The following is a 288,358-nucleotide window of genomic DNA, read 5'->3' on the forward strand; positions in this document are numbered from 1 at the left end:
CGGGTCTCGAAGTGGCTCAGCAGGCCCACGGGGGTGTGGAGGTACTCAGTGAACTTGGAGGAAAGTGATGCCTACCCGAGAGGCCTACAAGTCCTCAAAAGTGTACTTCCTTTCACATAAAGCATGTAAGCGACTAAGAACTGATGGAAACAGCTGCCTGCCTCCCTTTCTGCACGGCTACTAGTGACCTAACCTGGAGGCAAGTTTTCACGTTGAGATTCCCTTTAGCTCTAGAGCTTGTCAGGCAGACCACAACCGCGGCCACGGAAGCACCTGGTTCAGACAGAACAGACTCATACTTTTCCGCGAAGCATTCTTACAGGGTTGACAGGCCTGTCAAGAGCAGGGAATGTCAGGTAGCTTCAAGGCAGCATGAATGCAGCCTTCCAAATGGGAAAGCAAGGCTAGTTCCAGCAGGCCCCCGTTTCCATGGGCACATGCAGCAAACACCCCTGTGGTTTCTACCAAGTCTAAAGAGACACAGGTTACCCTGTGTTTCCTCCCCTGAATCAACTTCTCGAAGTAGGGTGTTCTGCATCAAGCGAACTGCCTCAACCAAGGAACGCCGCAGCTGCTCCTCTGGGCCTGTGGCTATCCAAAAGCCTGCAGTGTCACAGGAAGAGAAGGACTGTCGTAAATGGCAGTTAGAACGCACGCCCACTATCTCTGGGAGGCACGGTGACTTCAGGCAGGAGCTCCTAGATGGAATGCGAAGCCGAGGGTTACTCTGAGTTCAGGTCAGACTAGGGCAATGCGTCAGACTTCGACGCCATGAGGGACGTGCCACAACGGTGTTCGTGAACGTGTGCGAGTGCTGAAGAAATTAAGCTGCTCCCAAAGAGAGTGCAGTGCGTTTCCCTACGCTCGGCATACACAGAGGGGCTCTAAAGGGCTACGGGCCTGGATGTTGCTTAGCAGACCCAGGTGGGCCTGGGGGTACTCAGTGTTCCTGCCGGGAGCAGGGTGCCCACGCTAGCCTCCTAGGTGTCCAGAAAACTGTGCTGCCGTGGAAGTTACCCAGAGCAGAGGCCACCGCCTCATGGAAACTGCTGCACGCCTCCGCTTCTGCACGGCAAATCAGGGCCTTACTTCCAGGCATCTGTTCAGGCTGGGTGTGCCGTCAGCGACACCGCATGGTGAGATGCAGACTTTCTCCTCAGGCACAGTGACTTCGGGTACGAGGTCCTCGAAGTACTCAAAGCACACTGTTTTCTCACGGAAGCTCACACAAGGGCCATGACAAAGTCGGACTCGCCAGAAATGTTGTCCTGAGGCTGTTCGAAGACTGTGGAAATGTACCTCTCCTCAAGGAACGTACAGGGTGTTGCCCATCACTCGGCATGCACAGAGGGCCTCCGAGGGATCAAGCAACGGGTCTCGAAGTGGCTCAGCAGGCCCACGGGGGTGTGGAGGTACTCAGTGAACTTGGAGGAAAGTGATGCCTACCCGAGAGGCCTACAAGTCCTCAAAAGTGTACTTCCTTTCACATAAAGCATGTAAGCGACTAAGAACTGATGGAAACAGCTGCCTGCCTCCCTTTCTGCACGGCTACTAGTGACCTAACCTGGAGGCAAGTTTTCACGTTGAGATTCCCTTTAGCTCTAGAGCTTGTCAGGCAGACCACAACCGCGGCCACGGAAGCACCTGGTTCAGACAGAACAGACTCATACTTTTCCGCGAAGCATTCTTACAGGGTTGACAGGCCTGTCAAGAGCAGGGAATGTCAGGTAGCTTCAAGGCAGCATGAATGCAGCCTTCCAAATGGGACAGCAAGGCTAGTTCCAGCAGGAACCCGTTTCCATGGGCACACTCAGCATACACCCCTGTGGTTTCTACCAAGTCTAAAGAGACACAGGTTACCCTGTGTTTCCTCCCCTGAATCAACTTCTCGAAGTAGGGTGTTCTGCATCAAGCGAACTGCCTCAACCAAGGAACGCCGCAGCTGCTCCTCTGGGCCAGTGGCTATCCAAAAGCCTGCAGTGTCACAGGAAGAGCAGGACTGTCGTAAATGGCAGTTAGAACGCACGCCCACTATCTCTGGGAGGCACGGTGACTTCAGGCAGGAGCTTCAAGATGGAATGCGAAGCCGAGGGTTACTCTGAGTTCAGCTCAGTCAGACTCGGGCAATGCGTCAGACTTCGTCTCCATGAGGGACGTGCCACACTGGTGTTCGTGAACGTGTGCGAGTGCTGAGGAAATTAAGCTGCTCCCAAAGAGAGTGCAGTGCGTTTCCCTACGCTCGGCATACACAGAGGGGCTCTAAAGGGCTACGGGCCTGGATGTTGCTTAGCAGACCCAGGTGGGCCTGGGGGTACTCAGTGTTCCTGCCGGGAGCAGGGTGCCCACGCTAGCCTCCTAGGTGTCCAGAAAACTGTGCTGCCGTGGAAGTTACCCAGAGCAGAGGCCACCGCCTCATGGAAACTGCTGCACGCCTCCGCTTCTGCACGGCAGGTCAGGGCCTTACTTCCAGACATCTGTTCATGCTGGGTGTGCCGTCAGCGACACCGCATGGTGAGATGCTGACTTTCTCCTCAGGCACAGTGACTTCGGGTACGAGGTCCTCGAAGTACTCAAAGCACACTGTTTTCTCACGGAAGCTCACACAAGGGCCATGACAAAGTCGGACTCGCCAGAAATGTTGTCCTGAGGCTGTTCGAGGACTCTGGAAATGTAGCTCTCTTCAAGGAACGTACAGGGTGTTGCCCATCACTCGGCATGCACAGAGGGCCTCCGAGGGATCAAGCAACGGGTCTCGAAGTGGCTCAGCAGGACCACGGGGGTGTGGAGGTACTCAGTGAACTTGGAGCGAAAGTGATGCATACCGGAGAGGCCTAAGAGTCCTCAAAAGTGTACTTCCTTTCACATCAAGCATATAAGCGACTAAGAACTCATGGAAACAGCTGCCCGCTTCCCTTTCTGCACGGATACTAGGGGCCTAACCTGGAGGCAAGTTTTCACGTTGAGATTCCCTATAGCGCTAGAGCTTGTCAGGCGGACCACAACCGCGGTCACGGAAGCACCTGATTCAGACAGAACGGACGCATACTTTTCCGCAAAGCATTCTTACAGGGTTGACAGGCCTGTCAAGAGCAGGGAATGTCAGGTAGCTTCAAGGCAGCATGAATGCAGCCTTCCAAATGGGACAGCAAGGCTAGTTCCAGCAGGAACCCGTTTCCATGGGCACACTCAGCATACACCCCTGTGGTTTCTACCAAGTCTAAAGAGACACAGGTTACCCTGTGTTTCCTCCCCTGAATCAACTTCTCGAAGTAGGGTGTTCTGCATCAAGCGAACTGCCTCAACCAAGGAACGCCGCAGCTGCTCCTCTGGGCCTGTGGCTATCCAAAAGCCTGCAGTGTCACAGGAAGAGCAGGACTGTCTTAAATGGCAGTTAGAACGCACGCCCACTATCTCTGGGAGGCACGGTGACTTCAGGCAGGAGCTCCTAGATGGAATGCGAAGCCGAGGGTTACTCTGAGTTCAGGTCAGACTAGGGCAATGCGTCAGACTTCGACGCCATGAGGGACGTGCCACAACGGTGTTCGTGAACGTGTGCGAGTGCTGAGGAAATTAAGCTGCTCCCAAAGAGAGTGCAGTGCGTTTCCCTACGCTCGGCATACACAGAGGGGCTCTAAAGGGCTACGGGCCTGGATGTTGCTTAGCAGACCCAGGTGGGCCTGGGGGTACTCAGTGTTCCTGCCGGGAGCAGGGTGCCCACGCTAGCCTCCTAGGTGTCCAGAAAACTGTGCTGCCGTGGAAGTTACCCAGAGCAGAGGCCACCGCCTCATGGAAACTGCTGCACGCCTCCGCTTCTGCACGGCAAATCAGGGCCTTACTTCCAGGCATCTGTTCAGGCTGGGTGTGCCGTTAGCGACACCGCATGGTGAGATGCTGACTTTCTCCTCAGCCAGAGTGACTTCGGGTACGAGGTCCTCGAAGTACTCAAAGCACACTGTTTTCTCACGGAAGCTCACACAAGGGCCATGACAAAGTCGGACTCGCCAGAAATGTTGTCCTGAGGCTGTTCGAAGACTGTGGAAATGTACCTCTCCTCAAGGAACGTACAGGGTGTTGCCCATCACTCGGCATGCACAGAGGGCCTCCGAGGGATCAAGCAACGGGTCTCGAAGTGGCTCAGCAGGCCCACGGGGGTGTGGAGGTACTCAGTGAACTTGGAGGAAAGTGATGCCTACCCGAGAGGCCTACAAGTCCTCAAAAGTGTACTTCCTTTCACATAAAGCATGTAAGCGACTAAGAACTGATGGAAACAGCTGCCTGCCTCCCTTTCTGCACGGCTACTAGTGACCTAACCTGGAGGCAAGTTTTCACGTTGAGATTCCCTTTAGCTCTAGAGCTTGTCAGGCAGACCACAACCGCGGCCACGGAAGCACCTGGTTCAGACAGAACAGACTCATACTTTTCCGCGAAGCATTCTTACAGGGTTGACAGGCCTGTCAAGAGCAGGGAATGTCAGGTAGCTTCAAGGCAGCATGAATGCAGCCTTCCAAATGGGACAGCAAGGCTAGTTCCAGCAGGAACCCGTTTCCATGGGCACACTCAGCATACACCCCTGTGGTTTCTACCAAGTCTAAAGAGACACAGGTTACCCTGTGTTTCCTCCCCTGAATCAACTTCTCGAAGTAGGGTGTTCTGCATCAAGCGAACTGCCTCAACCAAGGAACGCCGCAGCTGCTCCTCTGGGCCAGTGGCTATCCAAAAGCCTGCAGTGTCACAGGAAGAGCAGGACTGTCGTAAATGGCAGTTAGAACGCACGCCCACTATCTCTGGGAGGCACGGTGACTTCAGGCAGGAGCTCCTAGATGGAATGCGAAGCCGAGGGTTACTCTGAGTTCAGGTCAGACTAGGGCAATGCGTCAGACTTCGACGCCATGAGGGACGTGCCACAACGGTGTTCGTGAACGTGTGCGAGTGCTGAGGAAATTAAGCTGCTCCCAAAGAGAGTGCAGTGCGTTTCCCTACGCTCGGCATACACAGAGGGGCTCTAAAGGGCTACGGGCCTGGATGTTGCTTAGCAGACCCAGGTGGGCCTGGGGGTACTCAGTGTTCCTGCCGGGAGCAGGGTGCCCACGCTAGCCTCCTAGGTGTCCAGAAAACTGTGCTGCCGTGGAAGTTACCCAGAGCAGAGGCCACCGCCTCATGGAAACTGCTGCACGCCTCCGCTTCTGCACGGCAAATCAGGGCCTTACTTCCAGGCATCTGTTCAGGCTGGGTGTGCCGTTAGCGACACCGCATGGTGAGATGCTGACTTTCTCCTCAGCCAGAGTGACTTCGGGTACGAGGTCCTCGAAGTACTCAAAGCACACTGTTTTCTCACGGAAGCTCACACAAGGGCCATGACAAAGTCGGACTCGCCAGAAATGTTGTCCTGAGGCTGTTCGAAGACTGTGGAAATGTACCTCTCCTCAAGGAACGTACAGGGTGTTGCCCATCACTCGGCATGCACAGAGGGCCTCCGAGGGATCAACCAACGGGTCTCGAAGTGGCTCAGCAGGCCCACGGGGGTGTGGAGGTACTCAGTGAACTTGGAGGAAAGTGATGCCTACCCGAGAGGCCTACAAGTCCTCAAAAGTGTACTTCCTTTCACATAAAGCATGTAAGCGACTAAGAACTGATGGAAACAGCTGCCTGCCTCCCTTTCTGCACGGCTACTAGTGACCTAACCTGGAGGCAAGTTTTCACGTTGAGATTCCCTTTAGCTCTAGAGCTTGTCAGGCAGACCACAACCGCGGCCACGGAAGCACCTGGTTCAGACAGAACAGACTCATACTTTTCCGCGAAGCATTCTTACAGGGTTGACAGGCCTGTCAAGAGCAGGGAATGTCAGGTAGCTTCAAGGCAGCATGAATGCAGCCTTCCAAATGGGACAGCAAGGCTAGTTCCAGCAGGAACCCGTTTCCATGGGCACACTCAGCATACACCCCTGTGGTTTCTACCAAGTCTAAAGAGACACAGGTTACCCTGTGTTTCCTCCCCTGAATCAACTTCTCGAAGTAGGGTGTTCTGCATCAAGCGAACTGCCTCAACCAAGGAACGCCGCAGCTGCTCCTCTGGGCCAGTGGCTATCCAAAAGCCTGCAGTGTCACAGGAAGAGCAGGACTGTCGTAAATGGCAGTTAGAACGCACGCCCACTATCTCTGGGAGGCACGGTGACTTCAGGCAGGAGCTCCTAGATGGAATGCGAAGCCGAGGGTTACTCTGAGTTCAGGTCAGACTAGGGCAATGCGTCAGACTTCGACGCCATGAGGGACGTGCCACAACGGTGTTCGTGAACGTGTGCGAGTGCTGAGGAAATTAAGCTGCTCCCAAAGAGAGTGCAGTGCGTTTCCCTACGCTCGGCATACACAGAGGGGCTCTAAAGGGCTACGGGCCTGGATGTTGCTTAGCAGACCCAGGTGGGCCTGGGGGTACTCAGTGTTCCTGCCGGGAGCAGGGTGCCCACGCTAGCCTCCTAGGTGTCCAGAAAACTGTGCTGCCGTGGAAGTTACCCAGAGCAGAGGCCACCGCCTCATGGAAACTGCTGCACGCCTCCGCTTCTGCACGGCAAATCAGGGCCTTACTTCCAGGCATCTGTTCAGGCTGGGTGTGCCGTTAGCGACACCGCATGGTGAGATGCTGACTTTCTCCTCAGCCAGAGTGACTTCGGGTACGAGGTCCTCGAAGTACTCAAAGCACACTGTTTTCTCACGGAAGCTCACACAAGGGCCATGACAAAGTCGGACTCGCCAGAAATGTTGTCCTGAGGCTGTTCGAAGACTGTGGAAATGTACCTCTCCTCAAGGAACGTACAGGGTGTTGCCCATCACTCGGCATGCACAGAGGGCCTCCGAGGGATCAAGCAACGGGTCTCGAAGTGGCTCAGCAGGCCCACGGGGGTGTGGAGGTACTCAGTGAACTTGGAGGAAAGTGATGCCTACCCGAGAGGCCTACAAGTCCTCAAAAGTGTACTTCCTTTCACATAAAGCATGTAAGCGACTAAGAACTGATGGAAACAGCTGCCTGCCTCCCTTTCTGCACGGCTACTAGTGACCTAACCTGGAGGCAAGTTTTCACGTTGAGATTCCCTTTAGCTCTAGAGCTTGTCAGGCAGACCACAACCGCGGCCACGGAAGCACCTGGTTCAGACAGAACAGACTCATACTTTTCCGCGAAGCATTCTTACAGGGTTGACAGGCCTGTCAAGAGCAGGGAATGTCAGGTAGCTTCAAGGCAGCATGAATGCAGCCTTCCAAATGGGACAGCAAGGCTAGTTCCAGCAGGAACCCGTTTCCATGGGCACACTCAGCATACACCCCTGTGGTTTCTACCAAGTCTAAAGAGACACAGGTTACCCTGTGTTTCCTCCCCTGAATCAACTTCTCGAAGTAGGGTGTTCTGCATCAAGCGAACTGCCTCAACCAAGGAACGCCGCAGCTGCTCCTCTGGGCCAGTGGCTATCCAAAAGCCTGCAGTGTCACAGGAAGAGCAGGACTGTCGTAAATGGCAGTTAGAACGCACGCCCACTATCTCTGGGAGGCACGGTGACTTCAGGCAGGAGCTCCTAGATGGAATGCGAAGCCGAGGGTTACTCTGAGTTCAGGTCAGACTAGGGCAATGCGTCAGACTTCGACGCCATGAGGGACGTGCCACAACGGTGTTCGTGAACGTGTGCGAGTGCTGAGGAAATTAAGCTGCTCCCAAAGAGAGTGCAGTGCGTTTCCCTACGCTCGGCATACACAGAGGGGCTCTAAAGGGCTACGGGCCTGGATGTTGCTTAGCAGACCCAGGTGGGCCTGGGGGTACTCAGTGTTCCTGCCGGGAGCAGGGTGCCCACGCTAGCCTCCTAGGTGTCCAGAAAACTGTGCTGCCGTGGAAGTTACCCAGAGCAGAGGCCACCGCCTCATGGAAACTGCTGCACGCCTCCGCTTCTGCACGGCAAATCAGGGCCTTACTTCCAGGCATCTGTTCAGGCTGGGTGTGCCGTTAGCGACACCGCATGGTGAGATGCTGACTTTCTCCTCAGCCAGAGTGACTTCGGGTACGAGGTCCTCGAAGTACTCAAAGCACACTGTTTTCTCACGGAAGCTCACACAAGGGCCATGACAAAGTCGGACTCGCCAGAAATGTTGTCCTGAGGCTGTTCGAAGACTGTGGAAATGTACCTCTCCTCAAGGAACGTACAGGGTGTTGCCCATCACTCGGCATGCACAGAGGGCCTCCGAGGGATCAAGCAACGGGTCTCGAAGTGGCTCAGCAGGCCCACGGGGGTGTGGAGGTACTCAGTGAACTTGGAGGAAAGTGATGCCTACCCGAGAGGCCTACAAGTCCTCAAAAGTGTACTTCCTTTCACATAAAGCATGTAAGCGACTAAGAACTGATGGAAACAGCTGCCTGCCTCCCTTTCTGCACGGCTACTAGTGACCTAACCTGGAGGCAAGTTTTCACGTTGAGATTCCCTTTAGCTCTAGAGCTTGTCAGGCAGACCACAACCGCGGCCACGGAAGCACCTGGTTCAGACAGAACAGACTCATACTTTTCCGCGAAGCATTCTTACAGGGTTGACAGGCCTGTCAAGAGCAGGGAATGTCAGGTAGCTTCAAGGCAGCATGAATGCAGCCTTCCAAATGGGACAGCAAGGCTAGTTCCAGCAGGAACCCGTTTCCATGGGCACACTCAGCATACACCCCTGTGGTTTCTACCAAGTCTAAAGAGACACAGGTTACCCTGTGTTTCCTCCCCTGAATCAACTTCTCGAAGTAGGGTGTTCTGCATCAAGCGAACTGCCTCAACCAAGGAACGCCGCAGCTGCTCCTCTGGGCCAGTGGCTATCCAAAAGCCTGCAGTGTCACAGGAAGAGCAGGACTGTCGTAAATGGCAGTTAGAACGCACGCCCACTATCTCTGGGAGGCACGGTGACTTCAGGCAGGAGCTCCTAGATCGAATGCGAAGCCGAGGGTTACTCTGAGTTCAGGTCAGACTAGGGCAATGCGTCAGACTTCGACGCCATGAGGGACGTGCCACACTGGTGTTCGTGAACGTGTGCGAGTGCTGAGGAAATTAAGCTGCTCCCAAAGAGAGTGCAGTGCGTTTCCCTACGCTCGGCATACACAGAGGGGCTCTAAAGGGCTACGGGCCTGGATGTTGCTTAGCAGACCCAGGTGGGCCTGGGGGTACTCAGTGTTCCTGCCGGGAGCAGGGTGCCCACGCTAGCCTCCTAGGTGTCCAGAAAACTGTGCTGCCGTGGAAGTTACCCAGAGCAGAGGCCACCGCCTCATGGAAACTGCTGCACGCCTCCGCTTCTGCACGGCAAATCAGGGCCTTACTTCCAGGCATCTGTTCAGGCTGGGTGTGCCGTTAGCGACACCGCATGGTGAGATGCTGACTTTCTCCTCAGGCACAGTGACTTCGGGTACGAGGTCCTCGAAGTACTCAAAGCACACTGTTTTCTCACGGAAGCTCACACAAGGGCCATGACAAAGTCGGACTCGCCAGAAATGTTGTCCTGAGGCTGTTCGAAGACTGTGGAAATGTACCTCTCCTCAAGGAACGTACAGGGTGTTGCCCATCACTCGGCATGCACAGAGGGCCTCCGAGGGATCAACCAACGGGTCTCGAAGTGGCTCAGCAGGCCCACGGGGGTGTGGAGGTACTCAGTGAACTTGGAGGAAAGTGATGCGTACCCGAGAGGCCTACAAGTCCTCAAAAGTGTACTTCCTTTCACATAAAGCATGTAAGCGACTAAGAACTGATGGAAACAGCTGCCTGCCTCCCTTTCTGCACGGCTACTAGTGACCTAACCTGGAGGCAAGTTTTCACGTTGAGATTCCCTTTAGCTCTAGAGCTTGTCAGGCAGACCACAACCGCGGCCACGGAAGCACCTGGTTCAGACAGAACAGACTCATACTTTTCCGCGAAGCATTCTTACAGGGTTGACAGGCCTGTCAAGAGCAGGGAATGTCAGGTAGCTTCAAGGCAGCATGAATGCAGCCTTCCAAATGGGACAGCAAGGCTAGTTCCAGCAGGAACCCGTTTCCATGGGCACACTCAGCATACACCCCTGTGGTTTCTACCAAGTCTAAAGAGACACAGGTTACCCTGTGTTTCCTCCCCTGAATCAACTTCTCGAAGTAGGGTGTTCTGCATCAAGCGAACTGCCTCAACCAAGGAACGCCGCAGCTGCTCCTCTGGGCCAGTGGCTATCCAAAAGCCTGCAGTGTCACAGGAAGAGCAGGACTGTCGTAAATGGCAGTTAGAACGCACGCCCACTATCTCTGGGAGGCACGGTGACTTCAGGCAGGAGCTTCAAGATGGAATGCGAAGCCGAGGGTTACTCTGAGTTCAGCTCAGTCAGACTCGGGCAATGCGTCAGACTTCGTCTCCATGAGGGACGTGCCACACTGGTGTTCGTGAACGTGTGCGAGTGCTGAGGAAATTAAGCTGCTCCCAAAGAGAGTGCAGTGCGTTTCCCTACGCTCGGCATACACAGAGGGGCTCTAAAGGGCTACGGGCCTGGATGTTGCTTAGCAGACCCAGGTGGGCCTGGGGGTACTCAGTGTTCCTGCCGGGAGCAGGGTGCCCACGCTAGCCTCCTAGGTGTCCAGAAAACTGTGCTGCCGTGGAAGTTACCCAGAGCAGAGGCCACCGCCTCATGGAAACTGCTGCACGCCTCCGCTTCTGCACGGCAGGTCAGGGCCTTACTTCCAGACATCTGTTCATGCTGGGTGTGCCGTCAGCGACACCGCATGGTGAGATGCTGACTTTCTCCTCAGGCACAGTGACTTCGGGTACGAGGTCCTCGAAGTACTCAAAGCACACTGTTTTCTCACGGAAGCTCACACAAGGGCCATGACAAAGTCGGACTCGCCAGAAATGTTGTCCTGAGGCTGTTCGAGGACTCTGGAAATGTAGCTCTCTTCAAGGAACGTACAGGGTGTTGCCCATCACTCGGCATGCACAGAGGGCCTCCGAGGGATCAAGCAACGGGTCTCGAAGTGGCTCAGCAGGCCCACGGGGGTGTGGAGGTACTCAGTGAACTTGGAGCGAAAGTGATGCATACCGGAGAGGCCTAAGAGTCCTCAAAAGTGTACTTCCTTTCACATCAAGCATATAAGCGACTAAGAACTCATGGAAACAGCTGCCCGCTTCCCTTTCTGCAAGGGTACTAGGGGCCTAACCTGGAGGCAAGTTTTCACGTTGAGATTCCCTATAGCGCTAGAGCTTGTCAGGCGGACCACAACCGCGGTCACGGAAGCACCTGATTCAGACAGAACGGACGCATACTTTTCCGCAAAGCATTCTTACAGGGTTGACAGGCCTGTCAAGAGCAGGGAATGTCAGGTAGCTTCAAGGCAGCATGAATGCAGCCTTCCAAATGGGACAGCAAGGCTAGTTCCAGCAGGAACCCGTTTCCATGGGCACACTCAGCATACACCCCTGTGGTTTCTACCAAGTCTAAAGAGACACAGGTTACCCTGTGTTTCCTCCCCTGAATCAACTTCTCGAAGTAGGGTGTTCTGCATCAAGCGAACTGCCTCAACCAAGGAACGCCGCAGCTGCTCCTCTGGGCCTGTGGCTATCCAAAAGCCTGCAGTGTCACAGGAAGAGCAGGACTGTCTTAAATGGCAGTTAGAACGCACGCCCACTATCTCTGGGAGGCACGGTGACTTCAGGCAGGAGCTCCTAGATGGAATGCGAAGCCGAGGGTTACTCTGAGTTCAGGTCAGACTAGGGCAATGCGTCAGACTTCGACGCCATGAGGGACGTGCCACAACGGTGTTCGTGAACGTGTGCGAGTGCTGAGGAAATTAAGCTGCTCCCAAAGAGAGTGCAGTGCGTTTCCCTACGCTCGGCATACACAGAGGGGCTCTAAAGGGCTACGGGCCTGGATGTTGCTTAGCAGACCCAGGTGGGCCTGGGGGTACTCAGTGTTCCTGCCGGGAGCAGGGTGCCCACGCTAGCCTCCTAGGTGTCCAGAAAACTGTGCTGCCGTGGAAGTTACCCAGAGCAGAGGCCACCGCCTCATGGAAACTGCTGCACGCCTCCGCTTCTGCACGGCAAATCAGGGCCTTACTTCCAGGCATCTGTTCAGGCTGGGTGTGCCGTTAGCGACACCGCATGGTGAGATGCTGACTTTCTCCTCAGCCAGAGTGACTTCGGGTACGAGGTCCTCGAAGTACTCAAAGCACACTGTTTTCTCACGGAAGCTCACACAAGGGCCATGACAAAGTCGGACTCGCCAGAAATGTTGTCCTGAGGCTGTTCGAAGACTGTGGAAATGTACCTCTCCTCAAGGAACGTACAGGGTGTTGCCCATCACTCGGCATGCACAGAGGGCCTCCGAGGGATCAAGCAACGGGTCTCGAAGTGGCTCAGCAGGCCCACGGGGGTGTGGAGGTACTCAGTGAACTTGGAGGAAAGTGATGCCTACCCGAGAGGCCTACAAGTCCTCAAAAGTGTACTTCCTTTCACATAAAGCATGTAAGCGACTAAGAACTGATGGAAACAGCTGCCTGCCTCCCTTTCTGCACGGCTACTAGTGACCTAACCTGGAGGCAAGTTTTCACGTTGAGATTCCCTATAGCGCTAGAGCTTGTCAGGCGGACCACAACCGCGGTCACGGAAGCACCTGATTCAGACAGAACGGACGCATACTTTTCCGCAAAGCATTCTTACAGGGTTGACAGGCCTGTCAAGAGCAGGGAATGTCAGGTAGCTTCAAGGCAGCATGAATGCAGCCTTCCAAATGGGACAGCAAGGCTAGTTCCAGCAGGAACCCGTTTCCATGGGCACACTCAGCATACACCCCTGTGGTTTCTACCAAGTCTAAAGAGACACAGGTTACCCTGTGTTTCCTCCCCTGAATCAACTTCTCGAAGTAGGGTGTTCTGCATCAAGCGAACTGCCTCAACCAAGGAACGCCGCAGCTGCTCCTCTGGGCCTGTGGCTATCCAAAAGCCTGCAGTGTCACAGGAAGAGCAGGACTGTCTTAAATGGCAGTTAGAACGCACGCCCACTATCTCTGGGAGGCACGGTGACTTCAGGCAGGAGCTCCTAGATGGAATGCGAAGCCGAGGGTTACTCTGAGTTCAGGTCAGACTAGGGCAATGCGTCAGACTTCGACGCCATGAGGGACGTGCCACAACGGTGTTCGTGAACGTGTGCGAGTGCTGAGGAAATTAAGCTGCTCCCAAAGAGAGTGCAGTGCGTTTCCCTACGCTCGGCATACACAGAGGGGCTCTAAAGGGCTACGGGCCTGGATGTTGCTTAGCAGACCCAGGTGGGCCTGGGGGTACTCAGTGTTCCTGCCGGGAGCAGGGTGCCCACGCTAGCCTCCTAGGTGTCCAGAAAACTGTGCTGCCGTGGAAGTTACCCAGAGCAGAGGCCACCGCCTCATGGAAACTGCTGCACGCCTCCGCTTCTGCACGGCAAATCAGGGCCTTACTTCCAGGCATCTGTTCAGGCTGGGTGTGCCGTTAGCGACACCGCATGGTGAGATGCTGACTTTCTCCTCAGCCAGAGTGACTTCGGGTACGAGGTCCTCGAAGTACTCAAAGCACACTGTTTTCTCACGGAAGCTCACACAAGGGCCATGACAAAGTCGGACTCGCCAGAAATGTTGTCCTGAGGCTGTTCGAAGACTGTGGAAATGTACCTCTCCTCAAGGAACGTACAGGGTGTTGCCCATCACTCGGCATGCACAGAGGGCCTCCGAGGGATCAACCAACGGGTCTCGAAGTGGCTCAGCAGGCCCACGGGGGTGTGGAGGTACTCAGTGAACTTGGAGGAAAGTGATGCGTACCCGAGAGGCCTACAAGTCCTCAAAAGTGTACTTCCTTTCACATAAAGCATGTAAGCGACTAAGAACTGATGGAAACAGCTGCCTGCCTCCCTTTCTGCACGGCTACTAGTGACCTAACCTGGAGGCAAGTTTTCACGTTGAGATTCCCTTTAGCTCTAGAGCTTGTCAGGCAGACCACAACCGCGGCCACGGAAGCACCTGGTTCAGACAGAACAGACTCATACTTTTCCGCGAAGCATTCTTACAGGGTTGACAGGCCTGTCAAGAGCAGGGAATGTCAGGTAGCTTCAAGGCAGCATGAATGCAGCCTTCCAAATGGGAAAGCAAGGCTAGTTCCTGCAGGCCCCCGTTTCCATGGGCACATGCAGCAAACCCCCCTGTGGTTTCTACCAAGTCTAAAGAGACACAGGTTACCCTGTGTTTCCTCCCCTGAATCAACTTCTCGAAGTAGGGTGTTCTGCATCAAGCGAACTGCCTCAACCAAGGAACGCCGCAGCTGCTCCTCTGGGCCAGTGGCTATCCAAAAGCCTGCAGTGTCACAGGAAGAGCAGGACTGTCGTAAATGGCAGTTAGAACGCACGCCCACTATCTCTGGGAGGCACGGTGACTTCAGGCAGGAGCTTCAAGATGGAATGCGAAGCCGAGGGTTACTCTGAGTTCAGCTCAGTCAGACTCGGGCAATGCGTCAGACTTCGTCTCCATGAGGGACGTGCCACACTGGTGTTCGTGAACGTGTGCGAGTGCTGAGGAAATTAAGCTGCTCCCAAAGAGAGTGCAGTGCGTTTCCCTACGCTCGGCATACACAGAGGGGCTCTAAAGGGCTACGGGCCTGGATGTTGCTTAGCAGACCCAGGTGGGCCTGGGGGTACTCAGTTTTCCTGCCGGGAGCAGGGTGCCCACGCTAGCCTCCTAGGTGTCCAGAAAACTGTGCTGCCGTGGAAGTTACCCAGAGCAGAGGCCACCGCCTCATGGAAACTGCTGCACGCCTCCGCTTCTGCACGGCAGGTCAGGGCCTTACTTCCAGACATCTGTTCATGCTGGGTGTGCCGTCAGCGACACCGCATGGTGAGATGCTGACTTTCTCCTCAGGCACAGTGACTTCGGGTACGAGGTCCTCGAAGTACTCAAAGCACACTGTTTTCTCACGGAAGCTCACACAAGGGCCATGACAAAGTCGGACTCGCCAGAAATGTTGTCCTGAGGCTGTTCGAGGACTCTGGAAATGTAGCTCTCTTCAAGGAACGTACAGGGTGTTGCCCATCACTCGGCATGCACAGAGGGCCTCCGAGGGATCAAGCAACGGGTCTCGAAGTGGCTCAGCAGGCCCACGGGGGTGTGGAGGTACTCAGTGAACTTGGAGCGAAAGTGATGCATACCGGAGAGACCTAAGAGTCCTCAAAAGTGTACTTCCTTTCACATCAAGCATATAAGCGACTAAGAACTCATGGAAACAGCTGCCCGCTTCCCTTTCTGCACGGCTACTAGGGGCCTAACCTGGAGGCAAGTTTTCACGTTGAGATTCCCTATAGCGCTAGAGCTTGTCAGGCGGACCACAACCGCGGTCACGGAAGCACCTGATTCAGACAGAACGGACGCATACTTTTCCGCAAAGCATTCTTACAGGGTTGACAGGCCTGTCAAGAGCAGGGAATGTCAGGTAGCTTCAAGGCAGCATGAATGCAGCCTTCCAAATGGGACAGCAAGGCTAGTTCCAGCAGGAACCCGTTTCCATGGGCACACTCAGCATACACCCCTGTGGTTTCTACCAAGTCTAAAGAGACACAGGTTACCCTGTGTTTCCTCCCCTGAATCAACTTCTCGAAGTAGGGTGTTCTGCATCAAGCGAACTGCCTCAACCAAGGAACGCCGCAGCTGCTCCTCTGGGCCTGTGGCTATCCAAAAGCCTGCAGTGTCACAGGAAGAGCAGGACTGTCTTAAATGGCAGTTAGAACGCACGCCCACTATCTCTGGGAGGCACGGTGACTTCAGGCAGGAGCTCCTAGATGGAATGCGAAGCCGAGGGTTACTCTGAGTTCAGGTCAGACTAGGGCAATGCGTCAGACTTCGACGCCATGAGGGACGTGCCACAACGGTGTTCGTGAACGTGTGCGAGTGCTGAGGAAATTAAGCTGCTCCCAAAGAGAGTGCAGTGCGTTTCCCTACGCTCGGCATACACAGAGGGGCTCTAAAGGGCTACGGGCCTGGATGTTGCTTAGCAGACCCAGGTGGGCCTGGGGGTACTCAGTGTTCCTGCCGGGAGCAGGGTGCCCACGCTAGCCTCCTAGGTGTCCAGAAAACTGTGCTGCCGTGGAAGTTACCCAGAGCAGAGGCCACCGCCTCATGGAAACTGCTGCACGCCTCCGCTTCTGCACGGCAAATCAGGGCCTTACTTCCAGGCATCTGTTCAGGCTGGGTGTGCCGTTAGCGACACCGCATGGTGAGATGCTGACTTTCTCCTCAGGCAGAGTGACTTCGGGTACGAGGTCCTCGAAGTACTCAAAGCACACTGTTTTCTCACGGAAGCTCACACAAGGGCCATGACAAAGTCGGACTCGCCAGAAATGTTGTCCTGAGGCTGTTCGAAGACTGTGGAAATGTACTTCTCCTCAAGGAACGTACAGGGTGTTGCCCATCACTCGGCATGCACAGAGGGCCTCCGAGGGATCAACCAACGGGTCTCGAAGTGGCTCAGCAGGCCCACGGGGGTGTGGAGGTACTCAGTGAACTTGGAGGAAAGTGATGCGTACCCGAGAGGCCTACAAGTCCTCAAAAGTGTACTTCCTTTCACATAAAGCATGTAAGCGACTAAGAACTGATGGAAACAGCTGCCTGCCTCCCTTTCTGCACGGCTACTAGTGACCTAACCTGGAGGCAAGTTTTCACGTTGAGATTCCCTTTAGCTCTAGAGCTTGTCAGGCAGACCACAACCGCGGCCACGGAAGCACCTGGTTCAGACAGAACAGACTCATACTTTTCCGCGAAGCATTCTTACAGGGTTGACAGGCCTGTCAAGAGCAGGGAATGTCAGGTAGCTTCAAGGCAGCATGAATGCAGCCTTCCAAATGGGAAAGGAAGGCTAGTTCCAGCAGGCCCCCGTTTCCATGGGCACATGCAGCAAACCCCCCTGTGGTTTCTACCAAGTCTAAAGAGACACAGGTTACCCTGTGTTTCCTCCCCTGAATCAACTTCTCGAAGTAGGGTGTTCTGCATCAAGCGAACTGCCTCAACCAAGGAACGCCGCAGCTGCTCCTCTGGGCCAGTGGCTATCCAAAAGCCTGCAGTGTCACAGGAAGAGCAGGACTGTCGTAAATGGCAGTTAGAACGCACGCCCACTATCTCTGGGAGGCACGGTGACTTCAGGCAGGAGCTTCTAGATGGAATGCGAAGCCGAGGGTTACTCTGAGTTCAGCTCAGTCAGACTCGGGCAATGCGTCAGACTTCGTCTCCATGAGGGACGTGCCACAATGGTGTTCGTGAACGTGTGTGAGTGCTGAGGAAATTAAGCTGCTCCCAAAGAGAGTGCAGTGCGTTTCCCTACTCTCGGCATACACAGAGGGGCTCTAAAGGGCTACGGGCCTGGATGTTGCTTAGCAGACCCAGGTGGGCCTGGGGGTACTCAGTGTTCCTGCCGGGAGCAGGGTGCCCACGCTAGCCTCCTAGGTGTCCAGAAAACTGTGCTGCCGTGGAAGTTACCCAGAGCAGAGGCCACCGCCTCATGGAAACTGCTGCACGCCTCCGCTTCTGCACGGCAGGTCAGGGCCTTACTTCCAGACATCTGTTCATGCTGGGTGTGCCGTCAGCGACACCGCATGGTGAGATGCTGACTTTCTCCTCAGGCACAGTGACTTCGGGTACGAGGTCCTCGAAGTACTCAAAGCACACTGTTTTCTCACGGAAGCTCACACAAGGGCCATGACAAAGTCGGACTCGCCAGAAATGTTGTCCTGAGGCTGTTCGAGGACTCTGGAAATGTACCTCTCCTCAAGGAACGTACAGGGTGTTGCCCATCACTCGGCATGCACAGAGGGCCTCCGAGGGATCAAGCAACGGGTCTCGAAGTGGCTCAGCAGGCCCACGGGGGTGTGGAGGTACTCAGTGAACTTGGAGCGAAAGTGATGCATACCGGAGAGGCCTAAGAGTCCTCAAAAGTGTACTTCCTTTCACATCAAGCATATAAGCGACTAAGAACTCATGGAAACAGCTGCCCGCTTCCCTTTCTGCACGGCTACTAGGGGCCTAACCTAGAGGCAAGTTTTCACGTTGAGATTCCCTATAGCGCTAGAGCTTGTCAGGCGAACCACAACCGCGGCCACGGAAGCACCTGGTTCAGACAGAACAGACTCATACTTTTCAGCGAAGCATTCTTACAGGGTTGACAGGCCTGTCAAGAGCAGGGAATGTCAGGTAGCTTCAAGGCAGCATGAATGCAGCCTTCCAAATGGGAAAGCAAGGCTAGTTCCAGCAGGCCCCCGTTTCCATGGGCACATGCAGCAAACACCCCTGTGGTTTCTACCAAGTCTAAAGAGACACAGGTTACCCTGTGTTTCCTCCCCTGAATCAACTTCTCGAAGTAGGGTGTTCTGCATCAAGCGAACTGCCTCAACCAAGGAACGCCGCAGCTGCTCCTCTGGGCCAGTGGCTATCCAAAAGCCTGCAGTGTCACAGGAAGAGCAGGACTGTCGTAAATGGCAGTTAGAACGCACGCCCACTATATCTGGGAGGCACGGTGACTTCAGGCAGGAGCTTCTAGATGGAATGCGAAGCCGAGGGTTACTCTGAGTTCAGCTCAGTCAGACTCGGGCAATGCGTCAGACTTCGTCTCCATGAGGGACGTGCCACAATGGTGTTCGTGAACGTGTGTGAGTGCTGAGGAAATTAAGCTGCTCCCAAAGAGAGTGCAGTGCGTTTCCCTACGCTCGGCATACACAGAGGGGCTCTAAAGGGCTACGGGCCTGGATGTTGCTTAGCAGACCCAGGTGGGCCTGGGGGTACTCAGTGTTCCTGCCGGGAGCAGGGTGCCCACGCTAGCCTCCTAGGTGTCCAGAAAACTGTGCTGCCGTGGAAGTTACCCAGAGCAGAGGCCACCGCCTCATGGAAACTGCTGCACGCCTCCGCTTCTGCACGGCAGGTCAGGGCCTTACTTCCAGACATCTGTTCATGCTGGGTGTGCCGTCAGCGACACCGCATGGTGAGATGCTGACTTTCTCCTCAGGCACAGTGACTTCGGGTAGGAGGTCCTCGAAGTACTCAAAGCACACTGTTTTCTCACGGAAGCTCACACAAGGGCCATGACAAAGTCGGACTCGCCAGAAATGTTGTCCTGAGGCTGTTCGAAGACTGTGGAAATGTACCTCTCCTCAAGGAACGTACAGGGTGTTGCCCATCACTCGGCATGCACAGAGGGCCTCTGAGGGATCAACCAACGGGTCTCGAAGTGGCTCAGCAGGCCCACGGGGGTGTGGAGGTACTCAGTGAACTTGGAGCGAAAGTGATGCATACCGGAGAGGCCTAAGAGTCCTCAAAAGTGTACTTCCTTTCACATCAAGCATATAAGCGACTAAGAACTCATGGAAACAGCTGCCCGCTTCCCTTTCTGCACGGCTACTAGGGGCCTAACCTGGAGGCAAGTTTTCACGTTGAGATTCCCTATAGCGCTAGAGCTTGTCAGGCGGACCACAACCGCGGTCACGGAAGCACCTGATTCAGACAGAACGGACGCATACTTTTCCGCAAAGCATTCTTACAGGGTTGACAGGCCTGTCAAGAGCAGGGAATGTCAGGTAGCTTCAAGGCAGCATGAATGCAGCCTTCCAAATGGGACAGCAAGGCTAGTTCCAGCAGGAACCCGTTTCCATGGGCACACTCAGCATACACCCCTGTGGTTTCTACCAAGTCTAAAGAGACACAGGTTACCCTGTGTTTCCTCCCCTGAATCAACTTCTCGAAGTAGGGTGTTCTGCATCAAGCGAACTGCCTAAACCAAGGAACGCCGCAGCTGCTCCTCTGGGCCTGTGGCTATCCAAAAGCCTGCAGTGTCACAGGAAGAGCAGGACTGTCTTAAATGGCAGTTAGAACGCACGCCCACTATCTCTGGGAGGCACGGTGACTTCAGGCAGGAGCTCCTAGATGGAATGCGAAGCCGAGGGTTACTCTGAGTTCAGGTCAGACTAGGGCAATGCGTCAGACTTCGACGCCATGAGGGACGTGCCACAACGGTGTTCGTGAACGTGTGCGAGTGCTGAGGAAATTAAGCTGCTCCCAAAGAGAGTGCAGTGCGTTTCCCTACGCTCGGCATACACAGAGGGGCTCTAAAGGGCTACGGGCCTGGATGTTGCTTAGCAGACCCAGGTGGGCCTGGGGGTACTCAGTGTTCCTGCCGGGAGCAGGGTGCCCACGCTAGCCTCCTAGGTGTCCAGAAAACTGTGCTGCCGTGGAAGTTACCCAGAGCAGAGGCCACCGCCTCATGGAAACTGCTGCACGCCTCCGCTTCTGCACGGCAAATCAGGGCCTTACTTCCAGGCATCTGTTCAGGCTGGGTGTGCCGTTAGCGACACCGCATGGTGAGATGCTGACTTTCTCCTCAGGCAGAGTGACTTCGGGTACGAGGTCCTCGAAGTACTCAAAGCACACTGTTTTCTCACGGAAGCTCACACAAGGGCCATGACAAAGTCGGACTCGCCAGAAATGTTGTCCTGAGGCTGTTCGAAGACTGTGGAAATGTACCTCTCCTCAAGGAACGTACAGGGTGTTGCCCATCACTCGGCATGCACAGAGGGCCTCCGAGGGATCAAGCAACGGGTCTCGAAGTGGCTCAGCAGGCCCACGGGGGTGTGGAGGTACTCAGTGAACTTGGAGGAAAGTGATGCGTACCCGAGAGGCCTACAAGTCCTCAAAAGTGTACTTCCTTTCACATAAAGCATGTAAGCGACTAAGAACTGATGGAAACAGCTGCCTGCCTCCCTTTCTGCACGGCTACTAGTGACCTAACCTGGAGGCAAGTTTTCACGTTGAGATTCCCTTTAGCTCTAGAGCTTGTCAGGCAGACCACAACCGCGGCCACGGAAGCACCTGGTTCATACAGAACAGACTCATACTTTTCCGCGAAGCATTCTTACAGGGTTGACAGGCCTGTCAAGAGCAGGGAATGTCAGGTAGCTTCAAGGCAGCATGAATGCAGCCTTCCAAATGGGAAAGCAAGGCTAGTTCCAGCAGGCCCCCGTTTCCATGGGCACATGCAGCAAACACCCCTGTGGTTTCTACCAAGTCTAAAGAGACACAGGTTACCCTGTGTTTCCTCCCCTGAATCAACTTCTCGAAGTAGGGTGTTCTGCATCAAGCGAACTGCCTCAACCAAGGAACGCCGCAGCTGCTCCTCTGGGCCAGTGGCTATCCAAAAGCCTGCAGTGTCACAGGAAGAGCAGGACTGTCGTAAATGGCAGTTAGAACGCACGCCCACTATCTCTGGGAGGCACGGTGACTTCAGGCAGGAGCTTCTAGATGGAATGCGAAGCCGAGGGTTACTCTGAGTTCAGCTCAGTCAGACTCGGGCAATGCGTCAGACTTCGTCTCCATGAGGGACGTGCCACAATGGTGTTCGTGAACGTGTGTGAGTGCTGAGGAAATTAAGCTGCTCCCAAAGAGAGTGCAGTGCGTTTCCCTACGCTCGGCATACACAGAGGGGCTCTAAAGGGCTACGGGCCTGGATGTTGCTTAGCAGACCCAGGTGGGCCTGGGGGTACTCAGTGTTCCTGCCGGGAGCAGGGTGCCCACGCTAGCCTCCTAGGTGTCCAGAAAACTGTGCTGCTGTGGAAGTTACCCAGAGCAGAGGCCACCGCCTCATGGAAACTGCTGCACGCCTCCGCTTCTGCACGGCAGGTCAGGGCCTTACTTCCAGACATCTGTTCATGCTGGGTGTGCCGTCAGCGACACCGCATGGTGAGATGCTGACTTTCTCCTCAGGCACAGTGACTTCGGGTAGGAGGTCCTCGAAGTACTCAAAGCACACTGTTTTCTCACGGAAGCTCACACAAGGGCCATGACAAAGTCGGACTCGCCAGAAATGTTGTCCTGAGGCTGTTCGAAGACTGTGGAAATGTACCTCTCCTCAAGGAACGTACAGGGTGTTGCCCATCACTCGGCATGCACAGAGGGCCTCTGAGGGATCAACCAACGGGTCTCGAAGTGGCTCAGCAGGCCCACGGGGGTGTGGAGGTACTCAGTGAACTTGGAGCGAAAGTGATGCATACCGGAGAGGCCTAAGAGTCCTCAAAAGTGTACTTCCTTTCACATCAAGCATATAAGCGACTAAGAACTCATGGAAACAGCTGCCCGCTTCCCTTTCTGCACGGCTACTAGGGGCCTAACGTGGAGGCAAGTTTTCACGTTGAGATTCCCTATAGCGCTAGAGCTTGTCAGGCGGACCACAACCGCGGCCACGGAAGCACCTGATTCAGACAGAACGGACGCATACTTTTCCGCAAAGCATTCTTATAGGGTTGACAGGCCTGTCAAGAGCAGGGAATGTCAGGTAGCTTCAAGGCAGCATGAATGCAGCCTTCCAAATGGGACAGCAAGGCTAGTTCCACCAGGCCCCCTTTTCCATGGGCACACTCAGCATACACCCCTGTGGTTTCTACCAAGTCTAAAGACACACAGGTTACCCTGTGTTTCCTCCCCCGAATCAACTTCTCGAAGTAGGGTGTTCTGCATCAAGCGAACTGCCTCAACCAAGGAACGCCGCAGCTGCTCCTCTGGGCCTGTGGCTATTCCAAAGCCTGCAGTGTCACAGGAAGAGCAGGACTGTCGTAAATGGCAGTAAGAACGCACGCCCACTATCTCTGGGAGGCACGGTGACTTCAGGCAGGAGCTCCTAGATGGAATGCGAAGCCGAGGGTTACTCTGAGTTCAGGTCAGACTAGGGCAATGCGTCAGACTTCGACGCCATGAGGGACGTGCCACAACGGTGTTCGTGAACGTGTGCGAGTGCTGAGGAAATTAAGCTGCTCCCAAAGAGAGTGCAGTGCGTTTCCCTACGCTCGGCATACACAGAGGGGCTCTAAAGGGCTACGGGCCTGGATGTTGCTTAGCAGACCCAGGTGGGCCTGGGGGTACTCAGTGTTCCTGCCGGGAGCAGGGTGCCCACGCTAGCCTCCTAGGTGTCCAGAAAACTGTGCTGCCGTGGAAGTTACCCAGAGCAGAGGCCACCGCCTCATGGAAACTGCTGCACGCCTCCGCTTCTGCACGGCAAATCAGGGCCTTACTTTCAGGCATCTGTTCAGGCTGGGTGTGCCGGTAGCGACACCGCATGGTGAGATGCTGACTTTCTCCTCAGGCACAGTGACTTCGGGTAGGAGGTCCTCGAAGTACTCAAAGCACACTGTTTTCTCACGGAAGCTCACACAAGGGCCATGACAAAGTCGGACTCGCCAGAAATGTTGTCCTGAGGCTGTTCGAAGACTGTGGAAATGTACCTCTCCTCAAGGAACGTACAGGGTGTTGCCCATCACTCGGCATGCACAGAGGGCCTCCGAGGGATCAACCAACGGGTCTCGAAGTGGCTCAGCAGGCCCACGGGGGTGTGGAGGTACTCAGTGAACTTGGAGGAAAGTGATGCGTACCCGAGAGGCCTACAAGTCCTCAAAAGTGTACTTCCTTTCACATAAAGCATGTAAGCGACTAAGAACTGATGGAAACAGCTGTCTGCCTCCCTTTCTGCACGGCTACTAGTGACCTAACCTGGAGGCAAGTTTTCACGTTGAGATTCCCTTTAGCTCTAGAGCTTGTCAGGCAGACCACAACCGCGGCCACGGAAGCACCTGGTTCAGACAGAACAGACTCATACTTTTCAGCGAAGCATTCTTACAGGGTTGACAGGCCTGTCAAGAGCAGGGAATGTCAGGTAGCTTCAAGGCAGCATGAATGCAGCCTTCCAAATGGGAAAGCAAGGCTAGTTCCAGCAGGCCCCCGTTTCCATGGGCACATGCAGCAAACACCCCTGTGGTTTCTACCAAGTCTAAAGAGACACAGGTTACCCTGTGTTTCCTCCCCTGAATCAACTTCTCGAAGTAGGGTGTTCTGCATCAAGCGAACTGCCTCAACCAAGGAACGCCGCAGCTGCTCCTCTGGGCCAGTGGCTATCCAAAAGCCTGCAGTGTCACAGGAAGAGCAGGACTGTCGTAAATGGCAGTTAGAACGCACGCCCACTATCTCTGGGAGGCACGGTGACTTCAGGCAGGAGCTCCTAGATGGAATGCGAAGCCGAGGGTTACTCTGAGTTCAGGTCAGACTAGGGCAATGCGTCAGACTTCGACGCCATGAGGGACGTGCCACAACGGTGTTCGTGAACGTGTGCGAGTGCTGAGGAAATTAAGCTGCTCCCAAAGAGAGTGCAGTGCGTTTCCCTACGCTCGGCATACACAGAGGGGCTCTAAAGGGCTACGGGCCTGGATGTTGCTTAGCAGACCCAGGTGGGCCTGGGGGTACTCAGTGTTCCTGCCGGGAGCAGGGTGCCCACGCTAGCCTCCTAGGTGTCCAGAAAACTGTGCTGCCGTGGAAGTTACCCAGAGCAGAGGCCACCGCCTCATGGAAACTGCTGCACGCCTCCGCTTCTGCACGGCAAATCAGGGCCTTACTTCCAGGCATCTGTTCAGGCTGGGTGTGCCGTTAGCGACACCGCATGGTGAGATGCTGACTTTCTCCTCAGGCACAGTGACTTCGGGTACGAGGTCCTCGAAGTACTCAAAGCACACTGTTTTCTCACGGAAGCTCACACAAGGGCCATGACAAAGTCGGACTCGCCAGAAATGTTGTCCTGAGGCTGTTCGAAGACTGTGGAAATGTACCTCTCCTCAAGGAACGTACAGGGTGTTGCCCATCACTCGGCATGCACAGAGGGCCTCCGAGGGATCAACCAACGGGTCTCGAAGTGGCTCAGCAGGCCCACGGGGGTGTGGAGGTACTCAGTGAACTTGGAGGAAAGTGATGCGTACCCGAGAGGCCTACAAGTCCTCAAAAGTGTACTTCTTTTCACATAAAGCATGTAAGCGACTAAGAACTGATGGAAACAGCTGCCTGCCTCCCTTTCTGCACGGCTACTAGTGACCTAACCTGGAGGCAAGTTTTCACGTTGAGATTCCCTTTAGCTCTAGAGCTTGTCAGGCAGACCACAACCGCGGCCACGGAAGCACCTGGTTCAGACAGAACAGACTCATACTTTTCAGCGAAGCATTCTTACAGGGTTGACAGGCCTGTCAAGAGCAGGGAATGTCAGGTAGCTTCAAGGCAGCATGAATGCAGCCTTCAAAATGAGACAGCAAGGCTAGTTCCAGCAGGAACCCGTTTCCATGGGCACATGCAGCAAACACCCCTGTGGTTTCTACCAAGTCTAAAGAGACACAGGTTACCCTGTGTTTCCTCCTCCGAATCAACTTCTCGAAGTAGGGTGTTCTGCATCAAGCGAACTGCCTCAACCAAGGAATGCCGCAGCTGCTCCTCTGGGCCAGTGGCTATTACAAAGCCTGCAGTGTCACAGGAAGAGCAGGACTGTCGTAAATGGCAGTAAGAACGCACGCCCACTATCTCTGGGAGGCACGGTGACTTCAGGCAGGAGCTCCTAGATGGAATGCGAAGCCGAGGGTTACTCTGAGTTCAGGTCAGACTAGGGCAATGCGTCAGACTTCGACGCCATGAGGGACGTTCCACAACGGTGTTCGTGAACGTGTGCGAGTGCTGAGGAAATTAAGCTGCTCCCAAAGAGAGTGCAGTGCGTTTCCCTACGCTCGGCATACACAGAGGGGCTCTAAAGGGCTACGGGCCTGGATGTTGCTTAGCAGACCCAGGTGGGCCTGGGGGTACTCAGTGTTCCTGCCGGGAGCAGGGTGCCCACGCTAGCCTCCTAGGTGTCCAGAAAACTGTGCTGCCGTGGAAGTTACCCAGAGCAGAGGCCACCGCCTCATGGAAACTGCTGCACGCCTCCGCTTCTGCACGGCAGGTCAGGGCCTTACTTCCAGGCATCTGTTCAGGCTGGGTGTGCCGTTAGCGACACCGCATGGTGAGATGCTGACTTTCTCCTCAGGCAGAGTGACTTCGGGTACGAGGTCCTCGAAGTACTCAAAGCACACTGTTTTCTCACGGAAGCTCACACAAGGGCCATGACAAAGTCGGACTCGCCAGAAATGTTGTCCTGAGGCTGTTCGAGGACTCTGGAAATGTAGCTCTCTTCAAGGAACGTACAGGGTGTTGCCCATCACTCGGCATGCACAGAGGGCCTCCGAGGAATCAACCAACGGGTCTCGAAGTGGCTCAGCAGGCCCACGGGTGTGTGGAGGTACTCAGTGAACTTGGAGCGAAAGTGATGCATACCGGAGAGGCCTAAGAGTCCTCAAAAGTGTACTTCCTTTCACATCAAGCATATAAGCGACTAAGAACTCATGGAAACAGCTGCCCGCTTCCCTTTCTGCACGGCTACTAGGGGCCTAACCTGGAGGCAAGTTTTCACGTTGAGATTCCCTATAGTGCTAGAGCTTGTCAGGCGGACCACAACCGCGGTCACGGAAGCACCTGGTTCAGACAGAACGGACGCATACTTTTCCGCAAAGCATTCTTACAGGGTTGACAGGCCTGTCAAGAGCAGGGAATGTCAGGTAGCTTCAAGGCAGCATGAATGCAGCCTTCCAAATGGGACAGCAAGGCTAGTTCCAGCAGGAACCCGTTTCCATGGGCACACTCAGCAAACACCCCTGTGGTTTCTACCAAGTCTAAAGAGACACAGGTTACCCTGTGTTTCCTCCCCTGAATCAACTTCTCGAAGTAGGGTGTGCTGCATCAAGCGAACTGCCTCAACCAAGGAACGCCGCAGCTGCTCCTCTGGGCCAGTGGCTATCCAAAAGCCTGCAGTGTCACAGGAAGAGCAGGAGTGTCTTAAATGGGAGTTAGAACGCACGCCCACTATCTCTGGGAGGCACGGTGACTTCAGGCAGGAGCTCCTAGATGGAATGCGAAGCCGAGGGTTACTCTGAGTTCAGGTCAGACTAGGGCAATGCGTCAGACTTCGACGACATGAGGGACGTGCCACAACGGTGTTCGTGAACGTGTGCGAGTGCTGAGGAAATTAAGCTGCTCCCAAAGAGAGTGCAGTGCGTTTCCCTACGCTCGGCATACACAGAGGGGCTCTAAAGGGCTACGGGCCTGGATGTTGCTTAGCAGACCCAGGTGGGCCTGGGGGTACTCAGTGTTCCTGCCGGGAGCAGGGTGCCCACGCTAGCCTCCTAGGTGTCCAGAAAACTGTGCTGCCGTGGAAGTTACCCAGAGCAGAGGCCACCGCCTCAAGGAAACTGCTGCACGCCTCCGCTTCTGCACAGCAAATCAGGGCTTTACTTTCAGGCATCTGTTCAGGCTGGGTGTGCCGGTAGCGACACCGCATGGTGAGATGCTGACTTTCTCCTCAGGCAGAGTGACTTCGGGTACGAGGTCCTCGAAGTACTCAAAGCACACTGTTTTCTCACGGAAGCTCACACAAGGGCCATGACAAAGTCGGACTCGCCAGAAATGTTGTCCTGAGGCTGTTCGAAGACTGTGGAAATGTACCTCTCCTCAAGGAACGTACAGGGTGTTGCCCATCACTCGGCATGCACAGAGGGCCTCTGAGGGATCAACCAACGGGTCTCGAAGTGGCTCAGCAGGCCCACGGGGGTGTGGAGGTACTCAGTGAACTTGGAGCGAAAGTGATGCATACCGGAGAGGCCTAAGGGTCCTCAAAAGTGTACTTCCTTTCACATCAAGCATATAAGCGACTAAGAACTCATGGAAACAGCTGCCCGCTTCCCTTTCTGCACGGCTACTAGGGGCCTAACCTGGAGGCAAGTTTTCATGTTGAGATTCCCTATAGCGCTAGAGCTTGTCAGGCAGACCAAAACCGCGGTCACGGAAGCACCTGATTCAGACAGAACGGACGCATACTTTTCCGCAAAGCATTCTTACAGGGTTGACAGGCCTGTCAAGAGCAGGGAATGTCAGGTAGCTTCAAGGCAGCATGAATGCAGCCTTCCAAATGGGACAGCAAGGCTAGATCCAGCAGGAACCCGTTTCCATGGGCACACTCAGCATACACCCCTGTGGTTTCTACCAAGTCTAAAGAGACACAGGTTACCCTGTGTTTCCTCCCCTGAATCAACTTCTCGAAGTAGGGTGTTCTGCATCAAGCGAACTGCCTCAACCAAGGAACGCCGCAGCTGCTCCTCTGGGCCAGTGGCTATCCAAAAGCCTGCAGTGTCACAGGAAGAGCAGGACTGTCGTAAATGGCAGTTAGAACGCACGCCCACTATCTCTGGGAGGCACGGTGACTTCAGGCAGGAGCTCCTAGATGGAATGCGAAGCCGAGGGTTACTCTGAGTTCAGGTCAGACTAGGACAATGCGTCAGACTTCGACGCCATGAGGGACGTGCCACAACGGTGTTCGTGAACGTGTGCGAGTGCTGAGGAAATTAAGCTGCTCCCAAAGAGAGTGCAGTGCGTTTCCCTACTCTCGGCATACACAGAGGGGCTCTAAAGGGCTACGGGCCTGGATGTTGCTTAGCAGACCCAGGTGGGCCTGGGGGTACTCAGTGTTCCTGCCGGGAGCAGGGTGCCCACGCTAGCCTCCTAGGTGTCCAGAAAACTGTGCTGCCGTGGAAGTTACCCAGAGCAGAGGCCACCGCCTCATGGAAACTGCTGCACGCCTCCGCTTCTGCACGGCAGGTCAGGGCCTTACTTCCAGACATCTGTTCATGCTGGGTGTGCCGTCAGCGACACCGCATGGTGAGATGCTGACTTTCTCCTCAGGCACAGTGACTTCGGGTACGAGGTCCTCGAAGTACTCAAAGCACACTGTTTTCTCACGGAAGCTCACACAAGGGCCATGACAAAGTCGGACTCGCCAGAAATGTTGTCCTGAGGCTGTTCAAGGACTCTGGAAATGTAGCTCTCTTCAAGGAACGTACAGGGTGTTGCCCATCACTCGGCATGCACAGAGGGCCTCCGAGGGATCAACCAACGGGTCTCGAAGTGGCTCAGCAGGCCCACGGGGGTGTGGAGGTACTCAGTGAACTTGGAGCGAAAGTGATGCATACCGGAGAGGCCTAAGAGTCCTCAAAAGTGTACTTCCTTTCACATCAAGCATATAAGCGACCAGGAACTCATGGAAACAGCTGCCCGCTTCCCTTTCTGCACGGCTACTAGGGGCCTAACCTGGAGGCAAGTTTTCACGTTGAGATTCCCTATAGCGCTAGAGCTTGTCAGGCGGACCACAACCGCGGTCACGGAAGCACCTGATTCAGACAGAACGGACGCATACTTTTCCGCAAAGCATTCTTACAGGGTTGACAGGCCTGTCAAGAGCAGGGAATGTCAGGTAGCTTCAAGGCAGCATGAATGCAGCCTTCAAAATGGGACAGCAAGGCTAGTTCCAGCAGGAACCCGTTTCCATGGGCACACTCAGCATACACCCCTGTGGTTTCTACCAAGTCTAAAGAGACACAGGTTACCCTGTGTTTCCTCCCCTGAATCAACTTCTCGAAGTAGGGTGTTCTGCATCAAGCGAACTGCCTCAACCAAGGAACGCCGCAGCTGCTCCTCTGGGCCAGTGGCTATCCAAAAGCCTGCAGTGTCACAGGAAGAGCAGGACTGTCGTAAATGGCAGTTAGAACGCACGCCCACTATCTCTGGGAGGCACGGTGACTTCAGGCAGGAGCTCCTAGATGGAATGCGAAGCCGAGGGTTACTCTGAGTTCAGGTCAGACTAGGGCAATGCGTCAGACTTCGACGCCATGAGGGACGTGCCACAACGGTGTTCGTGAACGTGTGCGAGTGCTGAGGAAATTAAGCTGCTCCCAAAGAGAGTGCAGTGCGTTTCCCTACGCTCGGCATACACAGAGGGGCTCTAAAGGGCTACGGGCCTGGATGTTGCTTAGCAGACCCAGGTGGGCCTGGGGGTACTCAGTGTTCCTGCCGGGAGCAGGGTGCCCACGCTAGCCTCCTAGGTGTCCAGAAAACTGTGCTGCCGTGGAAGTTACCCAGAGCAGAGGCCACCGCCTCATGGAAACTGCTGCACGCCTCCGCTTCTGCACGGCAGGTCAGGGCCTTACTTCCAGACATCTGTTCATGCTGGGTGTGCCGTCAGCGACACCGCATGGTGAGATGCTGACTTTCTCCTCAGGCACAGTGACTTCGGGTACGAGGTCCTCGAAGTACTCAAAGCACACTGTTTTCTCACGGAAGCTCACACAAGGGCCATGACAAAGTCGGACTCGCCAGAAATGTTGTCCTGAGGCTGTTCGAGGACTCTGGAAATGTAGCTCTCTTCAAGGAACGTACAGGGTGTTGCCCATCACTCGGCATGCACAGAGGGCCTCCGAGGGATCAACCAACGGGTCTCGAAGTGGCTCAGCAGGCCCACGGGGGTGTGGAGGTACTCAGTGAACTTGGAGCGAAAGTGATGCATACCGGAGAGGCCTAAGAGTCCTCAAAAGTGTACTTCCTTTCACATCAAGCATATAAGCGACTAAGAACTCATGGAAACAGCTGCCCGCTTCCCTTTCTGCACGGCTACTAGGGGCCTAACCTGGAGGCAAGTTTTCACGTTGAGATTCCCTATAGCGCTAGAGCTTGTCAGGCGGACCACAACCGCGGTCACGGAAGCACCTGATTCAGACAGAACGGACGCATACTTTTCCGCAAAGCATTCTTACAGGGTTGACAGGCCTGTCAAGAGCAGGGAATGTCAGGTAGCTTCAAGGCAGCATGAATGCAGCCTTCCAAATGGGACAGCAAGGCTAGATCCAGCAGGAACCCGTTTCCATGGGCACACTCAGCATACACCCCTGTGGTTTCTACCAAGTCTAAAGAGACACAGGTTACCCTGTGTTTCCTCCCCTGAATCAACTTCTCGAAGTAGGGTGTTCTGCATCAAGCGAACTGCCTCAACCAAGGAACGCCGCAGCTGCTCCTCTGGGCCAGTGGCTATCCAAAAGCCTGCAGTGTCACAGGAAGAGCAGGACTGTCGTAAATGGCAGTTAGAACGCACGCCCACTATCTCTGGGAGGCACGGTGACTTCAGGCAGGAGCTCCTAGATGGAATGCGAAGCCGAGGGTTACTCTGAGTTCAGGTCAGACTAGGACAATGCGTCAGACTTCGACGCCATGAGGGACGTGCCACAACGGTGTTCGTGAACGTGTGCGAGTGCTGAGGAAATTAAGCTGCTCCCAAAGAGAGTGCAGTGCGTTTCCCTACTCTCGGCATACACAGAGGGGCTCTAAAGGGCTACGGGCCTGGATGTTGCTTAGCAGACCCAGGTGGGCCTGGGGGTACTCAGTGTTCCTGCCGGGAGCAGGGTGCCCACGCTAGCCTCCTAGGTGTCCAGAAAACTGTGCTGCCGTGGAAGTTACCCAGAGCAGAGGCCACCGCCTCATGGAAACTGCTGCACGCCTCCGCTTCTGCACGGCAGGTCAGGGCCTTACTTCCAGACATCTGTTCATGCTGGGTGTGCCGTCAGCGACACCGCATGGTGAGATGCTGACTTTCTCCTCAGGCACAGTGACTTCGGGTACGAGGTCCTCGAAGTACTCAAAGCACACTGTTTTCTCACGGAAGCTCACACAAGGGCCATGACAAAGTCGGACTCGCCAGAAATGTTGTCCTGAGGCTGTTCGAGGACTCTGGAAATGTAGCTCTCTTCAAGGAACGTACAGGGTGTTGCCCATCACTCGGCATGCACAGAGGGCCTCCGAGGGATCAAGCAACTGGTCTCGAAGTGGCTCAGCAGGCCCACGGGGGTGTGGAGGTACTCAGTGAACTTGGAGCGAAAGTGATGCATACCGGAGAGGCCTAAGAGTCCTCAAAAGTGTACTTCCTTTCACATCAAGCATATAAGCGACTAAGAACTCATGGAAACAGCTGCCCGCTTCCCTTTCTGCACGGCTACTAGGGGCCTAACCTGGAGGCAAGTTTTCACGTTGAGATTCCCTATAGCGCTAGAGCTTGTCAGGCGGACCACAACCGCGGTCACGGAAGCACCTGATTCAGACAGAACGGACGCATACTTTTCCGCAAAGCATTCTTACAGGGTTGACAGGCCTGTCAAGAGCAGGGAATGTCAGGTAGCTTCAAGGCAGCATGAATGCAGCCTTCCAAATGGGACAGCAAGGCTAGACCCAGCAGGAACCCGTTTCCATGGGCACACTCAGCATACACCCCTGTGGTTTCTACCAAGTCTAAAGAGACACAGGTTACCCTGTGTTTCCTCCCCTGAATCAACTTCTCGAAGTAGGGTGTTCTGCATCAAGCGAACTGCCTCAACCAAGGAACGCCGCAGCTGCTCCTCTGGGCCAGTGGCTATCCAAAAGCCTGCAGTGTCACAGGAAGAGCAGGACTGTCGTAAATGGCAGTTAGAACGCACGCCCACTATCTCTGGGAGGCACGGTGACTTCAGGCAGGAGCTCCTAGATGGAATGCGAAGCCGAGGGTTACTCTGAGTTCAGGTCAGACTAGGACAATGCGTCAGACTTCGACGCCATGAGGGACGTGCCACAACGGTGTTCGTGAACGTGTGCGAGTGCTGAGGAAATTAAGCTGCTCCCAAAGAGAGTGCAGTGCGTTTCCCTACTCTCGGCATACACAGAGGGGCTCTAAAGGGCTACGGGCCTGGATGTTGCTTAGCAGACCCAGGTGGGCCTGGGGGTACTCAGTGTTCCTGCCGGGAGCAGGGTGCCCACGCTAGCCTCCTAGGTGTCCAGAAAACTGTGCTGCCGTGGAAGTTACCCAGAGCAGAGGCCACCGCCTCATGGAAACTGCTGCACGCCTCCGCTTCTGCACGGCAGGTCAGGGCCTTACTTCCAGACATCTGTTCATGCTGGGTGTGCCGTCAGCGACACCGCATGGTGAGATGCTGACTTTCTCCTCAGGCACAGTGACTTCGGGTACGAGGTCCTCGAAGTACTCAAAGCACACTGTTTTCTCACGGAAGCTCACACAAGGGCCATGACAAAGTCGGACTCGCCAGAAATGTTGTCCTGAGGCTGTTCAAGGACTCTGGAAATGTAGCTCTCTTCAAGGAACGTACAGGGTGTTGCCCATCACTCGGCATGCACAGAGGGCCTCCGAGGGATCAACCAACGGGTCTCGAAGTGGCTCAGCAGGCCCACGGGGGTGTGGAGGTACTCAGTGAACTTGGAGCGAAAGTGATGCATACCGGAGAGGCCTAAGAGTCCTCAAAAGTGTACTTCCTTTCACATCAAGCATATAAGCGACTAAGAACTCATGGAAACAGCTGCCCGCTTCCCTTTCTGCACGGCTACTAGGGGCCTAACCTGGAGGCAAGTTTTCACGTTGAGATTCCCTATAGCGCTAGAGCTTGTCAGGCGGACCACAACCGCGGTCACGGAAGCACCTGATTCAGACAGAACGGACGCATACTTTTCCGCAAAGCATTCTTACAGGGTTGACAGGCCTGTCAAGAGCAGGGAATGTCAGGTAGCTTCAAGGCAGCATGAATGCAGCCTTCAAAATGGGACAGCAAGGCTAGTTCCAGCAGGAACCCGTTTCCATGGGCACACTCAGCATACACCCCTGTGGTTTCTACCAAGTCTAAAGAGACACAGGTTACCCTGTGTTTCCTCCCCTGAATCAACTTCTCGAAGTAGGGTGTTCTGCATCAAGCGAACTGCCTCAACCAAGGAACGCCGCAGCTGCTCCTCTGGGCCAGTGGCTATCCAAAAGCCTGCAGTGTCACAGGAAGAGCAGGACTGTCGTAAATGGCAGTTAGAACGCACGCCCACTATCTCTGGGAGGCACGGTGACTTCAGGCAGGAGCTCCTAGATGGAATGCGAAGCCGAGGGTTACTCTGAGTTCAGGTCAGACTAGGGCAATGCGTCAGACTTCGACGCCATGAGGGACGTGCCACAACGGTGTTCGTGAACGTGTGCGAGTGCTGAGGAAATTAAGCTGCTCCCAAAGAGAGTGCAGTGCGTTTCCCTACGCTCGGCATACACAGAGGGGCTCTAAAGGGCTACGGGCCTGGATGTTGCTTAGCAGACCCAGGTGGGCCTGGGGGTACTCAGTGTTCCTGCCGGGAGCAGGGTGCCCACGCTAGCCTCCTAGGTGTCCAGAAAACTGTGCTGCCGTGGAAGTTACCCAGAGCAGAGGCCACCGCCTCATGGAAACTGCTGCACGCCTCCGCTTCTGCACGGCAGGTCAGGGCCTTACTTCCAGACATCTGTTCATGCTGGGTGTGCCGTCAGCGACACCGCATGGTGAGATGCTGACTTTCTCCTCAGGCACAGTGACTTCGGGTACGAGGTCCTCGAAGTACTCAAAGCACACTGTTTTCTCACGGAAGCTCACACAAGGGCCATGACAAAGTCGGACTCGCCAGAAATGTTGTCCTGAGGCTGTTCGAGGACTCTGGAAATGTAGCTCTCTTCAAGGAACGTACAGGGTGTTGCCCATCACTCGGCATGCACAGAGGGCCTCCGAGGGATCAACCAACGGGTCTCGAAGTGGCTCAGCAGGCCCACGGGGGTGTGGAGGTACTCAGTGAACTTGGAGCGAAAGTGATGCATACCGGAGAGGCCTAAGAGTCCTCAAAAGTGTACTTCCTTTCACATCAAGCATATAAGCGACTAAGAACTCATGGAAACAGCTGCCCGCTTCCCTTTCTGCACGGCTACTAGGGGCCTAACCTGGAGGCAAGTTTTCACGTTGAGATTCCCTATAGCGCTAGAGCTTGTCAGGCGGACCACAACCGCGGTCACGGAAGCACCTGATTCAGACAGAACGGACGCATACTTTTCCGCAAAGCATTCTTACAGGGTTGACAGGCCTGTCAAGAGCAGGGAATGTCAGGTAGCTTCAAGGCAGCATGAATGCAGCCTTCCAAATGGGACAGCAAGGCTAGTTCCAGCAGGAACCCGTTTCCATGGGCACACTCAGCATACACCCCTGTGGTTTCTACCAAGTCTAAAGAGACACAGGTTACCCTGTGTTTCCTCCCCTGAATCAACTTCTCGAAGTAGGGTGTTCTGCATCAAGCGAACTGCCTCAACCAAGGAACGCCGCAGCTGCTCCTCTGGGCCTGTGGCTATCCAAAAGCCTGCAGTGTCACAGGAAGAGCAGGACTGTCGTAAATGGCAGTTAGAACGCACGCCCACTATCTCTGGGAGGCACGGTGACTTCAGGCAGGAGCTCCTAGATGGAATGCGAAGCCGAGGGTTACTCTGAGTTCAGGTCAGACTAGGGCAATGCGTCAGACTTCGACGCCATGAGGGACGTGCCACAACGGTGTTCGTGAACGTGTGCGAGTGCTGAGGAAATTAAGCTGCTCCCAAAGAGAGTGCAGTGCGTTTCCCTACTCTCGGCATACACAGAGGGGCTCTAAAGGGCTACGGGCCTGGATGTTGCTTAGCAGACCCAGGTGGGCCTGGGGGTACTCAGTGTTCCTGCCGGGAGCAGGGTGCCCACGCTAGCCTCCTAGGTGTCCAGAAAACTGTGCTGCCGTGGAAGTTACCCAGAGCAGAGGCCACCGCCTCATGGAAACTGCTGCACGCCTCCGCTTCTGCACGGCAGGTCAGGGCCTTACTTCCAGACATCTGTTGATGCTGGGTGTGCCGTCAGCGACACCGCATGGTGAGATGCTGACTTTCTCCTCAGGCACAGTGACTTCGGGTACGAGGTCCTCGAAGTACTCAAAGCACACTGTTTTCTCACGGAAGCTCACACAAGGGCCATGACAAAGTCGGACTCGCCAGAAATGTTGTCCTGAGGCTGTTCGAGGACTCTGGAAATGTAGCTCTCTTCAAGGAACATACAGGGTGTTGCCCATCACTCGGCATGCACAGAGGGCCTCCGAGGGATCAACCAACGGGTCTCGAAGTGGCTCAGCAGGCCCACGGGGGTGTGGAGGTACTCAGTGAACTTGGAGCGAAAGTGATGCATACCGGAGAGGCCTAAGAGTCCTCAAAAGTGTACTTCCTTTCACATCAAGCATATAAGCGACTAAGAACTCATGGAAACAGCTGCCCGCTTCCCTTTCTGCACGGCTACTAGGGGCCTAACCTGGAGGCAAGTTTTCACGTTGAGATTCCCTATAGCGCTAGAGCTTGTCAGGCGGACCACAACCGCGGTCACGGAAGCACCTGATTCAGACAGAACGGACGCATACTTTTCCGCAAAGCATTCTTACAGGGTTGACAGGCCTGTCAAGAGCAGGGAATGTCAGGTAGCTTCAAGGCAGCATGAATGCAGCCTTCCAAATGGGACAGCAAGGCTAGTTCCAGCAGGAACCCGTTTCCATGGGCACACTCAGCATACACCCCTGTGGTTTCTACCAAGTCTAAAGAGACACAGGTTACCCTGTGTTTCCTCCCCTGAATCAACTTCTCGAAGTAGGGTGTTCTGCATCAAGCGAACTGCCTCAACCAAGGAACTCCGCAGCTGCTCCTCTGGGCCTGTGGCTATCCAAAAGCCTGCAGTGTCACAGGAAGAGCAGGACTGTCGTAAATGGCAGTTAGAACGCACGCCCATTATCTCTGGGAGGCACGGTGACTTCAGGCAGGAGCTCCTAGATGGAATGCGAAGCCGAGGGTTACTCTGAGTTCAGGTCAGACTAGGGCAATGCGTCAGACTTCGACACCATGAGGGACGTGCCACAACGGTGTTCGTGAACGTGTGCGAGTGCTGAGGAAATTAAGCTGCTCCCAAAGAGAGTGCAGTGCGTTTCCCTACTCTCGGCATACACAGAGGGGCTCTAAAGGGCTACGGGCCTGGATGTTGCTTAGCAGACCCAGGTGGGCCTGGGGGTACTCAGTGTTCCTGCCGGGAGCAGGGTGCCCACGCTAGCCTCCTAGGTGTCCAGAAAACTGTGCTGCCGTGGAAGTTACCCAGAGCAGAGGCCACCGCCTCATGGAAACTGCTGCACGCCTCCGCTTCTGCACGGCAGGTCAGGGCCTTACTTCCAGACATCTGTTGATGCTGGGTGTGCCGTCAGCGACACCGCATGGTGAGATGCTGACTTTCTCCTCAGGCACAGTGACTTCGGGTACGAGGTCCTCGAAGTACTCAAAGCACACTGTTTTCTCACGGAAGCTCACACAAGGGCCATGACAAAGTCGGACTCGCCAGAAATGTTGTCCTGAGGCTGTTCGAGGACTCTGGAAATGTAGCTCTCTTCAAGGAACGTACAGGGTGTTGCCCATCACTCGGCATGCACAGAGGGCCTCCGAGGGATCAACCAACGGGTCTCGAAGTGGCTCAGCAGGCCCACGGGGGTGTGGAGGTACTCAGTGAACTTGGAGCGAAAGTGATGCATACCGGAGAGGCCTAAGAGTCCTCAAAAGTGTACTTCCTTTCACATCAAGCATATAAGCGACTAAGAACTCATGGAAACAGCTGCCCGCTTCCCTTTCTGCACGGCTACTAGGGGCCTAACCTGGAGGCAAGTTTTCACGTTGAGATTCCCTATAGCGCTAGAGCTTGTCAGGCGGACCACAACCGCGGTCACGGAAGCACCTGATTCAGACAGAACGGACGCATACTTTTCCGCAAAGCATTCTTACAGGGTTGACAGGCCTGTCAAGAGCAGGGAATGTCAGGTAGCTTCAAGGCAGCATGAATGCAGCCTTCAAAATGGGACAGCAAGGCTAGTTCCAGCAGGAACCCGTTTCCATGGGCACACTCAGCATACACCCCTGTGGTTTCTACCAAGTCTAAAGAGACACAGGTTACCCTGTGTTTCCTCCCCTGAATCAACTTCTCGAAGTAGGGTGTTCTGCATCAAGCGAACTGCCTCAACCAAGGAACGCCGCAGCTGCTCCTCTGGGCCAGTGGCTATCCAAAAGCCTGCAGTGTCACAGGAAGAGCAGGACTGTCGTAAATGGCAGTTAGAACGCACGCCCACTATCTCTGGGAGGCACGGTGACTTCAGGCAGGAGCTCCTAGATGGAATGCGAAGCCGAGGGTTACTCTGAGTTCAGGTCAGACTAGGGCAATGCGTCAGACTTCGACGCCATGAGGGACGTGCCACAACGGTGTTCGTGAACGTGTGCGAGTGCTGAGGAAATTAAGCTGCTCCCAAAGAGAGTGCAGTGCGTTTCCCTACGCTCGGCATACACAGAGGGGCTCTAAAGGGCTACGGGCCTGGATGTTGCTTAGCAGACCCAGGTGGGCCTGGGGGTACTCAGTGTTCCTGCCGGGAGCAGGGTGCCCACGCTAGCCTCCTAGGTGTCCAGAAAACTGTGCTGCCGTGGAAGTTACCCAGAGCAGAGGCCACCGCCTCATGGAAACTGCTGCACGCCTCCGCTTCTGCACGGCAGGTCAGGGCCTTACTTCCAGACATCTGTTCATGCTGGGTGTGCCGTCAGCGACACCGCATGGTGAGATGCTGACTTTCTCCTCAGGCACAGTGACTTCGGGTACGAGGTCCTCGAAGTACTCAAAGCACACTGTTTTCTCACGGAAGCTCACACAAGGGCCATGACAAAGTCGGACTCGCCAGAAATGTTGTCCTGAGGCTGTTCGAGGACTCTGGAAATGTAGCTCTCTTCAAGGAACGTACAGGGTGTTGCCCATCACTCGGCATGCACAGAGGGCCTCCGAGGGATCAACCAACGGGTCTCGAAGTGGCTCAGCAGGCCCACGGGGGTGTGGAGGTACTCAGTGAACTTGGAGCGAAAGTGATGCATACCGGAGAGGCCTAAGAGTCCTCAAAAGTGTACTTCCTTTCACATCAAGCATATAAGCGACTAAGAACTCATGGAAACAGCTGCCCGCTTCCCTTTCTGCACGGCTACTAGGGGCCTAACCTGGAGGCAAGTTTTCACGTTGAGATTCCCTATAGCGCTAGAGCTTGTCAGGCGGACCACAACCGCGGTCACGGAAGCACCTGATTCAGACAGTTCGGACGCATACTTTTCCGCAAAGCATTCTTACAGGGTTGACAGGCCTGTCAAGAGCAGGGAATGTCAGGTAGCTTCAAGGCAGCATGAATGCAGCCTTCCAAATGGGACAGCAAGGCTAGTTCCAGCAGGAACCCGTTTCCATGGGCACACTCAGCATACACCCCTGTGGTTTCTACCAAGTCTAAAGAGACACAGGTTACCCTGTGTTTCCTCCCCTGAATCAACTTCTCGAAGTAGGGTGTTCTGCATCAAGCGAACTGCCTCAACCAAGGAACGCCGCAGCTGCTCCTCTGGGCCAGTGGCTATCCAAAAGCCTGCAGTGTCACAGGAAGAGCAGGACTGTCTTAAATGGCAGTTAGAACGCACGCCCACTATCTCTGGGAGCACGGTGACTTCAGGCAGGAGATCCTAGATGGAATGCGAAGCCGAGGGTTACTCTGAGTTCAGGTCAGACTAGGGCAATGCGTCAGACTTCGACGCCATGAGGGACGTGCCACAACGGTGTTCGTGAACGTGTGCGAGTGCTGAGGAAATTAAGCTGCTCCCAAAGAGAGTGCAGTGCGTTTCCCTACTCTCGGCATACACAGAGGGGCTCTAAAGGACTACGGGCCTGGATGTTGCTTAGCAGACCCAGGTGGGCCTGGGGGTACTCAGTGTTCCTGCCGGGAGCAGGGTGCCCACGCTAGCCTCCTAGGTGTCCAGAAAACTGTGCTGCCGTGGAAGTTACCCAGAGCAGAGGCCACCGCCTCATGGAAACTGCTGCACGCCTCCGCTTCTGCACGGCAGGTCAGTGCCTTACTTCCAGACATCTGTTCATGCTGGGTGTGCCGTCAGCGACACCGCATGGTGAGATGCTTTCTCCTCAGGCACAGTGACTTCGGGTACGAGGTCCTCGAAGTACTCAAAGCACACTGTTTTCTCACGGAAGCTCACACAAGGGCCATGACAAAGTCGGACTCGCCAGAAATGTTGTCCTGAGGCTGTTCGAAGACTGTGGAAATGTACCTCTCCTCAAGGAACGTACAGGGTGTTGCCCATCACTCGGCATGCACAGAGGGCCTCCGAGGGATCAACCAACGGGTCTCGAAGTGGCTCAGCAGGCCCACGGGGGTGTGGAGGTACTCAGTGAACTTGGAGGAAAGTGATGCGTACCCGAGAGGCCTACAAGTCCTCAAAAGTGTACTTCCTTTCACATAAAGCATGTAAGCGACTAAGAACTGATGGAAACAGCTGCCTGCCTCCCTTTCTGCACGGCTACTAGTGACCTAACCTGGAGGCAAGTTTTCACGTTGAGATTCCCTTTAGCTCTAGAGCTTGTCAGGCAGACCACAACCGCGGCCACGGAAGCACCTGGTTCAGACAGAACAGACTCATACTTTTCAGCGAAGCATTCTTACAGGGTTGACAGGCCTGTCAAGAGCAGGGAATGTCAGGTAGCTTCAAGGCAGCATGAATGCAGCCTTCCAAATGGGAAAGCAAGGCTAGTTCCAGCAGGCCCCCGTTTCCATGGGCACATGCAGCAAACACCCCTGTGGTTTCTACCAAGTCTAAAGAGACACAGGTTACCCTGTGTTTCCTCCCCTGAATCAACTTCTCGAAGTACGGTGTTCTGCATCAAGCGAACTGCCTCAACCAAGGAACGCCGCAGCTGCTCCTCTGGGCCAGTGGCTATCCAAAAGCCTGCAGTGTCACAGGAAGAGCAGGACTGTCTTAAATGGCAGTTAGAACGCACGCCCACTATCTCTGGGAGCACGGTGACTTCAGGCAGGAGATCCTAGATGGAATGCGAAGCCGAGGGTTACTCTGAGTTCAGGTCAGACTAGGGCAATGCGTCAGACTTCGACGCCATGAGGGACGTGCCACAACGGTGTTCGTGAACGTGTGCGAGTGCTGAGGAAATTAAGCTGCTCCCAAAGAGAGTGCAGTGCGTTTCCCTACTCTCGGCATACACAGAGGGGCTCTAAAGGGCTACGGGCCTGGATGTTGCTTAGCAGACCCAGGTGGGCCTGGGGGTACTCAGTGTTCCTGCCGGGAGCAGGGTGTCCACGCTAGCCTCCTAGGTGTCCAGAAAACTGTGCTGCCGTGGAAGTTACCCAGAGCAGAGGCCACCGCCTCATGGAAACTCCTGCACGCCTCCGCTTCTGCACGGCAGGTCAGGGCCTTACTTCCAGACATCTGTTGATGCTGGGTGTGCCGTCAGCGACACCGCATGGTGAGATGCTGACTTTCTCCTCAGGCACAGTGACTTCGGGTACGAGGTCCTCGAAGTACTCAAAGCACACTGTTTTCTCACGGAAGCTCACACAAGGGCCATGACAAAGTCGGACTCGCCAGAAATGTTGTCCTGAGGCTGTTCGAGGACTCTGGAAATGTAGCTCTCTTCAAGGAACGTACAGGGTGTTGCCCATCACTCGGCATGCACAGAGGGCCTCCGAGGGATCAACCAACGGGTCTCGAAGTGGCTCAGCAGGCCCACGGGGGTGTGGAGGTACTCAGTGAACTTGGAGGAAAGTGATGCCTACCCGAGAGGCCTAAGAGTCCTCAAAAGTGTACTTCCTTTCACATCAAGCATATAAGCGACTAAGAACTGATGGAAACAGCTGCCCGCTTCCCTTTCTGCACGGCTACTAGGGGCCTAACCTGGAGGCAAGTTTTCACGTTGAGATTCCCTATAGCGCTAGAGCTTGTCAGGCGGACCACAACCGCGGTCACGGAAGCATCTGATTCAGACAGAACGGACGCATACTTTTCCTCAAAGCATTCTTACAGGGTTGACAGGCCTGTCAAGAGCAGGGAATGTCAGGTAGCTTCAAGGCAGCATGAATGCAGCCTTCCAAATGGGACAGCAAGGCTAGTTCCAGCAGGAACCCGTTTCCATGGGCACACTCAGCATACACCCCTGTGGTTTCTACCAAGTCTAAAGAGACACAGGTTACCCTGTGTTTCCTCCCCTGAATCAACTTCTCGAAGTAGGGTGTTCTGCATCAAGCGAACTGCCTCAACCAAGGAACGCCGCAGCTGCTCCTCTGGGCCAGTGGCTATCCAAAAGCCTGCAGTGTCACAGGAAGAGCAGGACTGTCGTAAATGGCAGTTAGAACGCACGCCCACTATCTCTGGGAGGCACGGTGACTTCAGGCAGGAGCTCCTAGATGGAATGCGAAGCCGAGGGTTACTCTGAGTTCAGGTCAGACTAGGGCAATGCGTCAGACTTCGACGCCATGAGGGACGTGCCACAACGGTGTTCGTGAACGTGTGCGAGTGCTGAGGAAATTAAGCTGCTCCCAAAGAGAGTGCAGTGCGTTTCCCTACTCTCGGCATACACAGAGGGGCTCTAAAGGGCTACGGGTCTGGATGTTGCTTAGCAGACCCAGGTGGGCCTGGGGGTACTCAGTGTTCCTGCCGGGAGCAGGGTGCCCACGCTAGCCTCCTAGGTGTCCAGAAAACTGTGCTGCCGTGGAAGTTACCCAGAGCAGAGGCCACCGCCTCATGGAAACTGCTGCACGCCTCCGCTTCTGCACGGCAGGTCAGGGCCTTACTTCCAGACATCTGTTCATGCTGGGTGTGCCGTCAGCGACACCGCATGGTGAGATGCTTTCTCCTCAGGCACAGTGACTTCGGGTACGAGGTCCTCGAAGTACTCAAAGCACACTGTTTTCTCACGGAAGCTCACACAAGGGCCATGACAAAGTCGGACTCGCCAGAAATGTTGTCCTGAGGCTGTTCGAGGACTCTGGAAATGTAGCTCTCTTCAAGGAACGTACAGGGTGTTGCCCATCACTCGGCATGCACAGAGGGCCTCCGAGGGATCAACCAACGGGTCTCGAAGTGGCTCAGCAGGCCCACGGGGGTGTGGAGGTACTCAGTGAACTTGGAGCGAAAGTGATGCATACCGGAGAGGCCTAAGAGTCCTCAAAAGTGTACTTCCTTTCACATCAAGCATATAAGCGACTAAGAACTCATGGAAACAGCTGCCCGCTTCCCTTTCTGCACGGCTACTAGGGGCCTAACCTGGAGGCAAGTTTTCACGTTGAGATTCCCTATAGCGCTAGAGCTTGTCAGGCGGACCACAACCGCGGTCACGGAAGCACCTGATTCAGACAGAACGGACGCATACTTTTCCGCAAAGCATTCTTACAGGGTTGACAGGCCTGTCAAGAGCAGGGAATGTCAGGTAGCTTCAAGGCAGCATGAATGCAGCCTTCAAAATGGGACAGCAAGGCTAGTTCCAGCAGGAACCCGTTTCCATGGGCACACTCAGCATACACCCCTGTGGTTTCTACCAAGTCTAAAGAGACACAGGTTACCCTGTGTTTCCTCCCCTGAATCAACTTCTCGAAGTAGGGTGTTCTGCATCAAGCGAACTGCCTCAACCAAGGAACGCCGCAGCTGCTCCTCTGGGCCAGTGGCTATCCAAAAGCCTGCAGTGTCACAGGAAGAGCAGGACTGTCTTAAATGGCAGTTAGAACGCACGCCCACTATCTCTGGGAGCACGGTGACTTCAGGCAGGAGATCCTAGATGGAATGCGAAGCCGAGGGTTACTCTGAGTTCAGGTCAGACTAGGGCAATGCGTCAGACTTCGACGCCATGAGGGACGTGCCACAACGGTGTTCGTGAACGTGTGCGAGTGCTGAGGAAATTAAGCTGCTCCCAAAGAGAGTGCAGTGCGTTTCCCTACTCTCGGCATACACAGAGGGGCTCTAAAGGGCTACGGGCCTGGATGTTGCTTAGCAGACCCAGGTGGGCCTGGGGGTACTCAGTGTTCCTGCTGGGAGCAGGGTGCCCACGCTAGCCTCCTAGGTGTCCAGAAAACTGTGCTGCCGTGGAAGTTACCCAGAGCAGAGGCCACCGCCTCATGGAAACTGCTGCACGCCTCCGCTTCTGCACGGCAGGTCAGGGCCTTACTTCCAGACATCTGTTCATGCTGGGTGTGCCGTCAGCGACACCGCATGGTGAGATGCTGACTTTCTCCTCAGGCACAGTGACTTTGGATACGAGGTCCTCGAAGTACTCAAAGCACACTGTTTTCTCACGGAAGCTCACACAAGGGCCATGACAAAGTCGGACTCGCCAGAAATGTTGTCCTGAGGCTGTTCGAGGACTCTGGAAATGTAGCTCTCTTCAAGGAATGTACAGGGTGTTGCCCATCACTCGGCATGCACAGAGGGCCTCCGAGGGATCAAGCAACGGGTCTCGAAGTGGCTCAGCAGTCCCACGGGGGTGTGGAGGTACTCAGTGAACTTGGAGCGAAAGTGATGCATACCGGAGAGGCCTAAGAGTCCTCAAAAGTGTACTTCCTTTCACATCAAGCATATAAGCGACTAAGAACTCATGGAAACAGCTGCCCGCTTCCCTTTCTGCACGGCTACTAGGGGCCTAACCTGGAGGCAAGTTTTCACGTTGAGATTCCCTATAGCGCTAGAGCTTGTCAGGCGGACCACAACCGCGGTCACGGAAGCACCTGATTCAGACAGAACGGACGCATACTTTTCCGCAAAGCATTCTTACAGGGTTGACAGGCCTGTCAAGAGCAGGGAATGTCAGGTAGCTTCAAGGCAGCATGAATGCAGCCTTCAAAATGGGACAGCAAGGCTAGTTCCAGCAGGAACCCGTTTCCATGGGCACACTCAGCATACACCCCTGTGGTTTCTACCAAGTCTAAAGAGACACAGGTTACCCTGTGTTTCCTCCACTGAATCAACTTCTCGAAGTAGGGTGTTCTGCATCAAGCGAACTGCCTCAACCAAGGAACGCCGCAGCTGCTCCTCTGGGGCAGTGGCTATCCAAAAGCCTGCAGTGTCACAGGAAGAGCAGGACTGTCGTAAATGGCAGTTAGAACGCACGCCCACTATCTCTGGGAGGCACGGTGACTTCAGGCAGGAGCTCCTAGATGGAATGCGAAGCCGAGGGTTACTCTGAGTTCAGGTCAGACTAGGGCAATGCGTCAGACTTCGACGCCATGAGGGACGTGCCACAACGGTGTTCGTGAACGTGTGCGAGTGCTGAGGAAATTAAGCTGCTCCCAAAGAGAGTGCAGTGCGTTTCCCTACTCTCGGCATACACAGAGGGGCTCTAAAGGGCTACGGGCCTGGATGTTGCTTAGCAGACCCAGGTGGGCCTGGGGGTACTCAGTGTTCCTGCCGGGAGCCTGGTGCCCACGCTAGCCTCCTAGGTGTCCAGAAAACTGTGCTGCCGTGGAAGTTACCCAGAGCAGAGGCCACCGCCTCATGGAAACTGCTGCACGCCTCCGCTTCTGCACGGCAGGTCAGGGCCTTACTTCCAGGCATCTGTTCAGGCTGGGTGTGCCGTTAGCGACACCGCATGGTGAGATGCTGACTTTCTCCTCAGCCAGAGTGACTTCGGGTACGAGGTCCTCGAAGTACTCAAAGCACACTGTTTTCTCACGGAAGCTCACACAAGGGCCATGACAAAGTCGGACTCGCCAGAAATGTTGTCCTGAGGCTGTTCGAAGACTGTGGAAATGTACCTCTCCTCAAGGAACGTACAGGGTGTTGCCCATCACTCGGCATGCACAGAGGGCCTCCGAGGGATCAACCAACGGGTCTCGAAGTGGCTCAGCAGGCCCACGGGGGTGTGGAGGTACTCAGTGAACTTGGAGGAAAGTGATGCGTACCCGAGAGGTCTAAAAGTCCTCAAAAGTGTACTTCCTTTCACATAAAGCATGTAAGCGACTAAGAACTGATGGAAACAGCTGCCTGCCTCCCTTTCTGCACGGCTACTAGTGCCCTAACCTGGAGGCAAGTTTTCACGTTGAGATTCCCTTTAGCTCTAGAGCTTGTCAGGCAGACCACAACCGCGGCCACGGAAGCACCTGGTTCAGACAGAACAGACTCATACTTTTCAGCGAAGCATTCTTACAGGGTTGACAGGCCTGTCAAGAGCAGGGAATGTCAGATAGCTTCAAGGCAGCATGAATGCAGCCTTCGAAATGGGAAAGCAAGGCTAGTTCCAGCAGGCCCCCGTTTCCATGGGCACATGCAGCAAACACCCCTGTGGTTTCTACCAAGTCTAAAGAGACACAGGTTACCCTGTGTTTCCTCCCCTGAATCAACTTCTCGAAGTAGGGTGTTCTGCATCAAGCGAACTGCCTCAACCAAGGAACGCCGCAGCTGCTCCTCTGGGCCAGTGGCTATCCAAAAGCCTGCAGTGTCACAGGAAGAGCAGGACTGTCGTAAATGGCAGTTAGAACGCACGCCCACTATCTCTGGGAGGCACGGTGACTTCAGGCAGGAGCTTCTAGATGGAATGCGAAGCCGAGGGTTACTCTGAGTTCAGCTCAGTCAGACTCGGGCAATGCGTCAGACTTCGTCTCCATGAGGGACGTGCCACAATGGTGTTCGTGAACGTGTGCGAGTGCTGAGGAAATTAAGCTGTTCCCAAAGAGAGTGCAGTGCGTTTCCCTACGCTCGGCATACACAGAGGGGCTCTAAAGGGCTACGGGCCTGGATGTTGCTTAGCAGACCCAGGTGGGCCTGGGGGTACTCAGTGTTCCTGCCGGGAGCAGGGTGCCCACGCTAGCCTCCTAGGTGTCCAGAAAACTGTGCTGCCGTGGAAGTTACCCAGAGCAGAGGCCACCGCCTCATGGAAACTGCTGCACGCCTCCGCTTCTGCACGGCAGTTCAGGGCCTTACTTCGAGACATCTGTTCATGCTGGGTGTGCCGTCAGCGACACCGCATGGTGAGATGCTGACTTTCTCCTCAGGCACAGTGACTTCGGGTACGAGGTCCTCGAAGTACTCAAAGCACACTGTTTTCTCACGGAAGCTCACACAAGGGCCATGACAAAGTCGGACTCGCCAGAAATGTTGTCCTGAGGCTGTTCGAGGACTCTGGAAATGTAGCTCTCTTCAAGGAACGTACAGGGTGTTGCCCATCACTCGGCAGGCACAGAGGGCCTCCGACGGATCAAGCAACGGGTCTCGAAGTGGCTCAGCAGGCCCACGAGGGTCTGGAGGTACTCAGTGAACTTGGAGGAAAGTGATGCATACCCGAGAGGCCTACAAGTCCTCAAAAGTGTACTTCCTTTCACATCAAGCATATAAGCGACTAAGAACTCATGGAAACAGCTGCCCGCTTCCCTTTCTGCACGGCTTCTAGGGACCTAACCTGGAGGCAAGTTTTCACGTTGAGATTCCCTATAGAGCTAGAGCTTGTCAGGCGGACCACAACCGCGGTCACGGAAGCACCTGGTTCAGACAGAACAGACGCATACTTTTCCGCAAAGCATTCTTACAGGGTTGACAGGCCTGTCAAGAGCAGGGAATGTCAGGTAGCTTCAAGGCAGCATGAATGCAGCCTTCCAAATGGGAAAGCAAGGCTAGTTTCAGCAGGCCCCCGTTTCCATGGGCACACTCAGCATACACCCCTGTCGTTTCTAACAAGTCTAAAGACACACAGGTTACCCTGTGTTTCCTCCCCTGAATCAACTTCTCGAAGTAGGGTGTTCTGCATCAAGCGAACTGCCACAACCAAGGAACGCCGCAGCTGCTCCTCTGGGCCTGTGGCTATTCCAAATCCTGCAGTGTCACAGGAAGAGCAGGACTTACTTAAATGGCAGTAAGAACGCACGGCGACTATCTCTGGGAGGCACGGTGACTTCAGGCAGGAGCTCCTGGATGGAATGCGAAGCCGAGGGTTACTCTGAGTTCAGCTCAGACTCGGGCAATGCGTCAGACTTCGACGCCATGAGGGACGTGCCACAACGATGTTCGTGAACGTGTGCGAGTGCTGAAGAAATTAAGCTGCTCCCAAAGAGAGTGCAGTGCGTTTCCCTACTCTCGGCATACACAGAGGGGCTCTAAAGGGCTACGGGCCTGGATGTTGCTTAGCAGACCCAGGTGGGCCTGGGGATACTCAGTGTTCCTGCCGGGAGCAGGGTGCCCACGCTAGCCTCCTAGGTGTCCAGAAAACTGTGCTGCCGTGGAAGTTACCCAGAGCAGAGGCCACCGCCTCATGGAAACTGCTGCACGCCTCCGCTACTGCACGGCAAATCAGGGCCTTACTTCCAGGCATCTGTTCACGCTGGGTGTGCCGTTAGCGACACCGCATGGTGAGATGCTAACTTTCTCCTCAGGCAGAGTGACTTCGGGTACGAGGTCCTCGAAGTACTCAAAGTACACTGTTTTCTCACGGAAGCTCACACAAGGGCCATGACAAAGTCGGACTCGCCAGAAATGTTGTCCTGAGGCTGTTCGAGGACTCTGGAAATGTAGCTCTTCTCAAGGAACGTACAGGGTGTTGCCCATCACTCGGCATGCACAGAGGACCTCCGAGGAATCAAGCAACGGGTCTCGAAGTGGCTCAGCCGGCCCACGGGGGTGTGGAGGTACTCAGTGAACTTGGAGGAAAGTGATGCATACCCGAGAGGCCTACAAGTCCTCAAAAGTGTACTTCCTTTCACATCAAGTATATAAGCGACTAAGAACTGATGGAAACAGCTGCCTGCCTCCCTTTCTGCACGCCTACTAGTGACCTAACATGGAGGCAAGTTTTCACGTTGAGATTCCCTTTAGCTCTAGAGCTTGTCAGGCGGACCACAACCGCGGCCACGGAAGCACCTGGTTCAGACAGAACAGACTCATACTTTTCCGCAAAGCATTCTTACAGATTTGACAGGCCTGTCAAGAGCAGGGAATGTCAGGTAGCTTCAAGGCAGCATGAATGCAGCCTTCAAAATGGGAAAGCAAGGCTAGTTCAAGCAGGCCCCCGTTTCCATGGGCACATGCAGAAAACACCCCTGTGGTTTCTAACAAGTCTAAAGAGACACAGGTTACACTGTGTTTCCTCCCCTGAAACAATTTCTCGAAGTAGGGTGTTCTGCATCAAACGAACTGCCTCAACCAAGGAACGCCGCAGCTGCTCCTCTGGGCCTGTGGCTATCCAAAAGCCTGCAGTGTCACAAGAAGAGCAGGACTGTCTTAAATGGCAGTTAGAACGCACGCCCACTACCTCTGGGAGGCACGGTGACTTCAGGAAGGAGCTCCTAGATGGAATGCGAAGCCGAGGGTTACTCTGAATTCAGCTCGGACCAAGGCAATGCGTAAGACTTCGACACCATGAGGGAGGTGCCACAACGGTGTTCGTGAACGTGTGCGGGTGCTGAGGAAATTAAGCTGCTCCCAAAGGGAGTGCAGTGCGTTTCCCTACGCTTGGCATACACAGAGTGGCTCTAAAGGGCTACGGGCCCGGATGTTTCTTAGCAGACCCAGGTGGGCCTAGGGGTTCTCAGTGTTCTTGCCGGGAGCAGGGTGCCCAGGCTAGCCTCCTAGGTGTCCAGAAAACTGTGCTGCCGTGGAGTTACCCAGAGCAGAGGCCACCGCCTCATGGAAACTGCTGCACGCCTCTGCTTCTGCACGGCAGGTCAGGGCCTTAGTTCCAGGCATCTGTTCATGCTAGGTGTGCCGTTAGCGATACCGCACGGTAAGATGCTGACTTTCTCCTCGAGCAGAGGGACTTCGGGTACGAGGTCCTCGAAGTATTCAAAGCACACTGTTTTCTCATGGCAGCTCACACAAGGGCCATGACAAAGTCGGACTCACCGGAAATGTTGTCCTGAGGCTGTTCCAGGACTCTGGAAATGTAGCTCTCCTCAAGGAACGTACAGTGTGTTGCCCATCACTCGGCAGGCACAGAGGGCCTCCGAGGGATCAAGCAACGGGTCTCGAAGTGGCTCAGCCGGCCCACGAGGGTCTGGAGGTAGTCAGTGAACTTGGAGGAAAGTGATGCATACCGGAGAGGCCTAAGAGTCCTCAAAAGTGTACTTCCTTTCACATCAAGCATATAAGTGACTAAGAACTCATGGAAACAGCTGCCCTCTTCCCTTTCTGCACGGCTACTAGGGGCCTAACCTGGAGGCAAGTTTTCACGTTGAGATTCCCTATAGCGCTAGAGCTTGTCAGGCTGACCACAACCGCGGCCACGGAAGCACCTGGTTCAGACAGAACAGACGCATACTTTTCCGCGAAGCATTCTTACAGGGTTGACAGGCCTGTCAAAAGCAGGGAATGTCAGGTAGCTTCAAGGCAGCATGAATGCAGCCTTCCAAATGGGACAGCAAGGCTAGTTCCAACAGGACCCCGTTTCCATAGGCACACTCAGCATACACTCCTGTGGTTTCTAACAAGTCTAAAGAGACATAGGTTACCCTGTGTTTCCTCCCCTGAATCAACTTCTCGAAGTAGGGTGTTCTGCATCAAGTGAACTGTCTCAACCAAGGAACGCGGCCGCTCCTCCTCTGGGCCTGTGGCTATCGAAAAGCCTGCAGTGTCACAGGAAGAGCAGGACTGTCTTAAATGGCAGTTAGAACGCACGCCCCCTATCTCTGGGAGGCACGGTGACTTCAGGCAGGAGATCCTAGATGGAATGCGAAGCCGAGGGTTACTCTGAGTTCAGCTCAGACTCGGGCAATGCGTCAGACTTCGACGCCATGAGGGACGTGCCACAACGGTGTTCGTGAACGTGTGCGAGTGCTGAGGAAATTAAGCTGCTTCCAAAGAGAGTGCAGTGCGTTTCCCTATGCTCGGCATACACAGAGGGGCTCTAAAGGGCTACGGGCCCGGAGGTTGCTTAGTAGACCCAGGTGGGCCTGGGGGTTCTCAGTGTTCTTGCCGGGAGCAGGGTGCCCAGGCTAGCCTCCTAGGTGTCCAGAAAACTGTGCTGCCGTGGAAGTTACCCAGAGCAGAGGCCACCGCCTCATGGAAACTGCTGCACGCCTCCGCTTCTGCACGGCAAATCAGGGCCTTACTTCCAGGCATCAGTTCAGGCTGGGTGTGCCGTTAGCGACACCGCATGGTGAGATGCTGACTTTCTCCTCAGGCAGAGTGAGTTCAGGTTCGAGGTCCTTGAAGTATTCAAAGCACACTGTTTTCTCATGGCAGCTCACACAAGGGCCATGACAAAGTCAGACTCGCCAGAAATGTTGTCCTGAGGCAGTTCGAGGACTCTGGAAATGTAGATCTCCTCAAGGAACGTACAGGGTGTTGCCCATCACTCGGCATGCACAGAGGGCCTCCGAGGGATCAACCAACGGGTCTCGAAGTGGCTCAGCAGGCCCACGGGGGTGTGGAGGTACTCAGTGAACTTGGAGGAAAGTGATGCATACCCGAGAGGCCTACAAGTCCTCAAAAGTGTACTTGCTTTCACATCAAGCATATAAGCGACTAAGAACTCATGAAAACAGCTGCCCGCTTCCCTTTCTGGACGGCTACTAGCTGCCTAACCTGGAGGCAAGTTTTCACGTTGAGATTCCCTTTAGCTCTAGAGCTTGTCAGGCGGACCACAACCGCGGCCACGGAAGCACCTGGTTCAGACAGAACAGACGCATACTTTTCCGTGAAGCATTCTTACAGGGTTGACAGGCCTGTCAAGACCAGGGAATGTCAGGTAGCTTCAAGGCAGCATGAATGCAGCCTTCAAAATGGGAAAGCAAGGCTAGTTCCAGCAGGAACCCGTTTCCATGGGCACACTCAGCATACACTCCTGTGGTTTCTAACAAGTCTAAAGAGACACAGGTTACCCTGTGTTTCCTCCCCTGAATCAACTTCTCTAAGTAGGGTGTCCTGCATCAAGCGAACTGCCTCAACCAAGGAACGCCGCAGCTGCTCCTCTGGGCCTGTGGCTATTCCAAAGCCTGCAGTGTCACAGGAAGAGCAGGACTGTCTTAAATGGCAGTTAGATCGCACACCCACTATCTCTGGGAGGCACGGTGACTTCAGGCAGGAGCTCCTAGATGGAATGCGAAGCCGAGGGTTACTCTGAGTTCAGCTCAGACTAGGGCTATGCGTCAGACTTCGACGCCATGAGGGAGGTGCCACAACGGTGTTCGTGAACGTGTGCGAGTGCTGAGGAAATTAAGCTGCTCCCAAAGAGAGTGCAGTGCGTTTCCCTACTCTCGGCATACACAGAGGGGCTCTAAAGGGCTACGGGTCTGGATGTTGCTTAGCAGACCCAGGTGGGCCTGGGGGTACTCAGTGTTCCTGCCGGGAGCAGGGTGCCCACACTAGCCTCCTAGGTGTCCAGAAAACTGTGCTGCCGTGGAAGTTACCCAGAGCAGTGGCCACCGCCTCATGGAAACTGCTGCACGCCTCCGCTTCTGCACGGCAAATCAGGGCCTTACTTCCAGGCATCTGTTCAGGCTGGGTGTGCCGTTAGCGACACCGCATGGTGAGATGCTGACTTTCTCCTCAGGCAGAGTGACTTCGGGTACGAGGTCCTCGAAGTACTCAAAGCACACTGTTTTCTCACGGAAGCTCACACAAGGGCCATGAAAAAGTCGGACTCGCCAGAAATGTTGTCCTGAGGCTGTTCGAGGACTCTGGAAATGTAGCTCTCCTCAAGGAACGTACAGGGTGTTGCCCATCACTCGGCATGCACAGAGGGCCTTCCGAGGGATCAACCAACGGGTCTCGAAGTGGCTCAACAAGCCCACGGGTGTGTGGAGGTACTCAGTGAACTTGGAGGAAAGTGATGCATACTCGAGAGGCCTACAAGTCCTGAAAAGTGTACTTCCTTTCACATCAAGCATATAAGCGACTAAGAACTCATGGAAACAGCTGCCCGCTTCCCTTTCTGCACGGCTACTAGGGGCCTAACCTGGAGGCAAGTTTTCACGTTGAGATTCCCTATAGCGCTAGAGCTTGTCAGGCGGACCACAACCGCGGCCGCAGAAGCACCTGGTTTAGACAGAACACACTCCTAATTTTCCCCGAAGCATTCTTACAGGGTTGACAGGCCTGTCAAGAGCAGGGAATGTCAGGTAGCTTCAAGGCAGCATGAATGCAGCCTTCAAAATGGGAAAGCAAGGCTACTTCCAGCAGGCCCCCGTTTCCATGGGCACACACAGCAAACACCCCTGTGGTTTCTACCAAGTCTAAAGGGACACAGGTTACCCTGTGTTTCCTCACCTGAATCAACTTCTCGAAGTAGGGTGTCCTGCATCAAGCGAACTGCCTCAACCAAGGAACGCCGCAGCTGCTCCTCGGGGCCTGTGGCTATTCCAAAGCCTGCAGTGTCACAGGAAGAGCAGGACTTAGTTAAATGGCAGGAACAACGCACGCCGACTATCTCTGGGAGGCACGGTGAATTCAGGAAGGAGCTCCTAGATGGAATGCGAAGCCGAGGGTTACTCGGAGTTCAGCTCAGACCAAGGCAATGCGTAAGATTTCGACGCCATGAGGGAGGTGCCACAACGGTGTTCGTGAACGTGTGCGAGTGCTGAGGAAATTAAGCTTCTCCCAAATAGAGTGCAGTGCGTTTCCCTACGCTCGGCGTACACAGAGGGGCTCTAACTGGCTACGGGCCCGGATGTTGCTTAGCAGACCCAGGTGGGCCTGGGGGTTCTCAGTGTTCCTGCCGGGAGCAGGGTGCCCACGCTAGCCTCCTAGGTGTCCAGAAAACTGTGCTGCCGTGGAAATTACCCAGAGCAGAGACCACCGCCTCATAGAAACTGCTGCACGCCTCCGCTTCTGCACGGCAAATCAGGGCCTTACTTCCAGGCATCTGTTCATGTTGGGTGGGCCGTTAGCGTTACCGCACGGTAAGATGCTGACTTTCTCCTCGAGCAGAGGGACTTCGGGTACGAGGTCCTCGAAGTATTCAAAGCACACTGTTTTCTCATGGCAGCTCACACAAGGGCCATGACAAAGTCGGACTCACCGGAAATGTTGTCCTGAGGCTGTTCCAGGACTCTGGAAATGTAGCTCTCCTCAAGGAATGTACAGTGTGTTGCCCAACACTCGGCAGGCACAGAGGGCCTCCGAGGGATCAAGCAACGGGTCTCGAAGTGGCTCAGCAGGCCCACGGGGTCTGCAGGTACTCAGTGAAATTGGAGGAAAGTGATGCATACCCGAGAGGCCTACAAGTCCTCAAAAGTGTACTTCCTTTCACATCAAGCATATAAGCGACTAAGAACTCATGGAAACAGCTGCCAGCTTCCCTTTCTGCACGGCTACTAGGGACCTATCCTGGAGGCAAGTTTTCACGTTGAGATTCTCTATAGCTCTAGAGCTTGTCAGGCGGACCACAACCGCGGCCACGGAAGCACCTGGTTCACACAAAACAGACGCATACCTTTCCGCGAAGCATTCTTACAGGGTTGACAGGCCTGTCAAGAGCAGGGAATGTCAGGTAGCTTCAAGGCAGCATGAATGCAGCCTTCCAAATGGGACAGCAAGGCTAGTTCCAGCAGGAACCCGTTTCCATGGGCACACTCAGCATACACCCCTGTGGTTTCTACCAAGTCTAAAGAGACACAGGTTACCCTGTGTTTCCTCCCCTGAATCAACTTCTCGAAGTAGGGTGTTCTGCATCAAGCGAACTGCCTCAACCAAGGAATGCCGCAGCTGCTCCTCTGGGCCTGTGGCTACCCAAAAGCCTGCAGTGTCACAGGAAGAGCAGGGCTGTCTTAAATGGCAGTTAGAAGGCACGCCCACTATCTCTGGGAGGCACGGTGACTTCAGGCAGGAGCTCCTGGATGGAATGCGAAGCCGAGGGTTACTCTGAGTTCAGCTCAGACTAGGGCAATGCGTCAGACTTCGACGCCATGAGGGAGGTGCCACAACGCTGTTCGTGAACGTGTGCGAGTGCTGAGGAAATTAAGCTGTTCCCAAAGGGTGTGCAGTGCGTATCCCTACGCTCGGCATACACAGAGGGGCTCTAAAGGTCTACAGGCCTAGATGTTGCTTAGCAGACCCAGGTGGCCCTGGGGGTACTCAGTGTTCCTGCCGGGAGCAGGGTGCCCACGCTAGCCTCCTAGGTGTCCAGAAAACTGTGCTGCCGTGGAAGTTACCCAGAGCAGAGGCCACCGTCTCATTTAAACTGCTGCACGCCTCCGCTTGTGCACGGCAAATCAGGGCCTTACTTCCAGGCATCTGTTCATGCTGGGTGTGCCGTTAGCGACACCGCATGGTGAGATGCTGACTTTCTCCTCAGGCACAGTGACTTCGGGTACGAGGTCCTCGAAATACTCAAAGCACACTGTTTTCTCACGGAAGCTCACACAAGGGCCATGAAACAGTCGGACTCACCAGAAATGTTGTCCTGAGGCTGTTCGAGGACTCTGGAAATGTAGCTCTCCTCAAGGAACGTACAGAGTGTTTCCCATCACTCGTCAGGCACAGAGGGCCTCCGAGGGATCAACCAATGGGTCTCGAAGTGGCTCAGCCGGCCCACGGGGGTCTGCAGGTACTCACTGAACTTGGAGGGAAAGTGATGCATACCCGAGAGGCCTACGAGTCCTCAAAATTGTACTTCCTTTCAAATCAAGCATATAAGTGACTAAGAACTCATGGAAACAGCTGCCCGCTTCCCTTTCTGCACGGCTACTAGGCCCTAACCCGGAGGCAAGTTTTCACATTGAGATTCACTTTAGCTCTAGAGCTTGTCAGGCGGACCACAACCGCGGCCACGGAAGCACCTGGTTCAGACAGAACAGACGCATACTTTTCCGCGAAGCATTCTTATAGGGTTGACTGGCCTGTCAAGAGCAGGGAATGTCAGGTAGCTTCAAGGCAGCATGAATGCAGCCTTCAAAATGGGAAAGCAAGGTTAGTTCCACCAGGCCCCCGTTTCCATGGGCACACTCAGCATACACCCCTGTGGTTTCTACCAAGTCTAAAGACACACAGGTTACCCTGTGTTTCCTCCCCTGAATCAACTTCTCGAAGTAGGGTGTCCTGCATCAAGTGAACTGCCTCAACCAAGGAACGCCGCAGCTGCTCCTCTGGGCCTGTGGCTATCCAAAAGCCTGCAGTGTCACAGGAAGAGCAGGAATGTTTTAAATGGCAGTTAGAACGCACGCCCACTATCTCTGGGAGGCACGGTGACTACAGGCAGGAGCTCCTAGATGGAATGCGAAGCCGAGGGTTACTCTGAGTTCAGCTCAGACTCGGGCAATGCGACAGACTTCGACGTCATGAGGGAGGTGCCACAACGGTGTTCGTGAACGTGTGCGAGTGCTGAGGAAATTAAGCTGCCCCCAAAGAGAGTGCAGTGCGTTTCCCTACGCTCGGCATACACAGAGGGGCTCTAAAGGGCTACGGGCCTGGATGTTGCTTAGCAGACCCAGGTGGGACTGGGGGTACTTAGTGTTCCTGCCGGGAGCAGGGTGCCACCACTAGAATCCTCGGTGTCCAGAAAACTGTGCTGCCGTGGAAGTTACCCAGAGCAGAGGCCACCGCCTAATGGAAAATGCTGCACGCCTCCGCTTCTGCACGGCAAATCAGGGCCTTACTTCCAGGCATCTGTTCAGGCTGGGTGTGTCGTTAGCGACACCGCATCGTGCGATGCTGACTTTCTCCTCAGGCAGAGTGACTTCGGGTACGAGGTCCTCGAAGTACTCAAAGCACACTGTTTTCTCACGGAAACTCACACAACGGCCATGACAAAGTCGGACTCGCCAGATATGTTGTCCTGAGGCTGTTCGAGGACTCTGCAAATGTAGCTCTCCTCAAGGAATGTACAGGGTGTTGCCCATCACTCGGCATGCACAGAGGGCCTCCGAGGGATCAACCAACGGGTCTCGAAGTGGCTCAGCCGGCCCACGGGGGTGTGGAGGTACTCAGTGAACTTGGAGGAAAGTGATGCATATCCAGGAGGCCTACAAGTCCTCAAAATTGTACTTCCTTTCACATAAAGCATGTAAGCGACTAAGAACTGATGGAAACAGCTGCCTGCCTCCCTTTCTGCACGGCTACTAGTGACCTAACCTGGAGGCAAGTTTTCACGTTGAGATTCCCTTTAGCTCTAGAGCTTGTCAGGCGGACCACAACCGCGGCCACGGAAGCACCTGGTTCAGACAAAACAGACTCATACTTTTCAGCGAAGCATTCTTACAGGGTTGACAGGCCTGTCAAGAGCAGGGAATGTCAGGTAGCTTCAAGGCAGCATGAATGCAGCCTTCAAAATGGGAAAGCAAGGCTAGTTCCACCAGGCCCCCGTTTCCATGGACACATGCAACAAACACCCCTGTGGTTTCTACCAAGTCTAAAGAGACACAGGTTACCCTGTGTTTCCTCCCCTGAATCAACTTCTCTAAGTAGGGTGTCCTGCATCAAACGAACTGCCTCAACCAAGGAACGCCGCAGCTGCTCCTCTGGGCCTGTGGCTATCCAAAAGCCTGCAGTGTCACAGGAAGAGCAGGACTGTCGTAAATGGCAGTTAGAACGCACGCCCACTATCTCTGGGAGGCACGGTGACTTCAGGCAGGAGCTCCTGGATGGAATGCGAAGCCGAGGGTTACTCTGAGTTCAGCTCAGACTCGGGCAATGCGTCAGACTTCGACGCCATGAGGGACGTGCCACAAAGGTGTTCGTGAATGTGTGCGAGTGCTGAGGAAATTAAGCTGTTCCCAAAGAGAGTGCAGTGCGTTTCCCTACGCTCGGCATACACAGAGGGGCTCTAAAGGGCTACGGGCCTGGATGTTGCTTAGCAGACCCAGGTGGGCCTAGGGGTACTCAGCGTTCCTGCCGGGAGCAGGGTGCCCACGCTAGCCTCCTAGGTGTCCAGAAAACTGTGCTGCCGTGGAAGTTACCCAGAGCAGAGGCCACCGCCTCATGGAAACTGCTGCACGCCTCCGCTTCTGCACGGCAAATCAGGGCCTTACTTCCAGGCATCTGTTCATGCTGGGTGTGCCGTTAGCGACACCGCATGGTGAGATGCTGACTTTCTCCTCAGGCAGAGTGACTTCGGGTACGAGGTCCTCGAAGTACTCAAAGCACACTGTTTTCTCACGGAAGCTAACACAAGGGCCTTGACACAGTCGGACTCATCAGAAATGTTGTCCTGAGGCTGTTCGAGGACTCTGGAAATGTAGCTCTCTTCAAGGAACGTACAGTGTGTTGCCCATCAGTCGGCAGGCACAGAGGGCCTCCGAGGAATCAAGCAACGGGTCTCGAAGTGGCTCAGCCGGCCCACGGGGGTCTGGAGGTACTCAGTGAACTTGGAGCGAAAGTGATGCATACCGGAGAGGCCTAAGAGTCCTCAAAAGTGTACTTCCTTTCACATCAAGCATATAAGCGACTAAGAACTCATGGAAACAGCTGCCCGCTTCCCTTTCTGCACGGCTTCTAGGGACCTAACCTGGAGGCAAGTTTTCACGTTGAGATTCCCTATAGAGCTAGAGCTTGTCAGGCGGACCACAACCGCGGTCACGGAAGCACCTGGTTCAGACAGAACAGACGCATACTTTTCCGCAAAGCATTCTTACAGGGTTGACAGGCCTGTCAAGAGCAGGGAATGTCAGGTAGCTTCAAGGCAGCATGAATGCAGCCTTCAAAATGGGAAAGCAAGGCTAGTTACAGCAGGCCCCCGTTTCCATGGGCACACTCAGCATACACCCCTGTCGTTTCTAACAAGTCTAAAGACACACAGGTTACCCTGTGTTTCCTCCCCTGAATCAACTTCTCGAAGTAGGGTGTTCTGCATCAAGCGAACTGCCACAAGCAAGGAACGCCGCAGCTGCTCCTCTGGGCCTGTGGCTATTCCAAATCCTGCAGTGTCACAGGAAGAGCAGGACTTACTTAAATGGCAGTAAGAACGCACGGCGACTATCTCTGGGAGGCACGGTGACTTCAGGCAGGAGCTCCTGGATGGAATGCGAAGCCGAGGGTTACTCTGAGTTCAGCTCAGACTCGGGCAATGCGTCAGACTTCGACGCCATGAGGGACGTGCCACAACGATGTTCGTGAACGTGTGCGAGTGCTGAAGAAATTAAGCTGCTCCCAAAGAGAGTGCAGTGCGTTTCCCTACTCTCGGCATACACAGAGGAGCTCTAAAGGGCTACGGGCCTGGATGTTGCTTAGCAGACCCAGGTGGGCCTGGGGATACTCAGTGTTCCTGCCGGGAGCAGGGTGCCCACGCTAGCCTCCTAGGTGTCCAGAAAACTGTGCTGCCGTGGAAGTTACCCAGAGCAGAGGCCACCGCCTCATGGAAACTGCTGCACGCCTCCGCTACTGCACGGCAAATCAGGGCCTTACTTCCAGGCATCTGTTCACGCTGGGTGTGCCGTTAGCGACACCGCATGGTGAGATGCTAACTTTCTCCTCAGGCAGAGTGACTTCGGGTACGAGGTCCTCGAAGTACTCAAAGTACACTGTTTTCTCACGGAAGCTCACACAAGGGCCATGACAAAGTCGGACTCGCCAGAAATGTTGTCCTGAGGCTGTTCGAGGACTCTGGAAATGTAGCTCTTCTCAAGGAACGTACAGGGTGTTGCCCATCACTCGGCATGCACAGAGGACCTCCGAGGAATCAACCAACGGGTCTCGAAGTGGCTCAGCCGGCCCACGGGGGTGTGGAGGTACTCAGTGAACTTGGAGGAAAGTGATGCATACCCGAGAGGCCTACAAGTCCTCAAAAGTGTACTTCCTTTCACATCAAGCATATAAGCGACTAAGAACTGATGGAAACAGCTGCCTGCCTCCCTTTCTGCACGCCTACTAGTGACCTAACATGGAGGCAAGTTTTCACGTTGAGATTCCCTTTAGCTCTAGAGCTTGTCAGGCGGACCACAACCGCGGCCACGGAAGCACCTGGTTCAGACAGAACAGACTCATACTTTTCCGCAAAGCATTCTTACAGATTTGACAGGCCTGTCAAGAGCAGGGAATGTCAGGTAGCTTCAAGGCAGCATGAATGCAGCCTTCAAAATGGGAAAGCAAGGCTAGTTCAAGCAGGCCCCCGTTTCCATGGGCACATGCAGAAAACACCCCTGTGGTTTCTAACAAGTCTAAAGAGACACAGGTTACCCTGTGTTTCCTCCCCTGAATCAATTTCTCGAAGTAGGGTGTTCTGCATCAAACGAACTGCCTCAACCAAGGAACGCCGCAGCTGCTCCTCTGGGCCTGTGGCTATCCAAAAGCCTGCAGTGTCACAAGAAGAGCAGGACTGTCTTAAATGGCAGTTAGAACGCACGCCCACTACCTCTGGGAGGCACGGTGACTTCAGGAAGGAGCTCCTAGATGGAATGCGAAGCCGAGGGTTACTCTGAATTCAGCTCGGACCAAGGCAATGCGTAAGACTTCGACACCATGAGGGAGGTGCCACAACGGTGTTCGTGAACGTGTGCGGGTGCTGAGGAAATTAAGCTGCTCCCAAAGGGAGTGCAGTGCGTTTCCCTACGCTTGGCATACACAGAGTGGCTCTAAAGGGCTACGGGCCCGGATGTTTCTTAGCAGACACAGGTGGGCCTAGGGGTTCTCAGTGTTCTTGCCGGGAGCAGGGTGCCCAGGCTAGCCTCCTAGGTGTCCAGAAAACTGTGCTGCCGTGGAGTTACCCAGAGCAGAGGCCACCGCCTCATGGAAACTGCTGCACGCCTCCGCTTCTGCACGGCAGGTCAGGGCCTTAGTTCCAGGCATCTGTTCATGCTAGGTGTGCCGTTAGCGATACCGCACGGTAAGATGCTGACTTTCTCCTCGAGCAGAGGGACTTCGGGTACGAGGTCCTCGAAGTATTCAAAGCACACTGTTTTCTCATGGCAGCTCACACAAGGGCCATGACAAAGTCGGACTCACCGGAAATGTTGTCCTGAGGCTGTTCCAGGACTCTGGAAATGTAGCTCTCCTCAAGGAACGTACAGTGTGTTGCCCATCACTCGGCAGGCACAGAGGGCCTCCGAGGGATCAAGCAACGGGTCTCGAAGTGGCTCAGCCGGCCCACGAGGGTCTGGAGGTAGTCAGTGAACTTGGAGGAAAGTGATGCATACCGGAGAGGCCTAAGAGTCCTCAAAAGTGTACTTCCTTTCACATCAAGCATATAAGTGACTAAGAACTCATGGAAACAGCTGCCCTCTTCCCTTCCTGCACGGCTACTAGGGGCCTAACCTGGAGGCAAGTTTTCACGTTGAGATTCCCTATAGCGCTAGAGCTTGTCAGGCTGACCACAACCGCGGCCACGGAAGCACCTGGTTCAGACAGAACAGACGCATACTTTTCCGCGAAGCATTCTTACAGGGTTGACAGGCCTGTCAAAAGCAGGGAATGTCAGGTAGCTTCAAGGCAGCATGAATGCAGCCTTCAAAATGGGACAGCAAGGCTAGTTCCAACAGGACCCCGTTTCCATAGGCACACTCAGCATACACTCCTGTGGTTTCTAACAAGTCTAAAGAGACATAGGTTACCCTGTGCTTCCTCCCCTGAATCAACTTCTCGAAGTAGGGTGTTCTGCATCAAGTGAACTGTCTCAACCAAGGAACGCGGCCGCTCCTCCTCTGGGCCTGTGGCTATCGAAAAGCCTGCAGTGTCACAGGAAGAGCAGGACTGTCTTAAATGGCAGTTAGAACGCACGCCCCCTATCTCTGGGAGGCACGGTGACTTCAGGCAGGAGATCCTAGATGGAATGCGAAGCCGAGGGTTACTCTGAGTTCAGCTCAGACTCGGGCAATGCGTCAGACTTCGACGCCATGAGGGACGTGCCACAACGGTGTTCGTGAACGTGTGCGAGTGCTGAGCAAATTAAGCTGCTTCCAAAGAGAGTGCAGTGCGTTTCCCTATGCTCGGCATACACAGAGGGGCTCTAAAGGGCTACGGGCCCGGATGTTGCTTAGTAGACCCAGGTGGGCCTGGGGGTTCTCAGTGTTCTTGCCGGGAGCAGGGTGCCCAGGCTAGCCTCCTAGGTGTCCAGAAAACTGTGCTGCCGTGGAAGTTACCCAGAGCAGAGGCCACCGCCTCATGGAAACTGCTGCACGCCTCCGCTTCTGCACGGCAAATCAGGGCCTTACTTCCAGGCATCAGTTCAGGCTGGGTGTGCCGTTAGCGACACCGCATGGTGAGATGCTGACTTTCTCCTCAGGCAGAGTGAGTTCAGGTTCGAGGTCCTTGAAGTATTCAAAGCACACTGTTTTCTCATGGCAGCTCACACAAGGGCCATGACAAAGTCGGACTCGCCAGAAATGTTGTCCTGAGGCAGTTCGAGGACTCTGGAAATGTAGATCTCCTCAAGGAACGTACAGGGTGTTGCCCATCACTCGGCATGCACAGAGGGCCTCCGAGGGATCAACCAACGGGTCTCGAAGTGGCTCAGCAGGCCCACGGGGGTGTGGAGGTACTCAGTGAACTTGGAGGAAAGTGATGCATACCCGAGAGGCCTACAAGTCCTCAAAAGTGTACTTGCTTTTACATCAAGCATATAAGCGACTAAGAACTCATGAAAACAGCTGCCCGCTTCCCTTTCTGCACGGCTACTAGCTGCCTAACCTGGAGGCAAGTTTTCACGTTGAGATTCCCTTTAGCTCTAGAGCTTGTCAGGCGGACCACAACCGCGGCCACGGAAGCACCTGGTTCAGACAAAACAGACTCATACTTTTCAGCGAAGCATTCTTACAGGGTTGACAGGCCTGTCAAGAGCAGGGAATGTCAGGTAGCTTCAAGGCAGCATGAATGCAGCCTTCAAAATGGGAAAGCAAGGCTAGTTCCACCAGGCCCCCGTTTCCATGGACACATGCAACAAACACCCCTGTGGTTTCTACCAAGTCTAAAGAGACACAGGTTACCCTGTGTTTCCTCCCCTGAATCAACTTCTCTAAGTAGGGTGTCCTGCATCAAACGAACTGCCTCAACCAAGGAACGCCGCAGCTGCTCCTCTGGGCCTGTGGCTATCCAAAAGCCTGCAGTGTCACAGGAAGAGCAGGAATGTCTTAAATGGCAGTTAGAACGCACGCCCACTATCTCTGGGAGGCACGGTGACTTCAGGCAGGAGCTCCTGGATGGAATGCGAAGCCGAGGGTTACTCTGAGTTCAGCTCAGACTCGGGCAATGCGTCAGACTTCGACGCCATGAGGGACGTGCCACAAAGGTGTTCGTGAATGTGTGCGAGTGCTGAGGAAATTAAGCTGTTCCCAAAGAGAGTGCAGTGCGTTTCCCTACGCTCGGCATACACAGAGGGGCTCTAAAGGGCTACGGGCCTGGATGTTGCTTAGCAGACCCAGGTGGGCCTAGGGGTACTCAGCGTTCCTGCCGGGAGCAGGGTGCCCACGCTAGCCTCCTAGGTGTCCAGAAAACTGTGCTGCCGTGGAAGTTACCCAGAGCAGAGGCCACCGCCTCATGGAAACTGCTGCACGCCTCCGCTTCTGCACGGCAAATCAGGGCCTTACTTCCAGGCATCTGTTCATGCTGGGTGTGCCGTTAGCGACACCGCATGGTGAGATGCTGACTTTCTCCTCAGGCAGAGTGACTTCGGGTACGAGGTCCTCGAAGTACTCAAAGCACACTGTTTTCTCACGGAAGCTAACACAAGGGCCTTGACACAGTCGGACTCATCAGAAATGTTGTCCTGAGGCTGTTCCAGGACTCTGGAAATGTAGCTCTCTTCAAGGAACGTACAGTGTGTTGCCCATCACTCGGCAGGCACAGAGGGCCTCCGAGGAATCAAGCAACGGGTCTCGAAGTGGCTCAGCCGGCCCACGGGGGTCTGGAGGTACTCAGTGAACTTGGAGCGAAAGTGATGCATACCGGAGAGGCCTAAGAGTCCTCAAAAGTGTACTTCCTTTCACATCAAGCATATAAGCGACTAAGAACTCATGGAAACAGCTGCCCGCTTCCCTTTCTGCACGGCTACTAGAGGCCTAACCTGGAGGCAAGTTTTCACGTTGAGATTCCCTATAGAGTTAGAGCTTGTCAGGAGGACCACAACGGCGGCCACGGAAGCACCTGGTTCAGACAGAACAGACGCATACTTTTCCGCGAAGCATTCTTACAGGGTTGACAGGCCTGTCAAGAGCAGGGAATGTCAGGTAGCTTCAAGGCAGCATGAATGCAGCCTTCAAAATGGGAAAGCAAGGCTAGTTCCAGCAGGCCCCCGTTTCCATGGGCACACTCAGCATACACCCCTGTGGTTTCTACCAAGTCTAAAGACACACAGGTTACCCTGTGTTTCCTCCCCTGAATCAACTTCTCGAAGTAGGGTGTTCTGCATCAAGCGAACTGCCTCAACCAAGGAACGCCGCAGCTGCTCCTCTGGGCCTGTGGCTATTCCAAAGCCTGCAGTGTCACAGGAAGAGCAGGACTTGCTTAAATGGCAGTAAGAACGCACGCCGACTATCTCTGGGAGGAACGGTAACTTCAGGCAGGAATTCCTAGATGGAATGCGAAGCCGAGGGTTACTCTGAGTTCAGCTCAGACCAAGGCAATGCTTAAGACTTCGACGCCATGAGGAACGTGCCACAACGGTGTTCGTGAACGTGTGCGAGTGCTGAGGAAATTAAGTGGCTCCCAAAGAGAGTGCAGTGCGTTTCCCTCCGCTCGGCATACACAGAGGGGCTCTAAAGGGCTACGGGCCTGGATGTTGCTTAGCAGACCCAGGTGGGCCTGGGGGTACTCAGTGCTCCTGCCGGGAGCAGGGTGCCCACGCTAGCCTCCTAGGTGTCCAGAAAACTGTGCTGCCGTGGAAGTTACCCAGAGCAGAGGCCACCGCCTCATGGAAACTGCTGCACGCCTCCGCTTCTGCACGGCAGGTCAGGGCCTTACTTCCAGGCATCTGTTCATGCTGGGTGTGCCGTTAGCGATACCGCACGGTAAGATGCTGACTTTCTCCTCGAGCAGAGGGACTTCGGGTCCGAGGTCCTCGAAGTATTCAAAGCACACTGTTTTCTCATGGCAGCTCAACAAGGGCGATAACAAAGTCGGACTCACCAGAAATGTTGTCCTGAGGCTGTTCGAGGACTCTGGATATGTAGCTCCCTCAAAGAATGTAGAATGTGCTGCCCATCACTCGGCACGCACAGAGGGTCTCCGAGGGATCAAGCAACGGGTCTCGAAGTGGCTCAGCCGGCCCACGGGGTTCTGGAGGTACTCAGTGAACTTGGTGGGAAAGTGATGCATATCCGAGAGGCCTTGGAGTCCTCCAAAGTATAGTTGCATTCACATCAAACATATAAGCGACTAAGAACACATGGAAACAGCTGCCTGCCTCCCTTTCTGCACGGCTACTAGTGACCTAACCTGGAGGCAAGTTTTCACGTTGAGATTCCCTTTAGCTCTAGAGCTTGTCAGGCGGACCACAACCGCGGCCACGGAAGCACCTGATTCAGACAGAACAGACTCATACTTTTCAGCGAAGCATTCTTACAGGGTTGACAGGCCTGTCAAGAGCAGGGAATGTCAGGTAGCTTCAAGGCAGCATGAATGCAGCCTTCCAAATGGGAAAGCAAGGCTACTTCCAGCAGGCCCCCGTTTCCATGGGCACATGCAGAAAACACCCCTGTGGTTTCTACCAAGTCTAAAGACACACAGGTTACCCTGTGTTTCCTCCCCTGAATCAACTTCTCGAAGTAGGGTGTTCTGCATCAAGCGAACTGCCTCAACCAAGGAACGCCGCAGCTGCTCCTCTGGGTCTGTGGCTATCCAAAAGCTTGAAGTGTCACAGGAAGAGCAGGACTGTCTTAAATGGCAGTAAGAACGCACGGCGACTATCTCTGGGAGGCACGGTGACTTCAGGCTGGAGCTCCTAGATGGAATGCGAAGCCGAGGGTTACTCGGAGTTCAGCTCAGACTAGGGCAATGCGTAAGACTTCGACGCCATGAGGGAGGTACCACAACGGTGTCCGTGAACGTGTGCGAGTGCTGAGGAAATTAAGCTGCTCCCAAAGAGAGTGCAGTGCGTTTTCCTACTCTCGGCATACACAGAGGGGCTCTAAAGGGCTACGGGCCCGGATGTTGCTTAGCAGACCCAGGTGGGCCTGGGGGTGCTCAGGGTTCCTGCCGGGAGCAGGGTGCCCACGCTAGCCTCCTAGGTGTCCAGAAAACTGTGCTGCCATGGAAGTTACCCAGAGCAGAGGCCACCGCCTCATGGAAACTGCTGCACGCCTCCGCTTCTGCATGGCAAATCACGGCCTTACTTCCAGGCATCTGTTCATGCTGGGTGTGCCGTTAGCGACACCGCATGGTAAGATGCTGACTTTCTCCTCGAGCAGAGTGACTTCGGGTACGAGGTCCTCGAAGTATTCAAAGCACACTGTTTTCTCATGGCAGCTCACACAAGGGCCATGACAAAGTCGGACTCACTGGAAATGTTGTCCTGAGGCTGTTCCAGGACTCTGGACATGTAGCACTCCTCAAGGAACGTACAGTGTGCTGCCCATCACTCGGTAGGCACACAGGGCCTCCGAGGGATCAAGCAACGGGTCTCGAAGTGGCTCAGCCGGCCCACGGGTGTCTGGAGGTACTCAGTGAACTTGGAGGGAAAGTGATGCATACCCGAGAGGCCTAGGAGTCCTCAAAAGTGTACTTCCTTTCACATCAAGCATATAAGCGACTAAGAACTCATGGAAACAGCTGCCAGCTTCCCTTTCTGCACGGATACTAGGGACCTATCCTGGAGGCAAGTTTTCACGTTGAGATTCTCTATAGCTCTAGAGCTTGTCAGGCGGACCACAACCGCGGCCACGGAAGCACCTGGTTCACACAAAACAGACGCATACCTTTCCGCGAAGCATTCTTACAGGGTTGACAGGCCTGTCAAGAGCAGGGAATGTCAGGTAGCTTCAAGGCAGCATGAATGCAGCCTTCCAAATGGGACAGCAAGGCTAGTTCCAGCAGGAACCCGTTTCCATGGGCACACTCAGCATACACCCCTGTGGTTTCTACCAAGTCTAAAGAGACACAGGTTACCCTGTGTTTCCTCCCCTGAATCAACTTCTCGAAGTAGGGTGTTCTGCATCAAGCGAACTGCCTCAACCAAGGAATGCCGCAGCTGCTCCTCTGGGCCTGTGGCTACCCAAAAGCCTGCAGTGTCACAGGAAGAGCAGGGCTGTCTTAAATGGCAGTTAGAAGGCACGCCCACTATCTCTGGGAGGCACGGTGACTTCAGGCAGGAGCTCCTGGATGGAATGCGAAGCCGAGGGTTACTCTGAGTTCAGCTCAGACTAGGGCAATGCGTCAGACTTCGACGCCATGAGGGAGGTGCCACAACGCTGTTCGTGAACGTGTGCGAGTGCTGAGGAAATTAAGCTGTTCCCAAAGGGTGTGCAGTGCGTATCCCTACGCTCGGCATACACAGAGGGGCTCTAAAGGTCTACAGGCCTAGATGTTGCTTAGCAGACCCAGGTGGCCCTGGGGGTACTCAGTGTTCCTGCCGGGAGCAGGGTGCCCACGCTAGCCTCCTAGGTGTCCAGAAAACTGTGCTGCCGTGGAAGTTACCCAGAGCAGAGGCCACCGTCTCATTTAAACTGCTGCACGCCTCCGCTTGTGCACGGCAAATCAGGGCCTTACTTCCAGGCATCTGTTCATGCTGGGTGTGCCGTTAGCGACACCGCATGGTGAGATGCTGACTTTCTCCTCAGGCACAGTGACTTCGGGTACGAGGTCCTCGAAATACTCAAAGCACACTGTTTTCTCACGGAAGCTCACACAAGGGCCATGAAACAGTCGGACTCACCAGAAATGTTGTCCTGAGGCTGTTCGAGGACTCTGGAAATGTAGCTCTCCTCAAGGAACGTACAGAGTGTTTCCCATCACTCGTCAGGCACAGAGGGCCTCCGAGGGATCAACCAATGGGTCTCGAAGTGGCTCAGCCGGCCCACGGGGGTCTGCAGGTACTCACTGAACTTGGAGGGAAAGTGATGCATACCCGAGAGGCCTACGAGTCCTCAAAATTGTACTTCCTTTCAAATCAAGCATATAAGTGACTAAGAACTCATGGAAACAGCTGCCCGCTTCCCTTTCTGCACGGCTACTAGGCCCTAACCCGGAGGCAAGTTTTCACATTGAGATTCACTTTAGCTCTAGAGCTTGTCAGGCGGACCACAACCGCGGCCACGGAAGCACCTGGTTCAGACAGAACAGACGCATACTTTTCCGCGAAGCATTCTTATAGGGTTGACTGGCCTGTCAAGAGCAGGGAATGTCAGGTAGCTTCAAGGCAGCATGAATGCAGCCTTCAAAATGGGAAAGCAAGGTTAGTTCCACCAGGCCCCCGTTTCCATGGGCACACTCAGCATACACCCCTGTGGTTTCTACCAAGTCTAAAGACACACAGGTTACCCTGTGTTTCCTCCCCTGAATCAACTTCTCGAAGTAGGGTGTCCTGCATCAAGTGAACTGCCTCAACCAAGGAACGCCGCAGCTGCTCCTCTGGGCCTGTGGCTATCCAAAAGCCTGCAGTGTCACAGGAAGAGCAGGAATGTTTTAAATGGCAGTTAGAACGCACGCCCACTATCTCTGGGAGGCACGGTGACTACAGGCAGGAGCTCCTAGATGGAATGCGAAGCCGAGGGTTACTCTGAGTTCAGCTCAGACTCGGGCAATGCGACAGACTTCGACGTCATGAGGGAGGTGCCACAACGGTGTTCGTGAACGTGTGCGAGTGCTGAGGAAATTAAGCTGCCCCCAAAGAGAGTGCAGTGCGTTTCCCTACTCTCGGCATACACAGAGGGGCTCTAAAGGTCTACGGGCCTGGATGTTGCTTAGCAGACCCAGGTGGGACTGGGGGTACTTAGTGTTCCTGCCGGGAGCAGGGTGCCACCACTAGAATCCTCGGTGTCCAGAAAACTGTGCTGCCGTGGAAGTTACCCAGAGCAGAGGCCACCGCCTAATGGAAAATGCTGCACGCCTCCGCTTCTGCACGGCAAATCAGGGCCTTACTTCCAGGCATCTGTTCAGGCTGGGTGTGTCGTTAGCGACACCGCATCGTGCGATGCTGACTTTCTCCTCAGGCAGAGTGACTTCGGGTACGAGGTCCTCGAAGTACTCAAAGCACACTGTTTTCTCACGGAAACTCACACAACGGCCATGACAAAGTCGGACTCGCCAGATATGTTGTCCTGAGGCTGTTCGAGGACTCTGCAAATGTAGCTCTCCTCAAGGAATGTACAGGGTGTTGACCATCACTCGGCATGCACAGAGGGCCTCCGAGGGATCAACCAACGGGTCTCGAAGTGGCTCAGCCGGCCCACGGGGGTGTGGAGGTACTCAGTGAACTTGGAGGAAAGTGATGCATATCCAGGAGGCCTACAAGTCCTCAAAATTGTACTTCCTTTCACATAAAGCATGTAAGCGACTAAGAACTGATGGAAACAGCTGCCTGCCTCCCTTTCTGCACGGCTACTAGTGACCTAACCTGGAGGCAAGTTTTCACGTTGAGATTCCCTTTAGCTCTAGAGCTTGTCAGGCGGACCACAACCGCGGCCACGGAAGCACCTGGTTCAGACAAAACAGACTCATACTTTTCAGCGAAGCATTCTTACAGGGTTGACAGGCCTGTCAAGAGCAGGGAATGTCAGGTAGCTTCAAGGCAGCATGAATGCAGCCTTCAAAATGGGAAAGCAAGGCTAGTTCCACCAGGCCCCCGTTTCCATGGACACATGCAACAAACACCCCTGTGGTTTCTACCAAGTCTAAAGAGACACAGGTTACCCTGTGTTTCCTCCCCTGAATCAACTTCTCTAAGTAGGGTGTCCTGCATCAAACGAACTGCCTCAACCAAGGAACGCCGCAGCTGCTCCTCTGGGCCTGTGGCTATCCAAAAGCCTGCAGTGTCACAGGAAGAGCAGGAATGTCTTAAATGGCAGTTAGAACGCACGCCCACTATCTCTGGGAGGCACGGTGACTTCAGGCAGGAGCTCCTGGATGGAATGCGAAGCCGAGGGTTACTCTGAGTTCAGCTCAGACTCGGGCAATGCGTCAGACTTCGACGCCATGAGGGACGTGCCACAAAGGTGTTCGTGAATGTGTGCGAGTGCTGAGGAAATTAAGCTGTTCCCAAAGAGAGTGCAGTGCGTTTCCCTACGCTCGGCATACACAGAGGGGCTCTAAAGGGCTACGGGCCTGGATGTTGCTTAGCAGACCCAGGTGGGCCTAGGGGTACTCAGCGTTCCTGCCGGGAGCAGGGTGCCCACGCTAGCCTCCTAGGTGTCCAGAAAACTGTGCTGCCGTGGAAGTTACCCAGAGCAGAGGCCACCGCCTCATGGAAACTGCTGCACGCCTCCGCTTCTGCACGGCAAATCAGGGCCTTACTTCCAGGCATCTGTTCATGCTGGGTGTGCCGTTAGCGACACCGCATGGTGAGATGCTGACTTTCTCCTCAGGCAGAGTGACTTCGGGTACGAGGTCCTCGAAGTACTCAAAGCACACTGTTTTCTCACGGAAGCTAACACAAGGGCCTTGACACAGTCGGACTCATCAGAAATGTTGTCCTGAGGCTGTTCGAGGACTCTGGAAATGTAGCTCTCTTCAAGGAACGTACAGTGTGTTGCCCATCAGTCGGCAGGCACAGAGGGCCTCCGAGGAATCAAGCAACGGGTCTCGAAGTGGCTCAGCCGGCCCACGGGGGTCTGGAGGTACTCAGTGAACTTGGAGCGAAAGTGATGCATACCGGAGAGGCCTAAGAGTCCTCAAAAGTGTACTTCCTTTCACATCAAGCATATAAGCGACTAAGAACTCATGGAAACAGCTGCCCGCTTCCCTTTCTGCACGGCTTCTAGGGACCTAACCTGGAGGCAAGTTTTCACGTTGAGATTCCCTATAGAGCTAGAGCTTGTCAGGCGGACCACAACCGCGGTCACGGAAGCACCTGGTTCAGACAGAACAGACGCATACTTTTCCGCAAAGCATTCTTACAGGGTTGACAGGCCTGTCAAGAGCAGGGAATGTCAGGTAGCTTCAAGGCAGCATGAATGCAGCCTTCAAAATGGGAAAGCAAGGCTAGTTACAGCAGGCCCCCGTTTCCATGGGCACACTCAGCATACACCCCTGTCGTTTCTAACAAGTCTAAAGACACACAGGTTACCCTGTGTTTCCTCCCCTGAATCAACTTCTCGAAGTAGGGTGTTCTGCATCAAGCGAACTGCCACAACCAAGGAACGCCGCAGCTGCTCCTCTGGGCCTGTGGCTATTCCAAATCCTGCAGTGTCACAGGAAGAGCAGGACTTACTTAAATGGCAGTAAGAACGCACGGCGACTATCTCTGGGAGGCACGGTGACTTCAGGCAGGAGCTCCTGGATGGAATGCGAAGCCGAGGGTTACTCTGAGTTCAGCTCAGACTCGGGCAATGCGTCAGACTTCGACGCCATGAGGGACGTGCCACAACGATGTTCGTGAACGTGTGCGAGTGCTGAAGAAATTAAGCTGCTCCCAAAGAGAGTGCAGTGCGTTTCCCTACTCTCGGCATACACAGAGGAGCTCTAAAGGGCTACGGGCCTGGATGTTGCTTAGCAGACCCAGGTGGGCCTGGGGATACTCAGTGTTCCTGCCGGGAGCAGGGTGCCCACGCTAGCCTCCTAGGTGTCCAGAAAACTGTGCTGCCGTGGAAGTTACCCAGAGCAGAGGCCACCGCCTCATGGAAACTGCTGCACGCCTCCGCTACTGCACGGCAAATCAGGGCCTTACTTCCAGGCATCTGTTCACGCTGGGTGTGCCGTTAGCGACACCGCATGGTGAGATGCTAACTTTCTCCTCAGGCAGAGTGACTTCGGGTACGAGGTCCTCGAAGTACTCAAAGTACACTGTTTTCTCACGGAAGCTCACACAAGGGCCATGACAAAGTCGGACTCGCCAGAAATGTTGTCCTGAGGCTGTTCGAGGACTCTGGAAATGTAGCTCTTCTCAAGGAACGTACAGGGTGTTGCCCATCACTCGGCATGCACAGAGGACCTCCGAGGAATCAACCAACGGGTCTCGAAGTGGCTCAGCCGGCCCACGGGGGTGTGGAGGTACTCAGTGAACTTGGAGGAAAGTGATGCATACCCGAGAGGCCTACAAGTCCTCAAAAGTGTACTTCCTTTCACATCAAGCATATAAGCGACTAAGAACTGATGGAAACAGCTGCCTGCCTCCCTTTCTGCACGCCTACTAGTGACCTAACATGGAGGCAAGTTTTCACGTTGAGATTCCCTTTAGCTCTAGAGCTTGTCAGGCGGACCACAACCGCGGCCACGGAAGCACCTGGTTCAGACAGAACAGACTCATACCTTTCCGCAAAGCATTCTTACAGATTTGACAGGCCTGTCAAGAGCAGGGAATGTCAGGTAGCTTCAAGGCAGCATGAATGCAGCCTTCAAAATGGGAAAGCAAGGCTAGTTCAAGCAGGCCCCCGTTTCCATGGGCACATGCAGAAAACACCCCTGTGGTTTCTAACAAGTCTAAAGAGACACAGGTTACCCTGTGTTTCCTCCCCTGAATCAATTTCTCGAAGTAGGGTGTTCTGCATCAAACGAACTGCCTCAACCAAGGAACGCCGCAGCTGCTCCTCTGGGCCTGTGGCTATCCAAAAGCCTGCAGTGTCACAAGAAGAGCAGGACTGTCTTAAATGGCAGTTAGAACGCACGCCCACTACCTCTGGGAGGCACGGTGACTTCAGGAAGGAGCTCCTAGATGGAATGCGAAGCCGAGGGTTACTCTGAATTCAGCTCGGACCAAGGCAATGCGTAAGACTTCGACACCATGAGGGAGGTGCCACAACGGTGTTCGTGAACGTGTGCGGGTGCTGAGGAAATTAAGCTGCTCCCAAAGGGAGTGCAGTGCGTTTCCCTACGCTTGGCATACACAGAGTGGCTCTAAAGGGCTACGGGCCCGGATGTTTCTTAGCAGACACAGGTGGGCCTAGGGGTTCTCAGTGTTCTTGCCGGGAGCAGGGTGCCCAGGCTAGCCTCCTAGGTGTCCAGAAAACTGTGCTGCCGTGGAGTTACCCAGAGCAGAGGCCACCGCCTCATGGAAACTGCTGCACGCCTCCGCTTCTGCACGGCAGGTCAGGGCCTTAGTTCCAGGCATCTGTTCATGCTAGGTGTGCCGTTAGCGATACCGCACGGTAAGATGCTGACTTTCTCCTCGAGCAGAGGGACTTCGGGTACGAGGTCCTCGAAGTATTCAAAGCACACTGTTTTCTCATGGCAGCTCACACAAGGGCCATGACAAAGTCGGACTCACCGGAAATGTTGTCCTGAGGCTGTTCCAGGACTCTGGAAATGTAGCTCTCCTCAAGGAACGTACAGTGTGTTGCCCATCACTCGGCAGGCACAGAGGGCCTCCGAGGGATCAAGCAACGGGTCTCGAAGTGGCTCAGCCGGCCCACGAGGGTCTGGAGGTAGTCAGTGAACTTGGAGGAAAGTGATGCATACCGGAGAGGCCTAAGAGTCCTCAAAAGTGTACTTCCTTTCACATCAAGCATATAAGTGACTAAGAACTCATGGAAACAGCTGCCCTCTTCCCTTCCTGCACGGCTACTAGGGGCCTAACCTGGAGGCAAGTTTTCACGTTGAGATTCCCTATAGCGCTAGAGCTTGTCAGGCTGACCACAACCGCGGCCACGGAAGCACCTGGTTCAGACAGAACAGACGCATACTTTTCCGCGAAGCATTCTTACAGGGTTGACAGGCCTGTCAAAAGCAGGGAATGTCAGGTAGCTTCAAGGCAGCATGAATGCAGCCTTCAAAATGGGACAGCAAGGCTAGTTCCAACAGGACCCCGTTTCCATAGGCACACTCAGCATACACTCCTGTGGTTTCTAACAAGTCTAAAGAGACATAGGTTACCCTGTGCTTCCTCCCCTGAATCAACTTCTCGAAGTAGGGTGTTCTGCATCAAGTGAACTGTCTCAACCAAGGAACGCGGCCGCTCCTCCTCTGGGCCTGTGGCTATCGAAAAGCCTGCAGTGTCACAGGAAGAGCAGGACTGTCTTAAATGGCAGTTAGAACGCACGCCCCCTATCTCTGGGAGGCACGGTGACTTCAGGCAGGAGATCCTAGATGGAATGCGAAGCCGAGGGTTACTCTGAGTTCAGCTCAGACTCGGGCAATGCGTCAGACTTCGACGCCATGAGGGACGTGCCACAACGGTGTTCGTGAACGTGTGCGAGTGCTGAGCAAATTAAGCTGCTTCCAAAGAGAGTGCAGTGCGTTTCCCTATGCTCGGCATACACAGAGGGGCTCTAAAGGGCTACGGGCCCGGATGTTGCTTAGTAGACCCAGGTGGGCCTGGGGGTTCTCAGTGTTCTTGCCGGGAGCAGGGTGCCCAGGCTAGCCTCCTAGGTGTCCAGAAAACTGTGCTGCCGTGGAAGTTACCCAGAGCAGAGGCCACCGCCTCATGGAAACTGCTGCACGCCTCCGCTTCTGCACGGCAAATCAGGGCCTTACTTCCAGGCATCAGTTCAGGCTGGGTGTGCCGTTAGCGACACCGCATGGTGAGATGCTGACTTTCTCCTCAGGCAGAGTGAGTTCAGGTTCGAGGTCCTTGAAGTATTCAAAGCACACTGTTTTCTCATGGCAGCTCACACAAGGGCCATGACAAAGTCGGACTCGCCAGAAATGTTGTCCTGAGGCAGTTCGAGGACTCTGGAAATGTAGATCTCCTCAAGGAACGTACAGGGTGTTGCCCATCACTCGGCATGCACAGAGGGCCTCCGAGGGATCAACCAACGGGTCTCGAAGTGGCTCAGCAGGCCCACGGGGGTGTGGAGGTACTCAGTGAACTTGGAGGAAAGTGATGCATACCCGAGAGGCCTACAAGTCCTCAAAAGTGTACTTGCTTTTACATCAAGCATATAAGCGACTAAGAACTCATGAAAACAGCTGCCCGCTTCCCTTTCTGCACGGCTACTAGCTGCCTAACCTGGAGGCAAGTTTTCACGTTGAGATTCCCTTTAGCTCTAGAGCTTGTCAGGCGGACCACAACCGCGGCCACGGAAGCACCTGGTTCAGACAAAACAGACTCATACTTTTCAGCGAAGCATTCTTACAGGGTTGACAGGCCTGTCAAGAGCAGGGAATGTCAGGTAGCTTCAAGGCAGCATGAATGCAGCCTTCAAAATGGGAAAGCAAGGCTAGTTCCACCAGGCCCCCGTTTCCATGGACACATGCAACAAACACCCCTGTGGTTTCTACCAAGTCTAAAGAGACACAGGTTACCCTGTGTTTCCTCCCCTGAATCAACTTCTCTAAGTAGGGTGTCCTGCATCAAACGAACTGCCTCAACCAAGGAACGCCGCAGCTGCTCCTCTGGGCCTGTGGCTATCCAAAAGCCTGCAGTGTCACAGGAAGAGCAGGAATGTCTTAAATGGCAGTTAGAACGCACGCCCACTATCTCTGGGAGGCACGGTGACTTCAGGCAGGAGCTCCTGGATGGAATGCGAAGCCGAGGGTTACTCTGAGTTCAGCTCAGACTCGGGCAATGCGTCAGACTTCGACGCCATGAGGGACGTGCCACAAAGGTGTTCGTGAATGTGTGCGAGTGCTGAGGAAATTAAGCTGTTCCCAAAGAGAGTGCAGTGCGTTTCCCTACGCTCGGCATACACAGAGGGGCTCTAAAGGGCTACGGGCCTGGATGTTGCTTAGCAGACCCAGGTGGGCCTAGGGGTACTCAGCGTTCCTGCCGGGAGCAGGGTGCCCACGCTAGCCTCCTAGGTGTCCAGAAAACTGTGCTGCCGTGGAAGTTACCCAGAGCAGAGGCCACCGCCTCATGGAAACTGCTGCACGCCTCCGCTTCTGCACGGCAAATCAGGGCCTTACTTCCAGGCATCTGTTCATGCTGGGTGTGCCGTTAGCGACACCGCATGGTGAGATGCTGACTTTCTCCTCAGGCAGAGTGACTTCGGGTACGAGGTCCTCGAAGTACTCAAAGCACACTGTTTTCTCACGGAAGCTAACACAAGGGCCTTGACACAGTCGGACTCATCAGAAATGTTGTCCTGAGGCTGTTCCAGGACTCTGGAAATGTAGCTCTCTTCAAGGAACGTACAGTGTGTTGCCCATCACTCGGCAGGCACAGAGGGCCTCCGAGGAATCAAGCAACGGGTCTCGAAGTGGCTCAGCCGGCCCACGGGGGTCTGGAGGTACTCAGTGAACTTGGAGCGAAAGTGATGCATACCGGAGAGGCCTAAGAGTCCTCAAAAGTGTACTTCCTTTCACATCAAGCATATAAGCGACTAAGAACTCATGGAAACAGCTGCCCGCTTCCCTTTCTGCACGGCTACTAGAGGCCTAACCTGGAGGCAAGTTTTCACGTTGAGATTCCCTATAGAGTTAGAGCTTGTCAGGAGGACCACAACGGCGGCCACGGAAGCACCTGGTTCAGACAGAACAGACGCATACTTTTCCGCGAAGCATTCTTACAGGGTTGACAGGCCTGTCAAGAGCAGGGAATGTCAGGTAGCTTCAAGGCAGCATGAATGCAGCCTTCAAAATGGGAAAGCAAGGCTAGTTCCAGCAGGCCCCCGTTTCCATGGGCACACTCAGCATACACCCCTGTGGTTTCTACCAAGTCTAAAGACACACAGGTTACCCTGTGTTTCCTCCCCTGAATCAACTTCTCGAAGTAGGGTGTTCTGCATCAAGCGAACTGCCTCAACCAAGGAACGCCGCAGCTGCTCCTCTGGGCCTGTGGCTATTCCAAAGCCTGCAGTGTCACAGGAAGAGCAGGACTTGCTTAAATGGCAGTAAGAACGCACGCCGACTATCTCTGGGAGGAACGGTAACTTCAGGCAGGAATTCCTAGATGGAATGCGAAGCCGAGGGTTACTCTGAGTTCAGCTCAGACCAAGGCAATGCTTAAGACTTCGACGCCATGAGGAACGTGCCACAACGGTGTTCGTGAACGTGTGCGAGTGCTGAGGAAATTAAGTGGCTCCCAAAGAGAGTGCAGTGCGTTTCCCTCCGCTCGGCATACACAGAGGGGCTCTAAAGGGCTACGGGCCTGGATGTTGCTTAGCAGACCCAGGTGGGCCTGGGGGTACTCAGTGCTCCTGCCGGGAGCAGGGTGCCCACGCTAGCCTCCTAGGTGTCCAGAAAACTGTGCTGCCGTGGAAGTTACCCAGAGCAGAGGCCACCGCCTCATGGAAACTGCTGCACGCCTCCGCTTCTGCACGGCAGGTCAGGGCCTTACTTCCAGGCATCTGTTCATGCTGGGTGTGCCGTTAGCGATACCGCACGGTAAGATGCTGACTTTCTCCTCGAGCAGAGGGACTTCGGGTCCGAGGTCCTCGAAGTATTCAAAGCACACTGTTTTCTCATGGCAGCTCAACAAGGGCGATAACAAAGTCGGACTCACCAGAAATGTTGTCCTGAGGCTGTTCGAGGACTCTGGATATGTAGCTCCCTCAAAGAATGTAGAATGTGCTGCCCATCACTCGGCACGCACAGAGGGTCTCCGAGGGATCAAGCAACGGGTCTCGAAGTGGCTCAGCCGGCCCACGGGGTTCTGGAGGTACTCAGTGAACTTGGTGGGAAAGTGATGCATATCCGAGAGGCCTTGGAGTCCTCCAAAGTATAGTTGCATTCACATCAAACATATAAGCGACTAAGAACACATGGAAACAGCTGCCTGCCTCCCTTTCTGCACGGCTACTAGTGACCTAACCTGGAGGCAAGTTTTCACGTTGAGATTCCCTTTAGCTCTAGAGCTTGTCAGGCGGACCACAACCGCGGCCACGGAAGCACCTGATTCAGACAGAACAGACTCATACTTTTCAGCGAAGCATTCTTACAGGGTTGACAGGCCTGTCAAGAGCAGGGAATGTCAGGTAGCTTCAAGGCAGCATGAATGCAGCCTTCCAAATGGGAAAGCAAGGCTACTTCCAGCAGGCCCCCGTTTCCATGGGCACATGCAGAAAACACCCCTGTGGTTTCTACCAAGTCTAAAGACACACAGGTTACCCTGTGTTTCCTCCCCTGAATCAACTTCTCGAAGTAGGGTGTTCTGCATCAAGCGAACTGCCTCAACCAAGGAACGCCGCAGCTGCTCCTCTGGGTCTGTGGCTATCCAAAAGCTTGAAGTGTCACAGGAAGAGCAGGACTGTCTTAAATGGCAGTAAGAACGCACGGCGACTATCTCTGGGAGGCACGGTGACTTCAGGCTGGAGCTCCTAGATGGAATGCGAAGCCGAGGGTTACTCGGAGTTCAGCTCAGACTAGGGCAATGCGTAAGACTTCGACGCCATGAGGGAGGTACCACAACGGTGTCCGTGAACATGTGCGAGTGCTGAGGAAATTAAGCTGCTCCCAAAGAGAGTGCAGTGCGTTTTCCTACTCTCGGCATACACAGAGGGGCTCTAAAGGGCTACGGGCCCGGATGTTGCTTAGCAGACCCAGGTGGGCCTGGGGGTGCTCAGGGTTCCTGCCGGGAGCAGGGTGCCCACGCTAGCCTCCTAGGTGTCCAGAAAACTGTGCTGCCATGGAAGTTACCCAGAGCAGAGGCCACCGCCTCATGGAAACTGCTGCACGCCTCCGCTTCTGCATGGCAAATCACGGCCTTACTTCCAGGCATCTGTTCATGCTGGGTGTGCCGTTAGCGACACCGCATGGTAAGATGCTGACTTTCTCCTCGAGCAGAGTGACTTCGGGTACGAGGTCCTCGAAGTATTCAAAGCACACTGTTTTCTCATGGCAGCTCACACAAGGGCCATGACAAAGTCGGACTCACTGGAAATGTTGTCCTGAGGCTGTTCCAGGACTCTGGACATGTAGCACTCCTCAAGGAACGTACAGTGTGCTGCCCATCACTCGGTAGGCACACAGGGCCTCCGAGGGATCAAGCAACGGGTCTCGAAGTGGCTCAGCCGGCCCACGGGTGTCTGGAGGTACTCAGTGAACTTAGAGGGAAAGTGATGCATACCCGAGAGGCCTAGGAGTCCTCAAAAGTGTACTTCCTTTCACATCAAGCATATAAGCGACTAAGAACTCATGGAAACAGCTGCCAGCTTCCCTTTCTGCACGGATACTAGGGACCTATCCTGGAGGCAAGTTTTCACGTTGAGATTCTCTATAGCTCTAGAGCTTGTCAGGCGGACCACAACCGCGGCCACGGAAGCACCTGGTTCACACAAAACAGACGCATACCTTTCCGCGAAGCATTCTTACAGGGTTGACAGGCCTGTCAAGAGCAGGGAATGTCAGGTAGCTTCAAGGCAGCATGAATGCAGCCTTCCAAATGGGACAGCAAGGCTAGTTCCAGCAGGAACCCGTTTCCATGGGCACACTCAGCATACACCCCTGTGGTTTCTACCAAGTCTAAAGAGACACAGGTTACCCTGTGTTTCCTCCCCTGAATCAACTTCTCGAAGTAGGGTGTTCTGCATCAAGCGAACTGCCTCAACCAAGGAATGCCGCAGCTGCTCCTCTGGGCCTGTGGCTACCCGAAAGCCTGCAGTGTCACAGGAAGAGCAGGGCTGTCTTAAATGGCAGTTAGAAGGCACGCCCACTATCTCTGGGAGGCACGGTGACTTCAGGCAGGAGCTCCTGGATGGAATGCGAAGCCGAGGGTTACTCTGAGTTCAGCTCAGACTAGGGCAATGCGTCAGACTTCGACGCCATGAGGGAGGTGCCACAACGCTGTTCGTGAACGTGTGCGAGTGCTGAGGAAATTAAGCTGTTCCCAAAGGGTGTGCAGTGCGTATCCCTACGCTCGGCATACACAGAGGGGCTCTAAAGGTCTACAGGCCTAGATGTTGCTTAGCAGACCCAGGTGGCCCTGGGGGTACTCAGTGTTCCTGCCGGGAGCAGGGTGCCCACGCTAGCCTCCTAGGTGTCCAGAAAACTGTGCTGCCGTGGAAGTTACCCAGAGCAGAGGCCACCGTCTCATTTAAACTGCTGCACGCCTCCGCTTGTGCACGGCAAATCAGGGCCTTACTTCCAGGCATCTGTTCATGCTGGGTGTGCCGTTAGCGACACCGCATGGTGAGATGCTGACTTTCTCCTCAGGCACAGTGACTTCGGGTACGAGGTCCTCGAAATACTCAAAGCACACTGTTTTCTCACGGAAGCTCACACAAGGGCCATGAAACAGTCGGACTCACCAGAAATGTTGTCCTGAGGCTGTTCGAGGACTCTGGAAATGTAGCTCTCCTCAAGGAACGTACAGGGTGTTTCCCATCACTCGTCAGGCACAGAGGGCCTCCGAGGGATCAACCAATGGGTCTCGAAGTGGCTCAGCCGGCCCACGGGGGTCTGCAGGTACTCACTGAACTTGGAGGGAAAGTGATGCATACCCGAGAGGCCTACGAGTCCTCAAAATTGTACTTCCTTTCAAATCAAGCATATAAGTGACTAAGAACTCATGGAAACAGCTGCCCGCTTCCCTTTCTGCACGGCTACTAGGCCCTAACCCGGAGGCAAGTTTTCACATTGAGATTCACTTTAGCTCTAGAGCTTGTCAGGCGGACCACAACCGCGGCCACGGAAGCACCTGGTTCAGACAGAACAGACGCATACTTTTCCGCGAAGCATTCTTATAGGGTTGACTGGCCTGTCAAGAGCAGGGAATGTCAGGTAGCTTCAAGGCAGCATGAATGCAGCCTTCAAAATGGGAAAGCAAGGTTAGTTCCACCAGGCCCCCGTTTCCATGGGCACACTCAGCATACACCCCTGTGGTTTCTACCAAGTCTAAAGACACACAGGTTACCCTGTGTTTCCTCCCCTGAATCAACTTCTCGAAGTAGGGTGTCCTGCATCAAGTGAACTGCCTCAACCAAGGAACGCCGCAGCTGCTCCTCTGGGCCTGTGGCTATCCAAAAGCCTGCAGTGTCACAGGAAGAGCAGGAATGTTTTAAATGGCAGTTAGAACGCACGCCCACTATCTCTGGGAGGCACGGTGACTACAGGCAGGAGCTCCTAGATGGAATGCGAAGCCGAGGGTTACTCTGAGTTCAGCTCAGACTCGGGCAATGCGACAGACTTCGACGTCATGAGGGAGGTGCCACAACGGTGTTCGTGAACGTGTGCGAGTGCTGAGGAAATTAAGCTGCCCCCAAAGAGAGTGCAGTGCGTTTCCCTACGCTCGGCATACACAGAGGGGCTCTAAAGGTCTACGGGCCTGGATGTTGCTTAGCAGACCCAGGTGGGACTGGGGGTACTTAGTGTTCCTGCCGGGAGCAGGGTGCCACCACTAGAATCCTCGGTGTCCAGAAAACTGTGCTGCCGTGGAAGTTACCCAGAGCAGAGGCCACCGCCTCATGGAAACTGCTGCACGCCTCCGCTTCTGCACGGCAAATCAGGGCCTTACTTCCAGGCATCTGTTCATGCTGGGTGTGCCGTTAGCGACACCGCATGGTGAGATGCTGACTTTCTCCTCAGGCAGAGTGACTTCGGGTACGAGGTCCTCGAAGTACTCAAAGCACACTGTTTTCTCACGGAAGCTAACACAAGGGCCTTGACACAGTCGGACTCATCAGAAATGTTGTCCTGAGGCTGTTCCAGGACTCTGGAAATGTAGCTCTCTTCAAGGAACGTACAGTGTGTTGCCCATCACTCGGCAGGCACAGAGGGCCTCCGAGGAATCAAGCAACGGGTCTCGAAGTGGCTCAGCCGGCCCACGGGGGTCTGGAGGTACTCAGTGAACTTGGAGCGAAAGTGATGCATACCGGAGAGGCCTAAGAGTCCTCAAAAGTGTACTTCCTTTCACATCAAGCATATAAGCGACTAAGAACTCATGGAAACAGCTGCCCGCTTCCCTTTCTGCACGGCTACTAGAGGCCTAACCTGGAGGCAAGTTTTCACGTTGAGATTCCCTATAGAGTTAGAGCTTGTCAGGAGGACCACAACGGCGGCCACGGAAGCACCTGGTTCAGACAGAACAGACGCATACTTTTCCGCGAAGCATTCTTACAGGGTTGACAGGCCTGTCAAGAGCAGGGAATGTCAGGTAGCTTCAAGGCAGCATGAATGCAGCCTTCAAAATGGGAAAGCAAGGCTAGTTCCAGCAGGCCCCCGTTTCCATGGGCACACTCAGCATACACCCCTGTGGTTTCTACCAAGTCTAAAGACACACAGGTTACCCTGTGTTTCCTCCCCTGAATCAACTTCTCGAAGTAGGGTGTTCTGCATCAAGCGAACTGCCTCAACCAAGGAACGCCGCAGCTGCTCCTCTGGGCCTGTGGCTATTCCAAAGCCTGCAATGTCACAGGAAGAGCAGGACTTGCTTAAATGGCAGTAAGAACGCACGCCGACTATCTCTGGGAGGAACGGTAACTTCAGGCAGGAATTCCTAGATGGAATGCGAAGCCGAGGGTTACTCTGAGTTCAGCTCAGACCAAGGCAATGCTTAAGACTTCGACGCCATGAGGAACGTGCCACAACGGTGTTCGTGAACGTGTGCGAGTGCTGAGGAAATTAAGTGGCTCCCAAAGAGAGTGCAGTGCGTTTCCCTCCGCTCGGCATACACAGAGGGGCTCTAAAGGGCTACGGGCCTGGATGTTGCTTAGCAGACCCAGGTGGGCCTGGGGGTACTCAGTGCTCCTGCCGGGAGCAGGGTGCCCACGCTAGCCTCCTAGGTGTCCAGAAAACTGTGCTGCCGTGGAAGTTACCCAGAGCAGATGCCACCGCCTCATGGAAACTGCTGCACGCCTCCGCTTCTGCACGGCAGGTCAGGGCCTTACTTCCAGGCATCTGTTCATGCTGGGTGTGCCGTTAGCGATACCGCACGGTAAGATGCTGACTTTCTCCTCGAGCAGAGGGACTTCGGGTCCGAGGTCCTCGAAGTATTCAAAGCACACTGTTTTCTCATGGCAGCTCAACAAGGGCGATAACAAAGTCGGACTCACCAGAAATGTTGTCCTGAGGCTGTTCGAGGACTCTGGATATGTAGCTCCCTCAAAGAATGTAGAATGTGCTGCCCATCACTCGGCACGCACAGAGGGTCTCCGAGGGATCAAGCAACGGGTCTCGAAGTGGCTCAGCCGGCCCACGGGGTTCTGGAGGTACTCAGTGAACTTGGTGGGAAAGTGATGCATATCCGAGAGGCCTTGGAGTCCTCCAAAGTATAGTTGCATTCACATCAAACATATAAGCGACTAAGAACACATGGAAACAGCTGCCTGCCTCCCTTTCTGCACGGCTACTAGTGACCTAACCTGGAGGCAAGTTTTCACGTTGAGATTCCCTTTAGCTCTAGAGCTTGTCAGGCGGACCACAACCGCGGCCACGGAAGCACCTGATTCAGACAGAACAGACTCATACTTTTCAGCGAAGCATTCTTACAGGGTTGACAGGCCTGTCAAGAGCAGGGAATGTCAGGTAGCTTCAAGGCAGCATGAATGCAGCCTTCCAAATGGGAAAGCAAGGCTAGTTCCAGCAGGCCCCCGTTTCCATGGGCACATGCAGAAAACACCCCTGTGGTTTCTACCAAGTCTAAAGACACACAGGTTACCCTGTGTTTCCTCCCCTGAATCAACTTCTCGAAGTAGGGTGTTCTGCATCAAGCGAACTGCCTCAACCAAGGAACGCCGCAGCTGCTCCTCTGGGTCTGTGGCTATCCAAAAGCTTGAAGTGTCACAGGAAGAGCAGGACTGTCTTAAATGGCAGTAAGAACGCACGGCGACTATCTCTGGGAGGCACGGTGACTTCAGGCTGGAGCTCCTAGATGGAATGCGAAGCCGAGGGTTACTCGGAGTTCAGCTCAGACTAGGGCAATGCGTAAGACTTCGACGCCATGAGGGAGGTACCACAACGGTGTCCGTGAACGTGTGCGAGTGCTGAGGAAATTAAGCTGCTCCCAAAGAGAGTGCAGTGCGTTTTCCTACTCTCGGCATACACAGAGGGGCTCTAAAGGGCTACGGGCCCGGATGTTGCTTAGCAGACCCAGGTGGGCCTGGGGGTGCTCAGGGTTCCTGCCGGGAGCAGGGTGCCCACGCTAGCCTCCTAGGTGTCCAGAAAACTGTGCTGCCATGGAAGTTACCCAGAGCAGAGGCCACCGCCTCATGGAAACTGCTGCACGCCTCCGCTTCTGCATGGCAAATCACGGCCTTACTTCCAGGCATCTGTTCATGCTGGGTGTGCCGTTAGCGACACCGCATGGTAAGATGCTGACTTTCTCCTCGAGCAGAGTGACTTCGGGTACGAGGTCCTCGAAGTATTCAAAGCACACTGTTTTCTCATGGCAGCTCACACAAGGGCCATGACAAAGTCGGACTCACTGGAAATGTTGTCCTGAGGCTGTTCCAGGACTCTGGACATGTAGCACTCCTCAAGGAACGTACAGTGTGCTGCCCATCACTCGGTAGGCACACAGGGCCTCCGAGGGATCAAGCAACGGGTCTCGAAGTGGCTCAGCCGGCCCACGGGTGTCTGGAGGTACTCAGTGAACTTGGAGGGAAAGTGATGCATACCCGAGAGGCCTAGGAGTCCTCAAAAGTGTACTTCCTTTCACATCAAGCATATAAGCGACTAAGAACTCATGGAAACAGCTGCCAGCTTCCCTTTCTGCACGGATACTAGGGACCTATCCTGGAGGCAAGTTTTCACGTTGAGATTCTCTATAGCTCTAGAGCTTGTCAGGCGGACCACAACCGCGGCCACGGAAGCACCTGGTTCACACAAAACAGACGCATACCTTTCCGCGAAGCATTCTTACAGGGTTGACAGGCCTGTCAAGAGCAGGGAATGTCAGGTAGCTTCAAGGCAGCATGAATGCAGCCTTCCAAATGGGACAGCAAGGCTAGTTCCAGCAGGAACCCGTTTCCATGGGCACACTCAGCATACACCCCTGTGGTTTCTACCAAGTCTAAAGAGACACAGGTTACCCTGTGTTTCCTCCCCTGAATCAACTTCTCGAAGTAGGGTGTTCTGCATCAAGCGAACTGCCTCAACCAAGGAATGCCGCAGCTGCTCCTCTGGGCCTGTGGCTACCCAAAAGCCTGCAGTGTCACAGGAAGAGCAGGGCTGTCTTAAATGGCAGTTAGAAGGCACGCCCACTATCTCTGGGAGGCACGGTGACTTCAGGCAGGAGCTCCTGGATGGAATGCGAAGCCGAGGGTTACTCTGAGTTCAGCTCAGACTAGGGCAATGCGTCAGACTTCGACGCCATGAGGGAGGTGCCACAACGCTGTTCGTGAACGTGTGCGAGTGCTGAGGAAATTAAGCTGTTCCCAAAGGGTGTGCAGTGCGTATCCCTACGCTCGGCATACACAGAGGGGCTCTAAAGGTCTACAGGCCTAGATGTTGCTTAGCAGACCCAGGTGGCCCTGGGGGTACTCAGTGTTCCTGCCGGGAGCAGGGTGCCCACGCTAGCCTCCTAGGTGTCCAGAAAACTGTGCTGCCGTGGAAGTTACCCAGAGCAGAGGCCACCGTCTCATTTAAACTGCTGCACGCCTCCGCTTGTGCACGGCAAATCAGGGCCTTACTTCCAGGCATCTGTTCATGCTGGGTGTGCCGTTAGCGACACCGCATGGTGAGATGCTGACTTTCTCCTCAGGCACAGTGACTTCGGGTACGAGGTCCTCGAAATACTCAAAGCACACTGTTTTCTCACGGAAGCTCACACAAGGGCCATGAAACAGTCGGACTCACCAGAAATGTTGTCCTGAGGCTGTTCGAGGACTCTGGAAATGTAGCTCTCCTCAAGGAACGTACAGGGTGTTTCCCATCACTCGTCAGGCACAGAGGGCCTCCGAGGGATCAACCAATGGGTCTCGAAGTGGCTCAGCCGGCCCACGGGGGTCTGCAGGTACTCACTGAACTTGGAGGGAAAGTGATGCATACCCGAGAGGCCTACGAGTCCTCAAAATTGTACTTCCTTTCAAATCAAGCATATAAGTGACTAAGAACTCATGGAAACAGCTGCCCGCTTCCCTTTCTGCACGGCTACTAGGCCCTAACCCGGAGGCAAGTTTTCACATTGAGATTCACTTTAGCTCTAGAGCTTGTCAGGCGGACCACAACCGCGGCCACGGAAGCACCTGGTTCAGACAGAACAGACGCATACTTTTCCGCGAAGCATTCTTATAGGGTTGACTGGCCTGTCAAGAGCAGGGAATGTCAGGTAGCTTCAAGGCAGCATGAATGCAGCCTTCAAAATGGGAAAGCAAGGTTAGTTCCACCAGGCCCCCGTTTCCATGGGCACACTCAGCATACACCCCTGTGGTTTCTACCAAGTCTAAAGACACACAGGTTACCCTGTGTTTCCTCCCCTGAATCAACTTCTCGAAGTAGGGTGTCCTGCATCAAGTGAACTGCCTCAACCAAGGAACGCCGCAGCTGCTCCTCTGGGCCTGTGGCTATCCAAAAGCCTGCAGTGTCACAGGAAGAGCAGGAATGTTTTAAATGGCAGTTAGAACGCACGCCCACTATCTCTGGGAGGCACGGTGACTACAGGCAGGAGCTCCTAGATGGAATGCGAAGCCGAGGGTTACTCTGAGTTCAGCTCAGACTCGGGCAATGCGACAGACTTCGACGTCATGAGGGAGGTGCCACAACGGTGTTCGTGAACGTGTGCGAGTGCTGAGGAAATTAAGCTGCCCCCAAAGAGAGTGCAGTGCGTTTCCCTACGCTCGGCATACACAGAGGGGCTCTAAAGGTCTACGGGCCTGGATGTTGCTTAGCAGACCCAGGTGGGACTGGGGGTACTTAGTGTTCCTGCCGGGAGCAGGGTGCCACCACTAGAATCCTCGGTGTCCAGAAAACTGTGCTGCCGTGGAAGTTACCCAGAGCAGAGGCCACCGCCTCATGGAAACTGCTGCACGCCTCCGCTTCTGCACGGCAAATCAGGGCCTTACTTCCAGGCATCTGTTCATGCTGGGTGTGCCGTTAGCGACACCGCATGGTGAGATGCTGACTTTCTCCTCAGGCAGAGTGACTTCGGGTACGAGGTCCTCGAAGTACTCAAAGCACACTGTTTTCTCACGGAAGCTAACACAAGGGCCTTGACACAGTCGGACTCATCAGAAATGTTGTCCTGAGGCTGTTCCAGGACTCTGGAAATGTAGCTCTCTTCAAGGAACGTACAGTGTGTTGCCCATCACTCGGCAGGCACAGAGGGCCTCCGAGGAATCAAGCAACGGGTCTCGAAGTGGCTCAGCCGGCCCACGGGGGTCTGGAGGTACTCAGTGAACTTGGAGCGAAAGTGATGCATACCGGAGAGGCCTAAGAGTCCTCAAAAGTGTACTTCCTTTCACATCAAGCATATAAGCGACTAAGAACTCATGGAAACAGCTGCCCGCTTCCCTTTCTGCACGGCTACTAGAGGCCTAACCTGGAGGCAAGTTTTCACGTTGAGATTCCCTATAGAGTTAGAGCTTGTCAGGAGGACCACAACGGCGGCCACGGAAGCACCTGGTTCAGACAGAACAGACGCATACTTTTCCGCGAAGCATTCTTACAGGGTTGACAGGCCTGTCAAGAGCAGGGAATGTCAGGTAGCTTCAAGGCAGCATGAATGCAGCCTTCAAAATGGGAAAGCAAGGCTAGTTCCAGCAGGCCCCCGTTTCCATGGGCACACTCAGCATACACCCCTGTGGTTTCTACCAAGTCTAAAGACACACAGGTTACCCTGTGTTTCCTCCCCTGAATCAACTTCTCGAAGTAGGGTGTTCTGCATCAAGCGAACTGCCTCAACCAAGGAACGCCGCAGCTGCTCCTCTGGGCCTGTGGCTATTCCAAAGCCTGCAATGTCACAGGAAGAGCAGGACTTGCTTAAATGGCAGTAAGAACGCACGCCGACTATCTCTGGGAGGAACGGTAACTTCAGGCAGGAATTCCTAGATGGAATGCGAAGCCGAGGGTTACTCTGAGTTCAGCTCAGACCAAGGCAATGCTTAAGACTTCGACGCCATGAGGAACGTGCCACAACGGTGTTCGTGAACGTGTGCGAGTGCTGAGGAAATTAAGTGGCTCCCAAAGAGAGTGCAGTGCGTTTCCCTCCGCTCGGCATACACAGAGGGGCTCTAAAGGGCTACGGGCCTGGATGTTGCTTAGCAGACCCAGGTGGGCCTGGGGGTACTCAGTGCTCCTGCCGGGAGCAGGGTGCCCACGCTAGCCTCCTAGGTGTCCAGAAAACTGTGCTGCCGTGGAAGTTACCCAGAGCAGATGCCACCGCCTCATGGAAACTGCTGCACGCCTCCGCTTCTGCACGGCAGGTCAGGGCCTTACTTCCAGGCATCTGTTCATGCTGGGTGTGCCGTTAGCGATACCGCACGGTAAGATGCTGACTTTCTCCTCGAGCAGAGGGACTTCGGGTCCGAGGTCCTCGAAGTATTCAAAGCACACTGTTTTCTCATGGCAGCTCAACAAGGGCGATAACAAAGTCGGACTCACCAGAAATGTTGTCCTGAGGCTGTTCGAGGACTCTGGATATGTAGCTCCCTCAAAGAATGTAGAATGTGCTGCCCATCACTCGGCACGCACAGAGGGTCTCCGAGGGATCAAGCAACGGGTCTCGAAGTGGCTCAGCCGGCCCACGGGGTTCTGGAGGTACTCAGTGAACTTGGTGGGAAAGTGATGCATATCCGAGAGGCCTTGGAGTCCTCCAAAGTATAGTTGCATTCACATCAAACATATAAGCGACTAAGAACACATGGAAACAGCTGCCTGCCTCCCTTTCTGCACGGCTACTAGTGACCTAACCTGGAGGCAAGTTTTCACGTTGAGATTCCCTTTAGCTCTAGAGCTTGTCAGGCGGACCACAACCGCGGCCACGGAAGCACCTGATTCAGACAGAACAGACTCATACTTTTCAGCGAAGCATTCTTACAGGGTTGACAGGCCTGTCAAGAGCAGGGAATGTCAGGTAGCTTCAAGGCAGCATGAATGCAGCCTTCCAAATGGGAAAGCAAGGCTAGTTCCAGCAGGCCCCCGTTTCCATGGGCACATGCAGAAAACACCCCTGTGGTTTCTACCAAGTCTAAAGACACACAGGTTACCCTGTGTTTCCTCCCCTGAATCAACTTCTCGAAGTAGGGTGTTCTGCATCAAGCGAACTGCCTCAACCAAGGAACGCCGCAGCTGCTCCTCTGGGTCTGTGGCTATCCAAAAGCTTGAAGTGTCACAGGAAGAGCAGGACTGTCTTAAATGGCAGTAAGAACGCACGGCGACTATCTCTGGGAGGCACGGTGACTTCAGGCTGGAGCTCCTAGATGGAATGCGAAGCCGAGGGTTACTCGGAGTTCAGCTCAGACTAGGGCAATGCGTAAGACTTCGACGCCATGAGGGAGGTACCACAACGGTGTCCGTGAACGTGTGCGAGTGCTGAGGAAATTAAGCTGCTCCCAAAGAGAGTGCAGTGCGTTTTCCTACTCTCGGCATACACAGAGGGGCTCTAAAGGGCTACGGGCCCGGATGTTGCTTAGCAGACCCAGGTGGGCCTGGGGGTGCTCAGGGTTCCTGCCGGGAGCAGGGTGCCCACGCTAGCCTCCTAGGTGTCCAGAAAACTGTGCTGCCATGGAAGTTACCCAGAGCAGAGGCCACCGCCTCATGGAAACTGCTGCACGCCTCCGCTTCTGCATGGCAAATCACGGCCTTACTTCCAGGCATCTGTTCATGCTGGGTGTGCCGTTAGCGACACCGCATGGTAAGATGCTGACTTTCTCCTCGAGCAGAGTGACTTCGGGTACGAGGTCCTCGAAGTATTCAAAGCACACTGTTTTCTCATGGCAGCTCACACAAGGGCCATGACAAAGTCGGACTCACTGGAAATGTTGTCCTGAGGCTGTTCCAGGACTCTGGACATGTAGCACTCCTCAAGGAACGTACAGTGTGCTGCCCATCACTCGGTAGGCACACAGGGCCTCCGAGGGATCAAGCAACGGGTCTCGAAGTGGCTCAGCCGGCCCACGGGTGTCTGGAGGTACTCAGTGAACTTGGAGGGAAAGTGATGCATACCCGAGAGGCCTAGGAGTCCTCAAAAGTGTACTTCCTTTCACATCAAGCATATAAGCGACTAAGAACTCATGGAAACAGCTGCCAGCTTCCCTTTCTGCACGGATACTAGGGACCTATCCTGGAGGCAAGTTTTCACGTTGAGATTCTCTATAGCTCTAGAGCTTGTCAGGCGGACCACAACCGCGGCCACGGAAGCACCTGGTTCACACAAAACAGACGCATACCTTTCCGCGAAGCATTCTTACAGGGTTGACAGGCCTGTCAAGAGCAGGGAATGTCAGGTAGCTTCAAGGCAGCATGAATGCAGCCTTCCAAATGGGACAGCAAGGCTAGTTCCAGCAGGAACCCGTTTCCATGGGCACACTCAGCATACACCCCTGTGGTTTCTACCAAGTCTAAAGAGACACAGGTTACCCTGTGTTTCCTCCCCTGAATCAACTTCTCGAAGTAGGGTGTTCTGCATCAAGCGAACTGCCTCAACCAAGGAATGCCGCAGCTGCTCCTCTGGGCCTGTGGCTACCCAAAAGCCTGCAGTGTCACAGGAAGAGCAGGGCTGTCTTAAATGGCAGTTAGAAGGCACGCCCACTATCTCTGGGAGGCACGGTGACTTCAGGCAGGAGCTCCTGGATGGAATGCGAAGCCGAGGGTTACTCTGAGTTCAGCTCAGACTAGGGCAATGCGTCAGACTTCGACGCCATGAGGGAGGTGCCACAACGCTGTTCGTGAACGTGTGCGAGTGCTGAGGAAATTAAGCTGTTCCCAAAGGGTGTGCAGTGCGTATCCCTACGCTCGGCATACACAGAGGGGCTCTAAAGGTCTACAGGCCTAGATGTTGCTTAGCAGACCCAGGTGGCCCTGGGGGTACTCAGTGTTCCTGCCGGGAGCAGGGTGCCCACGCTAGCCTCCTAGGTGTCCAGAAAACTGTGCTGCCGTGGAAGTTACCCAGAGCAGAGGCCACCGTCTCATTTAAACTGCTGCACGCCTCCGCTTGTGCACGGCAAATCAGGGCCTTACTTCCAGGCATCTGTTCATGCTGGGTGTGCCGTTAGCGACACCGCATGGTGAGATGCTGACTTTCTCCTCAGGCACAGTGACTTCGGGTACGAGGTCCTCGAAATACTCAAAGCACACTGTTTTCTCACGGAAGCTCACACAAGGGCCATGAAACAGTCGGACTCACCAGAAATGTTGTCCTGAGGCTGTTCGAGGACTCTGGAAATGTAGCTCTCCTCAAGGAACGTACAGGGTGTTTCCCATCACTCGTCAGGCACAGAGGGCCTCCGAGGGATCAACCAATGGGTCTCGAAGTGGCTCAGCCGGCCCACGGGGGTCTGCAGGTACTCACTGAACTTGGAGGGAAAGTGATGCATACCCGAGAGGCCTACGAGTCCTCAAAATTGTACTTCCTTTCAAATCAAGCATATAAGTGACTAAGAACTCATGGAAACAGCTGCCCGCTTCCCTTTCTGCACGGCTACTAGGCCCTAACCCGGAGGCAAGTTTTCACATTGAGATTCACTTTAGCTCTAGAGCTTGTCAGGCGGACCACAACCGCGGCCACGGAAGCACCTGGTTCAGACAGAACAGACGCATACTTTTCCGCGAAGCATTCTTATAGGGTTGACTGGCCTGTCAAGAGCAGGGAATGTCAGGTAGCTTCAAGGCAGCATGAATGCAGCCTTCAAAATGGGAAAGCAAGGTTAGTTCCACCAGGCCCCCGTTTCCATGGGCACACTCAGCATACACCCCTGTGGTTTCTACCAAGTCTAAAGACACACAGGTTACCCTGTGTTTCCTCCCCTGAATCAACTTCTCGAAGTAGGGTGTCCTGCATCAAGTGAACTGCCTCAACCAAGGAACGCCGCAGCTGCTCCTCTGGGCCTGTGGCTATCCAAAAGCCTGCAGTGTCACAGGAAGAGCAGGAATGTTTTAAATGGCAGTTAGAACGCACGCCCACTATCTCTGGGAGGCACGGTGACTACAGGCAGGAGCTCCTAGATGGAATGCGAAGCCGAGGGTTACTCTGAGTTCAGCTCAGACTCGGGCAATGCGACAGACTTCGACGTCATGAGGGAGGTGCCACAACGGTGTTCGTGAACGTGTGCGAGTGCTGAGGAAATTAAGCTGCCCCCAAAGAGAGTGCAGTGCGTTTCCCTACGCTCGGCATACACAGAGGGGCTCTAAAGGTCTACGGGCCTGGATGTTGCTTAGCAGACCCAGGTGGGACTGGGGGTACTTAGTGTTCCTGCCGGGAGCAGGGTGCCACCACTAGAATCCTCGGTGTCCAGAAAACTGTGCTGCCGTGGAAGTTACCCAGAGCAGAGGCCACCGCCTCATGGAAACTGCTGCACGCCTCCGCTTCTGCACGGCAAATCAGGGCCTTACTTCCAGGCATCTGTTCATGCTGGGTGTGCCGTTAGCGACACCGCATGGTGAGATGCTGACTTTCTCCTCAGGCAGAGTGACTTCGGGTACGAGGTCCTCGAAGTACTCAAAGCACACTGTTTTCTCACGGAAGCTAACACAAGGGCCTTGACACAGTCGGACTCATCAGAAATGTTGTCCTGAGGCTGTTCCAGGACTCTGGAAATGTAGCTCTCTTCAAGGAACGTACAGTGTGTTGCCCATCACTCGGCAGGCACAGAGGGCCTCCGAGGAATCAAGCAACGGGTCTCGAAGTGGCTCAGCCGGCCCACGGGGGTCTGGAGGTACTCAGTGAACTTGGAGCGAAAGTGATGCATACCGGAGAGGCCTAAGAGTCCTCAAAAGTGTACTTCCTTTCACATCAAGCATATAAGCGACTAAGAACTCATGGAAACAGCTGCCCGCTTCCCTTTCTGCACGGCTACTAGAGGCCTAACCTGGAGGCAAGTTTTCACGTTGAGATTCCCTATAGAGTTAGAGCTTGTCAGGAGGACCACAACGGCGGCCACGGAAGCACCTGGTTCAGACAGAACAGACGCATACTTTTCCGCGAAGCATTCTTACAGGGTTGACAGGCCTGTCAAGAGCAGGGAATGTCAGGTAGCTTCAAGGCAGCATGAATGCAGCCTTCAAAATGGGAAAGCAAGGCTAGTTCCAGCAGGCCCCCGTTTCCATGGGCACACTCAGCATACACCCCTGTGGTTTCTACCAAGTCTAAAGACACACAGGTTACCCTGTGTTTCCTCCCCTGAATCAACTTCTCGAAGTAGGGTGTTCTGCATCAAGCGAACTGCCTCAACCAAGGAACGCCGCAGCTGCTCCTCTGGGCCTGTGGCTATTCCAAAGCCTGCAGTGTCACAGGAAGAGCAGGACTTGCTTAAATGGCAGTAAGAACGCACGCCGACTATCTCTGGGAGGAACGGTAACTTCAGGCAGGAATTCCTAGATGGAATGCGAAGCCGAGGGTTACTCTGAGTTCAGCTCAGACCAAGGCAATGCTTAAGACTTCGACGCCATGAGGAACGTGCCACAACGGTGTTCGTGAACGTGTGCGAGTGCTGAGGAAATTAAGTGGCTCCCAAAGAGAGTGCAGTGCGTTTCCCTCCGCTCGGCATACACAGAGGGGCTCTAAAGGGCTACGGGCCTGGATGTTGCTTAGCAGACCCAGGTGGGCCTGGGGGTACTCAGTGCTCCTGCCGGGAGCAGGGTGCCCACGCTAGCCTCCTAGGTGTCCAGAAAACTGTGCTGCCGTGGAAGTTACCCAGAGCAGAGGCCACCGCCTCATGGAAACTGCTGCACGCCTCCGCTTCTGCACGGCAGGTCAGGGCCTTACTTCCAGGCATCTGTTCATGCTGGGTGTGCCGTTAGCGATACCGCACGGTAAGATGCTGACTTTCTCCTCGAGCAGAGGGACTTCGGGTCCGAGGTCCTCGAAGTATTCAAAGCACACTGTTTTCTCATGGCAGCTCAACAAGGGCGATAACAAAGTCGGACTCACCAGAAATGTTGTCCTGAGGCTGTTCGAGGACTCTGGATATGTAGCTCCCTCAAAGAATGTAGAATGTGCTGCCCATCACTCGGCACGCACAGAGGGTCTCCGAGGGATCAAGCAACGGGTCTCGAAGTGGCTCAGCCGGCCCACGGGGTTCTGGAGGTACTCAGTGAACTTGGTGGGAAAGTGATGCATATCCGAGAGGCCTTGGAGTCCTCCAAAGTATAGTTGCATTCACATCAAACATATAAGCGACTAAGAACACATGGAAACAGCTGCCTGCCTCCCTTTCTGCACGGCTACTAGTGACCTAACCTGGAGGCAAGTTTTCACGTTGAGATTCCCTTTAGCTCTAGAGCTTGTCAGGCGGACCACAACCGCGGCCACGGAAGCACCTGATTCAGACAGAACAGACTCATACTTTTCAGCGAAGCATTCTTACAGGGTTGACAGGCCTGTCAAGAGCAGGGAATGTCAGGTAGCTTCAAGGCAGCATGAATGCAGCCTTCCAAATGGGAAAGCAAGGCTAGTTCCAGCAGGCCCCCGTTTCCATGGGCACATGCAGAAAACACCCCTGTGGTTTCTACCAAGTCTAAAGACACACAGGTTACCCTGTGTTTCCTCCCCTGAATCAACTTCTCGAAGTAGGGTGTTCTGCATCAAGCGAACTGCCTCAACCAAGGAACGCCGCAGCTGCTCCTCTGGGTCTGTGGCTATCCAAAAGCTTGAAGTGTCACAGGAAGAGCAGGACTGTCTTAAATGGCAGTTAGAACGCACGGCGACTATCTCTGGGAGGCACGGTGACTTCAGGCTGGAGCTCCTAGATGGAATGCGAAGCCGAGGGTTACTCGGAGTTCAGCTCAGACTAGGGCAATGCGTAAGACTTCGACGCCATGAGGGAGGTACCACAACGGTGTCCGTGAACGTGTGCGAGTGCTGAGGAAATTAAGCTGCTCCCAAAGAGAGTGCAGTGCGTTTTCCTACTCTCGGCATACACAGAGGGGCTCTAAAGGGCTACGGGCCCGGATGTTGCTTAGCAGACCCAGGTGGGCCTGGGGGTGCTCAGGGTTCCTGCCGGGAGCAGGGTGCCCACGCTAGCCTCCTAGGTGTCCAGAAAACTGTGCTGCCATGGAAGTTACCCAGAGCAGAGGCCACCGCCTCATGGAAACTGCTGTACGCCTCCGCTTCTGCATGGCAAATCACGGCCTTACTTCCAGGCATCTGTTCATGCTGGGTGTGCCGTTAGCGACACCGCATGGTAAGATGCTGACTTTCTCCTCGAGCAGAGTGACTTCGGGTACGAGGTCCTCGAAGTATTCAAAGCACACTGTTTTCTCATGGCAGCTCACACAAGGGCCATGACAAAGTCGGACTCACTGGAAATGTTGTCCTGAGGCTGTTCCAGGACTCTGGACATGTAGCACTCCTCAAGGAACGTACAGTGTGCTGCCCATCACTCGGTAGGCACACAGGGCCTCCGAGGGATCAAGCAACGGGTCTCGAAGTGGCTCAGCCGGCCCACGGGTGTCTGGAGGTACTCAGTGAACTTGGAGGGAAAGTGATGCATACCCGAGAGGCCTAGGAGTCCTCAAAAGTGTACTTCCTTTCACATCAAGCATATAAGCGACTAAGAACTCATGGAAACAGCTGCCAGCTTCCCTTTCTGCACGGATACTAGGGACCTATCCTGGAGGCAAGTTTTCACGTTGAGATTCTCTATAGCTCTAGAGCTTGTCAGGCGGACCACAACCGCGGCCACGGAAGCACCTGGTTCACACAAAACAGACGCATACCTTTCCGCGAAGCATTCTTACAGGGTTGACAGGCCTGTCAAGAGCAGGGAATGTCAGGTAGCTTCAAGGCAGCATGAATGCAGCCTTCCAAATGGGACAGCAAGGCTAGTTCCAGCAGGAACCCGTTTCCATGGGCACACTCAGCATACACCCCTGTGGTTTCTACCAAGTCTAAAGAGACACAGGTTACCCTGTGTTTCCTCCCCTGAATCAACTTCTCGAAGTAGGGTGTTCTGCATCAAGCGAACTGCCTCAACCAAGGAATGCCGCAGCTGCTCCTCTGGGCCTGTGGCTACCCAAAAGCCTGCAGTGTCACAGGAAGAGCAGGGCTGTCTTAAATGGCAGTTAGAAGGCACGCCCACTATCTCTGGGAGGCACGGTGACTTCAGGCAGGAGCTCCTGGATGGAATGCGAAGCCGAGGGTTACTCTGAGTTCAGCTCAGACTAGGGCAATGCGTCAGACTTCGACGCCATGAGGGAGGTGCCACAACGCTGTTCGTGAACGTGTGCGAGTGCTGAGGAAATTAAGCTGTTCCCAAAGGGTGTGCAGTGCGTATCCCTACGCTCGGCATACACAGAGGGGCTCTAAAGGTCTACAGGCCTAGATGTTGCTTAGCAGACCCAGGTGGCCCTGGGGGTACTCAGTGTTCCTGCCGGGAGCAGGGTGCCCACGCTAGCCTCCTAGGTGTCCAGAAAACTGTGCTGCCGTGGAAGTTACCCAGAGCAGAGGCCACCGTCTCATTTAAACTGCTGCACGCCTCCGCTTGTGCACGGCAAATCAGGGCCTTACTTCCAGGCATCTGTTCATGCTGGGTGTGCCGTTAGCGACACCGCATGGTGAGATGCTGACTTTCTCCTCAGGCACAGTGACTTCGGGTACGAGGTCCTCGAAATACTCAAAGCACACTGTTTTCTCACGGAAGCTCACACAAGGGCCATGAAACAGTCGGACTCACCAGAAATGTTGTCCTGAGGCTGTTCGAGGACTCTGGAAATGTAGCTCTCCTCAAGGAACGTACAGGGTGTTTCCCATCACTCGTCAGGCACAGAGGGCCTCCGAGGGATCAACCAATGGGTCTCGAAGTGGCTCAGCCGGCCCACGGGGGTCTGCAGGTACTCACTGAACTTGGAGGGAAAGTGATGCATACCCGAGAGGCCTACGAGTCCTCAAAATTGTACTTCCTTTCAAATCAAGCATATAAGTGACTAAGAACTCATGGAAACAGCTGCCCGCTTCCCTTTCTGCACGGCTACTAGGCCCTAACCCGGAGGCAAGTTTTCACATTGAGATTCACTTTAGCTCTAGAGCTTGTCAGGCGGACCACAACCGCGGCCACGGAAGCACCTGGTTCAGACAGAACAGACGCATACTTTTCCGCGAAGCATTCTTATAGGGTTGACTGGCCTGTCAAGAGCAGGGAATGTCAGGTAGCTTCAAGGCAGCATGAATGCAGCCTTCAAAATGGGAAAGCAAGGTTAGTTCCACCAGGCCCCCGTTTCCATGGGCACACTCAGCATACACCCCTGTGGTTTCTACCAAGTCTAAAGACACACAGGTTACCCTGTGTTTCCTCCCCTGAATCAACTTCTCGAAGTAGGGTGTCCTGCATCAAGTGAACTGCCTCAACCAAGGAACGCCGCAGCTGCTCCTCTGGGCCTGTGGCTATCCAAAAGCCTGCAGTGTCACAGGAAGAGCAGGAATGTTTTAAATGGCAGTTAGAACGCACGCCCACTATCTCTGGGAGGCACGGTGACTACAGGCAGGAGCTCCTAGATGGAATGCGAAGCCGAGGGTTACTCTGAGTTCAGCTCAGACTCGGGCAATGCGACAGACTTCGACGTCATGAGGGAGGTGCCACAACGGTGTTCGTGAACGTGTGCGAGTGCTGAGGAAATTAAGCTGCCCCCAAAGAGAGTGCAGTGCGTTTCCCTACGCTCGGCATACACAGAGGGGCTCTAAAGGGCTACGGGCCTGGATGTTGCTTAGCAGACCCAGGTGGGACTGGGGGTACTTAGTGTTCCTGCCGGGAGCAGGGTGCCACCACTAGAATCCTCGGTGTCCAGAAAACTGTGCTGCCGTGGAAGTTACCCAGAGCAGAGGCCACCGCCTAATGGAAAATGCTGCACGCCTCCGCTTCTGCACGGCAAATCAGGGCCTTACTTCCAGGCATCTGTTCAGGCTGGGTGTGTCGTTAGCGACACCGCATCGTGCGATGCTGACTTTCTCCTCAGGCAGAGTGACTTCGGGTACGAGGTCCTCGAAGTACTCAAAGCACACTGTTTTCTCACGGAAACTCACACAACGGCCATGACAAAGTCGGACTCGCCAGATATGTTGTCCTGAGGCTGTTCGAGGACTCTGCAAATGTAGCTCTCCTCAAGGAATGTACAGGGTGTTGACCATCACTCGGCATGCACAGAGGGCCTCCGAGGGATCAACCAACGGGTCTCGAAGTGGCTCAGCCGGCCCACGGGGGTGTGGAGGTACTCAGTGAACTTGGAGGAAAGTGATGCATATCCAGGAGGCCTACAAGTCCTCAAAATTGTACTTCCTTTCACATAAAGCATGTAAGCGACTAAGAACTGATGGAAACAGCTGCCTGCCTCCCTTTCTGCACGGCTACTAGTGACCTAACCTGGAGGCAAGTTTTCACGTTGAGATTCCCTTTAGCTCTAGAGCTTGTCAGGCGGACCACAACCGCGGCCACGGAAGCACCTGGTTCAGACAAAACAGACTCATACTTTTCAGCGAAGCATTCTTACAGGGTTGACAGGCCTGTCAAGAGCAGGGAATGTCAGGTAGCTTCAAGGCAGCATGAATGCAGCCTTCAAAATGGGAAAGCAAGGCTAGTTCCACCAGGCCCCCGTTTCCATGGACACATGCAACAAACACCCCTGTGGTTTCTACCAAGTCTAAAGAGACACAGGTTACCCTGTGTTTCCTCCCCTGAATCAACTTCTCTAAGTAGGGTGTCCTGCATCAAACGAACTGCCTCAACCAAGGAACGCCGCAGCTGCTCCTCTGGGCCTGTGGCTATCCAAAAGCCTGCAGTGTCACAGGAAGAGCAGGAATGTCTTAAATGGCAGTTAGAACGCACGCCCACTATCTCTGGGAGGCACGGTGACTTCAGGCAGGAGCTCCTGGATGGAATGCGAAGCCGAGGGTTACTCTGAGTTCAGCTCAGACTCGGGCAATGCGTCAGACTTCGACGCCATGAGGGACGTGCCACAAAGGTGTTCGTGAATGTGTGCGAGTGCTGAGGAAATTAAGCTGTTCCCAAAGAGAGTGCAGTGCGTTTCCCTACGCTCGGCATACACAGAGGGGCTCTAAAGGGCTACGGGCCTGGATGTTGCTTAGCAGACCCAGGTGGGCCTAGGGGTACTCAGCGTTCCTGCCGGGAGCAGGGTGCCCACGCTAGCCTCCTAGGTGTCCAGAAAACTGTGCTGCCGTGGAAGTTACCCAGAGCAGAGGCCACCGCCTCATGGAAACTGCTGCACGCCTCCGCTTCTGCACGGCAAATCAGGGCCTTACTTCCAGGCATCTGTTCATGCTGGGTGTGCCGTTAGCGACACCGCATGGTGAGATGCTGACTTTCTCCTCAGGCAGAGTGACTTCGGGTACGAGGTCCTCGAAGTACTCAAAGCACACTGTTTTCTCACGGAAGCTAACACAATGGCCTTGACACAGTCGGACTCATCAGAAATGTTGTCCTGAGGCTGTTCGAGGACTCTGGAAATGTAGCTCTCTTCAAGGAACGTACAGTGTGTTGCCCATCACTCGGCAGGCACAGAGGGCCTCCGAGGAATCAAGCAACGGGTCTCGAAGTGGCTCAGCCGGCCCACGGGGGTCTGGAGGTACTCAGTGAACTTGGAGCGAAAGTGATGCATACCGGAGAGGCCTAAGAGTCCTCAAAAGTGTACTTCCTTTCACATCAAGCATATAAGCGACTAAGAACTCATGGAAACAGCTGCCCGCTTCCCTTTCTGCACGGCTACTAGAGGCCTAACCTGGAGGCAAGTTTTCACGTTGAGATTCCCTATAAAGTTAGAGCTTGTCAGGAGGACCACAACGGCGGCCACGGAAGCACCTGGTTCAGACAGAACAGACGCATACTTTTCCGCGAAGCATTCTTACAGGGTTGACAGGCCTGTCAAGAGCAGGGAATGTCAGGTAGCTTCAAGGCAGCATGAATGCAGCCTTCCAAATGGGACAGCAAGGCTAGTTCCAGCAGGAACCCGTTTCCATGGGCACACTCAGCATACACCCCTGTGGTTTCTACCAAGTCTAAAGAGACACAGGTTACCCTGTGTTTCCTCCCCTGAATCAACTTCTCGAAGTAGGGTGTTCTGCATCAAGCGAACTGCCTCAACCAAGGAACGCCGCAGCTGCTCCTCTGGGCCTGTGGCTATTCCAAAGCCTGCAGTGTCACAGGAAGAGCAGGACTTACTTAAATGGCAGTAAGAACGCACGCCGACTATCTCTGGGAGGAACGGTAACTTCAGGCAGGAATTCCTAGATGGAATGCGAAGCCGAGGGTTACTCTGAGTTCAGCTCAGACCAAGGCAATGCTTAAGACTTCGACGCCATGAGGAACGTGCCACAACGGTGTTCGTGAACGTGTGCGAGTGCTGAGGAAATTAAGTGGCTCCCAAAGAGAGTGCAGTGCGTTTCCCTCCGCTCGGCATACACAGAGGGGCTCTAAAGGGCTACGGGCCTGGATGTTGCTTAGCAGACCCAGGTGGGCCTGGGGGTACTCAGTGCACCTGCCGGGAGCAGGGTGCCCACGCTAGCCTCCTAGGTGTCCAGAAAACTGTGCTGCCGTGGAAGTTACCCAGAGCAGAGGCCACCGCCTCATGGAAACTGCTGCACGCCTCCGCTTCTGCACGGCAGGTCAGGGCCTTACTTCCAGGCATCTGTTCATGCTGGGTGTGCCGTTAGCGATACCGCACGGTAAGATGCTGACTTTCTCCTCGAGCAGAGGGACTTCGGGTCCGAGGTCCTCGAAGTATTCAAAGCACACTGTTTTCTCATGGCAGCTCAACAAGGGCGATAACAAAGTCGGACTCACCAGAAATGTTGTCCTGAGGCTGTTCGAGGACTCTGGATATGTAGCTCCCTCAAAGAATGTAGAATGTGCTGCCCATCACTCGGCACGCACAGAGGGTCTCCGAGGGATCAAGCAACGGGTCTCGAAGTGGCTCAGCCGGCCCACGGGGTTCTGGAGGTACTCAGTGAACTTGGTGGGAAAGTGATGCATATCCGAGAGGCCTTGGAGTCCTCCAAAGTATAGTTGCATTCACATCAAACATATAAGCGACTAAGAACACATGGAAACAGCTGCCTGCCTCCCTTTCTGCACGGCTACTAGTGACCTAACCTGGAGGCAAGTTTTCACGTTGAGATTCCCTTTAGCTCTAGAGCTTGTCAGGCGGACCACAACCGCGGCCACGGAAGCACCTGATTCAGACAGAACAGACTCATACTTTTCAGCGAAGCATTCTTACAGGGTTGACAGGCCTGTCAAGAGCAGGGAATGTCAGGTAGCTTCAAGGCAGCATGAATGCAGCCTTCAAAATGGGAAAGCAAGGCTAGTTCCAGCAGGCCCCCGTTTCCATGGGCACACTCAGCATACACCCCTGTGGTTTCTACCAAGTCTAAAGACACACAGGTTACCCTGTGTTTCCTCCCCTGAATCAACTTCTCGAAGTAGGGTGTTCTGCATCAAGCGAACTGCCTCAACCAAGGAACGCCGCAGCTGCTCCTCTGGGTCTGTGGCTATCCAAAAGCTTGAAGTGTCACAGGAAGAGCAGGACTGTCTTAAATGGCAGTAAGAACGCACGGCGACTATCTCTGGGAGGCACGGTGACTTCAGGCTGGAGCTCCTAGATGGAATGCGAAGCCGAGGGTTACTCGGAGTTCAGCTCAGACTAGGGCAATGCGTAAGACTTCGACGCCATGAGGGAGGTACCACAACGGTGTCCGTGAACGTGTGCGAGTGCTGAGGAAATTAAGCTGCTCCCAAAGAGAGTGCAGTGCGTTTTCCTACTCTCGGCATACACAGAGGGGCTCTAAAGGGCTACGGGCCCGGATGTTGCTTAGCAGACCCAGGTGGGCCTGGGGGTGCTCAGGGTTCCTGCCGGGAGCAGGGTGCCCACGCTAGCCTCCTAGGTGTCCAGAAAACTGTGCTGCCATGGAAGTTACCCAGAGCAGAGGCCACCGCCTCATGGAAACTGCTGCACGCCTCCGCTTCTGCATGGCAAATCACGGCCTTACTTCCAGGCATCTGTTCATGCTGGGTGTGCCGTCAGCGACACCGCATGGTGAGATGCTGACTTTCTCCTCAGGCAGAGTGACTTCGGGTACGAGGTCCTCGAAGTACTCAAAGCACACTGTTTTCTCACGGAAGCTCACACAAGGGCCATGACAAAGTCGGACTCGCCAGAAATGTTGTCCTGAGGCTGTTCGAGGACTCTGGAAATGTAGCTCTCCTCAAGGAACGTACAGGGTGTTGCCCATCACTCGGCATGCACAGAGGGCCTCCGAGGGATCAAGCAACGGGTCTCGAAGTGGCTCAGCAGGCCCACGGGGGTGTGGAGGTACTCAGTGAATTTGGAGGAAAATGATGCATACCCGAGAGGCCTACAAGTCCTCAAAAGTGTACTTCCTTTCACATCAAGCATGGAAGCGACTAAGAACTGATGGAAACATCTGCCTGCCTCCCTTTCAGCACGGCTACTAGTGACCTAACCTGGAGGCAAGTTTTCACGTTGAGATTCCCTTTAGCTCTAGAACTTGTCAGGCGGACCACAACCGCGGCCACGGAAGCACCTGGTTCAGACAGAACAGACTCATACATTTCCGCGAAGCATTCTTACAGGGTTGACAGGCCTCTCAAGAGCAGGGAATGTCAGGTAGCTTCAAGGCAGCATGAATGCAGCCTTCAAAATGGCAAAGCAAGGCTAGTTCCAGCAGGCCCCCGTTTCCATGGGCACACTCAGCATACACCCCTGTGGTTTCTACCAAGTCTAAAGACACACAGGTTACCCTGTGTTTCCTCCCCTGAATCAACTTCTCGAAGTAGGGTGTGATGCATCAAGCGAACTGCCTCAACCAAGGAACGCCGCAGCTGCTCCTCTGGGCCTGTGGCTATTCCAAAGCCTGCAGTGTCACAGGAACAGCAGGACTTACTTAAATGGCAGTAAGAACGCACGCCGACTATCTCTGGGAGGCACGGTGACTTCAGGCAGGAGCTCCTAGATGGAATGCGAAGCCGAGGGTTACTCGGAGTTCAGCTCAGACTAGGGCAATGCGTAAGACTTCGACGCCATGAGGGAGGTACCACAACGGTGTCCGTGAACGTGTGCGAGTGCTGAGGAAATTAAGCTGCTCCCAAAGAGAGTGCAGTGCGTTTCCCTACGCTCGGCATACACAGAGGGGCTGTAAAGGGCTACGGGCCCGGATGTTGCTTAGCAGACCCAGGTGGGCCTGGGGGTACTCAGGGTTCCTGCCGGGAGCAGGGTGCCCACGCTAGCCTCCTAGGTGTCCAGAAAACTGTGCTGCCGTGGAAGTTACCCAGAGCAGAGGCCACCGCCTCATGGAAACTGCTGCACGCCTCCGCTTCTGCAAGGCAGGTCAAGGCCTTACTTCCAGGCATCTGTTCATGCTGGGTGTGCCGTTAGCGACACCGCATGGTAAGATGCTGACTTTCTCCTCGAGCAGAGTGACTTCGGGTACGAGGTCCTCGAAGTATTCAAAGCACACTGTTTTCTCATGGCAGCTCACACAAGGGCCATGACAAAGTCGGACTCACTGGAAATGTTGTCCTGAGGCTGTTCCAGGACTCTGGACATGTAGCACTCCTCAAGGAACGTACAGTGTGCTGCCCATCACTCGGTAGGCACACAGGGCCTCCGAGGGATCAAGCAACGGGTCTCGAAGTGGCTCAGCCGGCCCACGGGTGTCTGGAGGTACTCAGTGAACTTGGAGGGAAAGTGATGCATACCCGAGAGGCCTAGGAGTCCTCCAAAGTGTACTTGCTTTCACATCAAGCATATAAGTGACTAAGAACTCATGGAAACAGCTGCCCGCTTCCCTTTCTGCACGGCTACTAGGGGCCTAACCTGGAGGCAAGTTTTCACGTTGAGATTCCCTATAGTGCTAGAGCTTGTCAGGCGGACCACAACCGCGGCTGCAGAAGAACCTGGTTTAGACAGAACAGACTCATAATTTTCCCCGAAGCATTCTTACAGGGTTGACAGGCCTGTCAAGAGCAGGGAATGTCAGGTAGCTTCAAGGCAGCATGAATGCACCTTCAAAATGAGAAGCAAGGCTAGTTCCAGCAGGCCCCCGTTTCCATGGGCACACTCAGCATACACCCCTGTGGTTTCTACCAAGTCTAAAGAGACACAGGTTACCCTGTGTTTCCTCCCCTGAATCAACTTCTCGAAGTAGGGTGTTCTGCATCAAGCGAACTGCCTCAACCAAGGAACGCCGCAGCTGCTCCTCTGGGCCTGTGGCTATTCCAAAGCCTGCAGTGTCACAGGAACAGCAGGACTTACTTAAATGGCAGTAAGAACGCACGCCGACTATTTCCGGGAGGCACGGTGACTTCAGGCTGGAGCTCCTAGATGGAATGCGAAGCCGAGGGTTACTCGGAGTTCAGCTTAGACTAGGGCAATGCGTAAGACTTCGACGCCATGAGGGAGGTGCCACAACGGTGTTCGTGAACGTGTGCAAGTGCTGAGGAAATTAAGCTGCTCCCAAAGAGAGTGCAGTGCGTTTCCCTATGCCTGGCATACACAGAGGGGCTCTAAAGGGCTACGGGCCTGGATGTTGCTTAGCAGACCCAGGTGGGCCTGGGGGTACTCAGGGTTCCTGCCGGGAGCAGGGTGCCCACGCTAGCCTCCTAGGTGTCCAGAAAACTGTGCTGCCGTGGAAGTTACCCAGAGCAGAGGCCACCACCTCACGGAAACTCCTGCACGCCTCCGCTTCTGCACGGCAGGTCAGGGCCTTACTTCCAGGCATCTGTTCATGCTGGGTGTGCCGTTAGCGACACCGCATGGTAAGATGCTGACTTTCTCCTCGAGCAGAGTGACTTCGGGTACGAGGTCCTCGAAGTATTCAAAGCACACTGTTTTCTCATGGCAGCTCACACAAGGGCCATGACAAAGTCGGACTCACCAGAAATGTTGTCCTGAGGCTGTTCGAGGACTCTGGAAATATAGCTCTCCTCAAGGAACGTACAGTGTGCTGCCCATCACTCGGCACGCACAGAGGGCCTCCGAGGGATCAACCAACGGGTCTCGAAGTGGCTCAGCCGGCCCACGGGTGTCTGGAGGTACTCAGTGAACTTGGAGGGAAAGTGATGCATACCCGAGAGGCCTAGGAGTCCTCCAAAGTGTACTTGCTTTCACATCAAGCATATAAGCGACTAAGAACTCATGGAAACAGCTGCCCGCTTCCCTTTCTGCACGGCTACTAGGGGCCTAACCTGGAGGCAAGTTTTCACGTTGAGATTCCCTATAGCGCTAGAGCTTGTCAGGCGGACCACAATCCCGGCCGCAGAAGCACCTGGTTTAGACAGAACAGACTCATAATTTTCCCCGAAGCATTCTTACAGGGTTGACAGGCCTGTCAAGAGCAGGGAATGTCAGGTAGCTTCAAGGCAGCATGAATGCACCTTCAAAATTGGAAATCAAGGGTAGTTCCAGCAGGCCCCCGTTTCCATGGGCACACTCAGCATACACCCCTGTGGTTTCTACCAAGTCTAAAGACACACAGGTTACCCTGTGTTTCCTCCCCTGAATCAACTTCTCGAAGTAGGGTGTTCTGCATCAAGCGAACTGCCTCAACCAAGGAACCCAGCAGCTGCTCCTCTGGGCCTGTGGCTATTCCAAAGCCTGCAGTGTCACAGGAAGAGCAGGACTTACTTAAATGGCAGTAAGAACGCACGCCCACTATCTCCGGGAGGCACGGTGACTTCAGGCTGGAGCTCCTAGATGGAATGCGAAGCCGAGGGTTACTCTGAGTTCAGCTCAGACTAGGGCAATGCGTAAGACTTCGACGCCATGAGGGAGGTACCACAACGGTGTCCGTGAACGTGTGCGAGTGCTGTGGAAATTAAGCTGCTCCCAAAGAGAGTGCAGTGCGTTTCCCTACGCTCGGCATACACAGAGGGGCTCTAAAGGGCTACGGGCCTGGATGTTGCTTAGCAGACCCAGGTGGGCCTGGGGGTACTCAGGGTTCCTGCCGGGAGCAGGGTGCCCACGCTAGCCTCCTAGGTGTCCAGAAAACTGTGCTGCCATGGAAGTTACCCAGAGCAGAGGCCACCGCCTCATGGAAACTGCTGCACGCCTCCGCTTCTGCATGGCAAATCACGGCCTTACTTCCAGGCATCTGTTCATGCTGGGTGTGCCGTTAGCGACACCGCATGGTAAGATGCTGACTTTCTCCTCGAGTAGAGTGACTTCGGGTACGAGGTCCTCGAAGTATTCAAAGCACACTGTATTCTCATGGCAGCTCACACAAGGGCCATGACAAAGTCGGACTCACCGGAAATGTTGTCCTGAGGCTGTTCCCGGAATCTGGACATGTAGCTCTCCTCAAGGAACGTACAGTGTGCTGCCCATCACTCGGCACGCACAGAGGGCCTCCGAGGGATCAACCAATGGGTCTCGAAGTGTCTCAGCCGGCCCACGGGGTCTGGAGGTACTCAGTGAACTTGGAGGGAAAGTGATGCATACCCGAGAGGCCTAGGAGTCCTCCAAAGTGTACTTCCTTTCAAATCAAGCATATAAGTGACTAAGAACTCATGGAAACAGCTGCCCACTTCCCTTTCTGCACGGCTACTAGGGGCCTAACCTGGAGGCAAGTTTTCGCGTTGAGATTCCCTTTAGCTCTAGAGCTTGTCAGGCAGACCACAACCGCGGCCACGGAAGCACCTGGTAAGAAAAAGAATTTCATTCTTTTACATTTACCTGTCCAGTTTTCCCAGCAGCACATATTGAAGAGGCTGTCTTATCTCCATTTTATATTCTCACCTCCTTTATCAAAAATAAGTTGACCATATGTATGTGCGTCTATCTCTGGGCTTTCTATGCTGTTCCTTTGATCTATATTTCTGTTTTTGTGCCAGTACCACACTGTCTTGATTATGGTAGCTTTGTAGTATGATCTGAAGTCCGGGAGCCTGATTCCTCCATCTTCATTTTTCTTTATCAAGATTGCTTTGGCTATTCGGGGTCTTTTGTGTTTCTGTACATATTGTGAATTTTTTTGTTCTAGTTCAGTGGAAAATGTCATTTACAGTTTCATAGGGATTGCATTGAATCTGTATATTGCTTTGGGCAGTATCGTCATTTTCACAATGTTCATTCTTCCACTCCAAGAACGTGGTATATCTGTCCATCACTCAGCTTTAATTTCTTTCACCAGTGTCTTATAGTTTTCTGCATACAGGTCTTTTGTCTCCTTAGTTAGGTTTATTCCTAGGTATTTTATTCTTTTTGTTGCAATGGTAAATGGAAGTGTTTCCTTAATTTCTCTTTCAGATTTTTCATCATTAGAGGCTAGGAATGCAAGAGATTTCTGTGCATTAAGTTTGTAACCTGCTAATTTACCAAATTCATTGATTAGCTCTAGTAGTTTTCTGGTAGCATCTTTAGGATTCTCTATGTATAATATCATGTCATCTGCAAACAGTGCAAGCTTTACTTCTTCCTTTCCTATTTGGATTCCTTTCATTTATTTTTCCTCTCTGATTGCTGTGGCTAAAACTTCCAAAAGTATGTTGAATAATAGTGGTAATAGTGGACAATCTTGTCTTGTGTCTGATCTTAGTGGAAATGGTTTCACTTTTTCACCATTGAGAATGATGTTAGCTGTGGGTTTGTCATATGTGGCCTTTATTATGTTCAGGTAAGGTCCCTCTATGCCTACTTTCTGGAGGGTTTTTATCATAAATAGGTTTTGAATTTTTTCAAAAGTTTTTTTTGCATCTATTAAGATGATCATATGGCTTTTCTCCTTCAATTTGTTAACGTGGTTTATCACTGATTGATTTGTATATATTGAAGAATCCTTGCATTCCTGGGATAAACCCTACTTGATCATAGTGTATGATCCTTTTGATGGGCTGTTGGATTCTGTTTGCTAATATTTTGTTATGTTTTTTGCATCTATGTTCATCAGTGATATTGGCCTTTAGTTTTCTTTGTGACATCTTTATCTGGTTTTCATATTAGGGTGATGGTGACATTCTAGAATGAGTTTGGGAGTGTTCCTCCCTCTGCTATATTTTGGAAGAGTTTGAGAAGGATAGGTGTTAGCTCTTCTCTAAATGTTTGATAGTATTTGCCTAGGAAGCCATCTGGCCCTGGGCTTTTGTTTGTTGGAAGATTTTTAATCACAGTCTCCAATTCAGTGCTTGTGATTGGTCTGTTTATATTTCCTATTTCTTTGTGGTTCAGTCTCGGAAGGTGGTGCTTTTCCAAGAATTATGAAGTCCATTTCTTCCAGGTTGTCTAATTTATTGTCATATAGTTGCTTGTAGCAATCTCTCATGATCCTTTGTATTTCTGCAGTGTCAGTTGTTACTTCTTCATTTTCATTTCTAATTCTATTGATTTGAGTCTTCTTTTTTTCTTGTTGAGTCTGGCTAATGGTTTATCAATTTTGTTTATCTTCTCAAAGAAGCAGCTTTTAGTTTTATTGATCTTTGCTACTGTTTCCTTCATTTCTTTAACATTTATTTCTGATCTGATCTTTATGATTTCTTTCTTCCTGCTAACTTTGGGACTTTTTTGTTTCTCTTTCTCTAATTGCTTTAGGTGTAAGGTTAGGTTGTTTATTTGAGATGTTTCTTGTTCCTTGAGATAGCACTGTATTGCTATAAACTTCCCTCTTAAAACTGCTCTTGCGGCATCCCATAGGTTTTGGGTCTTCATGTTTTCATTGTCATTTGTTTCTAGGTATTTTTTTATTTCCTGTTTGGTTTCTTCAGTGATCTCTTGGTTATTAAGTAGTGTATTGTTTAGCCTCCATGTTTTTGCATTTTTTACAAATTTTTTCCTGAAATTGATATCTAGTCTCATAGTGTTGTGGTCGGAAAAGATACTTTATACGATTTCAATTTTCTTAAATTTATCAAGGCTTGATTTGTGACCCAAGATATGATCTGTCCTGGAGAATGTTCCATGAGCACTTGAGAAAAATGTGTATTCTGTTGTTTTTGGATGGAATGTCCTATAAATATCAATTAAGTCCATCTTGTTTAATGTATCATTTAAAGCTTGTGTTTCCTTACTTATTTTCATTTTGGAATATCTGTCCATTGGTGAAAGTGGGGTGTTAAATTCCCCTACTCTGATTGTGTTACTGTTGATTTCCCCTTTTATGACTGTTAGTGTTTGCCTTATGTATTGAGGTGCTCCTATGTTGGGTGCAAAAATATTTACAGTTGTTATATTTTCTTTTTGGATTGATCCCTTGATCATTATGTAATGTCCTTCTTTATCTCTTGTAATTGTCTTTATTTTAAAGTCTATTTTGTCTGATACAAGAATTGCTACTCCTGCTTTCTTTTGATTTCCATTTGCATGGAATATCTTTTTCCATGCCCTCACTTTCAGTCTTTATGTGTCCCTAGGCCTGAAGTGGGTCTCTTGTAGACAGCATATATATGGGTCTTGTTTTTGTATCCATTCAGCCAGTCCATGTCTTTTGGTTGGAGCATTTAATCTATTTACATTTAAGGTAATTATAGATATGTATATTCGTATTCCCATTTTCTAAATTGTTTTGGGTTTGTCATTGTAGGTCTTTCCTTCTCTTGTGTTTCCTACATAGAGAAGTTCCTTTAGCATTCATTGTAAAGCTGGTTTTGTGGTGCTGTGTTCTCTTAGCTTTTACTTGTCTGTAAAGATTTTAGTTTCTCCATTGAATCTGAATGAGATCCGTGCTGGGTAGACTAAACTTGGTTGTAGTTTCTTCCATTTCATCACTTTAAGTATGTCCTGCCACTCCATTCTGGCTTGTAGAGTTTCTGCTGAAAGATCAGCTGTTAACCTTATGGGGATTCTCTTGTATGTTATTTGTTGTTTTTCCCTTGATGCTTTTTTTTTTTAACATCTTTATTGGGGTATAATTGCTTTACAATGGTGTGTTACTTTCTGCTTTATAAAAAAGTGAATCAGTTATACATATACATATGTTCCCATATCTCTTCCCTCTTGCATCTCCCTCCCTCCCACCCTCCCTATCACACCCCTCCAGGCAGTCACAAAGCACCGAGCCGATATCCCTGTGCCATGCGGCTGCTTCCCACTAGCTATCTACCTTACGTTTGTTAGTGTGTATATGTCCATGACTCTCTTTCGCCCTGTCACAGCTCACCCTTCCCCTCCCCATATCCTCAAGTTCGTTCTCCAGTAGGTCTGTGTCTTTATTCCTGTCTTACCCCTGGGTTCTTCATAACATTTTTTTTTCTTCTTAAATTCCATATATATATGTGTTAGCATACAGTATTTGTCTTTCTCTTTCTGACTTACTTCACTCTGTATGACAGACTCTAGGTCTATCCACCTCATTACAAATAGCTCAATTTCGTTTCTTTTTATGGCTGAGTAATATTCCATTGTATATATGTGCCACATCTTCTTTATCCATTCATCCGATGATGGGCACTTAGGTTGTTTCCATCTCTGGGCTATTGTAAATAGAGCTGCAATGAACATTTTGGTACATGACTCTTTGAATTTTGGTTTTCTCAGGGTATATGCCCAGTAGTGGGATTGCTGGGTCATATGGTAGTTCTATTTGTAGTTTTTTAAGGAACCTCCATACTGTTCTCCATAGTGGCTGAACCAATTCACATTCCCACCAGCAGTGCAAGTGTTCCCTTTTCTCCACACCCTCTCCAGCATTTATTGTTTCTAGATTTTTTGATGATGGCCATTCTGACTGGTGTGAGATGATATCTCATTGCAGTTTTGATTTGCATTTCTCTAATGATTAATGATGTTGAGCATTCTTTCATGTGTTTATTGGCAGTTTTCCCTTGACGCTTTTAATATTTTCTCTTTGCATTTAATTTTTGATAGTTTGAATCATATGTGTCTTGTATTTCTCCTTGGATTTATCTTGTATGGGACTCTCTGCGCTTCCTGGACTTGATTAACTATTTCCTTTCCCATATTAGGGAAATTTTCAGCTATAATCTCTTCAAATATTTTCTCAGTCCCTTTCTTTTTCTCTACTTCTTCTGGAACCCCTATAATTCGAATGTTGGTGCCTTTAATGTTGTCCCAGAGGTCTCTGAGACTGTCCTCAGTTCTTTTCATTCTTTTTTCTTTATTCTTCTCTGCGGTTGTTATTTCGACTATTTTATCTCCCAGGTCACTTATCCATTCTTCTGCCTCATTTATTTCACTATTGATTCCTTCTAGAGCATTTTTAATTTCATTTATTGTGTTGTTCATTATTGTTTGTTCTTCTTTAGTTCTTCTTGGTCCTTGTTGAACATTTTTTGAATTTTCTCCATTGTATTTCCAAGATTTTGGATCATCTTTACTATCATTACTCTGAATTCTTTTTCAGGTAGACTGCCTATTTCCTCTTCATTTGTTTGGTCTGATGGGTTTTTACCTTGCTCCTTCATCTGCTGTGTGTTTCTCTGTCTTCTCAGTTTGCTTAACTTATTGTGTTCGGAGTCTCCTTTTTGCAGGCTGCAGGTTCGGAGTTCCCATGGGTTTTGGTGTCTGCCCCCAGTGACCAAGATTGGTTTAGTGAGTTTTGTAGGCTTCCTGGTGGAGGGGACTGGTGCCTGTGTTCTGTTGGATGAGGCTGGATCTTGTCTTTCTGGTGGGTAGGTCTGTGCCTGGTGGTGTGTTTTGGGGTGTCTGTAACATTATTATAATTTTAGGTTGCCTTTCTCTAATGGGTGGGGTTGTGTTCCTGTATTGCTAGTTGTTTGCATAGGGTGTCCAGCACTGTAGCTTGCTGGTCGTTGAGTGGAGCTGGGTCATAGCATTGAGATGGAGATCTCTGGGAAAGCTTTCGCCATTTGTTATTATGTGGAGCTGGGAGGTCTCTGGTGGCCCAATGTCCTGAACTTGGCTCCCCTACCTCAGAGGCACAGGCCTGACACCCTGCCAGAGCATGATGACCCTGTCAGCCACACAGCTCAGAAGGGAGAAAAAAGGAAGAAGGAAAGAAAGAAAGAAAAATAGAAAAAAAAGAAAGAAAGAGAGAAAGATAAAATAAAAAATAAAAAAAATAAAATAATTAAAAAGTAATAAGAAAAAGAATGAAAGAAGAGAGCAACCAAACCAGCAATGATAACAAGTGCTAAAAATTAAATTAAAAGAAAAAAAACAAGAAATGGTCAGACAAAACCCTAGGACAAATCATAAAAGCAAAGCTATACAGACAAAATCATAGAAAGAAACATACACATACAAACTCACAGACAAAACACACAAAGCAGCATACACATATACACTCAGAAAAACAGATACAGAAATACACACACACACACATACAGACACACACACACACACACACACATATATATATATAATAAAGGCAGAGAGCAGCCTAATCAATAATCAAATCTACATACTATAATAAATTTTAAATACTAAACTAAGATGAACATAATACCAGAAACAAATTAGATGCAGAAAACAAACCCCAATTCTACAGTGGCTCTCAAAGTCCACCTCCTCAATTTGGAATTGTTTGTTTATTCATGTATTCCACAGATGCAGGGTACATCAAGTTGATTGTGGAGATTTAATCCACTGCTCCTGAGGCTGCTGGGAGAGATTTCCCTTTCTCTTCTTTGTTCACACAGCTCCTTGTGTTCAGCTTTGGATTTGGCCCCGCCTCTGTGTGTAGGTCGCCTGAGGGCGTCTTTCGGGAAGTCTGAGGTCTTATGCCAGCATTCAGTAGGTGTTCTGTAGGAGCTGTTCCACATGTAGATGTATTTCTGATGTATTTGTAGGGAGGAAGGTGATCTCCACGTCTTACTCCTCCACCATCTTGGAAGTCCTCTTCTATCTTATTTTTTTGTCTAGTTGAATGGTTGCAAGTAAAAAAAGTATTAATTTCTGACAAAAGTGTTATTTATATAAATCTGTCTTTTTTTCTAATTGACTCTTTATGTAAAACATGGAGTCATTACTATTATGCATTTATTAGTACCTACAACTTTTTATTATGAAGTTATTCACTTAATTTTATCTAATAAATTGTGCTTTGTATTTTTACATTTTAGACAACACTTTTGTCACTCATTCCTAATTTTGTAGTTGTTCCTTTTATCTTTCTCAAGAAAAATTCCTGAATTTCTCTCAAACAAAAGATGTATACTAGTCAGTGTTCTCCAGAGAAACAGGACCAATATATGTCACTTCTCTCTATATTAATCTAAAGGTGGAAGACGGAAAAAAACCTTTACAGACACACCCATAAATAGTATTTAATTAGCTATGTGTGCATCCCTTGGCCCAGACAAGTTGACACAAAATTAACCATCATAGACATACTGTGAGCATATATGTGCATTGAAATCCAAAATGGAAATCCTTTACAGCAGAGGTTCACAGGGGTTTTCTGTAAAACTACAAAAAAAAAAAAAAAAAAAAAAAAACCCAAAACAAACCACTTTTTTTTCTGTTCAGTATTTAAGGTTTTGCAGAAAGAATTCAAAATTGAAGATGATATTTATGTATTTATGTAAGAGAGAAAATAAATTTCCTCAAAATTTAATAAAAGTTGAATAAAATTTTGTAATACAAGTTTACTAATGAGAAGAGTTCTTTTCTGAGGGGATAGCATTCCTTGAATTTGGACTCAGAGTTAACGATCCCTATCATCAAAATCATTTGCAAACTGCAAAATTTAATGATGATCTTTTATAAGATTTTACACCTTTCATCTTCGAATATATGTGTCCTGTCACACATCATGCCTAAAAACACTGAGTTTTAACTGCATCTCATCAATTTGCAGTGCACCAAGCATCAGTGCAAAGCGATGCAATCAACACACACACACAAACACACACAAAGTCTCTGAGGCAAATATTCAACCAATGTAGCATAGAAACAACCATAGACAATCCATAAACAAATGGGTATGCCTATGTTCTAATAACTTCATTTATGGACACTGAAATTGGAATTTTATATATTTTAATTCATGACTAAATATTATTATTTTGATTTTTAAATTATTAAAACTACAAAAAAATTACTTATTTGTGAGTAGTACAAAAAAAGGGGGATGGCTGTATGTGGCCAGTGGGCTGTAGGTTACTGACCCCTGATTTAGAAATAGAGGAATTTCTAATGAATGCCTAATTTTTAAAATCTCTTGTGGGTCATTTGCTATTTTTCTCATATCTCTGCTTCTCTCTGATTTTCATTTCCTGATTCTGTCTACTTATCCAACTCCTCATCCCCTCCTCAAAATCTTTTCCCTTTCCCTCCACTTCCTTCTTAATTTCCTGATTTCCTGTCCTTCATGTTACCTATGCAGTGTACGTTTCATTATGACCTTGCCCCTACTCTTCTTCATAGAACCTTTTTAGCTTTATTGCCCCATTAACTCATTTTTTTCTAGGTCAATATACCAAGAGAGAGAATTTGATTGATCTCATTGATGATTTCATCATACCCATGTCATTCATAAGCCACACATTTGCCTGAGAACTGATTGCCCTTGGATCTAGAATACATCCTCAATTCAACCAGACATGCGGAAATGGTGATGGGGGTCCTGCACCCCTAAATATGTCCATTTCTTGAACATGGACATGTGCTGGACATGTCTGCTTAGAAGGAACCTCATAGTGAGACACACATTTTGAAGCTTGATTCGTCCTAAGAGCCTTTTTGTTTCTTTATACTTACATGTTAAATCTGAGTATGTACTTTCATTTTAAATGATCTACATCACTTTGATTTTAAGTGGGATTTTTCAAATATTTGATGGCTTAATTCAATCTTAGTATTTTTGTCTTTTAATGGATTTTCTGACTTGAGTCTTAGGTCTATTATTTACTCTTGCAGACGAATTTTATAATCATCTTGTTAACTCTCATGAAATTTCATACTGTGATTTTAATTGTAATTGTTTTTAATGTTTTTAGAGTAATTTAGAGAGAAGTGAAATTTCTTACGAAATTTTATCTTCTCATCCGGAAACATAATAGAACTTTTTATTAAAGGCTTTTAAAATACATTTCACCAAAACTTTGTATTTTTTTATATTGGGTACGATTCTGTGGTTTATTTTGATTGTTATTTCTATTTTAAACATGAGGTTTTAACTATAATTTTCAAAATTATTTACAAATTATATATATGAATTGCCATATACATATATGTATGGATTTATATTTTTTCTAGTCATAATAGTCTAAGACCTCCAGAGTAACATGTAATAATAGTAGTGTAACATGCCTCATATTTTTTTCACTTTAATAGGAATGCTTTTTATGTTCATTCATTTTTTTATTATTATTCAACAAAAACTTTTGATGTTTGCTATCTACTAGAAAATGTCCAAGATTCTTGGGATATATCAGTGAACAATACAGACAAACAGCTTTGAGCTTTTTTTTTTTTTTTTTTTTTTTGCTGTACGCGGGCCTCTCACTGTTGTGGCCTCTCCCGTTGCAGAGCACAGGCTCTGGACGTGCAGGCTCAGCGGCCATGGCTCACGGGCCCAGCCGCTCCATGGCACAAGGGATCCTCTCGGACCGGGGCACGAACCCACGTCTCCCGCATCAGCAGGTGGACTCTCAACCACTGTGCCACCAGGGAAGCCCTAGCTTTGAGCTTTTGATACTACACTCTAGTGAGGGAGACAGTCAACAACAAGCATAATAAATAGGTAAGCAGTATAGTATCTTAGACATTGATAAATACTGCTGAAGAGAATTAAAAGTAGGGCAAGGTCTAGGGGTTTGAGAAAGAGGAAATGAGTAGAGGGGCTACAGTTTTAAATAGTGGTCACAGTAGATCTGGTGGAGGAGAGATTTTAGTAGAGGCATAAAGTACAATTTCTAACATATTTTCTATAGTCATTGGTCTATTCTGGTTTCTCAATTTGACCTAATTTGATTTCAGCATTTATGTGTGTCTGAAATTTTTTTCATATAATATTATCTTTCAAATTTATTCACAGCAGATTATAATTAGTAGCCGCATGGTTTCTCAGTCTCTTTCAAATCACAAAACTAATAGCCTTTATAAAAACCTGGTTTACATAGAATGTATCTTTGGTCCCTTTAAAGCACTGGATTTAGTTTTCTTATATTGTTTCTTATATATATAATTCTCAATTATAAATATTTTATATTTGGTTAATTGTTATCTTTATTATTAATTACTTTAAACACTTTTCATGCCTGTCATTTTTTTCCAGCTACTTGAATGGTTTACGTAGTTTATTTTTTCTAAAATATTTATTTAAATATAGAGTAGAAGCTCTTAATAATCAATATGAGAACAAAACTAATATGATAGCATTGGATTTTACCCTTTAGAATAAAATATATATCCATGAGTCCATACTGATATAAATTATCAAATAAGAAATTCACACATACTTTCCAAGAAGTATCATTTGGCCACATCTCTCAGGTTTACATATAAAAATATCTCTTATTGTTCTTTAGTTTTGTTTTTCTTTTTTTTGAAACTGAAACTCTGAAAATATTGCTAGATTTATTTGGCTAAAATGTTTTTCTGTAGCTATTTTCATTTTAGTTTAACTGAAAGTTTGTCTTCTTAGAGTTCTCTTCCCTTATAACCAGGCTTTATTTTCAGGCTCTATAAGTCTTTGGGAAAAGTCCAGATCTTTTCTGACCACTTTATGCAAGGCATATTACCGAATTCATAATCATTTTTTTATGGTCCCAATCCCCTGCTGCAACCAGTGACATAAGTTTAAACTGATATTTCTCTCACATCACTGAAGAACAGAATTGGCTCTAAATGCTGACATATCCTGTATAAGAAAAAAAGAAGTAAGCAAGTAGAATCCCAGAAGGAAGAAATAATTAAAACCCATAGACCTACATAGTAAGTTACTTCAGTCACAACAACAATTTACTGTGTTTCTTTCCGTTTTTTTGTTCACATGTTCGCGTGTGAACAGAGTAAAAGGCCACCCATTTCTGCTGCACCACATTTACTCACAGCTTAACTGAAGACAAGATTAATTCTGTAGCAAGGTGGTGATATCACCATTAACAGAAGGTACACAAATTCTTTAAGCACTATAACAAAAATATCAATAAATACTAGTGTCTGAGGCATGTAGGACTGAACAGATTTGTCAAAAAAACAAAAAAATGATAAATAATTTTTCTCAATTTTTACAGACTATTTTCATCAACAACTATGAGGCCAAAGTGGCCAGAAAATTCACTAAAATAAACTGAAAATCAACTGGGAATCAAATGTGTTGTTAGAATACGTGTAAACAATAGAAAGATTAGTTAAATAACTCTGTGAGACATTTTGTAAACGTGTGAGACAGTTTGTAAATTTAGTCTTAATATTCACAGGGGTCTTCAATAAACATTTTTTGTTGTTATTAAATTAGGGCAAATAACCAAGTCATCAAGAAAGTAGAGAAGGCATTATACTAAGTGAAATAAATCAGAGAAAGACAAACAGTGTATGGCCTCAATTAAATGGAATCTGAAAAGAAAAAACTCATAAAAAGGCATCAAATCAGTGGTTGCCACATGTGGGAGCTGGGGTGTAGGGGAAATATTTGAAGGTGGTCAAAGGGCACAAACTTTTAATTATAAAATAAAAAGTCTTAGGGATGTAATGCACAGCATAATGATTAAAGTTAACAATACTGTTTTGTATATTTGAAAATTGCTGAGAGAGTAAATCTTAAAAGTTCTCTTCACAAAAAAAATGTTGCAACTATGTGAGGTGACAGATGTTAACTAAATTTATTGTGGTAATCATTTCACATTATATGCATGTATCAAATCATTATGTTGTACTCTTTAAACTTATACAATGTTATAATCAACCACAACTCAGTAAAATTGGGGAGGGAGGGAGTAGAGAAAATACAGAAGCTATCACACTATACCCCCCCCAAGAATCAGTGATACAATTAAAAAAGGATTGAGACATTCATTCCCTCTATTCTCTTTTTGGGTGGCTTTTTTTTCCTTTAAATTATATGCAGGAAATGTAAGAAAACATAAGATATCCACTTAACAGAGTTGTATATGAAACAGAAAAAAGATGATCCTTCTCCCATGAATGCATGTTAAATGTGCTTGAGACAAATGCAGATTTTTAGGTCCAAAAATTATCTTATGATCAATTTTCCTTAAGAAATAGTGATATCTAATTTGTCAGAGTTTTACGTTGTTAGGGATAGTAATGATTCTGCATCTGTACAAGCTGGGGGTTAATCCATGCATTTTAATTGTTAGGACAAATAAAAATGTGTATTTATTACACTCATTTCAGAAAACAAATTAACAGTTGAAACAAAATGAAATATTTTAAGCAAAGGATTTACTTACATCAACTAGAGAAACGCAATTATATTTAAACAATAATAGAATTAATGTGAAAATAGTGCTAAAGAAGTATCTTTGCAACTAATCTAGGTAGGTTTGAGTATTGTAATCACTGCAACTGTGTGTCCTTGTGTCTTTGGAGCCCTTCTAGAATGTAGACTTCCACCAGTGCGGGCTTGGATTCATTCTGACTGGCCCACACGCTTGAGATCTTTCTGTATACACAGGATAGATTCAAAAGAAGTTGTACCAAGAAGAAAACACACTGTGGAAAACCTCTACTTGCAATTGTTAATGTACTAAAGTGACAGAAGTACAAAGGAGAAACAGTTCATAGATTGACACATAATTCAGTAGGAATGGAGAACATGATGTGAAAAGAAGTAAGCATCTAATATATGCAAATGGAGCCCTTGAAATGTTTCAAGGAGAATGTAGAATACAATGGCACATTTTGAGATGAAAAACAATCTCCGCGTATACCTCCCTCTTTTCAACCCCACTTCTTTGCTCTCTGCTTCATGATCCTCTGTCAGATGCCTTCTCTGCACCATCAGGTCTCTTTCAGGGGTTCATCTGCATTCCTATGATTCTCCCAGGAGCACCCTGAGAGCCCAGAGCTGGCAGGTGGCAGGGGACTGAAGCCAGAACTGTTCCACATGCAGCTAGCTGGAAAAGGGGTTAGCATTCATCTCCTGTGTTAAGGGAAACAGAAGGCCAACAGCTAAATATGGTCTGGGTTTGCCTAAGCCTGTGATCACCTGTGGCAAGGAAACAGTCTGAAAAGGCAAAAAACAGTGAGGTTCATCACTACTTGGCCTAACAATGTACATATTCATAATAAAATCAATTTAAAATTCAATGCTCCTTGATAAAGTTTCACGCATACTAAAATTTAACCAGTGCTGGATAGCACTTTACAGTTTTACAAACACATTCACTTATTTTATGGGTCATCATTATTAACCTACTTAAAGATGTAAGTGAAGTTCAGCCCCAGGCAGTAAACCACAATGTACTTGAGAAGCAGTCATTCAGCTTCCTTGTCACCTCACTTCTCGTGTGATTTGTTACCTGCTTACCATGTGATGGTCCTCTGCCACATGCAAGGAATTCAGGGACAGATAAAACACAGCCCTTTTTCCTTGAAGAGTTTACAGTGCCCCAGGGAAAAGAAGAGACGTTGACAGTACTTTAGAATACTGTGTAATATGAAGCTGGCCCAGACAGAGGGGAAGGAAGCTCAGGCACTATCAGAGGACAGATGTTACTCATAGCAGAGTGCATGTGTCTCCAGGGGCAAGGCTTCAATGAAGAAGTTTTACTTGACCTGAATCTTAAAAGGCGATTAAAAATTAATAGGTGTGGGCTTCCCTGGTGGTGCAGTGTTTGAGAGTCCGCCTGCCGATGCAGGGGACACGGGTTCGTGCGCCGGTCTGGGAAGATCCCACATGCCACGGAGTGGCTAGGCCTGTGATCCATGGCCGCTGAGCCTGTGCGTCCGGAGCCTGTGCTCCGCAACGGGAGAGACCACAACAGTGAGAGGCCCACGTACCACAAAAAAAAATAATAATAATTAATAGGTGAATGAGAAGGATTGACAGGACAGGGAGATGATGAACCTATAAACATATGCACTGGTGTGTGCTGTAAGACACCCAATTCCTGGGCACAAGAGCACAATAGCAATTGTAGGTTTGGGATGAAGTTGGAAGGAAGGAACAGGTAAGATCAAAGAGGGTCCTATCACAGCTAGCAAGGATTTCAGGTTCGAATCAATATGAACAGACTACTTCTCATTTTAGAAAGACACCTTATATTTTATTTATTTATTTTTTTAGTACTCAGTACTTAATTTTTTTATTTTTCAAAATTTTTATTGAAGCTGATTTGCCATGTTGTGTTAGTTCCAGGTATACAGTAAAGTGATTCAGTGATAAATATTTATACATATATTCTTTTCCATTATAGGTTATTACAAGATATTGAGGACGGTTCCCTGTGCTATACAGTAGGTCCTTGTTGTTTATCTATTTTATATACAGTAATGTGTATCTGTTAATCCCAAACTCCTAATTTATTCCAACTCTCTCATTTTCCTTTGGTAACCATAAATTGGTTTTATGTCTGTGAGTCTATTTCTGTTTTGTAAATGAGTTCATTTGTAGCATTTTTTTAGATTCCACATATAAGCTATATCATATAATATTTCTCTTTGTCTGACTTGCTTCACTTAGTATGATAATATCTAGGTCCATCTGTGTTGCTGCAAATGACATTATTTCACTCTGTTTTTATGGCTGAGTAATATTCCACTGTATATATGTACCACATCTCCTTATAATTTAAAAGAAGGATGGCTTTTAGTGAGATAAGACTCCTCATAGTCTTACAATGAAAGTTAGCATTAAAAGGACTACAGGGGTTAAAAGAAGACATATCCTTTGGTCCCAAGCAATTTACATTTGATTTAAAAAGCAATTTATGTATTTGTACATGCAAGCACACAATCTAGAACAAGAGCAAAAGTAGTATTAAATCTATTAAGTGCTATTAAACTTGTCTGAAATCATTAAAGAAAGCTTCAGAGAGGAGTTCAGCTATAAATATTGCTAGGATTGTCACTGAAGAGACGAGAGAAAGAATATTTCAGAGGGCAGTATAGACTATAAAAAGCATAGAGTGGAAAATAGAAATTAGATACTTGTAACAAAAGCCCAGGACCAGATGGCTTCACAGGAGAATTCTATCAAACATTTAGAGAAGAGCTAACACCTATCCTTCTCAAACTCTTCCAAAATAGAGCAGAGGGCGGACCATTCCCAAACTCATTCTATGAGTCCACCATCACCCTGATACCAAAATCAGACAAAGATATCACAAAAAAAGAAAACTACAGGCCAATATCACTGATGAATATAGGTGCAAAACTCATCAACAAAATACTAGCAATCAGAATCCAACAGCACATTAAAAGGATCATACAACATGATCAAGTAGAGTTTATCCCAGGAATGCAAGGATTCTTCAATATATGCAAATCAATCAATGTGATAAACCATATTAACAAATTGAAGGAGAAAAACCATATGTTCATCTGGATAGATGCAGAAAAAGCTTTTGACAAAATTCAACACCGATTTATGATAAAAACCCTCCAGGAATCCAAATCGGAAAAGAAGAAGTAAAGCTGTCACTGTTTGCAGAGGACATGATACTATACATAGAGAATTCTAAAGATGCTACCAGAAAACTACTAGAGCTAATCAATGAATTTGGTAAAGCAGCAGGATAAAAAATTAATGCACAGAAATCTCTGGCATTCCTATACACTAATGATGAAAAATCTGAAAGTGAAATCAAGAAAACACTCCCATTGACCATTGCAACAAAAAGAATAAAATATCTAGGAATAATCCTACCTAAGGAGACAAAAGACCTGTATGCAGAAAATTATAAGACACTGATGAAAGAAATTAAAGACGATACAAATAGATGGAGAGATATACCATGTTCTTGGATTGGAAGAATCAACATTGTGAAAATGACTCTACTACCCAAAGCAATCTACAGATTCAATGCAATCCCTATCAAACTACCACTGGCATTTTTCACAGAACTAGAACCAAAAATTTCACAATTTGTATGGAAACACAAAAGACCCCAAATACCCAAAGCAATCTTGAGAACGAAAAACGGAGCTGGAGGAATCAGGCTCCCTGACTTCAGACTATACTACAAAGCTACAGTAATCAAGACAGTATGGTACTGGCACAAAAACAGAAAGATAGATCAATGGAACAGGATAGAAAACCCAGAAACAAACCCATTTCCATAGGGTCACCTTATCTTTGATAAAGGAGGCAGGAATGTACAGTGGAGAAAGGACAGCCTCTTCAATAAGTGGTGCCAGGAAAACTGGACAGGTACATGTCAAAGTATGAGACTAGATCACTCCCTAACACCATGCACAAAAATAAGCTCAAAATGGATTAAAGACCTAAATGTAAGGCCAGAAACTATCAAACTCTTGAGGAAAACATAGGAAGAACACTCTATGACATAAATCACAGCAAGATCCTTTTTGACCTACCTCCTAGAGAAATGGAAATAAAAACAAAAATAAACAAATGGGACCTAATGAAACTTCAAAGCTTTTGCACAGCAAAGGAAACCATAAACAAGACCAAAAGACAACCCTCAGAATGGGAGAAAATATTTGCAAATGAAGCAACTGACAAAGAATTAACCTCCAAAATTTACAAGCAGCTCATGCAGCTCAATAACAAAAAAACAAAACAACCCAATCCAAAAATGGTCAGAAGACCTAAATAGACATTTCTCCAAAGAAGATATACAGAGTGCCAACAAAAACATGAAAGAATGCTCAACATCATTAATCATTAGAGAAATGCAAATCAAAACTACAATGAGATATCATCTCACACCAGTCAGAATGGCCATCATGAAAAAATCTAGAAACAATAAATGCTGGAGAGGGTGTGGAGAAAAGAGAACACTCTTGCACTGCTGTTGGGAATGTGAATTGGTACAGCGACTATGGAGAACAGTATGGAGGTTCCTTAAAAAACTACAAATAAAACTACCATATGACCCAGCAATCCCACTACTGGGCATATACCCTGAGAAAACCATAATTCAGAAAGAGTCATGTACCAAAATGTTCATTGCAGCTCTATTTACAGTAGCCAGGAGATGGAAACAACCTAAGTGTCCATCATAGGATGAATGGATAAAGAAGATGTGGCACATATATACAATGGAATATTAGCCATAAAAAGAAATGAAATTGAGTTATTTGTAGTGAGGTGGATGGACCTAGAGTCTGTCATGGAGAGTGTCATAGAGAGAGTGAAGTCAGAAAGACAAAGACAAATACCGTATACTAACACATATATATGGAATCTAAGAATAAAAAATGTCATGAAGAACCTAAGGGTAAGACGGGAATAAAGTCACAGACCTACTAGAGAATGGACTTGAGGATATGGGGAGGGGGAAGGGTAAGCTGTGACAAAGTGAGAGAGTGGCATGGATATATATACACTACCAAATGTAAAATAGATAGCTAGTGGGAAGCAGCCGCATAGCACATGTAGATCAGCTTGGTGCTTTGGGAGCACCTGGATGGGTGGGATAGGGAGGGTGGGAGGGAGGGAAATGCAAGAGGGAGGAGATATGGGCACATATGTATATGTATAACTGATTCACTTTGTCATAAAGCAGAAACTAACACACCATTGTAAAGCAATTATACTCCAATAAAGATGTAAAAAATAAAAAACAAAAAAACCCTCCAGGAAGTAGGCATAGAGGGAAATTACCTCAACATAATAAAGACCATGTATGACAAACCCATATGCAACATCGTTCTCAACGGTGAAAAATTGAAACCATTTCCATTAAGATCAGACACAAGACAAAATTGCCCACTCTCACCACTATTATTCAACGTAGTTTTGGAATTTTAGCCACAGCAATCAGAGAAGAAAAAGAAATAAAAGGAAACCAAATCAGAAAAGAAGAAGTAAAACTGTCACTGTTTGCAGATGACATGATACTATACAAAGAGATTCCTAAGGATGCTACCAAAAAACTACTAGAGCTAATCAATGAATTTTGTAAATTAGCAGGATACAAAATTAACACACAGAAATCTCTTGCATTCCTATACCCTAATGATGAAAAATCTGAAAGAGAAATTAAGGAAACACTCCCATTTACCATTGCAACAAAAAGAGTAAAATACCTAGGAATAAACCTACCTAGGGATACAAAAGACCTGTATGCAGAAAACTAGAAGACACTGCTGAAAGAAATTAAAGATGATACATGCAGATGGAGAGATATACTGTGTTCTTGGATTGGAAGAATCAACATTGTGAAAATGACTCTACTACCTCAAGCAATCTACAGATTCAATGAAATCCCCATCAAACTACCAATGGCATTTTTCACAGAATTAGAACAAAAAAATTCACAATTTGTATAGAAACACAAAAGACCCTGAATAGCCAAAGCAATTTTTCAGAAAGGAAAACAAAGCTGGAGGAATCAGGCTGGCTGACTTCAGACTATGCTACAAAGCTACAGTAATCAAGACAGTATGGTACTGGCAGAAAAACGGAAATATAGATCAATGGAACAGCATAGAAAGCTCAGACATAAACCCACGTACATATGGTCACCTTATCTTTGATAAAGGAGGTGAGAATATACAATGGAGAAGAGATAGCCTCTTCAATAAGTGGTGCTGGGAAAACTGGACAGCTACATGTAAAAGAATGAAATTAGAACAATACCTAATGCCATACAACATAATAAACTCAAAATGGATTAAAGACTTAACTGTAAGGCCAGATACTATACAACTCTTATAGGAAAACATAGGCAGAACACTCTATGACATAAATCACAGCAAGATCCTTTTTGACCCACCTCCTAGAGAAATGGAAATAAAAACAAAAATAAATGGGACCTAATGAAACTTTAAAGCTTAGGCACAGCAAAGGAAACCATAAACAAGACGAAAAGCCAATGCTTAGGATGGGAGAAAATATTTGAAAACGAAGCAACCGACAAAGGATTAATCTCCAAAATTTACAAGCAGCTCATGCAGCTCAGTATCAAAAAAACAAACAACCCAATCAAAAAATGGGCAGAAGACCTAAAGAGACATTTATCCAAAGAAGATATACAGATTGCCAACAAATAAATGAAAGGATACTCAACATCACTAATCATTAGAGAAATGCAAATCAAAACTACAATGAGGTATCATCTCACACCAGTCAGAATGGCCATCATGAAAAAATCTAGAAACAATAAATGCTGGAGAGGGTGTGGAGAAAAGGAAACCCTCTTGCACTGCTGGTGGGAGTGTAAATTGATACAGCCACTATGGAGAACAGTATGGAGCGTCCTTCAAAAAACTAAAAATAGTACTACCATATGACCCAGCAATCCCACTACTGGGCATATACCCTGAGAAAACCATAATTCAAAAAGAGTCATGTACCACAATGTTCATTGCAGCTCTATTTACAGTAGCCAGGACATGGAAGCAAACTAAGTGTCCATTGACAGATGAATGGATAAAGAAGATGTGGCACATGTATACAATGGAATATTACTGGGCCATAAAAAGAAATGAAATTGAGTTATTTGTAGTGAGGTAGATGGACCTAGAGTCTGTCATACAGAGTGAAGCAAGTCAGAAGGAGAATAACAAATAGCGTATGCTAACACATATATATGGAATCTAAAAAAAAAAAATGGTTTTGACGAACTTAGGGGCAGGATAGGAATAAAGTCGCAGATGTAGAGAATGGACTTGAGGACACGGGGAGGGGGAAGAGTAAGCTGGGATGAAGTGAGAGAGTGGCATGGACATATATACACTACCAAATGTAAAATAGATAACTAGTGGGAAACAGCCACATAGCACAGGGAGATAGTTCAGTTCGCTGCTTTTTGTCTACCTACAGGGTGGGATAGGGAGTGTGGGAGGGAGATGCAAGAGGGAGGAGATATGCGGATATATGTATATGTATAGCTGCTTCACTTTGTTATAAAGCAGAAATTAACACACCATTGTAAAGCAATTGTACTCCAATAAAGATGTTTAAAAAAATACATTGTTGTGCTTGCAACCATGAGAAAATCATTGCAGCTGGAAAGATAAGCGACAGATAGGTGCAAACCCTGCTTGGTTGTCATAATAGGACCCCAAATTTCTCACCAATAGGAACTGCAATGTTAGCCTGTCTGTGAGAAAGACATGTATTTCTTCAATATTTCATGAAAATATTATCGATATTTTTAGGCATGATCATTACAGTCAAAATTAAATTCAAAAAAAAGAGAGAAAGATAAGGATAAAGATTAAAAAAATTACGAACGCTTTTTATTTTAGAGTGGACGTGACGTACAAAGCAGGTACTATAGCAGTTAACTGACACGTATAACTCTAAGACCATTCAGGATATATGAGGAATGATGGGAAATAGGCATAGGCAAATGTTTGGCAAAGATGTTTCTTCAAATTCTCTGCCTCCAAACTGATGATTCCTCCCCTGTGAAGACATTGTTTACATGCAAAGCCAGAGGTCGTAACAAAGGTCAACCGTGTGCCGTGCAGTTATTCAGATTTTATATTCTTTCTCGCTCAGTAGCAATACCACTGGCTGGATATAGGGATAGAAATGTGCCTGAGGTTTTGATTGACAGGTTTGGAGCTTGGTTTCCCTTGAGGAATTCTCTTCCTATAAGTCTTTGTTTTCCTGGCATTTTACACATTATACCATAATGCTCATCAGAAAATTCATATCAGATCTAACTACTGGCACTTGACTGTAAAGTTTTATATTTAAAAGATGCTGTTTGGCTGTTTACAATATACAAATGCCAGTTTATTTCTCTGGGAAGGGTCACAGAGAAAAAAACAGTAATTTTCTTTCACTGACATCAGGGGAAACTGCTTCCTGCTAGATCAATGCATAAAAATTCAGTTTTAATGACTTTGTAGTACCTTAGCCTTGACATCTGTATATTTAGAAATGAGTGTGCAAAACCTTCAGCATTTTATAAATGAAAAGAAAAAAGTGATTTAATTATGAGTAGTGTATACAATATTATGATTATTATTGCTAGAGATAATAACACCAAGAGATGGTCCAAAGACAAATGAATACATATTTTTCCAATTTTTATGTTAATAAGGTAATTTAAGTAAATTCAAACCTGGTATTCTCTGCAGAGCAGTACATTATTCTCTATACACACAAATAATTATGAAAGGATTAGTCAGTTGTAGGAATTTATTACGTATAGTATTCTGCCTTGATTTATCATTCAATGAAGTATTAAAAGGCAGCTTATGGAGAAAGGAATATTTCAAATTATGGACTTATAAATACTCTGCAAACCATTGCTTTTGATGAACTGATTTCCTGATCAGAGCAATCTTGTATAAATTTTGATCATTTTATATTTTTTCCATCTGTATTTCTTTCAAGTTCAAGTCTGGATAGCTTGAGTTTGTTGCTTGTCCCCCATTAAATTGCCTGAACTCTATCTCAAAGCCCGAACCATGCTTATGTTACATAACACCCAAGGGGAAATGTGTTTCCTGTGGGGACTCAGTTAAAAAGATGCCTTTTCCACATAAAGATCTTTAATATTTCTGAAATCACATTTTCCCTGAATGTTAAAATCTGCTTTCCATTACACTCTAATGGTAAAAGTTTTTGCATGGGCATCTGTGGTCCAAAGGTTGCCTCAGCAGGGTCACATACAGTCTCTCAAAGTAAACCTGAGGAGCCGCTCACGAGGCCGGCCCACCAAGCCACCCTCCGCAGAGGCAGTAGCAAGCTGGGCTGATCAACCACCGGCACAGATCAAACCACCAGCATAGGAGTTCTCACTGCGCTGCAGCACTTCTTAGCAAATGGTTTGTAAGTAAGTCCACATTCCCAAAGACAACACATTGAAAAATGTATATGTTTAGGAGTGAAAGGTGAAGAAAAGAAAGCCAGTACATGAGGTACCTAGAGCTGTCAAATGCATAGAGCAGAAGGAAGGAGAGTGGTTTGCAGAGGTTGGAATCAGGAGGGAAGAAGGGAGAAATATTGTTGACCGGGTACAAGACGGGACGCTGAAAAGAAATCTGGAGATGGATAGTGGTGACTTGCACAACCATGTGCAAACTTTATGTTATATACATCTCGCCACAATTTTTTTTAAAGACTTGTTAAAAACAACAAAAAAGAAGAAAGCAAATAAGAGATAGTCATAATGATTGCACTCGATCAACTGCTTAATTTGTATCTTACCCAAATCTAAAATGTTATTTGTTTTTCATAATTGTCCAAGTTGGTTCCCCTTCTGAGGTGAGAAAAATAGTGAATTTGCTAATGATTTCTCTCATAGGCATCTATATCTTCTGCATTTTTGAGAACCTTTTACAAGTCCCTAAGTTGCTCGCACAACCCTCAGACACTGTGATGCTTCAGGCCCTAGAGAAGGATGCTAAGTGTCTACCATGTTTGCGGTCTCAAGGTACCATTCCTTATAAAAGCTCAGGAAATAGCTAGGTGGCTTGCAGAACTAACCACCATGACGGTTCTCTCTGGTTGAGGGGTTGGCACTTTAATTTCCTATGGTGACAGTTTCCTTTGCTGAGAGCTGCAAGGTGTCAGGACCTATGGTTTCTAAAACCTGGAGGACTGGGCTATGGCATATGCAGTGGAAATGCTGCTCCACAATCCAGATAAGTAGACCCACTTCTTCCTGAGTGATGTTAGCTGTCTACACCACAAATGGAGCCATTGAAATAGTTAGATATTATCTGAACTCATTAATATTCTGCTATGAAGTTTGTTACTAGGCAATTATGATTAAAACAGACAAATCTTCAGTCTCTTGAAAACTATGCTTAATGACACTTGCAAGTAGAAATTTGTTTCTTCTATTTATGGACAAATATTAAAACCAGACCTTCTGATTTTCAAAGAAAATCAGCCATAATGCAATCACACATATGTAAATATTAAACATATACATAAACCAGAAAGACAATTCATGTTTGATTGTGGCAGGAATGGATTATGATTCTTTTGTAATCTTTCCTTGGAAAAAATGATTATCCAAAGAATAAATTCACAAGTTCTAATTTTAGTTCCTCTTCATCATCAAGAGAAAAGGTGATTAACTATTTAGCATTCAGAGCTCCCTATGGCGTAGTTATCATGCCCATTACTAAATGAGGAAAAATCACTCAGAAGGATTAAATAAAATTGCCTAAGCACAGCTAGACAGGAGCACAAACAGGATTCACGCTTGTGTCCGACTTAAAACATATTCTCTTTTACTTCCTTATGTTTCCTCTCAATCAATAATTATTAAGATTGTATTATATGAAGGATACTGTAAAGGGCCTTCATAGGCTAGAAACAAACATAAGCTCCTGTCTTTCTGTGGATTAACTGATAGAGCAAATGTACTGATATAGTGATGCAGTCTTTATATATGTAGAAGAGGCCTGATCATTAAGACTAGAATGTTCCAGGGAAGTCTTCAAGTGAAACTAGGAAAGGAGCAGGTGAATAACTCCTGACTGGAGAGAGCATGTTCATAGCTGAGCAGGTCAGAGAGCTGCTGCCTTGCATCCTTCAGAATCATCACAGACACAAGAAACACAATCTTACATGGAGTGGATAATAAGTAGATAGTTATTGAATTAATGGACAAGAGGACTAATTAATAAAGTCATTTGGCTGGAGTAAAAGCTTTATGTAGAAAAATAAAAGCAAAGATAAAATTAGGAGGATAAAGAAGGGGAGCATGTAGAATGGTTTCACGGCAAGAATATGGGCTTTGAACTCTATCCTCTAGAAAATGGGAGAGGTCACATAAATGGGATGATAAAAGACAGAGTGGATATGTTGTCTAGGAAGAATTGGAAGGGGAGAGATTGGTGAGAAATAGACAATAGCCCAGGTGTGAGATAATGAGAACCTGGGCTGGGGGGATGGGCAGTGGGGAATTTACAGGATTATCTTTACTTGTGAATAATGGAAACCTATTTCAAGAATAAGTATGGCAAATATATTCCAACAAAATGGATAAATCACTGTTAACAAATTTCTCTTACAATTGAAGATAAAAAAAAATACTGGTGTGAATAAATTTATTTAAATTTTAAGATGTATATTTTAAAGCAGTTTCATTATTTGACTGATATTTACCATTCAAATAATTAGTTGTCCATATCATTTTGCATATACAATAACTCATACCCAATCTGCTGACAAAACCTTATGGAGTCTACACTGAAAAACTGCATCAGCCTTTTCAATTAATTTAATAAGGCACTTGCTCTTCACATTTTAAAGAAAAAAATATAACAAAACCCTAGCCCAAGAAAATAATCTTTTGCTTGGGCATTTGTAAAATAAAAATTAAAAAAAAATAATGAACATCTTTTGGCTTTCTCTAACTCTTTTTTACTTTGAAAGAGAACAATAAGAAAAGTCCAGAATTGTAAGTTCATCCATTATTTGGACTGAATATAATTTCATCCTTAAGTGAGTATTGTTATTAATCCTGGCCTCCTACTATAATCAAAATAAAGCATATTGGTTACCTGCTAGGAGTCAAGTCTGACGCCACAGTACAAGTGCACTGGATTGTTCTTTGGGTACCCAGGGTAAACTAACACCCAAAAGTCATCCCAAGTTGCCCTTCAAAATCACTTGCAGCTATTCGTTATTTAATCCCCACAGCAATGCTTTTGTGACAAAGGTCAGGATCTCTTTGTAGGCAACCAGGTGGCTGAGGCAAGTGACACAAATGTCAGAGTTTTAGGGCTTCATCCAGCAGCTCAATTTTCATCTCTCTGTTTATTAGACCAAAGTAATAAGGCTTAACCCAACTATGTATTCAAAATGCATCATCTTAAAAGATAGATGTCTTGACTGCAATAAATTTTTTTAAAACCAAAAAATAAATAAAGTGATGTTTCATACAGCTGGGGAGTTTGAGTTTATAGAAAAGTATTTGTTAACACAATAGCGATCTTAGCATTAAGAGCTTATATTTCTTAAAAGCTCTTCAGAGCTTAGAATACTCACCAATACACTGGGACGGATCGCGTATAAACGAGCCTACTTCCTACTTTGTTCATCTTTTGTTTTAAATGTTAATCCACAAAAGAAGCAGAGTGAAGTGTTTTCTATGAGAAAAGTATAAAAGCTGAGTTTATGAATATAAAAAATAAAGACTAGTATAACAACCAGCCCTGAAATAATGGGAAATGGACTGCTGTCAAAAGAACAAGAAAAAAATTAGGAGAAAAGACTGGATTTTTCTACTTTTGATGTGAAAAGGAAAGGGCTGCTTATTTTCATCTGTTTACCCCTGGACTCACCTCTCCCCAGATACGTCGATTCTGAGTTTGAATATTAAATGTCTATCAATGTAGTAGAAATAATGAGATCTATTTGTCTATCTATTTATCTGTCTGTACATATACATTTATATTCAAAACATACTATCATTTGATACAATCATTTTTTGAAATGTCAGTGTTTCATTTTATATAAAAAGAGATACAAAAAATTAAGTGAGTAAATTAAAGAAGGGTCAGAAATAATGTGACACGATAATAGTGACACAAAGGACCCCTGGGAGCCATAAAGAACCTTTATCTGTTTCTAAGAAGCCTGCGGCTTGGTTATTTAAGATAAATACTTGTCTCTGCTCTCTTGATCTGCACATTCACAAAGCAACAGACTGGGAAGCAACACGCCAACTATCAAGTTCTTTCTTTGCTGCTTAGTAACAGTATACCTTTTGCACAGCCATTGAAATTTTCTGTACCTCAGTTTAGTCATAGGGAAAATCATGCTATAAACTTTCATTTGTCTTCCATCTTTAAGAGTAAGGGAAAATAAACTAAAATTAAAGAGATTTTTCTTTTCTTAAGTTGAATTCAGGAATTTTTCTCATAGCTAATAAATATATTTTCAAGCACAAAGGCCAAACTCCAATGGCAAACACATTATCTAACCTTGTATGCATTGTCAGATATTTCCAAGGAGAAATGCAAGCATGTGTGTCTACTGTGTGTGTGTGTGTGTGAGCGTGCATCTGTGGTATTTGTCCACACCGACATATACCTGTGAATACAAACTAATATTACAGCATATTGAATACTATAGGAGTAAAAAATCTATACCTCTCATATAAATATTAAGTGTCTTAATTCTATGGGATATTCTATTGGGCTTATAAAATGTATAAGATGTAAATCACAGAATTTCTCGAAATGCAATAGTTCTAATTTGAAAGTGGTTAAAGTCAAAACTTTACAAATGGGCCTGGTCTTACTCTACAACAAATGGATTACGCAAAGACATTTAAGCTCATAGCCTAAGGGTATAATCATCCTATTGAGAATAATATCTTTTTAAAGTTGACTGTCCATGACTTGATCTATTTAGCATTGGGAGGAGAGATAAATTAGGAGTTTGGGATTAATATATACACACTACTATATGTAAAATAGATTACCAAAAAGGATCTACTGTATAACACAGGAAACTCTACTCAATATTTTGTAATAACCTATAAGGGAAAAGAATCTAAAATATATATAGATATAGATATAGATATATGTATAACTGAATCACTTTGCTGTACACCTGAAACTAACACAACATTGTAAATCAAATGTACTTCAATAAGAAAAAAAGATATAGAGGTGTCTGTCCCATCACATATTGTGAGTTTTACAGCATTACAGAATCCTGGGTGGTGCCAGGGCCTAGCGGGCAGAGTCACAATAATTTCCGAATTACTTAGATTTGAAATTCCAGAAATTCTATTAAGTCAGAAGTGAGAAATGTGTGAGTCCTCTTGACCACAAAAGTATTCAATGAAATATATCACAGTATTTAAGAGAGAAGGTCCTAAGCCTGCTTGCCTTAGTTTCAATGCCAACTCTGACACTTTCTGACCAAGTGCCTTGGACAAGTTATTTAATATTTCTGTACCTTGGAAGTCCTTGGTCACTATTGAAAAGGAGATGACGGTAGTCTTTACCTCATAAAGTTTGAATCTTCTATGTGTTCAGGAAAAAAAATCACTAGCACAGAGGAAGCGTGTGAAGAATGTCTGATGTCTGTTTTTCCACTGAGTGTCCTTCAACAGCCTCTGGACAGTCCTGAGAACAAATAGCTAAAGCTCTTCTCTTTGATGTTGTGTTGTATGGACACTACTTTCTACCTCTTTAGTCTGTAGTTTTCTGTGACAAGCTGAGACTTGATAAGATTTCCAGGGCTTTATTTTTCTCCACTTGTGATGAGGGAATTAACTCATTTGATAAAAGTTTACTGAATAAATACTATGTGCCTGAAACTATGGTAGGTACTGTGGATGTATGAATGCTGTATCAGGTGAAGTTACATGCTACAAAGAAAAACTGCAAAAGTTAGGGAGTGTCAGTTTTCCAATGAGTTAACATTTGAGAAGAGACCTACAGGAAGAGAGCGAATAATCCATGGGCGTATTTGAGCCCTGAGTGTTTGAAGGAAAAATAACAGTAAGTGCAAATACCCTGTAGCAAAGTCATGCTTGGTGTGTAGGGCATTGCAGAAGCCAGTATGTCTAGAGCAAAATGAGGAAAGAAGAATGATTGTGAAGCTCCAAGACATGGGATCATGCAGGCTTTTGTAAGAAATGTGGCTTTTACTCTCAGCGCATTGAGAGCCTTGAAGAACTGGAGTAGAGAAATATCATCAAACATGGTTTACAAAAAGTGTCTTTGATGTGTTGCAAATAGATTGAAAGAGGGCAAGAGCCAATGCAATTAGAAGGCTGTTGCAATAATCCAGGCAAGAAATGATAATATCTTGGATGAGGATAGCAATGATTAAGATGGTAAAAGAATTTGTATTCTGAGTATACAGTCCTTAGGGACAGAAACAAGGGTGTTTGTTCATAGACTGGATATGGGTTTGAGAGAAACAAGGAGGTTATGGACAACTGCAGTGTTTTTGGTATGAGTATAAGGGAGGATGGAGTTGACTTTAATGAGCTGGCAAAATTGTGGGATGGGTGGGGTTTGGGGAATCAGAGAGAATCAGAAATCTCACTGTGAATTTGTTTAAATGTGAGATGACTATTAGATACTTAGTGGGAGTATCAAGGAAGCAGTGAGGTACACTGTCAAGATTTGGTTACTCTGGGAATAAGATCCAAGGGGTAGACTCATCATTGTCATGATGTTTTGGATGTGCCCATGACTTTCATACATTGACAACATACTGCTGGTCATTTGTCTTGTACAAGTTAGCATGATGATAAATAACAGAAATACCTTTATGTCCACCCCATCCAACAAGGCATCAATAGAGTTATAAGAGATCATCTCTGAAAGTATGATGGGCAGCTGCATGGTGTGAAGCAAAGGGACAGCCTTACCAATTCTTGGTACCACTTTCCACCACCTCTCCACATTTAGACATTGTTTGCCTTACATTGTATCTCTGAATCCACAGCTCACTGAATTTCAATCTCAAACACAATAAGATGTATGGAGTGATTACTGACTCCAAGCAGAAGGAAAAAAATGACAAGTTTTGACTATTCAGTTTAGTTAGAATAGTAAGTGAAGTATGAATGAAGTATTTTAAACTACATACTACAAGATGAAGTATTTTAAACTACATACATTTTGTCCGTCTAAATGTGTTTCTTCCATTACCAGTTCTTACTTTTTTCCTCTGACCTACCTTTGCTTTTAATGTTTTTCTAGTATGTTTTAAGTACATTTAACTATATGGGAATGGAACTGTGTTTCCTCCTGAGAATTCTGATGCCTCATTAGCTGGGTTGATTTCATACACTGCATTAATGTGCTTGTTATTACAAACTATAAGATAAAAGCATGTTTTCGTTTTTATTTAAAAGTTCTTTCTAAATATATACACACATTCATATGCAGCATCTGCAAGCATTAGAATTGCTACACTTCGTATTTCATACATTTTCCTTTTTTCTGGTGTACCTGTTCTTTGTCTCATTTCATTCTATACCATTTATTTTTAATGAAGGATTCCTCTTTCTACTCTAGATGGCTGACTCTAAATTCTTCAACTTTTCAAAACCCACTGAACATTTACTAGTACACTGGGATCCATTCTTTGGAATGTTTCTAAAACAAGGCATGTTCTATGCACCAAATCAAAATACGCATGCCACTGTCCCTGTACCTCCAAACCTGTTTCTGATTACTGATCAAAATTCCCCTGTTCTTCATTAAAGGCTGAGATTCTTTTTAAATGCTTATTTATGGCTGCCTGGTCCACAGGGGCAGACTATGGATTTAATTGCCTACAGCACCAAATCTCTTTTAACATTTGGCCAACTGAGCATTAGGTACCTTGTTGGCTGGGGGACAACACGTTCCTACTTAGTGTTTGGAGAAGGTAGCCTCAATCCAATATTCTTCATTTATTTCCAAGAACTATTAACGCTAATGAGCATTACATCCACACATCAAGAAAAGATACAAAATAGAGTCACTGCTTCTCAGACTTCATTAAGCTCGGTATTGCTTTATTCAAGGGGCAGGTGTCTAATTTTACAATGTTCCGTAAAGACAGATGAAAACAAATACACTGTAATTATTAAAAAGTATTGCTTACCTCTTTAGTTGGTAGCCCCTATTCAGATACAGCTGTGAGTTTGAAAAGATACTTCTTGGGGTTACAGGAAGAGATAATTAAGTGTGCTACAACAGAAAGCAATTCATTAAATGACAATGAATTTTATTTTCTCCTGATACAAGTAAAACAAGCAGGTGTCCACATTAATTTTGTATCTTCTTTTGTGACTGCAACATACCACAAAAGGTTTTCACTTAAATTTAACTTTTGTTACATGATTCATATTATATTGCTTGCTGTATGTGTTTAAATGCTTTAAGCTCTGCATCTACAATATAAAACTTAAAAAAAGCTTTTCCTCTTGGAAATGTCAGAGTTTTTTTTCCCCCCTAAATCCAGAGTATGTTTTCAAGGTCTCTTCTAAAATGATAACCTTCATATGAGTCACAGGAAGCTAAGAACATCTCTGGATTAGTCTGGCTTCAGTGAGGTTAAACGCAGCAACAGTATGCCTACAAAGAGATACGATAAGCAGTTATAATGGGTATCACTGAATACAGCACCAAATATAAATCAAAACTAACAAATGCCCACCCCCACAAACGCTCTCAAGTTCAGTTCCTTGAATTTAATTATTATAGCAAATGGTAATATAACAAGAGTGTCTACTGTCAGGAAAAAAAAATGTTTAAAACAGATGTGAACCATACAAAGCATATGTAAAACACATGTGATCCACAGCGAGGTCACAGGACCCACTGACAGAACACATGTGGAGTACATGAACCACATATGGACACATGTTGCAAAATCACGTTTCTGTTCAATGCCGAGACTCATATCGTATTCTAAAGAAATCAGGGGCTCTTAAATAAACTTTGTACTTCTTAAGGTAAATGGATACATTTTTGTTTAAAATCCCTTAGTGTAGGCAGACAAGGGTCCTCAAATCTAATACTGGGCTTGAAAGTACTCAAATCCTTGTTTCACTCCTGTTTTCCTATCCCAGGGTGATTCAGTTGATTATTCTCAGGGAATGAAGATTTCTTCCTTGCGCACAGCTAATTCTTTGAGGATGCCATAGCTTATAATGAAACCTAAGCAAACAGAGCCTAAGTGTGTGAACTAGGAGCAACTGTGGTTTGAATGGGCTTTTTCTTTCCTAAAACACTCAAACTAGCAAGGCATTGCTGCCTTATCTTATGTATCTGGAATAGAATTAAAATCTTCTATACTTACAAAAAATCATCAGCATAAAAATTCTAGAATAACATTTATTTTATATTATAATTTGGGGGAATAAAATATTAACCATATAATTTAAAGTGAATATGAAAAGTCTCATATATACATGGAAATAAGCACAAGTATATCATTTTCTAGTGTGAAAACAGTAACAGTGCCTTATGCATAGGCATTAATTTAATTAGACTCAATATATTATTTCATTTGGTCCTCCTCACAGCCCTGAAGAAATGTAGTGCAACTAGAATTCAGTAAGGCAACTACATGGTATTTAAAAAGAACCTAAGAGAGTGGCATGAACATATATACACCACCAAATGTAAAATAGATAGCTAGTGGGAAGCAGCCGCATAGCACAGGAAGATCAGCTCGGTGCTTTGTGACCACCTAGAGGGTGGGATAGGGAGGGTGGGAGGGAGAGGCAAGATCCCCCATATATGGGGATATATGTATATGTATAGCTGATCCACTTTGTTATACAGCAGAAACTAACACACCATTGTAAAGCAATTATACTCCAATAAAGATGTTAAAAAAAAAAGAACCTAAGATATAAGAACAAATGAGAGAAGTAAAAATTCTTCTCCCTGAGCTGTTAAACTGTGGCTTCCAAAAAAAGTGTGATACACTTTTTTTGAGGTTCAGTTTTTAATACAGAAACATGGGGATTATACAATTGCTAACTTAATATGCTTGTTGTAAATTACCCAACTATTATATGCAAAATCATATTGTAAATGCAAAGATATTACATGTATAGGTGTTAGCTACTTCCGCTGACAATTTACATATGAGAAACACTGAGATTCAGAAAGGTAAGCTGATTGTCACATGACTAGTAATTAGTAGGCCTAAGATAAGAAAATAGATAGTTTTGCTTAAGAGTCCCCCATTCTCTTCCAAAAGGCAAAGCTAAGCAGAATATATTTCTCATTAACAGGACATTCATTCTACTTCTACCTCAATAGACAAGCATTGATATCACAGATAATCATTATTATAATAATGCCACATTCACATTTATAGCATTTTACATTTTCAATGTAAAGCATGATCCAGTGAGCATTTGTCTCTTCCATTTCAGGGAAATTACCTCCTTTCTAAAGATTACTAAATTAAGGTTCTAAGAACACAGTAAATAGGTTGCTTGAATTTGTATGCTTGTTAAGAAACAACATTAAGAATCTAATTCAAGAGATGAAATTCGAAGTCCAGTAATTATTTTCCATTAAACTAAAATTTTAAATATATAATTGGCAGGCTCTCAATATTGTGTTTTTGTATAATTATATCCAAAACAGTGTTTCTATCGATGCTGCTATTAAAAATGAGTGTATGATGGAAGAAAATCATGGCATTAAGGAGGAGAAATTTTACCACTGAATGAAATGAAAGATTTTACTTTCTTATTGATTTTGGCAAAATGCAGTAGACTATCCAGCATGGCCTGAAAAGACAGAGCTCCAAGCTGCTTACTGATTTCAGATGTATCCGTTACCTACTGTTTATCGTTGTTTTTGAAAGTGTCATTCTATTATACCTTAAGATTTTAAAAATATGTTTCTTAGTTACATTTTTTAGCTGTAATTTCTTTGTTAGCATGACTTTCCCCTTTAAACCTGGCTCACTGCCATCCACACTTCAAGACAGAATTCTGATATCACTTCTGTGAACCCTTCCTGGAGGATCCTAGACAGAATTGTTTCCATCTTTCCATTGTACTTGCTGCATTGTGTTACAGTCGATTGTTTGCATGTCTATGTTTTATCTCTGCTAGTCTGAAAATTCCTCAAGAGTGGAGTCATTATTTTTATTAACTTTGTATCCACAGTGCTTTGTAAAGCTATTTAAAATGGCAATTCTGAGGAAGTAGAAAATAAGTGAATGAATGAATGAATAATATATTGCTGCTTTTCCTTTTTGGAATTAGTTGACTTAGAGGCTTACACACTCAGTTCAGGTGCAATGTCTTGGCCAGCCACATACCGTACTAAACTATTTCCACCCTAAAAGAAAATATTATAATTCAAATAGCCACTGGAGTTTTGTTCATTCCTATTAAATTGTCTATTTATGAAACATCCCTTCAAATAATCAGCGAAGTAGTGTGCCTCTTCTTTTAGATGATTCTATATTACACGTATTATAATTTTTCATGAGACACTCCCCCTGACACTAGAAAGAATCTTTATGTCAGACTAACATAGAGAATTGTAGACAATATCACTAAACTGGGTCTGGAATTATTTTTCTGGATTTTGACACTAGATTATACACACACTTTTATCATACGCTGCATCTCCATTGGAAATACAAAAAAAAGGGGTAATATTTTGTCATTCCAATTTGCCACCAGCCATTGACATTTCTCTATTAGAGATGTGGAGCTGAAAATGTGAGTCTCACCCCTTTTTGTCTTATCTTAATGAACCACAAGGAATGAGAATCACTCAATATTTTGGCTGTACACTCTCTACCATGTGCAAGGCAGACACAGTGTCAGCCAGCCCTCCAAAGGGTATGCAGATCTCGCATGCTTTCACATTTGATCAATACAAATCTGACAGTCTGCTACTTAGTTTCTTTCAAGGCTGAGTCTCACACATGAAAACAGGAGTAAGGTTCTCAACTCAATCAAAACTGATTGTTCTATTCCTCTCTTCCCATCTAATCCTCTACCCATCTACGCACATCCACGAGACACAAATATGACAAATATGTTTTAAAACCCTTTCTTGTATGTAAGGTGAGGTCCAAACTACTTTTGTACACAGACATGGTTTGTTCAATCTAGACTCTTACCTATCTCATCATGGTTACCTTTAACCACTTTTTTTCTGCCCCTTGTTATTCACCTTTATTCTCCAGCCACATGAAGTTCTTACAGCTTTTGAAACGTGATATCTACGTGATTTGCCTGACTTGTCCTATCTCTACCTCTGCTTGTAAAAATTCTTACTGATCCTTCAAAAATCAACTGAAATATCATAGAATATCTTCCTTTTCATGCTTTCAGAGGACATTTTACTACTCCTCTGGAAGAAATTGTCACTTTGTAATAAAATTATTTGCTTATGCACCCTATTTTGCACAAGATTGGTGAATTTATGAAGGTAATATCATATGCATATTTCCTATACCTCTACATTCATCCACTGGTTAAAATAGTATATGGTAAGAGCTTGAAAGATTAAAAGAAGCAATGGAGGGGAGGGAGTAGATGATCTTATTTCAAAAGGAGCCATTAATGCACACATCTCAAAACAGGCTTCGAAATCAAATATAGAATTTGTCCTTCTTAATCTTTAGGGATTCTTTTTTAGATAAGGATGCACCTGAAGACAAGGAATATACTGTGGATTCTGAATGTCTGTTTCCATCTTATAGAGCAGTTGCTTATAGAGCATCTTATAGAGCAGTTTCCCCTTATAGAGGGGTTTTAGGTACCCCGGTTACTGCAACAGTTAATGATTCTTAACTTCTATTTTTATTATGACATGATCAGCTCCCAATATTAGACCAACTACTAAAGCCAATAATACTTGTATTTATCATTTTTCTTTGTGTTCTTTATTATCAAAGCTGATTTATCACTGAATTTTGGTTTCCTTATGCAATCAGGAGGGTGGACCCCATGAACACATCTTGGGATGATATCAGCCAAATGTAGCATAACATGCAGTCACATCACGTATCTAATAAAAAAAAAGAAAAATCAGGGGCTTCCCTGGTGGCGCAGTGGTTGAGAGTCTGCCTGTCTATGCAGGGGACACGGGTTTGTGCCCCGGTCCGTGAAGACCCCACATGCCGCGGAGCGGCTGGGCCCGTGAGCCATGGCCGCTGAGCCTGCGCGTCCAGAGCCTGTGCTCCGCAACGGGAGACGCCACAACAGTGAGAGGCCCGTGTACCACAAAAAAAAAAAAAAAAAAGAAAGAAAAATCAATACTGAGCACGTGAAATATACAAGTTGCCCTGGAAAAGAGTAACTGTCGGAACAACTGTGAGATCTTAATTAGTATAAGGAAATCTTGAAGAACACTTACGAATAGTTAAAGATTTATTTGTGTTATGGTTTTCTAATGATGTGGATGCAAAATATAGTGTGAATGTGAAACAGTTTTGATCTCTGAGGACCTCGCAAAGATAGGACTATCCTCCTAAAGAGACAGAATAGTGTGTAGTCTCCATACTGCGTGTTACATCTCAAGAGAACTTTCCAATGTGCCCAAAATAACACATGCATACATACATACACACATACACGTACACACACACACACACACACACACACACACACATGTACACACTCACTTGGACACTCCCTTTATTTCTAAAAGTCACTTTGAGGTTTTAGTTTAAGCCAAATAGGCTAAGTGCATTTCTTAAAATCTCAAAAGCCCAGAGGAGAAGTGACCTTTAGTCCCTGGAAGGATGAATGAATTTATGTTTCAGAGACAATTCTGCTTAGGGAGCAGGGCTGAGAAAGGGCATAACAGGGATGGAGGAAGAACAGGTGAGTGGCAACTCCGTGTACCTCTATGTAGACCAGGTGGCACGTCACCTTTGTCACAGTTTTGTCATTGGTAGAAGGAGCACTCTCCTCTATTTAGAATTATCAACCCTGAGAATAACAGGAGAATAGAAAATATCACAGTCAAAAAGTCTTTTCTCCAAATCTTCCCAGCAAGAAGTTGGGGGATAATGATTTTCATACAAGTCCTATAGGTGTTACAGAATTAAATCTTCTTTCAATGTGTCATTCTTTCTCTTATGGTGACTAACTGCCCTCTTTCTTGACTGAAAACAAATATTTATGGCCCTTCCATTACTAACAGAAATATTTTTAAATTACAAATACAGCTCTACTAATGGTCTGTTGAAGGCCATACCACATGCCAGTATAATAAAATTTCCATTTTAAGTCAAATAAGACTTGTTAGAATGTGAGAAAGTTGTATTTCTCATGATGGCATACAAAACAATTTATTATTAATCATCAGATGCTACAGAACGAAGATCACAGAAGAAAATGATTTATTATAGGGGTAATATATTTGGTTTTATTTTTTTCTTCTTGTTAGTTTTTCTGATGGCGCCCCTTACCAAGGGGCATCTAAAAATGTCTTTTCACTACTGAGAGTGGTACTATTCTTATTTACTTATTAACAATTTTACAAAGTTAAGTGAACATGGGAAAGTATTGTTTTAAAGCAATTTGTGACAGAAACTTTTGTCCTTACATTATTCAATGAGCTTAATCCATTTGGTTTATCTCTCTCAAAAGAAAATGCATGTCTTTGGGTATTTGGAAACTGTGTCTAGAAATTGCCTTGTGTTTAATTTTTTTTATTTTCTTTTAAAACTATCTATAAAACTTATCATGTGATTTAATTTCACTGGAATTTATTTGTGAAGAAATACCAGACTTCTTAAAACAAACCTGAACTCCCTTTTCTCCAACACACACACACACAGAAACACACACATTTGATAATATAAACTTTTTGATTTTGAAATCTACTCTGTTATAAATCAAAGTACACTGAATAGTGCACAGAGTGAAGTAGGTCAGAAAGAGAAAAACAAATACTGTATGCTAACATATATATGGAATCTAAAAAAAAAAAAAAGGTTCTGAAAAACCTAGGGGCAGGACAGGAAGAAGACACAGACGTAGAGAATGGACTTGAGGACGCGGGGAGGGGGAAGGGTAAGCTGGGACGAAGTGAGAGAGTGGCATTTACATACATGCACTACCAAATGTAAAATAGATAGCTAGTGGGAAGCAGCCGCATAGCACAGGGAGATCAGCTAGGCGCTTTGTGACCACCTAGAGGGGTGGGATAGGGAGTGTGGGAGGGAAAAGCAAGAAGGAGGGGATATGGGGATATAAATATACACATCGCTGATCCACTTTGTTATGCAGCAGAAACTAATACCACAATGTAAAGCAATTATACTCCAATAAAGATGTTAAAAAAAAAACTACATGTGCATTTAATTGTGCCTCAAATGTGAGACTTGTCCCCCCCACACACACCTAAGTCTGCTGCCCTATATTGTGAAATACATAAACAAAAGATTTAAATCACTTAGACTATATCTGGCCTTGTATCTACATTGTTGCACAACACATTCCTAAAACCAGGAAACACTAGTTTGTGAAAACACCGCTTGTTGTAGTATTGTTGCCTTTTAATAACCTCGGCAGTCTTCAAAGGATGTTCATTGGGTCTAAAATTAAAATTGATTCACTTGGCTAAAGTCTGTTCTCTTGGAACACACTGGAGTGTTCCTGATGCCTGTGTGTATATCTAAACCTATTTATAATGTAAGAGGATGAGCACGTAGCAACAGAAGTTTTATCTTGATATCATTTGATGCTACCATGGTTTGTTCAAAAGTATTCTCATAAAAGAAGTTGCAAGAATTATTTTCAGGACCGTGCATGGAAATGAGGCACATAATTCTGACTACAGTAGTGGGAGTGGTGTGTTTAATTCCACCCACACACCCTTATTAACTGAAAGCATTATTTCCAAGCTGCAAGACTTCAAAATCCTGGTTCCAGCAGCTATGCTGTCTGCCAGTATCCCAAAAAACTTTATTTCCCTAAGGTTTCCACAGTATGACATATTTGGATCATGTTCAGTTCTTACCTTCCCCTGTGTACATTTGCTTCGTGTATTTTAATTGTTCTCTTATCTGCACATAGATATTAATTCCAGAATGTACAAATAGGCACCATTGTGATTTCCCCACCACACTTTATATGATAACATCACTTATGAATGCTATTTACAAGTTTCCAGGCAGACATGGGGTTGATCTAAACTTGTGGGACAACAGCATGCAGATATCTGCTTTCAGTTTGTGTGCATGTTTCCCCCTGTTATTTTCCCTTTTTTATGACTGTATTAATTGTTAGCAGAAGTCTCTATGCAATGACTGAGCAATCCAGCAATGGAATGTAGCAGGTGAGAAATTATTGTTTTGCTTCATCTGAGAAACGTGTCGATACAGCCTAATTCTTATGTCTTGGGACATTTGTGTAGTGATTCGCCACTTAATTCTCAGCATGTGGGCACTAGCTGACCACCGGGACATGAACTGTCCTAACATTGATGTTTTATCGACCCATTTGACACGATACTTGCAGAAATGATGAATCAAAAACTAACCCATCACTAAGGGAAACGGGACATGTGGGAATTGGTATGTTGCACCTCACTGAGTCTTAAGGCATTAAGGCTAAGGATTAATCCAAAGAGGCCGTGAAGGGCATCAAAGCCATACCCTAGCCTCATGCCTCAGTGAGTTAGCAGCAGAATGGAGAGCAAAGGGCCCTGCGGTCTAATCCAGAGCATTGACTTACTATTTGGTCAGGTTTATTTCCATAAATTTCTTTTGACACACAATGCGATACTTCTTTCATTGAAAAAGAGAACTTTAAAAAAGTATAAATAAAATTACTAACCACTTAAGAATATGGTTTCAAAGGATATGAATAAAAGCCATAATTTTTAAAGCCTGTAACCATGAGTAATCTAGGCTGAAAGACCCTGACAGAGTTACAGTGAGACCAACACTGAGGCTTTGAATGTAGTCAATTAAAGGAGATGGCATGGGTCTTTAGACTGAGATAAAGTGTAACGTGAACTAGTCGATGAAGAAATAACATGACAAGGAAATGCCTCTGAACCCTTCCTAGTGCAACATAATTGCTACTGTCACCTCTGCAAACAGTTCAGGTGAATATACAACTTTCCACTGATCTAGAAAATGGATGGAATATTCAGTTTCTCTCTCTCTCTCTCTTTCTCTCTCTCTCCCTCTCTCTCTCTCTCTCTTACATGTTACCAATTGTTTTAATCCTAATTGCATTTTAGAAACATCCAAGAAAGTTTTAAAAATACTAATGCCTAGACTCATCCAGAGAAATTGAGGCAGAGTCTCTAGAGGTGTGGTTGAGGCATGGGTATTTTTAAAACTCCCCATGTGACACCAATGAGTATCCAAACTTGAGAGAATTTTGGAGGTTCTAATCAATAGCTTACTCAGTGTAAACAGCAGCATGAGATACATGAGTATGTTATGTATCTATGAACAAATTCCCAGAGTAGATTACAAGCTCCCCCCAAATAATTTGTTCCGTAGTAATATTAAACAGTCACTGCAAACTGCTTAGTAACTGTTTGGGGTTTTTATTTTGCCTTCTTTCGTTTTCCTTTTCTTCTCAACCAAATCAGAGGGAAAATCCCTTATGCTTTCTAAAAACAAGAAAAAACCAGATTGATTGACAATACTACACTTATGTGTACATTTATTTATAGGGAAATGTTTCTGCATTATGCTACTAAGTGACAAATGATTGTCCACACGGGTCAATCTTCTTTCCTTTATAGAATACAACTCTCAGCATCCATCTATAGAGTCAACTGCTATCTTCACTCACTGTTAAAATAAAGAGTCGTTCTTTTTCTTGCCTCTGTCCATACAGGCTGGCTACATTTACTTAGTACAAAAGATGAAAATATAGTAATGTAGCAAGAGCAATAAATGATGGCTGCTAATCTTTGGCCTCATGCACACTCCCACAAATGTTCACTCAGAAAGTGTTTAAGAAATGTTTCCTGAGTGCCATCAGGTGCATAAGAGAAGATCATGTTGGATTCCCTGGAGCTTCTCCATAAATTTATACTCTGAGTAATTTTGCATTTGTGGAAAGCAGATGGTAAGAAGGGATCAGACTTGCAAGAGATCTGTTAACACCTAGGAGCTTGAGAAAGAAAGGAGAACCTTCAAAACATGATGTAGATCTGATATCCATGGAAGGACAGAGGAAAGGAAGGTAGAATGAATAAGAAGAGTCTCAGACTACATTGCAGTTCCAAGAAAGGTTTGGCAAAGCCATTGGGGCATCCTAGAGCCAAACTCACCTGTTGGGGCAGTCTTGTATTCACAGGAATGGCCCGCTTTCTTGGCCACACCAGGCTCTGTCCTGTGCTGGTAACAGTAACTGGAGCCATCAGTCAATCATGATCCCTGTAATAGGAGATCTGAGTGTCATGTTTCTAAGGTTACCCCAGTCCATCCCTGTGCTACATATATCCATTTCTCCATGATGCTTGGTGGCTCAGCTCCACCGTGGTTCCTATGGGCTTATCTTCCCAAAGAGAACCTTAAAAGTGGAAGGTTAGTGAGATGAATAACAGTCCCTCTCTTTGCAAGTGGTCTCAGGGCTACAACTGGTACTCATCCTTGCCCTTTCTCCAGTACCAGTTCTAAATACAACTGACCTGATAAAATGGACCAGAGATCATCTGAATGTGCAGAAGTTGCACTACAGGAAAGGAACTTTGAAAGGATGAGACTTGGAGCTTATGTAGGGTGGCTGGCACTTCTGATGTTCCTCCTCTCTGAGAGGTGGAGCAACTGAGAGAGAGAGAGAAAGAGATGAGAGACTTGGACTGTACAGCATAAACAAGTCCCCTTTATGCTGCTTCTAACTGTAATCAAATGGCTCTGCTCTGGGGGAGATAAAAAAGTGGAGTCCAGATTTATTACATTAGAATGCAAGCAAATGGCACTTGAGCAATGCATAATCTGTAATTCCCAAAGCCTGTTTACCATCCAATTATCCTTCCAGTGGTCCCCAACCTTTTTGGCACTAGGGACCGGTTTCGTGGAGGACCATTTTTCCACGGATGGGGGGGGGGTCAGGCAGTAATGCGAGCGATGGGGAGATGGGGAGATGGGAAGAGCAGATGAAGCTTCGCTCCTGCTGTGAGGCCTGGTTCCTAACAGCTGCGGACCAATGCCAGTCCATGGCCCGGGGGTTGGAGACCCCTGCTTTACACAGATTTCTGGTAATCTTTGCTTGGAAAGCTGTGACACTGCAGAAAAATGGAACTATTCACAAAGCCTTGTTTCGCACCATCACTTCATCTTGACAAGGTGACTCAAACTTTCATTTCTGAGGTTCTGAGCTCTTGTCAATTAGACAGCTCTTAGGCCAAGTCTTCAGAGTATGTTTGGACACTATTACCATGGGTCCAGGGAGTATCAAGGGGTGTTCAAGTATGTCACCTGTGTTCCATATGGTTTCCTCCTTGACTGCATATTGTAAAAACAGCCCTAATCCCTCTTACTGATCAAGATTGATTACTCCTACCATTATGGTGACTTTTCTGTACACCTACTGATCGTCCCAATTTTCCTGGAACTACTGGGGACATGGTGCCATATAAAGCATGTGCTCTGATTTAGTGCAAACACTACATCTGGAAGGACAGCATTCTGTCCATTCAGAGTTTGCCTCCAAGGTGGTGATTTATCCATGTCTTTAGAAAGCCATTCTAAAGCCAGAAATTGTGTTTCCAAGTCAATGGGTCATGACTTAGCCAGTCTTAAACTCCAGACTCCTTGATCAACACCATTAAAATCCAATTCCAGGGTTGCTTCCTTGACTCCTTCTTGTACTCACTAGCTATTTTTGCAATTTCTCCAATATGTAATCTCTTTTCTCTTTTATCAGACCTTGTACATCCTTAGCCAAGTTATGCTGAGATTTAAACTAGTCCTCAGCTTGTGGGCCAGCAAAAGTGGTATTGGAAGCTACTGAAAGGTCACAAGTCCCTTATGGTAGACAAGCTTTTGCAACGTCTTCCAAAAGGAGAAGTGCTAGCTTTGGATGAAAAAATGTGGGACATCTCTTTAAACTCATAGTGTTCAGGAGTCTGCAGAGTCATATTCTCAGACATTCCTCCAGAAGTTCCATCCCTACTTTCAGGTTCAAAGGTGTTAAGATCTGCCTTGTCAGGGTATTCAAATATCTCTTGATCTCCACTCTGACAGATCTTTGGTATACTGCTCAGCCTTTACTGTTGGAGGTAAGGGCTGTTTTGTAAGTTACTAAAGAGGTCTCTAACTGCTTGCTAATTGCCCTTTGTTTCTCATTATCCCTCCACAAAGAGTCAATACAGATTAGCAGTAACAAACAACTCTGCTCTATTTATAGTCATAGTTCCCACCATATCTTACAAACGCCAGAATCACTTACAACTTCAAGGATATTTCCCTCCACAAATTTATTTCCCTGCATCTTAAACAGGGAAATATTTAGTTAGTGGGTAATCATCTTGTGTTTGGAAATATTTAGTTAGTGGGTAATCATCTTGTGTTTGGAACTAGTCAGAATGATGTACTTTTCACCAGCACAGTAGATAGTGAATCAATCTCAAATCCTCACTTTACCACCAGTTTTCTTGAACTATTCTATTTTCCATTTACATTAGTGTGGGTTCTCCAAGATGCTGAAGTCAATATGGGATTAGAGATGAAAGTGGGATGGAGGGGCAGCAGAAGAAAGGGGAAAGAATCTTCAGCTTATGATATAAATATCAATCTCGTGTAAGAAAATGGTGATTGGAATGAAGGTTATTGTAGGACATGTCGCAGATTACAGTACAATTTGAAGAATGCTGGGGTTGGGTAGCTGAGTGCTCTCAAGACAAAGTTGTGCCTTGGAAGAGCCCTGCTTTTCACTGAAATGGGTCCACCTTAGGACTTCCTCTGTGCTCGGTCATTGGCTAGGAACAGGACATAGAATATATGGTCTCAGTGTTAGTGCAGTGGTGAATCCACAGGGGCAGCAACTAGTATCATTGGACAGTTATGTTCCTCAGAGCATGAGATCTGACTGGTCTATTTTCATAAACACCTCTACATGTAAGTCTAAGTAAATTGTATTCAGGTAGGTTCCTGTTACCAAAACCAAAGAAGGAAATTCAAAAGGTGCCAAGTAGACCCTAATATTGATTTATACAGGAGAACTCCATGGGAAATCAACTTACCTCTTGCACTGAGAAGAATCAACACCATCTCTTGGTGAGACTTCTGGGATCACACTTAAAAAAGAGAGAGAAAGAGAAGAATTTCACTTGACACATATTGGGTTCAAGGTACTGGTGGGAATCTGAAAAATATTGAAAATGTCCAAAAGAGTTGGGAAAGTAGAATGCAAGCTGGATAGACAATTTAGGAAAAGTAATTCCAATTTTTATCCTCTAGGTGCTTTAGTGGAATGCATAGTAGATATAAAGACACAGAAGAATGATGTAAATATAGTGTGTGTGTGTGTGTGTGTGTGTGTGTGTGTGTTTAAGGCATGATTTAGCATCACTAATTTAATCTCATGAATGCCAATAAATTAAAAGTTGAGATGCAGAAAGTGGCTTGAGAATACAAAAATAATACTATATTTTTTAGTTCCATGAATTGCTTATATGTGGAATCCTAAAATAAACTGTGTTTTCAAGATGCCCTCAGGCTACATCCCTCAATGAACATATTTTCAAAGAGAACAGATACAGAAGTATCACTTTTAAATTCTGATCTTGACAAAACATTGTGAGTAAACATAGGTAAAACATACCCAGTATTTCTGTTTTAAGACAGCAAATTCTCTTTATAAGACATGGACACACATATATGCAGATATAGATTTATCTAGATCTCTCTCTATATATATAAGAAATAAATAAAATTATACATTTGAAATAAGAGCATTAATTCATGAAAATCATGCCAAATACATGAATACAAAGCTTTTCAAAACTTTTTCAGTCTTAGAGCAAATGTAAACTTCAAAAGTTTCAGGTATATAAATGAAAACAGCCAAGCTAAAAGGAAAAAAAAAGAAGCCGGTTAAAAGTATCTTCTCAAACATTCTAGGGTGCCCCAGGATGAACCATTTAGAAAGCCAAGATCAGAGCAGATCTCTGAATGTAGATCAAGTTTTATCAAAGCCAACTACTTGGTCTGCAAGTGGAACAAAAGACATAGTTTAACAAATGCAGAAATAATGAGGGTTTCAGATTTCTAACCGAGGCTCCAAAAGATATACTCCAGTCTAAAATATCAAAGCATGGGAGTTCACAACTGAAACTACTATTGCCACATAGAATTTCTGCATACCATAGGCAGAATTTATAAAAGCAAAAATTTCAGTCACTTCCTCTTTGTATTTCTCGAATGAGAAGAAAATATATGCTAGATCTAGCCTACAAGAAATTTGCAAATTTCAGTATTTATGTTGGTTGACCAAAGAAATCTGTTGATTCTATGGAAAATTAAAGTCATTACTCTCCCACAGATTCTCAAGATGCTAAATTTCAAAATACTGGCACCAGTCACCAAAAGACCATATTTCAAGGTTGCAAATTTGAAGTTGTGTCTTGGGTGATGGTAATACGTTACAATGAAATATAAAAATGCATATAAATAATAAGGATAACTTAATTAATTATGCAAAACTTTTTTTTGAGATCTCAAAATAACTTCAATCACTTTCTTGTCCATCTGGTTCCAAGCATATGAAATAGAATCAGATCTATATCATCATGAATTCATGTGCTTGATCTTCTATTTGTTATCTAGGTGAGTTAATTCATATAAATCTCAATTTCCACATATTAACATTGAGAATACTATTATTACTCACCTTGTAGTTAAGATGCAATAATAAAACTAAACCACAGTGGCTTATTGGATGCCTTAAAAATGTAGTCAGTACTATATTGTTATTAATACCTTCACATTAAGTATGTAACAATTTGAATGTTCAAATAATTATATAATTACTTCTTTATTAAATAAATATGCATTTTCAATGTATTTCCATTATGTTGTCTTTTGATTGCTGAATTTTTCTTTTTTAACAATTAAAGCAATAGTTGCCCAGATTGGTTCCAGATGGTGGAGTAGAAGGATATGCACTCACTCCCTCTTGCAAGAGCACCAAAATCACAACTAAATGCTGAACAGTCATCAACAGGAAGGCACTGGAACTCACCAAAAAAGACACCCCACATCCAAAGACAAAGGAGAAGCTGCAGTGAGACGGTAGGATGGGCACAATTACAATAAAATCAAATCCCATAACTGCTGGGTGAGTGACTCACAAACTGGAGAACAATTATACCACAGAAGTCAACCCACTGGAATGAGGGTTCTGAGCCCCCATGTGAGGCTTCCCAAACTGGGGGTCTGGCAATGGGAGGAGGAGTTCCCAAAATATCAGACTTTGAAGTCTAGAGGGATTTGATTGCAGACTTCAACAGGACTGAGAGAAACAGTGGCTCCACTCTTGGAGGGCACACACAAAGTAGTGTGTGCATCAGGACCCAGGGGGAAGGAGTAGTGACCCTATAGGAGACTGAACCAGACCTACTTGCTAGTGTTGGAGGGTTTCCTGCAGAGGCAGGGGTGGCTGTGGCTCACCACGGGGACAAGGACACTGGCAGCAGAAGTTCTGGGAAGTACTCCTTGGCATGAGCCCTCCTGGAGTCCATCATTAGCCCAACCAAAGAGCGTGTAGCCTCCAGCACTAGGTCACCTGAAGCCAGAAACCCAACAGGGAGGGAACTCAGCCCGATCCAACAGCAGACAAGCAGATTAAAGTTTTACTGAGCCCTGCCCATCAGAGGAACAACCAGCTATACCCACCACCAGTCTCTCACAACAGGAAGCTTCCACAAGCCTCTTAGATAGCCTTATCCACCAGAGGGCAGACACCAGAAGCAAGAAGAACTACAATCTTTCAGCCTGTGGAACGAAAACCACACTCACAGAAAGACAGACAAAATGAAAAGGCAGAGAACTAAGTACCAGATGAAGGAACAAAATGAAACCCGAGAAAAACAACTAAATGAAGTGGAGCTAGGCAACTTCCAGAAAAAGATTTCAGAATAACGATAGTGAAGATGATCCAGGACCTCAAAAAGAATGGAGGCAAAGATCAAGAAGATGCAAGAATTGTTGAAAAAAGACCTAGAAGAATTAAAGTACAAACACCTAGAATAATTAAAGAACAAAAAAACAGATGGACAATACAATAACTGAAATGAAAAATACACTAGAAGGAATCAATAGCAGAATAACTGAGTCAGAGGCATGGATAAGTGACCTGGAAAACAGAATGGTGGAATTCACAGCAATGGAACAGAATAAAGAAAAAACAATGAAAAGAAATTAAGACAGCCTAAGAGACCACTGGGACAACATTAAACGTACCAACATTCTCATTATAGGGGTCCCAGAAGGAGAAGAGAGAGAAAGGACCCAAGAAAATATTTGAAGAGATTATAGTCGAAAAATACCCTAACATGGGAAAGGAAATAACTACCCAAATACAGGAAGTGAAGAGAGTCCCAGGCAGGATAAACCCAAGGAGAAACATGCTGAGACACACAGTAATCAAACTGACAAAAATTAAAGACAAAGGAAAGTTATTAAAAGTAACAAGAGAAAAACAACAAATAACATACAAGGGAACTTCCATAAGGTTAACAGCTGATTTCTCAGCAGAGACTCTAGAATCTAGAAGGGAATGGCATGATATATTTAAAGTGATGAAAGGGAAGAACCTACAACCAAGATTACTCTACCAGCAAGGATCTCATTCAGATTCGATGGAGAAATCAAAAACTTTACACACAAGCAAAAGCTAAGAAAATTCAGCACCACCAAACCAGCCCTACAACAAATGCTAAAGGAACTTCTCTAAGTGGGAAACACACAGAAAAAAAGGACCTACAAAAGCAAACCAAAAACAATTAAGAAAATTGTAATAGGAACATACGTATCAATAATTACCTTAAATGTGAATGGATTAAATGCTCCAACCAAAAGACACAGTCTCGCTGAATGGATACAAAAACAAGACCCATATATATGCTGTCTACAAGAGACCCATTTAAGACCTAAGGACACATACAGACTGAAAGTGAGGGGATGGAGAAAGATATTTCATGCAAATGGAAATCAAAAGAAACCTGGAGTAGCAATACTCATATCAGACAAAACAGACTTTAAAATAAAGAATGTTACAAGAGATAAGAAAGGACACTATGTAATGATCAAGGGATCAATCCAAGAAGAAGATATTACAATTATAAATATATATGCACCTAACATAGAAGCAGGTCAATACATAAGGCAAATGCTAACAGCCATAAAAGAGGAAATCGACAGTAACACAATAATAGTGGGTGACTTTAACACTTCACTTACAGGAATGGACAGATCTTCCAGACAGAAAATTAAAGAAACACAAGCTTTAAATGACACAATAGATCAGAAAGATTTAATTGATATTTATAGGACATTCCATCCCAAAACAGCAGATTAAATTCTTCTCAAGTGTACATGGAACATTCTCCGGGATAGATTACATCTTGGGTCACAAATCAAGCCTCAGTAAATTTAAGAAAATTGCAATCATATCAAGCATCTTTTCTGATCAAAACACTATGAGATTAGAAATAAATAACAGGGGAAAAAAGTAAAAAAACACAAACACTTGGAGGCTAAACAATATGTTACTAAATAACCAAGAAATAACTGAAAAAATCAAAGAGGAAATCAAAAAATACCTAGAGACAAATCACAACAAAAACATGATGATCTAAAACCTAGAGGATGGGAAGTTTGTAGCAATACAATCCTACCTCAAGGAACAAGAAAAATCTCAAATAAAAAACCTAAACTTACATCAAAAGGAACTGAAGAAATAAATGCAATAGAAACAGAGAAAACAATAGCAAAGATAATAAAACAAAAAGCTGGTTCTTTGAGAGGACAAACAAAATTGATAAACCTTTAGCCAGATGCATCAAGAAAAAGAGGGAGAGGACCCAAATCAATGAAATTAGAAATGAAAAAGGAAAAGTTACAATGGACACTGCAGAAATACAAAACATCATAAGAGACTACTACAAGCAATTTTATGCCAAGGACAACCTGGAAGAAATAGACAAATTCTTAGAAAGGTATAACCTTCCAAGACTGAACCAGGAAGAAATAGAAAATATGAACAGACCAAACACAAGTGCTGAAATTGAAAATGTGACTAAAAATCTTCCAACAAACCAAAGTCCACGACCAGATGGCTTCACAGGTGAATTCTACCCAACATTTAGAGAAGAGCTAACACCTATATTTCTCAAACTCTTCCAAAAACTTGCAGAGGAAGAAGCACTCCCAAACTCATTCTACGAGGCCACCATCAACCTGATACCAAAACCAGACAAACATACTACAGAAAAAGAAAATTACAGACCAATATCATTGATGAACATAGATGCAAAAATCCTCAACAATATACTAGCAAACAGAATCAAACAACACATTAAAAGGATCATACACCATGATCAAGTGGGAGTGGGATTTATCCAAGGGATACAAGAATTATTCAAAATATGCAAATCAACCAATGTGATATACCATGTTAACAAGTTGAAGAATAAAAACCATATGATCATCTCAATAGATGCAGAAAAAGCTTTTGACAAAATTCAACACCAATTTATGATGAAAAACTCTCTGGAAAGTGGGCATAGAGGGAACCTACCTCAACATAATAAAGGCCATATATAACAAACCCACAGCAAACATCATTCTCGACGGTGAAAAACTGAAAACATTTCCTCTAAGATCAGGAACAAGACAAGGATGACCACTCTTGCCACTATTATTCAACATAGTTTTGGAAGTCCTAGCCAGAGCCATCAGAGAAGAAAAACAAATAAAAGGAATACAAATTTGGCAAGAAGTAAAAGTGTCACTGTTTGCAGGTGACATGATACTATACATAGATAATCCTAAAGATGCCACCAGAAAACTAATAGAGCTAATCAATGAATTTGGTAAAGTAGCAGGATACAAAATTAATGCACAGAAATCTCTTGTATTCCTGCACACTAACAATGAAAGAACAAAAAGAGAAATTAAGGAGCAATTCCATTCACTATTGCAACAAAAAGAATAAAATACCTAGGAATAAACCTACCTAAGAAGGTAAAAGACCTGTGCTCAGAAAACTATAAGACACTGATGAAAGAAATCAACGATGGCACAAACAGATGGAGAGATATACCATGTTCTCAGATTGGAAGAATCAATATTGTGAAAATGACTATACTACCCAAAGCAATCTACAGATTCAATGCAATCCCTATCAAATTACCAACGGCAGTTTTCAAAGAACGAGAACAATAAATCTTAAAATTTGTATGGAGACACAAAAGACCCCGAATAGCCAAAGCAATCTTGAGGGAAAAAACGGAGCTGGAGGAATCAGGCTGGCTGACTTCAGACTATATTACAAAGCTAGAGTAATCAAGACAGTATGGTACTGGCACAAAAACATAAATATAGATCAGTGGAACAGGATAGAAAGTCAAGAGATAAACCCACGCACGTGTGGTCAACTAATCTATGACAAAGGAGGCAAGGATATACAATGGAGAAAAGACAGTCTCTTCAATAAGTGGTGCTGGGATAACTGAACAGCAGCTACATGTAAAAGGATGAAATTAGAACACTCCCTAACACCATACACAAAAATAAACTGAAAATGGTTAAAAGACCTAAATGTAAGACTGGATACTATAAAACTCTTAGAAGAAAACATAGGCAGAGCACTCTTTGACATAAATCACAGCAAGATCTTTTTTGTCCTACCTCGTAGAGTAATGGAAATTAAAACAAAAAATAAACAAACGGGACCTAATGAAACTTAAAAGCTTTTGCACAGTAAAGGAAACTGTAAAGAAGACAAAAAGACAACCCACAGAATGGGAGAAATATCTGCAAATGAATCAATGGACAAAGGATTATTCTCCAAAATATATAAACAACTCATGCAGCTCAATATTAAAAAAAAGAAACAACCCAATCCCAAAATGGGCAGAAGACCTAAATAGACATTTCTGCAAAGAAGACATACTGATGGCCAAGAGGCACATGAAAAGCTGCTCAACATCACTAATTATTAGAGAAATGCAGATCAAGACTACAATGAGCAATCACCGCACACCAGTCAGAATGGCCATCATAAAAAAATCTACAAACAATAAATGCTGGAGAGCGTGTGGAGAAAAGGGAACCCTTGTACACTGTTAATGGGAATGTAAGTTGATACAGCCACTATGGAAAACAGTATGGAGGTTCCTTAAAAAACTAAAAATAGAGCTATCATATGACCCAGCAATCCCACTACTGGGTGTTTACCTAGAGAAAACTATAATTCAAAAAGACACATGCACCCCAATGTTCCTGGCAGCACGGTTTACAATAGCCAGGTCATGGAAGCAATGTAAATGCCCATCAACAGATGAATGGATAAAGAAGATGTGGTACAATGGAATATTACTAGTCATAAAAAGCAATGAAATTGGGTCATTTGTAGGGATGTGGCTGGACCTAGAGACTGTCAGACAGGGTGAAGTAAGCCAGAAAGAGAAAAACAAATATTGAATATTAACACATATATGTGGAATCTAGAAAATAGTACAGATGAAACAGTTTGCAAGGCAGAAGTAGAGCCATATATGTAGAGAATAAAATGTAAGGACACCAAGGAGGGTGGGTGGGATGAACTGGGAGACTGGGATTGACATATATACACTAATATGTATAAAATAGATAAATAATTAAAACCTGCTGTATAAAAAAATAAAATTCAAAAATTCAAATTAAAAAAAGATGAAGAAATCCTTTAAAATAAATAAATAAAGCAATAGTTGCCCAATATTAATGTGAGTAAGAGCTTGTAAAAACATGGATTTTGCATCTGTGAACCTGCATTTTAATGAAGCACCACAGATAATTTTATATAGGTTCATTTTGGACAATACTGACATAATGATTTCTAGGAATAATTTACATGTAGTGCTATAAGTGGTGTTCAATTTCAAATGAAAAGCTTTTTGGATTTTGCAATAAAATAAATCTGTTAAGGAAAGAATGTTTGTATCCCCCCCGAATTCATATGTTGAAGCACTAACCTCCAACACGATGGTATTAAATGGTAGGGTCTTTGGAAGGTAATTAGCTCTATATGAAGTCATAAGGATGGAGCCCCCATGATAGGATTAATGCTCTTCTAGAAATTGGACAGGCACAGAGCTTCCACAGTGTGAGGACACACTGTGAGAATTTGGTTATCTGTAAGCCAGGAAGATGGTCATCACCAGAACCCAACCATACTGGCACCATGATCTCAGACTTTCAGCCTCAAGAAGTGTGAGAAATTAAATTCATGTTTTTTAAGTCTCCTAGGATATTTTGTTATGACAACAAACTGAATAATACAAACCCAAATCATCCCAAGCATTTATTTGACTTAAACCATGCCCTCACAATGAGATATTACTTCACACTTGTCCCAACAGCTAATCATCAAAAGGTCTACAAACAACAAATGTTGGTGAGGATGTGGAGAAAAGGGAACCCTCTTACACTGTTGGTGGGAATGTAAACTGGTGCAGCCACTATGGAAAACAGTATAGAGGTCCACAAAAAACTAAAAATGGAAGTACCATATGATCCAGCAATTCAACTGCTGGATATATATCTGAAGAAAAAAAAATACTAATTCAAAAAGATACATGCATCCCAAAGTTCATGACAGCATTATTTACAATAGTTAAGATATGAAAGCAAAATAAGTATCCATCAACTGATGAGTGGATAAAGAAGATGTGGTGTATGTATAAAATGGAATACTACTCAGTCATGAAAACAGAATGTAATTCTGCCATTTGCAACAATGTTAATGGACCTAGAGGGTATTATGCTTAGTAAAATAAATCAGACAGAGAGAGACAAATACTGTATGTTGACACTTATATGTGGACTCTAAAAAATAAAACAAATGAATATGTATAAAAGAAAATAGAAATGTATTCACAGATATAGATAAACTAGTAGATACCAGTGGGGCGAAGGAAGGAGGGAGGGGAAAGATAAAGGTATGGATTTAAGAGCTACAAACTACTACATATAAAGTAAATGTGCATCAAGGATATATTGTACAGCACAGGAAAATATAGCTATTATTTTGTAATAACTTTAAATGGAGTATAATCTATAAAATATTGAATCTCTATGTTGTACACCTGAAATTAATGTAATCATCTATACTTAAATAAAAAATAATAAAAAAGGATGTGACAATATATAAAACATGAAATACTTATGACAGAATAATATAAAATGTATACTCATTTCTGACATATTAATTTGGTTTATCTGTCTCCATATCTTTACTGCATGGTTTTTTTTCATTTTTTTTTTTGCGGTACGCGGGCCTCTCACTTCTGTGGTCTCTCCCATTGCGGAGCACAGGCTCTGGACGCACAGGCCCAGCGGCCACAGCTCACGGGCCTAGCCGCTGCACGGCATGTGGGATCTTCCTGGACCGTGGCAGTAACCCATGTCCCCTGCATCGGCAGGCAGACTCTCAACCACTGCGCCACCAGGGAAGCCCTACCCTAAGATTTTATCACAAATTGCTAATGAAAATAAAGCTGTTAGTGGAGTTTCAACATGCATAGGTAAATGAGAACACAGAACTCCCCTTTCGCATGCCCCATTCTCCTCCTTCTAACTCCCTATGTGAACTCACTTTGTGCCAAGACCAAGAAGCTGTGCCCCAATAAGAACCAAGCTGATTTCCTCACACTGACTGGGGCTATTGCTCACTTAGAAGACTTGATGCTTAATTTTGATAAGCAACTAGAAGACCATGGAGACAACGTATAAAAATGATTTGTCTTGGGAGAAAATACTAAAGAGGGTTAATGTGCTGTTCCACATGTCTAACCTCCTGGGATTAAACCACAGACACCAAGATCACCAAGTGTACTTGGCAACAATGCACTAAAAATGAAAAAAAAGAAGCATCATACTGTTATTGTATTCATTTTCCCCCAAGGCACTCTCTGAGAAACACCACACCCTCTAAGGGAATTGAGAACAGCTTCCTTGTGGGGTAGGTTATATAATATATATGCATCTTTTTCCAAGCAGTTAAATCATATCCAGCTATCAGCACACCTTACTTAAGATGATTGTAATGTATGAGATTAAATGTTCCTACCTGATTGGAAACCTTCTTGTCCTCAATTCATTGGCTATACTGGAGTTTTTTTCTTGGGTCAGACCTTCAGACTTCTACCAGAAATCATTCCTTTGGGGAAACCAGGCCTTCCCAGAAACTCAGGAAACTGAAATGGTGACAAGCAAGAGAGAAGGAAATTATTTGGACACATAGACCTCAATTGTTTGGTTTTAAGTAAATGTCCAAGCAAACATCTTCTAAATGGTATAATAACTTTAGGGAAATTCACGGTTTATAAGTTTGTGTGCTCATAAACTGAACATATTATGATAAGAGTACAGGTTGCATTTTGTGTCTTCAACTCAAGCAAAGACTTCAAAAAAGGCCCAGTTATCCTTTGTTCATTAAGACACAAATAGAGGGCAAAAAGGGCAAGTTTCTAAGTCTTTTTCTTTACAATTTACTTCCTTTCTTCAGTCTTCATCAAGATCTTCAGGAAATTAAAAAAAAAAAAAAAAGATCTTCAGGAAATTAATTTTACTAAAGTTAATTATTCATAAAATAAACATAGGAACCTGCAGAAGACTATTTCACAGAGACCTGTAATGTACAATATCCATTGCATACATGCACCATGAGCTTGTCTTTTCTAGCACTGGCATACACAAAACTCTGTGTGTGTGTGTGTGTGTGTGTGTGTGTGCGCGTGCGCGCACATGTGTGTCTTTTTTTGTGATGGAGCCATAGGGAGAAAATAAATCTATTGGCTGCAATTCAGTGATGTAGAAAGATTTAAGGGTAAAGGAAAAGGCTACATCAAGTGAAACAATAAAGTCATGAGGTTGTGGTTCCATAATAATAACAATAGCAGTCTTCTGTAACCAAGGGAGCAGGCTCCTCAAATTATAGTCACACTTGTTAGACCATCTGCCCATAAATTACACACTATCATTAATGGAAAGCAAATGGCACTGTCTCTCCTTCCCTTTATCCATTGGCCATCCTCATATAAACTCTTTTTCTCTTCAAGGTCATGCTCTTTCCTATCTGTTTAAAAATATTAGGATTTAGGAGGAGTGATACGTAATGTGCCGTGCCTTGGTACTTGTACCAGTGACGGCTCTGTAAGGAGCACTGGGTCGTTAGGAAGCTATCAATTGAATTCCCCTAGAAGTAGAACCTGAGGAAATAATTTGAATGCAAACTGTTCATCTGGGAGGTGCTTCCAGAAAACTCAGAAGTGGAGTGGGAACTGAATATGGAGGCATGGAAGGAAGCCAACAGAGGTGCATTACTGAATAAATTACTCCTGCAGGGAACTGCTGCCAGTACTTCAGGGGAGTTCTGTGAAACTCTACAGAACATGTCTCAGAGTTATCCCAAGAATCGGTGAGAAACTTGAAGTATTTATCTTCCAGTCCCCTCTGTCCTTGGTTGAAAGCTACACCCAGATACATTAACTCCTGCACACTTCTGGCCTGCTCTAAGGTGGATAATTGCAGGTGGCAGCATGATCCTATCAGCATATACTGGAATGATGAGTGCTGGGGAGATATGAGTGGAGCATTGAAACCATCTAATACAGTCGGGGCAGGAGATATTAATTATTGGCTTGAAAGTCCAAATGGATAACCTTAAATTCCTGGGTTTATGGTTTTACTTTGAGGTATTTAAGCATGATGTATGAGTAAAAATTTCCTCTATTAAATCAAGTTTAAGATCCTAAGTCCCTAATCTTCTGGAAAACTGTGGGTATCTTGTAACGGATTTTTGAAAAGTAACATTCTTAAGAGTTCAAATTGACCATTCATTCATTCAAACATTCATTCATTCAACAAACATTTATTGAACACCTGAAGTATGTTATGGGTTAAACTAGGCACCAGTGTTACTGTTACTAAAATCATTATCGTGCCACCTAGAATTCAATGTATTGTGACACTCAAATAAGAAAATCCATAGTTACTGTAAAAATTATTACAGAGTGCTATAGGAAGACATGGTAAGACCTTAATTCATGCTGTGGACAGTAGTATATGGGCGATATCAGTAGGGCTTCCTGTAGAAGGCAATTGGAATGGATATGTAATATGAATGAAGGGTGAATTTTTGAGGAAAAGAGAAGATAAATTCATGATTGCCAGAAAATGAATGGTTAAGGATCAGTGCAGAAAGGAGTTCCATTCATAATCAGTATAAGAAATGCTCACTGGGGCTTACCTGGTGGCCCAGTGGTTGAGAGTAAACCTGCCGATGCAGGGGACACGGGTTCGTGCCCTGGTCTGGGAAGATCCCACATGCCGCGGAGCAGCTAGGCCCCGTGAGCCATGGCTGCTGAGCCTGCGCGTCCGGAGCCTGTGCTCCGCAACGGGAGAGGCCACAACAGTGAGACGCCCGCGTACCGCAAAAAAAAAAAGAAAAAAAAAAGGAAATGCTCACTGGATTGTAAGAAAAGAAGACAATGGAGAGGGTGGTAGAAGCCAGATCATGCATGGTCCATGTATGTATAGTGAGTGCTATGGTCTAGTCTTTGTGTTCCCCTCCAAATTCATACGTTGAAATCTTAATTTCTGTAGCTGATAGTATTAGTAGGTGGGGCCTTTTGGAAATGATTTTGGTATTAGTGCTCTTATTAAAGAGACCCCACAGAGCTCCCTAAGCTCTTCTGCCATGTTAGGATACAATGAGAAGTCTGTGATTCAGAAGAGGGTCCTCATCTGACCATACTGGCACCCTATTCTTGAACTTGCAACCTCCGGAACCGTGAGAAAAAAAATTCCTGTTGTTTATGAGCCACCCAACCTGCAGGATAATCTTACAGCAGCCCAAAAGGACAAAGAGAGTTTGGATGTGAGATTTTACTCCAAGAAAGATGGGAATCCATTGAAGGATTTTACCTGGTAACTTAGAAGAGAGAAAAGTTTCATAACACAATCAGGTATTTTTATAAGAAAAATTTGTTTCTTTTTTAGAAAGATCACTCTGGAAATACAGTGACTAGATTTTTGGAGAAGTGTGATGGCAGGCCCGGATATAGAAAGATGAGTTAGTAGTCCATTAATATAAGTCAAACAAGAAAGTGGATATAAAAAGTGTGAATTTGTGGCTGAGAGTTCTTTTCTTTTAGTACTTGAAAAATGTTATGTCAATGCTTCTGACTCCATAGTTTTAGACAAGAAATATGCTGTCATTGGAATTGGTTTCTCAATAAGTGATGCATTGTTTCTGCCTGTGCACTTTCGAGATTTTTTTTGTCTCTACTTTTCAGAAGTTTAATTATGACGCGTCTTGACAAGGATACCTTTGTGTTATTCCTCTTTTGGGTTTGCTCAGATTCTTGAATTTGTGCTTATGTCTTCTAAAATATTGGGAACTTTTTAGTCATTATTTCTTTGAATACTTTGTCAGTCCTACTTGCTCTCTTCTTTCATTCTGGAACTTTGATGATATGAATGTTAGTGCTTTTGTTACTGTTTACAGGTTCTTGAGATCCTGTTTTTTCTCCCATCTCTACCTCTCAGTCTATTTTTCTCTGTACATTTGGGACATTTTATTGATCTCTTCTAAGTTCATGATTCTATGCTTTGTAATCTCCACTCTACTCTTGAGCAAAGTTTTTTGATTGTTGTATTTTTCAGTTCTACTGTTCTCATTTGTTTTTATTCTTATAACTTCTAGTTCTTTGTTTACATTTTCTATTTTTCCCATTTCTGTCAAGGAACACATAATTGCTAATTGAAGCATTTATGTGACAGCTTATTTAAAATCCTTGTCTGATAATTTCAATAGATGTTTTATCTCAGTGCTGGTGTAGGTTTATTGTCTTTTCTCATTTATTCTGTGACTTCCTGGTTCTTGGTGCCATGAGTATTTTTCAATTGTATTCTAAACATTGTGAGTTATTATATGACTCTGTATCCCATTTAATTTATTATTACTTTTTAGAAGGAAGTCATCCTACTGGAGGTGTAGTATGAGGACTGAGGGGTTACATACAGATTTCCATTGGGCCCTACTGTCAATACCCCAGCAAAAGTGGGCACTTACATTACCTCACTGAAGACAGATCAAGTAGAAGTTCAGCTATCCTATTGGCCCTTCTGACACCTTCCCCCCAAAAGTGGGAACATTAATATCATTGTGTTGCCTTTTAGTAGGAGTGGAAGTTCATCTCCCCAGTACATTTCTTGACACCAGGGGAGGGGAGAAGTGAAGTGTTTGCTGTCCTTCCTCCCACTTCATTCCTTCTTGTTGATGCCGGATGTGGGTAGAGGGTCAGCTACCTGCTGGCCCCACTGACACCAGGGTAAGAGGAAGAGAACTGCCAACTAGCCCTGCTTGTGCCATCTCATTCTGTCTTACTGCCTCAGGACGGTTATGGGGATTCAGCACCCCATTGGGTCTCACTGACACCATGTGTTGGGGGTTAGTGGGGTGCCTACTCCCTCCAACCTGTAACATCCTTTTCTTATTGATGTCGGGGAGAGACAGAGGCTAAGTCCCACCATTGGACCCCACGACTGTGTGAGGGCAGCCCAGTGTTAACTAGCCTGTCAGGCACCACCTTTGAAAGTCTCTTTGCTAATGCAAAGGGGTGGAGGCTCAGCTCACCATTGCACCACACTGAAACAGCCCTGGTGGCGAATCAGAGCGCTGCCTCTTCTGGAGGGCAGGAGTGGGGTAGTGTGGAAGATCAAATCCTAGCTTGGCCCAACTGAAACCACAGGACATAGGGGACGGGTGCAATATTCCACTGGCACTTGGCTCGAGTAGTGTGTATATTATTGCCCAAATGGTTTTCTGTCTTTGGCAACCCCTTTCCTCATACCTTGGCTAGGGGGAACGGGGGTTTTGTGTTTTCTTTTTTGAAGCGTTCTTGTCTGTTGTTCTGTTGGTGGTTATTGATTGGGGGTTCCTGTAATACCCTCTCCAGGATGTATGGGAAGCAACAGGAAACACAGGGGACTCATCACCATGTTATTCCTCAAGTCCCAAAGTCCCTAGTTAAGTCTGCCTTCTCATTTCCACCTTTCAGTGTCTTCCTATGTTTGTTTGTTGTTATGTTCAGGGTTTTAGTTTTAAGTGGAAGAGCCTGGGAGAAATGGGCTACTTCATCTTCTTGGAAGCAGAGGTCTGGAGGCCTACTGATGTTACAAAGCACTGCTGACTGTAAATTAAAATTTGATGATATACACCTTGCCCTTTAAGAATTATTCTGCTAGATGATGTGGCTTCCCAAAGTAGCTACAATTTGATTTTCATACTTCTAAAAGTCAAGTGTTTTGCTGGAGTTGAAAGTTAAAGATAAGCAAGAGATGAGGCTAAGATGATCTATGTGGTAACAGATTAAAGTTGGAAACATCAATATACATTCATGTTTAGCTTAATATTGCTTCATATTACCTTAATACACATGGTTATGTAGAGAGATACTTATAGATATGTGCATATACATGGGTAATGTACACACATACTATCTCTTTGCTCTGTCAGCTGAGAAGACCTAGAAGCAATGACATCCGGGCAGCAATTAGCACACCCCACACCCAGATCCTGCTGTCTAATACTGTTCTCCACTGAAAAGACCTAGTTATCCTTGAAGAAATAGCTGATTCTAGGACTGGGGCAGTAAATATACAAGATTTATATACAAGACCATCTTATAGTGTCAGAAAGTTAGGAAGTTCCAAAAAAATATATAGGATGGGGATACCTCAGAGTGGCACACGAGCCACTGAACTGAAGAGTTCACAAGGGTCAGGACTAGAGCAATTTGAGGAACAAAGTAACTAATGTAGAATTAGATTATAACCCAAAGTATGAAATAAAAATCCATGAGTTCTTCTGATATAAATAAATAATTGGATACATAAATAAATGCGGGAGAATAGATAAATCTCCAGTGCAAAAGAATTCCAAATAGTTTATGTAGTACTCCATCTTAAGCATAACTCTCTATTCCTTAGTTGTGGGCTGAGCATATTGACTTCCTTCCAAAAACTACAATATGGAGAAGGGAAAACAGTCATTTTACAATGGAGAAACCTGAAAAACACTACCTCAGCCTGGTGATCAAGGTCGACCTCAGCATTCATAATGCATATTGATACTTTGTACACTTGATGTGATCTGACAAAATAACCCTTCTACTCTTGTGGTCTTCCTCCCCAAAACACATAATCCCAATATTATCATGAAAAAGGCATCAAACAAATTCTAGTAGTGGGCATCCTACACAAACCTAACTATTCAAAATTGCCAAGGTCATGCAAGGAAAATCTGAGAAGCTATCAAACCCAAGAGGAGCCTAAGAAAACATGGCAACTAAATGCAATATGATGTTTTGGATGAAATCCTGGAATAGAAAAAGGACATTAGGTGAAAACTAAGGAACTGGACTAATGTATGGACTATAGTAAACAATAATGTATCAATATTTGTTCATTGATTGTAACAATGTAACATACTAATATAAGTTGATCATCATAGAGGGAAATGGGTATAGTGTATATAGAAACACTTTATACTATCTTCTCAATTTTTCTGTAAAATTAAAACACTTCTAAAAAATAAAGTCTACAAAAATGTTGTATTTTCTTGTTTTATGATTATGTGCCTGTATTTCCTAATAAATATGTAAATTTGCTTTGCCTTCCTTGATACTGATATTAAAGAAAATACTAAGTAACTCTGAAAGAATTTGTAACTCCAATTTAACAAGCAATAATTCTTGGTATTAACTTTTTAGGAGAACCCACTGAATAAATCAAAGCAAATTGTCTTTAAAGGCTGGATTTCTTTTCAGTGTTTAATCTTTTATATGATTAATGCATACCACAAGCATGGTTCTGTTTCAAAGGGCAGAAAACATTGATTGTAGACAATGTCTAAAATACAGTGAAATATTAATGTATGATGCTATAACAACTTTAATGTATTTTATGTTTTCAAAATGATGAATTGTTATTTCAGTCAATAAAGTATTCACTTTTATACATTTCCTACCCACCTTTTCCCAGAACACCCACAAGGAAATGATACTATCATCTGATATTAGGTTCATCAATTTAAATTGGAGTTTTTGGTAGCTGTGGTTGCCAATGGTACTGGAACGTGTGATATTTTTACAAATCCTCTCCATGGCAAAATCTGATCTTCACAAGGTAAATCACAGTAGATGCCTAAAGCCAAATGACATATAGCTTTGTAGCTAGATTACCATGCACTTTACTTAGAGGCACAAGAGAATGTAGAAAAGGCCATTTCTCCTTCTGTCTTTTTCTGCTCAAAGGTCACTCACCATCTTACTTTTTTTCAGCCATCTCAGAAGTTTTCCATAAATTTAGACTATATAATGTCACTTAATGTGAATGTAGCTCAACATTCTGTTTTAGTACAGCTAATCTCACATTATTTTATTGGTCCTAAATATGTAAATCATCAGCAAATTTTTGTAGTTAACTTTTTTTTTTTTTGATGTGGACCATTTTTTAAAGTCTTCATTGAATTTGTTACAATACTGCTTCTGTTTTATGTTTTGGTTTTTTGGCTGTGAGGCATGTGGGACCATAGCTCCCCGACTGGGGATTGAACCCACACCTCCTGCATTGGAAGGCGAAGTCTTAACCACTGGACCGCCAGGGAAGTCCCTGTACTTAACTTTTAAAAATAATTAAAATAAGCTATTCAACACATTTTTCCTTAAAAAAAAAAAAAAACAATTCTTCTTAGGCTGGCCCTGGGCACATACATGACTTTGACATTTTTTCCATGGACTATTTTCTTATCTGTTCTACTGTGTCACATTTGTTCTACCTTCTCAAAAAGAAGAAGCATTTAAAAATTCATCTACGTGTTCATGCATCGATACATTTATTAAATAAATCTATTGAACACCTACATACGGCACAGAAGAAAAGGCAGAAAACTAATCTGGGTTGCACAGAAAGTAATGAACTCAGTTAAACTTTTTTGCGAAAACAGGTGTTACTCAATCTACTGGAAATTACATTTCATTATGGGGACTCACAGACTCAAGGAAAACCAAGACCTAAATAATAATAAAGTAATAAAAGCACTAGCCATTTACTTAGTGCCTGCTTGTACCTGACTCTGAAACTCTAAAATCATTACGGATGTTTTGAGGATTGTCTGATATAATTGTAATCTCTATTTTACAGATGAAAATAACAAGGTTCAGAGACATTAGGTTACTTGCCTAAAGTGAGGTGGCCCAGACACTACAGAATTGGAAATTGAACCTTAGACTTCATGATGCCAAAGTCTGTGCTTTTAATCACAATGTGTGTGTGTGTGTGTGTGTGTGTGTGAGAGAGAGAGAGAGAGAGAGAGAGAGAGAGAGAGAGAGAGAGAGAGAAAGAGAGAGAATGTGTTTAATAGAGAACTTCTGAGAAATGGCAAGAAAACTGCCAGGTATCCATAAAACAATAATTTAGGAGCTTCTTACTATACAAATAATTGTTAATCATATGGCTGAACTAAGGATCTCTCTCACTTTTGAACTAAGAAATCAAAAGCTTCCAGAAGTTGAGTCTAAATTTTACACTTACATAAGATACTTCATACAGAATGCTAAAGTATAATAACAAAAGAGCTCTGAAAATACTGGAAGCATTCATATTAGTATGATTTCATAATGTGGATAATAGAGGATTTAAGAAATTGGCAGATACAACTGCAGACTCATTTGTTATCATTCCTGTGAAGGGCAAGATAAATGAATAAAATGAGAAAAATGAAAAAAGAATGGCTAGCAATTTTAGGTAGTTTGCTTAATCTCCATACTAGGAAAGACTAAGCAAAAAAAAAAAAAATCTCGAAATTTTATTTTGAAAGCACCTACAAGTGTATATGGTCTTTTTATACCAAATAACTTGGAATTATGAACTGTCAAATAAGTCTAATCTTCTCTGATGATAAAATTGCTGAGTTTATTTGAAACTATGAAATGAAAAATGAGGTAATAATCAGAAATTCTTAAGAAAAGGAGTAGACAAAACAAAATTATAAGAGTTATGTTAAAAAATATTTTGAAACAAATATTACATCCCCATTACTGGTACAGAGCTTTTAAAACCTTATTTTGGTTTTAAGCTTTAATAAATATTGATATGTTTACATAATTACTGTCATAAGGAAGACACAATTTTAGGTCAGCTTTCTTCATCCTTTCTTTATTAAGCATTATTCTATTTTGCTCCATCATCTTGTAATTATAATATAGTAACTGTGTAATTTTCTACTAAGTGGATATAATTACCTAAACTGTTTTCCTACTGTTAACAATTAAAGGTGTTTCCAATTTTTTGTTATTACAAATGACATGACAATGAGCATTTATATATAATAATTTTCTGGATTATAAATTATTTATCGACATAAGCTTCCAGAATTAGAATTAATGTGTAAAAAGCTATTAACATTTTTATCTTGCTAGACATTGCCAAATTACTTGTCAAAAGATGGAACCAAATTATATTGCAAAAATCTTTGCCAACAGAAGACATTATATATATAATTTTTGATTTTGCTAAATTAATAAGTTGGAAACCTATGTTCCGTTTCTTTGAGTTCTTTGATAACAGAGTGCTGCTGGAGGCTGGGAGGGCAGCCATGTCCATGAAGGCTCCCCAGAGTTGGAGCGGGGAAGTAGAAAAAGGTAAAAAAAATACTAATTGTATTTCCTCGATTGTTATCTCTCACTCTTTCCTGCCTCTGTGTAACTTATATCCAGGTAGCTGGAGAAAAATCATGTGGCAGGGCAAATTGGTATTCCAATAAATTAATAATCACCAACTTCAAATGGATTTTCAAGACTGGAAATATTGCTCTGACTTACAGTAAGTTCTTTCTAATTCTCCTTAAGGACTATTTTCTTAGAAGCTTTACCTACCCTCCTCAAATTTTCCTCCATCCTCTCTACTTCCTTCACTCTGAGCTGGTGAGGTGCTTCATAATTCATTAAGAACACAGAAGTCAGTAAATAGTCCACTGCCAAATCCGTTAATTCATTAGCATTTGCATTGATCTTTGTATTCCCTTTCACTACAGGAGTTAAAGTTAAAAGGCCATGTGCACTACAGATAGCATTTCATTTTCTCTCATCTTCTCAAGTACTTCACAGCACTGCATTTTCTACAACCCATCTACTCCTTATGAATGATTCTTGCCAAAATTCAACCTCATTCTAGACTAGTAACTCCAACTTAAAATGTTAAAAACTATACGTGTAACATGAAAGCCTCCCTCCTCCCCTAATCCCTGCATATCTTCTTTAGCCAATTCATGTCTGAACTTTTCAAAATTGTTATCTTCATATATTGTTTCCATTTCCTCATGTCCCATTTACTCTCTAATTTACCTCCACCTGACTTCTCTCACCATAATCTCTCTGCCCACTGTCCTGAAATTTTACTTATGAAGGTCACCAGCGATCTCCATGTCAGCATAGCCAATGAATAGTTTTTGTCCTATTTCTAGGCTCTTTCCTTCTTTAAAAAAGAAAAAGAAAAACAAAAACCCTTTTTTTTCTTCTATGCTTTTACACTCGCATCAACTTCTGTCCTGGTATATTTTACTGGCTTTCTGTGTTTAATCTGATTTCTAACATTCTATGAGTTTCCTTTATCTTCAGTGGAATAAACCACTATATGAAGGATTATTCTCAACAGTTAGTTCTCATAATAACAGTACTAGTAGCAGCAGTCAATACTTCTATAATGCTTATCATGTGCCAGACACTATTCTAAGACACTGTTTAAATACATATATATAGACACACACACACACACACACACACACATATATATAGTTTTCCTCCTCAAAGGTGTATGAAATAAGCCTATTATTATACCATGTTACAAATGAGAAAACTGAGGCAATGAGAGGCCAAGGTCACATGATCAGTACTTGGTGAAGCCCCGCCTGAGTTAATGCTGGAACTTTAGAGTAGACAAGTTAAATAATGTCTCACAGATTGGCCTTAAAACTGAGCAACATTTAGTTAATGACTTGTGAAGTATCAGAAAAAAAATGGAACATTTTAAATTGAATGGGAACTACTAAGTTATATATCAGTAACTAAGAATGACTCTTATTAAATGAAATTATTTTTCATTATTCTTTTGAAAGAAGAATATTCTTGTGTTAGTGTTTTACAGTTTTTTTCATTCACATATTTATTCATTTATTAGATACAGACTTCCTACACACCTTCTATGTGCCAGTGTCTGCTGCAAGCCTTGGAAGTTTCAGTGGTGAGCAAAAAATTACAAAGTCCTTGCTCTTAAGCAAATGTCCACTGGTGGAGGAAAACAGAGTAAACATGTACATAAATTTTGTACAGTGACAGAAATACGACTGGACAATGGGATGGAGAGGCACTGAGGAGGCAGGTCTCTTTGGTCAAGATACTAGTGGTGGCGTTTGAACCGAGACCTTAATGAACAGAGGGAAATTGGTCTGGGTAGAAGGATTAGCCAATCTAAAGCTGGGAGAGCAAGAAATAGAGATTGTTGCATCTGAGGGACTGAAAAAGACAACTGTGCCTCGAACCCCATGAAGGTCAGGGAAAGATGTAGCAAGTGACCAGAGCACATGGCCCCTGTGAGCCTGGCTAAGTAGTTGAAAACTTAATCTCTTTACAATAGATAGCCTTTAGAGGTTAGAAGCAGTGCAATAATAGCATCGGATTTGTGCTTTTTAAAAGACTACTTTGACTGTTGAGTGTCCTACAAAAGCAAAATACTTGTGTCTCTGTGAAGTGCAGATAGTAAATTTTCAAAAGCCCAATGAGCTCATAAGCAGTTGGTTTACTAACTGTAATCATTTATCTTAACTAGACTTCATTAATATAAGCTTGGTGACCTTGAGGTACTGGGACATATTAGATTAGGGCAACCCAACTATTTTCAAATAGTGTGATTTGAAAAATTCTTGAAATTGTTGGGGTTCAGGAAGATTATTTTATTGCTGGGGCTGGATGGGAAGTTTAGAATAAGAAAAGAAAGTATGATGGCTGGCTTCCATCTATTCTCCCTTTCTGTGGGAGAAATGATGGTGGGGTGACTACTTTGCTGTTGACCCAATGCTTAAATTTCAGAGCTAGTTCAATCCAGTAAATATTTACTGAACAACTATTATATGTTAGGCACCTAGCTGGAACTGGGAATATAAAGAGAATAATTAATAATAAAAGCAGGTATTACTAACAAGACACAGGCACTGTGCTAATGCTTAACATGCACCATCTCAAGTTACATTAAGTTACACACTAACCATATGGGGTAGGTGCATTTATTATACCATTTTCTGGGTGAGAAATCTAATCCCTTTAAGGGGCTTAAGTTATTCTCCAAGGTTACACAGCTAGTTAGGGGCATAGGCAGTACTTGGACTCAGGTCTGGTATCAGCACCAATTCTCTTAGCCATTATGCTCTCTAAGGACCTTACTTGAGAAGTTCAGGATTATACATATATGGGTACAACCAACCCTAAGACCATCTGGCAAAACTGGCTGCTTGAGAAGTCCTGGATTTATGTAAGATGCTCTTGGAATGGAGAAGATCGTGAAGGAGGGTCCCCAAAACACACTCTCTATACTAAGGGGCAACAGAAAAGAGAAAGAATTAGCCTACAGCAGTATGATATTGAGGACCAAGAAACAGTGTTTCTCTCTTTTGTGAATAGTTATTAAATTATTTCTACTTCAAAATATCAGAAAGAAATCACAGGACTATGGACAGTTTGCGAGCCACCCTATCTTAGAGTGAATCCTGGCAGGTGTAGAGCTCATAGTATGACCCTGGCACCTAAGTGTAGTTAAGTAAGCTTTTATTTTTCTTCAACCTTAAAGCAAAGTAGCTTTCTGATGGGTATAATTTAGGAAAGTCTTCAAAGAAAATATTTAAAGTCCACTATCTCAGAGAAAAGCAATTTTGCAAAAGCTCTATCAGCAAAAGCAAGGCCAAACACAGCAATTATTTAGTGAGACTTGTATTGTTATGTCATTGCTCATGTTGTTTCTTTATGCATTTACCTGGAAGAAGGCTTTTAATGTTCAACAATTGTCAAAGAGATAAAGACCCACACTGATGTGTCAGAAAGAGCTTTGCCCTGGAATTAGATCAGTTTAGGTTTGGCTACTTACTAGAATTAGGTAACATTCTTAATCTTTCTGAGCCTGTTTCCTATCTGCAAATAGGGATAACACTATCTATTACAGAGGGATGTGGTTAAATTAAATGACACATGTAAGTGAAATATATCCTTCCAGACTGAGAACATACCTAGTAAATGTTAAGTGATCTGCAAATATTCTGCTTTCTTGAAATGGATGAAACCTGTTATCATGATTTTAACCAATGGTCTAAATATCAACACAATATTTAGTTAAAAGTTATATTTGTTCTTTCACTGTCCATCTGCATTTTAACATATTCTAACATATTCTCTTTGATAAATTGTGTCAATATTAGTAACATTTGTCATTTAAGCTATTACTGTTCATATGTTTAAAATATTTCAATGTGATATAAGTCATTACTCAAAGGGATGCCTAGTTGGCTTTGCCAAAGATTTATTTTAAGTAAAAAGAAAAGACACATTTTTCATTTTCACCAAGTTTTATTGAACAGTGTATTCATTAGCTGTATGAACTTTCTGGCCAACCCAATACAGTAGCCAAGACATGGAAACAACCTCAGTGTTTTTTTGTGGATGAATGGATGAAGAAAATGGGGTGCATACAACCTACTATTATTCAGCCATGATAAAGAAGGAAATCTAGCTATTTGTGACGACATGGGTGGATCTGGGGGGCATTATGCTAAATGAAATGTCAGACAGAGAAAGATAAATACTTTATGATCTCATATGTGAAATCTAAAATACTGAACTCATGATAGAAAGAATGGAATGATGGTTGCCAGAGCTGGGCGTTGGAGGTGAGGAAAATGAGGGAAGACGATCAAAAGGTAAGAACTTCTAGTTGTAAGACAAGTGAGTAATGGTGATGTAATGTACAGCTTGGTCACTACAGTTAACAATACCGTATTTTATGTTCGAAAGTTGCTAAGAGAGTAGATCTTCAAAGTTCTCATCACAAAGATAACATTTGTAATTATGTGAATTAAGGTTAACTAAACTTATTGTGGTAATCATTTCACACACTATATATATAACAATCATCACATTGTACACCTTGGACAGATACAATATTATATATCAATTAAATCTCAATAAAACTGGAAAAATTTCATTTATATTTTAGCATAAATATATCAAATTGGGTTTCTTGACAAGATGAGTAATAACTATAGATAAAAGGAAATAAGATATTGTTGTTGCTGTTGTTTGCTTTTCCAGAGTGCAAAACACTAAAAACGGGGGAAGTGAGTATGGGCTTGCAAATGCTGCTCCATGGGCCCTAATGCTGTGATACAGACATTTAGTCCAGATCTGAAAGAGAACTTGAGTCATTTCAAAAAATCTGCAGAACAGTCATGTTCAAACATGAAGAGATGAATAGATATCAGTAAATTCTTTTCCACACTGCAAGCAATCTGCCTTCAGCTTTCAGCAAAACCTCAGTTTTCGGGTTATGAGGGTAACAGTTCTGAAGCAACCAGTATGATGCTTAAACACCAGTGTTTTCTCCCCACGATGAATAAGTTTTCAGTCTCCCCACCAGTGCCCATCCCTTCTCCCCTTAATGTCTTGGCCAACATTCAACCATCAGCCCAGAAAACCCTTTCCCAGTTTCACTGCCTGTACATGACCACGTTATTTCAATCACCTTGGCACATTTATACTCCCTACTTCCTAAGGTAGGTATTATATATATGAGATTTTAAATAAAAGAATGCCTGTAAAGTACTTAATGCTCAACTCCTAGCACAATATGAATATTCCGTAACTGCTGACTAGCATTATTATTATATCATTTACATTAAAACTAATCTGTACTTTCTTTCACACACCCATGTTCTTTGTCTCCAACTGGGGTAAAGGAAATAAATGAACACTTATTATCTACAGTGAGAGCATAGAATGCAGTGTAGGCTATAGAATTAGTGGTGTTCAAGCCTGAAACTGACCTGGATTTGAATTCCAGACCTCTCACTTACTTAGACTTTACTACGCCTCAGTTCCCTTACTGATAATTAGCGATAATAGACATTTCAGGGACCATGGTAAGGATTAAAAATATTATAATGTTTGGATCCAGAAAGGTCATTCATTACCTCATTTAATGGAAACTGTTAGATAATCTGATTGAGTTTTGAGAATCTGATAACGGCTCTGCATCCTTTTGCTAAAAATAGATAGGTAGAGAACTATTCATAGCATTTTGCATATAATTCCAGGGCTTTGCTAATATGAAAATCAAAGGCTTTAGTTGGCACAAAGAACTCAGAGAAATTGTTATGGGGCAAGAATTATAATTCTTCTTGAAATATAGACTATCATCCTGGAGAAGAAAGAACAACATTTTAATGTGGTCAAATTTGGGTCAAAACTATGCACTTCCATAATGGTGTTTCTACCAGGTCTTGATTTGACTGGGATTGAAATTTCTGACGTTACTGTCCCCATCACAGACTTGAAGACCTGGCAGACCATCAAGTGCAACCTATAGTTAAAGGTCGCTCATCTAAAAAAATGGGTATGTTACTACCATTCTGACAAGAGCATTATGAAGATTAAGAAAAATCACAAATAAACTCTCCTAACACTTGACAGCCAAGTAATACATCTTTCAGCTCTTTCAATTCTTTTTCCTTCTTACCTTATTTCCTTCCCTGCTCTGAGTTCTCACTGTGTTTCATGTCCCACAATGCTGAAGTCATTGTAATGCTTTTACTCAGAAATCTCATTTAACATTTAGCATAGTAAATAAGAAAGCCTAAGAAGTGATTCAGGTAAACTGCCATTATTACATCATTCTGGTAACCTGATTTGTCCAGAAATGTAACTATGTGATTCTCCTTTACTTCTAGTTGCTCACCATTCATGGGCACAAATTGAGTGTATATCAGATATATTAAATTCCTGGAAAATTATCTGTGGTGTGATTTGGGGTTCTATTTGTGTACTATAGCTTTCCTAAAACTAAACTATTATCATTTCTACCCCTCTTCTGTCTGAAAATCCTCAAAACATAATTTCTAATTAATAGCTATACTAATTGGCATTATAGTCATTCTTTTCTGCTTTTTCTCTGATTATAAGTATCTTCTGACTCTTAAGTCAATCAAATGGGTTCTCTACATATGAGGAAGTTCAAAGAGGAAAATAGGAGGAGTAGGGTAAGAAGACATTCACACATAGAATCAGTGGAAGCCTTAGCAGTAACAGAACTAGTGAACTTAGAGCTAATTAATTAGCAGTCAGGAAAATTTTGTCATGTGTTGTCATTAATTGGTCAACTAGGGTAATTAGGCTTACAAACAATAGAAAGCAGAGGGGAAAATCTATTGGTTCTGCCAGCTTCTCCTGCTTGTTATCAGCGCAATTTTCTCCTAGTTTATGAAACGATAACAGTTCGCTATTAGAATTTAAATGCCATCAATATAAGATACGGAGATATGTGAAGCCTACTACACTTTCTTCGTAAACTAGTACTATAACATCATAAATTCCACAGTACAATGATTTAGTTGAAAGATAAAATTCATGCAGAGTACACTATTTGTTTAAACTTCAAAAAAATCAAAAAGGATTGCTATATCTTGGCACACTCTTCTTTGTAGAATACGTTAGAGCCGGCCTTTTTTGATTAAGAGCTACTGTTCTGTAGAGAACACTTTTTTCATATTCATAATCATCAGGCAAATCAAGGATCTGACTTCCTTAGAATCAGTGTTTTTTTCCTCACTTCTTAACAAAGAACAGAACAGCTGATAAGAAAACTAAAATCTCTTTTTTATTGATGTATAGATGATTTACGATATTATATTAGTTTCAGGTGTACAACATAGTGATTCAATATTTTTATAGATTATACTACATTTAAGTATCATAAAATGATGGCTATATTTCCCTGTGCTGAACAATAAAATCCATCTTTTGTTAAAAAAATAGCAAATGATGGAATGTTAGAAAATTAATTTATTTCCCATGAATAATGATCAATAACTATGGGACACTGGCCCATGGAAGTTAAGAGGCTTCTTTTTCCATGTGATTCTGAATACAAAATGTATCCATATTCAGGAATCGTTTTCAAAGTGAATTTTTTTGGTACCTTAATAATCATAATGGGTAGTAAGAGCAATTTGTTTTAACACTTATGTAGATAAGTGTTAAATATAAAATGATAAAACATAGGGTCTTTTCATTTTTTAATTTTAACTCTGTATATGAGACAAAGAAAACTAACTGCTTTCTATCATACTGTAGTTTTTGCTCAACTACTACTACCAAAATTCTTGAAAGATAGTATTACCTGTTTGTGTCCTTTCAGAACAACCCCCTTGCATACCAGTGCCATAAAAAAATCAATAGCCTTGAGAGACCTTTCAAGGAAATCATTGTTATTGATTCATCCCTCAAATATGACCTAATTTAGCAACAAAAGTATGCTGAAGTTTATCGTTTCTTCTCAGTGAATTAATAACTCTGGAAGATTTAAATGTCTTTTCCTAGATGACAGAGGTGGCTTCTATACACATACACAATGGACACATACACACAAATAACATCCTGATATCCATTTTACACCTGTAATTCCACTCTGAATTCTCCCTGCCATTAACCAACTCAAATGCCCACATTACTCAACTCCTTTCCCTTGCTGGATGGATTGGGTTCAGGAAACAGGAAGCAATTTTAATGTCCTCTTTAGTAAACCTACACCCTATTTATGAACTAAGAAGAAATAGCTTTGGTTTCTATTTTCTGGTATCTTGAGCCTTTCATATGATTGCATGTCTCCAACTATATAGCTTGCAGAATTAGTATTATGATTAGAGATGCAGAAAAGTTTTGATGCCTAAAAATGTCTTCTCATCTACTAACTCATGGTTGGCACTCAACTCTCATCCCTTTATCTCTGAATCTCATCCCTTTACCTTAGATCTTTTTTTCCCATTAAAATTCAAATACTGGTTGTGCTTTAAGATCATAGTCATTTTTACCTCAGCCTGAATGATCCAAAAGCAAGTTTTGATGATGTGTAAGAGGGAAGAGAACTTGAGGGCATAAGTGTTGTGCAGAGGGTATTAGGGAATAGAAAAGACAGAGCAATAAACAGACTCACAGGGGAAACTCAGAAAGTGGAGCTTGATGAAACAAGCAAACATCACGGCTTTGCTAAGGTCTATTCTAATTAGTTATTATTCGTGTGTAAAAGTCTGCCTAAAAAGCATAACCTATGAGTGATCTGTGCCCCTGCATATTACGGATGTATAATATAATTCAAACAGTGCAAGGAACACACTGATTACCACATGGCCTCAGCCATGCTCCATTTTGTAGTCTGCCCACTTTGAGCATCAGAAAATGGATTGTAGAAATCTGGTTCATCTTATTTTAAACTTCTCATTCCCCAAATTTGAAATAGTATTTATTTAAAAACTAGGCTCTTTAAAAAGATCGCAAAAACACTATAAAGTACTCATTGAAAAGAACCTAACATTTACAACTGTAGTACATTATGTACAATTTATTGACTATTTCTCCTGAATACACATTTATGTATTTCATAATCTAACATTTATATTAAGTATAACTATAATATGATTCTGGTGTCAACCTTGACAAAGCTGGTGAAATCCTTTGCTACAAAAATATGTCTCTGCCTTATATTTTTGTTTCAGTATTAGTTTCCACATTTGCCAGCAAGATAGTTTTCATCCTACTAAACTAATAGGCCACTTACTTGAATACTGGATAAAATACAAATTGCAGAGAATTCTCCATTTCTGTCTATAATTTAAAAAAACTTCAACTAAAAGTGCAAAGATTTTATCAATTTCTGTAACTTGCTCTCTTCCTAAACCTACTTGCTTCTTACATCAATATTTCAGTTTCTGGTTTTAAATAACTGTGACTCTCTTTCAATGTGTTCTCTGTTAAAGGCTTTCTCTCCCTTTAGAATTGTTAGTAGGAGAAGTGGTTGTTTTTTTGTTTTGTTTTGTTTTTTGCGGTACACGGGCCTCTCACTGTTGTGGCCTCTCCCGTTGCAGGGCACAGGGTCCAGACGCGCAGGCTCAGCGACCGTGGCTCACGGGCCTAGCCGCTCCGCGGCATGTGGAATCTTCCCGGACCGGGGCACGAACCCGTGTCCCCTGCATTGGCAGGCGGACTCTCGACCACTGCGCCACCAGGGAAGCCCAGAAGTGGTATTTCTGTGAGAAGAAAACAGCATCTTCTCTACTACTCAGCTGTCAGGACTACAGAGCTACATCCTCAGTTGTATAATCAAAAACCTGGCCTGGCATCAACCAGTGGGATTGAAAACCACTTTTTCAATTCCTTGCAATTAAAATATTTACATCAACTTCTCTTTGTTTTAACAATAGCATATAGAACCCAGTGTGGGTGTGGCTCATGATTCTGCTTCTCTCACTCAGGATCTTAGACTTCTTGCTTCCAACTTCTTCATGAATGTGCCTTTAGCAATTGCTGTGGGCCAGGTTTGTTTACTGCTACTGGTTTCCAACAGTTCAATGCCCTGAGGCATCTCTTGAAAGTATTTCTTTGCTACAAAGTATTTCTCTCCCCTGCCCTCACCCCACTCTCGGATTCTGTTGCTTATTTAAGGTTTGCATCTGTAAATAGTCCTTTGGGTTTGTTTCCTTGGTGGGCTGGCTGTCTTCCAAGATTTTGTTGTTAATCTTGTCTGACATTTTAAAGATGACCTTTTGGTGTTGCTATAAAACTTCTCAAGAAAAGGAAAACAGAAGCGCTCATCTAACCCTCTTCTAAAGACTATGCAAAAAAGCCAGTTGTTTTAAAACATTATGCCTGGTGATATAAATGGCTGCAGCATATTATATCTGCACCTGCATGTTTTTAACTTCCAGAAACTAAAAATCAGCTCTGCAACATGGAATCAGACATGAAGAAAAAGCAAAGAAAAAGCCAGTATTGAAAATTTGCTGCCTGATACGTGAATGTATTGGCGAACAAGCCTGCTACTTCTCATATTTACATAAAGACAGTAGTCAAATGCCCAATGCAGTAAAAGAAACAATTCTTCTATGAGAAAAAAGAGTGATGCTACTTAGAGTTGATGAACATGAACTTTAGGAAGTTTAGAGCTGAAAATAATCTTGGAGGCCTCCTTTTATAGATGAGGAATATGAGGTCTATGGTGGTTAAGTGAATTGTCCAAGCCAGAGATGGGACTAGGGTCAAAGTTGAGGTCTTCTGCCAGGGTGTTCAGCTTACTCTTTGAACTTGCTGGGTGTTTACATATTGCATCAAGAGAGCCCATACGTACTGGATTTTCTTCCATTTACTAATAGAAGCAAGTTAGTGCCTTTACAGGTATTGTAGTATCAAATCAGCCCATTCAGTCAAACTAGTAAAAATTACTCAATCTAGGAGTCCCAAAGCGACAATGCTTTGTAGGCTTTTTCTTTTCTTTTTTTTTCCACTGGAAATGGGAATTAGATAGATAATGCATGTTTGTGTGTATGTATGTATACATATATATATATATACTTATATCTTGTTCAAATTTAAAAGAATACAATTTTTTATAGTCTAATTATGTATGACATAAAAATAGAACATGTCGTTAATCAAATATATTTGTAGTATTTATTTTTGTAAGTAACTTCCTTTATATATCTATACAGTTTTAAAGATAATGGGAGGACACAGAAATATTATTCATTTTCAAGCTAACACTGATAATGTTTTGTAAGTGCCCTAAATTATGTAAAGACTAAAAGTTCCATTGTTCTATCTATTCTATGGAAAGTGGTTGATGTTTAGCTATGAAATAATGTATCAATCTCAGGAAACAATTCTTAGGTTAAAAAACTCATTTTCCCCATGATGTCTTTTCACAAAGATTTAATTCAAAGAATTTGCCTTTGTAAGATCTCAATCACTTTTCACCATTGTTCCCATGCATGTTCCTGTTAAGGGTGCCTGATTCTGCTGCGAAGCAACCTTGCAGTCTGGTTGGGGCATGATGATGAACTAATAATTATTTTCAATATGTCTGTTTGGATAGGGTCTTTGTAAGAATATCGTGACACTTTTGTCTAAGAGGCTGTGTAAGAGGGTTCTTCATTTCAGCTTACAGTTCTACAGGAATATAAGTGATAGAATGATGTTTTCCAGAAGAGTTGGAAGAATGTCAGGAGTACACTAGAAAAGCACTAGGTCTTACTTCCTCCCGGTATGTTTTTCTAGAAAAGGGTAAAAATCAGTCAGATGACAAGTCAAGAAATTTACCAAAGGATTTCAAAGAAATATGAGGAACATCAGTATTCCTTTTATTGACTAGATTAAATTACTGATTTTTCCTTCTCATCCCAAATTCTTAAGAAAAATCGTCAAGCCATATTATGTTGAAAAATAAGTCCCATGTAAGCGAGACACGGGTATTTGAATTTTATCAGGCTTCCAGATAAAACTAAATTGTTGATTAAATCCTCTCCATCCTGCTTGCTCTTGTCCCAGACATCCCTCTCCAGTTCAGGAATATCCTCCTTTAAATAGCTTATTTAACCATATGGGGCTGATGCCAGAAGCCTTAATATTTTCTGTACGGTATACTGGGATATATAAGGGGACTACCATCATATCTCTAGCATGTAGTGAGAGTTAGTAAATAGCATTCCCAGTGTGTATCTGGAAAAACAGAAAGGTTGTTCCTTTAAACAATCTTTTTTGGTGATAAAGCAAAGAATCAAAGGTATTTCATTACTAAAGAATCAGAGAATGTCTTAACTCTAAGAGAAGAGCACTTCTAATGTCATCTCAATATCCATCCAATCCAGAAGCAGAGCTGATGGTGCTACCAAGAGACAGAGTCTCCTTGTGGTGACACCACCTTCGAAAGTTTTGGAAGTTACCCCCAAACATCACCAGTTTTCTTTACAACCTTGCTTGTCTCTAGTATTTAAAGATACATCTGATACTTATTGATTCTATTTATATTTTGAGGGTGATCCCTTCTTAGGGATATCATCTCATATGCAAAGTTAAAAGTATTGATCATTGTTCTCTCCTAAACTTAAACTATTATAATTTATGTTCAAGGCAGTCAAGTTTAATAGCTTTATGACTTCGGGCCATAAAGGTGAGTGTTTAAATCTTGGTTCACTGTTTGGTAGGTGGTATATGGCCACTCCAGGTATGTTTTCTTACTTATAAAATAGGGTTTGCAGTGCTTTCTTCACAGATAAAGGATTAAATTTGATATGCTAACATAGTGTCTACCATATGGTGTACATTAAATGTGAGCCCTCTTTCCTTTCTCCACTGGGTGTGGCCAACTTCTAGTTTTCTAGGATTTACTAGAAAATTTCATACCTTCTAGGAATATATGGCTTCTGATCATATTCCCTTACCATCTTCATTTTACTAAACTAAAGACTCTTCATTTTTTTGTAATTCCCACATTCTTATTTCCTATCTCAGCTACTTTTCTGTTAATTTTTTAGAATTCAGTTTATTTTAGCAGGCATTAATTGAAGTAAGGGGAATTACAGTAGGTCCTGTGGTTACAAATGTAAACAGGACCCCTGTTCTCAGGTACCTTATAGTCTAGTGTCAAGAGTAGTAAACAGACAAAAAATTGCAATTTGACCTGATAAATTCTGTGATATTGGTAAGCCTGTGACAACACAAGTGAAATATCTAAATCAGATTAGGGAGGATGGGAGATTAAAGGTAAAGGAGCTTGCCGTACTTATAGGCTTTTCTCTAGAGTTGGCAAACATCTGTAGCTGTGTTCAAGGTTTAGATTGACCAAGACAGCCTTAACATTCCTTTCAGATTAATAAAACTTTAGACAGGTTTCTTCCTGACTTATAGGCCCTTGACCTCCCCTTATTTAGAACATTTACTCTAAAAAACATACAAATTCTTTTTTCACCCCTTTGACACATAAATCTTCTTCTAGTAATCTTGCCAGATTTACAACCCAGGAATGTCTTTCTCAAGGACATGGGAGCCATTTTTCAAAATGTAATCATCAAGAAAGATAGCACCGCATCCTCTGTGGGAGGGCAAGAGTCTAACTTCAATAAGTGCTGATTAGCAAACACAGATGGCCTAATCACATTAACCAGTCTCCTCCTAATGTCCTCCAGTACCAGTCCACTAGCTCACTCCAGAACTGATAAACTCTCCCACCTTTTGTTTCAGCAGAGTTTAGTCTAATCTCTCTCTCCAATTGCAATAGTTTTGAATAAACTTTCCCTTGCCTGTTTAAGTCTGTCCTTGGACAGGATGCATCCAGGTTTTGTACAAGGGGAAAAAACTGATTTTTGCCAAATAATCTACTCACTGATGCCTGGCACTTGGTCAACTTTTGTAATTGCTGATTAAAATAAGTCCATCATGTCAAGGTCTAGGGGGAAATGTTTTCAATGGCTCTAAACACTTTGAGCAGTGATAAATGAAATCTCTGAGTTCACCATCTTCTAACTGGAACTAGAATTATTTTTCCAAAAATATATTTCTTTACACTTATGCACAAAATGAGCCTCTGCCTCAAAGAGACTGTGAGTAGGCTCAAGTATCCATTCGTCCTAAAAGCTTTATACTCATTCTTTTGGTATTTCAATTATCTCAAGTGTTCAGAATCATGAATAAAGTTGGGAGCAATTCATGAGGATGTTAATCAACTATAAATTACTCAACAAGGGCTCCCCTTATTATACTCTCCATGAAGCTCTCTAGAGGATCAGCTCAGGTACTGGCCTCATGCGCAGTCTAGACTGAGAGAGGATTTCAAATAATTGATGGTTTTAGCCAAAATTTTGAATTCTAAAAATGGATGGAAATTTGGAAATTCTAAATCAATCATAACAAATTACAAATTATCATCAAGAAAGACTGCATAATAAAAATTTCTAAAGGTTACTGTAGAAATGAAGCTTAAATTCAAATTTAATTCTAAGGTAAATAAAAATATGTATTCCATTTTCATTTTTTTCATTATAAAATGTATAAAACCAGAATTTTCCTTCTAATGTGCACATTTGGTGTACTTGCTTTTTCTTTCCAAAAAAGGTTTCACTAACTTAAGGCCATATACAACATATGGCACCTTAGAATTAAGGAAATATGGGAGAATGATTTTGATTACCTCCTCATGCTACATGAAAATTCATTACTTCAAACTTTCTTGGACAGTTTTTAAAAAGATGCCAGTTATCTAACTCATACAAACACCCATATACATATGTACATCTTTCTTGTTGGGGAACAGACTTATATTAGTGTAAATAAGTGGTAATTAAAGTTAATGTGTTCATTTCATATACTTATAATTTAAGATATAGTAGAAATTGGTTTGAACATGATATATACCTTTTTAAAATATATTGGAGACTTATATAACCACCTCACAGTGCCTATATTTGTCCATTATGAGGTTTAGAATATACTTTACTACTTAAATGAGTTGAGTATGATATTTTGTAATTATACCTTTGCTTTTATCATATATTGTGGATGTAGAGTCTTTGGTCAGAAACATACCATCTATATTATAAAAAAAATTTCTATAGTTTCATTATAGAAAAATGCAGTATTCTTTTAATATATAATTTAACATGAAACTAGGACAGATTTTCAGCAAAAGAAGGGAGCTGCATATATTTGGCTTTTACTGGCAGGCCTGTTTCTGCCCAGTAATTACCCAGTCTTTACATACATGTTACAGTTCAGGGCTTTTAAGGAAATCCAGCTTTCTTTGCTCTCTGATCTTTTCTTCTCACAAAATACTTAGCAAACACATAGCTATTAGCTCCATATGAAGTGGTTGTATACATCAGGTATTTTTCACAAGCCCACTTAACCAAGGTGCCAAGTAATTTGACTAGAATCCAAACCAAACCAGTTGAAGAGCTAATTGTGCAAAAATTCCTGTAACACACTAGATTCCAATGAGCCAGTTTTATTAACACTGCAGCACTTAGCAAACTCAGATGGGGTCTTTGGGTCTTTATGTTGAGTTTCTTTAATTGGCAAATGCTTAAGAGCACACTTTACTTATTTATTTATTTATTTATTTAAGAATCATCTTTTTTTTTAATTTATTTATTTTTGGCTGCGTTGGGTCTTCATTGCTGCAAGCGGACTTTCTCTAGTTGCGGGGAGCTGGGGCTACTCTTCGTTGCGGTGTGCGGGCTTCTCATTGTGGTGCCTTCTCTTGTTGCAGAGCACCGGCTCTAGGTGCGTGGGATTCAGTAGTTGTGGCACACGGGCTCAGTAGTTGTGGCTCGTGGGCTCTAGAGAGCGCAGGCTCAATAATTGTGGCGCACGGGCTTAGCTACTCCGCGGCATGTGGGATCCTCCCAGACCAGGGCTCGAGCCCGTGTCCCCTGCATTGGCAGGTGGATTCTTAACCACTCGCCACCAGGGAAGTCCCTAAGAGCACACTTTAAATGCAGTTACACAATGAGATCATGATAAGAAATGCTATAAGAATATAGGCATAGAAAAAAAAAATAAATCATCACTCACATATGCCCTGAGCATTTTCTGCTGAAGAGAGAATCTGAACTCCATAATGAGGGTACTAATATATTACATGCTTCTGATAGTAAGTTCTTATCACTTGAGAAATATCATTAAACATTATATCTGTGCAGCTTAATCCTTCTTAACTTGAAATACCTTTAGAAATAATACTTTAACAGTTTGAGAAAATTCAGCTATTACATAGCTATTTATCTAAATATTTATGTGAGATAATTATGAAAGCATTCTATTAATAATTTTATGAAGACATTGTAATAACAATTTAGTCTTAGAATTTTAGGGAAAAAAAAGACGAATAATGGTACTTCTAGTTCAAATTGTACAAATGAAAATTCTGAAGCTAAGTAAATTGGGCAAAGTATGTTGCTGTTTCATAAGTTAATTAAAGTAAATTTATTTATTAAATTTTTAGTTTTTTATATTTTCATGGGTTTATAACACATAAGTTTCATGTGTATAATATTATATTTTGACATTTATGTACACTATGGTGTGCTCACCACCAAAAGGTTAGTTGTCATCTGTCACCATATTGTTGACCCCTTTACTCATCTTGCCCTCCCTCCACCCCCTTCTCCTCTGGTAACCACTACTCTGTTCTCTGTATCTATTTGTTTCAGTTTGGTTTGTTCATTCATTTTGTTTTGCTTGTTTTTATATGCCACATATGAGTTAATACATGATTTGCAAATATCTTCTCCCATTTGGTAGGTTTTCATTTTGTTGATGTTTCCTTTGTTGTACAGAAGTTTTTTAGCTAGATAATAGTCCCATTTGTTTAGCTATGCTTTTGTCTCCTTGCCTGAGGAGACATATGCAGAAAGATATTGCTAAAACCAAAGTCAAAGCGAATACTGCCTATGTTTTCTTCTAGGAGTTTTATTGTTTCAGGTCTTACATTGGAGTCTCTAATCCACTTTGAGTTGATATCTATGTATGGTATAAGATAGTGGTCTAGTCTCATTCTTTTGCATGTGGCTATCCACAGAAACTAAATTTAGATGCTCTCCATCCTTTCATCACATTTTAAACTCATTCAGATTAATCTGCAAAACTTCATCAAGAGGTTTGAAGGTAGACAACTTTTTACTGTCTAGCTGATTTTTAAGAGTGATTAGGGCAGAGTTATAAATCAAATTACTGCAAAAAACGTCCTGGCTAGTCCATGTCAGTCACTTTCCTAAATTTCAAGGTTATTGACTGATCAACTTATCTTATGACTTTAAATTTGAAAGCCTCAAATTAGCAACAAGTTTTCATATGATTCAGAGCAGTAGGGGTTTTACAGAATGATTCTGTTAAATTAACATTTTCCTCATTTGAAACACAGATGATTAAGATACATATTAATTTATTCAGAAAAGTCATACATTTTTTCAATGGAAAAAGTCTTCCCTTTTGTGCTCCCTAGGGCTATTTGTGTGCAAAATTTAACAAATATTGGTTCAAATCTTTTTTTTTTTCTGATTCAAAACTTCAGCATGAATGATGATTAGTTGGATGGCTACCCAGACAGTAATCTCCTCAAACATTTTTTAACCCACTTGTACGTTCTGCATGAAGCAGCAGCTCAGTAAATGTTGAATGAACGAGTGGACAGATTCCACTTACACAGAAGACTGAATTCCTCTTTTAAGAATCTGAGGTTTAATTTTGTGGTCAAATGTTCAGAAATGTAAATAGAACTCAAAGTTCCATTTGACTTATAACATGACTTCTGTCCTCAGCAGGTGGTTAAAAAGGTTAGTTCTACCAGTGGCTTCAAAAAACATCAAAAGGTGTTAGCAGAAACATGATATTTATGGTATGTATTTGATTGTTTCAAGAACTGAGTGAACAGGTATTACTTGTAAGGGCAATGAGGTGCCAGTTTCAATGATAAGGCCTGAACTGCAGGGGTTTCACACTCAGCCCTGCTACTTGTTAATTCTGGCTTAACTCATTATGCTTCCTGATGCTGCCACACAGCTCCTTATTTTGAGGTAACAGGTGATTTGACTACGCTTTTTTGTTTGTTTGTTTTTCTAATGTTACACAGAAAGCTAGAGTCAAAAATTTGTGTGTAGTCTGAGAATGATACTTTGGATATATTGCTATTTTTGATAAGCCCAGATTTACATGTTTACCTCGAACTGGAAAAAAATTGCTAACTAGAATTTCCCCCATAAAAGTAATTACTGACAATGTCTTCCTCCTTAACCACATGGACCTATATCAAGGCTGCTTATTTGTGCAAGATACCAAAGTTGTTACCACAGGACTATTCTATCAGAAGTAGATTTTCTGCCAGTGGGCTGGGCCAGCTTTTGCAAACTACAGGAAACCTGGGTTCATAAAATAACCTAAGGGACACTCCTGATCTAAACTCAAACAGAATGGGGTTAATACATAAATCCTTGCAGGAAGTTTGGACACTGAAAAGATCTGTCACTTAGGATGGTGATTCAGCTTAACAAATGAGGCAATGAGACTGATGGAATACGCCCTTTCCAAGGAAAGAATTACAATGATTTCTATTGATACTATCAGTATTTCCACAGTCCTCTGTTTCCAGGAGGTTATATATAGTATCACAGAAGAACCCTGAGAACAGATAATCAAGCCTTTATAAAGAATCAGAGAAATATATTAAATGTCTCTTAACAAGGAGAATTGAACTTTTTTACTTATAATAACCATTATTATCATTATACAATATTATATTGTTCTTAATATTTTATTATTAAATAAATAATTATTATCTGCAGGGAAGGCAGATTGGCATCACATAAGTGTTACGTCACTGAAAACTAATCAATACACACACACAAAAAAATGTGTTAAGGCTACACTAGGGAGTCTCACTTCTGATCTCAAGGTTATGCCAGTTTATCCCAATTTCTCAACAAAACTCTTTATCAAACTTATTGTATCTTATCCCTCACTGTATCAGAACTGTTTCAAAAGGGATCTTGTTAGTCATTTTCCTTAAAAAAAAAAAAACAGAGAAATCCAAGTCATGCCTTTTCTATGAAATCTTTGGAGGTTGCTATGACAAGGTTATTTGTAGCTCAGCCCACAATTCATATTCTTCAGCTTTTACCCAAAGTAACCTGGTTCTGCTTGCTAGGTATCATCTTCTAAGACTCCAAGAGATATTGCCAAAGTTTTCTCCAGAGACTGGGATTGGAAAAATGATGGCATTAGTAAATGCTGAACTTTAAAAAAATCATTTCTATTCTGAGCACCCTAACATAGTTATCTTCATTTTGCATAATACTTTTTTTTAAACAAGGATGTACATTTTTACATGGTTGCAATTATAGGAAACACAGGGTTTTGTGTTATTCCTTCACTATTTCCAATAACGAAAGCATTATTCATGTATTACGATTGGGGGATTATTTTCATGTTAAAGAATACATGATATTTAATGGATACAATCTACATTTAATTTAGTCAGATCCCTATTACTAGCTATTTGTCTTCATTTTTTTCCTTATTACAGACAGATTCACAAAAAACATTATTACGAATATTTTTTTTCCTCTACAGAATTGTTCCTTTAGAATGAGACAGGGGTTATGGTTTGTTTGGCTTGTGTCGACAGTATTTATAAAAGTGTAAATCTGAATGTGTTTAGGTGAGGCAAGTACAATAACCTGTATTCCCCATTGCCTTCCCCCAGGCCAGCATTGCACATTTAGATTACTTGCTTGACCCTCAAAGCATTTGAATTTTTGACTCCTGGATTACTGGGTCAAAGGTGTAAGTATCTTTATGACTTTCAATAACAATTATCATTTAACTCTTCTAAACCAGTTATACATGTATTTCAATGTCACCAACTTTCATTTATTGGAGTACTTTCCAAACGTTAGGTGCTGTATAGGCATTGGGGACACAATGATGAAGTAAGACAATGCACAGGGAGTTACAATGCAGTGTGAATTAATAGAGCTTAGAATAGGGTACTAAGGGAACCCATAAGAGGGGCAGAAACAAGTCTTCTCCAAATCGGGTCATTACATGGGGAAGTGGTGGCAAGTAGAAGAACGGAGGAAGGAGAGAACTCCAGGCAAAGAGAGTACCACATGCAATGGCCTGGAAAACATAATGCAAGCATATTTTGAGTATTATGAGGATGTAGAGGGTGAGGTTAGTGTTGAAAGACATAAATATATATGAAAAAGCATATATATATGTGATTTTATGACATAGTCATCATTAGGTATCATTTAATAATTTTTTGTCAAATTTATTAACTATATAAGCATGTTATACATGTAAAGTAGATTTAATATGCATCGCATCTAAAAAAATCCAATTCCTGACGTAATCAGCAGAATGAAAAGTGACACAGAGATTAGAAAACTCCCCAGCACTTGAGAGAAGAGAGGTTTGTGCAGTTTGATGGCAGCACAGGCCCATGCGTAGGATAAGGGGAGGTGATGGAGCCGCAGTGATAGGTTAGAACAGTTAAAGTGCCTGGAGGGCCAGGCCAAGGAGTTCACTTTGTATTAATTCAATGGTCAATGAAATTACATAGCAATTTTAGAGGAAACAAAATTATAATTAAAACTGTAGAGGAAACACTAATTCCTTTCACTAAAGCAAAATTCAGAACATCCTGGTGTCAGCACTGGAAAACAATCTCCAGGTAATTGAAGCAGGAAAACCACATCCATTTAGGGGTTCTCTCATTTTCATTATGACTGCTACCACCATAACAGCCTCTAGGCTTCCATTCTAACACTTTTGTCCAGGTATGGAGCAATCAGAAACATCTTGCTTTGTTTCGCTTTAGTACAAATGATATAGAAAAGACATCAAAAGAATTTATTAAGTGATAAGAGAGAATAACTGGGAAACAGAGTGTGTATGAAATATATAAACAGTCTAGTTTACAAAGAACTACTTTATTCTTTATAGAACATTATTAGCCCATAGTCCATGTTATTCTACATTGGACACCAAGTATCTGTTAACCCTGTGAAATAATATGTAAGACATTATGTGCATTTATATAGTCTTTGTATAAAGGATGTGATGGAAGAGGACCTCTATGAATAGATAGAAAAGAAATTCTTGTAATTGTCTCTTATGCAAGCCAAAAGCGGATGGGGTAATTTGCCAGAAATAATACTATAAGGAATATAAGTAATTTGGTCCAAGTACACAGCTCTCTGGGTTGTAATATTCAAGAGTAAATTTTAGAATGTCTGGAAGCAGAGGTCTTACCCAGTGTTCAAGACATATGAGGTGTCTGAGAATTTCTCTGAAATCACACTGCACATCTTGTGTACATGCATGTGTGTGTGTATATTTCCTGGGGAGTCTTTAAAAGGCTCATAAGCTCTTTTATGGCACTTCTTCATTTCACTTCTGTGCTGGGCCTCCCCATTTATGAAAGCAGAAGTTTCAGCCTCTGAGACTTTGGGCACAAGTCAGCAGGTGGTGACAGTTTCTCTTCCAACACTGCATCTTTTAAGCATTCTTAAGAAAGCAAGCAGCCATCAGTAATGAACATCATTCAGGTGACGTTCCGTATGTATGAACTGTATTTGAGACTAAAAGATGGGGAAGAGATGGGAAGTGAGTAGACATGAGACTGTTATAGGGCTGAGGAGAAAAGTGGCAGAATCTAATTATGATGGGATGAGTGGAAATACACAAATGAGGATGGGCAGAGGATGCATATCTTGGTATTTGGTATATACCACAGGGTTTTTTTCACCAAGTTGTCATTCTGTGTTTGGAAAACAAAATGGGGGGAAAAATGAAATCAAAGAGTAAGTCAGTGCTTGGCATATAATAGGAATGTAATAAATTTTGGAAAGACTCACACTACCATGGTGAAACTTTTCGTATTAAACATATATTTAGTATTAAACATATATTCATTTGCAGAACAGACAATAGTTGGACTTTTATATTACTAATGCTTACAATATTTCAACTTCTGGTCATCTTATACAAGTTCATTAGACCACTGATCGTTGTTGCAATAGAGTTCTGAAAGTTTAATTTTGAGATGTGAATGAGAAATGAGGTCATGGCACAGATGAAGACAGGCAATGAAACTATAAAATTGGTAAGCTTGGTCTATGAGAACCTATATGAGCAAAGAATCTGAAAAAGAATAGATATATGTATATGTATAACTGAATCACTCTGCTGTACACGTAAAACTAACACACTGTAAATCAACTATACTTCAATAAAATTAATTATTTTAAAATTAATTAATTAAAATTAAAAAATGGTAAGCTTGGTGAACTGTAGTTGACCTTGTTCAGCAAAGTATAAGTGGGCACTGGTTCTGGAGGATACAGGAGTGGTTTGAATAGAGAGAGGGCCAACTTTACTTCCTAACAGTAAGTTAAAATTAGGGGAATACAGAGATTATAGAATAATAATCAGAAAGTGGCATAAATGTAAGAAGCAGGCTGGCTCTTCTTACACTAGAGAAAGAGAAAGCTAAATTTGTGGTCGAGATGGTAAGGGAATCATTTGAAACAATCGAGATTTCAGTTGAAGTGAAGAGGTCAGAAAATATTAAGGATAAATAAAGCTTAGTTTATTCATTAGGAACATGGAAGTTAGAGTTAGTAAAAACCAGTCTCAAAATGGTAATTCTCTAATTTGATAATTCTGAACTAATCAGAAAAAAATATGAACTATAGTGCACATTAAGTCAATGTTGAGGAATAATGATGTATTTATTTGAGTACAATTCAGTTGTTATTTTACAATGCTTTAACAAAAGTACACATTAAATACATAGAATTTTATATGTACTATACTATATCTATAAGTATACTTTTTAGCATAGAATATTACAAAATTATCTAATCACTTAAAAGAAAATAGTATTTTCCTTCTCACAAAGTTCTGAAATTAAAGAAAAATATTATGAAGATATAAACTATTCACTGAAGTTTCTGAAATAATCAGAAAGCTTGAATCAAAGAGAGATTACATTTAAGAAGGATGTGTTATTGTTTAATTCAATGGTTAAAGAAATAGAAAAATTAAATGGGAACACTTTTCTGTTAAACTTTCCCCTCTGGCGGCTGGTATAAATAAGGGAGCTGGTATCGGACCCTCCATTTCCCTTGAACAGGTGTTAACTTCTTCCGAGTTTAACTTCACGGTTAAGAGCATGGCCTCTGGGCTCAAATCTTTTGTGCCTGAATCCTAGACATGTCACTTGTTAAGTGTGCAACTTTTGGCAAGTTTCTTACTTTCTCTAAGTCTCAATATTTACCTGTGTAATGTGGATAATATGTGTGAGGGTTAAATGCCACTGACAAACGGTAATTGGTGTACATTTAAGCGCTCAATAAATTTGGCTATCAGGAGGAGTTTGGACATAGAGGGAGATGGTAGATAGATTAGGAAGGGAAATGTGAGAATTCGTTTAGAATGAACAGTTTCGAGGAAGATAACAACTGAAGGGGGGGGTCTTCCTTCCCATTCAGCTGCTAGAAAAAGAGGTGTGTTTAACAGGACAGAGAAAACAGGTTGAAAACTGGTGGCCCTGTGGCCATTGGAGTAGGGGAAGCATGTTAGAAGTGTTTCACTCACAGACCGAAGAAGCTAAATACTACACATCCAACAGAGCTGTGGATATCTATCTATTTAAGTATGTCTGTGGGTCTATCTGTACAAAGTTTCTCTTGAAAAGTCAGCAAGCGCTGTGAAGCTAGAGCTCCAATCCTCTCTGACAGTTGTTTAGGGGAGGGGCAGCAGCAGAGAAATCTCAGAGTGTAAGACAATCTACAAATACCTGCAGGGACATACATTACTACTTTCCACTTTCCTCCTGGTATCAGAGCTCTCAAAGTAGTTTATACCCTTTCATTGCCTTATTCATTCCCTTCATGCATCTTCCACAATCAGGCTTCTGTTTCACATTTTTTACTTCATTTTCCTCTGTAATGTTGTAATTGCAAAAATGAAGTGAACTTGCCTCAATCCTCTTCCTTCTTGTCCTCAATGAACTATAAACTGGTAAATATATATCTTTCTCTTATCTAGAAATCCACCCTTTAGGGTGTGAAATCCTACAATGTGTAAGACAAAATTGTTCTCTTATAATTAACTGTGTATATATAAACCTTCGCATTCAGTATATACATTTATTATATTCAGTTGTTATTCATAATATATTTATTCATATATATAATATATATTATATATATATTCATATAATATATTCATAATATATTTATTCATATATATATAATGAATGTGAATATCAACTTTGTCCCCTTAAATTTAAGCCCTCCAGGTAATAAATATTTTTGTCTTTATGACCTACATAGGTCTCGAACACATATTCTTCCTTTTTTTCTTTTTCTTTTCTTACAACCTTTTCAAAATGCAGTAACCATTCTTAGCCCAAGAATAGATTTGACCTGTAGGCCATAGTTTGCTTACTGATGCTTTAAAATAAATAACTCTGAATTTGAGAAAAATACAATAAAACTCAACAATTAGTTATTGATGTTGGATATGGTACACTCTAATGCAAGTGAGCGACAACAAGCACTATGGTGAGAATATGCTTATCAGTTCCCAACAAATCTGAGGAGTGAAGGTAAGTTGTGTGAAAGGAAAACAGAAATGGAGTCATTATTGGTAGGGAGCGCTCTCTCAAATGGAGCCTCTGAGGAAGCCACTGCGGAAGTGACTTAGGCACATCTCAGCCGAGATGGAATCTGAACTTTGACTACCTATTGCTTTGACACAGGCATCCAGAGCATCTGTCCACGTTCCAGAAACTCAAGATACTTATCGGACCCTTACCCTAAAATAACTTGTGACAGAGAATCCCTTAAGGACAAATATTTCCTTTCCTGCATCAGAGTCAATCATAATGCCTGCCAGACAGCTTTAACAACCTTGTACCTTTCATCTTTATAAGTCCCTGACTCTTTCTCTTCCATAAAACATCTTTGGGTTTTACCTGAATCTGTGTGTCCAGGATTGCAATTATTAAGACCCCAAATACAACTTTGTTCTCTGCAGCCTCGATACTGATTATTGTTCGACAGTTGGGCCCCATAGTTTACGAATAAGGGAGACAAGTTCTTATCTCTTGGTTCATGCCTCTGATCTCCTCTTTTTTGTTCAAATTAAATGTTATTTCCTAAGAATGACTGCCTCCTTATATGGAGATAAAGTTCTAATTTTCACCTTAGATCTAGTCATGTGACCAAGGAATTACTTTATTCCTTGGTCACATGACAAAGGAATGAGAAAATATACTCATTTTCTCAATCTCTTATGGACTGCTTTCACTTTGATCTGGCAAAAATGTTACTGTTGAGAAAATTGTTTCTTTTGCCTGTTAATTTGATCCCCTCAACCTTTTCTTGTACATTTTCTATGCTACATTTAATCAATTTAAATTACTCACAGTTGATTTCCAGGCCTACCAATATACACTTCTGCCTTTCAATACTCACTCACCTTGTTTCTTTGCATTTCTCTTTTCTGTCATTTTTGCTCCAAATTGCTCATATTTAAAAAGTCCTCTTGCAATATCATGCATAATTCACATATGTGAGGAGGAACAGCTGTAAAATCTTTCTGCCAAGGCATACACTCATTCACAATGCCCAGTGGTTTCTCAGTTGTGTGTAGGATTTTTCTGCTGGGATGCGTCTTTTATCATCTTCAAACATTCATGACTCAGCCACACATACTAGCTTCACAGAGTCTTCCCAGCTATAAAGTTTAGAACAAGCTTCAAGTCCCAAGTATCTGCTATGGTCTGAATGTTTTATACATTGAATTCCTATGTTGAAATTCCTATGTTGAAACCCTAATGCCCAATGTGATAGTATTAGTAGGTGGACCTTTGGGAAGTGCTTGAGTCGTAACAGTGGAACCATCATGAATGAAATTAATGCCTTATAAAAGAGGCTCCAGAGAGATCCCCTGCCCTTTCTACCATGTGAGGACACAGGGAGTTGGTGTCAGCTTATGAACCAGGAAGAAGGTCCTCACCAGAAGGCAAACATGCTAGCACCTCAGTCTTGGACTTCCCAGCCTCCAGAACTGTGAGCAATAATTGCTGTTCTTATAATCTACCCAGTTGGTGGTATTTTGTTATAGCAACACGATTGGAGTAACATAGCATCTTTCTACCCTAGAGGAATAATTCCTAGACTAATTACCTAGTAAAATTTCTGCATTACCTCAACATACACCAAGTGATGCTGGATGAGGTGAAATCCAGAAACAAGGTTGCTGAAGAGTTTTGTCATGATCTACTATCACATACTATCACATACCTCAGAGATACTACATATTTACTCGTGTTAGGAGCTTCACATGGCAGTGGTTTTCTTCATGGCAGTGTGAACACCAGCATCACTGCTACTTGCTACTCCTAAAGAAGCTTGAATGCCTCACTCCTCTTCCTTGTTTGAGAGCTATTCCAGTTTTCACTTGGCTGATCTTCAAGCTATGTATCATAAGTGCCCATTCTCTTGATTTTCAGGAACACTCATTACTATTATATCCCTCAGGGCAATTTTAGAAGTTTAAAGCAATGAAGGGTAGCTTCTTATGATAAGAAAAAAGAATAAGGTGGATTGTTGTTCATTTATTGATCATTTATGAGTAGCTGTCATATGCCAGGCATTGGGGCATTGTGCTTTTGATGTCAGAAGCAGTCCCTGCTTTCAAGTGGTCTCTGGTAAAGCTGGGAGGGGTTTCAACTGGACAGAATAGTATAACATAATGAGTAGATATGTGCCAGGATAGGGTGCCAGGGTGGGAAGGAGGACACAGAAAGAACGAGTTTATCATGAAATATTTTTGAAGAACAGGACACCTGATTTGTGTTTTGAAGGAAATGTAGAAGTGTAAAAGACAACAAAAAGGTTTCAGAAATGAACATTCTAGGCAGAGGCTACAGCAAGATTTAAAAAGTAAGAGGGCACAAACCACAGAGCTGATCTCCCTGTGCTATGTGGCTGCTTCCCACTAGCTATCTATTTCACATTTGGTAGTGAGTGTATATATGTCCTGTGACCACCTAGAAGGGTGGGATAGGGAGGGTGGGAGGGAGACGCAAGAGGGAAGAGATATGGGGATATATGCTATGTATAGCTGATTCACTTTGTTATAAAGCAGAAACTAACACACCATTGTAAACCAATTATACTCCAATAAAGATGTTAAAAAAATAAAATTAAATTTTAAAAAAGACAAGAGGGCATAAAGAGCAATGGTGGTTCTAAAGAACTGCCAATAGGTAAGTATGACTGGAGTATAAGATCATTTGAGCAAGTAATGCAAAAGATACCAAAATTTGCACTGGATAATCTAACGTAAGGATATATCACCTTTCTCTTTTTCACTCTAGAAATATTTACTGAGCGACTCTTATGTGTCAATGATGGTTGTAGGTTCTGCAGGGAAAAAACCATGACTCTACCTGCACGGAATTTGCATTCTACCTAGGGAAGAGACAGAAAATAAACAAATACCAAAATACTGATGTATTGTTTGGCAGATGGGAACAAACATATGGAGAAAAATATATCAGAGATGGAATAGAGCATGTGTAGGTTAATGTGTGCACCTGCATGGGGATGCACAACAGTTGTTTTTTATAGGATGATCAAGGTCTCACTGATGTGGTGACTTTTGACCAGAAACTGGAAGGTAGTCATATCCTATCTATTCTCATAACCTCTAGTATCATATTCTATTTATATGTGTATGGACTACTTTTCTAGAACATTTCCAGAAGATGAAATCGTAAATGCAAGGGCCTTTGGATGGGAGAACATTGAGTGTTGAAAGTACAAGGTAAGAGGCTGGTGTTGCTGGTGTGGAAAGAGTGAGAAGAGCAGTGGATAAACTGGAGAGCTGGTGGTGGTGAAGGGGGTGCAGAATAGATAGGGCTTTTTAGAGTCTCTTTAAGTACTTGTTCCCTTGTGGCTCCCCACCTCTTAGACAGAATCAAGGAAATGTCTAGCCCCAGGCAGTGGAGAATAGGCATTTGGGAGTTTTCACTAAAGAGTTAAGCTTAAAAGCCTAAAATCTTTATGGACAGAGAGAAATTTTGCTAAATTTCTTCTTTACTACATCAGAGAAATAGATGGATAAATCCAAAGAATTTTCCACAAAGGGAAATCACCATCAGGATTTGCATTTTTGTTTTGTCTTGTTTTTTAACAAGAGGGAAGGGAAATTACTGTTACTATTTTGAATCTGAGAAAGACTGGGGTAAAGAGAGGTTAAATGGCTCATTCACTGCAAAGCTGGGCTTAAGAGTAGGACAGTCAAGAGTGTTCTACGTGATGCCCTCGGCCAATCACTTACTCAGAGGAGGGCCAATTACTTTTTTTCTTAATTAAATTAAATGAATTTATTTATTTATACAGCAAGTTCTTATTAGTTATCTATTTTATACATATTACTGTATACATGTCAATCCCAATCTCCCAATTCATCCCACCACCACCACCCTTGCCCTGCTTTCCCCCGGTGGTGTCCATACGTTTCTTCTCTACATCTATGTCTCTATTTCTGCCTTGAAAACCGGTTCATCTGTAACATTTTTCTAGATTCTACATATATGTGTTAATATACAATATTTGTTTTTCTCTTTCTGACTTACTTCACTCTGTATGACAGTCTCTAGGTCCATCCACGTCTCTACAAATGACCCAAGTTCATTCCATTTTATGTATGTACTACGTCTTTTTTATCCATTCGTCTGTCAATGGGCATTTACGTTGCTTCCGTGACCTGGCTATTGTAAATAGTGCTGCAATGAACATTGGGGTGCATGTGTCTTTTTGAATTATGGTTTTCTCTGGGTATGTGCCAGTAGTGGGATTGCTGGGTCATATGTTAATTCTACTTTAGTTTTTTAAGGAACCTCCATACTGTTCTCCATAGTGGTTGTATCAATTTACATTCCCACCAACAGTGCAAGAGGGTTCCCTTTTCTCCACACCCTCTCCAACATTTGTTGCTTGTAGATTTTCTGATGATGCCCATTCTAATTGGTGTGACTTTCAATACGCTTCCCTGGGGCACTAGTGATGATCTTCCCAATAGCTTGGGCAGCTTGGTGAAGAAGATCAGAGGCTGACTTCATTCAGCTTTTCATAGCTCTCCATCTTTCTACTTCCTAAATTCCCATTCCTTTTACTTGAGCAGTGGTTCATCAAATAAGTAACAGCAGCAGAAGTTTCTCCTAGAAACTTGTTGGAAATGCAAATTCCCAGCTGAGGCTCCGGAAATCATTGTTTTGACAAGCCTTCTGATTCTCGCTAAAGCTTCAGACCCATTGCTCTCCTGATCTGAGACAGAGGGAGAGGGGGAAAGATAGAGAAAGCCCAGGAAAGAATGCTGGAAAGTAAATTCAGATAGCTTTTTACATGGGGTTTTTACTGTGGTGACTTACAAATGGTTGAAAAACACCCACAAATTGAAACATGTAGCTACTTTAAGGACTCTAGCAGAAATCAATCTTATTCCCCATCTATTACTTAATAGGTCATTTCCTCATAGGGATGACTAACAACAATTCAACAGAAAATGCTTTTTATATTTAAATAACACTTTCTGTTCCAAGATGTCAAAATGTTTGACAAGTGGTCAAAATGCAGCTCACTAATATTCTCAACCCCATGGTAGTAAATAACCCACCTCTACCATCACTGCTGTTTACTGGTGATTTCTTGTCTGGGGAAGTTGAAGCGCCTTCGTTATCTCTGTAGAAAGTCAATGACTAAAGGAGGAAACGTCCTTCATCCTGGTTCCCATAGGAAACCAAATTGATAAATTACTCAGTGACTTCTATTATTGCATCTCAAGGATAGTTAACAATGCTCATCAAGGAAAAATCCCAAAGAACATTCTTGCCCTATCTCTGATTAAGCCTGATTTTGGAAAATCATCTGGCTCTATCTACATTTAATTACAATATGAATGCTACTTAATTCCCTATTACTTCTGATTACACAGGATCAATGCCACTTGAAGAGTAAGAAGCAAAGATTCACTACATTGGGGTCTCCTTGACAGCCAAGACTGTGTCTTAGTCATTTTGACTCCCTAGTGACCAGCCTGGTATCTGGAATAGTATATGCGATCAGTAATTATTTCTTGAATGTATGATGTATGAATGAGTCAAGATATTTTTAGAGTTGGAGTCATGGATCAAGAGGAGACAACGTGGTGTAAAAAAAAAACTACTACATTCTCAGAAGCCGGTGCTGCAATGAATGCTAATAACCACCTGACAATATCCTCTGTCATTGCAAATAATGTGATACCAACATCTACTAATCAATGAAAAAAAGACTTTCAGAATTCAAATTTGGATAGGATTTTGAGCTGGGGATTCCTCTCACCCACCTTTTCCTATGATAAAACTTGGAACTGTAGTGTCAACAGATAATATGCCAGTTTTTCATTTAAAATTGGAAAATATAATTTCGGAAGCATGAAATAAAACTGATGGGCAATTATCAGAATTTCCATCAATGTAAAAGCTTAATTTCTAAAATGCTGAAGGTTAGTTTATCAAAATACTGAAATTGCCTCATATCATAAGTCAAAGCACCCTCTCTTTACTAAAATAAGGAGCTATAAAGTTGCACAATTACTGTCAATAATTTGTTTACTTGGTTTGAAAAAAGTTGCTTGTTTTAAATAAAACAAAGTTCAACTGAAGTGACTATATATCATCAGTCTTGTAAAACTCCTTGTGTTAGACTTCTTCTGTCCCCAAGATGCCAACCATGCATATTAAACTGACTCTTGTTTTTTGCGTATGATTTCTGTACATCTTTCCTCTTTGAATTTTAATGTTAAGTACCCTTTCTTAGAGTGTGGATTGTAACCACTCTGTTTAAAACTCTATCACCAGTACCTAGAACAGTGCCTGTCACATAAGAAACACTTAATAAAGTTTCTAAATTATCTTGATTAAAATCCGTACTCATCCTAGCTTTAAGCACATGAAGACAGAAATAGGTTCCAACTGCATAAGAACACGTGAATAATCGAGAGTAAATGTTAACTAAAAGTACAAATTATCTGTTGATTAAAATACAGAACATGTCTGAGATTTGGAATTACTTCCTAATAACCCTGAGTCAGAGCTGTGGTAAAGGCTTACTGGGGGCATGTTACCATTTTCTGAGTACATACTCAGAAAAGGAAGAAGTTGATGAGAGAGCATGCAAGATTTTCCAGGCTCAAAATGGAACTTGACTCATCTGCATGGAAACATCCAGCGAAACACAGAAGAGCTCACTCTTCTGCTGGATTAAGCTCACCCTGGTGAATGGAATGGAACAGAAACAAGAGACTGAGGTCTAGGTTTTGAGGATCTTCACTCCACTTACCTGCTTTCACAGAACCAGGCAACGGACAAGAAGAAATGTGGAACTGTTGCTGTGTACCTCTAAACAAATACAGTCACCCTATGTAATAGAATGTGTCATAAATCTGACCAATCAGAATAATTCCTCCTTTCTTGGTGGTGTAGCTCTAATAGAAATGGACAGAGCTGGGCTCTCAGGGTGGGAAGGGAGGGGTTTCCTTCTGTTACAGGCTCTAAACTTTCTTCAATTTTCCTATGATTTAAGCCTAACTAAAATTTATGGACTTTTGAAAAAGAGTAGGTACTAAAATTAAATAAGCCGAGAGTGTTGAGGATGAAAAAAATGATAACAAATTTAAGAAAATGTAGAATTATTACTATGAGAATTACCAGAACTGTGTTTGTTCCAAATATGAGCCTGATATAGCATTTTAATTATGAATAGAATTAAACAGAAATTCACTTTTTGTCTCCATCTGATAATATTACCAGAGACTTCCCTTAAGGAAATTTAAAATTATTTATTCCAGGTAAATCTCTACAAGTCCTTAATTTCAACCTTATTATAAGAAATAACACACAGTGTCAACAAACTGGCAGAATTTTGACAATTCTCCTGCCTCCCTCCATTCCACCTTCTTTTCCTCTTTCCCTCCCTCCCTTTCCCTCCTCTTCCCTCACTCCCTTTCTTTCCATAAAGCAAGTAAATGGGTATATAGCAAATAGTAGGGATCACACGCTTTCATTACAGGGGTTGGGAATGTGGACTCTCACAAAAACAGACTTGATTTTAAATATTGTATTTGTGCCTTACTAGCTGTGTGACCATGAATAGTTTAATCATTCTGTGCCTCAGTTTGTCCGGCTGTAAAATAGGTGCAAAGAGTACCTACATCTTAGGATTGTTGTGAGGGGGGATTCCAATTGGTTTTAAAACAGTATTTAGCACAGAGGAAGCATAATAATTATTATTTTTCACTTCTCTGAATATATAAAACATTTAGTATTGGGATTCATAGTCTCAAAATCTAACACTCACTGATGTGAATATCTGATTAGCTAAATGAAGAAAAAATTGTTATAGTAATTATTTCTTTAGTTTCTCGTTTTGTTTTTTTAACTGAAAACCAGAATCACAATTTCTTGGTGTTATCTGTTATCAATGAACAGTAATAAGACTATAATATTATTTTTGATAAGGCACTGAATATTTGAAATGAAGAAAACTAAGAAATAGTAGTAAATAAACCTTTTCTTTTACTAATCCCAAGTGAAAGATGAAATTAATGATGATATATATGTGAAAACTCTGGAGAAGTCATACAGAAAGAACCTCCACTACTTGAGACACACTTGAAATTCAAATGACACTAAATGACTAATTCGTAAATCAAGAACCCTTCACTAAAATTAAAAACACAAATGCTTTCTTTTTCTTGATTTCTTGTAGGAAGTGAAAGAGTACTCGGTAGGTGTCAGACTATTTTAAAAAGCAGGTTATAGAGATGATATTTCAGGAGTGTAAAAATACTAAGGCAGATCTCATAAATGATTGGTATATTATTTAATTCAGGTTAGCATCAGAATTGTCAATGTTTGTTTATTAAGCAATGCAACCCTTTAGGTAGGAAGCATGGTTCTTTGGAGTAGTTGATAGACACAAAATACACAAACTGGAATATGGTGAAAAAAACAGACAGTATAGATATTTTAAAATTAAACCTAGGAATTATTTAACATGGCCATTTCTTTGGGTTGAAGAAAGAAATTCATATAGATTTTCCTGGTTCAGGCTCCAGTGAGGACTATAGGCAAATTTGTAACTAAAGCAAGATTCAGACCTATTTCCATTTTTGTGCTTACCTCTTAAATATGTCCAGTTCCTACAGCATAGAGGAAAGCACTAGATTGGCCATGGCATGAAACAGGTTAGAATTCTGGCCCTGCCACTTAATAACTGTGCACGGCTTAAATGGGCAATTTGCTAAACTTCATGAATTTCAATTCCCACCCTCAAACTCCCCACCCTGGGCAAAATGAGTATAATCCTTTTTCTACCAACTCTAGAGAGTTAGGATGGTCTGAGGAGAAAATGTATACAAAAATGCTTTGAAAATTATTTAATGCTTTAAAAATATTATTTATCATTATTATTTCAAGATGGGAAAACTCCCCCTCCTCTAATATATTCAGTTTTTTATGGCCAGCTAGATCTTCCAGAAAGCTACATAAAACCTGAACATTTTAACAACACTCGGCAATGTTTAGATGTTAAAAAAAAAATTATCCAAACTGGCACATTTCTTCTTAAACAGTTCTAAAAGTAGTACATACATATTGCAATGAATTTGGGAATACAGAATAAGAACAGGAGAAAGTAAAGGTCACCCTGACCTGACTCTCTTATTTCTTGAGTTAACCATTGATAAGTAATTTTTAAATTTTCTTTGGGTCTTTTTTCTCTATGTGTGTGATATTCAAAACCAAGTTGTGAATATGCTGTATTTATTATTTAACGTTCTTCTCTTCTCACTTGACATTTTACAAAAAACAATTTTAATTTGTTAGTTTCTGTATTGTTTCCGATTCTAAGCATCATAAAATACTTAATAGTGAAGGTTACCTATGAGCTATTATGTAAAAAGTAGTTCAGCATATATAACCTAAATAAATATATTAGAAATTCATATGCTTGAAAGCAGTGATCCCCAACAGTTCTGGAGCTAGGGGCCGGTTTCGTGGAAGACAATTTTTCCACCAACAGGGTGAGCGGGGGAGGATAGTTGGTTCAGGCTGTAATGCCAGCGATGGTGAACCATGGGGAGCAGCAAATGAAACGTCGCTAGCTCGCCCGCTGCCCACCTCCTGCTGGTCGGCCGGGTTCCTAACACAGCCAGGGGGTTGTGGACCCCTGCATTAAAGGATATCCCTATGTTTTTATGTGATTGACCATTTCAAAAGTTTCATAGACAATTCCAATATTTATATTTAATTAAAGACCATGAAACTTTTTTTAGTATTTTTAAATAAAAGATAGTTAAAGATTACTTCATTTAAAAGCTGATAACAAACCTCTAGAACACTTCCTTCTGCTTAAGTGAGGTGTTAGATAAAAAATGCACTATAGAAATATAGATTATACTTGAGTTTAAATAAAAATCTGAATAAATACTATAGAATTGTTATCTCCCCTTTATTCTGTTAATAATTGGTAATAGGAATATTATGGAGAATGATTGAAGCTTGATAGTCATATGTCAATTACCAAGATCACATTTGTGTGGTGCAATGAATTTGCAAAGGTAGACTATCAAATATATTTTATTGTCAAAGGTGGTCTGCCAACTGGCAAGTCATTTCATAAGTTATGCTCTAAAATATATCATTTACTGATACCCAAGAGACATCTCAGTATGTCATTAATAGTGCAGAAAGCCAGGGATATTTTTGTCTTTATAATTAATTTGAGACAGCAGCTAATAAAAACCAGAATAATAACACTAATAACCTTCAAATTCATTTTGACCCTAAGCTATAGCAATCTCAACAGAAGTTAGTATATTTACATACCAAATTAAAATTCCTAAACTAGTATTACAATTGATGCAGTGTTTTTTATGAAATACTACCTGTATAATATTTCATTAAAATAATAAACTGAGAACAATATAGAAATGTCATAAATATTTGTGTCCTACAAAGGATTTAGAGGGAATTTCTGGTAGTATAAATTAATACATGATTAATCATATTACTTTTATTTATATAGCATCCAAACATACACATCTTATATGCCTTTACCATCAAAAGAAATATATTCCAGAATTAATTTTAAAAACACTGCTTTTACTGTGCTTATGTTTTCTAGTTGAGAAGTCTGGACTTTAAGCATTTTTAAATTATAGAACTAATCAGAAAGCAGGAGGAAACCAACAATACAACTGATGGCATTTGTTAATATAAGCCTTTGTGTAAAATTGTTATGAAACTAAGAATGGAAAAAGAATAGAATTATTAATCAACAAATGGCTATTTTAAAAAATCTAGTTAATAGTATACTACCTGGGTTATTCTCTTACTTGAAAAAATTACAGTATATTAGGTTGTCCTCATTTGGAACTATGTAGCTGCCACACTCATGTTTCTAGTTTTACTAGAAGAGTGCATTTTTTTGGTATAAGCGTAAGAAAACAAAAAAAACTGGAAAGTTCCATAGGGCAGTTTCCTTCCTCCCTCTCTCCAACAGAAAAAATAAGAAATACTGTACCTAACCAACAGATCTGATGATTCCAAAAGGGAAAAGTCTCTATTCTGAGACACAATTCAAGTCAGAACATTCCAAATTAGGATTTTGTAAGACACTGGAAAATTATGGCATGAAAAATAGAAGACTATTTCTAATGCACTATAAAATGTATTCCTCAAAGCAAAAGAGCTAATGGAAGGCCAGAGCACTTAATGGATAAAATATAATCAAATGAAACAGAAGCATGTTCCAAGCTGAAAGGCAACAATATCACTATTCTCACATAATTGGATAGTAGTTATAACCCAGTAAGATCAGGTTTAAAAACATTTAAATATATATAAATACACATATGTATAAATCACATATATAGTGCCTGAAGTAAATACATATTCGTATTCATATATTAAAGAATCACTTTGAAATTTTAAAAATATTTTTTTAACTATTGAAAAATAAACACCTAGTGAAAAACTAAGTTTTCTTTGCAAAAGTTGATTCTGGAAACACAGATTCTTCAAATGCTTCTCCAAGAACTTGTCTGTTTATTTTAAATATAATCAAATAAAAAAATAAAAATAAATAAATATAATCAAATATTTGAAATAGAAGGCAAATGTTCATGAAAACAGACATATATACATGCATATATATGCATATATATATTTACACACATAATTGGCTAAATATAATTAATACATATAATACACATAAAGTACAGATCTTCCTTAACTTACTCTGGCATTGCTTCCTGATAAACCCAACATCAATTGAAAATATCACAGAATGCAACAGCACATTAAACGGATCATACACCATGATCAAGTGGGGTTTATTCCAGGAATGCAAGGATTCTTCAATATACGCAAATCAATCAACGTGATACACCATATTAACAAATTGAAGGAGAAAAACCATATGATCATCTCAATACATGCAGAGAAAGCTTTTGACAAAATTCAACACCCATTTATGATAAAAACCCTGCAGAAAGTAGGCATAGAGGGAACTTTCCTCAACATAATAAAGGCCATATATGACAAACCCACAGCCAACATCGTCCTCAATGGTGAAAAATTGAAAGCATTTCCACTAAGATCAGGAACAAGACAAGGTTGCCCACTCTCACCACTCTTATTCAACATAGTTTTGGAATTTTTAGCCACAGCAATCAGAGAAGAAAAGGAAATAAAAGGAATCCAAATCGGAAAAGAAGAAGTAAAGCTGTCACTGTTTGCAGATGACATGATACTATACATACAGAACCCTAAAGATGCTACCAGAAAACTACTAGAGCTAATCAATGAATTCGGTAAAGTAGCAGGATACAAAATTAATGCACAGAAATCTCTGGCATTCCTATACACTAAGGATGAAAAATCTGAAAGTGAAATAAAGAAAACACTGCCATTTACCATTGCAACAAAAAGAATAAAATACCTAGGAATAAACCTACCTAAGGAGACAAAAGACCTGTATGCAGAAAATTATAAGACACTGATGAAAGAAATTAAAAATGATACAAATAGATGGAGAGATATACCATGTTCTTGGATTGGAAGAATCAACATTGTGAAAATGACTCTACTACCCAAAGCAATCTACAGATTCAATGCAATCCCTATGAAACTACCACTGGCATTTTTCACAGAACTAGAACAAAAAATCTCACAATTTGTATGGAAACACAAAAGACCCCGAATAGCCAAAGCAATTTTGAGAACGAAAAATGGAGCTGGAGGAATCAGGCTTCCTGACTTCAGACTATACTACAAAGCTACAGTAATCAAGACAGTATGGTACTGGCACAAAAACAGAAATATAGATCAATGGAACAGGATAGAAAGCCCAGAGATAAACCCACGCACATATGGTCACCTTATCTTTGACAAAGGAGGCAGAAATGTACAGTGGAGAAAGGACAGCCTATTCAATAAGTGGTGCTGGGAAAACTGGACAGCTACATGTAAAAGTATGAGATTAGATCACTCCCTAACACCATACACAAAAATAAGCTCAAAATGGATTAAAGACCTAAATGTAAGGCCAGAAACTATCAAACTCTTAGAGGAAAACATAGGCAGAACACTCTATGACATAAATCACAGCAAGATCCTTTTTGACCCACCTCCTAGAGAAATGGAAATAAAAACAAAAGTAAACAAATGGGACCTAATGAAACTTAAAAGCTTTTGCGCAGCAAAGGAAACCATAAAGAAGACCAAAAGACAACCCTCAGAATGGGAGAAAATATTTGCAAATGAAGCAACTGACAAAGGATTAATCTCCAAAATTTATAAGCAGCTCATGCAGCTTAATAACAAAAGAACAAACAATCCAATCCAAAAATGGGCAGAAGACCTAAATAGACATTTCTCCAAAGAAGATATACAAAGTGCCAACAAACACATGAAAGAATGCTCAACATCACTAATCATTAGAGAAATGCAAATCAAAACTACAATGAGATATCATCTCACACCAGTCAGAATGGCCATCATCAAAAAATCTAGAAACAATAAATGCTGGAGAGGGTGTGGAGAAAAGGGAACCCTCTTACACTGTTGGTGGGAATGTAAATTGATACAGCCACTGTGGAGAACAGTATGGAGGTTCCTTAAAAAGCTACAAATAGAACTACCATATGACCCAGCAATCCCACTACTGGGCATATACCCTGAGAAAACCATAATTCAAAAAGAGTCATGTACCAAAATGTTCATTGCAGCTCTATTTACAATAGCCCAGAGATGGAAACAACCTAAGTGCCCATCATCGGATGAATGGATAAAGAAGATGTGGCACATATATACAATGGAATATTACTCAGCCATAAAAAGAGACGAAATTGAGCTATTTGTAATGAGGTGGATAGACCTAGAGTCTGTCATACAGAGTGAAGTAAGTCAGAAAGAGAGAGACAAATACCGTATGCTAACACATATATATGGAATTTAAGAAAAAAAAAAATTGTCATGAAAAACCTAGGGGTGAAACAGGAATAAAGACACAGACTTACTAGAGAATGGACTTGAGGCTATGGGGAGGGGGAAGGGTAAACAGTGACAAAGCAATAAAGAGGCATGGACATGTATACACTACCAAACGTAAGGTAGATAGCTAGTGGGAAGCAGCCGCATAGCACAGGGAGATCAGCTCGGTTCTGTGTGACCGCCTGGAGGGGTGGGATAGGGAGGGTGGGAGGGAGGGTGACGCAAGCGGGAAGAGATATGGGAACATATGTATATATATAACTGATTCATTTTGTTGTGAAGCTGAAACTAACATACCATTGTAAAGCAATTATGCTCCAATAAAGATGTTTAAAAAAAAAAAAAAAAGAAAATATCATAAATTGTAAATGCTTATACTACACCCAATCTACCAACCGTCATAGTTTAGCCTAGTCTACCTTAAAGGTGCTCAGGACACTCACATTAGCCTAAAGTTGGGCAAAATCATCTAACATAAAGCCTATTCTATAATAATCTGTTGACTATCTCATTTGTTTTATTGAATACTGTACTGAAAGTGAAAACCAGAACGGCTGTTAAGTGTGTCAGTTGTGATCCAGTCGCTGAGTGGGAGGCGTGGCTTGCTGCTGCTGCCCAGCATCACAAGAGAGCATCATGCTGCTTATCAGTAGTCTGGGAAAAGTATAGTTTCTACTCTAAATTCGAAGTATACTTTGAAAAAATTCAAACTATACTTTCTACTAAACGAGTATCACTTTCGCACCATGGTAAAGATGAAAAATCGGTAAGTCGAACCGTTGTAATTCGGGGAATGTCTGTATATAAATTTTTGCATAATATACGTGTATGCACATGTATATTTAAAACAGGAATTTAGACTGTTTGCTACAACTCATCTTAGAAGCAGACTATGCCCAAAATCTATGCCTCAAGCCTTTGGTGAATAGCTAATGAATTCAGTATTCAAACAGGGATTAAAAATATTGATTTGGAAATTCAGGACAAACTTACTACTAAAAATGTTTTACACTTTTTACTTAAAAGAACATAGTTAGGTACACATGATTAGACTCTACCAACTGAAATAAATTATTGCCGATTTGGCTAGAGTTGTTGATTACCACAAAATTCTCTCTTGTGGACAACTATGGCTTACATATTAAATGGAAGGCTCTAGGCAGTTTTTGTACTTTTTTCCTTAGACCTAAATGGTCCACATAATGATAAAAAGTCAAATAAGAAAAAAATGTAAAATTATGTGCTTTTAAAGCCCAACAAAATGGTTATCATACTAAAGCTCGTCTGTATACTAACAGTGTAGTTTTTAGAGGCAGGTGTTTCTGGTACTAAAGTTTTCACGTTAATTGAGGCTCTATTTTTGCTTTCAGTTTAAAGGTGTTGCTAGTGATTGAATCTACTCAGTAGTGCACATTTATGAATAAGACTCTGAATATTAATATTCTTACATGTACTCTCTAAATTCATTGAGATTCAGTAAAATAGAAAGATATCATATACCAAGAAGATTCCTTTGTATATGGTGTACAATGGAGTAACAGATTAATTTTCCTTTTTGGACAACTTAATGATATTGATTAACATTAAAAAACTTCAACAGTTACACATGAAAAAAAAAGATTGGGGTACAAGGCAGATAATTAGTAGTATTACCTTTAAAGGCTTTTGTTAGAGGAAGTGAATGTTAACGACTCTTTATAAATTAAAGTTACCCTCTCCCAGGAACTTCAACACTGTATCAGAAAAAAATAAAATAAAATTGTCAACTATTGCTTTTAAGAAAGGGAACAATTCCCATTTTCTATAACATTACTTCTGAAATCAACACCCTAATTCAACAACCTTCATATCATTTCTGATAATGAGTCAGTGAAAAGAGTGATTAGACAAATGGTACAATTCAGAAAGAAAATAAGACGCAGAAAGAAATTCAGAAAGAAAATAAGATGCCAACTGAGTTTTCCCAGGTCATCCAATCAACTCCTTGCAGAGTTAAAAATAGAAGCTAAGACTAATTCCCACAGCTACTGCCAGATCAGAGCCTGACAACTTTGCATTGTGGTAGCTTCAACCTCTCCTGCTACTGGGATTACCTGCATTGAGACATCTTCCTATGAGGTTCAGTCATTTCAAGGTTTGGTTTAAAATGGAGAGGGGTAGGAAAAGGTTCATAATTTTAGGGAAAATCTGTGGTAATGAGATCTCATTGTAAACTACTCACGAGAATTAGAAAGATAAAAATTGGAAATATTTACTAACCCTTACTATGTCTCAAACACTGCAATAAGTTCCCTTTTATGTTATCTTCTTTCATCTTCGCAACAACCCTGTGATTTCCCTGTTTTAAATATCCAGAAACAATTCACAGTGGTTAAGTAACTTACCCTAAGTCATAGAGATAGAAAACAATAGAGGTAGGATTCAAACTAGGTGAGGTTCAAAGTTCAAATTCACTTCCTGAAAAACATGATTAGAACATAAATGGTAGCGAAAACTCCCCAAAATAAATTTGAAAATTAAAAGAAAGAGAGAAAGGAGGCGGGGAGGGCCTAGTGATCTGCATACCTTAAAAATAATGTTTAGAACTTTTTGATTGATCTTAAAAATGACCAAAAGCTAGCTGCCTTGGAGCTCTAAGAATAAAATTATTAACAAACTAAACAAAAAACATTGATTTTTATACTCACTCACTTTGAGATCAACCCAATTGCTTTCCTTTCATAACACTGTACTGCCATTTGATTTCATTTTCTAGTATATTTATTACGGGATAATTTAAAGACAAGTATTTTGCCTAACAGGTTAATGATTTTTTTTTCTTCTAAACGATGACCAAATGCCAATCCTCCTCCCCTTATTCAATGGACTAATTAGTGTCAGATCATTTTAGTGTCATACTTAATTTCTGTGGTGAAATAGTGATTTCACAAACCCTGTGAAGATGTTACACATCCACTCTAATATGCATGCAGGTGGAAAAAATTTTCAACTGATGTAGATTTTGCTTTCTCTATGATTGTATTCTTCACAATCAATGAGATAGAAAAAGACATAGAGATAAGACAACTGTTGCCTAATATTTTCTTATTAAAATCTGTATCTTGGGCTTCACTGGTGGCGCAGTGGTTAAGAATCCGCCTGCCAATGCAGGAGACACGGGTTCGAACCCTGGTCTGGGAAGATCCCACATGCCACAAAGCAACTAAGCCCATGCGCCGCAACTACTGAGCCTACACTCTAGAGCCCGCGAGCCACAACTACTGAGCCCATGCACCGAAACTACTGAAGCCGGCATGCCCTAGAGCCTGTGCTCTGCAACAAGAGAAGACACCGCAATGAGAAGCCTGCACGCCACAACGAAGAGTAGCCCCCGCTCCCCGCAACTAGACAAAGCCCATGCACAGCAACGAAGAAACAACGCCGCCAGAAATAAATAAATAAATAAATAAATAACTTAAAAAAAATAAAATCTGTATCTTGCATTTTCAATTTTCTAAAAGTTCAAATCCATTGTGGTTGAAAAAATAAGAGTAATATCATATGTTTTCTTGTCCTGGGTAAATGGACTGTGCTTGGTTGAGTGTCTTTTTTTTTTTTTTTAGTGCCAAAATTTCTTTTTTATTATTTTTATATCTACTAGTACTTATTTGAATTCTACTCACTGTTGTTGTTGTTTTTCATCTTTATTGGAATACAATTGCTTTACAATGGTGTGTTAGTTTCTGCTTTATAACAAAGTGGATCAGTTATACATATACATATGTTCCCATATCTCTTCCCTCGTGTCTCCCTCCCTCCCACCCTCCCTCATCCACCCCTCTAGGTGGTCACAAAGCACCGAGCTGATCTCCCAGTGCTATGCAGCTGCTTCCCACTAGCTATCTATTTTGCATTTGGTAGTGTATATATGTCCATGCCACTCTCTCACTTTGTCACAGCTTACCCTTCCCCCTCCCCATATCCTCAAGTCCATTCTCTAGTAGGTCTGTGTCTTTATTCCCGTCTTAACCCTAGGTTCTTCATGACATTTTCTTTTTTTCTTAGATTCCATGTATATGTGTTAGCATACGGTATTTGTCTTTCTCTTTCTGACTTACTGGTTGAGTGTCTTGAACTGCTCAAACTTTAAGGTCCATCACCTCTAATTTCCACCTTACCAAAACCTCAGACAAGAAACAGGAGAAAGGGTAGTGCCATCCATAATTCATTCCCACCACACCTACAAAAATAATCACAAGGAGCTTGTGTAGAATACCAATTCTTTTGTATTAGGAAGGCAGTTTTCAAAATTAAATGGTATTGGTTCATTTGGTTGTTTAATAAATATCTTGCAAATGCCTGTAATAAAGCCAAATACTAAACTGACCATTTAAGTTGCAGAGATTTTTACGTTCTTGATATTTTACTATTTTAAAGTAACAGTTTACATTTGAGTGCTTACCATAATATATGATACCAATAAGCTCCCTAGAAATCTAAACATTTATAAAATACACCAAATGCTACCGTTCCATGTCTTGCTTTGCAATCCTGGATTGCTTTCTAATATGGAGATGATGTAAGAAATATAATCTAGATATCTCTTCTACGTGATCACCAGCCATGTCTCAACTAACTTTTATCAGTGGAGACTCTCAGGACATACATATTTATTTATTATAAAACTCTTCGGTACTGATCATTAGGTAATTCTGGTAAATGTGGGCGCGTAATAATAGTTAAGAATGTCAGCTCCATTTCATTTCAGCTTGATCCACTGCAGGAAAGCACAAATTAGATGAAAGCAATTTCGCCAAGAACAACTCACTTCCTTGAGATGAGAGATAAACTTGGATGAACAATGATTTGTCACAATTTATTTTTGAGGGTAGTGGTTTAAAAAAAGTGCTAATGTAATCTTTTCAGAATGAATCCTTTTAAAAATGCATTAATTCTCCAGTGAATATAGCTTATAATTAAAAATCTATACATATAATTTTACTTTTCTAAATTTTTACATATGACCATACATAACAAATAATGAAATCTTAACATCTTCGTAATCTTTAAAATTTGACGCCTTTAAATCTGAATTTGGATTTGCTGAGTCTGACGGATTATTCTTAGTGACTCTATTGGGTACCACCAATTCAGATTCAACATTATTTCTGCAAGTCTCAGAAGCATTAAGTTTTGTGAATGGATAGAGGGTATTAGCATCCTGGTTGTTTTTCACTACATTGAGATTACCAGAGAACCTGAGTGTCAAAGATCATGGAGAGGAGTGTAAGAAATGGCACTAAAGGTATCACTGACTTCTCTCTATTTACTCAGATTCTGCAGTATACAACAGAAGGAACAAAACAGGTTGTGTTGCCGCTACTGTTGCAATGACCAAGGATCCTCAGTCTCATAGCCATTGCAGTCTATTGTTTAAGATGTTGCTTATTCAGGCAAAAGTCAGAATGCTTATTTGTTTTATGTCTGCTTTTTAATGAGGGTTTGATTAGACAGCAATAAAGACAAAAGAAAATAGGAGAAATGTTTATTAATAGGTCCCTCCATCCCTATCAACCAAAGAAAAGGCATACCTTAAAATATTGTTGTGAAATGTCTAGGGTGTGTCTGTCTGTGTTCTTGCAACCCTTCACCTTTAAGTAGCTTTTCAAAAATATGTTATAAACATGTTGCTTCACCCTTGCCCTTTTAGCCTGTTAATGTCTAATTTAAGTAAAGCAGGTTGCAATCCCCAGCAAGTTATCTCTTTCTGCTTTTTGGGACCATGCAAATCAAAACAGTCTTCTTCTAAGGAGGGTAGTGAAAAGTTTTGCCAATTGTGTTCATACTTCAGCTATTCCAACATTCTTTAGTTTAGCTGAAATGAGACATTCTCATCTTTGGGCTCAAATTATTCTGTTTCAAAATAAATTTTAAAAGATACTCTAAAGAGAAACTAAGAAATAAAATAAAATAAAATATTTACCATAATGCAGGTACATAAATATTAACTAAAAATAGTTTTAGATTAAAAATTAATCTTTTTTATTTTAAAAATTAATCGAATTAAAATTTCAGATTAGGCTGGATGGAAATGATCCATTGCTGAAGCTTAAAAAAAAAACTAGCTATAAATGTTACTAGTTTTCTACAGTGTTGTTACAAGACTTGACTGACATCCGTGATGTACTCTGTAACATTTTTGAAATGATGAAATGTGTGATCCAGAGACTTGAAATATTTCAATACTTGTGTATAGGAATTTTCTTCCATGAACTAGAAATGAAAAAAGTGAGAATGTTTCCTTGCTCAAATCACATTAAATGGATTCCCTTATATTACTTGCATTCATTTTTAAGATAGTCATAAATGGTTACATAAAATACAGGAATACTATCTGTTGAAGAAGTTTATGGTTTTTATAGTCAATGTATGTATTCCAATTATAAATGTTTCTGCATAATCTCTGACCCAACAATACCATTCCACGCCACTCCAAGAATTCTTCCATCAAAAGTAAAAGCTCCAGCACATAAAGACATGAACCTCTATGTCCATTACCACATTTCTTGAAATCATAAAACTGTTTGGAATTTAATAAATGTTTATCAATGGGTTTTGACTGAATGAAATTATGGCTCACTCATAGTACACATAACTGAGCATCTACTAAAGGTAATATGGTAGTGATATATGCTAGCTATCATTAATATAATAGAAACACAATGTACTAAAAGTGTTTTGCAACTAAAAACCACTATACATTGTGTGGTTTTACAAAGCAATGAAATGCTGATACATGCTATAACATGGATGGACTTTGAAAACATTATGTTAAGTGAAAGAAGCCAGACACAAAAGGACAAATATTGTATGATTCCACTTATATGAGGTAGTCAGAATAGGCAAATTATAAACCCAGAAAATAGAATAGAGTTAACCAGAGGCTAAGGGGAGGGGAGAAATAAGGGGTTATTGTTTAGTGAGTACAGTTTCTGCTTGGGATAATAAGAAAGGTCTTAAAATGGATAATGGTAATGGTTGCTCAACATTGTGAATGTACTTAATACCAATAAATGATACACTTAAAATGGATAAAATGGTAAATTTTATGTTATGGGACATTTTACCAAAATAAAAATATACTATAAAATAAAGTAAAAATTTACCTCTTACTAGGCGTATTATGAAGTTTGCATAAAATTGCACTTATTTTAGGAGCTTATATGGTTATTACCATATTTGGGGACATGTAAAGAAATCAACAGCTTAAGTAGTCCTCTTGAGTTCTTTCTCTCCATCTTTCCAACCCGGTTTTTTCTAGATTAATGGTTTTGTCACGCCTCTCTTTGAATACTAGCATCAGTAGGAATGCTAGCTAGTGCTGGTTTCCTTAAGTATCAGCTAAAAATTTTAATGTATTTTTATGCTGGTAATTGTTTTAGAACCTGGGAGGGATGTCATTGTTTTCTTAACTTGGCAAAAACAAATATATTACTGTAGACAGCATTACTAGAAAGAAATAGTAACTTTGAAGTAGACATATGTCCATCCTAAGAAAACTGAATATATTTCACAATAGACCACACCACTCAACTGCTGGCAATGTTCTTCTACATACTTGGCAGTATAGTACTCTAAGTCTGAGAACTGTTTCTTTTTTGTAAAAATGGTTTTGATTGGAAAACCCTGAATAAATCATTTGGCATGTGTAACGTTTAGAGCTCCTTCTGGGATTCCTTTTCCATGAATCAACGTTCTTTGATTCACTCTTCTCCTTGGCACTTGCTTCCTAGTCATCTCAGCAGCCTTTGTGCCAGTGCTAATGAAGACCTCCCATTTTAGGTCCAAAAGCAGGGAGAACAATAAAAGGAGAACCTCATTTCAAGTACCAGAAATGTCTGGGCTATAAAGGACACACATATTGTCAAAGTAAGCCCTGAGTGGGGTGACATCACCAAGGTCATTCCTGGCTCCGCACCCCCCCCCAAGGAGGAACAACTAACAATTATTTGGAAACAGGACACTATTTGAGAGGATCCTAGAACATGGAGGTGAGGCTGAAGCACCCCCGTGCACTACAGAGACCAAGACAGACTGCATTAGAAGGGTGAGAGAAGGAGCTACACGTTGACCACATTGCCCCTCCCCCAGGCCAGTGGAGCACCATGGGTGAGGTCTCCCCTGAACCTCTGGTTCCTACAGTAGGAGAAGAGAACTGGGGGACAGCAAGCACCACCACTAGCATTGGGGTTGCTTTGTGGGAGCCACTGCTCTAATCTGCTCCACTGGGATTGCAGGGAAACCTGCAGGGTTTGACCACTAAAAGTTGGACTGTGATGAAGGGGGAAGGGGCATGCAACAGCCAGCACATGGATTGTGACAGATGGAATTCATACCTGCAGTGCCCAAGTAGTGATCACAGCTGGCATCTTTGCTTATCTACAGAGCCAGGTTGGCAGGGCACTACAACCAGGGAACTCAGCAGGGTACAGATCCACCTGATATGCATCTGGCCCTTGAGCCTGGTTTGCCCATACCCAGGGAAAGAGCAGAGTCACAACCCACCCACTGTGGAGAGTGTCTTCTGGCCATCTGACCGAAAGGGCTGGCAATAAATCCTGGAAGCTATTTGGCCCGGTCGTGGTCCAGCCGCTCCAGCCAAGTGGCAGGCAGCCAGAGCTCATCACTGGCTCTGGTACAAAGCAGAGCCAGTACCAGGTGTGGAGGGATCCTGTATCATGCACAGGCAGGGAGATTAATTCATATCCAAGGCTGAGAGTAGCTCCCAGCTCCTCCCAACTGGGGAGCCTGTTTGAGAAATTAAGAGTAGCCTGCAGTGGCCCCTCCTCATCCCACCCAGGCAAAGGAACTGGGACTAGCCCCATCCCATCTGCTGTGGATGTGCTGCGGCCCATCTGACTAGAAGGATTGGTGACAACTCCTAGAAACTGTGCGGCCCAGCAGTGCTCAAGCCTAGAGAAGGGTAGGCAGAGCTGATAGTCTGCAAAGCAAAGCCAGTGGCCTTGTTCAGCCACAGAACGTGGGGTGTGGATCAGCTTGAGTTAAGACAACAAAGAGCTTTACTGGCTTTAGAGCTGCTTCTCCTGCTGCACCCAGGCAGGAAATCTAATTCATAGCCCTACTCATCACTGAATACAGCCTTCAGCATGTCCAACTGGGGAACCTAACCAGAGAGCATGGGAAGCTGTACAGCCCATTAAACAGCCCTAGATACAGTGGCACTTGAACAGACAGCACAGCCTGTGGCCTCCCCCATCTGCAGGGCAAAACCAGTGTCCTCACCTGACCAGGGAATTAAGTGCACACTCTGGCCTGATATGGGTTCCCAAACAATGAACTATACAGGCTCTGGGTCCTGGCCAGAGCCAGGTCCTATACAGGCTCTGATTCTCTGCCACGAAACTAATTCGTAGCCCCATCTACTACTACTACTGAATATAATACCCAGTAAAGTCTGGAGGAAGAGCCCAATTACTCAAATATGCAGATACCAATGTAGAATCAAGGATCACAAAAATTAGGCAAATATGACACCACCAAAGGAAAGTCATAAAACTCCAATACCTGACCTTAAAAAAATGAAGATCTATGAACTATCAAAGAATTCAGAATAATCCTCCTAAGGAAGGTTAGTGAACTACAAGAAAGCGCAGACAACTAAGTGAAATTAGGAAAACAATGCATGAACAAGACAAGAAGTTTGACAAGGAAATAGCAACATCAAAAAAACAGGAACACTAGATTTTAAAAATACAATAACTGAACTGAAGAATTCAATAGAAAGTTTCAAAGGTGGATTCGACCATGCAGAAGAAAGAATCAGCAAACTGGAGGATAGGACATTAGAAACTACCCAGTGAAAGGAACAAAAAGGAAAAGAATAAAAAGAGTGAAGAAAGCCTATGGAAATTATGGCACACAATAAACTAAACAATGTTCATGTTATGGGAATTCCAGAAGAAGAAAAGAGAGAGAGAAAGGGAAAAAAAGTATATTTAAAGCAATAATGGATGAAACCTTCCCAAACCTAGGATGAGAAATGGACATCCAGATCCATGAAGCCCAATCAAGCCCAAATAGGTTGAACTCAAATAGGGCTGCACCGAGACACATTGCAATTAAATCATCAAAAGTCAAAAACAAAGAAAGAATTTTAAGACCAGCAAGAGAAAAGAGAGAAGTTACATACAAGGGAACCCTGGGATGCTTGGATACTCACATGTAAAAGAATGACATTGGACCAATATCTTATACCACTCACAAAACTAACTTGAATTGGATTAAAGACTCAAATGTAAGACCTGAAACTATGCAACTGCCAGAAGAAAACATAGGAATAAAGCTCATTACATGGCTTTGGTAATGACTTTTTGGATATGACACTGAAAACACAAACGACAAAATAAAAAATAAACAAATGGAACTACATCAAACTAAAAAGCTTCTGCACAGCAAAGAAAAACAAAAACAAAATCAACAAAGTGATTGAAAAGACAACCTATAGAATGGGAAAAAATATTTGTAAACCATATATCTGATAAGGGTTAATATCCACAATAAATTAAATATTCAAACAAATCAACAGCAAAAAAAAAATACCCAATTAAAAAATGAGCAAAGGACCTGAATAGACATTTCTCTAAAGAAGACACACAAAAAGCCAACAGGTAAATGAAAAGATGCTCATTACCACTAGTCATTAGGGAAATGCACATTGAAACCACACTGAGATATTACCTCACACTTGTTAGAACAGTCATCCTCAAAAAGTCAATAGATAACAAATGCTCGTGAGGATGTGGAGAAAAGGGAACGCTTGTGCTGTTGGTGGGATTGTAAACTGGTAAAGCCAATATGGAAATCAGTATGGAGGATCCTCAAAAATTAATACTAGAACTACATATATCTAGCAACTCCACTTCTGGGAATATATCCAAAGAAAATGAAAACACTAACTCAAAAAATATCTGCACCCCCGTGTTCATAGCAGCATTATTTATAATAGCTAAGACATGGAAACAACCTAAGTGCCCATTGATGGACAAATGGGTAAAGAGGTTGTTTTATATATTTATAGATATATACATATCATATGTACATACACACACACACACTGAAATATTATTCATCTATAAGAAAACAAAGAAATGCTACCATTTGAGACAACAGAAATGGACCTTGAAGGCTTTATGTTAAGTTAAATAAGTCAGAGAAAGAAAGACAAACACTATATGATCTCACTTATATGTGGAACCTAAAAAAAAAAAGAAAACAATCGTAGAAAAAGAGATCAGACCTGTGGTTACAGGAGACAGAGGGTCAGGGGAGGGGAAATTGTAGGAAGATGGTCAAAGGTACAAGCTTCCAATTGTAAGATAAATACATACTATGGACATAATGTACAACACGATGACTATAGCTAACACTGACGTGTGATATATATAGAAAAATCGTTAAGAATAAATTCTAAGCATTCTCTTCACAAAAAAGTATTATTTGATCTCATTTATATAAATTTTTATATTTGTGTGAGACAGAAGAACAGAATACAAAAATGCAAAAAGAAAAGTTGTAAAGTACGAAGCTGCTTAGGTTTATATCTCAATCTATAACAGATAACAATTTGTTTAATTTTAATAGGTACAAAAATAAATATTAAGCATAGAACAAGCAAAAAGAAAAACTGAGCCCAGCATAGATGTCCTTAAAGCATTTGCAAAGGAGGGCTTTATTACGTCTGTAAACACCTGCACTTACAGGCAAAATTCTATGTGTGTGTGTTTTGTATGTACTAGGGGAGTGGATGCATAGCCTTTATTGAATTATTCAAGGGGATGTTAAGACCCAAAAGTTTAAAAAGTGCTGGAAAGCCTGATCACAAAACAATTTTAAACTACTCTGATTATGTTTTTATAGTTTTCCTTCACTCGTTAACACTTCAAAGAACAGCATGTTAATGTGGAAAGAATCTCTGCCATTTAGGTAAGATCTCTGAGTCTCAGTGTAAAATTAGCATATAGTAGAAGGATGAAATTATATACCATAGATGAAAGTACCTAGCAGAGTGCTTTAAAACTAGTACTTATTTATGCAAGACATCTTCCCCTGCTTACTTGTTTTCAGTAGAATGAAAGCATACTGAAAGCTGGTACAATGTCTTCTTTAATGTTTTGTTTTGTAATGCTTACTATGCTGTTTGATGCGGATGAGCCAATATCCACTTAAGGGCATGTAAGCTCACAATAACTTTTGTTGAACATAACTGTTTGAATGTACTTTCACTATACTGTTATATAGGGATTTAAAACTAAAATGTACTTTCACACATTATTTAGAGCCTAACTTGGATATTAGAGTAGGTGGATATACACCCCCGGAAAATAATAGCTAATTTCTTCACTAAAATCAAATTGCTGAACAACTACTTGGAACATACAGAGCTAGGCACTGTATTATGAGTTGCAGGTAATAAAAAGTTGTTAGTCAAAGACTCTGCTCTCTAGGGTTATTTTAGAACAGCAAATCATGTTCAAACTAAAGGACAGACCAAAATAGAAAGTGCCATAGGAATTTAGACAAGGGAGAAACACATCTGAAATGAGAAAGAAGGTGGGTATGGGGAAGGGCTCATGGAAGAGGCAGTGTATGATGTGAGCAAGGTTTCAACGTGCAGCAGGGTGAGTGAAAGGAACAAATGAAGACATATAGTCGTGATATCATGAGGCACAAACTACAAATAAATATCACTTGTTCTAGGCTGGTCATGAGGTAATTTAAGGGGATTAGTGAGAAACTAGATAAAGAGATATCTCTTTATATATTACTTATTATAATACTTTTGAACACAAGTATTTAATTAAAAAAAAGAACAGTATAGGGATAGGAGATAGGAGGTACAAACTATTATTATAAAATGAGCTATAAGGATATATTGCATAGCACAGAAAATATAGCCAATATTGTATAATAACTATAAATGGAGTATAACCTTTAAAAATTGAGTCACTATATTTTACACCTGTAACTTATATAATATTACACATCAACTATACTTCAATTAAAAATGCTATTTTAGTGAATAAAACACTAAGCAGTAAAATTTTTAAAACAGAACTTAGAAGAGAACTTAAAAATAAAGACATAAAAAACAGGTTGAGGGCTTCCCTGGTGGCGCAGTGGTTGGGGGCCCGCCTGCCGAGGCAGGGGGCGCGGGTTCGTGCCCCGGTCCGGGGGGATCCCACGTGCCGTGGAGCGGCTGGGCCCGTGAACCGTGGCCGGTGGGCCTGCGCGTCCGGGGCCTGTGCTCCGTGGCGGGAGGGGCCTCAGCAGTGAGAGGCCCACGTGCCGCAAAAAAAAAAAAAAAACAATAAAAACAGTTTGAAACAGCGCAGAAATCTGGCAATTAAGAGGCCATTGATAACTTTCAAAATAGCACTTTTTCTACCCATTCTCAGTGGAGGCAAAGCCTTATTAATCCTACTATTTCTTTTTCTGTTTTTCAAAATCTCAGGATAAGTCTATTTCAATTGTAGCTAATGGCAGTAATGCAGCACCAGAAAATGCCTTTTGTAAGGAGAGGGCAACTTTGAATCCTAAATCGGTACTCAAGTCTTAAATTACTGATAACACTGACCACCCACCAGACTAAATGTTGTTTTTTACGTGATTGGAAAGCAACAGATTGATTTCAATTCTGTCTTGTGAAATCGACAAAAAAGTTCCTACAGTTCATTTAGCATCTAATAGCGTACATCCTTCTATTTGGTATTACTCCTCCTTAACACGGGGCAATTAATTTTTCCTTTCTCTGGGAAATTTTTTTTTTTTTTTTTTTTGGAAATGTTTTTAAAAAAGGAAATAGAGTCATAAACCAGTTTCGGTTAGGAAATCAACTATTTCTACCTAGGGCTTTGAATTTAGAAGCTTTCCTCAGAAATTGTTTAAATATAAGGAAGTCCAAATTCAGAAATACCTTAAATTTAATTATCTTAGTTGCACTAAAATAACAAATTATATTTTCTATCTTGTTTTCTTTCTTCCCCAGAAGGTTTCTCCAACCCTAATCCATAACTTAATGCATCCATCTCACCTATAAAATCACTGGCAGGTATGATGCCAGCTTTGGCGGCTCCAGTCCCTTAATCCTGTCCCATTTCTTGCCAAAGAATTCAGTTTCTTCAGAAACTAACTAACAGACATTTCAATTTCTAACCATCATTAGTATACTTTCATGTACTAATACTCAACATAAAAACACCTTTTAAAATTACAGAAATTTTTACTGTACTTAAGATCAATTGCGCTAACCTGTATTTCATAAACCTTGGGCTACTTTCTTAAAAATGAATTATTTTAATATGTTTTTCACTTATTATTCAGAATAATTATTCATATAATTAAATATTTTACAATTAGGTAAGAAAGGTGGAAAATAGTCTTGCTATTCTTGTTCTTTGTTCTCTCTTCTAGTTGGTGTGCCTGAGTCAAAATTTTAGAATACTGAAAATTCAATATTTCAAACCCAAACCACATTTAAAGATAATAAAAACAACCAGCCAAAAAAATTTCGGTCCAGAGGTTTGCATGGTCCGGGGAACAGTTCTTTGAGTGGGCCATTTGGAGTGGGATTTGCCCACCCTCCTCCACTCCTTCTGCCTCATGTACTGAAGATAGAGACAAAGAAACCAACTCAAATCTTTCCAAAGTGTATTTATAAATATAGAATTTATAATCAGAAAAACAATAATGATATATAATAGAAGTAACATGATTTTTCAGAACCAGTATCTTGTCCTAAAAGCAATATTTAAAAAAGAAGGTAAGGGGCTTCCCTGGTGGCGCAGTGGTTGAGAATCTGCCTGCTAATGCAGGGGACACAGGTTCGAGTCCTGGTCTGGGAGGACCCCACATGCCGCGGAGCTACTAGGCCTGTGAGCCACAACTACTGAGCCTGCGCGTCTGGAGCCTGTGCTCCGCAACAAGAGAGGCCGCCAATAGTGAGAGGCCTGCGCACTGCGATGAAGAGTGGCCCCCACTTGCCACAACTAGAGAAAGCCCTTGCACAGAAATGAAGACCCAACACAGCCTAAAATAAATAAATAAATAAATAAATAAAAAGAAGGTAAGAAGGTTAGCTATAAACCCTGGCCCTCTTTTTCATTGATCTCCTATTTTAATTTGTTAAAATAAAATCCATGGCCTTTTGAGTCAAACTGTATCTTTAATTTCAGATTTAAAGATAACAAATCTCTTTTTAAATGGAATATTGGCACACAGACACCACGCAGTCTGGCTTATTGCAACTGTTCTCTGTTGGTGAAGTGGCACATTTGCTATCCCCACCATAGCAATCTTCACCATTACACAGAATATCATTCAATTGTACATCCCTAGGTGGGCAACAAGAATGGGCACTTGAGCTCAGCAGCAAGGTGTTTGTGGGGAAATCCTAGGTCAGAACCCCTAAAAGGGGAGACTAACATGAGGATGCCCAAATAACCTGAGGTTTACCTTGGCCACCTCCCCTGGCTTTCTGACTGTCTGTGGGAAAAGCCTCTCTGGAAACTCTTTTGAGGTTATTGGGGGAATCCTAGGACAAACATACTGCTTGCTTTTGCAGGAGGACTTGCCCCATACCCTACCCAGCTAGGTATCTCACAACCTAGCTGGACTAAAAAAGCTTCAAGAAAAACAGGATAGACTGACATTTGCATTTCTACTTCCACCTATTCTTATGCACGTGGAGCAAAATATGTAGGTATAGCCCTCTTTCTCACACCCCAACAGATTCTGCTGTCCTCCAAACCCATCTGGTAGCTGCAGTGACTACAATGAAGGGAGTTATCGGAAACCATGTTGGTACTGGGCTTAAAGGATTTTTCATGCCATGCATTTGGGGGAAGGACACAGATAATAGTCCAAACGTGGTATAAGGCAATGCCCTTTCTGGGTCCTTGAAAAATCAGTCACGGAACAGAGGTGGTGGACAGGAGGTGACAAGAGCTGGCTTGTTAATGGGCACAGCATCCCCGGAGCGGGGTGGGGGGGAAATCAATGAAATGATTGACAAGAGAAGATGGTAAATGAACGGAGAAGTGGGGACAAGAGCTGCTCAACCCAAGCTGAACTCCAGGAGGTAAGTTTCTCCTCTAATTTGAGATTCTTTCTAAAGGTTCAGTATTGAAGTGGGTGTTTGACGTTGAGATGTGCAGACCCATTCTGATAACTGGAAAGGGAGAAGACTGAGGAAGGCAAAAGGAGAGGGAAGATTTCCGATTACTTCTCCAGGCTGCTAACAAGAACCTGCTGCTCGCAAACCAGAAATTAACCAAGCGAAGGTTGAAGGTAGCAACGTAAAAGTGCAACTCAAATTATTTTACATTCTGAATCCTCTTCAATACCTAAGCGAGTGTGGCATAGCAATGGTTGATTATCTTAAGATTACAGAGGCTGACCGCCTGCTTTGTTTGCCCAGTAACACCGCTCCTCCAATAATTTCAAGCACTTGGCTGATTAACATTTCAATTTCAATTCCAGTTGTTGCTCCTTTTCCCATTGCAGAAGGCGGCAGGGATATTCCCCGTCTTCCCTCTGTATTGCAAACCCCATTACTCACCAAGCAGAAAGCACCGCGCCGACGCTAATAATAGCCGGGCTGCTTACCTTCTCCGGAGGGATCGAATCAGCGCATGTCCCCGGCGCCGGCTGCCCCGGGGCCGCAGTGCCGCCGCGCCGGGTCTGTGCGTGGTCAGCTCGGCCGGCCCCACCACACCTGCAAGCTGCAGCAGCTGCTTCCGCCGCCGAGCTCCGGCCGCAAGAAGTCATCCCCCGCGCCGGGCCGGATCGCCACATTCCGCGCCAGCCGCGGGGGGAGAGGGACCTCTACCGGCTTCGGGGACCGGCTCCTGGAAACTGCGCTCAACGATCGCTACCCTTCCCGGTTTTAGGGTTATTTTCTAGGAATGCTTTTATAGAAGAAGCGTCGCCGGCTGGTGGACCGAGAGAGAAGAGCCAGAGTGACTTTCTCTGCAGAGCTGCTTTCCTCTGAGCGCTCCCCTGTCACTCCCGCGGCATGGACAGCTCCATTCCGCTGTTTGGGTTTTCCACCCTCTTCATCTTCCTTATCTGTGCTGTTCATTTCGCTGAATTTGAGAGTGGGATTAGCTTTTAAGATATCATTCAAACACTCCGAAAATATTTTAAATTGGCGACTAGTTTTTCTAAGCCCCTTGTAGCAAGCTCCACTTTCCCCCAACACACATACACACACACACGCACACGCACACACACACACATACACACACACACACAGTTACTCGCACGTACACACCCAGCCAAACCACTCACAATGATGAAAGCTGGGACCTCTCGCCCTCTTGCCTATGTAATGGAAAAGGAAACTCCCAAAGGAGTGGGGAAGTAGGACCGGCTAGCGAAAGCACTCGAGGAAAGAGAGAGGGGTCGCCCCAAGATTTTGTTGCTGTTTAGTTGTGTCCTTAGTGGACAGATCTAACCCTAACCCAACTCTAACCTCTAACCTCCTGACCCCGCCCCAGGTGGAATGGCTGGTCTGATGACAGCTGTAACATTTGGAAACCAAGAAGCTGAAGCCACATTAACAGATGGCTGCATCTCTTTCTTTCCCGAAGGATTTATCAGAATTGGCTTTAAGAATAATATTAGTGTATACGTATATAATAAGCCCTTTCCTTCTCTCTTTAAATTGGCACCAGCTATTAACAGGTTTCTCTCTCTCTCTCTCATCTTCCTCCCTCCCTCCTTCCCTCCCTCCCTCTCCTAAGCTGACCAGATCATCAGTTTCCGGACTTAAGGGGGAAAAACGGCCAAGGGTGTGCTCTCTTTACAGCTGAACCAGGGTTTATTTTCCCAGTGTTGAGCCATTCCCAAGTAGAGAGGCTCTTTAACACTAAGGTTCTCTGTGAGTGCACTTCACATTCAGCTTGCTTTTGGAATTGCCCATCACTAGGTCCAGGCCAGTTTTATCCTTGGATTTGTCCAGCAACCTAAACAGTATAATTGCACAAGGCCAAGGCAGTACTTTTAATCTAGGAAGAGTTCCCAACTCTGTGTTTAGCAGTTCCAAGATTAGGAGGTAGTGTAGCAAACAGTTTCAGTGTACTGAAAGTGAAAAGTAGAATGGTTGTATGGGTACAGAATGTTTTTAAGTGTATTGGTTGTTTACCCTTGTGATCCTCTCGCTGACTGACAGCTGCGGTTCCCTGTGGCAGCCCAGCATTAGAAGAAGAATATCATATTGCATGATAGCTGAGAAAACATCAAAATTCGAATTAAAGTTTCTAATGAATGTGTATTGCTTTTGTACCATAGTAGTCAAAAAATTTTAAGTTGAATCATCGTTAAGTCTGGAGGTGTCTGTGTGTGTGTATGTATATATATATATATATTCGAAATTCTAAGAGTATAATATATAATGAAATATAATATATCCTACTATATATATTACGCTAAGAATATATATGTATGTGCATACATATGTATGTATTTATGTATGCATTATATATATATAATATATATATATTCTTAGAGTGTTCATCTAGCTTAGACCCTCACTCTGGATTTTCTGTTTCGTTGGAAATAATCTATAGTTCCAGATGATTAGTTAATAACACAACACAGAACATTACTAATTTAAAAAATTAGTTCCTTTTTCAAAGTCACTGTTTTTTTAACAAAAAATGTAAAAAAGAAAAATGAGTTTGAAGACTTCTTTGCTGTGGGCTGACTTTTGATATAGGCATGGAGATATGTTCTTGCCATCTCTTTGTTTCATAACACGTTTTTAACAAATATCTTTCAAATTCAAAGCCACATAATCCAGAAGTATGGAATAATAGTGGTATAAGTATGATTGTATTTGACTGAACTGCACAGAAAGCAATACGTTCACTGTTGGATGTTGAAAAGGCACCTAAAAATGGTAGAGTATCCATTAGTCCAGAATAAATGTGGGATTTTTCCAAGGATATACCTAGCACAGAGGCAAGCACTTTAAAAGACATTTTCCTGCTTGTCTGCTCTAAATAATTTGCATTATCTTCAGCATGATGTCAATTCAGGAAATATTTACACCTACAAAAGGGTAATGTAGGTATAGATAGATTCCTATAATTTTATTTTAATCACTTCATCTTTATCAGCTTCTGGAAATGGAAATTTTTGCCTGGATTACATTAAGTTGTATAACTGTAGAAACTAATGATAGATATGGTTCAAAATCCTTTTGAATAGACTGTCTTCTATATGGACAAAATCATACATGGATTTTGAAATTTGAAATGGAGATAATACTGTTAATTGAACTGATGCCCCTCATCTCCAGATGAAGAAACCAAGGAACAGAAAGGTTAATACTTAGAGCTAGTTGACGGTGATGCTGGACTAGAATCTAGGAGGACTCTTAGGTAATTGTCAAGTAGTTTTTGTTTGTGTACACATTTTTTTCCTTCAGAGAAATAAAACCAACACATTTTGTCTGCCGAATAAAAATAAGAGGATCCTAATTTCAGAAACAAAATCCAATTTTGTATTACTCTAAATATAATATATGGGGTTTTTCCCCTTCTAAAATTTTCATCAAAGATGGAAAATACTAAGATATACTGTGTTTCTTATTTATCAGTCTGTATCTTTATCTATTATAGAAGTGAGAAAAATAACATAAATTCAATAATAAATTTGTAATTAGTAACAATTTATTGATGTCTTTTAGTAAACTCCTGAATAAATATTGTTTTATTTCAATTTTACAATATGATATTCATATGAGAAAAACAAGATTTAATACGTGTATGTATAAGTATAAACACATACATATATACATATATAATCACACACACATATATACATATACAGTATATGCATATATGCACATACATATATACATATACCTCACACATATACATATACATACATATATTTTACTTGGGTACACACAAAAATATATATACACACGTAAAATATCTATTATTAGCTACCTAATATTCGTAAAGTAGTTAGAGCTTTTAATATCTCTAAGGCTCTCAAAACAGTATCTGGCATACTGTAAGCATTACAGATGTGCTTCCTTTAAGTTATGTATGTAGTGTATACAAAAGGATAAAAAAAAAGTCTCTACAATAGCTGCAGCAATTCAGAAAATATTACATCTGTACCAGTCAGTAAATAATAAGTAATGAATGAGTGGTATGGAAAATAAGTCTTGTGGAAGTTTAGAAGATGGAAAAATTGCTTCCAGATGAAATTGTCAGGGAATACTTTACAAGAGAAGCAGGATTTGAGCTGCACTTTGAAAAATGGTCAGGATTTGGATGAACAGAGCAAGAAGGGTTGGGTTGAGAAGTGTTGTAACAGAAGTAAAGTGTAAAGGCAGAGTTTAATTTTCATTCTTCTCTGCCTCAGGGTTGATGAGAGGAGATAAATATATTTAATCATGAAGCCAACCGGGAAGTCTCCTTTCTCTCTTTCCCTGACTTTTGAACTCTCTCCTAGTATCACTATATTTTTCAAAACAAAGATCCCTGGAAAATTCTCCTTTCTATTATACTCCCTGGGACAATGATATGTTCATACCTGTTGCTTTTAAAATAACATATTCCCATTGTTATGATACAATTTTATATTTACAATGTTGAAATGAAAGCAAGTGTGTGTGTGTGTGTTCTTTATAACCTGGGTTTCTCTAGTGCATAAAGAAACAAGGAAGCTGTACTTCTTTTTTCTGTCAGAGTAGAGTGAAAGCTATCCTCCTTACTCAAGCAAAATAGCAAAGTATAGCTGGGCATCAGAAGCTGCAGAGCATACCGTGTTTCATAAACTTCACGTATGAGTAATATTCCGTTGTCTATATGTGTCACATCCTCTTTATCCATTCATCTGTCGATGGACACTTAGGTTGCTTCCATGTCCTGGCTATTGTAATTAGAGGGGTGGGAGGGAGAAGCAAGAGGGAGGAGATATGGGGATATATGTATATGTATAGCTGACTCACTTTGTTATAAAGTAGAAACTAACGCACCATTGTAAAGCAATTACACTCCCATAAAGGTGTTAAAAAATAAAATAAAATAAACTTCATGGAATTCGGACCACAAGAGAGTGGCTATGGAGATATTTCTCTCCTCGGAAAACAATACTCTATTCTCCATCTTCAAACAGCTCTGTTACCTATATCATCTTCACTGGCAGGGGACACACTCTTGTATATATTGACTAATGAAAGGTATGTCAAGTAAGGACCTCCAAATATATACTCCTCCATAGAAGTAATGAGAACACTGGCAAAAACTGTCAAAATCAATATTTTCAGAACCCTGAAAATTAACCAATGATTTTCAACAATCCAGGGAATGATTATCCAAGAAAAATGGTTGAATCTTTAAATGAAGAACAAGCCTTGTAGGGCTTTAACCTGCTCTATCCCCCTGTCCTTAACTCTGTGGTAGTCCTGAAAATGGAACAGCCTTACAACTACTATAGCTGGAAAGCCACCAATCTAGCAGCAACTTTTGAGGGAGCAGAATCAATTTGAAGTATCCCAAAAGCCCCCCACACATAGAATTATTACTATTTGACTTACCTGGCAGGTCTATGAAAAGCTCTATTCTCAAGTCTTGATATGATCTGACAGAGTCCTTACCTTGTATGAACAAGCCTATCTACAGGGAAAGTTTCAAGGAAAATTAATGACAATTGTTTAATGTCAATCTGTCTGAAGTAACATTGGGACTAATAAGAAGTTCACCAAACAACCTAAAAGGAAAAACTGGGGAATAAGATGTCAAAATGTTGCAGGAAGGGGAACCCCTTCCAGGGCCTGAGAGTGGGCTCTTGTCTAACACTCAGAAATTAATTGTCTGAGGATACACACGTGCTGACAAAACAAGAGACTTTAGTATAGGAAAGGGGCACCGGGCAGAGAGCAGCAGGGTAGGGGAAACTAGGAGAACTGCTCTGCCATGTGGCTTGCAGTCTCAGGTTTTATGGTAGGAGGGTTACTTTCTGGGTTGCCTCTGGCCAATCATCTTGCTTAGCCCATAGTGTGACTCAGGGTCCTACCTGGTGGCACGTGCGTCTCTCAGCCAAGATGGATTCCAGCATGAAGTATTCTGGGAGGTTGGCTGTCTCCTCCCTCTTTTGAGCTCTCCCGAATTCTCCCGGTTAATTTTCAGCACCATGTTCCTTATCTGGACTTCCTGCTGTGACACAACTCAGGTAACTGGCCCTGGTCAAAGTGGGGGGGTTTCAGTCGGTGATCTCCTAACAACCAGAGGCTTTGAAAAACTTCAGCATATTTTGGGAAAATGAGAAGATCACTTTGTATGCATAGGCCTGTGCACACAAAGGCTGTGTACATTCCTGGGAAAGGCCCCAGAAGGCCCTAAGCTCTCCTTTCATCTGACCTGGTAATTCTGCAAAAGCAGAAGTGAAGTCTAAGGTGGAGTTAGAAAATGTCTGCCTAAGAGTTAAAGGTATGCCCCATACACATAGAGAGACCCTTGGCAAAAGTTGGGATATTTAAAGATATTTAAAGAAATCTGTTCAGTCATTAGCTGACCATCAAGCTAATTGAGTGGTGACTTCAGTGACCAAACAGGAAAGTAATATATACATTATAGAATTAGTACAAGAAAGTCACTAAAAAACAAACAGCTATAACAACAAACTTTGAGTGGGAGTTCTGATTTCCTAAACTGATACATTAAGGAAACTCTAAAGGTTTCAATACAAATTATGAGACATGTAAAATAATGAGAAAGTATGGTGCTCACACAGGAAAAAAGTAGTCAACAAGAAGCTATAATATATATGTTTAAAAAAAAGAACTAAAGGGAAAGCATATATAAAGAATTAAAGGAAAGAATGAGAACAACGTGTGACCAAATAGAGAACACCCACCTGCAGCCCTCTCTAGGCTTCCTGTTCGACCTAAGAGGGAGAAAATTGAGAAATACCACTGAAAGTCATAGGCAGGGATACAGACTCACCAAAAGACCAAGACCTTACCATACAGCCATAGAAAACTTCCTCTCCCACACACCTTACCACCACATCATTTAAACTCCTGTATAATAACAGGAAATACAAGTGAAAGAACTGCATGTCTCAGACCTCATTTAAGAAGTATCTAAGGAAACCTGAAGATTACAGGAGTGACAAAAACAAGGATATCAGAGGAAATTTTAACCTCTCACTCCTACAGCTAGAGCAAGCAGTAAGCACAACCTAAATCTCAGTCAGGTAAACTTAAAACCTCACACTAGAGGCCAATTTATCTCAGTTCCTTTTACCCAGTACATCATTTCCAGCCTTTAACAAAAATTACAAGAAGGACTACAAGACAAAAAACAAACAACAACAACAAAAAACACAGCATGATAAGATGAGCAAATATCAGAACTGGACTCATATTTGGCAGAGATGTTGGTATTATCAGACAGGGAATTTAAAATAACTAATAAATACGGTAAGGGCTCTAATGGGAAAAGTGGACAACATGCAAAGATGGATGCATAATGTAAGCAGACAGAGGGAAACTCTAAGGAAGAATCAAAAGGAAATGCTAGAAGTCAAAAACACTGTAACAGAAATGAAGTGTGCCTTTGATAGACTCATCAATAGACTGGACACAGCTGAGGAAAGTATCAGCAAGTTTGAAGAAATGTCAATAGAAAGTTTCAAAATTTAAATGCAAAGAGAAATAATAATGAAAAAGAACAGAATATGCAAAAGCTGATGGACAATTACAAAAGGTGTAATGCATAATGCATAATGGGAATACCAGATGGCAGAGGAAGAAAGGAATGGAAGAAATGTTTGAAATAATAATGACTGAGAACATCCTGACATTAATGACAGACACCACACCACAAATCCAGGAAACTCAGAACAGAGGGAAGAATAAATTAAAAAGAAAAAAAAAAAAGCTAGGCATATCATATTCAAACTTCATAAAATTAAAGACAGAGCAAATCTTAAAAGAGAAAAACACCTTACCTATAGAAGGACAAGATAAGACTTATATAGAACTTTTATTCAGAAACCATGCAAGCAAGAAGAGACTGGAGTGAAATATTTAAACTTTGAGAGAAAGAACCCAAAGATCTAGAATTCTGTACCCAGAAAAATTATCCTACAAAAATGAAAGAGAATTAATTTTCACAGACAAACAAAAATTGGGGAAATTTGTAGCCAATAGACCTGCCTTGAAAGAAATGGTAAAAGAAGTTCTTCAGAAAGAAGGAAAATGATAAAGGTCTGAAACTTGTATCTACATAAAGAAAGAAAGAGCAGCGAAGAAATATGAGGTCATGTTGGTAATTTGAAATCAGCCACAATGGAAGTATGTACATTTGCATGTTACTAATCAGCCATACAGCTGCAATTAACATTCCCAAATAGTTTGTTAAACTTTTACCAACCCCCCATGTGATATCAGCCTTATTTCTTTTTTTTAAAAGGTGATCATCTTTCAGGACAAAACATGATGAGCTGATAATTTTACTTCAAAGTCTGATTTTATCAGTCCTGTTCCTGGGACTCCATCTCTAAATTATGGCAATAGGTAATGGGTTGCCATATTTATAATTCAGTAATTAGTTTCTGCCTTTTTCCTTAGTCTTAAGTTTTAATATGTTATTGTTTTTGTTATAATTATTGTAATTGCTTTTCTTATTTTCCTCCTCCTTCATCTCTTTCTTATTTTTGTCTTTCCCTTTTATTATTGTTTCTTCAAGAGACAGTGGTATATATGTGGAGATACTGTATCAGGGACTGTCAGCTATATACATTTTTCAAACAGAATTTCTCCCTATATCTTTTTAAGCATTTATTTTTATCTAAAAAATACATTCACATTGTACAAACATCAGAAACCATAAACTATAGTGAATATATTCCTCTTTTGCTCCCAATCTCTGCCCAATTAACTTCTATCCTCTCCTTCTAACAGGTAATTCTTATTATTACTTGTTTTTTGCTTCCTACACACTTCATATAAATTTTTAAAATGTGTGTCCTGGCAAGTTCAAATATCTATTTTTTTCTCTCCCTTTTAAAACATGAATCCTAAATGCTATATTGGATACCACGTACCTTGCTTTTTCACTTACTATATTTTGAGATATTTCCATATAAGTACATTAAAAGTTTATGTTTTGTACATCTACATAGTTTTTAATTGTGTGGATAAAGCGTGAACTACTACTCCTATAGTTTTCCTTCTCAGTAATCGACACTATCTTTTCATTTGCTAGAGTCAGACACTTTAGTGTCATATTTGACTCTTCTCTTTCAAATTCCACATCCAGTTCTTCCACAATTCTTGTTGGCTCTACCTTCAAAATATATTCTGCATCAATTCTTTTCTTACTAATTTCACCAATTCTACTTCTATCCCAAGCTATCACTGTATTCCTTGACATCTTTGAGTATCACAGAGCCCCAGAAGCTTATCTGTGAGTTCCTCTGCTTTTGCTAATATGCTCCATGCTCAGTGGGAAAGACTTCACACCCAGGTAGTTCCCCTGTTAACCAGATCAGCTGTACCCCATCTGGATCTGAACCTAATATATTTTACTCCTCTGTCAGTCTGCAAAATTATTCAGACAAACCAATCACATCCTCAAGATGTGAACTGGAATGGGGGTGGTCCACTTGTCTCTGGTTACTACAAAGTCTGCCTTCAACAGCCCCTGCTGATTCTTGTAACTCTTGTGTTGCCCTGCATAGTGTGTGGAGTTCTCCTCTCCCAGGTTATGAGTATGTTTGACTAATAAACTGCCGTCAATCTCATCTGTTCAAAGTTGAATGTCATATCTTCAGCCATTTTGTACTATTTAGGGTATGGGACTCATCCTTCACCGGTGGCGTGAATAGGATGTAGTGAGAACAATCACCATCTCGTTCAATTTTCTCTTTCATAACTATCACATTCCCCTCCCGAAGTCTATTTTCAATACTGCAATCAGTGTGTTGAAAACATGAGTAATATGTATTTTTTTTTTTTTTTTGCAGTACACGGGCCTCTCACTGTTGTGGCCTCTCCCATTGCGGAGCACAGGCTCCGGATGCGCAGGCTCAGCGGCCATGGCTCACGGGCCCAGCCGCTCCGCGGCATGTGGGATCTTCCCGGACCGGGGCACGAACCCGTGTCCCCTGCATCGTCAGGCGGACTCCCAGCCACTGCGCCACCAGGGAAGCCCGTATGAGTAATATCTTGAAAACCCTCTACTCTAACCCATCCAATGGCTTTCCATCTTGTAGAGTAAAAGCTCAAGTCCAAACAGAGCTTACAAAGCCGTACATATTCTAAGCACGCTATTGATCATTGACCCACTCATCTACAGCTCCTGTTCCCATTCAATCTGATCCAGACACACTTGTCCTGTGCTGTTCCTTCTTGGTATGTTTCCAAAGATGGGCCAGTGGCAGCAGGCCATTGAGCTCGATAGAAACCACAGCAGTTGTTTAGATCTTAGATCAATAGACTATTTTTTTTTTTTAGGGAGGAGTATTTTATCACTGATATTGTTTACACTTGTCAGTTCATGAAGATAATAAACATTTAATCAGTCTTATTATTGATTTAAGATGTTCTGTATACAATGCACAACTTATTGACTACAACCATGGTGAACTACTTCCACTGACCACACCCTCCTTTGCATTTTAGGGTGTTTGCACTGGTATTCCCTTTACCTGAAATCTCTCCTCTGAGTTTCATATGGCTTATATATTCACTTTTATCAGGCCTTTACTCAGATGCCATTTTCTTATTAAGGCCTCTGTTACTACTGTGTTTAAAATGGAAATCTTATTCCCATTCTTTACGTGATTGACATGAAATAGGAAAGGTTTCAAATTCAGAATAAAATGTTTTGTAAATATTTATGTTTTCTCAAAATTCAGATTGGTTTTATTCTACAGCTCCAATTTTATACCCACTTCTAAGAAATCGTAAAAGACAAGCATTTTTATAAAACATTTGTGTTAAATCCAAATGGCTGTCAATTTACTTACATACCTCATTAGACACAAGTTAACCTTCAGAACTTTAACTTTAGAAATGAAGCTGAGATGAGACTATGTGAAGAATAAGGTATGTTTTGCCTCTCCTTCAAGAATTTTGATGCCACTTTCTATTATGGAAACTCCCAGAATGTATTGATACTGATAATTATGATGATAATAATTGAGTTAGTTACCATAGGCTAGATACATTTTTATATACTTTATTGAATTGTTGTAATAATACCATGAGACTGGTATTATTATGTCCCTATTACAGATGAGAAAAATGAGACCAGAGTTATCAAGTCATTGAACTAAGGTCACCCAGCTGGTAATTGGCTATTAGGGTTTTCACTTAGGTCTACTTCCATCAAAAGCCCTTGCTCTTAAATAGAGCACTATGCATCCCCTTCGTGGAAGCAAACATACCAGAAGACCGAAAGGTTTGTGTCAATAATATTAGAATATTAGGATGGAGTAAATGAGAACACATCTATATTCAGTTTAAGGTGGAAAAACAAAAAGTGAAATCTTTTGTTCATTGATTTGGGACTAGCAGTGCAGGGGTCTGTGAACTATAGTCTATTTATTGATGATAGGACCTACAAATGTTAGTCATTTGGCAGGTAGAAATACAGCTCCTGATCCAATGTTAATGTAATAAATTTAAATGCTACTAAACATTACTTTGGTAACTGCAAACCAAAGGTCTGCAGTCATTTGCATGTAATGTATAAATAAGCATTTTGACTTACATGTTGTCACAAGCATAAATTCAGTTTACTCTTTCTAAAAGCCAGAACTTGGCTATGAACATTAAAGATGACTTGTATGACCGTGTTAATCTTTCCACCTCATATTTCAATTTTTATGAGAACTTTATTACTAAATAATATATCTCCATGCTCTCCTTTTGTAGCACTACTGCCCATTACTTGCCTAAACTATACTCTGTCATTACTTTTAGCAGTTTTATGCCTCGTATACTGTACAGCCTGTGATGATTGTCTTTCTAATAAATTCTTCATCACTTTCAATATAATCATCTGCATTGCAGCTTCATTAATCTCCTTTCATTCAAAGATCCAGGTAGGCAGCATCCCGCTGAGTAAAAGGTTTTAAAAAACTTAATTGGGCCACAGGAACCTGCTTCTGGGCTTTAGTCAGTGTCATGAAATATTGCAGCTATTAATATAATACTGGTGGCTTTTGAATAACAGATTAATTAGGAACATCCTTATGTAGAGAAATAAATGGAGTGTTCATGACATGATTTTCACTGCAACAATAAAATGCAAAAACTCAATACTCAACCAAGTTTAAACCTATCCTTGTTACCTTGATGTGTGCAGGTTTTGGAGACTCAGAAACACACTCCTGCCAGAACCTCTTCATTTAAAATTAACTCATATACCTGTGGCTCCATCTACCACAGTAATTGAAGGTAATGTACTCACAGGTTTTGCCTTCTATCTCAGCTACCCTAGTTAATTATGGTCATTGTTTGGGGCAGAATCCCTTATCATCTAAACTGTGTGTGAACTGACAACCAACACTCCTCTTTCTTTTCCTTCAGGGAGTATCTTGATGATGTTTGGGGAGAAGGCCAAGACTACCATAATCTAATAGACAAATATTCTGAAATTATTGACTGTCATAAATGGGAAGGGTGATAGTATCTCCAGCTCTAAATTAGAAAATCCATGAAGAAGAAAGAAATTCCATTGATGGGGGAAAATCTAGGAGTGGGTAGGTACTGGCAAATCAGATGTGATAATATTTGGGGGTAAACCCAAACTGACCAAATGATCAAGGGGATTTTTCATTAAAAAATCAATGCATGGTATGGATATATATACTGAGTTTTAATATCTGCTTAAGAGGTGACTTGGTAAGGAAAATCCCATTTAGATTTTGTAGAGCTTAACTAAGACTTAAATAAGAATTTAAAACTAAGAATTTTAAGAATCTAACTAAAAAAGAACTTTAGCCAATTAGGCTATTATGTTGTAATTTTAAAATGTGAGTGTGACACCAGCAGTCAATTTGATAAGTAAATCATGGCATAGTTATGCATAGAATACTATAAAAATGAGAATGAACAAATAATATCTCTGTACAAGAATATGGATGAAGATCACAAATGTACTGCTGACCAAAAGGAGCCAGACCTGAAAAAAGATATACTATATTATTCCATTCATATAAAGTTCAAAACCAGGCAACGCTGATTGACTCCTTCAGCCCCAGATCCTGGAAACCGCTTATCTGATTTCAACCCCTATACCGTAGTTTGCCTTCTATAAAATGTCATACAAATAGAATCACATAGTGCTTAGATTTTTGTATCTGGCTTCTCTCACCTACAATAGTGTTTTTGAGGTTGATCCATATTTTTGCATATATCAGTAGTTTGGTTCTATTTATTGCTCGTTTAACTCTGTCTCATTGCTGAGAATCTTATCGTATGGATGTGCCATGTGTTATTTATCTATATATTTACCTGTTGATGGATGTTTGGCTTCATTCTAGGTTTTGGCTACTATGAATAAATCTGCTCTAAACATTTGTGGGGACGTGTGTTTTCAGTTTTCTTTGCTAAATACCCAGGGCTTGGATTGCTGGATCATATGTTTAACTTTTATTTATTTATTTATTTGTTATTTATTTATTTATGGCTGCACTGCTTGGCTTGTGGGGTCTTAGTTCCCCGACCAGGGTTTGAACCCACGCCCTTTGCAGTGAAAGCGCAAAGTCCTAACCACTGGAACTCCCGGGAATTCCCTATGTCTCTCTTTAGAAGAAACAGCCAAACTCTTTCCCAAAGTGTTACATTTTGCATTTCCACCAGAAATGTATGCGTTCCAGTGGCACTTCACCTTGTAAACTCTTTGTATCACTTGTTTTTCCTTTGTGTGTTTGTTTTTTTAAGCTACTTTTTAAGCTGTGTAGTGGTATCTCATTGTGGTTTCAATGGAAATTTTCTTAATGAGTAAAATTATTTTAAGCATATTTTCAGGCAATTATCTGCCACTCACATTTCTTCTTTGGTGAAATATCTGTTGAAATATTTTACCCATTTAAAAAATTGTGTTGTTTGTTTATTATTGTGGGAAATGTTTATATACTTTAAATCAAAGTTATTTAATGGATAGATATATGTTTTGTAAATATTTTCTTTTTTCCCTCTTTGTTGTTTTATAAACTATGGCCTTTTTTCTAATTTTAGTACTACTAATTTTTTTTTTTTTTTTGCCGTACATGGGCCTCTCACTGTTGTGGCCTCTCCCATTGCGGAGCACAGGCTCCGGACGCGCAGGCTCAGCGGCCATGGCTCACGGGCCCAGCCGCTTCGCCGCATGTGGGATCTTTCCGGACCGGGGCACCAACCCGTGTCCCCCGCATCGGCAGGCGGACTCTCAACCACTGCGCCACCAGGGAAGCACCACAAATATTATTCTTGTTTTGATCCTCCCTCTCCTCTCACCACTTAAAAAGCCAAAAGCCATTCTTAATTTGCAAAACTAAGCTGCACAAAAACAGATGGTGGGCTGGATTTGTCTTGCAGGTCGTAGTTTGGATTCTGGAGTTTTATTCTGACATCTGCACTCTTACTCAAGTTGTTTCCAGTGCATGTCTTGTCTTCCTGGCTTTCTTTCACTCTGACCCTCTTCAACAGCTCTTCTATTCTTATCCCTTCCATTGAGTTCTGCCCACACCTTTTGGTGGATCTCCTTCACATACTGACTTCTAGTGGCTCTGCTCTTTGTTAGCTGGAGGACCTTGGGCAAATTATTTAATATCTCTTAGTCTTAGGTTTCTCACCTGTAAGATGGAGATAATACTAGTACCTACCTCAAGGTATTCTGTGTGTGTGTGCGTGCGTGTGTGCGCGCGTGCGCGTGCACACACACACATTAAATGAGATAGTGCATATAAAGCACTCAGCACAGTGTCAGATATACTAAGTGCTCACTAGTGTTATTTAAGTTATTTAATGTTACTTAAGTTAAGCATTTATGTTGTTTAAGTGTTTTGTATGTAATAGTTTTGTTCCTTCATTTGAAGCTTCCCAGATGCTAATGTTTTTCTTGTGTTCTCACAACAATAGCCTAGGGCTCTATTTAAAGCAGGTGCTATAAATATTGAAAGTACAAAATGAGTTAAATTTAAGAAAGCTAAACATTTCCAGAAATAGTTATATGGAAGGTAGGAGTCATAGCAGCAGCCCAGGCCACACCTACTGCTGGAAACTATAGGGCAGGCTTGTATGGCATTCTCAGGCTCTCAGTATGGTGCCTCTTCAAATTCCTGTTCAGCTGGGGAAAGGTTAAGCGCTCCTTGTGGGAGAGGCAGACCCTCCCCCCTCAGCTCTTAGCCCTTGACAAGAACACTTCCCGTCTAGCCCCAAGCTTGTTCACCTCCCCCAACAAGTCAAACTCAGAGGCTAACCAGACGCCCCACCACCACCACCCCTTCTTACCAGGCATTTAACTACCACCTTTACACACCCTTGTGGGATCTTACCATCTCCAAGTGACTTTTTAACCTATTCCTCTCAACCACATGTCACATTCTTCATGGAAGGAGTTTCGATGAATACAGCGTTTTCTGTCTGGTTACATTTCCTATGATAACTCAGCGCTTGCCTGCCTCTTAACCCAGCTCAGTGTGCACTGATCAGGTTGCTATTGTGTTTTGGATAAAAACCTTTGCTCCTTGGGAAGGAGAATTGCAGTGTCTGTCTTAGATTTAGTCCTCTGGTCCGGCATAGGGAGAGAGGGATCTGAGGCAGAGTTGAAAGTGTTTCAGAAGATGCTCTGAGAGATACTATGGTAAACTGCTGTTTGGATATAAAAGAGGGACACTGGATTGGGTGAGAGAGGCATCCTCTGCACTTCTGGATGGTTCTTCTGTGCCTGAGAGCTTGCAGGGTGGGTACAAATGTGCCACTCTGTCTGATGGAAGGGGACTGACAATGGGCTTCAGAGGCATGACAAGGTGCCCTCATGCAAGTTTGCACAGAGAAGGCCTTGTCCACTGGGCATGAAACCTGGTAGTGGAGAAACCACTGGTGTGGAGAGTGTGTGGACAGTAGGAACATGGACTTTGGTGTCAGATGCTCTACCACTTAACTAATAATTGTGGACTATTTCTCTGGAAATCGAGATAATACTTACTATATAGGGTTGTTGAAAAGATTAATACATGTAAGGCATGTGGTAAGTGATATTAAATTATAAGAGACATGGGTCAGTAACATATGAGATATTACTGGCAATGTGACCCCATTTGAATCTATGAATAGTGGTCTGGCGTTTAGACACATGAGTCACATATGTTTCCATGTGCCTTGGGTGGCCATGAAATTAAGTGGTCTTTTTTCTCTTTTAAAAACCACATCCCTTTAATAGAAAACTGCAGCAAACACCATGCAATATGTGAAAAGGACCACTTATTTATTGTCACTACATGTCAAAAACCAGCTGGACCATTTTCTTGTAGCAGATGTTTGCCAAATTAACTTTGGAAACAGAATTCATGTAGGGTATTTCTGTTAGCACAATGAATGCAACTAGGACACATACAGATAAATTTTTGAAAACATTTTTCAGGAAATGTCAATACCCTCTTAATTTAAATGTCAATACCCTCTCAGGAAATGTCAATTTCCTTTCAGGAAATGTCAATACCCTCTTAATTTAAAAGAAATTCATTTACAAATGATCTGCAATTCAGAACAGCTTTAAAAATTTGACCATGAAGACTTAAGAACATTTAATTTATGTTGTTTGTGGTAATGGTAATTATTAAGTGTGATAATGTGCTTTATAATAAGAAATATATATTTGGTCATTGTCCTATTCCTGGCACAGAGCTCCTAAAATCCTCGGAATTTTCTGTGAAGAGAGCAATAAAGGTGTCTTTTGTTATGTTAATGAGGTTGCTTTTGAAAAGCTCCTAAGGATGGGGGCTGGCTGCCAGTGGAGGCAGCTGTGTGAACAGAGGGTGGAAACTTTCAGCCCTGCCCCTCAACCTCCTGGGAGGAGAAAGGGTCTGGAGACTGAGTTGAATCATCCGTTGTCAATGATTTAATCAATCATGCCTATGTAATGAAGCCTCCATAAAAACCCAAAAGAGTGACGTTTGGAGTGCTTTTGGGTTGGTGAACATGGGGAGACTTGGGGAGAGTGATGTGCTTGGCGAGAGCATGGAAGCTCCAGGCCCTTTCCGTATACCTTGCCCTATCTATGTATCTCTTCCATCTGGCTGTTCCCGAGTTACACCCTTTTATAATAAATCAGTAATCTGGTAAGTAAAACATTTCTCTGAATTCTGTGAGCCGCTCCAGCAAATTAATTGAACCCAGAGAGGGGTTTATTGGAACATCCAATTTATAGCTGGTTTGTCAGAAGCACTAGTGACAAACTGAACTTGCATCTGAAGTGCGGGGCGGGGGGCAGCACTCTTGTAGGACTGAGCACTTAACTTGTGGGATCTGATGTTATCTCCAGGTAGATAGTGTTAGGACTGAGTTAAATTGTAGGACACCCAGCTGGTGTTGGAAGACTGCTTGGTGTGGGGAAAAAACCCACACAAATTGGGTGCGGAGCCTTATTAAGAAATAGAGTTGTCTTCTGTTGATTCATAAGGAGTGTCTAATTCTTTTTCATTCACAAACAAGCTGTGCCAGGACCTGGGAATAAAAAGTCTATTAAGAATTAGCCTCTGCATAAATTGTAGCAATATTTTTTTGGATCTGTTGACTAAGGCAAAGGAAACAAAAGCAAAAATAAACAAATGGAGCCTACTTAAACTTAAAAGCTTTTGCACAGCAAAGGAAACCATCAACATAACAAAAAGATGACCTACTGCATGGAGGTAAATATTTGCAAATGATATGACCCTTAAGGGGTTAATATCCAAAATATACTAAGAGTTCATACAACTCAACATCAAAAAAAAAAAAAACTGATTAAAAAATGGGCAGAAGAACTGAACATTTTTCTAAAGAAGACATACAGATGGCTAACAGGCACATGAAAAGATGCTCAAAATCACTAATCATCAGAGAAATGCAAATCAAAATCACAATGAGGTATCACCTCACACTTGTCAGAATAGCTCATCAAAAAGACCACAAATAACAAATATGAGTGAGGATGTGGAGAAACGGGAATGCTTCTACACTGTTGGTGGGAATGTAAATTGGTGCAGCCACTGTGGAAAACAGTATGGCAGTTTCTCAAAAATCTAAAAATAGAACTGCCATATGACCTAGCAATTCCACTCCTGGTTGTATATCTGAAGAAAACAAAAACATTAATTCAAAATGATATATGCATCCCAACATTCATAGTGGCATTGTTTACAATAGCCAAGATATGGTGGTAGCACCCTAAGTGTCCATCAACTGATGAATGGATAAAGAAGAAGTGGTAGATATACACAATGGAATATTACTCAGCCATAAAAAAGAATGAAATTCTGCCATTTGCAACAACATAGATGGACTTGGAGGGTATCTCACTTAGTGGAGTAAGTTTGACAGAGAAAGATAAATACTGTATGATATCACTTATATGTGGAGTCTAAAAAATAAAACCGATTTACAGAGAACAAACTAGTGGTTACCAGTTGGGAGAAGGTTGGGGGGAGGCATAAGATAGGGTAGAGGATTAAGAGGTACAAACTACTCTTTATAAAATAAATAAGCTACAGAATATATTATACAGCACAGGGAATATAGCCAATATTTTGCAGTAACTATAAATGGATTACAACCTTTAAAAATTGTGAATTACTATGTTGTACACCTGAAACTTATAAATCAACTATAAGTTAAAAACAGAAAGAAAAAAAAGAATTAGCCTCTACCCTCAGGGGTCTTTCAGTCTAATTGGGAATCAGGTAAAGTAACACATCCACTGTGGTAAAGGGCTAAGATTCAGGTGTGCCTTGTGTCCTGTGGAAGCCCAGACTGAGGGGCCAGGGAACACTTCTTGAAGGGGTGCAACTTGAGAGATGAGGGAAAGTTTGCAAAGCAAAAAGCATGCAGGGCCTTTCACTCAAGCTGACAAATGCAGAAAGCAAGTGTTTACCTAGGGAAGCCTGAGCTCTGGCATCCTGAGTTTCCACCACTGTCCACCATTACGAACTCTGAGACCTGGCAGGCTTAGTACCTTTCTAAGGTCTGGCTACTTTTCTGACCAATGGGGAATTGCTCCCAGAGCCAGGTGATCACGGGGCATCTTTTGGCCGCCTCTGCAAAGACCGCCCTGGGCAGCAGAGGCGCGTAGGAGCTCCCTTCTGGGAGGCGGTGGATGTTCTCAGGCGCTAAGCTGGTGTCCGGCTGGGCTAGGCGGAGGACGGGTCCGGAGACAGCGCCCGCCAGTCTCCCAGGCAGAGAGCACTCCCTTAAGGCCCCAGATGTGTGTCAAATCAGAGGCCTGACCTCAGGCCGAAGCTGCAGGACAAGCAGACGAGCCTCCCGACCACAAAGTCTGGGCGCCCAGCGGCTGCTCCGCACAGGGCCCTGGAGCAGGTGAGTCCCAGCACCAGGCCCGGAAAAGCTGTTTCTCACGTCGCTACAGCCTTGTGGGTCTTGGGCATAAGAGCCCCTTGGTTTTCAAAGCTAGACGTTTGGGGGCTCGCCTCTCAGGTGCAGGTCTTGGAAGTTGGGGTACCTGGTGTGGGGTTCAGATCCTTTGCTCCTCGGAGACACTCTGGCTGTTGAGTTCCCTCCTGACTGGGGTGGGGAGGGGGCGTGGGGGAGGAGTAGGGGTGGCGTTTATGCCGAGACTGAGTCCCAGCGCTTCCCACGTGCTGCCTGTGGGCCTTCTCCTCGGACCCATTTATAGAAGTTGCTCAGTTTTTAGGTTTTTTCAGAGGAAGTTGTTCTATTTGTATCTGTAGATTCAGTGTGTGTGTTGCCATCTTGAACCTGAGTTTTAAACGGAAGTACTTAATCATATATTTTTTAACAAAGTCTATAGTAAATCAATATTTCTGTCTTCCTCCTGAACAAGATTAGTATTTTTAGAATGCTTTAACTTCGTTTAAATACTCCTCCCATGGTCTGCTGTGAGAGGCTTTTCCATCTTCTGTGCCATTTTTATCTAGTATTTTAATTCCATTTTGTTTTTCAGTACAAAAAAGTTATCATTTATGTATTTTTTTAAAAAGTAGACTATTTTTTAGAGCCGTTTTAGGTTCATGGCAAAATTGAGTGGAAAGTATTGAGAGTTCTCATATACCCCTTGCCCCCATCCTCATTATTTTTATAGTCAGTTCTTACTCAAATTTACCAACGGGTATTCTGGTTTTTTGCGTCCCATTGCTCCATGTATCCCATACCTCCCTTCTGAATTTATTTCCATTAATGTGATGTGAACCTTTATTATAATTTCTAGGAATGCAAAATAAATATATCTGTAGTTTTTCAGGGGTGAAGAACTTCTAGTTGTTGGTTCTGTGGGCTGAGTCATTAGAATTCCTGTTTTTTTTTTTTTTCATAATTTAGGTGAGTGAAGTCATCTACATGGATATTCTTTTGAGAGTACCATGCATGCCTGGGATGGGAGACCTCCCATGAGATGTTTTTTTCTGTTTGCCTCTGTCCACACTCAGTAGTGTTCATGAGTCCCCCATCAGTTTTTGTTTTAAATAATTTTAGACTTAACAGAAGAGTTGCAAAGATAGTACAGGAAGCTCCCACATACTGTTCACCCAGCTTTTCCTATTACTGCAGCCCTTAGCAAGCCTACGATTGGCCTTCAGCAATTTGTTAAACATTTCTAGCTCAATTCTTCCTAATGGCTTATATGGTGTCCAGAGGTGTTTGTCCCAGCCAGGCAAAGGCCTGGGTCCTGTTTCTTCCTGTGGATGCCTGTTTTTCCTCAGATTCTGGGTTGGTTATTGGCTCCGTGACCTCCGCTTTCTGATGAGTTCATGAAAAATTGTTAATTTGCCGTTTGTCTAGCTTGTTCCTTGTTGTAAGTGTGAGTGTGATGCTTTCCAAGGCTATGTCTCCAAGTGGAACCAATTTTGGCGTTACTTTCTTCTTCTAATTTCTGTACTGCTCAGGTGGTGCAAATTTGGGACCTGCACTGGCGGCCAGCGCAGCTTCAGTGCTGCTGGCACAGTTGGCTATCCGTGTGTTGCAATCCTGGGTTAGTAAGCCGAGATCCTTTGGTCTCTGCTTATGGACAGGTAGGTGGGTTTTATTTTGCTTTTTTTTTTTCTTTATTTTTGGTTCTACCTTTGTAGAAAATTGTGGTTACCAATGACTCCATGGGGATTTCCCTGAAGATAGAAATGACCTAAAAGAATACCTTTTCTTTATTTAGTGTTTTCTGTTTTCTAAGATACATGGGGGCTTCCCTGGTGATGCAGTGGTTGAGAGTCCGCCTGCCGATGCAGGGGACATGGGTTGGTGCCCCGGTCCGGGAAGATCCCACATGCTGCAGAGCGGCTGGGCCCATGAGCCATGGCTGCTGAGCCTGCGTGTCCAGAGCCTGTGCTCCGCAACGGGAGAGGCCACAACAGTGAGAGGCCCGCGTACCGTAAAAAAAAAAAAAAAAGATACATGGACTGCCTATGCACCTCTGTGGCACTTTCCATATAATCTGATCTCCATGTGATTTTCTTCTATTTTTTTCTGCTTCCATTTGTTTTGCATATATTAGATTGGAATCACTTTGAATAAAGAGGACATAATTTCTACTCTTGTACACCATGTTAGTGCTGAGCATGTATGTTCATTCAGCAAATATTTTCTGATCCCCTGCTGGGTGCCACAGACTATTCTAGGACCTGGGTGTATAGTGGGGAGCAAGAAGAAAATTTCCTCACTTTTTAGTATTGTGAGGAGTCAGACACAGAATAAATACGTAATTACCAACTATGATAAAGAAAAGTACATGGTGCTCTGAGACCTAGTTTATGGTGGGGGCTCAGAAAGACTTGTCTGAGGGAGTGACTTTTAAATTGAGACTTCCAGGCAAATAAGACTTATGGGAAGAGTGGGAGGGAACAGCATCACAGACAGCGAACAGCATATGCTAAAGTATTTTGGTGGCAAAGAGTGTGGGGCATTCAGAGAACTGAGCAGTCAGTGAAGCTGGAGTGAGTGAGGAAATGAACCTGAAGGAGTGGTCAGAGGCTGGAAGATACAGGGTCTTGAAGGAGTTGATACTTCATTGTAGTTTTGGCAGCCATGGAAGGGTTTTGCTCTAGTTTACATTTAAAAACATTACTCTGGATGCTGGGTAGAAGACTGATAATAAGGGAAAGAGAATGGGAATAAGCTGATAATCTGGGTGGTCCGGGCAAGAGAGTACAGTGGCCTGAACAAGGGTAGGAGCAACAGGGATTGAGGGAAGAAGGACTCGAGGTACAGTCTGGATGTGGAAGGGGCAGGACTTGATGATGCTGTGTTTGGGGGAGGGGTAGTTGGGAGGCAGAGGAAAGTATCAACCAATGCTTTCAAGCTGATTTATTCACTTCCTCTGCCCACTCAAACAAGGGAAGAAAATTGTCATGTGAGTCTCTTTTTTCATGATTTTCACTGAGCAGAAACCTGCTCTATAGCCACCTAAGTCTGGTTTGTCTTACTCACTGTGTTCCATTCTACATTCTGTCTTGTCTAGTGGGATTTTCATTCTCAACTGGATTACTAGCTGTTTGGGGGTGAGGCGGGGCAGGGGGAAGGACTATGTTGCTTTCATCTCCCGTCCTATGTAGCACTTAGCACAGTCCTTTGCTCAGATGCTGAAAATCATTTTTGAAATATACATTTCTTTTGAGCACTTTATGTTTCTTCAGTTGGACAAGAAAGATTTTACTTTCCTTTGGACTTAACCCTTCTTTCAGTTTCTAGTCCATTGGTAAACTATGGTGCACGTGGCATATGGATTATAAATTCAAGTTAATTTTTCCTCTGCTCTTTGCTTTTAATCTACAGTAGAATCGAGTTGCTGGACCAGCAAAAAGCCAAGTGCTTTATCCAAGCCTGGTATTTGTATTTGTGAGGTGAGCTACTGAGAAGCACATTGAAGCATTTTGCACATATGTTTTTCTCTTTTGCCTCTGTGGTAACACATTTTCCTAGCTGTGCTTTGGATTTTTCCCATTTCAGTTTTGAAATTTCCACATGGGGTTTAGCCACTTGGTGAAGTGCTCTCAGCTTCCCTGCTCACCATCAGGTTGGCTTCAGCAGTGAAACCTTTGATATCTTTCTGTTTTTCTGAGCTTGGGTTTACTGCCGCACTTGCTGGCCTCTGGCTTTATTTCTTTCCCAGTATTTTATAGTTGTAACGTATGGGCTTTTCCTTTCAACAGTTCTCTGTCCTCAGGGAAGCACTCCGTCTTGTCTGTTCCATGGTTTTTGATTTTGACTCTGTTGCTACCCAGCTGTGACTATTGCAGCTTGAATCACAGCACCCCAGAGCATGGACCACTTTTCTTCAGTTTGCCTGTTTCTCATCTTCTCTGCCCTGACATTGTTTCAGACATAGTTTTTAATTCGGTGGAATTTTTCTCATTATTTTATTTCTTAGTTGCTGATTCCAGTCTGTCTCTTTAAAATAAAGCCGATTCTGTTAATTTCTTTCTTTCTTTTTTTTTTTTTCTATTTGGCAATGTGGAGATTGCCACTGCTCTTGACAGCTGCTTTCCAATATGTCATTACTCAGCCTTGGAAGTAATTTTAGAATGTTGTGTGCCCCTGACTGTGGAACACCGCATTACCAAGGTCCCGAGTGTGGCACATCTGAAGGTGGGGGTGACCTGAAGAAGAATCTGTGACATTCGTACAGTGCCGTGCAGTTTACAAGGGACCTTTAAATCTGTGGTCTTGTTTAGTGCTCACAATAAGCCTAGGAGTGTGGCAGGGCATTATAATTTCCTGTTTTAAAGTCAAGGAACTTGAAGATCATAAAGTGAAGTGTTTTCCCAATGTCGCCTAGCTAGAAGGTGATGGAGCCAGACTTTGAACTTATGTCCCAACAGTGTCTTTATAGGAACTTTTCAATATCATTTAAATTTCAGGCTGGGATAATCAGGATAGATTTCAGGCACAATTGGATTCAGGAACTCAAACAATGTTATCAGGGCTGAGTCTTGCTCTTGGCTCTGCCTTCCTCTGAGTTAACTTTCTCTTTATCCAGGCTCTTCTTTTGGGGAGCACTGTGGCTTCCAGTAGTTCCAGACTAATATCCACCAATCTGGGGGAAAGGAGAACATTCGTCTCCTGCAGAAGAACAGTGTTTGCTTTGCATTGTCCTTCATTGAGTTAATGTTTATCTCTGAGTCAATCACTATTATTAAGAGGGTTGTGATGCTGATTGGACAGATCTGAGTCCTGAGTCACATGACCTCTCCTGCTGTTCGAGGTGTGATCAACTGGGCTTAAATCATGTGACAGGAGAGTGGGTGGGAAGCGGTTCCCTAGAAGAAAATTGAGGTGTTGTTACCAGAATAAAAGTGAATGCATGTTGGGCAGACAAGACATGAGATGTCTTCTGTGCTAGATATTTTCCATTTGCCCCTCAGGTCTGCTCACCGCTCTGATTTAGTGGGCTATGAAAAGTATGATCAAGGTAGGTGTGAAGGATGGCCACAAGGAAGAGGGAGTAGCGTTTTCTGTGTGTGTGGTTTTATTCAATTCAGAGTTGTTAGAAGTTTCTAACAATTTGTGCTATCTAAAAATCAATCAAGCTGCCTTAAAGGTAATGAGCTCACCATCATTGATGGTATTCACCTGGACAGCTCTAGTGACACGTGATTTTTCAGGGGTTTTTCTGAAGGGGATTCCTTCCTCAGATAGTCGGTGGGCTAAATGATCTGGAGAGTTCTTTCCTACAGTTCAAGTGATGCAGGAATTGCCTTCGCAGAGGAAATTTTCATTTCTTCTCTCCTTTGGGGGCCTTCCTAGCATCCCCAAACACCCTCTGGTGTGAATGTCAAGAATCAGATGTAGTGAGCTCTGCTTTGTTATCTTGTCAGTTACATGTTAAAGGCATTAAAAACCCTCACCTGTGCCTTTGCCATCACAGATGAGCAGATGTCCCCAAGTGGAAGCCATGGAGAGGTAGTCTCTGATGCTTAATACTAATGGTGTACTATGTTGTCACAAAGAAATCAGCTGCTAGTCCTAAAGAATTAAAATTACGTCAGCAATAGGAAATCACTGTCATTAACTATTGGGACTAATGTAATATCTGTGAAATGGTGTTCATATTCCTTTATATGTTTCTGCATTTGATAATTGAATTAAAAATAACTTTTTTTTTTTTTTTTTTTTTGCGGTACGCTGGCCTCTCACTGCTGTGGCCTCTCCCGTTGCGGAGCACAGGCTCCGGATGCGCAGGCTCAGCGGCCATGGCTCACGGGCCCAGCCGCTCTGCGGCATGTGGGATCTTCCCGGACCGGGACACAAACCCATGTCCCCTGCATTGGCAGGCGGACTCTCAACCACTGCGCCACCAGGGAAGCCCTCTTCTAAGGTTTTATACATTCAAATCAAGACCTTTCTCCCCTAGTACTATTTTCTTCAGAAGGAATCAGATTCCTTAGAGACAAATTCTCCTACCCTGCAGGTTTTTATGGACCTATTGTATCAGCTGGGTCTGGTTACAAGTGACACACTGATCTGGCCAACTTAATTTAAAAAGGAATTTACATCTGAAGAACGAGGCTTGGAAAGGACAATTTGCAGAGCAGCAGGAATGAAGAGTCTTGGAAGGGCACTGATGCAGGTACAAATCAACTCTCACTAAATTTCTGTCCATGAGTCATGATATTCCAGATGTGAAATTGTGGGAAAGGAGTCCTAATGGGCCATTTGGGTCTCAAGCCTATCTTTGGTTAGAGGACGGCAGGGCACCTTGACTGAAAGTCCTACCAAAGCTGCTCACGGTGGGAAAGGTAACTGCCTGGATGCTGGAAAAATAGAAACCACTGTCCACACACCACCTCTTATGGCAAATGAGAAATTACCACATGAAAATAGAAATTGAAACAGGTGTTACAATAGTTCTGAGGTGGTGTAGCCTATCCTAGAAAAGTAGATTATGGTTAATGTGGAAAAAGTACCAGCTTATAGACATATATGTAAGAAAGATCCATGAGAGAAATAACAAAGGGTTATGATTCCATTGTTCCTCTTGCTTGTGGTTTTACGATTGTCCATGGGATAATGAGATATTTGTCAATATAATGTGGGTCTGGGGCAGGGTTGACAAACTTTGTCTGCAAAGAAAGGGCTACCTCATTAATATTTTAGATTTTGCAGACCATACAGTCTCTGCCATTGCAGTGTGAAAACAGCCATAGACAGTATGAAAATAAATGGGCGTGGCTATGTTCCACTAAATCTTTATTTACAAAAAGAGGCAATGGTGAGGTTTCGCCCACAGGCTGTGCTTTGCTGAGCCCTGGTCTAGAGGGATACTTCAGTACTATGGTAGCTTGGTGGAGCCCAGTCAAGGCCAGCAATTGCAGGCTCAGTGTAAGTGAGTAGTTTGTGTAGTAGCTGAGTCCTTGAGCAAGTTGAGATGAGCCCTGGAAGACAGGTCTGGTAGAGAGGAAAGCACAAGGGACTTTATATTGGGTGGCCTGAGTTCATACCCTTGCTTAAGCACTCTGTGATTGAGGGCAAGCTTTAGACTTTCCTGAGTCTCGGTTTCCTCATCTTTAAAATGGGGAATGTAATTAGAATGCCCCTTATGTTTGTTGTTTATTTAAATGAAGTAACATATGAAAAATATTCAGCATGGGGCTTCCCTGGTGGTGCAGTGGTTAAGAATCCGCCTGCCAATGCAGGGGACATGGGTTCGAGCCCTGGTCTGGGAAAATCCCACATGCCGCGGAGCAGTGAAGCCCGTGCGCCACAACTACTGAGCCCGCGTGCTACAACTACTGAAGCCCACGCACCTAGAGCCCGTGCTCTGCAACAAGAGAAGCCACCGCAATGAGAAGACTGTGCACCACAACAAAGAGTAGCTCCTCCTTGCCACAACTAGAGAAAGTCCATGCGCAGCAACGAAGACCCAACGCAGCCAAAAATAAATGGTGAAAATAAATACAATTTTAAAAAATTCAGCATGGAGCTTGACACATAATATTCACTGAACACTCTGTATTTCCTTTCTCCTCCCTTCCTAAAGTTATACGGAAAGGATAAATTGCTTAGTTAGGGTACCCCACTGCAAGATCACTGACATCTCATCCAACTCAGGAAATGTTTGAAAAAAGCTGATGCCATATCTCTGAAGATTCTCAGAAGCGTAGAGTGATGGGGGTGCACGTTAGTGGGTAGAATGATGAAGAAGATCTGGTCCTCTGGCTTTCTTTACAATCCTCTCCCCAGCCTGACCTCACCTTAGAGCTGGGCAGCCTCCCTTCCAGGAATTGGGCGGCTCTGAAGCGTATTAACAAGCAGGAGTTCCTGTAGAAGGGACTGTATCAATCAGGCCCTGGGATAACACTTTAGGAACATGGGGTTATTCAGCCTAGAAACTTGATAATGTATTTACGTGTTTGAAGGGCTAAGTACCTTCTGCTGGGTGGACCCACAGGACAAAATTAGAAACAGTAGGCCATCCACAAGTCACATGGACAGCCAAGGGGCAGTTTCCTTTTGCTGGAGATATTCAAGCAGAGGTTTTCTGGGATGTTAGAAAGGGAATAAGATCTGCATAGGGCTGTAGATCTGGCTCTCCAACTCATGAATCTTTTTGGAGCCTGTGGAAATTCAGAACAGACAGGTTAGTGTATGAACTGTTCCTGAAGATCAGTTGCCCAAAAAATATTAGCAGTAGAGTACTCCTGACTGCGGGCGGGTTCTTCTCCCTGACTGAAGAGTAATTACCATGCCCCACCTAGGGAAGGATAACAATAGATAACAGTTACTGAGCTCTTAGAATGTGCCAGGCACTCATATATGTACTGCAAACTTTTTATTTTCTCAAAGTGGCTTGAAGAGGTAGGTGCTCATTGTTATGTCATCTTATACATGAGCAAACTGAGGTCATAGGAGGTTATGTATGGTGCCTAAGACCACATAGATATAAGTGATGCCAAAATCTGAACATGAATATTCTAATTCCAGAGCCCACTCTTAATCCCAAAATAAAATCCCACTTTTATTCGAAATTAAATAATTAGGGGAGCGAGGCCTTTCTGGCACGACATTATGCTGGATTAGGTGCTCCTCATGGCATTGACATAAATCCACATTTAATAAGAAAACTGTATTTCAGGAGCTAAAAGTTTGAAAATTTAATGAAGACAAATGGCCCCTTTTAGCAAAGTTAAATAGCAGTGTTTGAGGCGCTGGTATCCAGTTTGTGGTAGCCCTCTTGGGGTAGGAAACTTTCAAGTTATGCTTTGGCTGTGACCGTTCCTTATCTGCATTATAACCTTGAGTCAAAATATCTGTTTACTGCAGACTCTGCTTTCTGTGGAGGCCCCATAAAGAAGTGACCCATTCTGGTAACTGGTGTAGGGAGGGGAGGAAGGGAATGCACCAGCAAGTTCAAAAGAAGTCCCAGGACATATATGCAGTTGGGAAAAAAACCCAGCAACGTTATTTAGACAGCTGGGCTTGGGAGAGAATGGTCATTGTTTGGGAAAATTGCTTCATCAGCCCTCTAGTGCAGAAGGCAAGGGCTGGAAGGAATGATCTGGATGACAGGATCTGAGAGAGGAGGTCAAGCCCTTTGGACTGACTCTCAAAGGATGTGTTGACCCTAGTTGACAGGTAGGCTGCACATACATACAGTCTCTCAATCCCCCATCCCCTCCCTAGGAATAAGGCCAGAGTGCGCTGGCGTACTCTGCTGACATCTCTTACACACGCTAGGCTGCGTGTTTGGGCCTTTTCCATGTAACGCTGCTCTAGCGATGTTAAATTTAACCTGATTGTCCTTGGATGTGAATACTGGCAAGCTGAGGAGGGAGTGGCTGACACTGACTTGCTATAGGCCTGGAAACATTTTAGATATGTGATTCAAGAGAAAAAAATAAAACCACAGAGAACATAATTGGAGCTTCTGTCTTGGAAAGCATGGTCTCCAACCAACCGTGGGCTGCTGCTAGCACCAGCTCTGCTGTGCGACCTTGGGAAAGGCATTTAGGCAGTCTCTCTGAGTCTCTCTTGCTTTCCCGTTTGTATAAGGACAGCTGGACTGAATGACCTCTCAGGCCAACCCTTCAAGCTGTAAATTCGATGAGTGTTCACTATTTCTTTCTCGGTATTGAAGAGTTTATTTATTTTTAAATTCTATTTTTAGAAGATATAACAATTCATCCAAGGAGGAGAGTAGTGACATGATCCTGGGGAAAAAAAAAATCATTGTATTTTCAGAACTTTTCTTTCATGTAAATTCTGTATGTCTGTGTGTTTCTTGCTCCCTCTTCTGTCCAAACTCTAGTTTACTCTGGGTATTTTCTTTTTTAAAAAAAATTTAATTTATTTATTTTTGGCTTTGTTGGGTCTTTGTTGCTGTGCACAGGCTTCTCATTGTGGTGGATTCTCTTGTTGCGGAGCACAGGCTCTAGGCACACGGTCTTCAGTAGTTGTGGCACGTGGGCTCAGTAGTTGTGGCTCGCGGGATCTAGAGCACAGGCTCAGTAGCTGTGGTGCACAGGCTTAGTTGCTTCGCGGCATGTGGGATCTTCCGGACCGGGGATCAAACCTGTGTCCCCTGCATTGGCAGACAGATTCTTAACCACTGCACCACCAGGGAAACCCTACTCTGGGTATTTTTACGTTTTGAAGGCCATTGTGTAAACTTGCTCTTTTCTGTTTGAAATCTACACTATTTTTATAATTGTTGATATTTCCTCTCTTTTTTTAAACTGCGGTGAAATTCAAATAACATAAAATCAGTCATTTTCAAGTGTACAATTATGTGTCATTAAGCACATTCACAGTGTTGTACAAACAACACTTTTATCTAGTTCCAAAACATTTTCCTTGCCCCCAAATGAAATATCCCATATCCATGAAGTAGTTACTCCCCATTCCTTTCTCCCCTACTAAGGCAACTATGGTTCTGCTCTCCTTCCCAATGGATTTACCTTTTCTGGATATTTCATATAAATGGAATCATACATGTGATCTTTTGTGACTGACTTCTTTCACTTGGCATAATATTTTTGAAGTTCATCAACATTGTAGCATGTATCAATACTTCATTCGTTGTTATGGCTGAATACCGTTGCATTCCGTTGTATGTATATATCACAATTTGTCTATCCATTTATTGGTTGATAGATATTTGGTTTGTTTCTGTTGTTTAGCTATTGTGAATGGTGCTGCTGTGAACATATGTGTACAAGTATTTGTTTGAGTACCTGTTTTCAACTTTTTGGGGTATATACCTAGGAGTAGAACTGCTATGGTAATTCTACGTTTAACTTTTTGAGAAACTGCCTTTTTTTCTCAGCCACTGCACCATTTTATATGCCCGCCAGCAATGTATGAGGGTTCCATTTTCTCCACATCCTCATCATGCTTGTTACTTTCTGTTTTTTTGATTACAGCCATCCTAGTGGATATGAAGTGGTATCTCATTGTGGTTTTGGTTCCTTTTCTTTTCTTTTTTTTGGCCTTGCCATGCAGCATGCGAGATCTTAGTTCTCCGACAAGGGATTGAACCCGCGTGGAGTCTTAACCACTGGACCACCAGGGAAGTCCCTCATTGTGGTTTTGAGTCTTACTTTTAGGAAGTAACAAGGTACCTTTCATATTACCACCACTTCAAGCCAGTACAAGAACTAATAGATGCCAGGCAAATCCTTTGGCAAAATTCATTTGAACCACCAATCTCTTCTGTATACCTGGCACTTACTTTCACACCTGTCTCAATCTTGTTCCTAGGGTACAACTCTGTGTCTTTGTGTGAAATGTCTTTTACTGACCCTTTGTTTGTCCTAACAGAAAATACTTAAAAAAAATCATATGCAAAACAGGGTATGAAAGCCAAGAGTCAAGGAGGGAAGTGTTTTGGTTTTGGTCAATATTCACTGAAAGATACTGGGTTCTTTTCTCTGGTATAAGTTCTAGGTGAGATAGTTAATTACTCCTGGTCCTATGTGGAGTTGGGTGCACCAAGAGCATCTTCTTGGACAGACGTCTGGAGATCCACACCAACTGATTTAAACACTTGATCTCTTTGAGGGATCCTTGGAGTTGCTTTTTGTACCACACTCAAACGGTAGTCTGTACCTCATCCACCTGAGAAGTGCTGCTTCTGCAGAGGATACCTTTGGATTTCTAACTGCAGTGGTTCCATCTTGAGGGAACTATACTCAGGTGGTTGATCAGCACAGAGGAAGGTGAACAACTTCCCCTTCTGAATTCCAGACTTAAGAGTGACATAGTCAGTAAGGTCTGGTAGGCCGGCAGATGGCTAAGATTAGCAGGGGTTAGTTGTTTCCCATTGCCATCTGAGTGACCTTTCAAATCAGGAGTTTCTTCTCTTTCCTCATACACCATTCCTCTTTCCAGTCAGTCAAGGCCAAGGTCAACATTTTCTATGGACAGTCCAGTTTTAAAAAATTTGAGGAGGGGAGGTTCTCTAGCTTCTGTGGTTAATGAGATTTGCCTACGCTCTATTATAAAGTAAAGCACCAAGGAGTTAAGAAAACTTATTTAAAACTTGGAAGTAAGACAGAAAGATAGATAATATGTCCTTTTAACATCATCTAGGGACATAGTTTAGCAGCTCCACCTGAGGGGTATTTAGGCAGGAGAATATGCTTTGTTCATCCCAACCATTATTTTTCATTAAAATTTCCAGACTCAGTGAAGTCACATGTTAACATGTAGATTTGGCAAATAATTTCTGTCCAATATAATAGATAACCCCAAAGGTTATGGCTTATTGCTCTCTAGGTCATTAGCCAGTTTTGTATTTAACATCGTGATCTTGTTCAAATGTTGTTCCACATGCTTATGAAAATCTAGATCCTGAAAATGCTCTTTGAAGGAGCTTTACCATCTTAATGTTTCCCTCATTAATTAACAAGTTGGATAACATCTTTGACACATGTTCATTTGATATTTGGATGAGAGTCATGTTTTTCACTTTTTGAAAATTACAGTTTCAGAAGATTTTACTGGAAACCCAAGGGAGGACGGAATTGGGTCAAAGCTAGTATCAGTAAAGGGATTATGTCCCACAGGGAGTGCTATCATATGCTTTTCTAGACAAGATGATCATGGGTCTGTTTGCTGGGTCTAGCTGAGCAATGCAGATTTTGGGGTGTGGGGTGGATTTGGCTCTTCTAACTTTAAGGCTATGACTCACGGTGTTTCACAGCCTTGCCTTCCATTGCCAATGATAATTCTGCCCAACATTGGGACTTCTACTCCTGGCTTCTCTCTGCTCTTCCAGCTCTTCAGTGTCTTTCTATTCCCAGCCCAAACAGACAACTGGTGAGTCCTTTCACTCCCAACTTCTTTTAATCTTCCTCTCTTGAGTGTGAGACTTCTGTACTTAGAGGTTCTAAAAGCTGGATTTTCAAGCCACTCATCAGTACTTGCTGACACTCGTTTCACCTCCTGGCTGTCTGTGGGGCACATATCTGATCTGGCTGGAGAAGAAACGGTGGGGCAGAATTTTTTGCAAGAGCAACTTGTGAGTTCTAAAGTAAAAACTTGCCTTCAGACTGAGTTGAGTCTTTTCTAGTCTTTGGGGATGAGTGATCCTGTGTGCTCAATTATATCACTGCTGTAATTGGAAATCTACTTGTCATCAGTTCCTCAGGCTGTTTAATCTCTTGGTCACTCATTGGCAGCTTGGGCTGTTCTGTTTTTCCCTCCGATGTGTTATTTCTTCCCACAGTTCAAACCAGGATTTTCTGGAATGTGGGCTCGTTTTGTTACTCCTTCCTCTTCTGCCACCCCTCAGAGAGCATTACTCCTCTTTCTTTTAGCTCAGAGTTAGTTTGTGTTTCATCTTCTCTCTGCTTCTTGGATGGAATGAGCTCTTGAGAGGCAGATCATCCTGTCTTGATTTAGGCTGAGGAAAGATTAATTTTATTGGTAGGGCTTCTTTCTTGCCTTTCTATTCTTCTCTATTCTCGTAATGGCTTCTCAGAGGTGTCTCATTTCTCTCAACTTCTGGGATTCCAGGGGAGGTCAGGGCCGAACAGCTGAGGGACTGGCTCTACATGCAGAGGTCCTGTCTGTCCTGAGGTGAGCTCAGCTTTCCTCTCCAGCCATATATCCATGTTGACGTCCATCTTTGGGTCAAAGGTGTCATAATGCCTTCTTGGCACAGGCTTGTTAGAGTCTGGAGGAAGCTACGACCTCACCTCTGTTTCCCAGGTCATCAGAATCTTTGTAAGGGGCTTCTCAGGGGCAGCAGGGAAGGAACTGTCTTTATGCCTCCCAGAAGCACTTTTTACATTTTGCCATGGGATGTGATGATGTAAGCTTTATAGGTCCCCCACAATGCCTAGAATAGTTGCAAAAAGATGTTGCTCAATCTGTGTTTGATGAATAAATGAATGAATCAAATTAGTGGGATTTATTTTGACACTTGAGTTCCACTTTGGTTCGAGCCTGGATTGGTTCATATAGTATTTCCATAGATCTAGCTTTATAGTCTTCATTATTTAAAATGTTATTGTAATAATAATTTAAGAAATTTCATATAAAATACAGATGCTGGTATAAATATAGTTGCCTATATAATTAAAAGCTGGGGTCTTTCTGTTTTTAAAATTCTGCTAAACACAATTTCTAGCTATATTGAGAAAATTCCAGGCATGGCAGGTCTATTATGTGCATGTCAGAGCAGGACTGTATTAACAACTCAGCCACCGCTTGTGGTTGCACCAGGGGAAGGAGGTCAGTTGTGGAGTTTAGTCCTGACTAAAGACTAATAAATGTTATTAAACTGTTTGATTACTCAATACAAAAGAAGAATAGAATCTTCCCTGTATAGACTGACTGCACACTGAGAGCCAGAGTTTCCTTTCTCTACACAGACTGAAGAAAGATTATTTTAATTTTTAAAACTTCTTTTTTCTTTTAACATCTTTATTGGGGTATAATTGCTTTACAATGGTGTGTTAGTTTCTGCTTTATAACAAAGTGAATCAGTTATACCTATACATATGTTCCCATATCTCTTCCCTCTTGCGTCTCCCTCCTTCCCACCCTCCCTATCCCACCCCTCCAGGCGGTCACAAAGCACCGAGCCAATATCCCTGTGCCATGAGGCTGCTTCCCACTAGCTATCTACCTTACGTTTGTTAGTGTATATATGTCCATGCCTCTCTTGTTTCTTGCCTTTCTACTCCTTGATTCTGTTCTCAAGCTGTTGTTGATGGGATCTAGGTTTTCCCAAATGGGACCATTTGAAACAGAAATGAATTCATTCTCAAATGAAATATATGAGGAAAGAGAACAGCTCTGAAATGTATTTTGGTGTTTAGCCATCAAGCCAGGAGAGAAAGGGCAGCAGTTGGCTGGAAATCATCCGTATCAAATCTGCATTCATTTAGCATCCTTCTTTATCCATATGTCACTTTCCTGCTTTAATGGAAAAAATAAAACTAGTAAACACTTTAAAGCGTGCATTTTTTTTGGCGAAAAGGATTTAGTCTTAAAATAAGATTATGCACAGTATTCATACAAGAGAATTTTGAAATTTTTAGAAGCAAATGAAATTAGGTGCAAATTCTTGCAGATTGAAGTGATGTGTACAAATAAATACAATGAAGAGAGGTTTCTCTAATCATCTTTGGGTGCAGACAACTGGGAGATAAGGAGAGTAAGTTTAGAGGGATTGAATGAATAACATTTTTATGAGAAGTTTATGAAACACTGCAGCTTTCAATTTGGATACTGACGTATTTAGAAAAGAGAAGCAAAAAGATGTCACCAAGAGAAAAGATGGAACAGAAGATGACTCATATTGTTTTTTGTCCTTTCTTTTTTTAGTTTAAATAAATTGAATAAAAAATTATCCTAAAAAATGTGACTCATAGTGTGTTAAAGAGAATTCAGAGGTTATTTTGTCCAGTCTCTTTATTTCACACAAATGAAATTGGTGCTTAGGGATATTGAGTGACTTGCCCAATGTCACCCAGTAACTTAATGGCACATCCTGGGGTTGAATCTAGTCTCCTCTTAAATAAACCAATATTCCTGTAGTGTTATGACTCCCCAGCCCCCATTTACCCAATGTGGGCCAAGTTAAAGGTTTGGGAGAATCCAAAATGCTCCAGTCGAAGACAGAGGATTGCAGAGTAATTTACAATCCCATGACCTTGCTTTGCATTTATGGAGTTCGCAGCTCATTTTATTAAAATATGCTGGTCTCTAATGGATAGTTTTATGGCAGACTTATATTTAAAAATTTTTGTGTTAGCCCTTTGGAAAGGATTGAAAGCTCCCAAGGACATTGCAGTTTCCCTGGATAGACTTTGGCTGTAATTAAAATGTTCAGGCTCTATTCTGCATTCAGATCCATGTGAAACCAGGGCATTTTAACTTCATTTCTCCACTGCTTTGGTAGCTGAAAATTTGAACATTTATTTTATTATCCTGGCACATGTCTTTGTGAGCATATATCTAATAGGTAAACGTTATTGTATTTAATTCTTTCTGAAAGTTTCTTTTCTAGGCTCTTTGCTTTTTTTCGTTTTAAAGCTTTGTTCGTGTGTCCTGAAGATTTACCAATTTTTGCTGACCGTTTGTTGCCTAAATATTTTTTTTTCTTCTATCCTTCTGGCTAAATGAATAGATTCTCTTCTATCTAGTCGCCTGACCCTTTTCAGATTTTGCTATTTGATTTTGAATGGGCAGAGATTTTCTGTATAGCTTAATGCTTCTTTTAATTGTGGTAAAATACAGACAACATAAAATTTGCCATTTAAATCATTTCTAAGTGTACGATTCAGTGGCATTAAGTAACTCACAATTTGTACAGTGTTGTGTAGCCATAACCACTAATCCTTTTCAGAACTTTTTTATCATTCCAAACAGAAACCCATTAAATAACAATTTCCCATTCTCCCCTCCCCTCAGTCCTTGGTAACCTCTATTCTGCTTTCTGTCTTTGTGAATTTGACTAGTCTAGGTACCTCATCTCGGTGGAGTCATACAATATTTGTCCTTTTGTGGCTGGCTTATTTCACTTAGCACAAGGTATTTATTAATTAGTATTTGTTTATTTTTATTTATTGTTGATTTACAATATTGTGTTAGTTTCAGGTGAACAGCTTCAGATTCTTTTCCATTATAGGTTATTACAAAATATCCAATTTAGTTCCCTGTGCTATACAGTGAATCCTTGTTGTTTGCCTATTTTATATATAGTAGTTTGTATCTGTTAATCCCATGCTTCTACTTTATCCCTCCCCCCTGCCCCCATTTCCCCTCTGGTAACTGTAAGTTTGTTTTCTATGTCTGTGATTCTGTTTCTGTTTAGCACGTTTTTAAGGTGCATGCACGTTGTAGCCTGTTTCAGAATTTTATTCTTTTTCTAAGGTTGATTAGTATTCAGTTGTGTGTGTGTGTGTATGTGTGTGTGTGTGTATACCCACCACATTTTGTTTATCCATTCATTTGTTGATGGACATTTGCCTTATTTCCACCTGCTAGGAACATTGACTACAAGTGTCTTTGTGTCCCAGCTTTTGATTCTTTTGTGTATATACCTAGAAGTGAAATTGCTGGATCCTACGATAATGCTATCTTAACCTTGTGAGGAATTGCCAGACTGTTTTCCACTACTGCACCATTTTACATTCCCAACAGCAATATACAGGGGTTCCAACTTCTCCACATCCTCACCTATACTTTTCATTTTCCATTTTATTGGTAATAACCATCCTAATGGGCACGGAGTGGTATCTCATTGTGGTTTTAATTGTCATTTCCCTAAGCTTAGTGATTTTGAGCATCTTTTCATGTGTTTGGCCATTTCATGTCTTATTTGGAGGAATGTCCACTCTAATCCTTTGCCCATTGTTTTGGATCAGGTTACTTATATTTTTGTTGTTGAGTTATAGGGGTTTTTTAGGCATTCTTTTTTTGTGTGTATGTGGTACACGGGCCTCTCACTGTTGTGGCCTCTCCCGTTGTGGAGCACAGGCTCCGGACACGCAGGTTCAGCGGCCATGGCTCACGGACCCAGCAGCTCTGCGGCATGTGGGTTCTTCCCAGACTGGGGCACGAACCCGTGTCCCCTGCATCAGCAGGCGGACTCTCAACCACTGTGCCACCAGGGAAGCCCATAGGCATTCTTGATAGTAATACCTTATCAGATGTAATTATTTGCAAATATTTTCTCTCATTCTGTGGGGGTTTTTTCCCCTCTTCATAGTGTCTTTTGATGTACAAGAGTTTCTAATTTTGACGAATTCCAGTTTATTTTTTCGTTTGTTGTCTGTGTGAGGCTTACTGTGTTTGAGCGTCAGGTAGGCTGGTGACTGTGTTGTAACTGTGAGGTCAGATGTGCAAGGTTAGTGGTGACTCTGTCTCCACAGCTGCAATTGTCAGCCATGGATACTCTGGGTTCTGCCTCACCCTGGGAGCACCTCTTACGTGCCCCTGTAAAAGGCTGCTTAAAACCTGGCAGAGGACAAACAGGCCCTTCTCAGATCAATAACCCAGCGGCACCACTCTGCAGACCAGGGGTCACATACCATAAAACTGACAAGTAGGAAATGTGAGGATGGATTTGGCTGAGTGTAAGCCTGGGCTGGAGAGGCAACTGCAGCATTGTGGCTAGCACCTGCGTCTAAATCCCGGCTGGGCTATTTACTAGCTGAGTGACCTCAGGCAAATTACTCAATTCTCTGTGCCTCCTTTTTTTTTTTTTTTAATAATGTTATAGCCAATTATGTCTCAGTTTTTTAAAAAATTAATTAATTTATTTATTTTTGGCTGTGTTGGGTCTTCGTTTCTGTGTGAGGGCTTTCTCTAGTTGCGGCGAGCGGGGGCCACACTTCATCGCGGTGCACGGGCCTCTCACTATCGCGGCCTCTCGTTGAGGAACACAAGCTCCAGATGCGCAGGCTCAGTTGTTGTGGCTCACGGGCCCAGTTGCTCTGCGGCATGTGGGATCTTCCCAGACCAGGGCTCGAACCCGTGTCCCCTGCATTGGCAGGCAGATTATCAACCACTGCACCACAAGGGAAGCCCTCTGTGCCTCCTTTTCCATAGGTAATATGGGGATAGGATTGTTAAAATTTTTCATGAGTTAATGCACATAAAGTGATTGGAATAGTGCTTGGCATGTCGTAAGAACTCCTCAGCATTGTCTCTCTGTGTTTCTAGACTGCTTGCTTTCCCTTGGATTCATTCTCAGGTACATCTCCAAGTGGTGGTAAGATGAGCCCCACTAGCTGCTGGCTTACATGGTCCCAGAGTCTCCCAGTCTCTGGTTTAATGGTGGGATATTGACTGGTCCTGTTGGTTATGTGCCCATCTCTTGGACCAATCACTGTACTGGGTGAGCCAACTTGCCAGGTCTGGGTTGCATGCCCATCCCTGTGACCCCACATAAAGAAGGGGTTTATGCCTACAAGTGTATAGATGTCGCCCTCATGCACTTTCCATTAATGACTAGAAAGAGGCCTTTAAAAATTTGAGAGGGAGTGTTTTTCCCAAGTCTGCTTATTAATTTAAGGGTAGTTTAGACTAACTTAACTTCATCCACTAGTCTTCAGTTCTATTGGACTTGTTTATACAAAATTAATTGTGGTCATTAGGTCTTGTTTTAGGTGCTAGCACAGTGACATTTAGGTGACGCTCCCTGTGAGCTCTATCAGCCCAGTCTCTGAGGTAAGGTCAGCCTCTGGTTGGCTTTCTCAGGCCACTGGGCTCACTCACTCATTGGGATCCCACTGCCCTCCACGTGTTGGGGAGTAATCTGACAGGAGAGTAGTAGGTAATTTCATGAGATCTCTCTTTTCATTCTCCATTGTGATACAAAATGTGTGATTCTTACTTTGTCACAAAGCAAATACGACTATGATTGGTTTTGCATTTGATGTAGTTTTTTGTGTGTATTTTGTTTCACACTGTATCATGTTTGGGACAGTTAGAAAAATGAACATGGCTTTAGAAGTTTTATTCTGACTATAAAAATGATAAATGCTCATTGTAAACAATTCAAGAAGTATGGAGAAGTGTAAAGAAGACAGAAAAATGGCCCCAAATTCTGTCACCCAGAGATAAATGCTCTTAACATTTTGATAAATATCTTTCTGTATACCCTTCTGGGTATTTCGCTATGCATATATATTATTACCCGTCTAAAAAAATTCAAGAATGAATGTTGCATTTCCTCAAGTGCCTTTTGGAGCCCTTTGAAATGCTCATACAGCCTATTGAGCATTTTCTATATTGACCTATTGAAACAATGAAAAACAGTATTTGTCTACATATTTATTGATCTGTATATTTTTTCCTATAGAAGCTGATGGACTTCTTACAGAAAGACTTACTTAGTCTGGTTTTCGAATTCCTTAATTTCTGCTTTTTTCCTATTGTAAGTATTTCTTGTTTTCCTTAGGCTTTTGCTGTCCTTTTTCTGACTTCATAGTCATATATTATGGCAACCTAAGTTGAGTCCTGTTTTCTGACCCTCCTTTTACCACCAGAAGAAACTCAAGAGTTCATACTAAATAAACATCTCTCTGTTTTGATAACTCTTAACTTGGAGTAAAGAGACAATGGGAGAGGCTGGTGACCTTTTCACATAGCTGGCTGTTAACAGATGGTATTGCCATTTACTTGTGTTTTGGAAGCTAGAGGCAAATAACCATAGCATCTGGGATGAGATCAGTTAAATTTAAGAATGGAAGAAAGGAGTTTGGGTTTTTCTGCAAGATGAAGATGAAACAGTCCGCTCTAAATGTCACCACCGAAGGCAATGTTACCCTCTGCATAAACGTAGCAGTGCGGGCTCACCCAGCAGGCTTAACAATATTCAGTATGGACTAAGGAGCCTGATGTTCTTAACAGAATTTGGGGATTTCTATGACCTGTTAGAACAGGATGTTTCTGGAAATCATATTTCCTCTGTTGTTGTACTTAGTGTGGCCGGTCTTTTCAGCCTGAGGTCTTACAACCTCCAGCATAAAACCTGCCCTACGAGGGGGACCAAGAGTGCAAACTGGGGTCAGATAGAATCTGTGCTCAGTCCCTAATGAGCTATGACCTTTCGAGTCTCCGACCTCTTTGAGCCTTAGTCTGCTCTTGCAGAATATAAGACTAGTGTAAGAATAAAGTTGGCTAATGAGTGGAATACAGCACTGATTTTCAAAATATTCAATGGGGGCATTGACCAATCAGAAGAGGCACAGGTCACAACGCTGAAGAGGGGTCCTAGCAGCCTCCTTTTATGTTTTTAGTTCCTGGAGGGAGGGGACACACGAGGTTCTAGTAGTGGGGAGAGCTCAGATGATCAGGGCAGTGGGGGCTCCCTAAGGATGCTCAGCGTAATAGCTGCTTGGTAATGCATGTGACAACATTTCAGTATTGTAATAGCTAGCATTTCAGCCTGGAGAAAAGCACGTAGCACAGTGTCTGGCACACAGTAAGCATTCAGTACATGTAAGTTATGGTTCCTGTTGTTATTTTAAAATGATGAACATGATGCTGGTAACTATGCTTATTCCTGCCCACAAGCTTGTGCTCTCATTGTTACCCTGCTTGAAGAATGGTGATTAGTATAAATAAGCAATGTGGTCCCACACAGCTCTTTTTTTTATTTTGCCAGTGGCATTTCCTATTTAGTCTTCTGTTTCTATCATGACCCTCCTTACCCCCAAGTTAGCTCTCCCCCTACCCCTAAGGATCACATTTCTCGTTGACAGGCACCACTGAATATTAAGTACCTCTGACGTGCTCAGCACTATGTTAGCAGGCTGGATCTGGTCCTTGTCCTCGGGGCCCTGAAACACCTCTTTGATGGCCTTCTTTGGTTGTTTTAAAGCCTTCAGTGGCTCCCAGTGAACTCTGGATTCTCCATCAAAATTTCCAATGCTATCGTCTGGCACTCTTCACACTACAGAACGTCTTTGCACTACACAAAATGTCTTAGCCCCACGTTCTTGACTAATGGGGCTATTGGTCACTCTTCTCCAACCAATTAGCTAACTTCCTGCCTCGTTGACTATTCTAATTTTTCTACATGGTATATCCTCCCCTCTATCTTCACCAGCCTGGCTTCCTCCTCCTGTTTCCTGAAAATGCACTGAGAGTTTCTGATCTTTGCTGATGCTAGTTTCTCTATAGAATGTTTTTCTTACTGCCTCTCTGTCACGTCTCCCGTTCTTCTAACTTCCCCAACCTTGTAATTACATCCTCCATAGAATGGAGGTTATTTGGCACTGTTATTTGCACCATTAATTTGATACATTATATTACCGTGGTTTTACATCTTTTAAAACTTACGTCCTCTGTAATTTCCATAATTGTATCATAGGCTCCTAGAAGATGTTTTGCATCTGTACACGCAAGCACCCGTAGTAAGAATTCAGTAAATATTTGTGGATACTAGTGATGAGGAATCCACTGTTGGTTCTGAATAGGGGAATCACATGCCCAATGCAAGGGAGGCGGGAGAGATTTTGCAGTGATGTACAGAATGGACATGATTAAGAGAATGTGGAAAACAAGAGACCAGTTAAGAGTCTGTTGAAGTAATATGTGCTAGGGCAAGGGTAATGGCATTGGGGACGGGGAGGATAGAACAAATCTGAGAGCTATCTGGAAGAGAAAACCTGCAAGGTTATAGTACAGAGTCCACTTAAGGGATAGAGTAGAGTCAGAAATAAGTTCTGATGTCTCTTGTGTATAGAAAATTGAAGAAAAAAAAAGGGCAGGTAACTGAGGAAAATTTGGATGCAGAGATAGTTTTGCTTTGTACGTGTTGAATTTGAGCGAGCTCATGGACAAGTAAGAGCTAAACAGTACAGTTAGAAACTATAGGCCTGGTATTGGGTAAGGCCACTAAGAGAAAGAATTACTAGAAAGACTATATACAAAGAAGAGTAGAAGCCCGTGGACTGAGCCAAAGATCAATCAAGGACTGGACACCGAGGAGAGAGAAGGGGCTGGGAGAAGACGTGGGAAGAGGCTGAAATTAGGAAGCACAATGTCATGGAAACCAACAGAGGACAGAGTGTGAAGAAGACTTGGCGGTCAGATTCTATTCGTACTTGTGGAGCATGAAGAATAGCAGACCGAGAAAACAGCCAGGACCTCGGGTGAGATAGGGATACATCTACTAGGGGGCTGGTGAGGGTGCTTTAGTAGGGCGGAAGCCAGCCTGTGAGAAAGGGGTGGGTAGGAAACCAATTTAAACCACAGTCTTAATAGCTATTGCTGATGAAAAGGAAATATATTGAGAGCGTGGAGGGATATTGCATGGAACCTGGGGTTAGGTTGTACAGCCAGGCTCTATGAGATTCTGGGGAAGGAACGGGACAGCCGTGGTCGGCTTCATTCTTCGTTCTCCACAGAATTTCTTTTCTTTTTTTTTTTTTTTTACATCTTTATTAGAGTATAATTGTTTTACAATGCTGTGTTAGTTTCTGCTTTATAACAAAGTGAATCAGTTATACATATACATATGTTCCCATATCTCTTCCCTCTTGCGTCTCCTTCCCTCCCACCCTCCCTATCCCACCCCTCCAGGTGGTAACAAAGCACCTAGCTGATCTCCCTATGCTATGCGGCTGCTTGCCACTAGCTATCTACTTTACATTTGGTAGTGCATATATGTCCATGCCTCTCTCTCGCTTTGTCACAGCCTACCCTTCCCAATCCCCATATCCTCAAGTCCATTCTCTAGTAGGTCTGTGTCTTTATTCCTGTCTAACCCCTAGGTTCTTCATGACATTTTTTCCCTTAAATTCCATATATATACATATATATATATGTATACATATATACATATGTGTGTGTGTGTGTGTGTGTGTGTTAGCATACGGTATTTGTCTTTCTCTTTCTGACTTACTTCACTCTGTATGACAAAATCTAGGTCTATCCACCTCATTACAAATAGCTCAATTTCGTTTCCCTTTATGGCTGAGTAACATTCCATTGTATATATGTGCCACATCTTCTTTATGCATTCATCTGATGATGGACACTTAGGTTGTTTCCATCTCCAGGCTATTGTATATAGAGCTGCAATGAACATTTTGGTACATGACTCTTTTTGAATTATGGTTTTCTCAGGGTATATGCCCAGTAGTAGGATTGCTGGGTCATATGGTAGTTCTATTTGTAGTTTTTTAAGGAACCTCCATACTGTTCTCCACAGTGGCTGTACCAATTCACATTCCCACCGGCAGTGAAAGAGTGTTCCCTTTTCTCCACACCCTCTCCAACATTTATTGTTTCTAGAATTTTTGATGATGGCCATTCTGACTGGTGTGAGATGATATCTCATTGTAGTTTTGATCTGGATTTCTCTAATGATTAATGACGTTGAGCATTCTTTCATGTGTTTGTTGGCAGTCTGTATATCTGCTTTGGAGAAATGTCTATTTAGGTCTTCTGCCCATTTTTGGATTGGGTTGTTTTTTTTTTTGTTATTGAGCTGCATGAGCTGCTTGTAAATTTTGGAGATTAATCCTTTGTCATTTGCTTCATTTGTAAATATTTTCTCCCATTCTGACGGTTGTCTTTTGGTCTTGTTTATGGTTTTCTTTGCTGTGCCAAAGCTGTGAAGTTTCATTAGGTCCCGTTTGTTTATTTTTGTTTTTATTTCCATTTCTCTAGGAGGTGGGTCAGAAAGGATCTTGCTGTGATTTATGTCATAGAGTGTTCTGCCTATGTTTTCCTCTAAGAGTTTGATAGTTTCTGGCCTTACATTTACATCTTTAATCCATTTTGAGCATATTTTTGTGTATGCTGTTAGGGAGTGATCTAATCTCATACTTTGACATGTACCTGTCCAGTTTTCGCAGCACAATTTATTGAAGAGGCTGTCCTTTCTCCACTGTACATTCCTGCCTCCTTTATCAAAGATAAGGTGACCATATGTGCGTGGGTTTATCTCTGGGCTTTCTATCCTGTTCCATTGATCTCTCTTTCTGTTTTTGTGCCAGCACTATACTGTCTTGATTACTGTAGCTTTGTAGTATAGTCTGAAGTCAGGGAACCTGATTCCTCTAGCTTCGTTTTTCGTTCTCAAGATTGCTTTGGGTATTCGGGGTCTTTTGTGTTTCCATACAAATTGTGAAATTTTTGGTTCTAGTTCTGTGAAAAATGCCAGTGGTAGTTTGATAGGGATTGCATTGAATCTGTAGATTGCTTTGGGTAGTAGAGTCATTTTCACAATGTTGATTCTTCCAATCCAAGAACATGGTATATCTCTCCATCTATTTGTATCATCTTTAATTTCTTTCATCAGTGTCTTATAATTTTCTCCATACAGGTCTTTTGTCTCCTTAGGTAGGATTATTCCTAGATATTTTATTCTTTTTGTTGCAATGGTCAATGGGAGTGTTTTCTTGATTTCACTTTCAGATGTTTCATCATTAGTGTATAGGAATGCCAGAGATTTCTGTGCATTAATTTTGTATCCTGCAACTTTACCAAATTCATTGATTAGTTCTAGTAGTTTTCTGGTAGCATCTTTAGGATTCTCTATGTATAGTATCATGTCATCTGCAAACAGTGACAGCTTTATTTCTTCTTTTCCGATTTGGATTCCTTTTATTTCCTTTTCTTCTCTGATTGCGGTGGCTAAAACTTCCAAAACTATATTGAATAAGAGTGGTGACAGTGCGCAACCTTGTCTTGTTTCTGATCTTAGTGGAAATGGTTTCAGTTTTTCACCATTGAGGATGATGTTGGCTGTGGGTTTGTCATATATGGCCTTTATTATGTTGAGGAAAGTTCCCTCTATGCCTACTTTCTGCAGGGTTTTTATCATAAATGGGTGTTGAATTTTGTCAAAAGCTTTCTCTGCATGTATTGAAATGATCATATGGTTTTTCTCCTTCAATTTGTTATTATGGTTTATCACATTGATAGATTTGTGTATATTGAAGAATACTTGCATTCCTGGAATAAACCCCACTTGATCATGGTGTATGATCCTTTGAATGTGCTGTCAGATTGTGTTTGCTAGTATTTTGTTGAGGATTTTTGCATCTATGATCATGAGTGATATTGGCCTGTAGTTTTCTTTCTTTGTGACATCCTTGTCTGGTATTGGAATCAAGGTGATGGTGGCCTCGTAGAATGAATTTGGGAGTGTTCCTCCCTCTGCTATATTTTGGAAGAGTTTGAGAAGGATAGGTGTTAGCTCTTCTCTAAATGTTTGATAGAATTTGCCTGTGAAGCCATCTGGTCCTGGGCTTTGGTTTGTTGGAAGATTGTTAATCACAGTTTCAATTTCAGTGCTTGTGATTGGTCTGTTTATATTTTCTATTTCTTCCTGATTCAGTCTTGGCAGGTTGTGCATTTCTAAGAATTTGTCCATGTCTTCCAAGTTGTCCATTTTATTGGCATAGAGTTGCTTGTAGTAATCTCTCATGATCTTTTGTATTGCTGCAGTGTCAGTTGTTACTTCTCCTTTTTCATTTCTAATTCTATTGATTTGAGTCTTCTCCCTTTTTTTCTTGATGAGTCTGGCTAATGGTTTATCAATTTTGTTTATCGTCTCAAGGGACCAGCTTTTAGTTTTATTGATCTTTGCTATCATTTCCTTCATTTCTTTATCATTTATTTCTGATCTGATCTTTATGATTTCTGTCCTTCTGCTAACTTTGGGGTATTTTTTGTCCTTCTTTCTCTAATTGCATTAGGTTCAAGGTTAGGTTGTTTATTCGAGATGTTTCCTGTTTCTTAAGGTAGGATTGTATTGCTATAAACTTCCCTCTTAGAAGTGCTTTTGCTGCATCCCATAGGGTTTATATCACAGTGTCTCCATTGTCATTTGTTTCCGGTATTTTTTGATTTCCTCTTTGATTTCTTCAGTGATCACTTTGTTATTAAGTAGTGTATTGTTTAGCCTCCATGTGCTTGTATTTTTTACAGATCTTTTCCTGTAATTGATATCTATTCTCATAGCGTTGTGGTCAGAAAAGATACTTGATACAATTTCAATTTCCTTAAATTTTTTTTTTTTTTTTTTTTTGCGGTACGTGGGCCTCTCACTGTTGTGGCCTCTCCCGTTGCGGAGCACAGGCTCCGGACGCGCAGGCTCAGCGGCCATGGCTCACGGGCCTAGCTGCTCCGCGGCATGTGGGATCTTCCCGGACCGGGGCACGAACCTGCGTCCCCTGCATCGGCAGGCGGACTCTCAACCACTGCGCCACCAGGGAAGCCCCGATTTCCTTAAATTTACCTAGGCTTGATTTGTGACCCAAGATATGATCTATCCTGGAGAATGTTCCATGAGCACTTGAGAAAAATGTGTATTCTGTTGTTTTTGGATGGAATGTCCTATAAATATCAATTAAGTCCATCTTGTTTATTGTATCATTTAAAGCTTGTGTTTCCTTATTTATTTTCATTTTGGATGATCTGTCCATTGGTGAAAGTGGGGTGTTAAAGTCCCCTACTCTGAATGTGTTACTGTCAATTTCCCCTTTTATGGCTGTTAGTATTTGCCTTATGTATTGAGGTGCTCCTATGTTGGGTGCATAAATATATTTACAATTGTTATATCTTCTTCTTGGATTGATCCCTTGATCATTATGTAGTGTCCTTCTTTGTCTCTTCTAATAATCTTTATTTTAAAGTCTATTTTGTCTGGTATGACAATTGCTACTCCAGCTTTTTTTGGATTTCCATTTGCATGGAATATCTTTTTTCATCCGTTCACTTTCAGTCTGTGTGTGTCTCTAGGTCTGAAGCGGGTCTCTTGTAGACAGCATATATATGGGTCTTATTTTTGTATCCATTCATCCAGTCTGTGTCTTTTGGTTGGAGGATTTAATTCATTTACATTTAAGATACTTATCGATATGTATGTTCCTATTCCCATTTACTTAATTGTTTTGCATTGGGTATTATAGGTGTTTTCCTTCTCTTGTGTTTCTTGCCTAGAGAAGTTCCTTTAGCATTTGCTGTAAAGCTGGTTTGGTAGTGCTGAACTCTCTCAGCTTTTGCTTGTCTGTAAATGTTTTCATTTCTCCATCAAACCTGAATGAGATCCTTGCAGGGTAGAGTAATCTTGGTTGCAGGTTCTTCTCCTTCATCACTTTAAATATGTCCTGCCAGTCCCTTCTGGCTTGCAAAGTTTCTGCTGAAAGATCAGCTGTTAACCTTATTGGGATTCCTTTGTATGTTATTTTTTGCTTTTCCCTTGCTGGTTTCAATAATTTTTCTTTATATTTAATTTTTGGCAGTTTGATTAATACGTGTCTTGGCATATTTCTCCTTGGATTTATCCTGTATGTGACTCTCTGGCTTCCTGGAGTTGATTAATTATTTCCTTTCCCATATTAGGGAAGTTTTCAACTATAATCTCTTCAAATACTTTCTCAGTCCCTTTCTATTTCTCTTCTTCTTCTGGAACCCCTATAATTCGAATGTTAGTGAATTTAATGTTGTCCCAGAGGTCTCTGAGACTGTCCAGAGTTATTTTTATTGTTTTTTCTTTATTCTGCTCTGTATTAGTTATTTCCACTACTTTATCTTCCAGGTCACTTATCCATTCTTCTGCCTCAGTTATTCTGCTATTGATCCATTCTAGAGTAATTTTTTTTTTTTTTTTTCAGTATGTGGGCCTCTCACTGTTGTGACCTCTCCCATTGTGGAGCACAGGCACCGAATGCGCAGGCTCAGTGGCCATGCCTCACGGGAGCAGCCGCTCCACGGCATGTGGGATCTTCCTGGACCGGGGCACGAACCCGTGTCCCCTGCATCGGCAGGCAGACTCTCAACCACTGCGCCACCAGGGAAGCCCCTTCTAGAGTATTTTTAATTTCATTTATTGTGTTGTTCATCGTTGCTTGTTTCATCTTTAATTCTTCTAGGTGCTTGTTAAAGGTTTCTTGCATTGTCTCTATTCTATTTCCAAGATTTTAGATCATCTTTACTATCATTATTCTGAATTCTTTTCAGGTAGACTGCCTAATTCCTCTTCATTTGTTAGCTCTGGTGGGTTTTTGTCTTGCTCCTTCATCTGCTGTGTGTTTTTCCCTCTTCTCATTTTGCTTATCTTACTGTGTTTGGGGGTCTCCTTTTTGCAGGCTGCAGGTTCATACTTCCCGTTGCATTTGGTGTCTGTCCTCAGTGGCTAAAGTTGGTTCAGTGGGTTGTGTTGGCTTCCTGGTGGAAGGGAGTAGCGCCTGTGTTCTGGTGGATGAGGCTGGATCTTGTCTTTCTGATGGGCAGGTCCACGTCTGATGGTGTGTTTTGGGGTGTCTGTGGACTTAAACTATGATTTTAGGCAGCTTCTCTGCTAATTGGTGAGGTTGTGCTCCTGTCTTGCTAGTTGTTTGCCATAGGGTGTCCAACACTGTAGCTTGCTGGTTGTTCAGTGAAGTTGGGTGTTGGTGTTGAGATGGAGATCTCTGGGAGATTTTCGCCGTTTGACATTACGTGGAGCTAGGAGGTCCCTTGAGGACGAGTGTCCTGAAGTTGGCTCTCCCACCTCAGAGGCACAGCACTGAATCCTGGCTGTAGCACCAATAGCCTTTCATCCACACGGCTCAGAATAAAAGGGAAAAAAAGTAGAAAGAAAGAAAAAACGAAAGAGGATAAATAAAATAAAATAAAGTAAGGTAAAATAATATAAAGTTATTAAAATAAAAAAATAATTATTAAAAAAATACTTTTTTAAAGTAAAACAAAAAAAACAAAAAATGATGGATAGAAGCTTAGGACAAATGGTTAAAGCAAAGCTATACAGACAAAATCTCACACGGAAGCATACACATACACACTCACAAAAAGAGGAAAAGGGAAAAAATAATAAATCTTGCTCTCAAAGTCCACCTCCTCAGTTTGGGATGATTCTTTGTCTATTCAGGTATTCCACAGATGTTGGGTACATCAATTTGATTGTGGAGATTTAATCTGCTGCTCCTGAGGCTGCTGGGAGACATTTCCCTTTCTCTTCTTTGTTTGCACAGCTCCCGGGGTTCAGCTTTGGATTTGGCCCCACCTCTGCTTGTAGGTTGCCGGAGGGCGTCTGTTCTTCGCTCAGACAGGAAAGGGTTAGAGGAGCCGAGGATTCGGGGACTCTGGCTCACTCAGCCTGGGGGGAAGGAGGGGTACGGATTGCGGGGCGAGCCTGCGGCAGCAGAGGCCAGTGTGAAGTTGCACCAGCCTAAGGCGTGCCGTGCGTTCTCCTGGGAAGTTGTCCCTGGATCCCGGGACCCTGGCCGTTGCGGGCTGCACAGGCTCCCCAGAAGGGAGGTGTGGAGAGTGACCTGTGCTCGCACACAGGTTGATTGGTGGCGGCAGCAGCAGTCTTAGCGTCTTATGCTCGTCTCTGGGGTCCGCACTGTTAGCCGCAGCTCGCGCCCATCTCTGGAGCTCCTTTAAGCAGCACTCTTAATCCCTTCTTCTTGCGCACCAGGAAACAAAAAGGGAAGTAAAAGTCTCTTGCCTCTTCGACCGGTCCAGACATTTTCCCGGACTCCCTCCCGGCTAGCCGTGGTGCAGTAACCCCCTGCAGGTTGTGTTCACACTGCCAAACCAAGTCCTCTCCCTGTGCTCACACCGAAGGCCGATCCTCAGCTGCCAGCACCGCCTGCCCTGGCCGGTGAGCAGACAAGCCTCGGGCTGGTGCGTGCTGGTGAGGACCGATCCTCTGTGCGGAAATCTGTCCACTTTTCCCTCTGCACCCCTGTTGCTGTGCTCTCCTCCACGGCTCCGAAGCTTCCCCCCTCTGCCACCCGCAGTCTCTGCCCGCGAAGGGTCTTCCTAGTGTGTGGAAACCTTTCCTCCTTCACGGCTCCATCCTACTGCTGCAGGTCCCGCCCCTATTCTTTTGTCTCTGTTTATTCTTTTTTCTTTTGCCCTACCCAGGTACATGGGGAGTTTCTTGCCTTTTGGGAGGTCTGAGGTCTTCTGCCAGCATTCCGTAGGTGTTGTATAGGAGTAGTTCCACATGTACATGTATTGCTGATATATCTGTGTGGAGGAAGGTGATCTCAGCGTCTTACTGTTCCGCCATCTTCCCACACTGAGATTTTTAAATCGAACAAATGTTTTTTGATGTCAGAATGTGTTTTGCTTTGCTGTGTATTTTGTTTTTTAAAGTATGTAGCCATTTTTTCCTTTTTTTTTTTCGGAACGTGGGCCTCTCACTGTTGTGGCCTCTCCCGTTGCAGGGCACAAGTTCCGGACGCGCAGGCTCAGCGGCCATGGCTCACGGGCCCAGCCGCTTCGCGGAATGTGGGATCCTCCTGGACAGGGGCACGAACCGTGTCCCTTGCATCGGCAGCCGGACTCTCAACCACTGCGCCAACAGGGAAGTCCCATTTTTTCCTTTTCTGTTCAACCGCGGTTGTCTTTTTCACTTTTAAAAGTTGCCAAATGGCTTCCGGGAATATGGTGGAATGGTAAGACGGGGAGATCACCTTCCTCCCCACAGATACACCAGAAATACATCTACACGTGGAACAACTCCTACAGAACACCTACTGAACGCTGGCAGAAGACCTCAGACCTCCCAAAAGGCAAGAACCCCCCCACCACGTACCTGGGTAGGGCACAAGAAAAAAGAATAAACAGAGACTAAAGGATAGGGACTGGACCTGCACCAGTGGGAGGGAGCCGTGAAGGAGGAAAGGTTTCCACACACTAGGAAGCCCCTTCGCGGGCAGAGACTGCGGGTGGCGGAGGGGGAAAGGTTTGGAGCCGCGGAGGAGAGCACAGCAACAGGGGTGCGGGGGTCAAAGTGGAGAGATTCCCGCACAGAAGATCGGTGACCACAGGCAATCACCAACCCGAGAGGTTTGTCTTCTCCCCCACCGGGGCGGGTGTGGCTGGGAGCTGAGGCTTGGGCTTTGGTCGGAGCGCAGGGAGAGGACTGGGTTTGGCTGCGTGAACACAGCCTGCAGGGATTTAATGAACCACAGCTGGCCTGGAGGGAGTCCGGGAAAAGATCTGGAGCTCCCGAAGAGGCAAGAGACTTTTTCTTCCCTCTTTGTTTCCTGCTGCGCGAGGAGAGGGGATTAAGAGTGCTGCTTAAAGGAGCTCCAGAGACGGTCGTGAGCCGCAGATGAAAGCGCGGACCCCAGAGACGGGCATGAGACGCTAAGGCTGCTGCTGCTGCCACCAAGAAACCTGTGTGTGAGCACAGGTCACTATCCACACCCCTCTTCTGGGGAGCCTGTGCAGCCCGCCACTGCCAGGTTCCCGGGATCCAGGGACAGCTTCCTGGGAGAACGCACGGTGCGCCTCAGGCTGGTGCAATGTCACCTCAACCTGTGGCGCCGCAGGCTCGCCCCGCCCTCGGTGCCCCTCCCTCCCCCCGGCCTGAGAGAGCCAGAGCCCCCGAATCAGCTCCTACTTTAACCCCGTCCTGTCTGAGTGAAGAACAGATGCCCTCCGTCGACCTACACGCAGAAGCGGGGCCAAATCCAAAGCTGAGCCCCTGGGAGCTGTGAGAACAAAGAAGAGAAAGGGAAATCTCTCCCAGCAGCCTCAGAAGCAGTGGATTAAAGCTCCACAATCAACTTGATGTACCCTGCATCTGTGAAATACATGAATAGACAACGAATCATCCCAAATTGAGGAGGTGGACTTTGAGAGCAAGATTTATCATTTTTTCTCCTTTACCTCTTTTTGTAGTGTGTATGTGTATGCTTCTCTGTGAGATTTTGCCTGTATAGCTTTGCTTCCACCATTTGTCCTAGGGTTCTATAAGTCTGTTTTTTTTAAAAATTTTTTTCTTAATAATAACTTTTTATTTTAATAACTTTATTTTACTTTACTTTATCTTCATTCTTTGTTTCCTTCCTTCCCTCCTTTAGACAACCAATCATCCCAAATTCAGGAGGTGGACTTTGAGAGCATGATTTATGATTTTTTCCACTTTTCCTCTTTTTGTGAGTGTGTATGTGTATGCTTCCATGTGAGATTTTGTCTGTATAGCTTTGCTTCCACCATTTGTCCTAGGGTTCTATCCATCCGTTTTTTTCTCTCTTAATAATTGTTTTTTTTATTTTAATAACTTTATTATATTTTATGTTATTTTATTTCATTTTACCTTATCTTCTTTCTTTCTTTTTTTCTTCCTTCCTTCCTTCCTTCCTCCCTCCCTCCCTCCCTCCTTTCTTTGTACTTCTACTAATTCTTTCTTTCTAATTTTTCTCCCTTTTCTTGTGAGCTGTGTGGATGAAAGGCTCTTGGAGCTGCAGCCAGGAGTCAGTGCTGTGCCTCTGAGGTGGGAGAGCCAACTTCAGGACACTGGTCCACAAGAGACCTCCCAGCTCCACATAATATCAAACGGCAAAAATCTCCCAGAGATCTCCATCTGAATACCAGCACCCAGCTTCACTCAACGACTACCAAGCTACAGTGCTGGACATTCTATGCCAAACAACTAGCAAGACAGGAACACAACCCCACCCATTAGCAGAGAGGCTGCCTCAAATAATAATGAGTCCACAGACATGCCAAAACACACCACCAGATGTGGACCTGCCCACCAGAAAGACAAGATCCAGCCTCATCCACCAGAACACAGGCACTAGTCCCCTCCACTAGGAAACCTACACAACCCACTGAAACTACTTTAGCCACTGGGAACAGACACCAAAAACAACGGGAACTAAGAACGTGCAGCCTGCAAAAAGGAGACCCCAAACACAATAAGATAAGCAAAATGAGAAGACAGAAAAACACACAGTAGAGGAAGGAGCAAGATAAAAACACAACAGACCTAACAAATGAAGAGGAAGTAGGCAGTCTACCTGAAAATGTATTCAGAATAATGACAGTAAAGATGATCCAAAACCTTGGAAATAGAATAGACAAAATGCAAGAAATATTTAACAAGGACCTAGAGGAACTAAACATGAAACAAACAAAAATGAACAACACAATAAATGAAATGAAAAACACTCTAGATGGGATCAATAGCAGAATAACTGAGGTAGAAGAACGGATAAGTGACCTGGAAAATAAAATAGTGGAAATAACTACTGCAGAGCAGAATAAAGAAAAAAGAATGAAAAGAACTGAGGACAGTCTCAGACACCCCTGGGACAACATTAAACGCACCAACATTCGAATTATAGGGGTTCCAGAAGAAGAAGAGAAAAAGAATGGGACTGAGAAAATATTTGAAGAGATTATAGTTGAAAACTTCCCTAATATGGGAAAGGAAATAGTTAATCAAGTCCAGGAAGCACAGAGAGTCCCATACAGGATAAATACAAGGAGAAATACGCCAAGACACATATGAATCAAACTGTCAAAAATTAAATACAAAGAAAGCATATTAAAAGCAGCAAGGGAAAAACAACAAATAACACATAAGGGAATCCACATAAGGTTAACAGCTGATCTCTCAGCAGAAACCCTACAAGCCAGAAGGGAGTGGCAGGACATACTGAAAGTGATGAAGGAGAAAAACCTGCAGCCAAGACTACTCTACCCAGCAAGGATCTCATTCATATTTGATGGAGAAATTAAAACCTTTACAGACAAGCAAAAGCTGAGAGAGTTCAGCACCACCAAACCAGCTTTACAACAAATGCTAAAGGATCTTCTCTAGGCAAGAAACACAAGAGAAGGAAAAGACCTATAATAACGAACCCAAAACAATTTAGAAAATGGGAATAGGAACATACATATCGCTAATTACCTTAAATGTAAATGGACTAAATGCTCCCACCAAAAGACACAGATTAGCTGAATGGATACAAAAACAAGACCCTTATATATGCTGTCTACAAGAGACCCACTTCAGACCTAGAGACACATACAGACTGAAAGTAAGGGGATGGAAAAAGATATTCCATGCAAATGGAAACCAAAAGAAAGCTGGAGTAGCAATTCTCATATCAGACAAAATAGACTTTAAAATAAAGACTATTGGGGCTTCCCTGGTGGCGCAGTGGTTGAGAGTCCGCCTGCCGATGCAGGGGACGCGGGTTCGTGCCCCGGTCCGGGAAGATCCCACATGCCGCAGAGCAGCTGGGCCCGTGAGCCATGGCCGCTGAGCCTGCGCGTCTGGAGCCTGTGCTCCACAACGGGAGAGGCCACATAGTGAGAGGCCCGCGTACCGCAAAAAATAAATAAATAAATAAAGACTATTAGAAGAGACAAAGAAGGACACTACATAATGATCAAGGGATCAATCCAAGAAGAAGATATAACAATTGTAAATATTTATGCATCCAACATAGGAGCACCTCAATACATAAGGCAAATACTAACAGCCATAAAAGGGGAAATCGACAGTAACACATTCAGAGTAGGGGACTTTAACACCCCACTTTCACCAATGGACAGATCATCCAAAATGAAAATAAATAAGGAAACACAAGCTTTAAATGATACATTAAACAAGATGGACTTAATTGATATTTATAGGACATTCCATCCAAAAACAACAGAATACACATTTTTCTCAAGTGCTCATGGAACATTCTCCAGGATAGATCATATCTTGGGTCACAAATCAAGCCTAGGTAAATTTAAGGAAATTGAAATTGTATCAAGTATCTTTTCCGAACACAACGCCATGAGAATAGATATCAATTACAGGAAATATCTGTAAAAGACACAAACACATGGAGGCTAAATAATACACGACTTAATTACGAAGTGATCACTGAAGAAATCAAAGAGGAAATCAAAAAATACCTAGAAAAAAGTGCCAATGCAGACACAATGTCCCAAAACCTATGGGATGCAGCAAAAGCACTTCTAAGAGGGAAGTTTATAGCAATACAAGCCCACCTTAAGAAACAGGAAACCTCTCGAATAAACAACCTAACCTTGCACCTAAAGCAATTAGAGAAAGAAGAACAAAAAACTAACAAAGTTAGCAGAAGGAAAGAAATAATAAAAATCAGATCAGAAATAAATGAAAAATAAATGAAGGAAACAATAGCAAAGATCAATAAAACTAAAAGCGGGTTCTTTGAGAAGGTAAACAAAATTGATAAACCATTAACCAGACTCATCAAGAAAGAAAGGGAGAAGACTCAAATCAATACAATTAGAAATGAAAAAGGAAAAGTAATAACTGACACTGCAGAAATAAAAAAGATCATGAGAGATTACTACAAGCAAGTGTATGCCAATAAAATGGACAATCTGGAAGAAATGGACAAAGTCTTAGGAATGCACAACCTGCCAAGACTGAATCAGGAAGAAATAGAAAATATAAACAGACCAATCACAAGCACTGATATTGAAACTGTGATTAAAAATCTTCCAACAAACCAAAGCCCAGGACCAGATGGCTTCCCAGGTGGCGCAGTGGTTGAGAGTCCACCTGCCGATGCACGGGACACGGGTTCGTGCCCTGGTCTGGGAGGATCCCACATGGCGCGGAGCGGCTGGGCCCGTGAGCCATGGCCGCTGAGCCTGCGTGTCCGGAGCCTGTTCTCTGCAACGGGAGAGGCCACAACAGTGAGAGGCCCGCGTACCACAAAAAAAAAAAAAAAAAAAAAAAAAAAAATCTTCCAACAAACAAAAGCCCAGGACCACACGGCTTCACAGGCGAATTCTATCAAACATTTAGGGAAGAGCTAACACCTATCCTTCTCAAACTCTTCCAAAATATAGCAGCGGGAGCAACACTCCCAAATTCATTCTACGAGGCCACCATCACCTTGATTCCAATACCAGACAAGGATGTCACAAAGAAAGAAAACTACAGGCCAATATCACTCATGATCATAGATGCAAAAATCCTCAACAAAATACTAGCAAACACAATCTGACAGCACATTCAAAGGATCATACACCATGATCAAGTGGGGTTTATTCCAGGAATGCAAGTATTCTTCAATATACACAAATCTATCAATGTGATAAACCATAATAACAAATTGAAGGAGAAAAACCATATGATCATTTCAATACATGCAGAGAAAGCTTTTGACAAAATTCAACACCCATTTATGATAAAAAACCCTGCAGAAAGTAGGCATAGAGGGAACTTTCCTCAACATAATAAAGGCCATATATGACAAACCCACAGCCAACATCATCCTCAATGGTGAAAAACTGAAACCATTTCCACTAAGATCAGAAACAAGACAAGGTTGCGCACTGTCACCACTCTTATTCAATATAGTTTTGGAAGTTTTAGCCACCGCAATCAGAGAAGAAAAGGAAATAAAAGGAATCCAAATCGGAAAAGAAGAAATAAAGCTGTCACTGTTTGCAGATGACATGATACTATACATAGAGAATCCTAAAGATGCTACCAGAAAACTACTAGAACTAATCAATGAATTTGGTAAAGTTGCAGGATACAAAATTAATGCACAGAAATCTCTGGCATTCCTATACACTAATGATGAAACATCTGAAAGTGAAATCAAGAAAACACTCCCATTGACCATTGCAACAAAAAGAATAAAATATCTAGGAATAATCCTACCTAAGGAGACAAAAGACCTGTATGGAGAAAATTATAAGACACTGATGAAAGAAATTAAAGATGATACAAATAGATGGAGAGATATACCATGTTCTTGGATTGGAAGAATCAACATTGTGAAAATGACTCTACTACCCAAAGCAATCTACAGATTCAATGCAATCCCTATCAAACTACCACTGGCATTTTTCACAGAACTAGAACCAAAAATTTCACAATTTGTATGGAAACACAAAAGACCCCGAATACCCAAAGCAATCTTGAGAACGAAAAACGAAGCTAGAGGAATCAGGTTCCCTGACTTCAGACTATACTACAAAGCTACAGTAATCAAGACAGTATAGTGCTGGCACAAAAACAGAAAGAGAGATCAATGGAACAGGATAGAAAGCCCAGAGATAAACCCACGCACATATGGTCACCTTATCTTTGATAAAGGAGGCAGGAATGTACAGTGGAGAAAGGACAGCCTCTTCAATAAATTGTGCTGCGAAAACTGGACAGGTACATGTCAAAGTATGAGATTAGATCACTCCCTAACAGCATACACAAAAATATGCTCAAAATGGATTAAAGATGTAAATGTAAGGCCAGAAACTATCAAACTCTTAGAGGAAAACATAGGCAGAACACTCTATGACATAAATCACAGCAAGATCCTTTCTGACCCACCTCCTAGAGAAATGGAAATAAAATAAAATTACATTTTAAGATGAAAATTTTTACTAGAGACAAAGACATTTTAAAATGATAAAGTGATTATTCCATCTAGAATGCATAATAATTATAAACTTATAAGCACCTAACAACAGGACTTCAAAATACAATGAAGCAAAATCAACACAACAGAAAAGAGAAACAGACAGTTCTACAATAATAGTTGGATACTTTAATACCCTTCTTTCAATAGCAGAACAGACAGAAAATCAACAAGAAAATAAAAACCTTGAACAGCATTATCAATCAAGTAGACCTAACAGCCATCTATAAAACATTCCACCCAACAGCATCAGAATATACATTCTTTTCAAATGCACATGGATATACTATATGCTAGGCCATAAAACAAATTTCAGTACATTTTAAAGGACATAAACAATACAAAGAGTGCTCTCAGATGAAAACAGAATGCAATAAGAAATCGTTAACAGAAAGAAATTTGTTGAAAATCACAAATGGAAATTAAAGAATATATTCCTAAATAATTCATGGGTCAAGTAAGAACTCATAAGGGGAATTAGAAATAATTTGAGATGAATTAAAGTGAAAGTATAACATATTAATACTTGATTGGTCCCACATACTCTTCTGAAAAGCAGAGGGGTTAGACAAAGAGATCTAAATTAATTAAAAAATCATTTATTATTCTGGGAATAAAAAGAACTGGGCTTAGTCTCAGTTTTGCCTTTATCTTTGTGTCTGTTGATTATCTTGGAATAGTCATTACATAGTCAAAATACAGTTGCCAGCTCAGGAATCAAATACTGTCATTTCTAGGGCTACCATGACAAGATACCACAAACTTGTTAGCTTAAAAGAACAGAAATTTATTTTATCACAGCTCTAGAGGCCAGAAGTTCAAACTCAAAGTGTTGAGAGGGCCATGTTCTTTCTGACGCCTCAAGGGGAGGATCCTTCTTTGTCTTAACCAGATTCTGGTGGTGGCCATCAATCACTGGTGTTGGCAGTTTTTTGATTTGCAGCTGCATCACTCTGGTCTCTTTCACTGTTGTCACATGGAATTGTCTCTGTGTGTTTCTGTCTCTGGAAACAATTTGAATAGAAATTTCTATTTTAAAAAAACAAACTGTTGATTATTATGCTCTATTTAGATACTTCCTCTAACCCACACCCACCTCCATTTCCCCATATGTATTTGAGAAGGAAAGAGGAACTCCTGTGAGCTATCATATTGGAAAGAATCAATAATACAGTGTTTTACTAGAGATGCCTCTTATCTAAAATATTTGAATTAAATATAAAATCTGGGGAAATTATCACCCAGTTTCCCTCTTCTAGAGGCATGTTCTAAATGATAGGCAGCAGAATATTTTATACCCATGAGGTTTGCTGACATTATTGATTTGGTCCAGGATCTGTATTTTCTCTCTAAAGAAAACAGTATTCTCTCTTTACTTTCTTTAATATATAATGTTGGTGTCTTAAATTTATTGTCAGAGAGGATGCTTATAGTTCAAATGATTTGGTTGTATTTCACCAGTATTATTACAAGATAGTCAAACAATGGCTGGGCTCCAGGATAGACCTCGGTCCCTTTGTTCCACTGGGATACTGATCTGAAAGCCACTGTTTTCTTATATTCCAAAGACCAAATAAATAAAAAAATAAATAAACAAACAAAAAAAACACAAGTAAATGAAACTATTTTAAAACCAACTCTCTTTTCTTCCTCATCCATGTTAATTCTCTTCTACCTAAAATTACTTCCTGGAAGTGATTTTTATGTTTCTTAGAGCTACTTTATGTATATATCCACACTAATGCATATAAAACTGTGCCTTGTAGATACTTATACTTTTTCCATTTGAATATTTTCTCATGTCATATAGAGTTTATCCATTGTCCTAGATATGCATTTTTCCTGTGTATTTGAGCATCATAGGAAGATAAATTCTACTCTTGAAAATGTTAACTGGTCACTGAGACACAGAAAGCTATTATTCTTACCAGTTTTCAATAGTGAGTAGATTCTGTAGGGGTGGAATTTTAAGATGTAAGTATACTGTTTTTCTACACTCAAATTCCGTTCCCCTTATCATAGAAATTGACCAGTGAAGTGTGCTGCTGACTTTTCAGAATCCATGTACATATAATCCATTAGGGTATTAGATATAACATTGGTCAGAAAAGCATACTGTGAAATGTTGCTTTTATTTAAACTCCCACTATTTTCACTACATGGTTTCAAGATTTTACTTCATTTTTGTCCTCTGGTGGTGGGCTCTGTGAACTGCATATTTATGGGTCTGGAGCACATATCTTCAGGGAGGTATACAACTCCTCAGGTACCAGCTAAAGAGTAGATGATAAGAAGCATTCAGATTTATTAAAACTCATTAAGAATATCAGTAGCCTGATTGTTGTTTCTAAAAATATAAAATATTTATCCTTCTGTTGTCAAACAACCATATTTCATGAAAAGAAGTATAAATCCTTTTTTGCTTGCAATAGAAGAACAATAATTGAAGATATTCTTCATTTGGACCAAATACCTTCTCTGAAAATATAAGTTAAAATAGGAGTTGAAATTTCCAAAATATTCTTTAGGAAATAAAACTCCACATATAATTTCAAATTATAATTTAATTTTACCTTAAATTTAAATATCTATATTGAATTTAATTTAAGGAAGGAAGAAAGAAAGAAGAAGGAAAGAAGGAAAGAAAGAAAGAAAGGATGGAGGGAGGGAGGGACGGTGGGAGGAAGGAAGGAAGGGAGGAGGGAAGGAAGGAAAAAGGAAGGAAAGCAATAAGATAAAGTAAAATAAAGTTATTAAATTAAAAAATACTTATTAAGAAAAAAAACGAACGGATAGAACCTTTGGATAAATGGCGGAAGCAAAGCTATACAGACAAAATCTCATACAGAAGCATACACTTACAAACTCACAAAAAGAGGAATAGGGGAAAAAAATCATAAATCTTGCTCTCAAAGTCCACCTCCTCAATTTGGGATGATTCTTTGTCTAAATGAGGGAAGGAAAGAAGGAAGGAAGGAAGGAAAGAAAGAAAGAAGATAAAGTAATATAAAATAAAGTTATTAAACTAAAAATAATTATTAAGAAAAAAATTTTAAAAACAGACGGATAGAACCCTAGGACAAATGGTGGAAGCAAAGCTATACAGGCAAAAATCTCACAGAGAAGCATAGACATACACGCTCAGAAAAAGAGGTAAAGGGGAAAAAATGATAAATCTTGCTCTTGAAGTCCTCCTCAATTTGGGATGATTCGTTGTCTATTCATGTATTCCGCAGATGCAGGGTACATCAAGTTGATTGTGGAGCTTTAATCCACTGCTTCTCAGGCTGCTGGGAGAGATTTCCCGTTCTCTTCTTTGTTTTCACAGCTCCCAGGGGCTCAGCTTTGGATTTGGCCCCGCCTCTGCGTGTAGGTCGCTGGAGGGCGTCTGTTTTTCACTCAGACAAGACGGGGTTAAAGAAGCCGCTGATTCGGGGGCTCTGGCTCACTCAGGCCGGGGGGAGGGAGGGGCACGGAGTGCGGGGCGAGCCTGCGGCGCCAGAGGCCGGCGTGACTTTGCACCAGACTGAGGCTCACCATGCGTTCTCCCGGGGAAGTTGTCCCTGGATCCCGGGAACCTGGCTGTGGCGGGCTGCACAGACTCCCCGGAGGCGGGGTGTGGATAGTGACCTGTGCTCGCACACAGGCTTCTTGGTGGCGGCAGCAGCAGCCTTAGCGTCTCATGCCCGTCTCTGGAGTCCGCGCTTTTAGCCACGACTCGCGCCCATCTCTGGAGCTCCTTTAAGCAGCGCTCTTAATCCCCTCTCCTCGCGCAGCAGGAAACAAAGAGGGAAGAAAAAGTCTCTTGCCTCTTCGGGAGCTCCAGATCTTTTCCCGGACTCCCCACCCCCCCACCTCGGCTAGCCGTGGTGCACTAACCCCTTCAGGCTATGTTCACGCCACCAACCCCAGTCCTCTCCCTGCGCTCCGACTAAAGCCCGATCCTCAGCTTGCAGCCCCGCCCACCCCCGCGGCTGAGCAGACAAACCTCTTGGGCTGGTGAGTGCCAGTTGGCACCTATCCTCACGGGCTTAGTTGCTCCACGGCATGTGGGATCTTCCCGGACCAGGGCTCGAACCCGTGTTCCCTGCACTGGCAGGAAGATTCTTAACCACTGCACCACCAGGGAAGTCCCTAAAGCAATTATTTTTTTAACTCTATGGCTTTAAATAATCCTTGGCTCTGAAATTCCCTGTACCCCTCAACTACGTAACCACAGGCCCTTCTGCCCTAAATCCTTTTCTTACACTTTGTAGCTTTTTAAGCAACGCCCCTCTTTAGGAAGACATAATCCCTTCTCTGTAGAAAACATGAAAGACCTGAACAAATCAAGATTTCTCCATGGAGAATTCAGCTAGTCCTGTGCTTAGCTCCGAACAAGGAAATCCATGTCTACACCAAGCACGCCATTACCCGGACTAATGCCTGACTTGAATAACAAGCAAATTATTGTGCTTTTAATTGTACCCTGCTGGGTCACAAAGCATGTGTGAGAGAGGAATGTGCCCAGCTTCTGCAGGAGAAACAGGTCAGGCCTCTAATCCTCCTTTTCTGTCACCTTCCCCTCCCGCTTTCCAATCCTTTCTCTTCTCAGCAGAGCAGAGGGAAGAAAAAGAGACAGCTAAATTATGTTTAAAATGGAAGAGTCTAAAAGAAGAAAAACGGCGATCAGTACTGACTTGGGAGAGGATGCATTATCTATCCACAGCCTCTGCAGTGTGGGCCATTTGAGGACAATCAGTGTTCCAACCGGCTTGCTGGAGGGCGATATCTGCGAGCCTACACCAGGCTTTCTCAGCCTCAGCACGACTGCTGGGTGGGGTTGGATGCTTCTTTGCTGTGGGCCTGTCCTGTGATGGAAGGACTTTTAGCCTCGCGTAAGCTGTGACCATCCAAAGTGTCCCAAGACACTTTCAAATGTCTCCTGGGTGCAAAATTGCCCCCGGTGGAGAACCACGGCCCCAAGCCCTTCCATACTGGGATGTACTTGCTCTCTCTCCCATTCTCTCCCCCCCCCCCCACATACACAAAACCCAAGAAAATCATGGTTCCTGTGTTAAAACTGGGGAGATCAACGTGCTCTTCATGTAGGTAGAATGAGCGGAAAGGAAAAAGACACTGACTTGTGTGTAGTCAGGGGACAGAGTGGGAACCCCCTCAACGCCAAGACTGAAAAGAGTCTTAGGATGTGGGTGTGTTTCTGGCTCTCTCTGGGAAGTGGCAATGCCCCTGGTTGAACAAGCCAACTTTCGAACGCCTCTACCCTGTGCACTTTGGAATCGGGCTTGCTGTGGGCGAGAGGAGGAGTGATGGCGAGGCTGCAGAGATGAAGGCGTCTGTGAAGGTGCTGACTGTCTCCTCCCACACTACTTGGGACAGGGGAGAACTACCCAGCTTCGGAGAGATACCCATTGCTCAGACAATGACGATCCTGTCTTGGACCTAAACATCGGGATGAAAGAGGGCTACTGACAAGACAGACGTTGTGCAAGCATGGGGTTGCACTTTCATTACAGACATTGAGGCAAACATTTCACTCCTGGTGATATAAGACCTCCCCTATTTTTAGGAACTTACAAGAAGCAGTATTGCTTGTTGTTACCTGCCAGAAGGAAAGGCGGGAGAACGAGCACACTGCAGTGAGCCCCAATATCCAATAGATGGCGGTGTACATCTTCCTCAGAAGCCAGGCGGGCAGCGCTCTGGGCAGCTCGTTGGCCAAAGCAAGACAAGGGCCACTTTTCTTTCCGGAGACAAGGCGTCTCTTCTCATTGTCGGCACAAAGAGCCCCGAACAATTGCACTGACCACACAGCTCTAAGCCACGTTCCAGGGCACTGCCGTCTGTTCAGGAGTGAATGCTGGGAAAATGAACCACGCTGCTAATTTGCTTGATTGGGGGGAAAATAAGATCTCAAGTGACAGTGGGTGTAATTTATTTTTCCAACAAGAATAGGGGCAAAGCCATTTCATCCACCCCCCCCCCCACAACTGCTTCCATAAATGAAAGCAATCACCTTATTAGTCCTGAATTACTAACTGGCAGGGTAAAGATCTGCTGGAAGTCAAGCTGAAGTGGGGAGTCTGGAGAAAGGGATGTGATTTCTGCAGGGGAGGAGGGGAGGGGTAGGGCGCGGTGGGAGGGGCGGGAGGGGAGGGGAAGGCCTGAAGCCCATTGTGAGGTCCTGCGCCTCTGTGGTCTGGGGGCCGTGCTGGCCCTGACCCTGGGAGGAAAAGAGGCTCAGTGATGTCTTCAGGCCGTTCATTTTGTGCAGGAGAATGACTTTATAAAGTGAAGGAAAAAGAACCTGTTGGAGAAAACCTATCCGAGAGTTTCTCTGAAAATGCTACAGATGGAGATGAACTGGCTTGGGAAGGAGAGCACAGCCCTGTGGCGCCTGGCCACCCCGCTGCTGGTGGACCCCCCAGGAAGGTTCTGTCACGGAAACGACAGGCAGATCTGAAACCAAGTTGGGCTTTACGTCATTAAGAAATCCCCCAAAGGAATGGAATAAAGGACTCCTTTCACACTTTGGGTTTTGCATGTGTCCTGAGAAAGCGCCTCTTCCCCAGCTGAGACAGCGCGCTGTCCCCGCGACCCAGTGAGCGTCCCTCGTCCTGCGGGGAAAGCAAAACAGCAGCGGGGTGGGTGCGCGCCCAGAGCTGCCCCTCTCGCCATTGATTTGTTCAGGGGTGACTTCTTGCGTTCTAGTTAGATGTGACTTTAATCGAAGTGCTTTCCTAAGGCGATTTATCACAACTGTGAACCGTCAGTTTGCACAGCTGCTGCTCTTTTAGGGAAACGCACAGGCTCGGGAGGCGGAGGGGCCGGCGCGGGCTCCCCTCTTTCCCACGGACCGGCCCGCGTGCCCCTCCCCACCAGAAATATGTGCGCCGCGTCCTCAGAGGCCGCCGCTTCTGTGCTCTGGCTCCTCTGCTGTTTCTGGCTGCTGAACAGCCATCTCCTCTCTCCTGGGAGGGGCAGCTGGTTTCCTTTTGGGGCGCTCCCCTTCTCCCCGTCTCAGCTCCTGCAGCGGAGATTAGGCTGTCCCTCTCTCCCTGCACGCTGTGGGCTGGGTGTGCAACCCGGCTCGGGCCACAGTCCCCCCCCACCCCACCCCCGTCCCCACCCACCCCGCTTGGCGCCCACCACAGCCGGCAAAGCCCACACGGGGCGCCCAGTTAAAGCTGAACCGCAGATGAAAACCACGACTTTTTAGGGTGTCTTAAACATTGCATGCAACATACTTCTACCAAAAAAATTACTGTTTATCTGAAGTTCAGCTTTAACGAGGCGGGCATCCTGTATTTTGTCTGGCAGCCTTCTTGGTTCTAAAGAAAATGTTCGTCCAGAGCAGGTCAAATTGGAATCAGCCTAGGACTTTTAACTGGAGCTTTGGGGAACAAATACTTAAAAGGTATCTGTTGGGACTGCTAGGCTGGTAGGATTCATGCTTGCAACTGCTGGGAGCCAGCTTTGCTATCATGTGGGGAGAGCTGCTTGAACTAGAAGCCAACACCACAGAGAGCAGACCTGTTTCATTTGAACAGGTGGATCCAGCTGTTCTTGAAGCTGGCCCGGTGGGTGGTAGAGGTCAGGGTGCTGATGGCCAGGAGGGATAATAATTTCCTACCCCTCAAATCTGAGAAGTGAAAACAGCAGGGCTGAATGTGCCCATGGGGCATGGCTTCTGTTCAACTGGAAGAGTGGTGAATGGCTATTGGGTGACCAAAACAGTCGGTCTACTATATTCTTACTTTGTTTGCTAATTGTTTTGCTGCGTGTAAACTCTTTGTTGCATTAGCTCTTGTTCATGACATCATGTCTGGAGACAGGGTCTGATAGACTTACATGTGGAATTGGAGACTTAAATTTCAAATCTGCCTCTGCCTGGTTGAGTGGCTTTAGGGTTCTCGTAACCTCTACAAAGTTGAGTTTCTGGGTCTGAAACCTAAGGACAGAGGTGATCGTAATCCATTTGGGCTGCTATAACAAAATACCAGAGCCTGGGTAGCTTATGAACAACAGAAATTTATTTCTCATAGTTCTGGAGGTTGGAAGTCTAAGATCAGGGTGCGAGCAGATTCACAGTCCGGTGAGTATCCTCTTCCTGGGTCACAGTTGGCGTGTTTTCTCTGTAACGTCCCATGGCAGAAAGGTCGAGGGACCTCTGCGGGGTCTCTTTTATGAGGGCACTAATTTTGTTCATGAGGGCTCTACCCTCATGACCTTATCACCTCCCAAATGCCACACCTCCTGATACCATCACTTTGGGGGTTAGGATTTCAACATATGAATTTTGGGGGAGGCAAATGTTAAATCTATAGCAGAGGTACTTTCCCCCATAGGATGGGGGAGAGGGAAAGTATGTAAGCACCTGTCATAGGGCCTGGTGTGGAGCAGGTGCCCCATACAGATGTTATTACAAAATATTGAGTATAGTTCCCTGTGCCATAGAGGAGATCCTTCTATCTATTCTATGCCTTCTTTGAATGACCATAGCACTTGTTGTCTGTATCATTTTTATGTCTGTTGTTGCTTTGTGACTGAAAATGAAAAATGTCTATTTGTCCATGTCCTGGCCCTTACATAAAAATGTGTTCATTTATCTATTTCATATTTATTGACTACATCTTAGACACCGTGTTAACTGCTGGTTCTAGATGTTAGTAAAATATAGACCTTCCTGCTCAAAGGGTCACAGTATTTGTGGGAAAGCAAAAAATGAACAACCTATGTCTCTAAGAGCTTTGTACTTCCCAAAGAGAACACACCTCGTAGCTACAATAAATCCATGTATCATACGTAAATGTATAAACAGTTAATGGGATTATACACCTGAGATAACTGCTTTTCGATTCTGAGGAAA

General features: G+C 44.2%; 2 long non-coding RNA genes across 4 annotated transcripts; both read right to left on the reverse strand.

Annotated features, from left to right (window-relative positions):
- Positions 1-114,565: 114,565 nt before the first annotated feature.
- LOC115850188 (uncharacterized) lies at positions 114,566-222,990 on the reverse strand. 3 transcript variants are annotated; one of them, XR_009561499.1, is made up of 6 exons: positions 222,808-222,987; positions 157,892-158,018; positions 147,801-147,854; positions 144,885-144,990; positions 134,740-135,212; positions 114,566-118,203 (listed from the first exon to the last, which is right to left on the reverse strand). It is a non-coding gene; the product is annotated as an uncharacterized lncRNA (long non-coding RNA). The 3 variants fall into 3 exon arrangements; XR_009561500.1 differs by lacking the exon at positions 114,566-118,203 and adding an exon at positions 145,245-145,380 and having other exon boundaries at positions 134,634-135,212; positions 222,808-222,990; XR_009561498.1 differs by lacking the exon at positions 114,566-118,203 and having other exon boundaries at positions 134,634-135,212; positions 222,808-222,982.
- Positions 222,991-279,587: 56,597 nt separating this feature from the next.
- Positions 279,588-283,298, reverse strand: LOC115849698 (uncharacterized). Its single transcript, XR_009561497.1, has 3 exons — positions 282,627-283,298; positions 281,667-281,762; positions 279,588-280,493 (listed from the first exon to the last, which is right to left on the reverse strand). It is a non-coding gene; the product is annotated as an uncharacterized lncRNA (long non-coding RNA).
- Between the last annotated feature and the right edge of the window lie 5,060 nt (positions 283,299-288,358).

This window comes from Globicephala melas, unplaced genomic scaffold, assembly GCF_963455315.2.
Source record: "Globicephala melas unplaced genomic scaffold, mGloMel1.2 SCAFFOLD_85, whole genome shotgun sequence".
NCBI lineage: Eukaryota > Metazoa > Chordata > Mammalia > Artiodactyla > Delphinidae > Globicephala > Globicephala melas.